Source organism: Thamnophis sirtalis, unplaced genomic scaffold (assembly GCF_051295495.1).
Source record: "Thamnophis sirtalis isolate CommonGarterSnake01/CBP01778 unplaced genomic scaffold, rThaSir2_p1.2 scaffold_3, whole genome shotgun sequence".
Taxonomy (NCBI): domain Eukaryota; kingdom Metazoa; phylum Chordata; class Lepidosauria; order Squamata; family Natricidae; genus Thamnophis; species Thamnophis sirtalis.
The window spans coordinates 69,497,143-69,785,500 of record NW_028261383.1 but is presented as its reverse complement, the minus strand read 5'-3'; the positions used below and the strand labels follow the sequence as shown (position 1 = coordinate 69,785,500).

At 37.3% G+C, this 288,358-nt stretch overlaps 1 protein-coding gene across 1 annotated transcript; it reads left to right on the top strand.

Annotated features, from left to right (window-relative positions):
- The first annotated feature begins 95,755 nt into the window (after positions 1 to 95,755).
- Positions 95,756 to 228,294, top strand: FBLN2 (fibulin 2). The gene is made up of 18 exons (XM_087709084.1): positions 95,756 to 95,833; positions 135,884 to 135,997; positions 136,551 to 137,974; positions 171,886 to 171,997; positions 174,617 to 174,746; positions 186,247 to 186,433; positions 191,902 to 192,108; positions 198,569 to 198,688; positions 199,178 to 199,279; positions 204,018 to 204,152; positions 206,844 to 206,981; positions 207,304 to 207,447; positions 213,134 to 213,262; positions 215,717 to 215,842; positions 216,793 to 216,909; positions 217,004 to 217,132; positions 221,945 to 222,068; positions 224,602 to 228,294. Exons 3-18 carry the CDS (start codon positions 136,696 to 136,698, stop codon positions 224,957 to 224,959), a joined length of 3,537 nt encoding a protein of 1,178 aa, XP_087565210.1. The 5' UTR covers positions 95,756 to 95,833; positions 135,884 to 135,997; positions 136,551 to 136,695; the 3' UTR covers positions 224,960 to 228,294.
- The last annotated feature ends 60,064 nt before the right edge of the window (positions 228,295 to 288,358 follow it).

Sequence of the window (288,358 nt, the reverse complement as noted above, 5' to 3'; positions counted from 1 at the left end):
TGTTCTGTTCTACAGTACATAGGACTTGGTTTGTGTGTTCTGCAGTGGGTTGACCATCTGTATGTAAATAGATTCTTATTTGCAATAAAGTGTCTTATCTCGCTAGAGCCAAGGTGGCGCAGTGGTTAAATGCAGCACTGCAGGCTACTGCTGGATCAGCAGTTCAGCGGTTCAAATCTCACCGGCTCAGGGTTGACTCAGCCTTCCATCCTTCCGAGGTGGGTAAAATGAGGACCCAGATTGTTGGGGGCAATATGCTGACTCTCTGTAAACCGCTTAGAGAGGCCTGAAAGGCCTATGAAGCGGTATATAAGTCTACTGCTATTGCTATGTTGTATCTGTGATGTTTTTGTTGTAGGCAAGTTCCTGTTTACGGGACTGAGATACTCTACCATGCCTGGAGAGAATACCAATACCTACAATTGTGCCACAACTTCAGGGGGAAAGCATTGCCCAACATATGCCCCTTTTGCTTTCCAACACCTAACCATACATTTTGCATCATTGTTTTATCTGTTCATCTTTTCTTCTTTCATTAATATTCAAACATCATCTGCTTATTTCTTTATGGAGAAGCCATTGCAAAGGAAGAAGGTCACAACAAAAGGTAACTATTGAGGCAATGGCATGTCTATTTGCCTACTGTAGAATCTCAAACCTCAGTGATCAAATGCCTGAATAGAATTGTGTTAGTAATCATATTGAATAAAGATGTTTAAAAGGATTCAAGCTCATTTTTTTCTTGAATTATACAAACTACATCCGCAACAGAAGTAGACTGCCACCTTTGGAAGAAAAGGAAAAAATTAATCAGCAAAACAATTACACTGCCACATACATCAATACTCTTTTCAGGCCATCTTTGACATTGTTAAAATATACAATATTTGTAAATTGTATTATCCTTTTCTGCTCTCTACCTAAGGCAAGTTTTTAAAAGAAAATTGTTTATCAATTAAATTAAAGCAAAGGCTAAACAAAAAAATCACACTAAGAGAAAATGTTTAACATGCAGGTTTATTAATACTATATTTCCATCTGCAGTTATTCAGATGTAGGTTCCATTGTATTTAGCTTCCAAGTAAGTGAACATAAGGGTTGAGGTTGAGGTTTTGAAATAAGCTTATTGAAACAAGTGGACTTATTTCTGAACAGACATATATGCAATTGCTTTCTAGTTTCCTGTATGCCACTATTTCATAAAAGTTAAGCCCATTTGAACATAATTAAAAATAGATATGAATTGCTTATCCTTTGTATACCCATTATTCATTCTTCATTTATAGTAACTACTTTAGACAACAGTGAATTATTCTGGTAAATAGCTAAGTAACTGCAACATTAACTTTCACCTTTGCATGAAGATTCAGAGCATCTATCATCTTGAAATACTTCATATCCTATCAACTCTGTACAGAAGACATTTAACCTTTGAGAAAATGGGATGCAGAAGCTGTTTAAAGTGTTCAATGGCATCACACAGCAATTTTAGTGTAGCTGGAGAGAATACTATGTTGACAGTTTAAAGTACATAATAATAGGCCATGGGAAATTATCACTTTTTGATATTGTAAAACATGGTATTCTGTGCTTGAGTTCAAACATTGTTTGGTAAAGTATGAATACTTAAATGAAGAACAAAGTCATAAGGTACATACAACTATCTTTTCCTTAGTCATTAATATTAATTCTCATTATAAACTTTTACTTTACTCAATGTTTGCTTGAAATGAAATCCTGCTTAATTCAAAGGAGCACATTCACAGTAGTGCTTTTAGGTAGGTTTGACACAAGAAAAAGATGAATTGGGAAAACTAGAATTGTTCAATTTCTTGAATACAGTTTTTGGTTATTTGCACTCAGCTGCTGATGCTTACATGGATAGTTATGGTTTTCTTAGGAATAATATGGAGGGAGTCTACAATTTCATCTTCTAGAATGCTTTCTAGTTTCCTGTATGCCTGTATTTCCTGTATTTTTAGGCTAGTCTACAACTGGGATTTCAGGTTTCCAATTTAGCAAAATAGACCCAATTTCTCATCTGCTGTCCTGGACATCCACTTTTATTGCCACATGGTTCACAGTTCTAGATTATCTTGTACTGAAGGAAGTTTTAGCATGATATGAGGTGCCAATTACTGGCTGATTTCTGGCAGAAGCACTCTTGTCACTAGTCCTTATTTTGCCTTGATTAAGACTCAGTATCGCCATGCCAACTTCAAAATAACAAGGAGAGCCAGGTTAGATGCACTACTCCTATCTTGAGCTAGCCAAAGGTCATCAACAAAAGCCACCTCTGTATTTGAAAGGCTGACAATGCCCAGGTCTGACTCCTGACTGGAAGGTGTCCAGATAATATGCTTCTTCCAAGGTCCTCTGAAGCTAGAACCAAACAATCTTCTCAACATCTTTCTCTAAAAAGGGAAAGTTAGAAATTGGACAAAAAACTTGTCCAAACTGAATATATTTAAGTATTGTCTCTTGGAGGAGAAGGTGCCATTTCAGAGGCAGAAACACTATTCCTTTTCAAAAAGGCATTTACTTTATGCATAAATCCACATGTTCTCACTCTTGTAGTTTTGACCAGCCAGGAGGGGCATGGATCTAATACACAGATGGCTGCCCCTACTACTCCAATAACCCCGTTCACTTCTTCAAGAATGATAGGCTTGAACTCCCAAAGGAGGAGAGAGTGTGCCTCTGTTTTCTATGCCTCTGTCACCTCCATAGCTGGAGGTGACTCCTAAGCTGGAGTCCAACTCCCAACAGACCTGAGTGATTTTGTCTACCAGGTAGTGAGAAAAGTCATCATAGTGATTTCATAGAAGGTCCATTTCTTTCCTAGCTCAGAGGGGACTGGCTTTTCCTGGGAACCATTAAATGCCTATAGTGGGCCACGGAATAAGGTTAGGGTTTCAAACTCATGCAGTTATCAGGTAATAATAATTTACTCAAGACTGAATAGATAAACAGCAGATAAAATAATGAAAAGCATCCTTGCTTGGTTTTCTTTTCAATAGGAACACATATGAGACAAGTCAAAATCTGATCCGTACTTTGGAGAGACAAGCCAGGTTCCTCAGCCAGTGCCAAGGCCAGAATTTCAGGGATACATACATACATACATACATACATACATACATACATACATATGTATATGTATACGTATACGTATACGTATACGTACTCACACACATGTATATTGGAAACAATTATCTGATCTACACACACACACACTGAGTGAGTGAGTGAGTGTGTGTGTGAGAGAGAGAGGGAAAACACCACACCAGAGCAGCAAATCAGATAGTGGTTTCCAACATAGAAACATGGATGCCTCTTAAATTAGGCTGCAGCCAGCTGTCTTTAATTTAAATTTAATTTAATTAATCCCTTACTTGACAAGAAACCTCACTGAGCAGCAGCTCTGCTCTCTGCTTTGAGGCTGTGCTATATCCTCTGACTGATCTGGCTATTCTCATGGGGCTGATGATTTCTGGCTCGATGTCTCCTGAGGCTAAAAATCCATTGTTTCCAATGAAGCAGCACCTTGAAAGTTAAAGTTGGAGTCCTGGGCCATGACATTGCTTCTAAGGCTGAGAGAAGTTACTGCTTGTTTTCTTCCTAAGGCTGACAGAAAGTGAACAGCCCAAGGTTGCCCAATTGATTTTCTTGTGTAAAGCAGGTTTAGACTTCAGGTTTCCCCACTTCTGCTCCAGCACTTTAAAGACTAAATTAACCATGTCTCATTTCATCCTTACAGTTGTATTGATTATTGATTTACTTATTTTTAAAAACTTCCTGCCAATATTAACTGGAAGCGACCACTCAAGAATAAAGGAAACCACTGTAAAATAGGACCTCCCTCTTCCAATCATCATAGTCAATCAAGAAGAATATACTGCACAGTAATCCTCAATAGAACCACTTAGTGACCATTCAAGGCCACAATGTTGCTGAAAAAGGTGACTTATGACTAATCCTCACACACCAAAGGCCTCATGGTCAAAATTTTGTATCTTTGGCAACTACGGGGTATTTACAACAGTTGCAGTGTACTGGAGTCATGTGATTTCCATTTGTGACCTTCCCAGGGGACATCCAACAAAGTCAATGAAGCTTCATTTAACAACTGTGTGATTCACTTAACAATCATGACAAAAATTTATAAAATTGATCCTGACTCATTGCTTTACAATGGAAGTTTCTGACCTAATTATGGCCGGAAGTCAAAGACTGCCTGTAGCATGGTCAACATGGTACTTGAGAGACCGCCTGCTGCCAATTACCTCCCAAAGACCCAGCAGATCTCACAGGGTCGGCCTCCTCCGGGTTCCATCCACCAACCAATGCCATCTGGCTACTACCCGGGGGAGTGCCTTCTCTGTAGCAGCTCCGGCCCTTTGGAATGAACTCCCTGTGGAGATCCGGACCCTCACCTCTCTCCAGGCCTTCCGGAAAGCCGTCAAAACCTGGCTGTGCCGGCAGGCCTGGGGTTGATGAGTTCCCCTCCCCTCTCGACTGGTATGGCTGTGTGATTTTCGTGTATTTTAATTATGTGTACTGTTGTTTATGTTCCCTTTCCCCTTTGAGTTGTTCGCCGCCCTGAGTCCCTCCTGGAGAAGGGCGGCATACAAATAAACCAAATAAATAAAAAAATAAAAATAAAATAAAACATTACTAAAAGTCTCCCTTAAATGTCCAGAAAGATTGCATTCCCCCCATCCAGGTTCATCAAAAGTCATCTACAAGAATGGCTAACCCTATTTCAGTTCCATGACTTGGTTTGAAGCCCAGTATTTGCCCCACAATTTTCTTCAGAATCTTTCTTAAAAGGGGGAGATTGGAAGTTTATTGCCCAACACAGCCAGATCCAAATATAGCCTCTTCAGCCATAATTGCCTGTTCTGAGACTGACATAACTACCCCTTGCTGAAAGGAGTGTTAACTACCACTAGAATCCAATATTCGTGCATTTCCCCTGCATCTTTTAAGGAGCCAAATGGGACATGTATCATATTTCTTTTAACTGTCTCAACAAAAAGTAATCTCTGCCAAGTTTACACTGAGCATAAGTCACGTGTGATTCAGAAATAGGAGGTATAAATAATAGGGTTTTTTTCCCTAGGCTGTTGCAAATTAAATATCAATGGGGGATGACAATGCAAAATGTTCCAATTAAATCCAAACATTCACTTATTATCATACCTTCCTAAGTAATTATTGTTCTTTGAATTTTGGCATTTTCTGCTCTAATGATTTAGTGAATTAAACAGTGGTATTTGGCTTTATGTTTTGCAGTGAATCAAATAAAAATGAAAGTGAATAATGAATGGCAGGAGCCTAGAGTTGATTGACTACAGTATCTATTCTGGCATTAAAAAGTGCTTTCATATCTTTTCCACTGCATATGTTTTCACCTCATATGTGCATATGTTTATGCAGTTTTGGCAGATACATGAAATATGGTAAGTGATGTGGTATAAAACAAACTGCAATCATTTGACTGCTGTGAGGATTGATCCAGAGGTGGGTTGCTCCTGGTTCGGACCAGTTTGGCCGAACTAGTAGTGGCAGAGATAGGAGCTCGGGCCTCTCACCCAGATGCTTCTGTGCATGTGTAGAAGCATTGTGCGCACATGCACGAGTGCACACAAGCATGGGCAAACCAGTAGTAAACCGGTTAGCAACCCACCACTGGATTGATCTCAAGTCTCCACATTCAGAGCTTTCATAACTTCAAATGGTCTCCAACTAGTAGTTGCTGAATGAGAACTACCTATATTTTCTTTATTTCTTCCTATTTATCCCTGTCTCTAATATCTATGAATAAAAAGAAGCAGAAGCATGCACACCCACCCAACCACAAACATAAATATAAACATAAATATTCTGGTAAGTACAAGTGAAGAGTTACATGTAATAGCTATAGGTTTTTATTATCCAATATGGTGTCATGGCTGAAATCTAGCTCACCAAAAGCAACCAAATCACTTTGAAGATGAAACATAATTTTATTTGCATGCTTACAAATAACAGTATCAATTGGACCCCCAGCAAAGCTTTAATACTTTGTTGAGTGTCTGTGAGCAAAAGCAGAACCATGGCTTATATATCTTTGACCCACTACATTGCAAAGCGAAGGAAGGGAAATGTAAAGTAAATGCAGACACAATGGAAATTACATTGTGCATGACACTGGGATATTTTGAATCTCTATGGCTTTATTATTCTTTACCTTTCTTCCTAAGTCAGTACACTGGCCATGGTATCTGTGTGATACAATCAGTCAATGCAAACAATTTGGTTTATTGGGCCACAGTTCCTGACATTGTTCCCCCAGTTGCCACACAGGGTCAATTCACTTGTTGGGTAAATGTTTTCTTATAAGGGAATATTCATATGTATGGGGCAAGAGGGGTCAAAGAGGTCATCTATGTCAAAACTGAATAGTTCTCTCTCAACAGAAGGGGAGGGATATGACATCGTCTATCTCCAGTCTACAACACAGTCTTTTCAACAGCTCCAAGAAGGCTCTATATCCATTTGCACCATTAAGGTGACCCTGATGACCCTGATAAACCTCCAGGTGTGGCCTTAATGACTCTCTAAAAGAATGCAAATGACCAGCTGTCTGCAAAGAGCACAAATCCTTCCATTGTCCACCATCCATCAGAGCTGAAAAAGCTTCTTGGAAGAGTGTCAAAGAAAAACCAGAAAGCCCAGTTGCCTCTTGAAAAAGAACCTTTGTGTCAAAGCCACTCTTCTGGTTAAAATCAAGAGCATCCTGGAATATCTCAGCAAGATGGCACCCGAAGATGAGCTGATGAGAGAATACCTGAGGCAGTGGCAGACAGGGGACCCTCCATGGATTGCTATTTACTGTCAACTTGTAAAGCGTTTCCATGACTACTATCAAGTCGACATAGAAAAAGGGGGTAGAATTCCATGCATACCTTTGGCCAGAGTCAGGTCTCATATTTCTACAGCTAGTTTATGAAATGTGCATGTTCATAGCCTGCCATAGCATCTTGTTGGTGAATGTGATTTATGTCACAGACAAAAGGAAGGGGACACAGGAGGTAAAGTTCAAATGTAATTAAGCAGATATCAGTTTCGGCTCCACAGAAGAACATGCCAAAATGTTGATCCTAATAAATGAATGGATTTCTTTTGAACTTTGTCTCAAGGCTCGTAAATTAATTAGGTCATCCTTTGGAAACTTCACACTTACACTTTCTCAAGACCCAATAGCAGGGGCATCAGCTAGCAGCAAGATCCCTGATAAGCAAGAAACTGTACTGTGTCATGAGAATATAACTATTATGAATGTTTTCTCTAGCATTGATTCACCTGTTTAATATTTAAAAGACATAGAATTCAGAAAAAAATTAAGTATTTTTAATTGTAATATTATAAATCTGAAACAGGATGATTACTTATAGTACTGCATAAGAATAATCAAATAGGGTTATAGATGTGCTTTTACAACTGGACAGCTAGATCTTATTAATGATTTAATAACTGCTGAAATCAATCCTGTTTTTTTTTCTCTTTGCCATCCAGAAACAATTAACTTTAACAACTCTCTAGGAATATGACCATAGCCCCATGGATAGCACTAATTGTGAAAATCTCTGCCAATTGTATACCAGAGACAACCAATATGCTATTGAAGTTTATTTTCTTTTAAACACATTCCCATTAGGGATTAACAAAGGAGGACAAACAAAATTTTCTTTCCATGATACTCCCCCACCAAATATACTTTTCATTTCTACTTCAAACTTTGCATGCAATTTCAATTTACGTTGTGTATATATTTTAGAAACAATTGTATATTAATAATGTGCCAGTGAGAAAGAGATCTGCATTATTATATCGTAAGAGAAACTAGAATAACAAGAAAACTGGGCTGAATTCATTGGAGTGGGTAACAATAGAAGAAGACTTCTGCAGCTCAGGGTGGAACTGTGGAACCTCTGAGCTTGGTTGTTTGCTTGAAGTAGTTTCATTTCCCAAGTAAGTAACATCATCAGTGCTGGCTCCATTCATTGAAATGGGATTTAAGATTGTCATGATTAAATAACCTCATTGGAATAACAGGTTGACTCTAGGTTTGCCCAGGTCCAGATGCAAGCCAGTGTTTTTATTACTAGCTTTCCATTGAACATTATTAATAAATATTCTAAAATAAAAACAGCAATAAAATATTACTCCTATGTTGTATTATTATGTGACCTTTCAGAAAGGGCAGGTCACTTCTTAATCATAGCTGGAATCAATTGACTTGTTTGGTTGTGCAATTCACTAAATTATGTTGAGAGCTTCTGACTCAGTGGTGTTAGAGGTTTGAGGTGAAGGAGACGACATGTTATATTTTTGTCTTTAATATGTAGCTATCTCTTGACCTCTAACTCTCTTCTTAACAAACTTAATGAATTTTAGAAGTCTAAAATGACTTTTCTATTTTATTAAGGGCCATAAGGCAAATTTCTGAAAGTATTAATAGAGTTCCTTTCACAAAAGTAGCAAGATTGCATTGTGAATACACACACACACATACACACACACACGGCAAACTATATTTTTTTAAATTTGAAATTCATTTTAGACCTTTTTTTTTTTTACTTAAGATCAATTATGATATTTCCTACTTTCAAAAAGGAATGAGGACTAATAAGAATTTGATATTTCAATTAATATTTCTTTTGTAATTTAATTGGTTACTCTATGGCCTGAAAGCAGTGAATCACTGTTAAGCATTTTTCAGTGTGACTACTAGGGGTCAGTGTTCAACTTTATATAGTATTTATTATTTATTGTAAAATCACTTACGTGGTTGAAACACAAATTTTCTTAAAAGTTACGTTTTCTCATATATTATTTTGAAGAATTTCATCCTGCATGTTTTTCATTAGAAAAATTAAATGATTTTGGCTTTGATTTATGTTAATTAAAAATCCCCAGACAGAAAAACACGTAACAGTACTTTTAATAACTTTACTACTCTACTTATTGCCAATATTCATGCAATTCTTTTGGGGTTTTTTTAAGTGTTGAGAAAAATTGATCAGAGACTAAGGATGTAATTAATAGTGGCAAGAGGCAATGTATTAACAGTGTTAATATAGCAGTATCAGCAGTGTTTTTCCTCATAATTTTATAGACGTTGACAACATGTCAGAGAGGATTATTTTTCAAAATTAATAACAGAAACTGTAACTATAGGGTATTACATTTTATTGACTTCTTATGATTAAGCTGAATTGATCCTTGCTTACATGACTATAAATTAATATCTCCTCCATGGAAAATGTCCAGAATAACCCTTGGGAAAAAATTGAGAAATGCTATATTAGAAAGTAATTGTACTACTTAAAAGCAAACAATTATAAAATTGCCACAAACATGAGACTATGAGAATATGCTTACTAGTAGTATTAGAGAAAATAGAATCAACGTATTAGTTTATCGAAAAGAATAATAAGAGGAGACAAAATGCAGGAAATCACAATGACAAACACAATGGATTGGAGAGTCATTACCTCACTTCACCTTAAAATGTTAGGGATGGAAGCCATCCAATGAGACTAAATACAGAGAGATTCACTATGAACAGTAGGAAATACTTTTTCACACCACACATAGTTACAGACTTGAAAAAGAGAAGGTTTATTTGTTGGGTTTCATAAATGCTAAAATCAATCAAATTACATTTAGAAAGGAGGGTTACCTAAGTAAATTTACATGATATCTTTTCTTTGTGAGATTTAACTAGAAGCTTAAAGGAATGAAGTTGGCAATGTGTTACACTCTAATATTGCTGAGCTATAATTTCCAGCTTCCTTTATCATTGACCATGCCAGCTGGGTAAGAGTTTGTGATTCAGCAATATCTGGCAGATCATATTTTTAAAAAACTATGCAAATGGAAACTAGCTCATAATCAGAATAGTAAATCTTTCTACTTATAGTATTACCTGTCGGCATACCTTCATGATTTAAATGCAATTATTCCTTTGCCTTATGGACTAATAGTTTAAAGTATGATAGGAAACTTATTATATTCAAGATTTCTCTTTCATTTCTGTCCTCCTATCTTATATTGCATTTTTAAAGCATTCTCTTTTATTATGGATAAATAGTATAAAGGGATTTGTACTATGAGTGTAATGTGTAGATATGCAGAGTGCATATCTGCATAGATTGTTCTATCACATTTCAGTGTTATTTATTTCATTAATAAAAACAATAAAGTAATAAAAAACAGTTATCTAAATGCTGGAGTCTTCCATTAAATCTAAATGTTCTGGCCTCAGATATCTGTAAGAAAGTATATTCCTGTTCTAGGCTGCAAGTATAGCTGTACAGTCTCTAGGCTGAGACTATAAAAACCAGAAGAAGCTTTTCTTCAAAGACTCCAAGTCTGTTATGTGTTAGTGAAAGAAAATTATTCTTGGTTCTGGAAATCTGAGAATAAAATCTGTCTTTCAAGGAAAGGCACCTTTGATGGGAGGTCTTTCTATGTACATTTTTATTCTCCACAGATATTATTTTATTTATTCTCCCTTGGCCCATGTAATTGTATTTCATACATTCCTTTATTAGGGCACTGCTTTCCTATGTTTTTACTGAACAAGGTAAAGGTTCTCCTCACACATATGTGCTAGTCATTCCAGACTCTAGGGGGCGGTGCTCATCTCCATTTCAAAACCGAAGAGCCAGAGCTGTCTGAAGATGTCTCCGTGGTCATGTGGTTGGCATGACTAAACGCAGAAAGCACATGGAACGCTGTTACCTTCCCACCCAAAAGGTGGTTCCTATGTTTCCACTTGCATTTTTACATGCTTTAGAACTGCTAGGTTACCAGAATCTGGGGCAAATAACAGGAGCTCACTCTGTTATGCGACACTAGGAATTCGAACCGCTGAACTGCCGACATTTCTGATCAACAAGCTCAGCATCTTAGCCACTGAGCCACTGAGCCACCACATCCCCGTTACTAAACTAGAATAGTTTCCATACATTTTAATAAATAATGATACATTTTTATAATTTCTTTATGCAACAGTTTAAACCATAGTAAATCATGAAGTTGGATATGACATGATTTACACTTTATTTAAACATATGTTTGTACATTTCCCTAAAATTGTTCAATCTCAGTACGATGTTATTACATGTATTAATTTTGAGGGAAGATTTAGTATTTACAGATGTTCATATACCTTTGAAGTATAAAATGTATGGAAATTGACATATGGGCAAAGTATGTGGAGTCTCTGTGTCCTATTTACTTATTGCGAAGATAACTACTCATTAATCTAAGGAATCACTTCATTAGAATTTACAATGAGTCACTTATCAATGTTGATTAGCAATGGGAAATTATAATAAAATTTGAAGCATTGAAATGCTTATGTAGAATTTTTATATATGTACATGCATCTACTAATGTATGCCCTGCATACAATTGGTTTTTTAATAGCTGTCATTTGTTTTTGATTCTTTATTCTTTGTAATGTGGTGGATTAGTTATTTTTTATTCTGTTCAATAATTAAAGAACAAATATACTGTATAATGTTTTAAAATAAGCTGCAGTAGATTTATACTATTCTTCCTTATTCGTAAATGACCAGAAACAAAAAAATTATAAGGAAAAGAAAAAGAAAAAACCTTGAAAGTAGTAAACAGTGAAAATGCAAACCCAATCTAACTTCGTTTAATTTCTCCTCAATCAATAACAATAATAATGAACAAATAAATGTCAAACCAATACCCTTTTAGACCAAATAAGTGTCTGTGTCTCTGTCTGTGTATCTGTGTTTACATGATTTATAGTTTATTTGCAATTTTTTAAGAACATGGTTGGTCACCCAGTCAACAAGATATTCAGCTTGGATTTGACATTTTTATCCACCTTTAAGACCTTTCCAAGGATTTGGAATAGGCTGATGTTGATGTTTAAAGGTATTAAAGTAGAATATTACTATACTTTGATTATTTGTTTATGGGATTGGGATTCAATGAAGGCCTTCAGAGGCTTGAATAGTTCCTAAGAGGGAAGGAGACAAAAAGATATAGCTATATGTTTAAAGGTTTATTTATTTATCAGATTTCTACACCATCATTTCCTTGTCATCTAAGTGACAAAAATGGTAAGAAGTTATTCACATATTTCTTAAGTTTAGAAGTTTTGTTTCATCTCTCTCATTTTCATTTCTTGCAGTTTTTCCCTTTTTTAGTTTAGAATTGTCTTTTATTGTATGAAAAAGTCCTTAACATATATAAATAAAAAATTAAAACATGCAATTATGTGCTAGAGTTGATTATTAATTGGCTGCAAATATTTTGAAATAGGCTTGTGTTTTTGAGTTACAATATCACCATTAACATTATTAAACACATATTGTATATTATATATTCAATTTGTTTTATAATGCCCTCATGTAGCTGGAATGTAAATATATATTCTAATTTATTAACGGGCATAGCAATATTTAGTGTTCCTTTGCAAATTAAAGTATCTCAAGAATGATAGCAATCTGGAAGGAGGAGCTAGTGTCGCAACGACACAACATGCGATCTTGAAGCTCCAGGATCGCAGTCGATATTTTTGTCCCTGGATAGTCTTTTTGGACCTAAACTGTCCCGCAGAGATGGTGACAGGGAAGAGTACTTCCTGCTGATCTTAGGGACATCGCAAAGTCTCTGATTGATCCAGGAGAACCTCTTCTTGCCGGCAATAGAAGCGCAGCCACTGAAACTGCTGAAGATGGGACAGCTCCAGAACAGGAGGAAAGCGGAAAGAGAAAGTGTGCTGTTTGGTGAGGAACTTTTATTATTAGACAAGAGATTACCCCAAAAAAGCAAAGTTAAATTAAATTTGAAAACAGAAGAAAGTAAGTGAAGAAATTAAGCTACATTTCACAGTGTGTTATCCTTGTTTTTTTTTTAAAATCTTTTTTCATGGATGGAACTTTTGCAAATATTTCCTATTTTTAAAACTGAATGGATTAGTTTTTCTTCTACTACTTTTTATTCCTTTTTGTATACCAATGGATTAAGAATTTTTTCCTTTATTTTTACAATGCTGGTCTGGATGGTTTTTTTCTCCATTTAAGAAGTTTTTTTCTTTTCTCTGTAAGTTTGGATTATAAAGAAGATATTAAAAGGAATACAAAGAGGTCTGTAACAATAGAAGGAAAGTAAGTAACACTGCCACTTGGAGACTGGAGGCTGGAAATATTGATTTTTTTCTTCCCTTTGGTCATTTATTTTATACTTCAAGGTCTCTCAGCTTGTTTACTGTGAGTGATAGTGGGAAGAGCACAGGTTGTTTATACAGGTGCCCTTTGGGAGCTCTTTCAATAGCTGGAGTGGAGAGAGGAAAGACTTTGAAAGATTATAAATGAACTAGCTTCAAATCTAACAAAAAAGCTTCAAATGTTATAGTGGTAGTATTTACAAATTGGAAAATGGTGCAACAAGAAAAAGAAACCTTAACATTGCAAATGATTATGTTTGGAATTCAAAAATCTTAGCAGTAACAGAAAAAACTGAGAAGAGATTGGAGATTATAGAATGCAGTAAAATTTGATGGAAAAATTGAGGATGTTTATCAAATGGAAAAAATGGAGGACAGAGTTCTAAAAATTGAAGGGAAAGTAGGCTAGGAGTATTCATATAGAAATTTTCTGAAAAATGTGGCTTTATAGAGGTTACTGTCGATGTTCTACAGATACATTATTACAAAATAAATTTGTTCGGCATTCTTCTTTGATCCCCTTCAAAATTTGAGACTAACTCTCAAATTAGCAATAGTTTTATAAAAATTGGCTACTTACTTCTATCAGAAATTAATTATATTAATACAATTAATAATGAATGCTACTCATCATAAACAAGGTCAAGTATGATTCAATGAATCTTAGGATGAAATAAAAGTCATCTCTTTTTTTCTAGTAAGACTTCAGTTTTTTTTAAAGTAGTTATATAAAGTTTCATTTTTAAAAATCTCAAAATCAGATCAGGTAAGCTCTTGAGCAATCTGTCTTACCAATAACTCGACTCAGAGAATTACAAAAGAGATGAAAGCAAACAACAACATCAACAAAAATCAAAAGCAGGCTTTGAATGTGTCAGATTGTTCTGCTATCTAAAGAAAATGGCACTTCCCTGCTTCATCTTTTGTAGAGCAAATCTTTGGGGATCTATACAAAAGCTGCTTGTGAAGTTTCACAGACCTTCTAGAATTCATGGAATAGGAGATAAAATAAAAACCAATAGCCTGAAGCATTTGGCAGGTTCTCAAGCCCTGTGATAGTTCTGCTTTGTACAGAGCACCCCAAATGTTTGAATGTAATACAATGGAATTTTTGGTTGTCATGTACTACCTCTTGTAGGTATATAAATGTATTAAACAGATTTATATGACTACCCAACTCACAAAGGGTGACTCTGGATAGTGTACAACATTAAAATATCACCATCATCAACAAAAATAATTATAAAACCCAGAAACTCCACTCCCTGTGATGGCAACAATCCAGACACATGATCATATAAAATAATTCTGAGGTCTGCAGACCTGCTGATACAACCATGTCTTCAGGGCCTTCTAGAAAAGTAGCTACAAGGATGTCTAGTTGAAAAAAAAACATCTTTAGGATAGCAAGGGAAATTATGTTCCAAAGCAGGGGTCTCAAACTCAAGGCCTGGGGGCCAAATCTGGCCCACAGGGTGTTTAGAACTGGCCTGCAGGGCCACCCTGGAAACAGCAAAAAACCAGCCCATGGTGCCTCTGCCAGCAGAGGGTTGCAGGGGGCTGTCACAGCCAAAAATGGAGCTCATGAGGGCCACACGCAGCCCTTCCGTTTCCGCTGGCAGAGGGTTGCAGGAAACTGTCACAGTCGAAAACAGAGCTTGGGAGACTGTTTTTGCTGGCAGAGTGCTCAGGTCACCACAGGAGCCCCTGATATGAGTGACGCAGAGGTGGTATTCAGCAGGTTCTGGCCAGTTCTGGAGAACCGGTAGTGTAAATTTTGAGTAGTTTGGAGAACCAGTAAATACCACCATTGACTGGCCCCACCCCCATCTATTCTCTGCCTCCCAAGCTCTAGCTGATCAGGAGGAAATGGGGATTTTGCAGTAACCTTCCCTGGGGTGAGGAGGGAATGAAGATTTTACAGTATCCTTCATCTGCCATGCCCACCAAGCCATGGCACGCCCACCAAGCCAAGCCCACAGAACCGGTAGTAAAAAAATTTGAATCCCACCAGTGGAGTGATATTGAGTTACCCCAGCGACACACACACGTTCCCTCCCCCAAGTTCAACCCTGATGCGGTCCTCAATGAAATTGAGTTTGACACCCCTGTTCCAAAGGAAACAGGTCACTACAGAGAGGGGGCCTTCTTCTATATCATTATATTAATTAGGTACACTTCTTTAATAGAGGGAACTCACAACATACTCTACCTTCCCACTCTGCTCACTCTGGTGGGTGGGTGGATATAACTGAGGATAGGTGGATCTTCATATGAGGGGATTGTTCCTTCTAAATCCTAGCATCAATACTGAGACATGAGGAGTAGTGAATTCAAATGGTGATTGGCCTCATGTCCAAAACCTGTACATCTCCTATGTATGTGTTCATCACAGATCCTGCAAGCTGCAAACAGAGCAAAAACCAGCAGTAGTATTGGATTTAAAGTAATAATAAAAACAGCTGTTTTAAGTGTTGTTCATATTATAACATGCATACTTTGTAGACTGAAAAAAGTATTAAAATCAGCTTGGGTAATCCATTGTTCTGAATTTCCTCAGTGGTTCTAAGCATCTATAATTAATTTAGGATTGTTCATCAAGCACAGTTTTTCCTGGTTAGAGGTTGTCCCACCATGCTGATGCATGTCGGATAACCTCTGAATAAATAAATCTCAGGTGGCAATTAGCCAAAATGAATCTCTTGTGACCTCCCAAACTCTATTTATGTGTGCTGCTGGCATTATCCTGATATTTTGGCTGAAGGACTGACTTTGTTTTTGCAAATATTGAAGCATACTATTCACAAAGACAGTATTTTCATAAAAGTACAACCTTTTCATTGTGGTTCAGCAATATATTTTATAGTGCTCTTCTTATTAGTAATGCTTTCTCCATATGTTACAACTGTTAGAATTAATATAGTAGTCAAAATGTTCAAATGCTATGAGGTAGGTATACTAAACAAAATTATTTTTTTTGTTCTGTAATCAGTTACAGCGCGCGCGCGCACACACACACACGTGTATATATGTGTGTGTATATATGCACACACATATACATATGTGTATACACATATGTTTCAGTGGTGGGTTTTAAATCCCGTTCCAACTGGTACAGTTGTAATGGGGCCGGCAGTGTGCTTATGGATGTGCACAGCGCACGCGCACATGCACGCAGCATGTAAATGTGTCTTAGCACTTCTGTGACACTCCAGCTGATCTGCGGAGCGTTGCGTAGGCACTGCGTGGTAGCTCAAAAGCTTTAAAACACAGGTAAGGAGCTCGGGCCGATGGGTGGGCCCTCCGAAGCACCGTACCGGAATGGTATGCAGTGCTCCGGGCTGGCTCCAGTACGCCCATACCAGGGCATACCGCCTGCAACCCACCACTGATGTATGTATGTGTGTGTGTGTGTGTGTGTGTGTGTGTGTGTGTGTGTGTGTGTATACCTTCACTCTACTTGGAAATCACTTCTGGATGATGTGCTTGAGGTGGAAAAAAATAAAAATTTGATTTTGTGTTTTAGCGATTAGATAGATTTGTTGTTATAGAAATGGCCAGTTTCTGTTATTATGAAAAAGTAAAAAGTTGAGGGTAGATCTTAATGCCTTATTTTACTGCACCAAAGAAGTCGGAAGCATGCCTTTTTCTTCTTTTTTCCTTGCTTTCCCCCACTATCCACTTTCCTTTTTCCTTTCCTAATTTCCCTAATATTTACTTTTGTATTTTCTTTGTATGTCATATTATAAAATTAATAAAACTATTTCTTTTTTTAAAAAGCATACATATGCAACAGAGAAAGGATAGCAATGCAGGGGAAGAACAGTAACCATTATGATTGTTTATTTTTATGCTTTGTAATTTTATATGCATGTAATAATTTGGCATTATTAGTATTACTATTAGGCAATATCTATATATTTCTATCTATCCTGATTTTAGGACTGGAACAAAATTATTATTATTTATTTATTTGTTTAGCATTTATTTAGCATATGGCGTACAATGTCAGGGAAATCTATACATGCTAGATACAATGAAATCCTGGCAGCCTAGATTGCTAGTTCATTTTGTTTGGTGCTTGCACATCTACCCTGCTAGCTTTATACCAAGGTAATTGGTGTACTCCAAGTTAATTGGTGTAAAGCTAGCAGGATTATTAACACCACACTACTGTCTTCCTAATTGTATTATCTAAGTTTTTCAGGCTTTTCCTTTATAGTTTCAATTTTGAAGGATCAAGCACTAAAATGAAATAAAATATAAAAGTGATATAAAAACTAGAAGTGACATAAAAAGTTATAAAAAATGTAAAATCTGTTGCAAGTTTGCTGGTGATGAGAAAGGTAAATAGCAATCCAGAAAGTCCCCGGGTGCACCACAGGCCCAGAAGAATAGCATTGACAATATTTCAAGTAGCAGCTGAAGACTATTCAAGACTTAGCTCTAGCTCATAGCCCCTACCTGTGAAGCACATAGCAGCTGTAGCCATAAATCCTTTGTACAGATTCCTTTGGTGCACCACTTGCACCCTTTCTTGGACACATTATCATTCAGCTTTAGTTGTATGTGGATTACTGCATTGTGCTCTACACAAGGCTGCAGGCCATTCTGAAGCTACCACTGGTCCAGAATCAGTGGTGGGTTTCAAAAATTGTTCGAACCTACTCTGTGGATGTGGCCTCCTTTGTGGGAGTGGCTTGCTGCCCATGTGACCGGATGGGAGTGGCTTGCCGCCCATGTGACCGGATATGAAGATGCCAACGACACTTGTCAGAACCACCTTAAATTACCTCACAGACAGCACTGGCATGCATAAGAATATGATGTAAACTTGTTTTTTAAAAGGCATCTTTGGTTTGTGTTAAAACAACTTCAACACACGCAATGTTCTGATTGCACCACAAACGCAGTAGTCATCCTTACCTTTCACAGAGGCACTGAATTTTATAAATATAAGCATGATAGTATAGAATAATCATATCCAAGGACCAGTGGTGGGTTTCAAAATTTTTTGGAACTTCTTCTGTAGGTGTGGCCTGCTTTCCGGGTCCACTGTTGGAACCTCTTCTAACCGGTTTGGTAGATTTGATGAACCGGTTCTACCGAATAGGTGCAAACTGGTAGGAACCCACCTCTGTCCAGAATGCACTGGAGTGCAATTCAAGGTGCTGCTTGTCATCTCTAAAACCCTACATGGCATAGCCCTTAAATGGCTGCGGGAACATCTCTCTCGCATTGTGTTTGTGCATTCAATAAGATCAGACAGAATCAGTATACCTGAATGCCACCCATTAAGCTCTATCATCTCCCAGGACTTACAAGGAGCATTGATGAAGAAAAGAACGTTATTTTTGTTGCTGCACCTCAGTTTCCTCTCTTCAGCTCCAAACTTGTCTACTTTCAAGAAAGCATTGAAAATGTTGCTTTTTTTTTTTACAGGGAAGGATATTTGAGGTATCACAAGTGTGGTTGAATTTCATGGAATTGATGGTTTTCCTTTCCCCTGAATAACTATTAGAATTCTGTTTTAATTCTTCTGATGTTTTAATCTTCTTATTCAGCATAAGACAGGGTATGATAATGCATTGGTTTTAAAAAAGAGCCGAGGTGGCGCAGTGGTTAAATGCAGCACTGCAGGCTACTTCAGCTGACTGCAGTCCTGCAGTTTGGCTGTTCAAATCTCACCGGCTCAGGGGTTACTCAGCCTTCCATCCTTCTGAGGTGGGTAAAATGAGGACCCAGACTGTGGGGGCGATATGCTGACTCTATAAACTGCTTAGAGAGGGCTGAAAGCCCTATGAAGCGGTATATAAGTCTAACTGCTATTGCTAACTGCTATTGCTATTGGTGTAGAGTCAGTAACCAGGACATTCCACATTTTATATCTGTGGGATGTTTGTGGAGTTATAAGATCTTGTCCTGAAGTGTTTTCTCCAGCAATAATCTATATTGAATTCAATGGCTCTGAATACAGTAAGTGTGTTTAGTAATGCACCTTCAGCTTCCAAACTCTATTTCAGAAGGTTGTAGCTTAATGGGAGATCCTGTTCAGGAAAAAACGTGTAAGCTTTGCCAATCAATACACAACGTACTGAACTAGCTGTACTGAGGGGCTTCTGTTTCTGTATTTAGGAATCAGGTGACTTGTCTTCTGCCAACCTAAGCTGAAAACCATTTCATTGATTTAAGCAACAACTCCAGAGTAAATGGACTGTACATTGCAGCCTTATTGACACCATTAGCGTCTAATCCACACAGAATATAATGTATACTATGAAGCCGTTTTAAGAACTACTTACTATCTATTTTAATTTCCATTAAAATGAATAGAAATGGATTTTCTTTTCTTCATCAATGCTCCTGCCTGAAAGCATTGAGTTATAAACTAAGAAAATGAAACATGCATATTATAACATTGCTTTTGTCAAATATAAAATGAATTTCTGGGAAATATATATCTCCACCTGCCTTGCTGGTGACATCTGGAAGCAATCAGAGGTAGAAGGCATGGATAATTGCAGATTCTTGTCTCAGTTTGCTTCACTGAAGGTTTATTGACACAGGCTTACATGTGGTGAAGCTGAATACCTCACTGTAGAAATGATTAAAAAATAAATAAAAAAACAACCTGTTTGTAAAGGTAAGACTTCATAACAAAGAATATGGGATAATTGTATCAAATACACCAGTGGTTCCCAAACTTGGCAACTTTAAGACTTGTGGACTTAAAAGTGACTTGTGAAGTCCACAAGTCTTAAAGTTGCCAAGTTTGGGAACCACTGAAATACACGTTCTAGTTTGCGATGTCCATTTTTATAATGGAAAAGTGTTGACTCTGTATAATCTCACTTCCCTGTGGAATTTATTTGTTCACTCCTCAAACTTTTATGACTGGGGACCTAAATATAGCTGGTCTTCCATATGTAGCACTCAGAGACTCTCTTTGTATAAGTGAGCCAATGTGTTCTAACTTAGATTAAATTTGATTAAAATAAAATATTAACATTAAAGGAGAAATTGGTAAAACATTTCTATTTCTTAAATAAATATCAATCAAAGTCAACTAGAATTAACTGAGATGAAGATAATTTATAGTGAAAGGCACTTACATGTGGAATTTTGGTAGACAAAAGTCCACCCAATTTTACCAATTTTATTTTCTACAAAAACGCTCTAAGCTGTATTTAATGTTACTTACTCAAAGCCATCATTATAGTACAGTTAACACAATACACTGCACTTTATTGTTTAGACACTATGAGAAAGGTATGTAATCCCCCTCTTTCTGTCTCTCTGTCTCTTTCTGTCTGTCTTTCTCTGTCTTTCTTTGTCTCTCTCTTTCTCTTTCTATGTCTCTCTCTCTTTCCGTCTCTCTCTTCCGTTCTGTCTCTCTTTCCATCTCTCTCTCTTTTTCTGTTTCTCTCTCTCTCTTTCTCTCTCATCTATATCTGCCTGCCTGCCTGCCTGCCCGCCCGCCCGCCCGCCCATCCATCCATCCATCCATCCATCCATCCATCCATCCAGAGCCGAGGTGGCGCAGTGGTTAAATGCAGCACTGCAGGCTGACTGCTAGATCAGCAGCTCAGCGGTTCAAATCTCACCGGCTCAGGGTTGACTCAGCCTTCCATCCTTCCGAGGTGGGTAAAATGAGGACCCAGATTGTTGTTGGGGGCAATATGCTGACTCTGTAAACCGCTTAGAGAGGGCTGAAAGCCCTATGAAGCGGTATATAAGCCTAACTGCTATTGCTATTGCTATCCATCCATCCATCTATCCACATACCTCTATTATCTGTCTACCCATCTATTATCTATTAACCTGTAAGAAAGGAATGTAATGTAATGTAAACTCTCTTTCTCCCCCTATTATCTGTCTGTCTGTCTATCTGTCTATCTGTCTATCTGTCTATCTGTCTATCTGTCTATCTGTCTATCTGTCTATCTGCCTACCCGTCTAGCCGTCTGTCTGTCTACCTACCTACCTACCTACCTACCTACCTACCTACCTACCTACCTACCTACCTACCTACCTATTATCTATCTGCCTGTACCCTGCTTTGGAGGAATCAGGATGTGATGGTTCCTTGTTTATATTTAACATCTACACAAAACAATTGAGTAAGGTTGTTTGAAGTCAAGTCATGCGTTAGTATTATCCATATACTGATGATACTAGCAGTATTCTAGGCTGACCTCTTGTTCTGAGTGCCTGGATGCACTCAGGTTTTATTGAGGTTTAGAGAAGAAGAAACACTGTTTGAATAGAATAAACTAAATAAATATTCAGTTTGAAAAGAAAACTAAGCAATTGACTAGGGGAATTTATTCATTTTGGATAACAATTATTGCTCAGTATAATAAATGCTAATGTAATTTGTATTAAATACAAAGTTTTGTAATTTAAAAATAAATGAGGCTCTGGCATCTCCACAAAGTAAGAAAAATAGTCATTAGGAAGAAAATCAATGTTTTATTTAAAATGCTTACCCACACAAATTAAATTTTATTGATCATCCAATATAACCGGCATGTTCCATGTATCAAAATGTTCGGGCCAGAGCTGCCACTATTATCTATTTCCTTCTGACACTAGACAATTGTCTTCAGACAATTTTAATATAGCTAGTAAAACAAAGGACAAAGTCAGATTTTGTTATAAAGCTTGAATGCAAAGAATCTGAAATACAAATCGTATAACTATTTCTTTTTCCCATTTAGAATTTAAGGAAGGAGATGCTATAATCCATGCTTAGGTATAGATTTACCTGATTTGGTCATTTAAGTGATTGAGTACATGTAGTCCACAACTGATCCCAAAATTTATGTTGCTAAACAAGGCTGTTGTTGTTAAGTGAATTTTGTCCCATTTTACCACCATCCTGGACACAGTTATTAAGCGAATCACTGCAATTGTTCAGTTAGTGGCATGGTTGTTCAGTGAATGTGGCTTCCCCATTGACTTTGCTCGTCAGAAGGTCACGAAACATAACCCTGGGACACTGCAACCATCATAAATATGGTCCATTTGCCAAGTGTCAGAATTTGAACCCGTGACCATGGGGATGCTGCAATGGTCATAAGTGTGAAAACCAATCATATGTCACTTGTGTAACTTCAAACAGTCACTAAACAATTGGTTGCAAGTTGAGGACTTCCTGTAATGCAAACATAAATGAATTGAATGGCATAATTCCCAGGCATTAAAATGGAACTGCATTTGATAATAGTTGTTCTATAGATTTTAAACTACTGTATTTTTAGGAGTATAAGATGCACCAGAATGTAAGATGCACCAAGATTTTGAAGAGGCAAATTTTTTTAAAAAAGTTTTTGAATTCTGCAGACTTCCCCAAAATGGCCCGTTTTTCGTGAAAATGGGCCTGTTTTTTTTTTTCCACAAAAAGGGGCATGAATAGCCTTTAGGAGGCTTGTAGAGTGCTATTGGAGAAATGAGCAAAAATGACCCGTTTTTCACAAAAATGGGCCTGTTTTTTTCCCCCCACAAAAAGGACATGAATAACCTTTAGGAGGCTTATAGAGTGCTCCTGGGAGCTGGGGGGGGGGCAGAATTTGAGTAAAAAACCCAGCCCATTTTTTGCTCATTTCTGCCCTCCCCAGCCCCCAGAAGCACTCTGAAAGCCTCCTAAAGGCTATGCATGGCTATTTTGGTAAAGGGAGGCAAAAAAAATGCTGTATTCAGTGTATAAGATGCACCGAGCCTCTTTTTTGAGGGAAAAAGGTGCATCTTATAGTCCAAAAAATTTGGTACATTTCCTTTTTCCTTGATTATATCACAGAACCTCCATCAAAGCTGAGACCAGGCAGAACATAGAACAACTCAAAGAAGAAGTAGTGCAAGATTGGAAGATGTGGAGAGACCCGGCTCATAGAATCACCAAAAGTCGGACACGACTAAATGGATAACATCATCATCATGTCACAGAACAATACCATATCACAGTGATGGCAAACCTATGGCATGCGTGCCACAGGTGGTACGCAGAGCCATTTGTCAGAGTATGTGAGGTGCTGCCCTGTCAGCTGGCCAATGTGCATGAGTGTGCTGGCCAGCTGAGTTCACCCTTTTTTAAAGCCATTTTTCGCCCTCCCCAGGCTCCATAGGCTTTATAGGAGGCTGGGGAGGGTGAAAAGAGTCTGGAGGCTTCATGAACTTTCGTGAAGCCTCCAGAGAGCGAAAAACCGGCCCCACAGGGAATCTGGAAGCTTGAGAATGGACTTCTGGTTTGCTTGTTTTGACTGCTCCGGAGGTGTCAGGGAAGCCTCCTGAAGGTCCCTGAAGCCTTTGGAGTGCTCAAAACAACCCTCCCGGTTTGCTTGGAGGGTCATTGTGACTGCTCCGAAGGCTTCGGGGAAGCCTCCTGAAGGTCCCTGAAGCCTTCGGAGCGCTCAAAATGACCCTCCAACCAAACCAGAAGTGACTGGAGCCTGGGGAGGGTGAAAAAAGCATGCAAAAAATGGGGGGGGGAGTGCCTGTAGTGCGTGCATGTGCACTGGGGGGTGTCGTGCATTGCATTATGGGTGTGGCACGCCTGCACACGACTCCCCTGCACTCCCCCCACTTATGGTATGCAAGCCAAAAAAGGTTCGCCATCACTGTCATAACATATTTATTATTTAGAATATCATAATATGGTTAACTTAGCATGAAAAGTATTAGACAGGAAACAGGTTGTTTCCCAGTAGGCTTTTTCAATGGGAAATTGTATTTTTGAATGCTCCATTCATGCTACCTTGCACAGTCTAATTCATGGAAAAAGAAAATTAATATTAGCCGATATCTGATTTAAAAAGTTGAGCTACTACTACATAACAACCCCTTGTTCAATGACTGTTCAAGCTTACAATGGTGCTGAACAAGTGGTAGTTACAACTGGTCCTTTTACTTACATCAGCCACATTGTTCCATGGTCACATGATCACCATTTGCAACCTTCTTTTCAATCTTCCTACAAGCAAATCACTGGGGGAAGCCAGCAGGAGATCCCGAGTGGTGACCACATGATGTTTCACTTAACAATCTGCGGTGATTTGCTTAATGATGGCATCTGGAAGAACTGGAATGGCTATCACTAAGCAGTGCAGTCATGTGATATCATGCTTCATGACTGTATTGGTTATCAAAGCAAATTTCAGGCACAATTGCTGTCATTAACTAAGGACTGTCTGAAATAGTATAGGATCTCCTGCTTGTGCAGGGGGTTGGACTAGAAGACCCCCAAGGTCCCTTCCAATTCTATTCTGATTGATTCTGTACTGAAGAATGCCTGATTCTAGCCTGATAATGGATTCTTGACATTAGAATTGACTAATAAAAGACTAATAAAAATCTGAAGATTATTGTATGGATTTCATAAAAGCTTACTGGATAAAGGAATTCATTCCAAGCCAAAAGAAAGTCCTTTGAACTATTTATTAACCTGTACATAGATAAGAATTGCAGCCATTTAGAGGTTGCTTTAAAAAGTAGACAATCCAACTCCTTTGGAAAAATCCTGCCTTTGGTAGGAAAATGTGACCGTCAAGAAAGCTAGTAGTCACTTTATCTGTCATCTGTTATCACTTCAACTGGAGCAAGCCAGAAGTTCATAGGAATGATGTAAATGCATTGCAATGTCAAAATTCAAGTTCTGAACCTTACATGGTCATTCTCGCACCTCTCCCCTCCCAGGAAAATCTCCAGCCTTCTAACCCAGGAAACAATTAACTAGGTGACTTAAGGAAGGTTTAGCCCTTCAGCCACTCCTATACAAGTTTTAGTCGAGAGTAATTATTTTGCAGATGTTTTAGAAATAAACACATGCCCTGGTTCTCTGAAACGGATTCCAGAGTTTATCCCCATTGTTTTACAAGGCATTTAACTGATTACACATACTGTCTAAAAACAAAGGCACATCAAAAGCCATCAGAGACCATTCCTGTTACTGACAGGGCTGGTCTAAAATCCAGTGCGTGAAAATATGCAGTAATGCTCCAGATAATTGCCTTACCAAAGAAAGGAGGGGGGGGGGCAGGAAGGGAAAAAAGGAAGGAAAAAAGTGACATTTATTGTTTGTTTAATCTTGGCTTCCAACTGTGGTGTCAGTTTGCATGTGATGAGAAAAACATGTCTAATTTTGCTGTTGATACAAAGCATCCCTAGAACATAACTATTAGCACTTGACTGCAAGGTCAAGCTATCACTTAGACTGCAAGGCCCAGTGATTCTAAGTATATAATCATGCTCACAATAGCACTGGAGATGCAATTGCTTCACATCTGAGAAGTGTGATAAACATCCACAGTTGGAGGCCTTGCCCTAATGAGGAGGGAACACTCTGCCCATTTCAGGCGGCAGGAGAGACTCACATGATGGAATACTTCTCTGTAACAATTTTTTTCTTACAGGGAAAGGCAGGTTTGAGGGAGGAGAGACAACAAATCTTCCCTGTCATTGTAACTAAGCTCCTTCTTGATCCTAAATGGATGGATTTATTGAAGGTTGACTTGTGTGTGATCATTAATGCTTCCTCCAAGCTGGGTGTACTGCAGGCCCTACTGAAGATCACTTCCTCTTTAACCAGTAGAGGCTAGTTTTTAGATTTACTAATATTTACTTACTTACTTACTTACTTATTTTATTGGCTTTTAGTTTTACTAACATTTACTTACTTATTTTATTGGCTTTTAGATTTACTAACATATGCTATTTACTTTTAAAGGGATGCGATGGCTCAGTGGCTAAGACGCTGAGCTTGTTGGTCAGAAAGGTAAGCAGTTTGGTGGTTTGAATCCCTAGCATCAGGTAACAGAGTGTGCTCCTGTTACTTGTCCCAGCTTCTGCCAACCTAGCAGTTCAAAAACATGTAAAGATGCAAGTAGAAAAATAGGAACCATCTTTGATGGGAAGGTAACAGCGTTTCATGCCCCTTGGCTATTTAGTCATGCCAGCCATATGACCACAGAGACGTCTTCGGACAGTGCTGGCTCTTTGAAACGGAGATGATCACTGCCCCCTAGAATCGGGAATGACTAGCACATATGTGCGAGGGGAACCTTCACCTTATTTATTTATTTATTTGTTTGTTTGTTTGTTTGTTTGTTTTTCCATCCATCCATCCATCCATCCATCTTACCTCACAGTAATTCTGGACAGCTTATAATCATAAAAGATAAAAAAATTGTTCAAGCTAAAACATAAATAACTTGATACAAAAGCAAACAATGCAGGATAATTAAAGGCGGGGAAGTCAGGAGACAGATGAGGACAAAGTGGGATCTGTTGTTAATCGATCAATCACCTCCAATGTGATGCTCCCCCATTGGAGCCCTGAGCTAACTGGCAGAGGCAGGTCTTAGTCTCTTATGGAAATTGAGAGGATCAGTCTTACATTTACTGCTTCTTTTGAGCAGATTATGGCTGAGCACCTTTAGAAGCTTTTCGAGGAACCAAAAAAGATACACACACAATTTCTGTTTCGCTTTGTTCTGGGAAAATTCTGGTCTGTATTGTTATGGAAGTTGCAGATTTTTTTTTTGACTTGCCTAATTGCTCTTTGTGGGTTATCATAATGTGCTTTGGCAGTTTAGTATATATTATTGATTATTATGATTACATGGATATTTAGTTTTCTATTAATTGCCATGGGATGGTTTGAGTTTGAGCAAGCAGGATTGAAATTACAGAAACAGAAATATACAAATCCCTTACAAGATAAATAGCCATCCATGGTCAAACTAAGCAAACTGAACAGCCATCTTCAGGGACTTTTGGAATGAAGGCAATATCAGAGCCACTTGGGTCTCCAGAAGGAAGTAGTTGTAGAGTATGATTCCTATCATTAAGAAAATCTAACACCTAATAATTCTGAAAAGGGTCAGTAATTGAGAATCTGTCAGGACAATGCTGCTCTTATCACCCCTTAGTAGTTTGTGTATGAATTCAGATAAGTACTTAATGAAATTTACTTTTAATTTTACACTATTGTCACTTTAGATATCTGTTCAGTCATTTCATCTTCTAAATGAAGGAAAAGGGAGATTTCATTTTTTTACAGGGGACTTGTATTCTTCCAAACATTGCTTATATCTAGAGACATCTAAAAATGTCTTGAGATATGCATAAGCAGCCTTTCTAAATGTAGATGCTGTATTTCATTGTATTTTCACATACATTTTCAATATGCATTGATACTGGAGGGTACTGAAACAAAAATTTGTACCTTTCTAGATAATAATATTCTGCCTAATTTATACTCTCATGTTCATTGTATTTCACGCGTGTGAGTTTCATGTATTGGTGATTCAACATGCTTTCAGGCCTTTCCAATGACTATGCTATCTTTTATTTTGTCTCTAGATTATTTCTGGATATCTCATTTGTTGGTATCTAAAAAGGATACCATATTTATTTAATTAATATACCAACATTATTTTTTCATAAGCTTTTTTTAACAATAAAATTAATAATAAGATTTCAATAAGCTTATTTAAAGTTTTAAAATGGTCTATGAATGTTTTTGTTGAATGGTAAGATTATTTTTAATATTGATTACATCACTATGCTATGGGATACTGTCAAAATATGTAATAAAAGTCATATTTTTACATATGTTCCTTATTAAAAAGAAATATCCTTTGAGAAAAAAATTGAAGAATTGTGGATATTTTATGTATCATATTCATTTCTTGAACAGTATTGATCTTTGGATTCTGCTAAACATGAACTAACTTATGCTTCTAACTTTTATTATTCTATACCAGCTAACCAAATTGGGGAAAGGAGGAAATCCAATAAACTATTGACTTTTAGACTAAATAAAGCACTTTACTTTTGTTCATGCCACAGAAAGGAAATACAAATTCTGTATCTGTTACCCAACACTTTAAGTGTTTCATTCCAAACTGTAATGTTCTAATTTTTCATCAAAACATTTGATATAAAGCAGAAATCTACAGAATGTGAGACTCCCAGAGTTATCCCAGGACCAGCCATATTTTAATCAAATTTTACCTCCTTTTCTCTCTCACAAGAATTTGTGGCTGTATTTACATCAAGAAAATCAGGAAGGCTGTTCAGCTTGATGGATTGCCAGTTTATTAATACTGTAGTACAATAATTACAATATCTCAGGTACAGTACCTGAAGTACTGTATTGAACTGACCTTTCGTCCTCCAACAGCATAGTGTTCTTTCAATCCACAGGTTGTCACTAAAAAATGCTTTTTAAGTTTTTATATTGTAAACACTGCACATTTGACATTAATACCCAAATTTGATTTTAAAAGCTGAGTGGAAAGGATGTATATGCTACCATTAAGGAATCCTTGGATGAAATAAGTCAAATCATCTTAAATGTTGCTTGGAGAAGATTTTGGCCTTAGACAATCAATGATTTTACTTTTTTTTTTTCCTACAGTTGCTTTTAAATCAAACCTATTGTTTCTTGAGCTTGAGAACTGCTATGGATACTTCTTGTTCTACTGTGCTGATAAATGTAAGATTTAACTGGTTTTCTTGGCTTGTTGAATACATCTTATTCTTCCAAGAAATTATCTTCATATGCACTCTTGCATGTTATGAAGCACTTATTTTGAAGTGTTTGCCCAGCCATATTAAACAGCTTTATATTTTGAATGCACTGATTCGCTAGAGTAGGAATGCCATACAGACCTGATTGTCCCTGTAATAGGCTTTAGTAGTGAGAAATATGTACAAATTCATCCCTTTCAAGATACTGATGGCGGGAAAGATGTACAGTATGACTGATTTATTGATGCCAGATTTTCCAAGAGGCAACAATAAATGATACATTCCTTTTATGATTGGCTTCTGCGAGGCGAATAAAAATTGAATGAGAAGATTAGATGGATTTTTTTCTCCTGAGAATGTTATTTTAATCTATCAGAATTGACGTGCTATACTGTACAAAGCATTACAGCAGATCAAAAGCCGAGCACTTCAAAACCAAAGGCTATGAAACTGAAATCCAATGTTAAAAATCTTTAGCAAACTAAAAATGTTTTACTGTCTTTCTGAAACTAATCAAAGACAAAACCTAATTTCACTGACCTACAAAACGATGCCAAAAATTTGTGTATATTGTGAAACTCACCTGAGAAAAATCTCTTAAGAACACCTTCCAATGAGGGAACAAAAAACCCAGCCTACAGATTAGGACCAGCCTGCTCACTCTCGGGTGGCCTCCAGAGTTGCCCTGAGTGAGCACAACAGAAACATTGCATACTTTAAAAAAGTGTGTGTGTTTGTGTGTCTATCAGTGGTGGGTTCCTACCGGTTTGGACCAGTTCAGCTGAACCAGTAGTGGTTTGGCAGTCTGGGTTGCTGGAACTGGCAGAGCTCTCTTGTTTTTCGCTTCTGTGCATGCGCAGAACAATTTTTATTGCACTGCGCATACGCACGGTGCACACATGAGGGAATTGGCAATAGTACCTGCCGGAACCCACCCCTGATGTGTGTGTGTGTGTGTGTCTGTGTGTGTCTGTGTGTGTGTGAAAAGCCAAATAGAAGGGGCTATAACATTGGAAGTAAATAATTAAATATCACTGCATCTTTAACTAAAGAGAATAAAAATGACATCTTATGGCTGTATGGTTAAGAAATAGGTGGGACAATTTTGCTGTTATATAAGCCTCACCAAGTAAATAAATTGTTGCACCAGGCCATGGTGCCATCATGTTTTAAGATGCAATCATAATCACATGCCTAATGTTTACTGTCCAGTTGCACTCACTTCCATTATGAGGAACTGTTTTGAGAGATTGGTAAAGGACTATATGATTTCATGCCTTGCCCCTACATTTGACTCATTACAGTTTGCCTATTGGGAGAACTGCTTCATAGATGATGCACTTTCTTGTGTGCTTCATCTTATCTTGTGGAAAAGAATACTCATGTGCGAATGCAGTTTGTTGATTTTACTCCAGTGTTTAACACAATCATTCCTCAGCAATTGGTGAACAAACTGGCCTATTAGGTTTGAATACTCCTTTATGTAATTGGATACAGGGTTTTCTTACTGAAAAGCCTCAGTTTGTGTGAGTTGGAAGAAAAGTTTCAGACTTCATCTCCTTGACTACAGGTTCCCCACGGGGCTTTGTCTTGCCTCCACTACAGTTCACTTTGATGACCCATGACTGCTGTGCCAAATCTGCTACAAATCATATTGTGAAGTATGAAGATGACATGACAGTGGTCCGGGATGACAGTGGTCCGGGTTGACAATGAAGATGCATATAGGGAAGAAGTGAAGGTTCTAGTGGACTGGTACAATAAAAGTAATCTGGTTCTAAATGTTAATAAAACAAAGGAGATTATTGTAGATTTTATAAAGAGCCAGCATGGTTATACTCCACGCAGTATCAAGGAGGCAGTTGTAGAGGTAATCAACAATATTAAGTATCTGGGGGATGCAGATAATTAACAATCTGAACTGGTCTCTCAACACGTCATCCTTGGTGAAGCATGCAAACCAGCGCCTGCCTTTCCTGTGTCAGATGAGGAGACCCCACTTTTCTCCTTCTGTCCTGGCCACTTTCTACAGAGCCACAATTGAGAGCATTTTAACAAACTGCATTGCTGTTTGGTTTGATGGTAGCAGTGCCTCATGTAGAAAGACCATACAGAGAGTGGTAAGGATAGCCAAGAAGATTATAGGAAGTTTGCTTGCTATTATTCAGGATACTGCTTATAAATGCTATGTGCTTAGAGCTCAAAGCATTGTTAGAGACTCCACACACCCACTTGCTCCCCTCTGGGAAGAGGCTTTGAAGTATTTCTAGCAGGAGTACCAGATTCTGTAACAGCTTTGTTCCCTATGTCATCCATCTGGTAAACTTGCAAGATTCATTTTTCTCACCATGTACATGTATACATCCGAACTAGACTGTGTTGTTTCTCTATGTCATATAATACATGTGGGTATATGCATAATTTGTATGTATTTATTTTATCATGTTTATGTATATTGGCGGAGGTGACCCTTGGAGAGGTTTATGCAATGAAATTTCCTTTAAATGCATGATGATTAGTGTACATTCAAAGTGACAATAAAGTTATTCTAAATTCTAACTTCTAAATCTTTATGTAAGTTCATCGAATTAAGAAAAATAAAAAAGTGGCCTGCCCACTTTTTGAAGGCTCACCTTTTTCTACTGTGTAAGCATAGTGTATCCTTTGAGCTAAAAGGATTGTAATTTATGGGAAGCTAGTTAAAATGGTATAGGAAAAGTGTCCATACATCCTTTTTTTAAAAAATAAATAAAGGATAGTCTTTTATTTCAGAAAGCTGTCTATCAGACTTATTTATTTTTCAGAAATTCACTTTTGTCCTTTATTTGGTTCATTTAATTTTCAATGATGTATTGAAATTATTGTTCCTAGTGTAAAAATGATATCTGTTGTGGCCCAGCAGGAGCCGTTGGAGCTGCCAATGGACTCCGATAGTGAGAGACCATATGAGTCAGCTCTGGAAGATGTGGAGGACCCTGGGCAGGGTTCAGACTCTGAGCAGGAACCAGAGAGGCTGGTTGGCCACCAGGAGGTGCCTGAGGCATGGCAAATCAAAGGGAGTTGATCCCTGATGTCAGGCACTGGAGCAGTGGGGAAGATCAAAGGGAGTTTGTCCCTGATGCCAGGCAAAGAAGGGCAGAGAAATGGAGGCAGCAGTTACGGAGACAGACTCATAAGAGAAAATCAAGTCCAGGTGGTTGTGGCGGTTGACATGATGTGCCAGTGCCTGGAGGCTGTCAGGGTTTGGATGGGAGTTAACAAGCTTGTACTCAATCCAGACAAGACCGAGTGGCTGTTGTGTTTCCCTCCCAAGAATTTGGCCAGTATTCCATCACTCAGGCTGGGGGGTGAAAATTTACACCCCTCAGACAGGGTGCGCAACTTGGGAGTCCTCCTGGACCCACAGCTGACCTTAGAACATCACCTGTCGGCTGTGACCAGGGGGGCATTTGCCCAGGTTCGCCTGGTGCACCAGTTGCGCCCCTACCTGGCATGGTTTTCATCTGCACTATATTTTTGTCGTTTTGTTGGCTGGTCTACTTGTAGCCCAGTTGTCAACGGATGTCCAGGGACCCCAACATCCGCTGCAGCCCTTGTTAACCTGTGCAACGACCGATGCGGTATAAAATTTTTATTCGTTTCTTTCACCATATTGTATGGGTTGTCGGGTTTTTTTTATGGGGCCAGGTTGCCAACCTGACCCCAACCCTCCTCCTTTCTCATCCGGGCTTGGGACTGGCAACGGCGGAGTTGTTGTTGTTGTTGTTGTTGTTGTTGTTGTTATTATTATTATTATTATTATTATTAAAAAGTTGTTCTATTCTAAAATTATTATTCTAAAAAGGTACTATCAAATTCCTGATTTTGGGTTACCAGGAAATATTTCTCCTTGGCCATATTTCACTGTAATTGTCTTAGGGTCAAAGCTGTTGAGTTAAGAGCTCATTATATTAAACTGACTGGGTGTCACAAGTAAAGGTAATGCATTTATCTGAATATACTTCGATATATTTATACCAAGAATAATAGAGTGAGAAAGGGCCTTGGTATAGCATCTCAAACAGGAGACCCTATACCATTTCAGACAAATGGATGTCCAATCTCTTCTTAAAAGCCTCCAGTTTTGGAACATCCACAACTTCTGGAGCCAAGCGTTTCCACTAATTGTTCTCACTGTCAGGAAACTTCTCTTTAGTTCTAGGATGGTTCTCTCTTTGATTGGTTTCTATCCATTAGCTCTTGTTCTGCCTTCAGGGTCATCCATTTAGTCTTTTGTTATTTGACTCTATGGTATATCTTGGTATGTTCAATTGACTAATAAATGAATTAACTAACTAACTATATTTGTCCATGCACAATCAATGTGTATAGGCAAGTCATTTGTAGAATATACATAGAATCAGTTCTTCAATTAACCAGGTAATTGGGGACATAAATATGCCTTTTCAATGTTAAAGGCCTAATCTCTTGGCATTAATAAAGCCACAAAGAATCCATTTCTATTTTCCAGCTGTCAGTTTCCATATAGGAACATATGTAGTTCAAAAGACTGTAGTTCAAAAGACTTAAACTTTGTTTCAAAACTAATTTATTACATGAAATAGAATTCTTTATTGGCCAAGTGTGATTGGACACACACGGAACTTGTCTCTTCTATTTCCTACAACACAGTAACTTTAGACCCTTGCAAAAGCATGCTTTAATGAAGGCTTGTTCTAGTTGCATCATCAACAACACAATGATTAATTTAAATTCTTTCTGTACAAATGCAATTAGGGCCCAATAACTTCAATTAATAATTTAAGATCTAATGTTCAGGTTTTGATATTAAAAATGTTTTCTCATTATTTAGGGATCCCTGGTTGTTTATTTCATGCAGTCTTTAAAGCTTGCATATCAAATTAATTTATTCATAATAGATAGCTATAAAAATAATTGTGGGCTTTTCAGGTTCATAGTATTTAATAACTTAGGTGTCTCTGAGGCTGAACATGCCATTGTTCCAAGTTAGGGTTGTAATGTATTGGCAGATACAACATTATAAAGTGGGGTGCAACTAAGTAATATCACAACAAACAATATTTAACTTTTAACATAGAAAAATGATAAAACCTCATTGTTATAACCCACTAGTTGGTTTAATATAAAGATCCAGCATCTGTCCATATCTTCCAAACTTAGTCAGTCATAATAAAAAAGAGGAGAACAGTGGGAAAAAGTTGTAAAAATCTGATAGTGGCAGCAGTTTGAGGAAACCTTTGAGGTGATCTGGTTACAAGCCAGCTGTTCCTTAGATCCTACGGTAGTTGCAGCTGCCTGGTTGAAAAATTAGGAGGTCACATTCCAAGTATGGGTCTTCCAGATTCCAACTCGGAAATATAGTTTCCTTCCTTGGGATTAAGTTGATTGAAACCATTGCTTGCTTGGGTAGCTGAACAAGAGGGAGTTTGGCAAAGCTTTCCCACAACTCTGCTCTTCTGGTTGGCAAATTCCAAGTGGTCATATATTGTAACAATCCTGTTTGCCCTATGTTGGGCCAAGTATATGTTACGGAACTTGGTTCTGAGCATGTCTCCTTTGGCTGACATGAAGGGGTCCGAAAGAAATTGGAACTAGTAGACAGTTATGGAATAATATGCTCCACCTTCCCTTTTTATGCCCCCCTCTATCTCAGTCACTTCCCGCAGTGACAATAATAAATCTAAATTCAAGGCTTAGCTGTTATTGCATTTGGCTCACTATGAACCTAAACTATTCTAGGACTTTTCCATTTTTATAACTGTATGTTTTTTTCGAGAATGAATCCAAAGAATAATAATATTCTAACTATTTATCGTGGCAGTACAATTAGAACACTACATTATATTGACAGATGTTAAAACACAAAGATATAAGGCCTGGGAATAGACATTGCAAAACAGCTGTCTGCAAAATGATTTGGCTGCTAAATTGTGGTCATTGGCACATGCCCATTTGCCACGCTGATGGCAGCAAGTTCCTTTAATTTCATGGACAAAGGTTAATGGGCAATTTTGCTCAGTGTCTGAAAATAAGAAACTCAACCCTTTTTGCTTTCTTACTAAAGGGATCTTGTGAAAGCTAGTTACAGCAAACCAGAAAAACATCTACCATCTCCAGTGGCTAGTTTATAAGTGTAATTACATCTTGTAAAAGAGTTGTTTGTTGATGTATTTGCTGTGACTTAATACTACATTCCTATGTTAAAACGTCTCTCAGTGGTGCATTTAATTAAAATGAAAGATAAAACTTTTTAAATGCAGCAAATAAACGATCCAGTGTGGTGTAATGGTTAAAATGCTTAAGTGGTTCCAGAGATCTAGACTGAAAAACACTCTTAAGTGGAAGCCACTTCCTGGGAAACTTTGGTCTAATCTCTCTCTATCTATCTATCTTCCTCACTCCCTCCCTCTCTTCCTTCCCCCCCCAGTTAACTCACAAGGTTGTTGTTTTGAAGAGGAGGGAAGCAATGTGTAGCCTACTTGAACTATTGGACAAAAGATTAGATATGAATGTATCATATAAATTAATCTATTTACTGTAATTAATTAGGACAATCAAAATAAAATATTTATATTGAAATGATAATATACACGCCATTAACAGAAATTTGACTCCAATATTATTATATAGCCACCTACTTCATTCCAAGGTTTCTGAATTCAGTGGGGTATATTTCTAAATACACATTGTATTAATACCATGACATTAAGTTTGCGTCATTTAAAGCTTAAAAAAAAAGCCAGAGCAGTCTTATCCTGATTATGTTAGCTTAATTCCCCCCCCACCCACCTTTACTAAAGTTCAGATGAAAACCACCCTAACGAAGCTATTCTGGAACTTTAATTTCCATTGGCAATAGGAGCTTCCATGAAAATCAAATTAGAACCAGCAACATGAACTTCCTTCCCTTGGATTGACACCTGACTTTTGGACAGGGTTTTTCAGTGGGATCAAACAACTTCCTGTCTATCAATCCTGCATTATTAGAATTTATGGGAAAGTGGAAGCATTTTCTTAGCACATATGTATATGTGTGCATGCATTTGAGAAGTACAAAGTTTAAGTTTAATGAATTAAGAAGCAATACATGTATGAAAGAATATTTGAGGCCAGTGGCAGGCAGGGCATCAAATAACCTGTTGGATCTGCTACAGTTACCAGTTTACATGCTAACACAGTGAACTTAGGCAGCCAGAAGCGTGGAGGCTAAGGCAAAGATCTTGAGCAGCTAACAGTTTGAAGGTTAACACAGAGGTCTTACATCATCAGCAGTTTAGGGTCTAACAGAGATCTTGAGCTACACTGGTCAGAATATTGAATTTATTATGAGGTGGAAAAAAGAAAGGGAACTAGATAAAGCAAAGTTAAGAGAAGTAAGGTGGACTATGCTTGTGTTTGTTTTATTTTGGGAAAGTTAACTTTCTGGGGAAAACGAAACATGATGCACAGAGCAGACGTTGGTTAATTTCTAGGATAATTAGAAAAGCAAAAAGAAAAATGAATTGGTAAAGTAGGACATTTCTAGCTCAGAATTGAAATGTGGGCTCCTTAGTGCTCTCTGAGCAAGCTTGTTTTCTTGCAGACATTTCATTATTTGACTAGGTAACATCATCAGTGCTATTGAGGAGTGGGATTTGTTCTAAGTTTATATTCTAGTGGCTTACCCTGTCAGTGTTGGTGGGAGTAGCCTTGGGTGATCTTTGTTTGGGCTGTTTACTGTTAGCTCTTTTGGGCAATTTCTTGATTGGGATAACAAACACGGCTCCACCAGCAATCGACTCCCAGATGAGCATAAATTAACACCAAGATTAACCCCAAGCCAACAATCAAGAAGTAAACAATACCCTAATCAAGGAAGTGAGTTGCTGATTGTCATGTTTTTCTCTGAATAAAAAGACCCCAAAATCCCCCAACAAAAAATAACACAGAAAATTTTTTCACTGAGCCAGGAACCTGGACTTCTTTTTATTGTTGAATGGTTGATAATGAATGTTTTTATACTTTCTTAGGATGTTGGGAAACCATTACAGAAAAAAAAGATAGTCTCTTCTTTCCTTTTCTGACTTGGGCTGAGGAGAGGGGGGCTTATTTATTTTATTTTATTTTTTATTTATTTGTTTTGTCAAGCATATATAAGATAATAGATACAATTATGAATACATGAAATGGCTACAAATAAATGGGGTTGTTAGGACAGAGATGGTAGGAACATTGGTGCGCTTATGCGCGCCCCTTACAGACCTCTTAGGAATGGGTGAGGTCAACAGTAGACAATCTAAAGTTAAAGTTGTGGGGGTTTGAAAGTGTAACAATGGAATTGGGTAACTCATTCCAGGCAATTGATCACTCTTTTGCTGAAGTCATAATTTCTGCAATTGAGTTTGGAGCGATTTACCTTGAGTTTGTGTGGTGGTCTCTCATGAGGAATAAGACTCCGTGGGTAGAAATCAAGTGTACTTTTACTAATTATAAATGATTAAAGGCATAGCGAAGCGAAGACTGATTATTTAGGCGCGAAAGCGATTGATATATAGAATAACCCATTCCCCACCCCTTGGCATCACAGTTACAGTCCAATCATAATTCTCTCAAGTGTCATGTGTGAGATAACTTCAAAAGGCATCACGAAGATGGAATGTCGGTGCCGTTAATCCTGGCGGGAATCTCCTATGCAGGCATAGTCCGACAGGCAGCTGAGCTCCAGAACCTTCCTCCAGCACAATTAGCAACCCCTCCCAAATACCATGCCCTCCCTCCCCGTTTCATGGCAGCCGAAGCAACAGCAAAGCAGAGGCTGACAGATACACATAAAGGATATCCAAAATCAAATTAAAGGGTAAATGGGGAAAAGTCTGAAAAGCCAAAATCATAGCGGCAAGTTCAGCACGTTGAGCAGAGGATTGAGGCGGGGTGATTTTTGTGTGCCAGGATCCGTCCTGTTGGCACACACAAGAACCACATGTTTTTCCCCATCCACAAAAAGCGTCAACGTATCCAAGAGAGGGGAGGTTACCAAGGAAGTAGACAGGGAAAGGGGAATGTTGAGGAAAAGTTGAAAACAGGGATCAGAAGGTACATGACAAGACACAAAACCCAACCAATCGGCCAAGGAAAGTTGTAAGACATCAGATGTGGCCAAGAGGGGTTCCCAAACAGCAAGATCAAAACCAATAAGGCATTTAGCTCAAAAGCGAGCCTTATTTATTAAAAGAGCCATTATATGAGGCTGGGAACTGATGGACTTATGTGGGGTATGAGAGAGGTGTAACCATTCTACAACGTAAACTTTTTTGTCATGGCATTGTATAAGCGCCCCAGTGGGTAATGGAGGAGTAGTAAAAATTGCCAATGAGAGTGGGTGGTCTGGTAGAGCTCGATCCACCCAACGGGTGGTCATTGCCTCATTTATTAAACTAAACACTTGTTCCTGGGCTGGAGTAAGAATTACAATAGAAGAGGGGCCTAAAGGTCCCTTTAATACCATAAATAATGGGGCTAATTGCGAGGTGGTAAGAGCCAAAAAGGGTCTTACAAAATTTATGGTGCCTAAAATTTGCTGCAAGGCAACCAAAGTCAAAGGCGAGGGTATTTTGATGGAGGGTACCACCAGAGATGAGTACGAGGCCAAACCTTATGGCCTAAGTAGGAAAAAGGTTCATGGGTCTGAATCTTGTCTGGGGCTACTTGAAGACCACATATGGCCAATAATGTAACAAGCTCCGATAGCACAAGTTATACTGTACCCTTTGGGCCAGGGGTCGCAACCAAAATGTCATCCATATAATGGTAAACCAAAAAAATAGGACGAGATTTACGGAAAGGTTGTAATGCAAAATCCACAAAAGCCTGACACATAGTAGGGCTATTAAGCATTCCCTTTTGTACTCGGACTCAAACACCACATACTGGGTTCCATTAAGCAACATCCGAGCCAAATCTTTCCAATCCTGCGCTAGCAGTTGATAGGCACCCGCTAGAGAATTAAGAAGTCCTCTGGAGTAGTGACTGGTAATTCCATAATCCTTTACCACATTTTTTAATTCTTTAATCATTACCAGAGGCATGGATTCCCAGTCAAAAACAATACCTGCTTGTGTATTTTGGTATGTGACTGGAAATAGCTCAATGTCCTGCAAATCGGAGGTGTCTAAACTTCCTTCTTTTATTGCTTTTTGATAAGATCCTCTAATAATTCCTGGCTGTTGGGCATGGCCAGAGGGGCTGTCAGCAGTAGTCTGACAGCACATGGGTTGGGAAAAACCTTCAGGAGCCGTGGGTTGGCAAACCTGTAAGTCTGGAGCAGGAGTTGTTAACATAACAGACATTGTTTGATAAGGAGGTGGATTCAACAACGGCTGAAGAGGGGATTCAGCATGTGTCTGAATCAATGTATAGGCAATTTTCCACAGACAAAGAACATCTGGGGGAGCCCTCGGAACTTGGTGGAGGACTGCGCCAATTTTCCTCCATATCTCAGCTTTTAAGGAACCATGTTCCGGATAAGACGGACAGTTAGCCCAAACGTAGGCAACAATTTGACAGCCTCTGATTTAGAGAGAGGCTTGGTAGTTTTTTGGTCTTGGGTGCTTAAATATTTTTTCCTGCCTAATTGCCTAAGTTCTTCAACATGCACTTTCTGAGCTGCAGTCATTCCACCCCCCATACTTACGAATTAGAGTCAGTCGCCAGCGACGTCGTCAGGTGCACTGAGATTATTCCAGGCAGTAAGCAGAGGGTTAGCAGGGATGTACCCATCGGCACAGGATCACGTCGGGGTCACCACGTGTGGTGGTCTCTCATGAGGAATAAGACACGCAGGCAAGGTGTCTCGGGATGAGAGCTCAGAACAGAGTCCGAAACTCCCTTTTATTCTTATTATACTCATTAGCATACAATGTTATCACTTAGGGCCAGAGCTGGCTGTGGCCAGTTACTTTTATGAGTCATTCATCCTGTTTTCCACATCCCATGTGCTTTCATTGTTTCGTGTGCACTATGGGACATCCTGTGCGAGCAGGTCTCTGCAATTATTCCCACAAGTTTGTATCTATTGTGTGCTTGTATATTGTTCTGGTTGAAGCTGAAGTAGTCATTGACAGATACAACAAATAAGAAAAATATTTAGCGCACCAAGTGGTTTTAGCATTTGAGGACTTCTGTGCCTTTCCACGTTGGAATAGAAGCCCCTTCTTTCAAATATTTTCCGCAAAATATATAGAAGCCTCCTTACTTTTTCTTAGGCCTCATACAATGACATTCTGCACCTCCTCCACTGATCACCTGAATGGGCAATATTACCACAGTAGGATAAAGTACAACAGAGGAAGTCAGGCTGTTAGGCTATAACCACAAAGTATTTTTCATCCCAAAGGATACAGCAATTGTTTGTACTTTGGCTAAAATGAGATTGATTAACCAATTTGTTCAGCCTGACCAACCAAATACTGCTAAAGCCCCTAATTACTCTAGCTGAACCATCTCTTACTAGAAGGGGGAAAGAATTTTTAAGAGCAGAGAAAGAGAATTAGTTTTATAAAATGAATGCTACAAAAGCAATAACATGCACTGCTTGTTTTAGTTAGTGTGCATTTCTCACTGTTGGAACTAAGATTGCCACAAGGTATTGGAGGCTGATAGGATTTTTTTTATCTTTTTCCTTTTGTCAGCAAAAAAAGATTTTATAGAAGACCTCCTGGATTGCTGCAAAAAAGCTATTGTTATTTCTTTGCCATAATTGGTCACGTAGATCTGCAAATATTTTTTTGTCCTTGAAGTCAGATCTTTGCCTGGAAAGACCGGTTCCTTTTAATAGAATGTGTAATTTTATTGCTGCCAGAAATTTCTTGGCAAAAGGATGTTACTACCAGGTGGCCATCCCCTTTTACCTGCCTGAATGACTCCTTCCAGAACATACAACGCCACCAGCATTCACTCAAGAATTGAGCTTCTGGTTGTAAATAGAATTTTGATGGCACTGGAACTATATAAACATCGAGTAAATTAGGAATGAACTAAAGCTATTGCAAGCAGATTAGACATAGCAAATCAGATAATAGTTTCCTCTGCTAAGATCTCACCTCTACTTCTTTTTTCAGGGTCATAGCTGTGACACTTGGATTCCTACCCTGGCGGTAAAAGCCTATAACTCTGATTAATTATTGAACTGTTATAAGATATTTGGCCTTAATTCATGTTCCCTTGTCCTATAGATGTTATTTATTAAATTTATATACTGTACTGCCCATCTCACGGTTTCAGCGACTCTGGACATTTACAAAATGACAAAATGATAAAAAGACAAACAATTAAAATTGAGAAAAATTAAATGAAGACTAAAAGGGCAATATGGGAGTGGAGGTCATCTCCTTCCCCCCATCATCCAGTACCAGCATAGAGTGCTCCAAGTCCCCCACCCCAAGCCAGTCAGCAGAGTTAGATTTTAAGGAGCCTTTTTAATGTTCCTGGGTAACCTCTAGACCAGTGATCCCCAACCCCCGGTCCGCGGACCGGTGCCGGGCCGTGGAGTACCTGGCACCGGGCCGCGCAGCGGCCAGGGGCCATGATCGCTGCAGCGGCCGGGGGCCATAGTTTCTTTCTGTATGCAAATTAGGGCTAACTGGCACAAGGGGTGTTACTGGACCGCTGGTGGCACTCTGACGTCACCAGCGGCCCACCGCCCCCCTGTGTCCAGCGCCGCCCTTCTCATTCCTTTTCAGCGCTTCAGCGCTGGCCGATTCCTGAAAAAAACCTAAGAGCGCCTGCGCAGCTATGTAGGGCTAGCGTAGACAGCGCTAGTAGCGTAGCCTTGCGTAGGCGCAGTTTGTGCTACGCTATCTACGCTAGCCATACTGAACAATCAATGTGTCGTCGCGAACAACGTCCCCCCCCCCTGCGCACGCTCAGCGGGCCACGGTAAAATTATCAAAGGCTGACTGGTCCGCGGCGATAAAAAGGTTGGGGACCACTGCTCTAGACTATACATTAGCTCTCCTTAAATTACTGCCTTTTAAAAGCAATTAAAGTAGACTTTTAATTGTGAGTATTATAAAGCATGATTGTAATGGCTATCGGCATGTATGAGGGAATGGATGCCTGTAAAATATGTTTGAGATACAAATTAGCTTTAGGTGTGTACTGTCTGATGACTTTGCCCATTTGGGTCAATGATCATTTGGGGTGACCTTGCTATGATGAAGCCTAAAACTGACTTGGGACTCCCAACTTACTTTGTCCAGTTTGTGCCATGAAATTGATTCCACAATTCCAGCTTAGGCAATGCACTATTTCAGAATAGCGGTTGCACTTTGGATAGATACGTGTTCTTTATTTATTGATTATATTTTACTTCCATATTATGTATTTTAAATATTCAAAGTGACTCAAATGTATCTCTGTATTGATCCTATTCTACATGTTAGAGGTGAGAATGGGATAAGGCTTCGGCTGAAAGAATAATGATTTAGACTGCTTAGCAAATTTTGTACAGTGAAATAGTCAATAATTCCAAAATTAATTCTCATTAATTCTGATATGCTTTGGATCTTGCATTACTTCAATTAAATAAATAAAACAAGTCCTTTCTTTAAAAACAAAACCTCATGTGATTTTGTGCTTTCAGTGGAAAAAACTCCCTTGAATTTACAGGGAATTTTAAAAGTTGATTTGGCGCAGTTGAAAAATGATTAGAATTGCTGTCTCCACTGCAAATACCCAGGAGAACCATTTAACAACGAATGAAGCCTGCTGGTCTTGGCTGATGGAGAAATGTGGAAATATGTGCCACAGACTGAAAAATTCCAGGACTCCCACTGTGTCTAAAAGAAAAAAAGAAAGAAAACATCTAGACTATTGCTTTTATCAAATTCCAGAGTCATTTATTTCCAGTATAGCAAACTGATTAAAACGTGGAAAGAATTTTACTGTAGGTTAGATTTTTAATTACGCATATTGATGCTGCATCATATTCTCAGTATAGACAATATTGAGCTGGAACAGGTTTCAGTTTCTCCAGCTTCCTGCTGTGAGTTTCCACAACTATTACACTGAGGTTATTGAAAAATACACACCCATGTGGAGACTGATTCTGCACTTATTTAATAGGCTTCTGTTCTCTCCAGCAACTACATGGAAAGAAATTCGGTCTATCTCAGTCCTTAAGCTGTATATTTTCAGATCAGACTGAAGATTTTAATTGGCATAATTCAAAACCAACAATAATTTACAACACTGAAGAATTATCAGAAAATGGCAATTGGAAAACAACTTTGAGTGCTTTTATCATTTATATTTATTTCATATATTTGACCCCAAATGATAGAAACTTTTTTTTTGTTTCTTTATCCACTACACCCTTCATAAACCAGATTAAAACAAATAGTGGTGACTTTATGGAAATTTAATAAAATGTCATATTTTATTGCAAATTAAAGGAGTTAAATGAGAATCCTTATTTAATTCAATGGAAATTTATTTAGAAATAAATGAATAGAACTGCTGTCAGACAGGCAGGTCTGACAACTGCTTCATAGAAAGTCATCTTACAATTAAAATATTTAATTAGTGGCTAAAGATTCTTTCAATTGATAGGCTATTAAAATTATACTTTGAAGATTTTCAACAGATCTCTCACACTTGGGCTGTTCAAAGTACAAACACCATTTCACAATATTCTGTCCAATTTTTAGTTCAAAGAAAACTGAAGATCAAGAAAGGTTTTAGACAAAAAGTCTTAGATGTCATCACATTTTTAAAAATGTGGCAATTCCTTGAAGTGGCTTACACAAGTTAAATCTGTTTTGCAGATAAAAATATTTTAAATTCACATACCTCAATATCTTAGAAAACTTCCTCTAGAGTCTAGAACAGAGGTATCAAACTCAATTTCATTGAGAGCTGCATCAGAGTTATGTTTGACCTTGGGGGGCTGAGGCGGGCCTGGCCAGGGTGGGCCTGACATCAGGGGGCACCTGTGGTGGTCTGAGCGCTCTGCCAGTGAAAATAGGCCCCCAAGCTCCATTTTTGGCTTCCCGCAATCCTCTGCCAGGAAAAATGGAGCTTGGAGGGGCAATATCTGTTTTTGCTGACAGAGGCACTACAGGCCAGTCCTTCACTGTTTCCAGGGCAGCCTCATGGGCCAGATCTAAGCATCTTGCAGGCCAGTTCCGGCCCCAGGCCTTGAGGTTCATACCCCTGGTCTAAAACCACTCATTTCAATAAGGCACAGGAAGCTTCATGAACTTCTTTTTTCAGAAAGACTGTTTATATTTGATATTGTTGCTGTCAAAAACATTGCAGTGTTTGATTGTAAGCTCTATTCCCTCCAACATATTTTAAGTGAACCCAAAGATCCAATAACCAGTATAGGAACTGCAACAGCTGCTATGTAGAACAGACAAGTATATGATTGGTAGATCATCTACATACATTAACTGGAAGTTTTGATGAAGTACATCTACATACATTACATCAACATACATTAACTGGAAGTTATGATGAAGATTTCTCAGTCTCTAGATGCACAGATGAATTTAATCACAATTTCAGTTGGAAATTGTTAACAAGCTACACTTCAGCCAAGTTGGCTGATCAAGCTTATATGCAAACTAACAAATTATTTTCTTCTATGGATAGATATTATACAGCCTGGTAAGAAAACATCTTTAGGAGAACAATCAAGTTCAGAGAATAGCAACAACAAGAGAAAGAGATGGAGAAAGAAAGCTGGGTGGAGTTTATTTTTCCCTGCATTAAAAGCTATTTCTCACAATTTATGATCTTTTAAGAATGATTGTATTTAATCAGATGAAAAGCTTTTAGAGTACAAAGGAATCAAAAGTTTCTGTAGTCAATACATTTTATTGCATTAGGCAAGTATTATTCACCTGGAAAAAATCCTATTAAAAGTTTTGCAGCATGAAATTACAAATTTCAGGATCTAATTTTTAAGAAATAAGCTATGCTTCCTAAACATCCTTTTATAACGCTAGGCAAAATCAGTGAATATGGAAGTCTATGGAATGTGGAAGATTCTTTTTGAATTGCGTTGCGTTGCTTTTTTTTGTTTCTTTTGAACTATTATTGTTTTAATTTATTTTGTCTGTGACTTTCATGCTTTTATTTTTCATTCCTTAAAAAGTTTGTCTGAGATAAATTGAATGTTTTCCTTTGACTTTCAGAAGTGGTGTCTTGCTTAGGTGCAGCTTTTTTCAATTAAGCTGTCTTTCACTCTCTTGTGGAATGTAAATGGCCTTGAATGTGTTTTCAAGAGCAAATAAATACTTTTCAAATGGAATAGTTTAAATCCTGAAGGTTTATCATTTTGTTTGCTTTTTTATAGAAGAAACACTTATCTGTCCACTTAAATGAGAAAGCTATTATTTTTTAAATTTAGAAATTAAATTGATTAAGAATGTAGATATTCCCCACTATCGTTGATTAAGTGTATATATGTGTAAAATTAAAAATTGACTAGGGTATATGGTAGTAATTTTGATTAACAATTTTCAGAGTTGATGATTAATTATTCTAATAACTATATTGCATTCACCATGGCCGTGTTAAGGAACCTCCAATTAGTTTTACATAACTTTTTTTCTGAATCTTTATTTTTGCAACAATGTGGATCAAATAATTATAGTTGGAGATTTCAATCAAATTTTAGATTTTAAATCTAAATACTTGGTTAAACATTGATTAAAATCTCCAACCGTTTGCCTATTAAATTAAACAACAATATATACATATCAGTTTAATTTAATGGGCAAATGGCAACATTTATATCCTTCACAGCAAAAATACATGTAGGGCAGTTGAATAAAAACTCACTCTTTTATATTATAATAAAAATAATTAACATTGATTATTAAAAGATTGATTATTTTATAAAAGAAATGAAACAAAAATTTATTTTTAAATATATAAGCTGTTGACTTAAAACATCTAAAGAAGAAAATATGCAAATAAAATTGACTACTTATTCAAGACAACCCATAACAGAACAATATAAAACTCTTATGTCTGCTAAGCTGAAATTTAATTTCTTCAGGCATTTTATACAAATTTTTATTGATTCATATGCTGTGAATATATTGGGAGAAAAACCTGATAAATTATTGCTTGCCTGACTGAAACAGAAAAAAAAACCCCAAAGTAATATGATTTCTACTGTCAAGAATGCTCACGGTAAAGTACACATTATTTTTGTACTATATAATACTGAATCAAAAGTTATCAAGGGAGAAATTAATCATTTTTTTAATTTTCCAAAAATATGCATGACCAGAATATTTATTTTGCTACATGTTTATCTTTTCAGATATAATAGGTATTTTGGAAATAGGAAAACTTCCAAGTCCCATTGGTTATCCTTTAAATGATTTTTACGCCTATAATGTTGGAAGTTTACAATGTTGCTTTTCTGAATATTTTTTTATTCATCCTCTAATGAAGCTTCTATTACTGGATTGGCTCTATGAGCTTTATTTTTCATTTGTAGATATTTCTTTATCTAAGTAATATGTTTAATCTTACAATCTTGGAGAAATAAGTATTGTTGATTAGTTTGTAGAATAAACAGTTGTCTGCATTACCAGCCAAGTCTGTGATTGGATATTTTGTTTTCTCTGTGACTGGCCAATTGTTATCTTATCCTTGTTATCCTAGTGTTCTTGCTATGTGAATGTTGATTAATAGTTGTGTGTTAAAGTGGGTTGTTGTTGTGATCTATACCATCACCTCTTCTCTTTGACCTTTGGATATTTCTTTTGAATGATTCATAGATGAGGTGTATGTGGGCTTGTGTCTGTAGATTCCTAATTTGTTGCAGTGCAAGGCTTCTAGGAATTTGACTTGACCTGATTTAGAATTTCAACAGCTTCCCAGATGAAGATATGGTTGTAATTTCCTGGGCATACTGAATTGAATAGTTTATTAATTGATTGGTCTTGCAACCTTATCAATAAGATAAAAGAAAAAGAAAATACGTAACCTTATTCAAGGATAAAATAGATGGATGGTAATATGGTGACAAAACAATATGTAGTCATATAAGGATAAATGAATCTCCCTTGCAGGATACCACAATTTGTTCAATATATTGGATTCTTAGCATATTTAAAACCTTGGAAGTTCTCCTTACAATATACCAGGCTGTGAAACTCATGTCATCTTGGTGGCATCATATGACCCCCCCTTCGCTAAACTGGGTATGGGTGTGGCCAGCATGTGAGGCACCTGGCCCGCACGCCGGGAGTTTGACAGCCTGATATATACTGTACATTACAGCCTAGGAGGAAATAAGACAATCTGTAATTTGGATCCCAGTGGGCTGTTCTTTCCAATAGGGATGCTAAGTATCTAAGACAAAGGAGAGCATGAAATTGACAGTTAATATGGCAAGTAGTATAATGAAATATAAACGTAATTTGAAAGTCTGCTAACTGCACATGTTGCGTATGCTTCCCGTAAAATATTGATGCATGAAAAAATTGTGGGGAAAATAGAGAAGGGGCATTGGTATGCTTACCAATTCAGTTGTAAATGAAAAAAGGTAGGATAAAAATAAAAAAAATATTTTTTGATAACAATCTTGTCACATAAATAGTAGACAATATTGACTTTGTATATCTTACATGAATGGTTTTATAACAGAACAATAAGCATTTGAAAATTTTAGCTTTTTTTGTAGTAATTTCATTAAGGATTATAATTATGATATAAAACTAATACAAATATATAGACTTACATATAGAAGAATAAAAAAGAAAGGTCAGAAAAGAAATAAAAAAGGAAAGAATACATTAAAGAAATAGAAAGATGTAAAGAAGTAACTTCCTATCTTTATCATAACAACATAAAAATTAGTAATTTATAATCTCTTCTTAAAATACAACAAATGATCTATTTTTCCCATATCTCAAGCTATTCTCCAGATGGAAGCTAATCAAGGAGAGAAACAACTTAGAACTAAGGAGAAATTTCCTGACAGTTAAAACAATTAATCAATGGAACAACTTGCCTCCAGAAGTTGTAAATGCTCCAAGTTTTTGGAGAAGTGATTGGATAACCATTAGTCTGAAATGGAATAGGGTTTCCTGCCTAAGCAGGGGGTTGGACTAGAAAACCTCCAAGGTCTCTTCCAACTCTGTTATTCTAATTCTTATCAATAATACATCCATAAAGCATCATCATTTTAGTCCAGATGTCAATAAAAGTCCATTAAAGGCTTATTTGAAATAACAACAAAACTATTTTAATTTGATCAAATAAACCAATTTTACATCTAACAATCTTAATCTTTGCTCCACTCAAATATTGTAGAACTTGATTTCTTATTTTTTCTTTTTCTCTTCTCATTAAATTCTTCAAAGCTTTTAGCAGATCTCTTTTGTAAATCCAATATAGTTATTATCTTGGATAATTGTATGTTCCATTTAATTATTAGGACATCAGCTGGTTTTGTTTGTATGTCCACTACAAACATTTTTTCCGCATATCATTCTGGTAGCCTGTCATTTGTAAATACACTTTCAACAGTCTCAATCTTGTCATGTAGGACTTGTTATCTCCTATAAAATGATTTAAACACAGTCTCTCCACAGAGGCGGATGTCTCTGTTGGCGCTACTAAAATTAATTTCTGAGTCCATAGTTCAATTTGTCCGATGTCAGAATAGTTTGCTTCATTCTGTAATTGTAAGCCAAGTTTATGTGCTCTTCTTTAATTTTAACTTTAGTTCCCTCTAATTCTCTCTAGTGTCCAATTTTTAAAACCTTATTATGATGTTATTTTTTGTTTTTAAAAAAACCAAATGCATTTCCACACAGGAAGGATTATGTATCAGTAATTTCAAAATCTTATTTCAAATTTATCTGCATTTGCAACTTTCCAAAATTAAAGTTTAATTGTCTCTGTGGTATTTATTTAAAAAATTGTTGCATAGTGAACTTGTACATAAAATTTTATTTTTTTTAAGATTGAAGAAAAGTCACCTGGTACTGTCATATTTGTCAATCCAAATAACTGAAAAGCAGCTGAAATATAAGAACTTAGTGTCCTTTCAAAAGTGCTGAGGAGTAAGATGGCTATCCTCTCATCTCTCATCAGTCTAAACCTACTGGAGACTAGAATCTTGTGATCTGAAGCAGTCATGGACAATCTCAAATCCTCTCCTTTTCCAGAGAGGAATTACCAAAGAGCCAATTTATTCCATCAGAGCTCTTTGCTTTACTTTTTTGACAAATATGACACCATCAGGTGACTGCATGAAAATGCTTCTGTTTTTAATAGTTTTTTTTTTAAAGAACATGATAATAACATAATAATATTTTAAAAATTGTACGCTAGGGAGAATGAGTAGATGATTCACTTTTCACCAGTTGCAAAGGCTGGCTCGTGCAAATTGCTGAAGTTTCCAGGTTTAAAGCCAACTCCAGTAAGTGATGCTACGATCATTGGGAAATGTAATACTTCAAAGTGTCTCTGTGTTGACCTCAAAACAGTGAATACATATGCATCGGAGCATTGCATTGGGATAGCCATGTGCAATGCATCAAGAATATTTTTATGTTTTTATATAAGATCCTCTGCTGTTGACATACAATAGTTTCCCCTTGGAATAGCTTTAACAATCAGAATATCCTTGGCATTCCATAAAGTATACAATTTTAATTCTTTTAAAGTAAATGTTTAATATGAAAAATCTGCTGTGGCGGTGCTAGCAATCCGTAGCCAACTAGAATTTGAAATTTTGACAGAAGAGAAAAAATAATGTTCTGCACAGCAAGAGAAACTAGGTAATCCACAGCATACAATTTCTATGGAGTTTGGGACCATTTGCCTTTAAGAGAAACAATTGCCTTAAATATAAATTAGTCAAGATCATCATATCTCGCAGGAATTAGTTCTAAGATATCCTTTGTCAGGAAGCAGTACAGTAAAGGTAAAGGTTCCCCTTGCACATATGTGCTAGTCGTTTCCGACTCTAGGGGGCATTGCTTATCTCTGTTTAAAAGCCAAAGAGCCAGCGCTGTCTGAAGATGTCTCCGTGGTCATGTGGCTGGCATGACTAAATGCTGAAGGCGCATGGAATGCTGTTACCCTCCCACCAAAGTGGTCCCTATTTTTCTGCATTTGTACATGCTGTCGAACTGCTAGGTTGGCACAAGCTGAGACAAGCTCATTCCATTATGCAGCACTAAGGATTTGAAATGCAGAATTGCCAACCTTTCTGATTGACAAGCACAGTGTCTTAGCCACTGAGCCACCATGTACCTATCAGTACAGTAAATATATTTTAATATGTATTAATGTGTTAATATAGTATGTATTAATATCATTACTTTTATTATACACGCACACAAAGTAACCATGGAAGCTATTATTTTAGTTACTGGAAAGTGCCGATGATAAAGGGAAATGAAATTTCTCTTGGGTTAACAGAACCCAGATATATTTTTGACTGATAAAGGATACAGGTAGTCCTTAACTTACAATATTGTGTCAATACTAAATAAATACAGTACGTTGAAATGATCTGGGCATACAGAGAGAGTTACTGAATTGCATATCCTATAGAATATAAATTGTGAATGAGTGAAGAGGAAAGAGAAGGGTGGGAAAGTTATGACTGGATAAAGTTGCTGAAGTTCTCAAAAAGAGATTAAAGACCAAAGACCATATATGAATGGTATATAGTAGACCATGTATGAATGGTATGTTGGTATGTAGTGCAGGGCTGTCGTGTTGTTGTCATATGATGTATTTCTCCCATTGCTAAGTCGGAGGTGGACATGGCCAGCGTGTAACACATCTGGCCCGTGGGCTGTGTGTTTGACACCCCTGATGTAATGGAACTGATATAGAAGGATATTGAAAGATATAGCTAATGATGTTGCTATAAACAAGTTTCATCTATGTTTCTTTCTTTCTTTTTCTATCTCATGCCTTCATTTGTTTTGCTATTCCATATTCCTTTTCTATTCTCTACATATCATTGGTTATTCTTAAAGGGAATGGCATGCTGGCATTATAAACTAATATTTAAGATTTTAGGTTGCAAGGCAAAACATGATTTAGCATTTTTTTAAAAAAAGATGAAACTTTATTTAGTGCTGTTATTTTTCTTCCAAACCCTCCTTGCAGCCAAATAAAAATTAAGCAAATAAATTAAGCAAATTAGTAAATAAAAATTAAGATTAGCAAATAAAAATTAAGATGATCTCACCATCTTCATTTGCCATTTTTTAAATTTCCATTGATGAAAGACTTGTTTAGTCAAGCTCTTTGGCTCAAACAGGCTATATTGAAGTCAGTGGGACTGTTTTAAGTGGTTTGAGAATGGCAGCCAGAATATTACAGTGATATCCCAAAAACTATAGGCAGCACATTTTCTGAAATCTATCTTTTCCAGTCTCATTTTCTATTTTCCTTGCCAAAACATTGAGTTTGCTCGCAGTAATGTATTTTCAGCATCAACTGCTGTCTCAGATTCGTGCTTATATAAATGAATCCCTGGCATCTTCAAATGTGCAAATAAATGCTATACATATATAATTTGTTGTGACTGTACTGGGAATTTGTTTATATGTGTTGCAGGGCATTTTTCCAAGATATGTTCACCACAGAAAATTTATTGCATTTCCCTTGTATTTACTCAAAGTAATACTTTATCTATTTTTGTAACTTTTCTTTGTTCAGAATCACTAGTGTATTTGCTATTTTTAATTTATTTTTTTTCTCCACCAAATTCAAACAAAATGTTGCTCTTGCTTTCCTCCCTTTTGTCTATATGGAATTTTATTTGTCTGTATTCTTCATCTGTGTTTTATCAGCCTCCATATTACATGGTTTTGAGATTTTGAAATCTGAACAACATTTTTATCCATGGTTGTACAAATCATGTCATGCGCAGAACAACTAATTTTGGATATTCCATGCTTGAAATAAAACATGCAGTTTTTAGATGTTTGATCCATACATAAAATTATCTGAAAAGCCCCCCGGATATAGAATAAAACACAGTTGAAACATAGCTGTCCCAGACAGAAGGCGTTCAGGAATGTGATTGTTAACTTCAGGACAAAGCCAAAACTTAATCATTTCCTTGGTGATACTGTGTGTAGAACATTGGTGGCAACAAGAGATGAAGACACCCATTGGCTAGGCTGTGGCTCCTTTCTTCTAGTTTTTCAAGGTTATTTTCAGAGTGCATTACCACAGGCCAGTGAGAGATTGGGCAGTGGTAGCAGCTGAGGGGAGGCTGGGGAATGAAGTAAAGGGAAACATGGGAAAGATGGGAGACAGGCAGCCCCATGTGGGCAAGTATGAAAGAGAAATACATACACAGGAGACTTTCAATATAGCAATAGCAGTTAGACTTATATACCGCTTCATAGGGCTTTCAGCCCTCTCTAAGCGGTTTACAGAGTCAGCATATCGCCCCCACAGTCTGGGTCCTCATTTAACCCACCTCGGAAGGATGGAAGGCTGAGTCAACCTTGAGCCGGTGAGATTTGAACCGCTGAACTGCAGATAGCAGTCAGCTGAAGTGGCCTGCAGTACTGCACTCTAACCATTGCGCCACCTCGGCTCTTCAATATCACTCAATTACCCCCCCAGGATTTTGTTTCATCTAAAATCTGGAACAACTAAAAGGTTCTGGATTCATACTTATTTATTAAACAAATTTATGTAGCTGCCCAACTCACACACAATGATTCTGAAGACTTCAGAGTCTTCATCTCCAAGCCATTATAGACATGATAGACAACTTCGCATTGAAGACGTTTCTTCAGTTCTGACTGAATGGGCGGAAAATGTAAAGATTTATACTCCTTACAGTCATCTCGTTGTTAGTACTCTCTCTGAGAGTCGTTGATGCCACTTGACTGACTGAGAATCTCTATAGATCTCTATATTCTTTACATTTTTGCCTAGAACTCAGAAATGTCAGCTTCTTCTTCTTCATGCTTTTTCAACTATTTACATGACAGCTAGTGACATTTGAGAATCATTCATCCCTGTGGGATGGATGAAAATTTAAGAACATTTAAAGGAAAATGCAACTTACTCACTTTAGTGTTTGCAAAATGTTATTTATCTCTTTGATTCTCAATTCAGTCTTAGTCTGAATGGATTATGCACTATTTTTATCAAAACATTCCTTTCTATAACATTTGAGCCTTGCTATTTGCAGTGCTAAGACTTGGGCAAAGATGATTATCAGACCTTGCTAAAGGAGGTTTTGAACAGTGTTATAGTGCTAGTTCCAGAATTTAGTTTCTTCTGTTGCTCAAATGCTTTCAATCTGGAATCTATTTTCCATCTCAGTTAACATCTTTGCCTCTAATGAAAACAAAATTCACTCACTATAGGAAGCTGAAACCAGGAACTGTTGATTGGAGAACAAATAAATTGAAAGCTGACTGGGAAAAAAAGTAACATGCACATAGCAATCTTGGTCTTAAACTCCAACCCATTGTAGGCAAAATTAAATTTTAATCCACTTTTGTTTACTGTCTTCTCTTTGCTGCATCTGGCATCTTATGTGAAAATACCAGTTTATATGTCCTCCACCTTGAATCTTCTACTTTGTCACAATTAGGAGTAAGAAACAAAATCCCTGTAGGGAATTATCATCATAATCACTCTACGCCTTTCTATTGCTAGACCCCTAAGTTTTGTGTGGAAACCGTAAAGGATAGTAAGCAAACACATTTTAAAAATATCTTAACAGAAACCAAAATCATAATTGCTTCAATTAAAAAAACTGCAATGCAAATGAAATCTTGATTCTTTTCTTCCTGCTTTCTTTGTCCTTAGAAATGCATCCATATAAATGTTCTTCCTTTGAATGACGATATCTCACCTCATCTCCCCAATGACTAGTGAATATCTGTGTTATCCGAATTCCTGTTTGCATGGGGATAAAAATCATGTTCATACAGAAGGCTACATATTTTTAGAATACAGAAAAAATGTAGGTACCAGTGTTATTTAATTTTATATTTTGCAAAGTGAACCCAACCAACTTTGTTTTTAAGTTTTCAAAGTATTTATACTTCCAGGGTTAATCCTTTCCTTTCAATTCCTTATTGCACTAAAATGGTTAAGCAAGATACTGTGATACAATGCAATAGCAGAGTTGGAAGGGACTTTGGAGGTCTTCTAGTCCAACCCCCTGCCTAGGCAGGAAACCCTATATAGTTTCAGACAAATGGCTATCCAACATCTTATTAAAGACTTCCAGTGTTGGGGCATTCACAACTTCTGGAGGCAAGCTGTTCCACTGATTAATTGTTCTAACTGTCAGGAAATTTCTCCTCAGTTCTAAGTTGCTTCTCTCCTTGATTAGTTTCTACCCATTGCTTCTTGTTCTACCCTCAGTTGCCTTGGAAAATAGTTTGACTCCCTCTTCTATGTGGCAACCCCTGAGATATTGGAACACTGCTATCATGTCTCCCCCAGTCCTTCTTTTCATTAAACTAGACCTACCCACAGTTCCTGCTACTGTTCTTCATGTTTTAGCCTCCAGTCCCCTAATCATCTTTGTTGCTCTTCTCTGCACTCTTTCTAGAGTTCCCACATCTTTTTTACATCATGGCGACTAAAACTGAATGCAGTATTCCAAGTGTGGCCTTACCAAGGCATTATAAAGTGGTATTAACACTTCACGTGATCTTGATTTTATCCCTCTGTTTATGCAACCTAGTACTGTGTTGGCTTTTTTTGGCAGCTGCTGCAGATATTGGAACACTGCTATCATGTCTCCCATAGTCCTTCTTTTCATTAAACTAGACATACCCAGTTCCTACTGTGAGTTCAAGTCCTGTCTTAAGCATGAAAGCCAGCTCGGTGAATTTGGGCCAGCCACCCTCTTTCAGCCCAACTAATCACAGGATTATTGTGGCGAAAATAAGATCAAAGATGTGTTGAATATGTTTGTCACCTTGAGTTGTTTATACAAATAATGAAGATGGCACACATACAAACAAATACAATATCAGCCAAGTTTCAGATGTCCCATTCATTGTTTTTAAATGAATCAACATGATTTTGTTAGTGTGAAAAAAAATGGATTGAGAAATATAAACAGGATATTGTGGGCTAGGGTTCCAGTGATATACTAAATAATATCTTATTTAATGTTATTCATTAAAAAAGCCATGGTCCAAAATTCTCTATTGCAGGCCATATCTGAGCTGCAGTTCTGTGCTCATGCCAGCTTGAAGAAACTCGGTCTTTACTGAGGCCCTATGGTAACAGTGCAAGCTAACTACATCATTGGACAATTGTCTGCTTCCATACCCTCTCAACCTTCTGTTCCAGGAAGCAATGGCCAATTGTTTCCCTTCCTATGGACAGGGCTTTCTGAAGATAGCTAGATTGATGGGTGTGCACATGAACAGAAAGACAGATAAATTTGTACAAGGTTAAAGCTTCAAAATGCACAGCAACCAGTTGTTAAAAGCACCTTCCTTGCATTTTTCTGGTTTCTCCTCAATAAAGTCTGATGCAGCTTCTGTCTCACAATGTATTTTTTTTTAATCAGCACTCTGGTTATAAAACATATCTGATGTACAAAATATTCCTAGTTCCAAACTTGACAGAAATGCATTTTTCTAATATTACTCTTCCCCCCAGTCGAGCAACTTACTTTTTCTCTTACCTTTTTTTTAAAGTTTATAATGTGGCATTACAGATAGTTCTCTATTTGTGACAATTAAAACCAGAATTTCTGTTGTGAAGGCAGTCATTAAGTGAATCATGCCACGTTTGCTACCTTTTTTATTATGATGGTTAAGTAAATCGTTGCAGTCTTTAAGAAAATCTGGCTTTTCATATTGACTTTGAATGCCAGAAACTTTTTGGGACATGGTGAGTTCCTACCAGTTCGGACTGGTTCGGGCGAGTAGGTAGTAACTTGGCCTGCCATGCCCCTGAACCGGTTCTATTTTCAGTGGTGCCATCTTGATTTTGGGTTCTGCGCATGCGCAGAATAACCTTCATTGCAAAAAAAAATTTTTTTTTCCTTTTCTAACATTGTGCACATGCACAGACCTTTTTAGGTGCAAATGCGCAGTGGCACGGAGCAAAAAAAATTTGTGCGCCGAATCGGCAGTAATGTCAGCAGCAACCCACCCCTGGTCTGGGAAGGTTATTGATGGTGACCAGGTGACCCCAGGACACTGCAACCATTGCAAATGATTAATTAATTATTTATTTGATTTGTCAATCATTTACAACAGTGGTAGTCAACCTTTTTCTACCTACCACCCACTAATGGATCTTTCTTGATGGAAAAATTTCCTTACTGCCCACCAGTTTTTGTGCAAGTGCGGAACATGAGCATATTTGTTTTTTTCAGACATGGGTTCTAAATTTGTTTCACAATTTAACAACTACTTTTACGTTTTGATCTGCACTCCACACAGTGCTTTTTTCCCTCCTCTTTTCCCTTTTATTACAAACACCAAAAACAATGCTGTATTAGGTGCCAATTTTTATTAAGTGTCACCATCAAAACAAAATTCCTTTTCTTGCCTTCTTCTTCTTTACCTTTCTTATAGTATTTCACTATATCAAGGTTCTCTTTTTCCCTTTTTTATTTTCTCCTTCTTCTTCCTTTACTTATTTCTTTCTTTTATTTTATAAGATAACAAAACTTAATTTGTGAGCCAGACTAAACATTGCTTACTCTCCTCCTTTATTTTATCCCCTTTTCTCTATTTTTCTTCCCTCTTTTTGTTATTTTTTTTAATCTTTTCCTTTTTATCTCTTTTTTTAAATCTTCCTTAGGGCAATGTACAAAAGTAAGGCTGAGCTAGTTACCCCACTTATTATTATTAGCTAACAACAATTCTCTCCTGCCTATAACTTTTCTTTCTCTATTTTGCAACTGCTCTGCTCGGCTTTATTTTATAAGATAACAAAACTTATCTGCCTGTACCTGCTATCAGTTTCCACTCCTCCTCTTCCCACGTGTTTGCTTGTTTGTGTGCATGCGCACGTTGGTTTATTGATGTGTGCGTTCGCGCCTGCCCACTTGCTCAAAAGGAGGTTTTAACCTCCGAAGTCCCTACCGCCCACCTGGAATCCCGAAACGCCCACTAGTGGGCGGTAGGGACCAGGTTGACGACCCATGGTTTACAAGATAATAGGTATAAGAATAAACCTGAGTATGAATGAAATGGGTACGAATAAATGCTGGATGCCAAGCAACCAAATTGTGATCATGGGGACTGTTGGGATACTATGTTGGTTGTAAGTGTGAGGACTGGTTTCAGTACTGTCGTAACTCTGAATTAATTGAATGGCTGTAAGTCAGGGCTGTAAGCCTGTAAATTGTAAACCAGCACACTCATTTTAAAAAGTAACCCTTGTGCTAGTGGGAAAGACACATTTTGGCATAAACTACAACTTAATTCAGAAAGCCTGGGGAAAATGAGGCAAGGAGACATTCCTCTCTCCATGAAGTGGCCAATAGAAGTGGAGAAGGTGGACTAGAAGAAAATTAGTGCAGTGGGCAAACCAGACCAGACCATGTAAACTGTCAGAAGCAGCAAAAACACAACTTTGCAAACAGATCTGTAAAGGGCATCCAGAAGTCGAGATGAGGCAGCTTCACAGCACGGATAAGCCCTTAAGATAATTGGCACCAAGAAAGGGATTATCTGCAAGCTTTTCTTGGCTATTAATGAGGTTGTATTATTTGCATTGTTGTTCGTTTCCTTACATGAGAAAATTGTTGGCATTTGTCCAGATTATGACTACCCGCTGAAGGGAACAGATCTCACATTGCAGGGGAAAATAGCAATAGAGAGAATGAGGCATTCTTAAACTCACCATAAACGGGTTAAGAGAGGTTCAAGTATTTATTGCGAACACTTGTGAAATGAACTGTGAGTTTCTGAGTATGAAATCTGAGCAAGAATTATGTGACAAGAATCCCATCTTACTTAATTCAGAACTGCAACATGCAATTTTATGTACATTCTCTAGACATTGCCATATATTGCTGCACGCTACAAAGGTAAAGGTTCCCCTTGCATATATGTGCCAGTCATTCCTGACTCTAGGGGGCAGTGCTCATCTCCGTTTCAAAGCCTTAGAGCCAGCGCTGTCTGAAGGCGTCTCCGTGGTCATGTGGCCAGCATGACTAAATGCCAAAGCCGCACAGAACACTGTTACCTTCCCACCAAAGGTGGTTTCTATTTTTATACTTGTATTTTTACATGCCTTCAAACTGCTAGGTTGGAAGGAGCTGGGACAAGTAATGGGAGCTCACTCTTTACATAGTGCTAGGGATTCGAACCGCTGAACTGCCGCCCTTTCTGATTGACAAGCTCAGTGTCTTAGCCACTGAGCCACCACGTCCCTGCTGCATGCTATACATGTTTATACATGTTGTGCATGTTTATGTATAACATGTATAAACATGTTTACATGTTTATATAACATGTTTATATAAAATGTGTAAACGTGTATAGCATGTTTATGCATGCTCTACATGTTTATAAAACAAAGTAGCTATAAGGACAAAACCTGAAATTGTATTCATAACAGCTTCCATACGCCTTATCCTTGTAAATTTTCTCTAATAGGCCAACATCTTCCAGGGAAGGAGTTCGTGCTGATAGAAAGTACTTTAACTTCTACAATTTTTACTGTGTTGTAAATTGTTTTCCTCAATTATGGGTGTAAATGTCTTTTGGCAGTGGATGTTGAATTTCCATTTCTGGAAAGAAATGGCAGTGGAAAATAATTGGACACAAACTCTACATAGCATTAGTTCTCATCATAATCAACATCTACAGAGCGATTGCATTGTACAAACTTTTAAAACATTTTGGATGGCTTTGCTTAAATATTAAAAACATTTTTTAAACATATTGGCACTGGCATCTTTGGACGGAAGTTTAATTCCCCAATATTTCTTAAAATCTCTATTTTCTGCCAGTCAATTTCTGAGGTTCCATAAAGTGCTTCAGAAATCCCAACTGCAGATGATATCACTATAAAGGCTAACAGCCTGCAGGAAAAAATGGTCTTTGTGAGTTTATCTGTATATGTGTTTGTTTCCACATAAATCTGAATAACCCATAGCTTGAGAAGTCTAAATACAAATAGCCCTTGAATTACAAGGGTAATGGAGTTGCCCATCACGGTTGTTGTTCGTGACAATAGTAAATCAGGTCACCTGCATGATAGATTATATTTTACAACTTTTTTTGTGGGGATTGTTAAACAAACCAATAGTTAGCTATGGTTCAAACTCAAATTTGCTAAAACCTGGAAGTTGATGGGTTTTGTCAAGACCATGGGACTGTGGGATGCTCCAGGTGGTAAATGCGGGCCAGTTACTGAGCACCCGACATGCAGTCATGTGACCATGGGAAGCGCAGCTCTTGGAACTTTGGGACTGGATCACAAGTACTTCCAGAGAGGTCCAATGTAGTTACAAACGGGTTGCTAAGAAACCAGTTTTAAGTTCTAGGGTTTTTGTAATGCATAATACCAAGGATTACATGGTCATTTTTAGAAGTTCTAGATGAGAAAAGAGGCTTTTCTATAAAAAGCCCCATATTGTCCTAAATCAGCCTGGATTTGAAAAGCCCAAAATACTCTTTTAGGGCATATTTGGTCATCTTATACATTTTATCATAAGTACAAATAATTTCTTTGTCCTGGATTGGTCTTGCACATATTTTGGGGGATTTCTTTTTCTGAAAAATAAATTGATATCCAAAAACGTATTTGCTAAACATGGAATAGAACAAAGCTGAGCTATGAAAACTCCCCAAATCCCTCTTCTCCATGACTGCTTTTGATAAAATTCATAAAGCCTCAGATATCTTCATTGTGCCATTTAATTTGGCTTTGAATTCCACATTGTTTTATCATATTTCTCCACTGTTCTATATAAGAAACATATGCTGTAATAGTATATAAAGTAAAAGCCAAGGATATATCCAATATAGGATTGTGTGCAAATGTTGCTAGTTGCTACCTTGCATTATACAAACATATACTTCAGTTATTGAATAAGAGCAGAAAACTGTTTTATCAGTACATTTCTTTGTCTACCTCCTTCTAAGCTTTCAAATTTCTTTTAAGATTTCCTTCCTTTCCCTTCCCAGCTTACCTTATTGTTAAAAAATAAGACAAGATTAATTCTGTGATATATTTCTCCATTTTTCTGGATTGCTTCCTTGCTATCTATGATTACTTATAATGAACCTCAACAAGTAATGCTTGGAAATGTACTTGCAATTTATTTTACTACTGGTTCGATCACATGATCACGCGATGCTTCTGTGCATGCACAGAAGCGTCCAGGCAGGTGACTGGAGCCTCCCGCCGCCACCACTACTGGTTCAAGGCAAACCAGCAGCAACCCACCTCTGGTACTTGCCTTTGAAGAATTGAAATTTACATTATGTCCTAGTCTTCAAAATATGTTTTGTAAAACAATTTACTCTTGGTATAGGTCAGGAGAGAAATTTTCTAGAATGTTTAAAATTACTTCAAATTTATGCTGGAAATATGAACAACGTAAAGGGACATTTTATCATGTTTGGTGCACATGTAAAAAACTAAATCTATACAAAGGGTGTCAAACTCAAGGCCCGGGCACCAGATCTGGTCTGCAGGGCTGCCCTGGAAGCAGCGAAGGACTGGCCTGGAGTGCCTCTGGCAGTAAAAACAGAGCTATGGGGTTCCATGCAGCCCTCCTGACCTTTGTTTTTGCTAGCAGAGGGTTGCAGGAGGTTGTCGCAGCTGAAAACAGAGGCTGGCTGCCTGTGCTCTCTGGCAAAGTGCTTGGGCCACCACAGGTGCCCCTGACACAAGTGATGTCAAGTTGGCCACGCCCTCCCCAGCCATGCCCACCAAACACAATGCTGATGTGGCTCTCAATGAAATCGAGTTTGACACCTCTGATCTATTCTGTCTAATGATCAAAGACCATAAATTATGAATTCATTTTTTTCCTGCTTTGCACAAGAAGTCCATAAGAGGGTTACAGTCAGCAATAAGCATATTGCCATTTTGGGGGATTAAAGAAGTCAATTTGGCCATTTCAGTCTGTTCCATTATCTTCATGAATCATTCCACCTTTGGAATGCATTTGGCTTTATCCACAATGTAAGCAATAATCGTGCTGCAGTTATCATATAGTTCGACACCCCTGATCTATACCATCTTCAGTGATGCACTTTCAAAATCAGGATAGTCTTTACCAATCTAAATGAAAATAAGTGATCTCTCTTGATATAAAATCACACAACAAATTTTTGAAAGAGACAGAATGAATGGAATATTTAAATAGATTGCTAGCTTTATGAACTTAATATTAATCTTTTAAGTTTGTCATGGACTTTAAAATTAATATATTACCTCTGAAATACAAACTGACTATTCCTTGAAAGATATAGTAAAATAATCAAAATACTATAATTTGTTTTTTTAAAAGTTAAATACTTGTATCTCTACCTGAATTCAATAGTATTATTTACAAACAACATGTGTTGCTATTTTTCTTTAATTTAATTTTTTTTTTAATTTTTTAATTATTTATTTATAGGCCGCCCTTTTCCCTGAGGGGACTCAGGGCGGCTTACAATCAAAAAGGAAGGGGAGTGTAGGACAATACGAAAAAAGAAATGTGCACAAAGTAAATTAGACAATAAAACTCAACATTCACTCAGCATTCGGGAGGGGCGAAATAAGATTATCCCCAGGCCTGACGGGTTAGCCAGTTCTTGAGGGCTGTGCGGAAGGCCTGGACGGTGGTGAGGGTACGAATCTCCACGGGGAGATTGTTCCATAGTGTCGGAGCCGCAACAGAGAAGGCTCTCCTCCGAGTAGTCGCCAGTCGGCACTGACTGGCGGATGGAATACGGAGGAGGCGTAATTTGATTTCGCAGAGCTGTACATATAATACATACCAATAAATCATAACAAGCCAGGAAATTTCTGTCAATATAATTCCTTCCTCAAGGTTGTTCTATATTTCTTTATAGGCCAAGGTAATTGTACACTTACTACAAGACTTCATACCAAGCGCTGCAATAAATATTGAGCGTCTAGAAATTCAACCTCACTTTCAATAACAGCAAAAGCTTTACAAATCCAACCTTGCTAGACTCAACATGCTTTACTAAAAAAGAGGTCTTACATATGCTGAAAAATTGTGGAGTGCAGAACATAGAAACCAAGCCCAAAATATATATCAATCCTACAGTTTAAATCCTAGGGCTTTGCCTCCTTTCTAAACTGAGATGCCAAATAAAGCAGCTCAAAGCATTAAACTTATACATTAGCTAGATATGAAGAATCTGATTTTAGATAGAAATCAGATGTTTGGCAAATTTGTTAATGAACATTTTCTATATAACAGCAGGAGATATCTATCTATCTATCTATCTATCTATCTATCTAGATAGATAGATAGATAGATAGATAGATAGATAGATAGATAGATAGATAGATAGAATGATAGATAGATAGATAGATAGATAGATAGATAGATAGATAGATAGATAGATATGGATGATAGGAAGATTAGATAGATAGATAGATAGATAGATAGATAGATAGATAGATAGATAGATAGATAGATAGATAGATAGATATGGATGATAGGAAGAGATAGATAGATAGATAGATAGATAGATAGATAGATAGATAGATAGATAGATGATAGATAGATAGATAGATAGATAGATAGATAGATAGATAGATAGATAGATAGATAGATAGGCAGGCAGGCAGGCAGGCAGGCAGGCAGGCAGGCAGGCAGGCAGGCAGGCAGGCAGGCAGGCAGGCAGGCAGGCAGGCAGGCAGGCAGGCAGGCAGACAGACAGACAGACAGACAGACATTAAAAATTATACCACAATTGGTACAGTGGTATTTATTTTCTTCTTAGGCACTATGTTTTAACTACATGTCTCTAGCCTAATCCTACTGCCTAATGCCAGTATGGATATTTCCAGCAATACGTATTATTTTGCAAACAGGTTCAGAGGACAAATCCTGCTATGGTTATGCACACCCTTTCTTCATTGACATTGATATTTATATATGTAAGCACCAGATTGTAACCCTGCTGACTTTTTAATGGAAAAGAAAATATTTCACTCCAGTGCTATTTATTCACTTTTAATGACACTTGACAGCGGAGAGTCCTGAGGGCCTATTGCTCTACTTTTTCGTTTCCTTCTAGGTGGCAGTTTCCTCTCAGTTTTCTTCCGCAGGCTTTATGTGTGTCGACCCAGAGTGGGCCTCTCTTTCTGCCTCTGTTGGTAGAAGAGAATAGATAAAATGGGCTCTTTCTGCCATGTTCTTTTTTCCGTCCTTTCCAATAAAGTTGTTGGGGGTAGCCATTTTTCATGCCTTATAAATATCTCTAGTGAGACAGGAATGGAACATGTTGGAAAAAAGTCAAAGCTACTTTTACATTACAGGGTCAAAGGTTTATAGTGGAAAATAGCAAATACGATAAATCTTCAACAGAATACTCCTGTGCTGGATGGAACAGCATGTTGCAAAAAAAGTTATTAAGAGGCAAATATTTTACATACTTCTTTATACTCTAGGATTATGTACTCCTACTTACATTTTATATGAGTGAGAAAAATAGACCCATTGAAACTTCCAGATGCTAATGACCATCGAATTGCAATCTTCATATCTCTCATTCTTTCTGATGTTGCTGAAATTATGCTACCAGTATACTAAAGCATGTGATGCGGATGTGTTATTATGGTGGCTGTGCCACATGGGAGTTCAAATCTAATATATACACATACCACAATGATGAGAATTATTTTTATTCATCAGAGCTTAATTTTTGAAGGAACCACGTTAAACCTGGAGACACATATTATACAGATTCCCCCATAGTCTGAAGACTTCATAAAATATCTAACTAGGAAAGTAGGCTTTCCTTTCATCAAAACTGGAAACAGTTAAGGTAAAGGTTCTCCTCACACATATGTGCTAGTCATTTCCGGCTCTAGAGGCGGTGCTCATCTCCGTTTCAAAGCCAAAGAATCAGCGCTGTCTAAAGACATCTCCATGGTCTGTGGCCGGCATGACTAAATGCCGAAGTAGCACGGAACGCTTTTACCTTCCCTCCACAGGTGGTTCCTATTTTTCTACTTGCATTTTTACATGCTTTTGAATTGCTAGGTTGACAGAAGCTGGGACAAGTAATGGGAGCTCACTCCATTACATGGCGCTAGGGATTCAAACTGCCAAACTGCCAACCTTTCTGATCAACAAGCTCAGTGTCTTAACCACTGAGCCACCACACCCCCTTTTGAAGACAGTTAGTTAAGAAAAGATGTTTGTAGTTGTGGTGATGCTGTTATTGATGGCACATGGATTCAAACACTATATGAGTTCATCAGCATGTTATATTAAGCCATTACATATGGTTGTGGTTTTGGCTTAATGTCATGTGTATACCCATCTTTATATCATGGTTATGTGACTATATTTTATAATCATAGGTAACTCCAGCTTATATCACAAACAGTGATTAATCAGTTAAATGTAAACATATAGTACTCAGTATAACATTGAAAATTCAATTTACTATTTATTGGAATTAGACAAGTTTAAGTTTCATAAAAGACATGTGCATCAAAACATATTTTTAAAAGTAATTTCACTCAGTGACCACTTCAGTGAAAGCAAGACCCATGAACTTGGTGCAAACTTTGTTGATCTTTTCATGCTGCCTCCCATCAGCAAACATGGATGCAACGTTGCTATTTAGATTTTAATCCTTTCTTATATACAAACAGGAGGAGAAAAAAATGTGCCTACTGTGAACAGTTGGTTTCACACAGGTCTGAATATTATTTCAGCTGGATAAAGGATGTTCGGGATATACATTGGACACCCATCACTTTTTTTGTCAAGGACATTTTTCAGTTAAAAGCACTGCGTTTTGAAAAGGGTGAAGTGGACAGCTTAATAGGTAATTTATGCATCACTCCTCTATGACCTGCAAATTTCAGTAGCTAAAGTCAAGGAGCACTGTGGAAAATTGAGACTAAAATTAAATATCAAGAAGATCAAAATCATGAAAACAAGTACAGCAACCCAGCTATAGAACTGACAAGGAAAACACTGAAATGGTGGGTAGCTTCTGTGTTTAGAATCAGAATCAGAATAGAACTGTAAGGGACCTTGGGGAGGTCTTATAGTTTAGCTTCCTGCTTAAGCAGGAGATCCTATACCATTTCAGACAAGTGACTGTCCAGTCTCTTCTTAAAAACATCCAGTGATGAAACACCCACAGCGTCTGAAGGCAAGCTATTCCACTGGTTAATTGTCCTCATTGTTAGGAAGTTTCTCCTCAATTCCAGACTGCTTCTCTCCTTGATTAGTTTCCATACATTGTTTCTTGTTCTGCCCTCTGACGCTTTGGCAAACAAATTGACCCTTTCCCCTTTGTTGCAGCCTTTAAATACTGCAATACTGCTATCATGTTTCCCCAGGCCTTCTTTTTTGTTGATTAGCCAAACCCAAATCCTGCAACCATTCTTCATATGTTTTAATCTCCAGGCCTTCAATCGTATTAGTTGCTCTTCTTTGCACTTTTTCCGAAGTCTCAATATCTTTTTTGTAATGTGGTGATCAAAATTGGATGCAGTATTCCAGGTGTGGTCTTACTTAGACTTTATAAAGTAATACTAATACTTCACATGATTTTTATTCCATGCCTCTTTTAGACAATCAAATATTGTATTAACGTTTCTGGCTGCTGCTACACTACTGACTCTTGTTTAAATGATCATCCACTAAGACTCCAAGGTCCCTCTTACAGTTACTGTTTTTGAGTCAGGTTTTGCCTAATCTGTACTTGTACCTTTGGTTTATCCTACCCAGGTGTAAAACCTTGCCTTTCTGCACATTAAATTTTATTTTGTTGGATAGGACCCATTCTTCAAGTCCAATAAGAGTTTTTTTAGACCCTGAGCTTATCTTCTGGGGTGTTGGCTATTGTTACCAGCTTAGTGTCATCTGCAGATTTGATGAGTTTCCCTTCTATTCCCTGATCTAAGTCATTTATGAAGATAAATCACGTGAAACAGCAGTCTCTCATTCAGTAGGTCCTCAGTTAAGCAAGGAAGAAGGTAATCAGATACTTCAAAGATTAGAAATATAGAGATATTAGTTTACTCCGGGAAATCCTATGGTTGTGAAAGTTGAAATCTGAAGAAGCAAGATAAAAAGAGTACAGGTATGACCACAACTGAGCCCCAAATTTCTGTTGCTAAGTGAGACATTTGTTAAGTGAGCTTTGCCCCATTTTATGACCTTTCTTGCCATAGTTGTTAAGTGAATCACTTCAGTTGTTAAATAACATAGCTGTTAAGTGAATCTGACTTCCCCAGTGACTTTGCTTGTCAGAAGGTCACAAAAGGAGATCTCATGATCTCACGTCACTGCAACTATCATTGCCAAGCATCCAGGTTTTGTGATCATGGAAATACTGTAGTGGTCGTAAGTGTGAAAAACATTCATAAAATAACCTTTTTTCAGTGCCATTGTGACTTTGAAAGGTCACTAAATGAAGTGTTGTAAATCGAGAACTACCTGTATTGATACTTTTGAATTTGGTGTGGGACAGAGTACCTAAGAATATCAAAGATCGCTAAGAAAACAAACATATGAACTCTGGAACAATTTTCACTGAAGCCACAAAACCATTGTGGAAGAGTTTTCAGTCGAAGCACAAATGTGCAGACTCAATCTATCCTACTTTGGACATATTCTGTAAAGGCCGGGCTCTCTTGAGAAATCCATTATGCTGTGAAAAAGCAGAAGGAAACAGCAAAGGAGGATGGGTATAGGCAAGGAGATGGACTCAATTGCAGCAGCAATGGAAACCTGCTTGAGGGAACTGAAGGATCTGGGTTGGCAACAGATCATGCTGGAAAAAGTGTGTGGTAGATTTGATGGCACTGAATCAATTATTCTTCTAGTAGGTGTTCATATAGAACAGCTGGCTGGGGAGTTCTGGGAGTTGAAGTCCACGTATCTTCAGGTGGGCCAAGGTTGAGAAACACTGACATAGAAGGATATGTACAGAGTGAGAAGTGATTTAGCAATTTGTTTAAAAAATTCTCCAGGCAAAACGAACAATTTCTTTTCTCAACAAAAAATAATAATCTTCAGAATATTAACAATACGCTTGAAGCACAAGCTAATATATGATTACTCATTTTATGCATCCTCAAAGACTTATTTTCAAAGCAAATGGATTCATCCCTGTAGAAAAAAAATGAAATAATGTTATTTTTATAGAGTTCAGCAACAACACTCCTGAGCAATCTATTTTTCATTCTGCTAATGTGAAAATATTTTTTTGACATTTTTTCATAATATCAGTAGTAGATACATTGGAGTATGCCATTTTTAATGAATCATATCCCCAAAGTCCTTGTGGCTGGCTTGGTGTTATCACGCCAGATGTGAAATATTCTAATTATGTAATTCTTTCTCCTTCCTGATCAACATCAGGACAAATTATAAATATGAATGCAACCTTATTAAAAGATATTATTTATGAATGCAATTGCAATCATCACTGTATACTTAAAAGAGGTTGCAGGAATTCATTTTAGTACCAAAGGGAGTCATATTGTCTTGAGATTTTATAGGTTTTGCTTCTGACATCACTAGTATTATAATCTGGTTGCCATACAAATCTAAATATGAATGAATTGCTCTTGCATTGCCAGATAAAGTCGCTTTCCTAAAGAATCTCTTGTTTTCATGAAGTGCAACTAGGAAATAGGAGGATCGCAGCTGCAGCAGAATGGAAATGTATGAGGAAATGACTCATCTTCCATGCTCTCACTTGGATTTGCAACCTACACAAAGAATGCCATAAAATTTATAGCAGTGTAAAATTTGGAGGCTGTTTGGCCAAAGAACAACATGTATTTCCGCTGTAGAGTTTTGGTGCATTAATTTTTTTTCAGGTTGTACATTTAATTGAAATACGTTCCTATGATCAGAAATCAAGTACAAGATACTAATTATCCCCAGGTGTCAGGGGATGAAAATGGATTGCAATTGAAATCAAGATATATTTTCTATATCATTTAGGAACTAAATAGCTGCATAAGGCAGAAAAGAACAGCGATCATTTCAAGTGCATGCATGGCCAAAATTGCAACATAAAAAACAAACTGTTATGAAATAAATGAAGACATTACTCTCATGGCTTAAATCAGTTGCATTTCAGAGAATTAAACCTTGAAATGTGAGATACCAAGGATATCTAATTTGCAAAAAAATAATTATAAATAATGTGTACTTTTCTACCTCACACCCAAAGCATGCTTTTAAAAATAAAACATTAGTTTTTATTATGATAAATTCTAACACATTTTGTATGAAGAATGACTTTGGATTGACATTTCTGCTCAGAAGTAGACTTCTGAGGATTGGTTTGGAAGCCTCTTTCAGCCACTGCTATACTTGTCTATACAGATCAATGTTCTAATTCAGGGGTATCCAGCATTTTGTAAATATTTTGAGGAAACAACTTGCAATAGATGAGATATGATGTAGAATTAGTAGTATTGTATTAAATACCTTCAGAAGGCTGAAATTGCATTGCTAATTAAAATGGTGGTATGTGCATTTAAGGCTTACCCTATAGTTTCCAGATGCTTCATACTTCAATGTGGCTGAAAATAGGCTGTTAAAAATCAGCAGCACCACGGGAGTTCTCCAAAACCACAATGTACCCATCTTGGTTAAACGCTGCCTGTAAAACAGGATCATATCTTCATATGTATTTTGAAAAACAACAAAACATCCAAATTGATTTATATTTAGAAGTATGTATTAATTCCTTTGAAATATCCATCTTACGAGATGTAATCTATGAGAGGGTAGTTTTGTGTAAAATATTATTTTCTTTTGCTGTTAATTTTTTTCCTAGATCCTATTTATTTGAAATCCTGAATTGCATGGATCAAAACAACCCAGAAATCCTTCACTGCTTATGTGTATAGCAATAATTAATTTTTGGGACCTTGTAGACCACACTAAGCATTGGGTTATCGGTTACCCTTGTATGCCCATGTTTGCTTCTGGGCATACACAGACACACTGATAGATGTACCCATGCAGGTCTGTGCATACACATGCACACTTTTCAAGGCTTTGAGCAAGGTTGGGAGGTTTCTAGAAGATCATTATTAGATCTTCTCTGTATTCTTCTGTAAAAGAGCCAAGGTGGTGCAGTGGTTAAATGCAGCACTGCAGGCTACTGCTAGATCAGCAGGTCAGCGGTTCAAATCTCACCGGCTCAGGGTTGACTCAGCCTTCCATCCTTCCGAGGTGGGTAAAATGAGGACCCAGATTGTTGGGGGCAATATGCTGGCTCTCTGTAAACCGCTTAGAGAGGCCTGAAAGGCCTATGAAGCGGTATATAAGTCTACTGCTATTGCTATTGCTATTGCTATTGCTATTATTCTTTTAAAAAAATCATTTTTCCATCAACACCGTGCAAGAGATTTTGAGTAATTGCACTACAGCTTTGGAAGTGCAATTCCCAGAAAGTGGCTGGCTTGATTCCATTCCCATTGGCTTCCACAGAAAGCATTTTTCTTTTACTCAGCATTAAGATGCAGCTTTTGGAGAAAGGCAAACACATAACTCATGAAACTATTTGAAATTTCCTCCTGGTTTTCTGGCTGAAAACATAACATACAAAGCTTTTGTTATCTAAGTTATGGTCCAGTAAATTAGACCTGAAATTAGAGGAACTGAAGACAAATCACTTGTGTATAACAATAAGTACATGAGACCCAATGATTGTGGGATGAAAATTTCTTTAAGGTATTGACTAGAAGTGAGCTAGAGTGTTTGTTGTTTGTTGCTGTTTGTTTGTTCAAGGATGATTTCTGGAGCAGGTAGAATCTTCTTAGAAACAACAACAAAAATGCTCTTACACAGGCAATGATTATGATGTATCGGGTGCCAACGTAGTCAGGACACTCCTTGCCAAGGAAGACAGATTACTGGGATTTCATACTTTTGTTTACTACACTGAAAAAACAGCAGCAACAAAGCAGTATTGGCCAAATAGCCATTTTAGAGAATGTGTGGCTATAATGAACCTAATCCATCAGAGTTCAGTTGAAACCATGTGTGTAAGGTATAGTTTCTACAGTCTTGCATAAACCTATTTTGTAACTCATTCAAAATATCTAGTGCAGAAAATTGGTCTAACAAATATCTAATGAATGGATGGCACTTATGTGACAATCTCATCTTCAAAACACCATACAGTTCAGATACAAGAAGATCAGGAAATCTACCCTGATCTGCAGATTATACCGGGAAGTTTGGGGGGGGGGGAGGAGAGAGAGAAGATGGCAATTTTTTAAGATGGTAGAAGGCAGGAGCCCATTCTGTGCCAGGTATCATACGTAAATGAAAGAATTTCCTTTTATGTTCATAATATTGTAAGAAGATAGTTATTAAGTGGCTTTGGTATAGTAAATAACAATTGCAGCATTGATCTCTGAAAATTTGCTTGTCATTAAAATTGAATTTTGTTCAGTAGGAAATGGAAAGAATCAGATGTGTACCACAAGATGAATTTGGGCAAAATTCAGAAGTTAAAGTGTAAAACAGCGCCAAAACAAGATAAAATGATGAGATAAGCATCCATTTGATAATTCAGATGAATATTATGGTGCTGGAAATAAAAAAAAGTATTGGAAATAAAAAAAATAGAATATAATGTAATGAAAAAGGGATTCAAGTTACCTTTTAAAAGCTATTTCTTTGTTCTATCAGGTGAGTTCTCCATATTTTTAATTACATGAACACATAGATGTATTTATTTTGTTTTCGTTTTTGCAAAACAAAATGATAGCCATTTATAATCATAGTCATACCATTTATTATTTTAAAAAACCCTTCAGCATGTCATTCATATTGTTGCAATCATTATATACTCCAGGCTTATGTTAAAAATGATACAAAGTTTGACCTTTTAAAAAATGTATATACTTAAAACATTTAGCTGTCTCTGAGGATAAAAGCCATCCAAGTCAGTTTATGTGATAAACTCTAACATAGTAAAATATCATATAATAATAATATTGTTGAAATCAATCCATAAGCAAAGTAGAAAGCTTGGTTTAATAGGTGTATTTAAGTACATTTTCACTTTCAATCTTTGCTAAGAGTTCAATCTTTTGATAGGCAATAACACACAAATCCAAGAAATAAATTATATGACCCAAATTGTACTAAAATCAAAGTCCTAACTGCATTCTAATTGCCAATAAAAATGAACAGAACAAGAGATCTTGACCTAGCCGTTATTTGTGTTCTGTGAAGTCGGTACATTCAGAGACCGTGGATATTTCTGTTCCTCTTAGATTGAGTGAAAAAGAGCCTTTATAAGTCCAAAAGGTGCTTTTCCAGGAGGCAACTGGACTTTCTTGTTTTTTCTTTTGAAGACATTTCACTTCTCATCCAAGAAGCTTCTTCACCTCTGACAGGATAGTGGGGAATGGAAGGACCCTCTATAAATGCATTTGAATGTTCTTTGCTGAATCATCATCAGTGCACTTTGATTGACAGCTCGATATTCTGGTAGAACCTAAATTTATACTTTCTTATAGTATGTTAAAGGAAAAGGAATACCAGGAATTTGTATGGGTTCTCCAAGAAACTGTGGCTAAATAACTGTTTGATGCAAAGCTTGGAAAAAAACAGATGATCTAGATCAGTGGTTCCCAAAGTGAGCAGTACTGCCTCCTAGGGGGTGGTGGGATGACTTAGGGGGGGCACTAAGAGGCAAGGGGGTGGCAGGGGAGCGCTAAGAGGCAAAGGACTACATCACTAGATGAACTATAAGGTCCTTTCCAAGTCTGTCATGAGTTTGTAGGGTAGGATGTAGGCAGCTGCCTGAGGCCATGGCTCTTAACTCCAAGAAGTGGACAATGCCCCCCCCCCAAGCCCCATCCCTCCCTCTCCCAATAGCTTACCTAGAGTGGCGGGTGCTGGGCTGAATGACCAGCCGTGGCCCTTCCCCATGCAGTTCTGTCCCACAGATGCTGCCCCGTGTCGGCCATCCTGCTTCCTCACCTGATTTGTCTTTCTCTACATTCGCTCCATAACAAGCGGAGGATTGCACAGCCTGGGCTCCGCCTCCTCCTGCCACCTCTCCTGGCCAGCGGTGGGTGAGGCAGCAGTTATGCCAAATGCCTTTCAGGGAGCTGGACAAGCCTTGATGCAGGGACCGGGAAGGTGTGGGGGATGCATTCCAAGGCCAATTTAGGACACGCGTCTCTTGGCCCCTAATACAACTCATGGAATCTGAAAGGACTAAAGGGGGCCTGGGCAGATGATAACCCATGCCTTATACCATCATAGACAAATGATGCAAATTGAATATGTGACCTCTGTCATAATGTGGCTAACACAAATTATATTGTGTCGTTTAACCTTGGCATCATGACATCTGTGCTAACCTCATGGTTCCCCAATTGCCCTGTTGACACAAGGAATCATTTTGCCTTTGCCAGCTATTTTCTCAAAATATGCAATCACAAACACTGAAACCTTTAAATGTTCATGTTGATATAATCTGTAAAATTGCTTCAAGAACTGTGTATTGTTTAAAGTTTCATGTTAGGAAATATTTGCTTGTGCAATTAGCCTTTCCCTTCCTCTTGCATATCCCACATTCCCCTTAATGCACCATGAAGAATTCAGAGCAAATTTGATGGTATATAGGATGCTGTAAAGACAAAGTGGGATCTGCTCCCCCAATGATATTTCTTACTATGGCAGAGGATATAAAGGCATGTAACAGTGTTGATTCAAGAGGTATTAAGAGAATACAAATGTTTTAAGCAAAGTGAATATTTTTTTTTAAAAAAGATTGGAATTCTGAACCATTTAAATATGAAATATTAGGTAATACTTAAGTTTAAGCCTCTTTGTTTCCCATTGGGTAAATCATCGGATACTAAATGGTGGTTGGCAGATCCTCATGCATTCCAACATACAATGCACATTTAGTTGGGAATAAATTTCTTCGGGACTGACTTTCAGTTCCAAAACAATACTGAATGATGAGGCAACAGCAATGACCTTTATTTAATAAACTTTAGACTTACATTGCTGCTGTAGATGGAATAAAAATATAAAAAGCCAGGACAAGATATTTTCCATATATTTTTGTTTTCTTTCACCTGTAACCAGCCAACGATAAGTTATTTGAATTATTTGGATAGGCATGTTGGCACTTGATAAGTCAGCAGTTCTATAAGATGAGTCCATAAAGAACACATAATATTGACATAATAAGTGTGAATCCCTTGTCACAGTAATTTTCCTATTTCTGATGAATTCATTATTCATTCATTGTTTTCATTTGCATAGAAGAATAACCCAACAAAATGTCATGCAACTGTCTATCCGGTTGATGGATAATTCAGTCTTTATTATGGTCATGTAATACATTTATATAAAGAACACAAATAACAGAATATCAATAAAAATGACAACAAAATACATGAGATTTAGTTTAGTTGATAAAATCTGTCAGTTAAGTCTTGAAATGCTCTGGAATTAAAATGTTAATTGTCTGCTCAATAAAGTATGAGACCTTATTTGACAGATAATGCATAACCTTTCCTTTTATCCTAGTAAACTAATCTGAGGTAGATAAATTATAGATATGCGAATCCCAATATAAATCACTTTATACCTTTCAGAATAGGTAGACTATTAAAGCAAAATATTTTGTGGTGGAGGGAGGTGTATGTATGATTGACTGCATGTGCATGATTTTCTTTCTTTTTTCTTCCTAGCATTTTTTTCCTGCAAAGTTCAGGGTCTACTTGTTTCAGATTAACCAAATGTTGATACATTTACTGCAAAAGAAATTGACCAATCAGTTTGTTCCTTGAGCTTACCGTTTTGGGCTAAAAGAGAATGATTGGCTCAAGTTCATTCAAGAAGGTCTCATGCCTAAGGCAAGGTTAGAACTCACAGTCTCCTGGTTTGTAGCTCAGTGCCATAACCACAAACCAAACTGAGAAACCAAGGATGTTGATTTTAAAACATACTCTTTCTATGGAATGACATTATTTAAGATTGCAGCACTTTATGAAGAGGTGCAGTGGCTCAGAGGCTTGATGACGCCTGTACTCCAGTGATTGGAATCCTAGCACCACATGACAGAGAGCTCCCATCACTTGCCTCAGCTTCTGTTAAAGTAGACGTTCAAAACCATGTTGCATGCATTAGATAAACAGCATAGGTGGGTTCCTTCCGCTTCGGCCCAGTTCTGCTGAACTGGTAGTGGCGGCAGCGGGAGGCTCTGTCCACCTGCCCAGATGCTTCTGCACATGCACAAAAGCATTGCGCACATGCGTGCACGATCAAACTGGTAGTAAACTGGTTAGCAATCCACCACTGATAAATAGGTACCATTTATTGGGGAGGAGGGGAATGGTACTTCATGCAGCAGCACAAATTCAACCAATGCTGGACCTGCCTGAATGTGATGTCCAAATGTGGGGTGATATGGTCGTGGGAAAAGCGTCAGATGATGCTGGAGAAGGCCATCAAGTGTTATGAGTGTGGATCTAGTCTGAGCCCTGTGGTGCCCTCTGGATAGCACATGAGTGTGAACAGGACAGACTGGAAATCTCTGAGAAGAGAGGATTCATTGAAAAAGACCCTGATGTTGGGAAAGAGTAAAGACAAAAGGATAAGGGACAGCAAAGGATAAGATGGTTAGATACGTAGTGGGTATGAGTTTGGGCAGACCAAGAGAGACAGTGAAAGACAGATGCCTGATGTGCTATGGTCCATGTGAAGAGTCAGACATAACTTAGCGACTGTATAATAACAACAACAAATTAAAAGGAGTGTCAAAAAGCAAAAAAAGGACCAAAACACCTGCTCACCAGCAATCAACCTCCAGATGAGCAGAGATTAACCAAGATTAACACTAGACCAACAATCAAGAAGTAAACAATACTCCAAACAAGGACCCACCAACTCAAACACACAAGCTAACAGTAAACAATAGCTTAATCAAGGAATCACCAACACTGACAGGTCAAGCCACAAGTATATAAAATGTGAACAAATTCCAGTCCCTATTAACACTTGTTTTTGTTACCTAGTTTGGTAATGAAACGTCTGCAAGAAAACAACCAAGGTTAGAAAATACCAAGAACTCCTCAGTTCAACCCTGAACTACAAATATTTTCTTCTAAGGGTACCATATTTCCTGTTGTTCATTTTCTACAGTTTTCATATTGTTATGACTCATTTAGGCTCCACTTTATTGAATAGGGCCATGTTGTGATCTACTTCAAACTTTTGATGCCTTGATTCTTTAACAAAAAAAAGGAGTACTAGGAAGTAGAATAAGAGCATCTATGTCCATCCAACACCAAGGGTGTTAATGGAGAATGCACATGAAGACAAGTCAGTGACTAGGTTATCATGTGGATTTAACATCTTTAGATGTATGTATGTATGTATGTATGTATGTATGTATGTATGTATTCCATTCATTCATTCATTTATTTGTAGAACCCACTGGAGTTGGGCAGCCAAAAAAAATCCACATAACTGATGCAATCTGTGTTCTAGTATCAGTTACTGGGATGCAAGTATGTAAGGAAGGCTTCTGTATGTAGCTGTGTCAGCATTTTGGCACCATTGTGGTTCACTGTGGAGGCAGCTGAGAGACAGTGTGGCATTTTCTCCTTCCCTTATCTTAGCACTTTTCATGGTGTTGCTCCAAGTGTTTGTGATTAGTTCTGACTGTAGAAATGATCCAGGAACACAGAATATGTGCAATGCCCACTTTCTATGCATACTTAGACAGACATAAAGATAGAGAGGGAGATAAAGATTTAGAGATATAGAAATATGGGGTACGTTCAAAGTGGTGCATTTACTTCATAATCCTGATTTCTCTTTTCCCCACAGCAACAACAATTCTGGGAGGTGAAGTCACCAAGCTGATTTTCCTAGCTAAGGCAGGACTAGAACTTAGTCTCCTGGTTACTGGCCAGCAATTTCACCTCAACTCCAAACTTGTTACATTACATTACGTTATGTTATGTTATGTTATGCTAACATTACAGCAAAAGCAGCTAAGATACAGAGCTCAAAATATTAACTATAACAGAAAAGTGATCTCTGCAGAAGCTACACTTTCAAAGGAAAATAAAATAAAAAAAACTGGGAATGTGACAGTAAATGATTGAATTTCTAATTGGAAACAGTGTTCAGTTTCTTGAAGTTGCTTTATTTGAACATAAATTATTCTAAACAACAAATGCATACTTATTAATTAAATATGTATGTAGGTATCTAAAAATGAATGTATGCCATAAAATTAGATTATGATTTCCATATGCAGAAAAATGCTGGTTGAATGAATTCGGTTAAAAGCAGAAAATGATATTGGGAGGAAAAAAATAGTTGGCAATTCTGATCCCCATCTGCTTTCTCATTTCAAAAGTGAGACAAGCACCCCAAATAGGAAGATAAGCGTCTTGCCACTTGCACATCAAATATGACTCTTGGCTTACTTAAGATATTTAAAGGCATTTGAGATGAGTTTTTAAATAGGCCTTTCCCCTTCCAATAGATTTTAATAATTGCCATAAGTATGTCATTAGTTAATACTGAGCTGAAAGAAACCCAATTATTGAAATGGGTTGCTGTGACATGAATCTCTGGTTAGCATATTAAAGCTACTCATTCATGTTTAATAATGGAATTGGCCCGTGGGCAATGCTGAAAAGAAAAATGATTATTATTACTTTTCTTCTCCAAACTTTAGATCAATGTTCTTTCTGGAAGGCTTTCCCACTGGCTAGGAATTTGAGGACATGCATTCCCAACACGTAGGGGGGCTGATTGATTGATTATGCAGGCTCCTAGTGACCACATAGATAGATTTTATCCATGACGAACTATCCCTAATCTGTTCTTTCAAATCTCCCAATCTCCCACATTGCCACCGTAAAAGAGGTATGAAGAGTACAGCTGGAAAAAGGTTTAGTATTATGGACCTTCCTTGCTTTTTTCCATCCTTCTCCAATTTACTGTATATGGCCACCCATCTCAATGAATGAGTCTGGATGGTGAACAGAATTAAAACAAAATAAAAAACAATTACAACACAAATGTTAAAATACAAAGTAATTGAGAAACAACAAACCCAAATCACTAACACAACCAAAATATAGGTTATGCACACAACCAGGTCTCCAGACTTTTGGAGCCTTAAAGGTTTCTTTTCTCTTTAGCTTAAAAGTGATGACAGACAGAAAAATGATAGATGGGTGGATGGATGGAAGGATAGATGGATTGATAGATGGATAGACAGACAGTCAGACAAATAGATAGATGATAGATCAAGACAGAGACAGAAATGATAGATGATGATGATGATGATGATGATGAGGAGGAGGAGGAGGAGGAGGAGGAGGAGGATGATATAGATAGATAGACTGACTGACTGACTGACAGAAAAGTGATAGATGATAGAGGGGTGGATGGATGAATAGATGGATAGACAGACAGACAGTGAGACAGACAGATGATAGATCGAGACAGAGACAGAGATGATAGATGCTGCTGCTGCTGCTGATAATATAGAATAGATAGATAGATAGATAGATAGATAGATAGATAGATAGATAGAGAGAGAGAGAGAGAGAGAGAGACAGAGAGACAGAGAGACAGAGAGACAGAGAGACAGAGAGAGACAGAGAGGGAGAGAATATTAGTGACTCACTTAAGATGCAAGTTACAATGAATGTTAAGATATAACCTTTTAAAACTACTGAGGAAAGTTGACATTTCCTCTACTAGTCTTAAACTAATGTTCCTGCGCTAGCAAGCTTCAGATTTATTGGATTGCAGTTCTCATCCTAATTGCTATGAACATATTATGTCATTGTAAAAGTTTATCCAGAGGGGACGGGTGGGAGGCAGGGCTGTAACTTGTGCAAATAAATGGGATACATATTGTTGGGATTTTTATTTTGTTAAAGATATTAGAACAAGGCTTTCATTCTTGGTAGAAAAGAGCAGTTGCATTCAGTTCTCATTTATCATAAATATTTGGAACAGCTGACACATATAAACAAAACTATGGATAAAACAACTAGCTCTTCTTTGATCACTTCAATATCTGTGTCTCACTATCACTGCTTCCAACTCATAGATCTTTAGGGAACTCTGTGATAAAGTTTCATGATGCTTCTGCAGCCTTCATTTTTTAAATGTTCAGATATTAAAATCAAAAGGACTATATAAAGGAGATGTAGGAACTTTTAGATTGGGTAAAGGAGGCACAAAAGGCTTCAGTAAACAACAGCTCTTTATTGCAAGTCAAGTAAATATCCAGCTGGAGAATGGTTGGGCAGCATCCCCTTTTAAAGGGATCTGTCAGACCTCTTGACCAATGAGATTCAATCTCTGTTCCCACCAGAACAGAGTACCGTGGTGGAAACCTCTTGCAGTCAGTGGGGGGAGGGGGGAAGATCTAACACCCCTCCCCTCTAGGATGGAACAATCTAACTAGTGAAGTAGTCACGCAGGTAGGCGGGCCTTTGCGTAGCTCTGCCTGACCTGCGCAAATCAGTTCTGGTGTTTCCTTCGCACAAGTCAGATGGACCTGTTGCTCCTGCAGACCCACCTGATAGAACCACCTGGAACTTCTCACAGGCCGCGGCTGGAGCTTCTGGCATTGATTCGCTCGGACCTCGCCATGGGCCTGCATTGAAGTCAGATAAGTCTTCCGATATTCTCGGGCTTTCCTCAGGAATGCTATTTTGTATGTAGCTTCTTTCAGTTTGTGCAGGAGTTACGTTGGGTTGTCTAAGTGCTGAGTTAGACAAGCGGTTATGGAGTTGGTCAATATGCCTTCTTCAATTTCTACCATCCTCGAGTTTTACTGTGTACGATCGAGGACTGGTAATTCCAATTATAGTTGAGGGAACCATAACGTTCCCCTGATGCAATTGTGTGCATATAGCGAATCCACTATGGAGAAAGACTTGACTTTGCTTGTGGAGTCAGGGGCAGTTGAGCTGGAATAATTTGGGTGTAGCTGGTCTAGGTGAGACCTAAGACGGCGGCCCATGAGGAGTTCAGCGGGGCTTCTTCCAGTAGTAGCACTGGGTGTGATGTGTTGAATGAGTAAGTAGTGATCAATTCGTGTCTGCCAATCACCAGGGCCCATCCTATTGAGGGCTTCCTTTGCGGATGTTACCATTCGTTCTGCCTGGCCATTGGAATGGCGCAACCAGGGCATGTCTGATTCCCTGAGCTGATAAGAATATTTCAAATGTCATGGCCATGAATTGGGGCCTGTTGTCAGAGACTAATACATCGGGGAGACCATGTGTGGAGAATAGTTTCTGTAGTACCTTGATGACCGATTCTGCTGTAGTGGAATTTATCAGGACTACTTCTAACCAGTTAGAATATGCGTCCACGACTATGAAGAAGGTTTGGCCATGGACTGGTCCAGCGAAGTCAATGTGTATTCTGGACCATGGTGCTTGTGGGTGTTCCCATTCCTTGGTGGCGTTTCTGGGGGAGCCGGTCTGGACTCCTGACAGGGCGTGCATGTACAAATGCAATAGGTGTTGTACAACAGGTACAGGGTAAGCGCTTTGTTGTAGGCTTATTAATTGTGCATTTATAGTCTGCGCAGATGCGTAGAGACCTGTCAGGTTTGACAGGTGTCACAATTGGCGTCTCCCAGTATGCATGATCGCCTGGTTCTAAAATGCCCTGGCTCACGAGCTTATCGATTTTTGGCTGGAGAGCGAAAGATACTCTCCTGGGCTTAAGCCTGATTGGGGCTACTGTGGGGTCTAAGCTAAAGGAAATGGGGGTTCCTTTGTACTTACCAAGAAAGGTGCCAAAGACATCCTCAAACTCCTTAAAAATGGCGTCAGCGGCAGCTTCAGCAGCAGCTTCAGCGTTGTCCTCCTCCATGGAGTTGACTCCGGTCACTTCCATTCCCAGAGCTTGGAATCAATCAAGCCCCAGCAGGCTCTGAAGGTCATCTCTGACCACCATCATGGGGAGTTTTTTGTAGAATTTCTTGTGGCTTACCTGGAAGGTGCCTTGGCCCACGATGGGGACCTGGTTCCCCTGGTAGTCGCATAGGCGGACGTCGGGGCTTCTGAGGTATCTCTTTTGTATCTTGGGGATTGTTTGCTTCAGGACTGACCATGGAATTATGTTCAGTGATGACCTGGTGTCGATCTCCATTTCGCATGGAGAGTCCTCGATGAGGACAGTGACTTTCAGCTTTTTGGGGCAAATGGTATGGATATGTCTAACCGGAACAGTGACATTCAGCTTTTTTCTGCATCCAGGGCGGCTTTGTATGGCAGTAGTGAGGTTGGCGATTCTATTGTCTCCCTCTGAACCCTGTGGGTACTTCTGCCAAGCTCCTGATTTGGGTCACTGTTTGCGGTTTTGCCCCCCCCCCCCTTGGGTTGTCCTGCGGTCGCAGGATAATCGCTGTGGCACACCTTGGTGATGTGGCCTTTCCACTTGCATCACTGGCAAATGGCTTTGTGGAACCAGCTGGATGATTGTACATGGTCGCCTCCACAGCTGGCGCAGGTCAGAATTTGTGAGTTGAATTTCCGTGCCGGCTTTGTTTGGCTACTGTGCATGCGGTAGCTGTCTTCCTCCTCGCTCTCAGAACTCTCGGGCTCTGTGGTCTCACGGTGGACACGGGTACTTTTCTGCGCATATGGAGGTGTGTTGTGGCGCTGGATGGTCTCCACTGATTGCTGATTCAAATGCTCTAACTTCATCTAGTGCAATCTGCAGAGAGAGGTTGGATCGAGCCAGAAGCCTTCTCTGCAGGTTGAGATCTCATACCTCCAAAATTATGCGATCTAGAATCAGGTCATCCAGTTCATGGAAGTCACAGTGGGTTGCGGCTTTTCGGAGAGCCGCCACATATTCATTGATCGATTCACCCTCCTTTTGGTACCGGATGTTGAACTGGTACCAGCGAATGTATTTGGATGGCTTCAGTGTAGTGGGTCTTCAGCATTAGTTGAAGTGCAGACCAGGATACTGCTTGTAGTGGGGTCGGTTCTAAGAGGTTTTTTGCCATCTCAAATACTTCCTGACCGCAGTATTCTAGGAACAAGTTCTTTTTCTGGGCTTCTGGAATGCCTGTGAGATTGTTCGCTTTCAAGAAACACTCAAATCGTAGCATGTATGATTCCCAGTGTTCTGTCACTAGGTTATACGGAGTTGGTGGGGTGTACATGGTCATTCTGGTTCTCTCTGGGTGTTCAGTGATGGCTAGCTCGATGTCTCACGGGATGCTCCAGGCTGGATGTACTTGCAAGGTTTCGCTCTCTTTGTTTGCCTAGTTGTCTTCCAATCCCACCTTCGGTGCCAGTGTTAGATCAGATAAAGGAGGCACAAAAGGCATCAGTAAGCAACAGCTCTTTATTGCAAGTCAAGTAAACATCCGGCTGGAGAATGGTTGGGCAGCATCCCTTTTTAAAGGGATCTGTCAGACCTCTTGACCAATGAGATTCAATCTCTGTTCCCGCCGGAACAGAGGACCTTGGTGGAAACCTCTTGCAGTCTGTCAGTGGGGGGGGGGGGGGAGATATCTAACAGGAACAATATTATGGTAAGATGAAACCAGAAAAATATTTAAAATATGTTTAGAATACTGTTAAATGCTTTAATATTAGAAACTCTTAGAAAAAAAAGGTTCTCTTGAAGATTTTTAAGTTCACAATTTCAGTGTTTTTATCTGGCTTCTGTCAGTCCATATGTTTTTTACAAAACAATTTGGAATACTTTGCTTTATAAAACCGTTTAGCCTTTTAAACTGTACCTCTTCCCCAACTGGGATCATTTTGTTGTATTATTGATGGCCAGTGGCTGGTTAATTCTTGATAACTAGAAGATATACTTAAAATTTCAGATCATTAAGTAATGGGAGAGTAAGTATTTATTTCAAGTAACAAATATGCAGGAGATCTATGTAAATATGAATGATACTAAACTGCAATTTCAAAAAAAGAGACAGCCCCGGTGTAAAAAATTTGCACCTTTTTTCCTGTTTCTGTTGTGTTTCTGTTAAAGAATTTCCACTTATCCAAAGATGTGTGTGTGGGTATGTATGTATGTATGTATGTATGTATGTATGTATGTATGTATGCATGCATGCATGCATGCATACATATACATATACATATACATATACATACACATACACATACACATACACATACACATACACATACACATACACATACACATACACATACACATACACATACACATACACATACACATACACATACACATACACATACACATACACATATACATCATATACATATACATCATATACGTATACGTATACATATACATATACACATATACATCATATTTGTGAAACATTCTTGGGCTGTTTTGTTCCAATTATCAGTAACCCAATCCGGATGACGTTTCAATTTGTTTGCAATCCATTTTCGATTGATAAACATCGCTCCAGCATTGCGAGCCTCTCGAAAGGCAATGCATTTTATTCTGTCAATGATCCTTTGTTCTTCCGAATCGAATTTTCCAGCCATTCTTAAAGCAAATTTAACATTTAATAGCTCATTCAATTCAGTTTTTTATGGGCTTTAAAATGAGGTGTCGCGGAAGTTGTAAACTGCTGTCGATCTTGCTGTGACCCCCTAGGAAAAGGTTATGCCCCGCCCTGTACATATACATATACATATACATATACATATACATATACATATACATATACATATACATATACATATACATATACATATACATATACATATACATATACATATACATATACATATACATATACATATACATATACATATACATATACATATACATATACATATACATTCATTATCAATCAATTATTTAACTGTATCCATTATCACTTCATTTTATACATAATGCTCTAAATTTAACTAAATTTGACTTAGTTTTTTTATTATAAGCTTTCATTACATCAATCAAAACTGAGTCTAGCTTTTGGAAGAAACAGCAAAGATATGTTAAAACTGTTTAGGTGTCTATGGAAATTCTCAGTCATCCAGGTCATGGTTGTCTCAAAGGTGTTTTTCAAAAGACAACTGAACAATATTTTTTCCCTTCTTCCCTTGAGGAAGATGTTTCATTTCTCATCCAAGAAGCTCCATCAGTTCTGGCCCGGGCGCGTGCGCGCCTGCACACATACACACGTTTATGTGTGTATGTGTATGTGAGTGTAGTATATGTATATCTCTCTGTGTGTAATATGTATATGTTAATGTGTGTGTGTGTAGTATATGTATATCTGTGTGTGTGTAATATGTATATGACCGTGTGTGTGTGTGTATGTGTGTGTGTTGTTGTTGTTGTTGTTGTTTTCTGCAAAAACTGCAGAATCAAGTAAGTAAAATTTATTTTCTTACAGCAACACCTTTCATGGTGGCATACAGTTAAAAGCACCATGAAATAGCAATAAAAAGCCATAATAAAAACATCAATTAAAGCAAATCAGTTAAAAGCAGCTGGAACACTAGACTACGTGGGTAATGGTAGGGAAAACACTATTTAGCAGCACTATATGATGGCTGAAATATATAAACATGGAAAGTATAATTCAATTGCATAGGCATAAATATATCTACTAATGCATTCCTGGAGCCTTACAACTTGGTTGGAAAAAAAAAAAGTCCAGAATGAGATGTTTTGATATAGTACTCCATTATACATTACTATGCTACACACCCATGAATTGTTAGATCTGTTTTAGTACGATCAAGTGTCTTCTTGATAAGTTGTTTGTGATCAGAAATGGAAGTGCTGTGGTGCGTTAAGTCCAACCTTAGCTGGATGGCCAGTTTTAGAAGGTGGTTCTGTGAAAATCTTCTACTCCTTCATTTTGGAATATGGCAGTAATCTTTTCCAGTGCTATATTGGCCGAATTCTACTTAGTAGCTCCCCACCCCACTTCTAAATTATAAATTATCTGTGCCTTATCTTGGGTAAAGGTTACTTCAGAATGGAAGATATATTGATAATTCTGTATATTGATATATTAATCACTTCCATATTGATTTTGGTATACCACTAAATGGCCTAGGAAAGTGAAATGAAGGAAAGAGAAACAACTTAACTTTTTCTGCCACTCCAATCATTTCTTCATCACTAACATAATCTTTGAACAACCAAAGCAATACCTATGTACATGGATATTACAAGATAAAATAAACAGAAATCAAATTAACTCTGATATTGATACAATGAGGTGGAAGAGCTTACTGATAAAAGCAAAGACATCGTGGTGGGTTTCCAAATTTTTTACTACTGGTTGGTTTGCATGCTCTTGCGCACTTGCGCTCATGTGCGACGCTTCTGTGCATGTGCAGAAGCATCCGGGCAGTGGGTGGAGCCTCCCAACGCTACTACCATTTCGGTTGATCTGGGCAGACCTGGGAGCAACCCACCTCTGAAAGTCATGGCCAGGAGTTGGCTGTGGAACAGATCACGAACTACTCACAGGAAAGTTCCAAGTCAAGCTTAAATGAAAGAACAATGACACCCAATTTCCATAATAAACTCTTTCAAGCATATACCAGGAATTGCTTTGGTCCGGAACTTGACTGATAGGGCTCCAAAGTAACTGTGGAATGAAATTAAACAAATTATTAAGGATAAATGTGAAAAGAGACTGTGAATGACCAAGAAACAGAAGAAAGAAAACTGGATGTCAGAACAAAGGGTGGAAATTACGCTGACTATGTCAAGCTATGGAATGTCCTTGGGGAAAATTGGAATTCTCAGAATATTTCATGGCCCTCGTGTTTCTCACGAAGACAGCTAGGCACAGTCTAGATAGAATATGACAAAACAGTGTGGTTTCGGGTCAGCAAAGAAGGGAAATATAGCTGTAGGGTTTAACCAGGGATGGGTTCCTGCCAGTTCTACAGTGCCATTTAGAACCGGTTCCAGCTCCCTCCCCTGCCTGTCCGCACATCATCAAGATGAAGAGCGAGAGGAGGAATTCTGGGAGTTGAAGTCCACAAGTTTTAAAGCTGTCAAGTTTGAACACCCCTGGGTTTTTTTTCTAAAGATTTAGGGGTGCTAGGGTCTTGTAACTTGACAGCCTTAAGACTTGCGTGCTTCAAATACCAGAGATTCTGAGTCAACATTTTGGTTGCTAAGCAAGAGCGTTGTTAAGTGAGTTTCACCACATTTTACAAGTTGGCCACACCCACCAGTCACATGGCTGGCAAGCCACTCCCACCCTAGCAAGCCACTCCCATAAAGCAGGCCACACCTACAGAAGAGGTTCTAAAAAAAATTGAAACCCACCACTGGGTATATATTCAAGTTACATGCTGAATGTACAATATAGTGGATACTGAATTAGAAGATGAAAAGAAGGTTTTAAAATTGGAGAAAGAAATATCAATAATGCTATACTGATCTAGACATTTTAGTAATGAAAGTCAAGGAGCACAGTGAAAAAATGTGTTTAACTATAAAGAAGGCCTAGTTAATGGCCAGCTTGTTTAGTACTTTAAACAACTTTTTAAAAGTTGATAAATAAAATGTAGGCAGAGGAGCTGAGAACATTTCTATTGGTTTGTTTAAAGTTTTGGTTAGTAAAAATGAAAATAAACTTTTCATTGGACAAAGATAAATGATTAAAATGCACAATTTCTAAGTACATTTTAGACCAGTTTCAACCTCAATAGCTCTTTTTTTTAATGCAAGTCATGGGATCAGTTAGGAAAAAAACACCCTCTTCTAGCATTTGGATGAAGTATAGTTAAGCACGTAATTAAGCTAACGAGACTCATATGTTCCCACAATAAAAGAAAAGTAAAATTTCTAAATAAATTGAAAAGCTAAAGAACAAAACGATTGAGAAGACATCTTGAAATAATGCTAAAAATGCCAACGTTGATTATTTTTTGCACTTTTTTCTCATGTAAATCACTGGTAAGTATGGCATCTGGTGGATGAGCAGATCGTACAGCTATTGAATTCATTCTCACAGTAATGAAGCTAAACTGATTTGAAGAAAATAACCAAGCTGCCAGAATCCCTTCAAATTGCAAAAGATGGCAAGTCACAATAAGAGACTCTGCTTTTAAAGGAAATGAAAATGACTATGAAACTGAATAGCCCTATTATAACATCTACATAAACCTAAGATTTCAGAGTATGTTTAACATATATTATTCTTGAAATTTGCATATTGAACCATGGAAGTTTCAGCTGACTTTCTATAACAGTTATCTCTCTCTGAGCTCTTTCATATTGGTGCTTTGTACAATTTGAGAATTAGTTCCTGTTTGATCTCACTACATACTCTATTTTTGTTCCTGAAATTGTTGAAATTGTTGTACTTAGGTTAAAATCACAGCAAAGCTTGCACTATCTTTTGAATTACCATAACCTCTATAGAGTTTGCAAGTAGTCCATTTTCTAGTTGGCAAGAATTCCTGCTTCACTTGGATCTGGATTTCAATCAGCCATTACTCACCCCTAGAGGCTTAAAAACATCTGGATTTTTCTTTCTCTTCCCCCCCCCCCAACTTCCCCCAGTATTCCAATCTATCTGTAGTCTTCCATTGCAATGGGCTGTAATTGATTTTTTAAAAAGGCCTGGTTGCAAAATCATGGGCATGATTACATTTCTGTTTCACAATTCACCAGGACTTTTAAATGTAGCAGGGGAATGGTAACAAAGCAGCTGGGAAGCTTCTTGTGCAGAATTTCAATGTTTTTGCTTATTTATTTTTTTGAAAAGTTTTCTTTGTGATGTTTTCCAACATAGCAACTTCTCAGATTCTTTTTCTTTTCTTCTTTTTTCAAACCACTTACTAAAAAGTGGAGTTTTTTTTTAAAGGTAGAGTAGAAGAAAAGTGATTCTTTGTACAACACGTTGGGATTAAAATCAGCCCAGCGCTACTTACATATAAAGATGAAATGATTTTTTTCTTAGAGAACCCTCTGTCTCAGTCATTTCCAAAAGTTGTCTTACACTGGTCTTTAGAAATGCCTCTTTTTCTCAGATAATAGCTCCTACATATCTCCATCAGAATCCTTTATTCATTCTCTACAAAAACTTAATACTGGAAGAGCTCCATGCAATCAGATAATCTTTTGCATTGGGCCTTCAGACCTGCCACATTTAATGCTGTGGGAAACTGGTAGGGGAGATTGTATGGAGTGGGGTGGATATAGTTAAAATCTCTTCTCTTCTCTTCTCTTCTCTTCTCAAAGAGTCAAGGACATCTTGCCCTGCACCTGGAGTGGCATGACTGGGAGGCATCTCCAGTTGGGGCAGTGCTTGATTGGACCATGTGATGGACATGTGGGTGCTGGGCAGGGACTTGAACGTTTGTTTGCGTGGAGAAAACCTGGAAACTTTCAGATTCGGATTTCCCCAGATGTGCCAATATGACATCTCTAATAAAATGGAACTTTGAGGAAACTCAAGCCTCGGAGTGTTCTTTCTTTAGGGGTGTTACTTGGAACCCTGACAACCTCTTTAAACCAGTTACTGTGTTGGCAGTATGAAACTAGCTTTTTCCAGCAGACAAAACCATGCTGGACTAAATCAAAATAATACATTTTAAGCTTTGCCTACACAAGTCAGGCGTTTTGTGTATGTGAAATTATTATTTGATTTACTCTTCTAATAAGTTGATGTCAGTCCCTAAGTCATGTCTGACTCTTCTTGACTCCATGAACCATAGCATGCCAGACCACTCTGTCCTCCACTGTCTGCCCAAATTCATATTTATTACACTGATGACACTATCTAACCATCTCACCCACTGGCGTCCCCTTCTCCTTTTGCCTTTAATATTTCCCGACTCCAGGGTCTTTTCCAAGGAGTCCTCTCTTCTCATTAGGTGGTTGAAGTATTTGAGCTTCAGCTTCAGTATCTGTTTCCTGATACAGTGGTCCCTAATCTGTGGACTGGCCCTGGTCCGGGCATGCAAGAAACAGGTCTGTGCAAACAAGCGAAGTCCCATACATGGGATGCAGACAGCGCATGAAACCATGCCCCCTTTGGTCCGTGAATAACCTCTCTCCATGGAACCAGTGCCTAGTGCCTAAACAGTTAGGAGCCGCAGGTGCTGTCCTAATACACAGAATAATTAAAGTTATTTATTTTCTGGTTTGCTTCCTCCATTGTCTCAGTAACAGAGAATTAGCACATACTGTACACTCCCATATTCTTTATGCCTAAACTTTTTTTTCTTGTAATGATTGTTTCTTAGAATGTAAAAAAAAGGCTTTTCCTGCACCACCAAGCAACCACTCCACCTGAAACACCTCGAAGATTAACTGGAAATCTGATCTGGCCAGGCTCCCAGACGCCTCAAAGATGCAAAGGAACAACTGTAAACAAAAGAGCTTAGCATGAAAAGGTAATTAGAAAAGAATCTAGTAGGAATCTGACTAGGAGAAAAGATAACCTAGACTTCTTGGGCAGAACCGTGTTTATTATTTTTTTAAAGAGAAAAACATTTAGCTCTATATTTTGCACACGCACACACCACAAATGTAGCCCGAATCAATCACACATTGTTTCTTTTGTAGCAATGTTTTATTTTTGTAATGGGAAGATGTGTTTAATTTTTACTTTTCCCCGACCTGGTAGCACTTACAATGTATCAGCACAACTCAAGGAAACCTCCCATTTTTATTACCCTCATTTCCTTCCTTTCCTTGCAATACAAATGGTTCAACAAAGCAATTTAATATATTTGAACAAGAACATCTTCCTGGTTGACAAAATGCTTGCAATGGCTGTTATACTTCCCTCCTTATTGTGTGAAGCTCACAGGCAGGTGCAGCTGTTATTATCTCCAACTGACCTCTGACAGCCAATTATCTGCACACTTAGGATGAATGAAAAAGTGTGCTTCTTCAGTCCCAATTCCAATACAATCGGTAGGCACAGAAGGTCTTCATTAGGACCACCTATAGAGGTGAAGAGGGTCATTCCTCTCCATGCTCTCTCCATGCCAGTCAAATTGCCAGCATCCCAGGCCTTTATAGAAAAGATTCTGAACATAGTCAAGTGTGATCAATCACCTCCCAATATTATACAAAGATTCAGGACAGGAGTGATTAGAGAGATTAACAACATGGATACCAGCAAATTTATCCAATATATTTACTGTCATTATTTTAAAAAACAAAAAACACAATTGTTCAATTCATGATGGCTATTGCAAGATGAGTTATAGCCCAATACTGGAAAAATTCAGAGCCTTAGTCATTAGATCTGATATGAAAAATTGCAGAACATTGTTGTTATAGAAAAATTGGTATATAAAAGATGGAAGATGTTATGATATATTAGACAAGTTATCTTTGATTCATTTGGGAAAACAGTTATCCTTTTTGTAAAACACAGTAATCTAAGATATTTTTTGTTTACTCCAGTATTTATGAAAGTTGTTGATTTCTTCTTAGACTTTTTAAAATACGATCATTCTAATGTGATATTTAAAAACTTTTATTACTGTCTTACATTTCCTATTATTGTTTTTACTGTATATTTTATCACCAGATCACATATCCCTCACTCTGTATCTGTGGTAAGCAAAAAGATTAAAACAAAAGTATAATCAATCACCTCCCAAGTGCTAAATTACACTCCTGAATGGTGAAATGAAAATTGCAGCTAGACTTTTCATTCAAACCAATTCAAAATATTTGTTTTTCTCTATAAGCACTAACGAGGAGAGATGTAACTCCATCAATTATTAATTTTCTTTCATGTTAATGATTATATAAAGTATTTTTGTGTTTAATCCTAGGTTATTGCAGTCTTTATTTTAAGGATGTCTTGGCTATGTTATTTTGAATGTTTACACACACATATATAACAAAGTAATAGAAGAAAATGTAAAGTTATACAGAAAAGGACAAATATCAACTGCAGTGCACCCCTATTGTATTTTAGGAAAGTGTATCTATAATAATAATTTCTGAGCAAGCTGGTGTGGTAGTCCAGAATATATATACAGATAGATTTCAAAAACATCACATTTCCAATGCTATCCTCTTGAAAGAAGAAAGTTGGAGTTCCTTTTATCCTAATAGTGTCAGTTGAAATATTTGCTTGTTTACATTCTCTGCATTTTTTCACTCTACAGATATCAAGAAAGTCCACAATGTTTGTTTGGAACCCTTCTGTCATTTAGCATGTTTCAAATGATCAGCTTAATATGATCAGTGTAATCATCTATGAAAGAAAACTCCATTGTTTTGCAGAACAATGCCTTGTATACGTGCTTCCAATTACTGTATATAATGCAGTAAAATTGCTGAAAAGAATCACTTTTCAGAGTGTGGCTTACAATTCTAAAATAATAAAATATTTTAAACCTATAAAAACAGTACAAAAATAAATATAAATGGATTCTCATTATTGCCATATGCTGTAAAAGAACTACAGGAGGGAGTAACTCATGTTTATTTTATTTTAAAAGTTGTACTTGGATCCTTCTCCAGCATTTCCACTTTTTTTTTCAAATTAATTATCCAACTGCACAAGGAAGACTGTTAATTTCCCTTAATTATTGTTTTCCTGAATTACACACACCATCAGCTATAGAATGGATTATTGTCTCCTGGTGACTGTGTAGATTAGTCTCTGTACTTTTCTTGGCAATATTTTGGAAATGGTTTCTTCCTAGCACTGCTGCAAGAGATTGACTGATCCATGGTCACTAAGCTGACCTTTATTTTAAAAAATGGGACTAGAATTTACACATAAAGCTTTTACATGATTCAAAACAATCAAAGAAGGCTTTTGGCTTTTCTTTACCAAGCAAGATGAAGTGGCTGTTGGTTCAGAAACCTTCTGCGTTTAGGATAAAATTAGCTCTGTACTGGGGAGAGCAGACTAGCAACCTCAGCATTTTGGGATTCATGGTTTCTGTTGGAAGCTGTGGCCAGAAATACTTTGCCCATTTCCAGCTGATAAGCCAGTTGTTGCCTTTCCTGGAATAGGATGAACAAAGGGCAGTCACTCATCCTCCTATAATCTCTTGATAGGATTGCTGTAATTTGCTCTACATGGCCCTGCCCTTGAAGGCCATCCAGAAAGTTCAGACAAAGTCTGTCCTTTTTCCTTAAACTGATTTCTGACAGATGAATATGATTTCTGAGCAAGAAGATCAAAGGGAAGTAAATAAAAGGGACATAGATTTAGTTTCCTCTCCTTCCTTCCTTCCTTCCTTCCTGGTTTCCTTCCTGGCTTCCTCCCTCCCTCCCTTCCTCCCTCCCTCCCTCCCTCCCTTCCTCTCTCCCTCCCTTCCTCTCTCCCTCCCTTCCTTCCTGGCTTCCTTCCTTCCATTAAAAGTATTCTAGGAAACAAAAACAGAAATGAATGGAAGAGTTGTGACAACAAGAATTGTCTAACACTAGTTTCACATTGGATGCCTTATATGTGCACAGTCTAATGAAAGTGCTAGTATAAAAAGATAAATGCTAACCTTTTTCAAATTGCTGGAATGTATTAGTACATTTATACAATGCATTAGTGTCTCAGATCTTCTAGCTATTTAGAACTTGACAGAATGCTGCTGTGAATGAGTATCAGCTGTGGTTGTTTTCTAAGGTTGTAGCTCTTCCTGAAGTGGATTTTGCTTTTATTTTCATGCTTGGGATTAATGGTTGACATAATTTTTGAATTTTTGTAGCAGAAGAAAGGAAATGACTGGTAGTTCTGAAGGTATATCAAGAATTGGAGAAGGCTTTTTGTCCTGAATGTGTAGTGTTAGGTTCCATTATCATATCATTTATTCCTGGTATCAGAAAAAAAAGTGTTCTTAATAGATCTAGATAACAAACAATGGATTTTCCACTACCGCCACCCACATGATAGCTTTCTGGAAAAGGATTTTTTTTAACTACATTTCACATTGGCATTTCCAGCCCAAATATGTTTTTTTTAAATTATGTTTATTTCAATCATGTTTCTGATGAGACCCAATTTTAATTTAACATCTAATAATTTTGACAGTGAAAAATGCATCTTTGCCAAATAATCCAAGGAGTTAAAGCAGGGATGTCAAACTTGGTTCGTCATGGTGTCTTCACATGACGTATTGTGGCTTTTCTCCCCTTCACTAAACCGGGGTTGGGTATGGCCAGCGTGTGACGCTTCTGGCCTGCAGGCCATGAGCTTGACATCCCTGAGTTAAAGGATTGAGAGAGATAAAAGCCTCTTCAGATGTCCATAATGCTTTGTGGCACACAACCAAAGTGGAAAGATAAGTCCAGGTATTCTAATTCCATTCTCACTTTGTTCTTGTTACCTTCTTCATAAAGTATATCAGCTCCTAAAGCAAAATGTTGTTTCTGTTGATTTGATGAAGCACTTTGGAAAAATTGAGGTTGTAGAGAGGAAATTCCCATTTTCAAAATGTGCTTTGAACATTAGGAGGATGCTGATAATGTGGACCAAGTAAGTATAGCTAGCTTGTTCAATGCTTTTGCTTTTTACATGTTGCTACAGTAAATTCAGAACACATAAAAAGAGCTAAGCGCAATTGGAATATGCACCTATCTTCCTGTTTTAAAATGTTAAAATTAACTTGGTTATTTTAGTCACTTTCTTGGACCTGTAGACATAATCCAAATTTTGCTTTGTTTTCCAGAGTATTGTCCTCTGCCAAATTAATAGTTATTCCTTACACTTCCTTATCCAGATCATTAACGGGGGGAAAATGAAGAGTATTGTGTCTAGGATTGAATCATATTTCACCTCGCTGTACCAAACTAATGGACTGTCCATGGGCACTCTGTGGGGATGATTTACAACTCTGTGGATTTATCAAGCAGTCATGCAATTCATCCCCACATTTATTAATTTGCTAATCAGCACATCTTGGAATACTTTAACTCAGGGGGTCCCCAATTCCTGATCTGTGGTATGCCAGAAAAGGGGTACGCAAACAAGTGAAGCTCATCCATGGGATCAGGCAGACAAAACCACACCCCTTCCAGTCTGCAGAAGAAACTCTCCATGGAAGTGGTCTCTGGTTCCCAAAAGGTTAGGAGCCATTGCTTTAACTCTTCTCTAGAACTATCTATGCTATAGTTAAAATGTTTTGCATTATTAAAAAATTGCTGGTGATTTCTTCTGGAAATACAGTTAAATACTGCAATCAGTATCATTCTACCTATATTAATCATTATAGCTTTGAAGGATGTTCTGGTATGTTCCTTCCTATTGTTGTTGTATTGCTATTTCCTTTCTGACATGCACACAACCAGATAATGCAAAAAAAAAAGAAAGAAAAAAAAGAACTGATCAGCAGAATATATACACTCACACAAGCACACACATACATATTGGGTGTGTTCCTTTATAAGCAGAATCCAAACTGAATGTGTCAAGCCAGAGGCGTTTAATTATTTTAAGTGTTTTTAATCCATCACACCCAGGAAATATCTATCCAAAAATAACAGCTTCTTTTTGGTTATGATGATACAACTGCTTTCTACAATTAAGGAAAAAGCATAATAGCCAAAGTTTTGATCAGAGGAATGAGAGCGACATGCATAAGATAATAAAACATTTTTAATATATTCACTTAAATGATCATTTGGCTTGCATACAAAAGTATTTTATTACTTAAATGTGGAATGTTTTATATCTCTAACTTCATAATTGCATGCACATTTTGCTTATGAGCTGAGCAATGACTGAGCCCAGTATTATCAAAAGGCTGGGACATCAGCAATAGTGTAAAGAAAAGATAATAAAGGGGCATGGGGGGGGGGTGGAGGTTTGTTAAAACAATAATTCTCAACCAAGTTCCAAACACTGGCATGAGAAGACCTTCTATTCAAGATGCAATTCATGAAAACATTGCTTTGGGGGTGGTGATCTGGTGAACTGCTTGAACAATGTATCAATTATTCCACCTCCAAAGTTATTTAAATAATGTAATCCAAGGTATTAAGAACTCAGTTGCCTGGAAAGCAAAGAACTGTATTGGAGGAATTGATTTATTTTGCCTAAGCTTCTTCTGATTCTACTTTAAGCTTTTGTTTATGGCGTCACTCTGACTAATTTACAACATCTGAGTTCAGAGATCACTTCTAATTATCACTCTGCCATGTATCTTTGCCATAAAAAACCCTTAAGAATAGTAAAAGAGAATAATCACAATATTATTTTTGTTCAGTTGTGTTGATCAAAAGCAGAAAAACCTATAGTAAGGTGTTATAGTAAGATAGGCTGAAAAAGAATGAGCTCTCATCCTTCAAGCTCAGGTTTCCACGATCCAAGTGAGGATAAAATAAATGAAGAGTATCATAAGTGGTTCCATGTACTCCCATTAAAAATGCAAGAGATAAGACCCTATTTCTACTGTTTTTTTAGACTGACTCTTAAATACCCTAAATAAATACCCTTAGAGAAACAACACAACTTACTGCCAAGGCTGTTAATTATGGTTGTTGACTGGTATGATCCATTTCCTGGATACCAAAATTGTCACATTTCCTTGGTATCCAAATCCTCACTATGGTAGTTTCCGTAAGAAACCAAAAGAGCTGAATATTCACCAGTAATAGCCATGAACTATTATGATGCCATCACTCAGCTATATCTCAGCTTATCTGCATTCACAAGTGATAGTAATAATTTGCCTCCTTATGACATGAATAATTTCTGCCTTTTTAATTACTTTGAAACTTCTGTTTTGTTTAATAAAGCTGGTATCCTTCATATATTAAGCCACAGAAAAATTTAGTGAAGCTAACAAAATGCATGTGTATATATTCTATTTTACCTGGGGGGGGAAGAAAGTGAGTGATCCACCTCCAAGGCAATTGTAGGTATCTTTTTAATTGGGATACAGTTTCTTTTCATTTTGTGGTTGGTTTGTATAGTCCTATTGTAACATACCAGACTAAACCTCTCTTTCCCCCTCTTTCATGTCTACTTTGTCTAATTACAGACAGCAAATGTTTGGGTGAAGCCTCTCTTTATCCCATTTTTTTTTAAAAAAAAACCACAATTATTACTAATTGTAACTTTAAATTATGTACCGTTCTTTTTCTTTCTCAGTGAAATGAAAATTTAGTGTATCTTCCATTACTCTTTCCTTAAATTCACCTTGCACAGCACAACTTAGCATCCCTCCCTTTCTCCCTTTCTTAAAAAAAAAAAAAAACACGCCACCACTTCCGTTATTTCAGTATGTGCAACTTGCCTTTTGATTGTTGAAAGGGATATATGTGCTTGTGGTTTGCTCTTTGCAGGGAGATACCGTGTCCAGTGCCTTTAAGGGGAATGGGGTTAGTCTTCACTAGAAATCTCCTCTTTAAGTCCAGACTCCAGAGTGAAATATTTCCAGCCTTCCACCCCCAGATTCCTTTTCTAAACTTTCCTCGCTTCTTTACAAACCAATTTCCCTTCCTGGGGATCTCGTGCCCCATCCCGTCTCTCATAATCCGTCTCTCCAACCCCGCTGCCCACCTAGTTTGAATTAGTCCTGGGTTCTCATCCAAAGTCCCTTGGACTTCTTTCTCCACCCCGGTCGCCCCTCTGACAAAACTTTACTCTAAAGACGGAGGAAGGCAGCACTTCTACTACGTGGAGAGAGAGGAAGAGGTGGGTGGAGAGACATCAAGGGGGGTCTTCACGATGACTGATGGACCCCAGCCTCCGGGTTTTAGGTTAGATAAACAAGTTCTGCAGTTGGTCGGTTTCCTTGTGCTCTTCTTTTAAAAAGTCCCTCCTTCCTTCTTCTTCCCCTCCCGATTTCTGTGGCTCTCCCTCCCCCATTTTTTTTGGCAGCTGCACTAGTGACGGCGGCGGCAACACAGCAGCAACAGAGTAGCGCAAGGGCGCCTGACAGTTGCGTGCATATGGGGTAAGTTTTGGTGGTGGGTTGAGTGGAAGGGCAGAACTGGCCGATCAAGGGGTTCAAATGGGGGCCGCTGCAGACAGTCAGGAAAGGGGGGTCGCTGATGAGACGTGAAAAGCCGATCTTCGGGATAGACTGGAAGCTTTCGAGTACATATCAGGTCCACCTCCGAAGCGGAGACACCGCTTTTGGTCAACTTTGAGACACCCTCAATCTCCCTCCGTTCCCAGACTCGGAAGACGGAGGCTTCCGAGCAGCCCTCCCAATCCTCCCTTTCAGATTGCGCTCCCGGTGCCCAGGAACCAGGTAGTCCGGTGTGTGTGTGGGGGGGGGGGGCGAGCCAAGGCAGGGTCCCCGCGACTTTTCTCTGGGAAACCGGGCTGCTTTTCGGAGTCCTTTGCAAAGGAAGGAGCGCGGCACTAGTTGAACTTTGGAAGTGAAGGCTCTAAGGCTGAGGATTTGGAAGTGGCTCAGTCAGTGTTACTGAACGGCAGGAGGTCCTGCTAAGTGATGGAGACGGAAAGGGGAAAAGCAAATCTGCTTCTGGACGATTGGATGGGAAATGGTAGAAGAAGCCAGAAAAAGTCATTCGGGAAAGATGGGGGGCGGGGAGGAATATGAAAATGAAATCACAGCGCTAGTACCCGCGTGATGGAAACAAAGTGTGGGAGAAACAAAAAAACAACAAAACGTGTTTTAAAAAAAACTTCAGCTAGGCTGCAAACAATTCCCTGGGCAGAGGCATTTTGGTAATTAAGTGAGGCTTTTGAGAAAAGTTTATGGTGACAGAAGAGGACTAAACACCAGTAAATAAAATAAACAAACCTCACTCCATTCTTTCAAACATGCATTCCCAAATCCTGAAACTCTTTCTGGAAAAAGTTAAAAGGAAGGAGGGAGGGGTTCCCACCACTGAGCAAATTGGGGGAAAAAATGGAAGAGAGGAATCGTGTAAATATATTGCAACCTTTCTAACTTAGTACCTTCTACATTCTTTGGGATGATGCCTTTTGGGTTTCCCAACCAGAATGGCCAAAGGCTTTGAATTATGGGAGCTATGATTCTAATTTATCCCAGGGATACTAAGCTAATGACCTCTGGCCAGATATTTCATACATGAAATCCAACACATAATTACTACCTAGAGATAACCAAATTGACCTTGGAATAAGGTTTTATTCTGCTCTTGCTTGGTTATAACTGTATAAGGTAAAATATGTAGCTAAACCCAAAAAAGAGAGCTTTAAACATTATTTCTCTGCACCATTTCAAAATGAGAAAAGCAGATAGGAAAAAATGAAGAGTACATGTAGAAGTCCTTTAAATTTTCCATAAGTTCTACTCTCTTTGGATGAACAAACTGGCCTCTTGTCCGCAGCACTGATCTATTTTACAAAATTTCTGTGACAGCTAGAAAACAATGAATTGGATCTGGATTTTTATTACATAATATTTGGGGTGGATCCTACATAATCAAAGAATCTGAATAAGTTCCTAGTAAGTTTTTGTGATTCCATTCAATGTTTGGATCTAATCTGTGGTATGTGAACTATTGGGATGATTTGAAATAGCCCCTTCATAGTAGTATTATGTGAGTATAAGTCATTTTCTGAAACAATTCAATCTCTATCTCCTTCACTCTCCTTATTTCTATTCCTTTGACACTGAAGCTGCCACTTGAGATTTAAGAATTTTGGGGGGTGGGAGAAGAGATTAGTCTCTGAATCATCTTTCATGCCAATGTGATTAAAGAAAGGCCTTCAGTAAAGAACTATGATGTATATAAGATTAGTGACATAAACACTTACATATTTTTAATATAAAACCAGTAGAAACTCAAAAGACAAGATGGTTGAAGTACATGCAGTTAGAGCAGTGTTTTTCAACCACTGTGCTGCGGCACACTAGTGTGCCGTGACATAGTGTAAGGTGTGCCATGGGAAAAACACTTTATATATAGTCAATATAGGCACAGAGTTAAATTTTTTTAACGTTTTCTAATGGTGGTGTGCCTCGTGATTTTTTTCATGAAAAAAGTGTGCCTTTGCACAAAAAAGGTTGAAAAACACTGAGTTAGAGAAAGTACAACCAGTAATATTAAAGGTTTGGTAAAATTGGAGGAGAAAATTAATGGGGTATCCAAAAGCATGAATTCTGTAAAAAAAAAAAAAGAAATAAACTGTACTGGAAATAGAATTGTACTGCAGACTGGGAAATATTGCTGACTTCTTCATTCTTAACGTTTTTGCTGTTTACAGGTATACGCAATACATTCTTTGTTCTCTTTAAGAAGTGGTCTCCATGATATCCACCTGCTTGTGTTTGCATGAATGAAAGCTTTCCTTCCCTGGATTGGAGCCTCACTAGTATGTGGTTTGGGCATTGTCTGTGTCTGACAATAGTAGAAAAATATAGCCTTTGTCTATTTGGCAAAAAAAATCAGTTCTGTCTCAAATAATCTTTCCCTAATATTGTTGTAGGCTCCATTGTATCATCTGCATATTTTCACATGTACTCAACCTGCTGCTGCCAAAATATCAAACTTTTTGAGATTGCTAGTTCATATCTCCTGGGCCTTAGTCTCAATGGTTACTCCTTTTGGTTCAACATCCAGAGGCGTGGTGGCACAGTGGTTAGAATGCAATACTGGAGGCTACTTCTGCTGATCACCAGCTGCCAGCAGTTTGGCAGATCAAATCTCACAAGGCTCAAGGTTGACTCAGCCTTCCATCCTTCTGCGCTTGGTAAAATGAGGACCCAGATTGTTGGGGACAATATAAAACTCTGTAAACTGCTTAGTGAGGGCTGTAAAGCACTGTGAAGTGGTATATACATGTAAATGCTATTGTTATCCATTGTTACCTACAACTTTTTTCTTTTCTCAGACTTTTTTTTTAGCAATAGCAGTAGACTTATATACCGCTTCATAGGGCTTTCAGCCCTCTCTAAGCGGTTTACAGAGAGTCAGCATATTGCCCCCAACAATCTGGGTCCTCATTTTACCCACCTCGGAAGGATGGAAGGCTGAGTCAACCCTGAGCCGGTGAGATTTGAACCGCTGAACTGCTGATCTAGCAGTAGCCTGCAGTGCTGCATTTAACCACTGCGCCACCTCGACTGTTTTCTTTCTTCCTGGACCACTTTTCCAAAGCATCTCTAATGAGATAACACACCTTTTAGTTTTTGTAACACATTATCTTAAAATACATTTCATGATAAATCTTCAGTTGCAATTCTCTAGTTCTCAAATTCCACTTCAACTCATGCTGTAGATTAAGTATAAACATATGCAACTGAAAGAGTGTCATATTTCTTCCATGTTAATGATACTTCCACTTTTCTGTCCTTCATCTGTTGTTTCCCAGAGAAAATTTTAGACGGCAAGCTCTTTGGAAGAGAGGCCTTAGTTTTCTACTTTATAAAGTATCCTGCACTGGTGAAACTTATAACTTGCTGTTGCAAGAAAGAACAGAGAAAAGCACAGAAGAACTTTGAATCAAGGAAACATGTTAATTCCTAAAGTCGTAAAATAGAAATTGCAGGTTCTAAAAAAATCAATGTATTTTAAACAATCAAGTAAAGTGTGGTAGGAAAAGAAACTGGCAGATAAAAGACTGAGCTATTTTTGATGTATTGATTTCTTCTGCTGGCATTAATAGATCTGTTGATCAGAAAATGTAGTTCTTCTTGAAGTGATAAAACTAGCAGAATTCAATTACTTTAGAGAGATGAAAGCTGGCATAGCTTAATGCTTCTCCATTAAATAAAGTTTGAGCAAGTAAAGCCCCTCCCCCAAACTAGGTTCTCTGTCCCTAATTTTTATTATTATAGTTGAACTCATAAATCTGGATGAAAGACAGCGTAGTGATAACAGGTTTGGTGGAAGACAGAGAGAGAAGAGAAAAAATATTAGTTTGGGATAATATTCAGGGAAGTGATTGATGGTTGAAAGATCACAGAAAAACTAGCAGAAATGAAAGCAAATGCGTAATGTGAGTATTGGGAAACGATTGAAGATTGAATGGGTAGGCCATCTAAAGTGGGAATATGTCTTTATTTAGTTAGTTTACAGCAGTGTTTCTCAACCTTGACAACTTTAAACTGTGAACTTAAGCTCCTAGAATTCTCCAGCTAGCCAATTCCACACATCTTAACATTGCCAAGGTTGAGAAGCATGGGCTTATAATATTTATCATCATATTATTTATCATTTATCTTGGCTAATGTGGACTCTCTAACATTTAGAAAAAGATTAGCTCTGAAAGATTCCTGCAAGGTGTTCAGTAATAAGGCAATGTCCTTGATTAAAGAGATCCCTTTGAAATGCAGCATCACATTAAAGGTACTATAACAGCAGTACTGTCTGCACAGTTGTTGTTTTTTCTTCATTTGCTGGACAGTTCCCTTGTAAAGGGTATCTGTTTAAACAACTGGATAAGATTATGGAAGAAGATTACCCTGAGTTGTTTACAAAGACAGATAAGCCTGCCTTTGATACACCACTTCAGAAAACTACATTAATTAGGAATATTGAAATAGTTCTCAATCAATGTCCATTTCCTTTCGATTTTACCCAGCTCCTAGCGAAAGAAATGTATAAGCAATTGGTATCTGTATAATTCTTTATAATCTCCTTTACGCCATCAGCTCAGGAAAAATTTCCAACAATCCATGTGTGCCCATGAATCTTTATCTATATGCATCTACTCCATTTGTCTGTGAACTGAGTATATTTATTCTTGGAACATGAATATAGATAGTGACAAGTGTTAGCAGAATGCTCAATTCTTCATGCTGATAAGTCTTTTTTTAAGCTTGTGCATGGCTAAGTGAACAAATTGTTAAGAAATGCTCTGCTTTATGAATTTTTGGTCATGCTTGTTAAGGAAATCATTGCAGTCATTAAGTGAAGCACATGGTCATTGAGGGAATGTGTTCCCTCCATTGATTTTACTTCCCAGAAGCTGCTGGGAAGATCGCAAATGGTGATCAGGTGACCCCAGCACATTGTAACCATCATCAATCCATGCTGACTTTTGACCATGTGACTTCAGAGGCACTAAGTGTAAAGACTGATTATAAGTCACTTTTTTCAGCAGCATCATAACTTCAAATGGTTGCTTAACACATGTTTGCTAAGTAGAAGACTACCTGTATATGCATGCCCAGTAAATCTGTATGCAGATTTTAATTTTAAGTTTATCCTTCAGCTTCATCAGATTGCCTTTAAATGAATTATATTTTTTTAAAGTGCTATTAAACATTAAACACAACAGTAGGAAGAGAAGCATGCATAATTGGGGGGCCCCAGAGCTGAGGAAAAGATAGAATGGAAAGGAAATGAAAAGATTAACTGTACAGTCTTATTCACATCTTCTCCAAAATTTACTTCCAGCAAAAAGGTTACAGATTACACTCTTAATCCCCAGCCAAGACATTTAAGAGGTAAAACAAGGGATAGGGCTAGTTTGGGATAAACATTTTGTGGTTAATAGTTTTTCACATTTGTTTATAGAATTAAACGCTGAGGAGAAGATCAGAGAGAAGTAACTTCTTTAGCATATTTATGTTTAATAATATAACTGCTCTGAGATTTAAGAAATAAATCCCAAAATAAGATAGGAAGAAAGTGTGTTTGTGTATTCAGGAAGAATTAACTGGCATCTTCCTGTTAAAAAATTCCCAAACTGCTATGTTCAGAACATGACTTTCTGATTGAATGTATGAAAATGAAAAAAGACGGAGGGGCTAGCATCTGAAGGTATATCTTTTTTGTAAAACTAGAATTTTTTGCAGAGATCTAAATATGTAATTTAAAAACCATCAGATCTATCCAAAGGGTAAATATAGTCCACCTTGCCTTAAGTTCCGAAAGCAAAAATCTTATTGATGTTACACTATGTCATGACCTCATGTACAAGTTTTTACTTTGTTTTTACACATTGTGAACCAACAATTTAAAGATATCTCATGTCTGTTTAGGATGAACCTGCATCTATTCTGCAATCCATTGATGGTTGCATGACAGTATTTCTGAGCAGCTAAACATCATCTTACATAAATTACCCTTCCAGTTTTTCTTCCTGAAATAAGTAAATGGGACAAAATAAAACTGGGCTGAGACATTTTGTTGAAATATTTGTGAAGAAATGGTTTCTAATGCTCACATCACAGGCTGAAAAACACAATTATCTCTTGCATATTTGTAGGATGACTATGAAGGAGGTTTGCTTTTATTTTTTAAATGGCAGTGGGTTTGAGGGAGAGAAGAAAACTCTAAAAATTGCCCCAGACAGCAAGAAAACAAACAAACAGGTCCAGATACCGAGTTCATTCAGGTACTGTATATCTTAGGCTGGAAAAGAAAAGATAAAGGGAACATCATTTATGGCTCCCTAAATCCCCTGTCACCAAGCCACGCTTGACGTATTCAAAAGGGAGTTGCTTTAAAGTGTTTTTGGTGGACTTTGATGGACCTAGAACAGGGTTGTCAAACTTGTGGCCTGCGGTCCAGATGTGTCATGCGCTGGCCATGCCCATGCCTAGTTTAGCAAAGGGGAAAAAGTCACAATACATCACATGACAATGCCGTGAGGATGCAAGTTTGACACCTCTGACCTAGAAGATAACCTGTTTCTTGCCAACAGCATCATCAGTATTTTATTCTTATTTTGCTTTAATCCGCCTTACCTGATCCTCACGATCTTCTGAATTCCCCTTGTTCTCAAATGACAAAATATTGAATACCTTAAATTAAGTAAGTAAGTCACAAATGTGTGCTACATTAAATGTTCTTTGATTTACCATCCCTATAATCCTTTGTTATTGGCGGTATTGGTCAGATCTCACACAGCTGGAATTCAAAGAAACATATGTTGTCCGGTGCAGGGCTGCCAAACTGAAAGAGTGGGATGGGGAGAACCACCCACCCACCTCATTATATCCTCACTTAGTTTCCTTACTCCACTCACCACTAGTGAGGCTAGTTACTTCTGGAATTCTGGTGAGAACAAAGTTCCCTGTGCACAAGTAAAAAAAAAATCACAAGGAAAAGCTCCTAATTAACTGAGGATGGTTCTTATTGAACGTCAAGAAAAGACTTAAAGATTAAGGCAAAATCAGGTTTGGTGTTTGTTTTTCTTTCCATTTCTTTCCCTGTTTCTCTTCTTTCCATCATGCATTAGAGGCTCTTTGCAATGTTCTTCATCACTCTGAAACTGAGTAGTTGTTAATAGTCTTCTTAATTGACTTCTCCGTCATTCAGTCTTTTCTTATATGAAAAAACAGCTGTCTTTATTACATTTCTGCTGCTCTAGTCTTTGAAACATCCCTCCTGATTGAGGAGATACAGAATTGACTCCACCAGAGTCATATTGACATCAGGCATCCTTCTTGGGGAGTGTGACTATTGCCATGGACAAATACGTGCTGCAGTGCTTGTTCAACTATATTGTAATCCCATTGTCTTTAGTTCCACTGCTGAGACTTGCATCAGCAAAAAACTATGTTGCTATGCGGTCGTGCAATTTGTTGACCCTATTTCATATCCCTATCTTGCCTCCATCCCCTCCCCCTATATTCAAAGTCATTACTAGTTAGTATTGTCTGGATGATACACTGCTTGATTAATAAAACAACTTTTCTGGATGTGCTACAGTTCCTCTTCACCATATTGACAGTCAGTGGGAATATTTCTATATTTCTGTCAATAATAGCACTGTGATAGGAACAGGGTGGGTCTGTAGGCTTCATTTTTGGCTTTTTTTCTATTTGATCAACCTAAATTAACTAAAACAGCAGAAATAGAAAATGTAAAAATGAGCCAAAGAATTAGGAGAGACTTTTTTGGGGGGGTGGGGGAGAGCACTTCTAATTAGGATATCTTGTCTCCTCCTCCTCTCTTTTTTTAAATATCATCAGCAAGGATCAACTTCTGCCTTACTTTCTTTCATTGTCTGAATATCCTTTAGAGGAATACAAGGCTGAAATAGTTCAATTGTGGGAATCCAACATTTCAGCCATGCACAAAACTGATAAAATAGCCCGCCACTCTAGCATTTGCATGAGAAACTTGTTCTGGTGAGTACAGTGGCGCAAAGCTAATGGGACTTCTAAAAAGTGGCTTGTTGGGAAAACTGGGACAGAGGGGATCTCTGCCATCCTACTTGCCCTAGAAGAATCCAGTCAGGTGATCTATTGTTGCTGCCCTTGCCCTTAGCTCTAGATTGAGAGAGCCGAGGTGGCGCAGTGGTTAGAGTGCTGTACTGCAGCCACTTCAGCTGACTGCTATCTGCAGTTCGGCGGTTCAAATCTCACCGGCTCAAGGTTGACTCAGCCTTCCATCCTTCCGAGGTGGGTAAAATGAGGACCCAGACTGTGGGGGCAATATGCTGACTCTGTAAATTGCTTAGAGAGGGCTGAAAGCCCTATGAAGTGGTATATAAGTCTAACTGCTATTGCTATTGTTTCCCACTAGTTTGCTTCATTGAGAAGCACCTACTCTGAACTTTACAAAAGTCCATGGATATTCCATAAATGGCAAGAGTAATTTTTTTAGGAAACTGGAAAGAAAGTGGTCAGATTGCCCCAGTTCATGGAAGATTTTAACCTCCCTGATTAAAGATTTTTTCAAAAAAAATCAAGCTTAATGAGTCCAAAAGTAGAAAAAACCTATGAGACCCTACAAGAGCGGGGCTTAGGAGATGGTTAATGAAGCATGCCCAAACTATGTAGCATGAAATGTGAGAGTTAAAGAGAAATTTGTGGGAAGAAAAAGAATCTTTAGCAAGAATCTTTAGCCATGGAGAGAAATGACACCTTCCATCCCTGCCAAGTTCTTTGGGAAATACAAAAGTGATAAATCAAATTTAAAATATGCAAAAAAATAGCGTTAGTTAGTAGCAAGCTGCATGTTATTAATCTGGGAAGAAAAATGCTAAGGTATTTTAACACAGTTATAATTCAGTATATCTGAAACTTGTAAAAAAAACCTTTCTTTTTAAACATTCTTCTGCCCAAATTAATATCCTTGATCCTTAAATTGGCCAGAGTAAATATAAAGGTTTCAAAGAATTTGGGAAACCCTATAATGCAAGGCTTCCAAACTCTTTCCAATGCTGACAATTAAAGAGGAGAAAAGAAAGCCCTTGGGTTGTAGGTGGAATCTTTTTTTCTTCATTTCCTCAAGACAAAGTCTTGTCATGTTGATTCTAAGCATTAATCTACCAGGGACAACTTGAATCCTGGGAAACATAAGAAACACATCTTTCTAGTGTACTTGACAACACATGCTTCATGCTGAGTATTTTTATTGCCATGTCAGATGCTGCTGTATCCATGTCTTAGTGAGACAACATCAAAACAGCAACAGAAAAGCTGACTGGGAAGGGACGGGGTAAAGTATTTCTTTAGCTTGAAATAACAAATAAAGATATTTTCTTGCACCAACTTGTGGTGCCTGTTTCAGAAGGCAGGGTTGTGGGAGTAAAAAAGAAAAAAGAAATTGCTGAAACATATTTGTTTCATGATTGTTGTAAGTGTGAAAAGGTCTAAAAACTACCAATTATGGGGGATGGCTTTTATGGAGATTCTCAATCAAGCAGGTCATGGTTACCTAAAGATGCTTTCTATCAAAGGCAACTTGTTTTGCTTGAAGATGTTTCACTTTTTATCCAAGAAGAAGTGAGAATCCATAGCTGAAGAAGTTTCTTGGATAAGAAGTGAAACATCTTCAAGCAAAACAAGAATGTCCAGTTGCCTTTTGAAGGAAAGCATCTTTGGGACGAGGATTTTTCTTATTTAGGAGAATCAGTGGGGGGTTGCAGGCTGTACGCCCTGCTACAGGTGTACCGGTGCCTGCCGAGAGCACCAAGTACTGTTTTGGTACGGTGCTCTGGATGACTCAGCTGCCAATCCTTGTTTCTTACCTGTATTTGAAGGAAATGGGCCATTTGCTCAAACATGCGCAGCGTACAACACCTGTGCGAAGCTCCGCCGAGCAGCTGGAGCATCACATAGAGTCGCAGGAGATAAGGACGCATGTGTGTGCTCCATGTGTGTGCTTGTGCGCTGCACACATTCATGTGGTGGTCGCCGGGCCCCATTGCACCATACCGGTTGCAACGGGATTCGAAACTCACCACTGGGGAGAATAGATATGGGGGCTGACATAAACATAAGGTTGAAAATTAGCATAAGGAAAAAGTAAAGAAATGAAAAATGTTAGAGAAGATCATAACAAGATTAAAAATGACAAAAGCATTGGAGTTCTTTTCCCCCCTCCCTTTGACATTCAGAAGAACTGCTTGAATGTATTCTAGCAGAAGAGCAAGATATAAACAGCAGCAAATCTATACATTTCCCAAGCTTTTTGCTAATGAAATTTGCAGAGATGATAAAGCTTAATGATTAAGCACTCATGCCAATATAAGAGAATCCATTATACCCATGATGGTGAACCTATGGCATGTGTGCCACAGTTGGCATGCAATGCCCTCTCATGAGCCATCACCTCAGTTCACTTCTGCCACACATGTGCGCGCTTCCTGCCAGCTAGCTGGTCTTAGGGTCTCTGCTGTGCATGCATGGGAGGTGGGAGGCCCAAAATGGAATGCAGGGTGGGGGTCATATGCACATGTGTGGAGGTGGGGGAGTATGCACATATGTGGGAGTGGGGGACAGTGGTGGGTTTCAAATTTTTTTAGAACCTATTCTGTGGGTGTGGCTTATTTTGTGGACGTGGCTTGGCTGTCATGTGACCGGGCGGGTATGGCCAACTTGACATCACTAATCCACACTCAGTCACATGACTCCCCTCCCAAGCCATGCCCATGTGGCAAACATTTTTGGGATTACAATGAAGGGGGGGAGGTAGAAAGGGGGGAACTCCCAAAAACAGACAACTGGGGGATTAAGGGCTGAAATTAGGGAGATTGGAGAAGGCAGGACAGAGAGAAATCCAGGAGAAAGCTATCACAGGCTGGAACAAGTGAATGAGGCAGACGGAGAATGAAAAGAGATACCGTAGCCGAGGGAAAATGAGCCTGCAGCCCCCTTCATTCACTTTGGGCAATGGGGGGGGGGGCTTTCTTGCATGCCTTCCGGAGAAAGAAAGAAGGCATGTGAGAAAGCTGCTTAAATGAAGGAGGCTGCAGGCTCCTTTGCCCTTGACTATGCAATCTCCTTTTGTTCTCTGCTACCTGGACGAGTGAATGAGGCAGAAAGAGAATGAAAGGAGATCACGTAGGGCGGGGGGAGCAAGCGAGGGGGGCAGCCAGGAGGCAGCGTTCCGGTACTGTGCCACCTGACGAACGGGTTCTAAAACGTATGCTGAATTTCACGAATGGGTTCTAGCGTACTAGTTAGAATTGGCTGAAACCCACCCCTGGTAGGGTAGTACGTGTGCATTGTATTATGGGTGTGGGTCCGCATACACGTGCACGCTTTTGGCACACGAGGACAAAAGGTTAGCCATCACTGTCCTATGCTATAAAGGGCTCTATAAGTGATGACCAACATTTAGAATTGTATTTGGAAGTTATTTTCATGTTTATCATAGTAGCTTCAAGGATTTTATATACTTTTAATTGGAAAAGATTTTTGATCTCTGTGGAAGAATGGTTATTTAATCTATGGGAATATGTTTTGATGTCTAGAACCACTACGTGTCTAAAGAATAAATCTGATGTACAAGTCAATATTATTTGGAAACCATTTCTGAATTATAATTCTAAATAGGAATTGTGTCACTTTCCATTTTATTCAGGCATATAGTCTACACACTATATAAAGTATTGTTTCATTGTATTATTTCTTTTTTAGCATATTGATTCTGATTATGTTAAAATATGTTAACTATTTCTACAGTTCAGTAAAAATATGTCTAGATTAGAAATTTGGTATGGAATATTTTATAGTAGTCCAAGTTGTTAATTGTGTATAGCTATATGATATTTTAGATCTGATGGTTATTTAGCAGTTGTTGGCCATCAACATGTATTTTAATGCTTATATTTTTTCCTTCCTTGCATTGCATCTGGAAACATGTTATTTAAAATATAAGAGATAATTGAAAGGGACATGAATTAAAAGATGAAATATATGGAGAGATATAGTGAAGGTGTTTAAAATAGTTTTCACTATGTTTCTTTTCTTCTCTGTTCAGTATTAATTTCTTTTACTTACCCTTTCTTACCACTCTGCATAATGTTGCTTATCCTGAAAGGGAATAACATAATGATCATATACATGATTATCTAGTGTCAACTCGCAAAGCATTCCTGGCCTGCTCTCGAGTTGCCATAGGCAGGGGTATGGGGAATGGAGACTTGAAGCTGCATCAAGGAACTTACATTTCAGTCAAAACAAAGCACATTCCAGCTGGTATGACAAGGTCATCTCCATGCACACCCATAGTGGCCAGAGGAAGTGACTTCTACAACCCGTGAAATTGCTTTGTTGGGGAATGTGACTGATGACACCTTGTCGGGAGATAGAGTCAGAGCCAAGGTGCAAATTAAATAAGGTCTGAGTTGGCTTCACTTGGTCTGTGCTGACATGAAGTTCCTAACAAGTAACTGGATTTCTTTTGAAGCTTGGCTTGAGGCTCATGGTTTAATTAGGGCATCGTCAGAACCCTGACAGCAAGCCAATCCTCCCAAAACGAATTAAAATAAACAAGATTCCTGAGTCCTGGGCTCTCTACCCACTGCCCAATACCTGGGATGCATGGAGAAAAACTCAGACTACCATGGCAGAGGGCGGACTAGCAAGAGAGCTTGCTCCAGGTGATCCAGAACAGGGCAGACCTTTCTCCCACCCAGGGAACTCCAGGAAACAGCCTGACATCTAGTATCTTTTGTTTTGTGTTTTGTTGTCAGTAGGAATTCACAGCAAAAGTGTATGTTGCACTTATTCCACACACACAAAAGTCTCCTGCCCCTATGGTTTGTGTGTACCTTTTCAGTAGTACCAAAGTCCTTTTATTTTTCTACTATCCTCAAAGTAACAACATTAGAAACAATATTCTGCTTGCTGAGTATCAGTGAATATTCCATGCTACTATGACTACTTGATCAAAAGCATCTTACCCTCCAAAATTAATAACTTTTGCCTGATAAATGCAGAAAATACAGACTAGAATATGAGACTGAAGAATATAATTTAAATGATAATATAGTTCTGGGGGGGGAATGCAGAACTTACTATCCATTTTCAGAAAGAGATGAAGGGACTTACTTCTTTCAAATAAAAACCATTGAGACTGTTAATTCCTTCCCTCAGCTGAGTTGGGAATCATCCACAACTCATCATGAGACTACATCATTCATTGTAGTCTCAAATATTACAGCAAAGAAAGATTCTTATCCCCATTTCCTTCTCCGGCCATAGAAGTGTCATACTTTTCATGTTACAAAGGAATAAAAAGTGAGTTATTGTTTTTATTTTTTATTTTTGGGTTCATTCATCAGAATTGAGTTCCTCCTTATTTTTTTTGAGGGGGGGGGCACACTGAGAAGAAATGTTTCTTATAATACAATACCCTGAATCATCCAACTAAACCAAACAGTAAGCAACATGAGGCAGATTAAAGGAAGTGCTACTTCCTACAGCACATATTTAATCTACAGAATTTGCTACATCAGAATATAATGATGACCACCAATTTAATGATCTGTGGATAATAAGGTTCTCCAACATGGTATATGCTATCTCCAATAAATATTCTGAATAATCAGCTGCTGGGGAATAACTGCTATTGCCTTCCTGCCTTATTTAGGTTTCCAATTTGCACCTGGTTACTTATGGGGAAACATAATAGAAGAAAAATCTCTGTTCTTCTCCATTAGGCCCTTATGAACTTGTTAAGCAGTTAAGAACACAAACTCACTTAAGCACTGAAAAATCGAACTTGCTTTTTGGTTCAACAATTAACTAAACCTTTTCCAAAATAATTTGGTATGAAACAAAATCAATCATAATAGTTATGTGATAAGATCAATTAAGTTACCTATGTCAGTTGCAACAGTAGGGTAGAAATGCAAAAAATAAGTATCAGGAAGAGTTTTGAGAAAATTTATTTTTCCAAATAATCTCTGTTATTGTTATATAATGTACGTTCTTCCCACTCCTATCCACACACATCCACAAATACATATTTAATGGACTTCATGAAAGAGATGACCAGGCTTAGTCCTAGGGTGGGGTCAAACATGTTATTAGTTTGGAGTCACTACCCTCCTCCCATAAGAACCTAAGACAAGCCCATACATGACACTTTTCCCGGGCCAATTTCCCTTGACTGTTAGTAAATAAGATTCTTGTGTACAGGTAGCATGAAATAAACTCATAGTACTTATGAGCTCTATCCTACCTCTGGTTTCTTGCACCTGACAAACAGTATTTGGATTTAAGCTTAGATTTTGACTCAAGTCCCACCAATAGGACATTCTGCAAAGTCCCTTAAGTTCCTCTGGAAGGGGGAAGGAAATCCACATTTTCCTTCCAAAACCAACAGTCTCAACAGGATCAAATGCCCTTGCATAAATTTTAAAAAATCCTTCTTTTCTTAGAATGGAAATTCTGGATCCATACCTTAAGTTGCACATTTATTTGCATTAGACTCATATCTATATATTTGTTACTAACAATTCTACTATTACTTGATTATCTACTTTGAACCACAACATTTCCATAATCTATTTAACTTTTTGTTGTTATTTTAATTTTCATAGATTTCAAACACACTTCTACTTAATAGACTCTGTTGGAGGCGAGCTGAGTTAGTTTGTGGGAACAAAATATCCAAGGAGTCTACTAACATCTTTTCCAGCTAATGCTTTTTATAAAAAAAGTATAAAGATCTTTAGGAACTGAACTGGGTTAATCAATGATAGCAAACGGGAATCTTTTGAAGTGAGCTGCAGCCCACAAAAGCTTATACCTTTCAGTAAAAGGTATTACCAGATTTCTTCTGATTTTTGCACTTAATAGTTAACCCCACTGTATGCATTTCCTGTATGCTCTAGTTTTATGTCTGCTTTTTATTCTCTGAGCGTCCTTGTTCTTGCTTCACTTTAATCTTCTCCTGCAGCTGTTTGCAATGTAACATTCCCCTCCAGGTGTCTCTCACTTTCTCTCAAGTGAAAGCCTTCCTAAATTTCATTTAAGGTAGCTTTTATTCCTGGCTCCCTTGCCAGGAGTAGTAAAACTGCCCTTCTAGAGCTTAATATTGCAGCAATACAAGACGACACTTCACAGGGCTGTACTATTCTGGGTTTTTTTCTTTGTTTAATATAATAGTTCTTTAAAAATATTTATATCCAAGGTTTGACAAAGTATTTGTAGAAAAACTTTGCATATTAAGGTAGTCAGTTTTATTTTTTGAGAGTAGTTTGATAGTAGCTTATGGGACAATAGTGCTGGAAGTACAGTGAATAATGTTGGTTATGAGGTTATGGTTATGCAGGAAGAATATATAAAATATTGTTTTCTGATCCTACTAGATTCCTTGTACAGCATTCAGGCAATGGAGAAGTGGTCCTTATTTAAAGCCTAATTAAGATATTTAACCATGACTTGTTGAATAAGGAGCATGACTACTTCTGCCTTTTTCATTTTTATTGTTTGTTTTAGATTTTCAAACCAATTGTCAAAATGGTCTATAACCGTGATGGCAAACCTATGACACCATTATTGCTGGCACACCAGCTGTCAGCTCGGGAGTGGATGTGCACCCAACCAGCTCATTTTTGGCCTTCCAGAGGGCTGGATGAGGCCATTTCCACCCTTCCCAGGCTTCAGGAAAGCCTCTGGAGGCTGGGAAGGGCAAAAAACAGGCCCAATGGGCCAACCAGAAGTTCAGAAATGATCCATTTCCGGATTCTGCAAGGCCTCCGTTGGGCTGGGGGAGGCCATGTTTGCCTTCCCCAGACTTCAAGAAAGCCTCTGGAGTGTGAGGAGGGGCAGTGTGTGCATGCGTGTGTGTGGGGGAATGGTCATGCGCACATGCGCAGGTGGGCAGAGAGGATTGAATTGCTGTGGACATGCATATATGGACAATAGCATGCACAAGGAAATTTTGGCACACCATAAGAAAAAGTTTCGACATCATTGGTCGATAATAACAGAATTCCTAATGTAGTAAAAACTACAAGAATTAGACTACTCATGAAGTACAAAAATAGAAAAAACTACACAGGTGTAATCTTCAACATACAACCACGACTTAGCTCAACATTTCAATTTGCTAAGTAAGGCAGTTGTTAAATGAGTTTTGCTCCATTTTAAAACCTTTTTTAATCCTAGTTGTTAAGCAAATTGCTAAATTGTTAAGCGAATTATGTGGTCATTAGGCAAATCTGACTTCTTCCATTGTTTTTGCTTGTTGGAAGCTGGCTGGGAAGATTACAAATGGTGATCACATGATCCCTGGACAGTGCAAGTGACATAAATACACATCGGTTGCCAAGTCCCTGAATTTTGATCATGTGACCATGGGGATTCTGCAATGGTCAAAATGTGAAAGTGATCATAAATCATTTTTTTTCAATGCTATTGTAACTTTGAACAGTTACTAAATGAATGGTTGTAAATCAACCTGTACAGATTAATTCAAAACAAAACTGAAAGGATGTGAGATTTATGATAGGTGAGACTGTCCGAGGAAAGCATCTAAAAGAAGGATACATTTCCACACCCACATATACCTATCCACTGTTCCTTAATAGCCATACTCCTGATCTCCGTGGCACGACAAAACCGCGCTATGCAAAAGAGCGGAGATTAAATCGCGTCGCTAAAGTCACGACGTCATCACCGCGCATCATCACCGCGGGGACAACAGCGCGGCAACAGAAGGGCGTTCTACATACTTCGTTCTTTCCCTCCAAAGGTAGCCCTCCTCCTCCAGCTGACAGCGGCAGCGGGCACGGGGCAAAGTGGGCTGCCCAGCAGCAGCAGCCTGCGGGAAGGGTCCAGCACAGCCACGGGGGGCAGCAGGAAGCCCGCGGGGGGCCCAAGCAGGGCCTCCGACGCTGGCGGCGGAGGAGGACGCAGCAGCGGCGGCGGCTGAGGCTCTCCCAGGGCCGGCGAAGCGGGCTTGCCCGGCAGAGGCAGGCTGCCCTCTTCTTCCTCAACAACATCTCCTTGGATGGGCGGCCGCCGCCACCGGGCAAGCCCACTTTGCTGGCCCCGGGAGAGCCTCAGCCGCCGCCCGCCCTGCCTCTTCCTCCGGGGGAGGCGCCGGCTGCGGAGGCCGCCTGTCCAAGGAGATGTTGAGGAAGAAGAGGGCAGCCTGCCTCCGCCGGGCAAGCCCGCTTCGCTGGCCCGGGAGAGCCTCAGCCGCCGCCGCTGCCACGGACTGCTGCTGCTGGGCAGCCCGCTTTGCCCCGTGCCCGCTGCCGCTGTCAGCTGGAGGAGGAGGGCTACCTTTGGAGGCAAAGAACGAAGCATGTAGAACGCCCTTCTGTCACTGCGCTGTTGTCGCGGCGGTAGGGTCGTTTTTTTCTTAGCGCTTCGGACGCCGCGGATTTGCCTCCGCACTTATGTCGGCATGGATAAGGGCATCGCGGTTTTGTGGTGGAACCCTGATCTCACAAGTTTTTAAAAAATTGAGAATCCACTTCGAAGATACGTAATATACAGGTGACCCTCAATTTATGACTGAAAATGTGCCCACAATTATGGGTGTAAATCATGCTGGTCTTTAAACGGGTCTTCAAGTGACCCTACCCAATTTGAATGCCATTGACATTTACAAGTTGATAATTTCTAGCAGAGGATGACTTGGTCAAAGTATGCATTACAAAGGAAGAGGGTTTTGTAATCAATGGCCAATTTGCCATCTTAGCACCTTTGTCCCTCTCCATCACTTCAAATGCTCCTGGTTTATTCATTCTATATGGAAGAGATTGGAGACCGATAAACCAGAGGTGGGTACCGGTCCAGTTCAGCTAAATAGGTAGTAATTCTGGCAAACACATGAATGTACCAGTTCGATCCTTGGCGGCGCCATCTTGATTTGTGCAGAACAATCTTCATTGAAAAAAATGTTATTCCCCTCCCCATTCTTAATGTTGTGCGCATGCACAGACCATTGTTAGTGCTAATGTGCACACAATATTTTTCGGGCACTGAACTGGTAGCAATGGTGGCAGGAACCCACCCCTTCTATAAATGAAAAGTCAACATATCTGAATTCTGAAAGAATTCTACAGACTAAGCAAGATGATAGATTCTTGAAAGGAATTTAAATTTTGTTTCACTTCACTGTTCTTAGAATAATGTTAATTGCTGGTTTTTATTTGTAATTAGGGGTCAGTGAGGGCAAACAAATTATTTAAATAATCCTATTGATCTATGACGCAATAAAAAATATTCAGAATGTTTTTAAAAAAACTTCAACAATATCTTTAGTTTATTCCTTAAAATGGAAGTCTTGGTGAGTTTATACATCCACAAAATTACTATAGTACTTCGAATATGATTGACCTTCGTCCCACTTTAAGACTCTCAAGAGCTTGTAGAATGGTTAGCATGCATGCAGAATTAGGAAAAAGGTTTTATGAACATCCAGATTTTTTTGTTTTGTTTTAAGATTTCCACAATTGAAGGAGCTGCTATATTTTTTAGATTCCACCAAACTAGGGAAGGAAAAAACCTTTGGTCATGTTGGTGCTTTCTTTTGTTGCAAATTAGAGGGAGGTAAAAGAGAATTAACCATATCAGAGGCACATGGTATTTCCCTGCTCATATTACAACACAAAATCTGGGCAGTTCCTTTGGACAGGGCTGGGAAGAAGAATTTGTGAGCAGAAAGGAGGCAGAACAGCAGTAAGATGATTGGAGACAAAGGTTATAAGAAGCTGACTACATTTACAGGTCTGTAAATCTACATATTAGTTGCAGCTAAATATTTCTGGTGACTAAGCATGCTTATAGTTTGTTTACCTTTAGTTTTCTAAAGATAAAGGTGCTTTGCTGGTTTTGATTCTATTTTGTTTTGCTACTCTTTGATTCTGTTCTCAAGGTTTAACTCTCAGCCTTTCAAATTAGTAGCAATTTTATCTTTGGCTTGACAAAATTTTAAAGCTGGATGTAACAGGATTTAAGCAGGACACTTAAAGTACTGAGCTCAAACTGCAGTTATGTTACACAAAGTTTCCTTGCAGGATATTTAAGGTTTTTTTCTTGAAAATGTATTATTACATGTCTCTCATGGAACTGCTTTAGCTCTTTGCAAATGGAAAACTTTTTTTTTTGCAGATGCTGCTTCTGGCTTTTTAACTCATGAATTAAGGACATTTTTACCTCTCAACTTTAGCTAAATAGTTTGTTATTCTTAGGACAAATCAGAAGAGAATAGTGATTCAGTGTGGCATGTTGAATGCAAGCCATATGAGGCTGTACAGAGTTAAACCTCTATTCAAACTGATGGTATGAGTTACAAAATATCAGAGAATAATATAAAGTCTGTACCAAAGTTTTCCTCCTTGCACAAACTTCTTTTCAGCTTCTTTATCTTATGTGATGGAAAAATGCCTAGTAAGGGTTATATGTAATAGGTGCAGAATTTTCAGATCTCTTAAGGATTTTTGCAAACTATAAAATGTTTAATGAGCAAATTTTTGTTGTTTGCTGTATAGTTAATTATAGAAACAATTGCCCCTAACTTCTTAATTGGTTAAAATAAGCAGTGTTTTAAAATGATACATTCAGATAATCCCCACCCAACACATAATAGGTCTATTAAAAAAAAAAGTGAGCTATGTTTTGCTCCAAGCATCTGTCGTCTTTTAATAAAGGATTACATTTTTTCTATGCATGTGATAGAATGTAATTTGCACAACTCCTATTAACAGTACTGTACTAATAAAAAATGCATGCTCATTTGGCTGAACAGTTGTTCTTAAGCAGATTGCAGTCTTACTCTTGCTTTCGGGCAAAATCTTTTGGTTTTTCTTTTTTAAGGAATATTTTGATGAATAGATTCTTTCCAACCTTATACTTCTGTTTTGGAACAGAGGCTCTGTCTCCCCACCCCTTGGCTATATAGAAGACAAATGAAAGCCATAAGAGAATTGTTTAGTGAGTCCTATTGTCAGTAAATCATGATGTCCCTGAGATAAATTTAAAATGCATCTGAACACATTTTTGTTTCCATACTTACCTAATTGATACAATCTGCTTAGGAGTGATGACTAAGTTTTTATGTACATAGTGAAGAAAAAAGTGCAAAGTGGGTAGTTTGTTCATCCAGATGTAGTTTTTAAACATTTAATATAGCAATGTAAAGTGATTAATGGCATTATGATAATGGAGATGATAACGCTGAAGTTGCTCTAGATTTAAAAGTAGTTTCTGCTGGCAATAGCTTCTCCAGATGTTACTGAAAGATCTCTGCTTCTTTTGGAGAAAAGCAAAACAAAAAAGAAGATTGAAAGGCGTGCTTAGGACAGTAGTTCAGACAATCGTGGTTCTAGGAAGAACTTAGAATAAAGAGCAGGAAGCAGAAGTTTCTGCAGGATAGGGGGAAAATGATGAGGCCACCGTTGCCCCATTTGAATATGCATTAAGACATTACATGGGCCTATGAAAGAGATAGTGCTTGTGTCATAATAGTGTGATGTGATGTGAACCTTTGGTCCTTATCTCTACAATATAGATAAGCTTGAAGATCTCATATATTATTCTGAAATGCACAGCCAAATTTTAGGTTTCAACATTTAACCAAGGATTCTAATTGTAGCTGTTATTATAGATGGCTTTTTATAATAGTAGCAGAATGTAACTCCAAAATCAGTAGCCATCCCAAAAGATACCAGAATGGGCAGGTTTTTAATAATACTAGAAATGGCAGGATGAGGCACAGAATTGGCCCCAGAAGTAATCTTCTAAGATCACAGAGGTCACTTCTTTAATCCTAAAACAAGGTACAATTTAACTCAAACATAAATATATCTCCTGTTTCAGTACTGCTTCCTGAAGACCATTCCATCAGAAGACCCTATTGTTAGATTTCAATATTGTCCCTTACCTTATAGTTATAGTTGAGGAATTTGTCTAAACTACACTCTATTCTTTATTTATACTATGTGAAATGGCTTCTGATATTACTATTACTCTTTCAGAAACATGGTGGTTTAGGCAAAATTTTGGTTTGACATGTAACATTCTCAATCTTCGACAGATCACATCTGTAAGGAAGACTTAGTAATCCTATGAAATAAATCCAATTAGAAGAATTTGAGTTCTGTTGTTTACAAATAACAAAAACAACTAAGACATAATTGTTCGGGATACAATATAGTCTGAAGCTTTTCCAGGGAATTCGGATTGCATACCCCAACTTCTTTCAACAGGCCCTGTGAATATTAGACGTGTTGCTTTTGTCAGCTAGGTGAAAACAGCAGGTAATCAAGAACTGGAATGCTAATTATTGAGAGTAGTAAAATGTAATGACTGCAGAAAGCTGACATCTGCTACAAGCCACCAATAAAAGGAAGATGTCTCTTTTTATACAAATACTACTGAATGACCAGCACCAAGTGTGATCTGGGCCAAGCCCATCTTGGCTAAAATTTATGACCATCCTCATAAAAATTAAGAAAGGCGACAATGTTTGTTCAATTCACAGTCCTACCTGTTTGCACTTCTAGAAACAAAGCATTAATTGAAACAGTAATTATAGTTGAATTTTGTCAGATTGCTGTGGCAGCTGGCCCTCATCTGAGAGGTTGGAATAGAGAGCTAATTCTCTCTTGGAGGAACCAATGGTTTGCTACAAAATTTACTTTACAGCAACATGTAAAAATCTTCAGAGGTGTTGGGATTATCCAACTAGCCATATCTATCTAGGCACTCTGCTGCTCTGCAATTTTACATCAAGCACATCTAGAAGGCTCGAAGGGCTGCCCTCAGGATTCTTATGACCCTCTTTCTGTGCTTCTCAAGATGAGTTCATTGCTCAGAATAGGCCAAGTCATTTTCCAACTCAAAAAGCAAAATAAAGTTAATGAAAGGATGAAAAGATGTACAGTATATACAGTAGCCAAACAGGAGAGGGAAAAACAGTAGTATTATGTTGGAAGCTGGTTGAGGTTTCAGTGTAACATTATTAACTGTGACTGCTTAATTAAGATACTCCAAGTAAAATTGTCCTGTTCAATGTCTAAATTGAAAAAAAATATCCAAATGAAGTAGAACTCTCTTAAATGTTTATACAGAGTGTAAGTAACATACTGATATAGATTTTTAAAACAAACCTTGAATCAGAACATGGAATATGTGTTTTCCCAAAAGATGGAATTTCTAAAAAATAAATAAATAATAATAATAATAATAATAATAATAATAATAATAATAATAATAATTAATAATAATAAATAAATAAAGCACTGGCTGATTATTTAAAAGAAAGTCAAGAACATCTATTAATTGAAGTAAAGAACAAAAATCTACTGAAGGCCCAACAGACGAAACAAGAATATAGAAAAGATGTGATAAAATCAAGAATGGAGAGTTGGCAGAACAAAGCACTGCATGGCCAATTTCTGGAAAAAATAAAAGATAAAGTGGACAGTGAACAAACTTGGTTATGGTTAACAACAGGTACATTAAAGAAAGAAACAGAGTCACTAATCCTGGCTGCGCAAGAACAAGCTATCCGCACAAATGCCATTAAGGCCAAAATCGAAAAATCCTCTGATGATGCCAAATGCAGACTTTGCAAAGAAGCTGATGAAACTGTTGATCACATACTCAGCTGCTGTAAAAAAATCGCGCAGACTGATTATAAATTGCGGCACAATTCAGTAGCACAAATGATCCATTGGAATTTGTGCAAAAATTATAATATTAAAACAGCAACAAACTGGTGGGAACATCAGCCTGAAAAAGTCACAGAAAATCAGATGGTCAAGATCTTGTGGGATTTATGTATACAAACCAACAAAATACTGGCGCATAATACACCAGACATCACACTGGTTGAGAAAAATAAGGTCACAATCATAGACATCGCAATACCAGGTGATAGCAGGGTCGCCGAAAAGGAACATGAAAAAATCGCAAGATACCAGGACTTAAAAATCGAAATTCAACGACTATGGCACAAACCAGCAGTGATAATTCCAGTGGTAATTGGCACACTGGGTGCTATTTCAAAAGCACTGGAATTACATTTAAAACAGTTAAAAATTGACAAAATCACCATCAGTCAAATGCAAAAAGCCGCACTGCTTGGATCTGCACGCATATTACGAAAATATGTTACGACGTCCTAGGCCCCTGGGTGGGGCCCGACTAGTAACCAATGCCAAATCCGGCAAAACAACTGGCCGCTGTGATACAATTGTATAATAATAATAATAATAATAATAATAATAATAATAATAATAATAATAATAATAATAATAATAACAACAACAACAACAACAACAACAACAACAACCACCACCACAGTTGAATTCTGGAAAGAATTGTGGGAAAATGCAAAGGACTACAACAAGGAAGCAAAGTGGATACATGACTTTGAGAAAAGCATTGGCAACAAACAAATGCAAGTATTAGAAATAACAACTGAGATGGTCAAAAATCGAGTTAAAAAGGTAAAGAATTGGACATCACCTGGAAAGGACCAATTACATGGTTTCTGGCTCAAATATCTGACCAGTTTACATGCAATATTGGCCAGGCAACTGAATGAAATTTTACAAAAGGGCCAAATTGATGAATGGTTGACAACTGGAAAAACATACTTGATTCAGAAAGATGCAACTAAAGGAACAACACCTGAAAACTACAGACCAATAACATGCTTGCCAACAACCTTCAAATTACTCACAGGCATTATTGCAGATAACATGATGGATTATTTGGAAACAAACAACATCTTGCCAGTAGAGCAAAAAGGCAACAAAAGAAGGAGCAGGGGCACAAAAGATCAGCTTCTAATTGATAAAATGATATTAGAAAATTGTAAGAACAGAAAAACAAACTTGAATATGGCCTGGATTGATTACAAAAAGGCATTTGACTCACTGCCACATAGTTGGATCATAAAATGCTTAGAAACAACTGTCATTAGCAAAAATATTACATCCTTTACTGAAAAGGCGATGAAACAATGGAGAACTGAGTTGGCAGTGGGGAATGAGATCTACGGAATGGTTAATATCAAGCGAGGAATTTTCCAGGGTGATTCACTTTCACCTCTTCTCTTCATCATCGCAATGATCCCACTATCAGTAATCTTAAAAAAAATGAAATTAGGCTACCAAACAGCCAAAGAAGCTGAAAAAAATTCACATTTACTATATATGGATGATTTGAAACTCTATGGAAAGTCAGAAATAGAAATCCAATCATTGACAAACACAGTCCGAGTATTCAGCACCGATATTTCAATGCAGTTTGGCATGGAAAAATGCGCCACTGTATCCATAAAAAGGGGCAAAATCACTGCATGTGAGGGAATTGAAATGCCCAATGGCCAATTAATTAAATGCAAAGAAAATGAAGCCTACAAATACTTAGGCATTCTGCAGTTGGATAACATCAAGCATGGAGAAGTAAAAACTATTGTCAGGCGAGAGTACACCAACAGAGTTAGGAAAATTTTAAAATCTAAATTGAATGGTGGAAATACAATCAAGGCCATAAATACCTGGGCAATACCAGTTATAAGATACACAGCTGGTATAGTTAACTGGACACAAGCGGATTTGGACCTTTTGGACCGAAAAACCAGGAAACTAATGACAATGCACTACAGTTTACATCCACGTGGTGATACTGATAGACTATATCTGCCCCGAAAATCAGGTGGCAGAGGATTATTACAAGTGAAGCAAACAGTTGAAGAAGAAAAACATGCACTGGCTGATTATTTAAAAGAAAATCAAGAACATCTATTAATCGAAGTAAAGAACAAAAGTCTACTGAAGGCCCAGCAGACGAAACAAGAATACAGAAAAGATGTGATAGAATCAAGAATGGAGAGTTGGCAGAACAAAGCGCTGCATGGCCAATTTCTGGAAAAAATAAAAGATAAAGTGGACAGTGAACAAACTTGGTTATGGTTAACAACAGGTACATTAAAGAAAGAAACAGAGTCACTAATCCTGGCTGCGCAAGAACAAGCTATCCGCACAAATGCCATTAAGGCCAAAATCGAAAAATCCTCTGATGATGCCAAATGCAGACTTTGCAAAGAAGCTGATGAAACTGTTGATCACATACTCAGCTGCTGTAAAAAAATCGCGCAGACTGATTATAAATTGCGGCACAATTCAGTAGCACAAATGATCCATTGGAATTTGTGCAAAAATTATAATATCAAAACAGCAAAAAACTGGTGGGAACATCAGCCTGAAAAAGTCACCGAAAATCAGATGGTCAAGATCTTGTGGGTTTTCCGTATACAAACCGACAAAATACTGGCGCATAATACACCAGACATCACACTGGTTGAGAAAAATAAGGTCACAATCATAGACATCGCAATACCAGGTGATAGCAGGGTCGCCGAGAAGGAACATGAAAAAATCGCGAAATACCAGGATTTAAAAATCGAAATTCAACGACTATGGCACAAACCAGCAGTGGTAATTCCAGCGGTAATTGGCACACTGGGTGCTATTCCAAAAGCACTGGAATTACATTTAAAACAGTTAAAAATTGACAAAATCACCATCAGTCAAATGCAAAAAGCCGCACTGCTTGGATCTGCACGCATATTACGAAAATACGTTACGACGTCCTAGGCCCCTGGGTGGGGCCCGACTAGTAACCAATGCCAAATCCGGCGAAACAACTGGCCGCTGTGATACAATTGTGTAATAATAATAATAGGAAACAAAGCACTGTGAAGTGGTATAAAAGTCTAAGTGCTATTACTATATTAGAGATCCTGGGGTGATGCACTTGAGATAAAACTGGGCTTTGACTGCATTTGTGGCTATAGTGCAGGGCAGCTGGAGATGATTGTGATTTAAGGAAGTTTGTGACTTGGAATATGATGAGAGTAATTGATAAAAAGTAGGAAGAGAAAGAAAATTGTGTGAAAGTAAGAGAAAGAGGAAGAATATACAGATTACCTGACCTTAAAAAATGGAATTGATGAATGCCTAAAGGGAAAAGAAGGTATGTTCCATTTTGAATGGAAGTTGTAAAATACATATAGTATGAAAAACAATGGATTAGTGCTATATAGGCTGTTGTGGATTTGTACAACAAATAGGCTGGTGATCAGTGCATGTTATACTTCCATCAACTGTAAAAATCGAAATAAGTTGGAACTAAAATATTCTACTTTCTAATGAATCAGATCCAGGAGAAAAATATTACTGTATTAATCAAAATAAACAGATAAATAATGATAAAAGGTCATTAATTCATAAACCCAAGAATGAATTAGAATAATTGCTGTATAATCTGCTTAGAAAAAGTTTTTCCCCCAAATAAGGGTTTAAACATGTCTACACCTCCATACAGATGGTAAAGAAATGGAATAAAACATAGTTAATTTAATTTTTTGTTAGAGGTTCTGACTGTGCCGCAGATACTTTTTGCTAGCACCAAAGCAAGTACTTTGATGTGCTTTGGTTATATAATTCTAAATACAAAATAAATACAATAGGCATATGCAGTAAGTGAGATTATTCAGGTACTCTTACATGTAATTACAGGTGCTTGTGTAATTTCGTTTTTGAGAAAAATTCATAGGATGAATTTCTGTTCCTTCTCTTATTGTGATCATCAGTTATTACATGATTTTCATGACCCAAAATCCAATTTCAGGCAAATGGGAAAACTCTTGTAACCATATGCAAAATATTATTTGTGCACATGACCTCTGAAATAGTACAATCTTAAAGGTTTTTTTTTTTTAATCTGTACAAATATTTTGTACATGGTTATTTCTACTGCATGACTACATGTAGTCCTTGACTTATTATAGTTCATTTAATGATGGTTCAAAGTTACAATGACACAGACAAAAGTGATTTATGACCCTTTCTTTCACACTTACAACAATTGCAGCATTTCCACGGTCATGGGATCAAAATTTAGATTCCTGGCAACTGTAGCAAGAAAGGTAATAAAATGGGGCAAAATTCATGTAACAACTGTCTTACTAAACAACATAAATTTCGGGCTCAGTTGTGCTTGCAAGTTGAGGACTACCTGTATTTTTTCCAATTATGATCACAATTCACACGAAAATTTCTGTTGCTAAGTGAGACATTTGTAAGTGAGTTTCACCCCTTTTTACCACCTTTCTTGCTATAGTTAGTAACACAAATGTGGCTTCCACATTGATTTTGTTTGTCAGAAAGTCACAAAAGACTGGGACTGCAGCTCTCATAAATATGAACCAGGTGCCAAGCATCTAAATTTTGATCACATTTTGAACACTTACAAATGGTTGTAAGTGTGAAAAAGGATAGTCAGTTTTTTTCAGTGGCGTAACTTTCAACAGTCACTAAACAAATGGTTGAAAGTTGAAGAATATGTGTATTCACGTGCTTTTTCTACTGTCAATGGGTTGTGCATAACATGTGCAGATGGCTTGATCATTAGCACCTCTTCATTCTTGTAATAAACAAATCATATGTTCTCTTTCATAAATCATCACTATTTATAATTTTTGTTTTCTAGAAAATAATTAATAGTAGCTTGTTTTCAAGTGGGAGAAGATTGGGCAAAAGGAAAAGATTTGTGTACAGGGCTAGTATGCTTGTATTTATTTTATTATTTATTTTATTTATTTATTTGTTTTATTTCATAAAATGGAGATGCTTTATGTGTACCTGGGCTCAACAAAATTCAAGATATCTGTTAGTCAAACTATTATCCAAGGCACGTGAGGGTAGAATAAGAAGCAAGGGGTGGAAACTGATCACGGAGAGAAGCAACTTAGAACTTAGGAGAAATTTCCTGACAGTTAGAACAATTAATCAATGGAACAGCTTGTCTCCAGAAGTTGTGAATGCCCCAATGCTGGAAGTCTTTAAGAAGATGTTGGATAGCCATTTGTCTGAATGGTATAAGGTTTCCTGCCTAGGCAGTGGGGTTGGACTAGAATACCTCCTAGGTCCCTTCCAACTCTGCTATTGTATTATTAAGATGAAGGATGTGCTGGTTATATATTTATCAAGATGTGCTGGTTTATATATTATCTCATATGTAGAATGATAAAATGTTCACATATGGTGATAATAATAAGTATATTTGGAAGAGTCATATCCAATCAATATTCTGCAAAAAATGAAGTTTATGTATTTTAAAGTCGGAGATTAAGATTTTAAATTATTGAGGGACCAGATCAAGGAAAGTATAGGTGACTATATGGTTCTGGAGGACTCTTTGGTTCTAAAAGAGGAAACTCTCAGCATGGCCAAGTAAATAATGTGGTCAAGCTTTTGGTGTCCACTTGTCAAATGATAGGTTAAAGTGGTAATATTTGCTCAGATGATGAAAAATATGTGATTTTTCCTGAAATTTATCAAGAATTACTGCATTGACAATTGGATTTTTCTAGAAAGCAGTAGCTTGTTTTTAAGTGGAAGAAGAATGGGCAAAAGGAAAAGATTCATGTACAGGAAAACAGGTTTTTTATGTTTAAGTGCCAGTTCTTTGTCTTTTAATAAATTTGTCTTGTCTCCACTTGAACAGGCAAATAATACATATAATTTATATCTTTTAAGCTAATCACACTGATAAAATATTTGCAGAATTAGACCACAACTTTATCATTTTTATTTAAAACCATCTTGATACAGAATAAATTTATATACCACAAATTATTATGGAAAAGACCACAGCAACTTCCTGTGGTAAAAAAGAGAATATAATCTGTAATTACCAAAAGAAACCAAAACTGGAATTCTAACATGATTCTGGGTTACAATGGAAACAAGCTCCAAGCTCATTAAGAATTTACCACACATATAGCTCAAAGGCATAATCTATGTGCACATAATCCACCCGAAAGGCTACTATTTGAAGATAAGTGCTTATAAATTGAATTAAAGGTACAATCAACTCACTTATGTCTCACCAAAATCTGGTGAATTTAGCACGAGACTGAAACGTTCAGATTTTCTTCAATCTATATTTTCTGGTTGACTCCACTTATTTGCTTATCATATTCAAGCATAGTATTTTCCCCAGCATATGACAATCCGCTTTGAAAACTGAATCAACTTTAATAATCTGTTTATTTTATATAAAGCCTGCTGTTTAAACAAAAGCAAAAGTTAATTTTGTTTTCTATTTTCAAATCCTAAAATGTGGTAGATTATATTATATTTCAGTCTGCAATTGGTACCCCATTAAATACACCTGATGATTTAGCATAATAAATCTTCCCCTCATTGCTTGCTTACTTTTTTTGTTCATAGAGGTGACCTTTGATGCATCCTATTTTATGAAATGGCATCTTATTTGACATTCCATTCAAGTTTTCAAGGTACTATTGTAGCTGTGTTAGCTCAATCCTTTATTCATCTTTCCTTAGGAACACTTCTGAATTTGTAACAAAACATAGAATATTTTCAACATTTCCTGATTTGGAAGTTTTTCAATGGCAGCTGAAATCACATTTTTGCCAGAAGATGATGCATATAGTGTGATTTTAAGAATACACTCCAGTTCTGAGTTCTTAACACCTCCTACATTGTGAAATGGTGCCAAACTAGGAAATCTGGTTACATGGAACAATTTCATCATACAGCATTTGAACAAATGGCGGTAAGACCACACTTGGAATACTGCATCTAGTTTTGGTCACCGCAATATCAAAAAGATATTGAAACTCTGGAAATAGTGCAGAGAAGAGTGACAACAATGATTGAAGGAGTTGAAGGCTAACCTATGCAGACTATGCAGGAATTGGGTATGGTTAGTCTGGTGAAAAGAAGGACTAGGGATGACATGATAGCAGTGTTCCAATATTTGAGAGGCTGCCACAAAGAAGAGGGAGTCAACCTATGTTACAAAGCACCAGAAGGAAGACATGAAGCAATGGATGGAAACTGAACAAAGAGAACCTAGAATTAAGGAAAAATTTCCTGACAGTAAGAACAACCAACCAGTGGAACAACTTGCCTTCAGAAGTTGTGGAATGTCCAACAGTGGAGACTTTTAAGAAGGGACTGGACAATCATTTGTCTATAATAGTATAGTTCAACCCCCTGCTGGAGCAGGGGATTGAACTAAAGACCTCCAAAGTCCTTTCCAACTCCATTATTCTGTATTCAGTTCTGCTGCCTTCAAAATTATTTAGATAACAGTAAGAAACAGAAATGAACTAACTTCCTGCAGTTACTGATTTGAATTCTTTCTTTGGCACCTTTGGTTTTTAAATATCTAAATAATCCAGCAAGTCCAGACAATATGTAATTCAGGAAATGACCGAAAATACCGTTTCAAAAGGTTACACTTCCGTTGCACTTTATCATATCAGAAATGGACATCATAAAAATCTAGTTACTCGGAGGTGGAAGTTACTGTAGTGTGGAAAGAACGTGTCAGTTCAAGGCTTGGTGAGGCGTTAATTCTGCTAGCAAGACTATAGTTGAGCCTTATATTGAAATCTATCTTCTCTGTTCTCTGCATTGCAAGAAAGCATCCATGTTTTCATCCACTGAGATATCTTACAATGGGTAAATATGTGGATATTGTGTTGAATCTTATCTCTTTTATCCCAGGAAGGATATTTGATTCATTATTGACAGCTGACCATTTGACTGCTAACTATAACAAATACAAGAAGGCTGAGGAATAAATCAGTTTCTTCTATGGTTGAATTGCTCTGAAAAGTGTTATTTGTCACTCAGGAAAGCTCACTTGTGAACTACAAAGGGAAGACAAAGAGGGTGGCCCAAGGAGGGATTACATTTTTAAAAGTGCTGCATTACAAGATTACCAACCAATTTAAGAACAGATATGATTGGCAGACCTTCCCCTGGAAATTGAATATTGTTCAATAGTCTGAGTATTTGGAAGATCAAAGGCTAAAATACATTTATAGGAGAATATCATCAGTAGTGATCAGTTTTGGGCTCTCAAAAATATGTAAACTGATAGAAACAGCTGGAACTAAACTGTTGGAGGCTGATATGGAGGAAACAAAATACGGCCCAATTGACATGTTACTGAATTGGCACAGCATTTAACAATTCATTATAGAAATTATGTTGCTTGGGTAATTTATTTTCCCACACACAGACTCTAAGCTAAAATTTATTGTGACACAAATGTTCTACGATCTCTTCAGAATTTATTTTCAGCCTTGAATCAATCCTGTGCATTGTTTTGGAGATCTGACTAAAATAAGACATGAATTTACTAGGTATAATTGTAAATTCAGAGGAGACGGAAAAGAATAACCTTGAGTTGGGGAGCTTCTGTATGTCAGTGTTAGATTTAGATTATTCTGGCTAGCATAAAGTTTAACAAATGTAGGAATACATTTTTGGTTTGAAACAACAACAACACACACACACATAGATATATAGGTAGCAATGGCAAAGTAACAGTATATACTGTATTCACAATATAAAGTTTAATCAAAGTTAAGCAAGAATGATTATCATATATATTTATAATGTATGATGCAGCGTGGTAAATATAATCACAGTTTGGCCTTTAGGGGGATCTTTAGAAGATTAATTTAATTTATCAGCATTGTATATCATCTAATAATAAGCTATTTTGATTCACCTATAAAAATAATATAATATACTGTGTAAAATTTAAAACAATATAATAAAATAATATATACAACTCTTCCACCTCCTTGTTCCAATAATTTAATCAATTTGTTTTTTGTGTAGTTTATCTGGTGACACCCATGTGTATATGGGCGTGAATGCACATGCAAGTGCACACATACACACAGACACAGTATGTCATTCATTGTTTGAAAGATATGTTAGCAATGAAGAAATCATTGGATTGGCGAAAATGTATAACTAATTCTCTAAATTATTGTTTTCTAGGCCAAACAGAACAACCTTTTGAGTATTTGCAGTGGTAGCATTCCCTTTTCTAACCACAAGCAGCATAAATGTGGATAGCTGTCATATTACAGGGTAATCCATGGTCCAATGACCAATTTTTGGTCATTGATTGTACTATATCCAAATACTATCTTTGCTGTATCCAAATACTATCTTTGCTGTATCCAAATACTACTATTTGGATAGCATCCAAATACTATCCTTGCTGAATAGTAAACATTTTGATCTTCTGACTGAAATTATTCAGTCACAGCCCATTTCAATTCACTGATGCCCAAGATCTCAATGCACAGTGAATTCATTTAATCATTCACTGTGTTTTCCGTGTACAAGCTTTATGATTTCCCACATTCTTTCATTCTGTCTTTGCACCTTGGGACTTTCCTTTCCTGCACTGCAATATCAGCAACTAGACTTCCCAAAGGCTTTAATTTAACTGGATCATAAATGCCATTGATACTCTGAAAAACTTAGTACTTTCTCAATAACAAGTTCAGTTCCATCTGACCTAAGGGGCCTATCATCCAGTGTAATGTTGTCAATCACTTTTATCTTGTCTATATATGTGGCATCTTGTTAAAACCCAAGAGTGTTTACTGTTGCTTTTCCCCACGTAACACGAAACAATGCCTTTACCATTGTCACTAAAATGATAATCTGCCTCTAGCCTCTTTCTAAATCCCAATTGCCCAGAATAATATTTTAGCTGTGCAGTTGAGATGGTCTTCAGGCCTTGGGTGATCCTGAGGGAGTATATATCTTTGACATGTGCTTCTTTACTCTTCCCTCTAAGGAACACCCCCCGCTCTCCCAGCACCTTAGGACTTGAAGAAGGATCCAAATACACCCACAGTTAAATCCTCACCAGCTTCTATGGATTTTATATGAGAAGGCTATCCAGTCTTTGTTTTATAGCTGCAATTTGCTCTTTCTGTCAACAATCTCATTCTTTTTGCTTTCCCCAAATTGTACTCTATGGTCTCATTTGTGGTGCACTCAAACTTTTTGCTGAGATGATTTATATCTTGGGCAATTTTATTCACTTCAGGAAGAATACACCAGGTAACTATCAGAAGAGAATAATGGCGAGGATAAGAGAAGGGCCATGCGAGATTTGGGCCCAGTTCAAGAGCACATCTGATTTTCCATCATTGGAAATATGTATTTAATTTGAACAGCGTAAGGGAGAGGAAAGGAAGGTTCTCATGAGAACTACCCAGATCTTTCCAGTTACACCTTCCCCCAGCCAGCCTTGGTAAAACAACTAGCTATTCATAGAGTCTGGGGTAACATTCAAACATATGACTAAGAAGCACTGAAAAAGAAGCATTCGTTTATTTAATGCAGCTCAGTCCAAAAGACAATATTTCTAATGGCATAAGAAAGCTATTCATTTTATTTGCATGCTTTCCATTCTCTTCCAAAGATTATAGCAAAGGAGGCGTGTAAGTCCATTGTAGGCTGAAATCATGGAAGGCCATTGCACAGAGATGAATCAAGATTGCAGCCTTCCAAAAAACAGATACAAAGGCAAATTCTTTGAGAGGTTAGTTTGATGCCTATCAAAGTTATCAAATCGCTTAGGGTCCATGTTCTAAAGGCACACAGGAAATACTGCAAAAATATCTCTGCTGAAATCTGTTTTTTTTTACTCAGTGCTTGAAGTTCTGAAAAATTAACATGGGCAGATTTATGAATTAAGGCATAAAAGAGAAGGGGAACAACATCACTTTAAATGTTTTTTCATGGTTGCTAGTGGTGATGTTTTTTATTTTTCATGATACCATTACCAGCCAGCATCTGGTGAGCATCAAATTACAAAAGATGAATGTTTGCCATTTTTTTCATGGTTTCTTTGACTTCTGCTCATCATCATTTTTTAAATATTGTTCATCCACTCTTGTTTTTCTCACTCATTTGGTAAATCTTCTAATCTTCTTAAAATTTAGCAAACAGTGGTTACCATGATCTTATGGCTTCTGTTACCAGTATTCATGTTCAAGTAGTTGTCATTTAGCAAACACAATTAGGATTGGCAACTTAGTCAACTTAAGCAAAGGGGCCACTTAATGAAATTGCAATTGTGCTTACGGTTTTCTTCAGCTTTCCTTTGCTTTAGAGCCGAGGTGGCATAGTGGTTAGAGTACAGTACTGCAGGCTACTTCAGCTGACTGCTAGCTGCAATTCAGCAGTTCAAATCTCACTGGCTCAAAGTTGAGTCAGCCTTCCATCTTTCCTAGGTGGGTAAAATGAGGACCCAGATTATTGGGGGCAATATGCTGACTCTGTAAACCGCTTAGAGAGGGCAGTAAAAAAGCACTGTGAAGCTGTATATAAATCTGCTATTGCAATTGCTGTTGACTGACCTGTGAAAGTTGTAAGGATTTGTAATGCAAGGGTTGATTGTAAAGCTTCTTTTTCATCCCCATTGTAACTGAATGATTGCTAAATGATGGAGTTTCTGGTCCCAAGCAGTGTCATTAAGTAAGGACTACCTATATTGTAAACCATTAGGAATATGTATAAATACAATAAATGAAGATGTGATTATTAACAGTTAATTAATATGATTTAGCAGTAGCAGTAGATCTGGAAGAGGGAGAGCCAGATTCTAGTCCATTTTCAGCTATGAAAGTCATCTGGAGACTCTGCACCACACAAAGTGCATTTGGGAAGAGTAGGGAAGGTGATCTCTTTAGCTGCCCAGTGAAAGGAAAAGTGTGAACCTAATAGACAAATAAGTAGTCAGTTAAGCCTGAGCTCCAGAATTTATGGAGAATCACTAGATGTTAGCAAAGTTATCAGGTTCTTTTTGCTATGTGATTGTCATCTGTAGTTTAGAGTCCATGTTTGACAGCCCTACTATTAATAGCAAGTTATTGTTGTAGTGTTTTGACTGCTCAAGTTCTGGGAAAATTATATAATACTTTTCTTAAGGGATACTGTGCCAGTTATCCATAATTAAGAGAGGCAGCAATTCAATATAAGATCAAACCTCAACTACAACCTGGTCCTCTGGTAGTGAGCTCAGAGAAATAAAGTTGGAACAAATTATGCTATATCTGTTCAAATAACGGGGTTTCAATGCAGTGCAATTCCTATCAGATGCCTAGTCAATTGGGGTTCCTAAGGCTTCATTAATGCGGCTTTTAAGAATCATGTTCATTTTTCCGGGCTCTCCTCCAAATTGGTGCGGTTGCCGTGCCCAGCATTTCCGTTATAACTAAACTTTGATATTTTGGAAGGATATTTTAGCTTTCACAGGAGATTAGGTTTTGTTAATGCTTTTTTTCTGATTGCTTGCTTGTGGTAAGATCAGATTTTAACTTCATAGAGCAAAAGCTTATTTGCATTGCAGTTTTGATGCACATGGTTTTAAGAAGAGAACCAAGCTTGTGAAGGAGTGCCTCAGTCTGACAAAAAAATTGGCCCAAATGACTTTACAGTATTTCATTTTGTCTGGCACAAGCGATTCTGGCTGGTGAACACAGTTGCAAATATCATACAGCGATGTTTTGTGACATGATTTTGATCGTTGACCAGCCTTGAAAGTTTCAACAGAATTCTTTAGCTACAACGGTTTTCAAACCAAAGCAGGGATCTGTTTCAAAGCAACAGGTTGAAGCAGATGGCTTCAAAGTGTTTTGTGGCATTTCAAAGGAGGTTATTGATTGAGTGGGTTTTTGCTTCTGGAATTGTGAACAAAACTGCTGCCATTTTATTTCTATATACGGAGAAAGAGGAGGGAAGGCCGAGTGGTTTAAGGAGCTTGCTGAGCGCTGGGGAGTAAATTTTGTCACTATATTAGACTCTTCGTCTGCCAGAGCTCCTTTCAGATTATACTGTTGGTTAATGCAGCAGTGAGTCTTCTTTGTAAGCTCTTTACTTTCTCAATGTCATCAGCCTTAAACCTGGTTAGGGGAAATGTAGTAAGAGAGGGGTTTTGTTTGTGTATTCGCCTACTTCTGCACTAGTGTTGCAAGTGCACAGGGAATTCACCTTAGCTTTCTGCACAAAGCGGACTATTCCGAGAGGCACTCTTGGATTAACTGTTTCAACTGTTTCAACTGTGCATGAATGGGCAGCTTTAAAGGTCTCAAAAATGAGAAAATTGTTGCAAGGCCAACACTTAGAAATGCTAGGCCAAACTTTTATAAATAATAGGCAGTATCAGACTTAGTAACTTCCTTTTTTTATTATTCCAGCTTCTTTCTCCATGACTTGGCCCTCAGTGTCATTGTATTTATACCAGGTTGTGATTGCCACCTCTGCTAGTATAAAGTATCTGTTGGAGAATATTATCAGTAAACTATACTACTGAAGTACTCGGGTCTTGAAAATATGCCAGGGATAGGGTTATCAGTCCTCTGGCAAAAAGTGGACATGTCTTCTTACTCCTCATGTCCTCCTGTCAGAAAGCATAGCCTTAAAATCAAATATTGTCTGGCTGTGTGTGTGTTTTAGTGCCTAACAAACTTACTCTTCCCGAGCAGCTTTGCTCTGTGTGGGGCAGCACTTCCTTAAGTGCTAACCATAAGTTAACAAGCTCTGCTCTGTGTCTTTAATTAGTTGATTAGTAGCCTCCAGCCAGCTTGTCCTGCTGCATGAAAGGACAAGACCATAATCAGTTACAGACTGAAGCTTTTGCCTCTTAACTGGCCCTAGCACATTCCTGCAATTGAAAAACCAGTCTTTCTAATGCTGGTAAAAGGAATCTCATATGTATGTAGGCCCAAATACATTTTGTTTGCAGCTTTCTACTCTAATTTTTGTTGTGGATGCCAAGAAACTTAAAACAGTTTGTGTTTCCTTTCCCTCATTTATTTGGCTTTCTAATTGTCTTTGTCTTTCTATGCCTGTTCAAACATCTGATAACCCGAACCAGGCAGTACTTTGCCAGTCAAATATTGCCAGTCAGATGTGCCCACCCTCTTGTTACTCCACAATAGCCCCCAGGGATCTATGAATCACAAGTTGAGAACCACTACTGTAAAGGATTATACACTAATCCATTCCTGATATTTTTACCTGACCCTATAAAAAATGAGTTGCTTCCTATTTTAGCTAATGAACAAATACTCAAATCAAAGTTTGAAGTAACTCAAATGAAACACTCAATTTTCAATTTTGTAGCTATGTATCTAATCAGAGTTGAGACCTAATACATTAACAAGCAACATCTTTTATATCCTAAATGCATATTTTAAATAACTGCTGCTATAATACACTATGTTCAGAACAAACTAAGAGTTAAGTTCATAATTGCTGTACCAGATATACTTGGGTATAAGCCCATCCATGGATAAGATGATCCTTGGTTTTTTTTAACCAAAATTGTAAAAAAAAGTATCACTTGTAAATAAATTGACCCTTTGTGTGTTTTAATTTGCACAATAAGATTACCCATGGGTAATCCACAGATTATCCTCTTCATGATATTTTGCGGGTCATGTTACTTGTAGATGAGTCCCAATGTTCCATCTATGGTGCACAGCTGCGCGGCTGTGCATGTGGCAAGAAAACACCAAACAGCAGTTTCCAACTGCCGCACAGTGATTTTTAATGTCACAGGCTCCGGAAGCTGAGGGGCCTCAGATTTTCTGTCCTGGTTAGGGTTAGCACGGGTGCGGGGGGTGGGGATGGCAGAGGACCTCCTAGGCGCCATCTGCGCCGCTCAAACTACCATCAGTCGCCCCGTGTTCAGCAAAGCAAGCATGGGGAGGTCCTTTGCAGGCAGCTAGAACTGGCCACCTGCAAAGGACCTCCCCGGACTTGTTTTGATGAGCACAGGGCGACTGATGGTAGTTTGCACCGGCCGCGCCAGCTCAAACTACTGTCAGTCGCCCCGTGTTCAGCAAAGCAAGCCCGGGGAGGTCCTTTGTGGATGGCCAGTCCTAGCCGCTTGCACCCAGTGCTGCGGCTGAAGTGAAGCCCCAAAGTCCCTGCTGCCACCGGAATATCTGCTGCCACCTCCTCCTCCTCCAACAGCACTGCCAGATTTTCCGCCCGACGCTGTGGCTGAGGTGAAGCCACCAAAGCTCCCACCGGTGCCCCCGCCCATGGCAGCTCAGAGCACCTTCACTCTAAATCATTCTAAACTTGACTGTAAAAAATATGATTTCTATAATAGAGTTGTCAAAGTCTGGAATGCCCTAACTGATTCAGTTGTCTCAGCTACAAATTTTCACATTTTCAGTCACAAATTGAGTTCCTTATTTCATACTTAAGTGGTTAGTAGAGGGGGCGTGCAAAAGCCTATCGTCCCTGTTATATTTTTATTCTCTTATTCTTGTTTTTGTTTGACAAATTCCAATACATAAATAAAATCAATAAATAAATAGAAGTATTGTAAACATGTTAATGTGCATATTTTGCGATGATATTACCTTCATATATTCCTCATGTGACTTTGAGAGAAGGACAGTGGTTGATATTGGTATAGCTGAGATTATGAGATTCAGCCATCTTGGGTCTTTAGATCAATTAATGCTATCTAGACTTGGTGTCTATTTGTCCACCAAGATTCTGCATAGAATCCCGGTTATAGTTGAACTTTTTAAAAAAAAATATGCTTCACTTCTTATCCAGGTTCTGAACTGAGGAAGTTTTTTGAATGCGACATAAAACATTTGAAAACAAAACAAAACAACCTCCCTCCCCAAGAAAATCCAGTTGTCTTTTGGAAAAGCACATTTGGGACAACCAATCTAATTTAAACACAATTTGAGGGCATCCAATTGAGAAACTTGTGCTAGAATGATCAGTGAATGTATTTTCCCTTTTGATGCCAAGAGTGCCAATACATTTCTTTTGTATCATCTTTATGTCAATTTTGGTTTAACATGTTGATTTGGAAGGGGCTTAAGTCAGTGTGTATCATCAGTACCTTCATGTACAAGACTTTTACCACCATCATCTGAATTGTATTATCAGTTTTATTTTCAATTCAGATTTTAATTGCTTTTGTAATGCTATATTAAGTATAAATACACATCTAGCGATGCAGTGGCTCAGTGGCTAAGACACTGAGCTTGTCGATCAGAAAGGTCATCAGTTTGGTGGTTCAAATCTCTAGTGCTGCATAACGGAGTGAGATCCCATTACTTGTCCCAGCTTCTGCCCACCTAGCAGCTCGAAAGCATATAAAAATGCAAGTAGAAAAATAAGGACCACCTTTGGTGGAAAGGTAACAATGTTCCATGTGCCTTTGGTGTTTAGTCATGCCAGCCACATGACCACGGAGACATCTTCGGACAGCACTGGCTCTTCGGCTTTGAAATGGAGATGAGCACTGCCCCCTAGAATCAGGAACAACTAGCACATATGTATGAGGGGAATCTTTAACTTTATATAGCTAATCAAAAATACAAGTCTTTAAATCAAGCTAAAGTTTGTTTGCTGGTATGTAGGGTTTGTGTGTGCATTTGAAGCTGGATGAATATTCTTAGGTGGGTGTCCAATGTTTGAAAAGTAATAGTTAAAGAATTGTTGCAAAGAATTTTAATAGTAAGTTTAAATTTTATGAGTGACAAAGGAAAGCAGTTCAGACATAGCCACTGTGTTCTTTCCAGCTAATATGCAGTGGAGCCAATCTTTCCTACAGGTATGTCCAGAACCAATGAGGGTCAGGAGTTTCACTTTCAACATCATAGCAGAAATAGGTGGACAGAAGTAATTTGTTTCCCTGACTCTACATGACATTTTTGACCTCCTATTGAGAAGTGTTGCTGTACGGTCATTTACCATACTTTGGGTACTACAGGAAAGAATAACAAATGTTTGGAGTAAGAACATTACAGTACCCAGATCTTTATAAAAATAGTGATTTTCCACTTGACCTACAAGATTGGGAAAGGACTCAAAGAAATGCTTTGTGTTTAATACTAAAGACAAATGATATTTAGACCAAACAAATGAACTTTTGGTCTTCTGTGCTCCCAATAATACTTTAGTGATAAAAACTCATGTTAGGTGCAATAACATTGAGAAACTAGTTTTCTGATTTCTAATATGCTTACTTTCATTACAGGTCTTTCTTATGGTTCCTGATGACTACACCTTGTCCCATGCTTGCTCCTTACAGCAGTTAATGCTTCATAGAGGTCCTGCAATGGACAGTTACTGCAAGTAAGTTAAATTGGAGGTGAGGAAAATTATTTTGGCCAAATACAACTTTTCAAGTTAAATTCAGACTCTATTGAGCCCAAATTCAAAACTAATTCCAATTAATATTTTGATGCTATCTTGCCATTCATATGTTTATTAGAAAACAGAATGAGATATAGTGCTAAAACACATTCAGACTGTATCACTATGAGAAAGAATTGTATTTTTTGTCAATAATTATTTTAAAAGTTAGAATTAAGAAAAATACACCCAAGAATATTAAATCTGTAAAATGAAGTACCTCAATAAAAACTTGCTTTTTTATTTTACTTGGTGTTTATTTTATAAATAGATAAAAAGACATTTCTTAAATGCTATTTTTTTTTAAAAAGTAAGAATAAGAAATTTAAGAAAATAAGAGAAGAAAATTTAAAAATGTAGTCTGAAGTTTGGTGTCTACACTTGGTTATGATTAATTTTATGTCAGCCTCCAGATGTTGGGGCTTTATCCATTTTTAAAACTATTGCTAATGTTTACCAGGATATGTGTGAAGTATAGTCTTTAACAAAGTTCTCTTTCATAAACCTAGGCTCTAGTTCCAAAACAGAATCCAGGGAAATATTTCTGACCAAGAGCTGGATGAACAAGAAGTTCAAGGGGGTAATAAAGAAAGGAAAAGAAGCCCATAAAAGATTAGAAAAACTGAATGCTTGCCAAACCTATTTAGGAAGATTATGGATAGGCACCAAATGTTCCACTTACATTGTATGAACACTGTCCTTTTGGTGCTTATTTGGACCGGCACTGCAACAGCACAGAAGGATTGCACAGGTGTGGAGTGTAAGCAGCCAGAAAATTGCATTGAAGAAGTTCTAGAGCCTGGAGAATGCTGCGCCTCTTGTCTGCAGAATGGCTGTACTTGTGAAGGATACCAGTACTATGATTGTGTGAATGTGGGATTTATCAATGGAAAAGTGCCTGAAGGGCAGTCCTATTTGGTCGACTTTGGAAGCACGGAATGTTCTTGTCCCAAAGGCGGGGGTAAAATCAGCTGCCAGTTTATGTTATGTCCAGACCTTCCACAAAACTGCATTGATGCGGTTCTACCAGCAGATGGATGTCCCGAATGTGGAAGAATAGGCTGTGTCCACGAAGACCAGAAATACGCTGCAGGACATACCTTCCACATGCCTACATGCAAAGTGTGCCATTGCCCTAATTCTGGCGGCGACTTGATGTGCTATCAGCTCCCAGATTGTAATGAATCCACGTTAACCTCCCCTAATCCATCTGATACCATGGAAGTAGAACAGCACTATGATGATCCCTACAGTTATGACCAAGAGGCACCAGAAGGAGACACCACTCAGGTGGAGCCACCCAAAAAGTATTACAGTTATTCAACACAATTGGAACAAGAGAGCATAGGCCAAGAACAAAGTGAGGATTATGACTACCTTGCAAGCAGTGTTACTCCACCTTCACTGACTCAGTCTATTTCAGACCCAGCAATGACGCAACAAACCAGCACAAATATCCCTCTCCTAAATCGTCCAGAAAACAGGAGCAACAATGAAGATAGCAAGGTCAGGATGGATACAAGCACAGTCTCAACAACCAAAGCACCACAAAGATATAAGATGACCACTACAAGTAGTGTGTTAAAGGAAGAAGTCATGACAACAACTGAGACACCCCGGAATGGGGCAGAAGTGGAGAGACAAAATGCGATCAGTCATGAGAAAATTGAGCAAGGAGAAAATCCTCCTTTTAGAATCAAGCTAAACACGAAAAAAGACCAGAAATTAAAAGTACCCAAATCATTGGATTTCAAGGAATCCAAAAGAGGTAACTTCCCTGAAGTCAAATTTAATCCGACACCATCATCGCTGATTGCTTTAAAAGAAGACCGTAATTGGATAGTCTCCAAACAATCTCAAACACTTTATCATTACCAGCCTGATGAAGATGTGGATCCCAACTCTGTTCATACCTCCTCCAAATTATCAGAAGGTAAGATGTCGGTTTCAGTGCCTTAATGTTACATCAGTAAACAGTACAGTGGGATTGCTGCCTGTTTGCTACAGAAATGAAATGTACAGAGAGTCCTCAACTTACAACACTTCATTTAGTGACTGTTGAAAGTTACAACAGCACTGAAAAAAGTGACTTATGACCATTTTTCACACTTGTATCTATTGCAGCATCCTCATGGTCATAAGATCAAAATTCAGATGCTTAGGAACTGGTTTATAGCTTATGATGGCTTCATTGTCCAGGAGTCATGTGATCATGTGATCTTCTAACAAGCAAAGTCATTAGGGAAGCCATATTCACTTAACAACCCTGTTACTAATTTAACAACTGAAATGATTCAGTTAACAACTATGGCAAGAAATGTCGTAAATGGGGCAAACCTCACTTAACAAATGTCTGACAGCACCATTAATTTTGGGGTCAATTGGGGCCATAAGTTGAGGACTACATGTAGTCTAGTTAACAGTTGCAGAGTTAGCGATCACAAAAAAATCTTAGCTCTTTGTAGAATAATGATGCATAGTTTTAGTGAAAGTGAGTGGATAGCTAGTCAGCTGTATTGTAATTTACCTTTTTTTGCTTTTTCTTTTAGAGGTTATCTAACATTTGGACTTTTTAACCATTTGATTTGATGGAAAAGAAACAAAGTTTGGGGTTTTTTCTCTTATAGATAAAAAACAATTGAATGAAATTATCATGGTTGGGATGTAGGCATTTTGAATTTATATTAGTTTTGATTAAGAAGGGAATGTACGTATTTTGCTATCTTTTATTGCATAATCATTATTAAAGTATTTTAACTTTTTAGCTTTGGAGACTCCCAAAAAAAGATATAAGAATGCTCTTCCAATGGAGAAGTAGAGGCAGCCAGTGATGAGAAATTAGCATCTTCTACCAGTTACAAAGAGTTCATAACTACCCCCAAATGTCAGGAATTCTCCCCACCCTTTTTAATGAAAGCATACTGTGAATACTTTATTTTATTTATAAAATTTATATGCCTTTTTACAAACCAAGATATTTTTACAAACCAAGATATTTTTACAGGATTGTTAACATGCAGTATCATAAAATGTTAAAGTATCATAAAAATGCTATTGCTATCTATTTTACTTTAATTCATATATCTTAATTAAATATATTTGACTTGACTTACACTAATTTTCCATTGACAAAGGAAAATGAAAGTTTGAATTCAAGTGGCTTTAAATATTTGATGAAAATATCAAATTATTATATTTATTGAAAAAATGAAGCACATAAGTGTTTGGGTAATGCAAAGTAAATGTCTAATCCATATTTGTTACTGATAAAATTTAATATTATTTAAATTTTGACCCAACTGAACTTGGTAACTGCTGCATATATTATGTAACATTTGGTCAAACAGCAATGTGAACTGGTTTGTGACCTGTACTGAAAATGAAGCTGCTTGCTGCTTTGAAAGAGAAATTCATTGTTAATAATGGCTTTGCTAAATGAGCAGTGCTTATGTTAAATCCCTCTGTGCATTAATACAAATATTAGTCCATCTCTTAGGACAATCTTTGTAGATTTGCTTGCTGTAGATAGCTTTGTCATGTGTTGAAAGGAACCAATGATGTTAACAATCTGAAATTGAAACAGAGGAGTGATCAATGTTTCCACCCAATCAATGGGTACTTCCAGTGAGCCAGTCACCCATTGCCATAAGGACACCGAGGCTATGCTCTCATGGCAAAATTGGCCAGATGTGACCATCCTATATGCATGAACGCAGTTAATACAATGTTATGTCAGTCTATTTTATGGAAATTCTAGAAGTGACGTGTCTATGGAGATTCTCAGTCATCCAGCTATGGTTGTCCCCAAAGTGCTTTTTCAAAAGGCAACTGGACTTTGTTTTTCCTTGAAGATATTTTGCTTCTTATCCAAGAAGCTTCTTCAGTTCTGACTGAGTGGTGGAGGATGGAAGGATATATATTCCTTGTGGTCATCTGGTTGCACTCTTTTTAACAGTTGTTAAGCCCACTTGGAGATTTATCTGTGCCCTCAGGATCACCTGAATAAGGCAAATGAGTGTGGAACGTTCTTGAAAATGTGTTGTAAACAGAATATAGGTGGCGTCTTAACAAGCTGGAAACATTGATTGTTTGCACATCCAGTTGCACTATTCAGGTGACCCTGAGGGCCACAGAAAAGAAAGAATGCTAACGACCAGATGACTGCAAGGAATATAAATTCTTTCATCCTCCACCATTCAGTCAGAACTAGAGAAGCTTCTTGAGGAGAAGCAAAACATCTTAAAGGAAAAACAAAGTCTAGTTACTTTTTGTAAAAACACCTTTGGGTCTAGAAGTGCAAGGACAAGATGGCAGCAGGGGTGGTATTGCCTTACCTTCCTACTGGCTCGCACACACCACCTCCACACATGCACTTTGGTGAAAAAAGGGCCTAAATGGGATGCCGTAGAGCGAGGGCGAGTGGGTGGTGCCACCAACAATTTCTGCTATTGGTTCAGATGAACTGGTCCGAACCAGTAGAATACCACCTCTGGATTGCAGTTAGAGTAATTAAAAGAAAGGCCACTATAGCACTATGGAGTTCCCTCTATAGTTACACTACTTATTATTTTCAGACAAATTGATATCACTTTTCTGGCATGAAAACATTTTAATATGCTGACCATCATATTCAATTATGCCCTTGCCACATATCTGCAAAAGCATGCAGGAAACCCTAATTGTTAAGGAGCTTGATTTTTGTTACATTTCTTCTCTGTAACAATGAGCCATGAAATGATCCCTTCCTGTTCCCATTGTGATAAGATGAGAAGTGAGATCAGATCATAATGGATGTTGCCCAAAATAAACCATGCTTGTGATCTAAAGATTGCTGGGCTTGCCTCTCCCTTTCCTGTCACTCAGAGAGCCTCCATGCTTGCATTTCTCATGTGCTTTATTGCCAGGTCTAACCTAATTGGTCATGTTTGCCATCCTAATCAGAAGGAGACCTTATGGGTTTGGAGTTCATTAAAATAATATCCTGATTCAGGTTTAAAAAAAAAGTCCCGTGCCAAAAGATAAAATCCATTTATTTGTACAGTAACTAGGCTAAATTCCTGGCTGCTGAGCATTAAAGTTGGGAAGCTGCCATCTCATGACCTAAAGCACACATGCTGAAGAAGAAGATATCTATGGAGAAAGAGAAAGAAAAAGAGATTATTCTGCATATTGGCATCATTAAACTCCCAGTGAAGGAGCAACCGGCTCTTCCACTATACAATGGAAGGCATGTGGAAATACTTTCACACGATAGCAACCTTTGGTTTTGAGAAAGAAGACTCTTGAGCAAGTATCCTCAGTGATTCTCTCGTCCCTTCCACTCTCTGCCAAAATTCTCACTAGTCATTCAGTCAACTCTTGCTATTTGGAACAAGGGACGTCAAGCATCAGGGAAATCATGCAGTTCAAATATGTATAAAGATTTATTGTAAGCTTAAGCTCTCTACAAGAATCTGAGCTAGTAACGGTCAATGAAAATTAATGGTAGTTAAGAATAGAAAGGAATTCAAGGTGGGCCTGACTTAGATCTCTTATGGGCATGCAGGGACTCATGACTCATGATGCATTTGACCCATCTCTCAGGCTCAGCCTGGTCATCTCCTACAATGGGGAAACCATGCCCCTCCAAAGCTACATCTTTAAGCAAGCTTGGCAAGCAAGACCAATTATGAGTACTGGTGGAAGATCAGCAACAATTTATCCATACTTTCTGCAAACCATACCCACACTGATATAAGAAGTAGATGTACCCCCCCCCCCACCCCCCGTATTTATTCTGCCTTATTGAGAGGAAGAATGTCTGGATCAAGGAACACTAGAATTGAGGGCTTTGGTGACCAACATATTCTGTCCTGGGCTGGGATACAAACTTAAATCATTTCAAGAATGATTGAGTTCAAGAAAACTCTGCCTAATACATGTTCTGTATCCTAGGATAGATTGGTGCTTTACCGTGTACTGGTGCTTACAGTCAGACTAGTTGAAACATTCTCTGTGACAAAGCTGGAACAAAATGTAATAAAATACAAGTTGGCTGCTAGTAAAAGCAACTTTACATATCCTCTGCTTCTCTTCTCAATGACAACAGGGAAAGCTGTGATGTTACTTATAGTCTGTCCAGTTTTGTAAAGAAGCATCCACTGATTATGATGGCACAATGTTAAGTATTACTAGATGTTTATGTGTAGAGATGTTGAAAAGAGACGACTATGATTTTCACGGGCAGTTTGGATCTTTTGTCCTGCCCAAGAGAGCCACTGGAAATTCCTAGGCCTAAGCCACAGAGATCAGCACCAAATCAAAGATCTGAGCTCAAATTAAAGTTAGAGAACAAGCTAAAAGTAATTAAAAAGGTAAAATTTGTGAGGAATTACTTTTACAACTTAAACTAAGAATCCTTTATGTTTTTTTTTTTTTTTTGAAATTATATATATCTTCAGCAAGAAGGTTTCTCACAGAGTTATTGTTTTGGGGGAAAAGGAGGAAGGAATATTGGGTATGGTTGCTGTTTTGAGTTATTTATAAAAATAGTAAAGGGGTATAAATAAATTTGGCAAAAAGGCAATACTCAAACATGCAAAATGTAAATAAATAAATAAGTAAGATGTTAGAAGCCTGTCACAATGGAAGGTTCTCCCTTTTCCTATTGCACCTTTATTAAGCTACAATTGATTATGAAGTTTTGTAGTAAGTTGTAGTAGTTAGCCAGCTTTGGACTTGGAAGCATAGTAAGTGAAGACGTTTCTCAGATAGGAAGTAGACTACATTAGAAAGTACATATATCTGCAGTATTGTCAAGAAACCTTCATGAATGGGGTCACAAAGTCATCAAGAACTTGGCTGGGACTGAAGGAAGGTTTACTTGTTGTGTATTTTATATGTGATATATCAGATAGTTTAAATCTGAAGTCTTCCGAGACGTGTAAATGTGTTTCTAATAAATAAATGATTGTATTTCTTGCAACTATAATCCTTACTTGCACCCTCATATTTAGGGGTTACTGAAATAGTTCTCAGTACTGTTTTAGGTGCTACTCAATTTCTTTAGTTTTCCCAATTATTTCATACTAACGATCCCAGTGTAGGCCCTGTGAGGACATTTGGCATAATTTTAAAGGTTGGCAAAGGTCTGTTGATGTTGGACTGGATAAAGTTTTGCAGCTGTACTAGTGAATATTCTAAGCTATAGATTAACAATTTAGGGTCCAATAAGAGAAATACAGAAATAGCTAGTACCTCCAGAAATAATCATACAATTATACCTTTCCTCAATTCATTCTGTCCTAATTCTTAACTTCATTGCATCCCGAGCAATGGTCTCAATTCCCCAATAAAATTTCAATTATAAACTAAGAGCAATGGAAATAAGATCCATATTGGTGATTTAGAAATGAATAATAAAATTTTCTATGCATTTTAAAGCTGCTTTTTTTTTAAAAAAAATCCATCCTTCATTAATCTTCAGTTGGGTTATATTGATTAAAATAATTACATAATTTCTGGAGTGAATCCACTTTTAAGAGCCTAAGTAACATATGAAAATTAGTTTTTTAAAAGGCCAACGTTTAAAATACACAGAAAGGCTGGAAAGTGACCTTAACATCTGGCTGGATGAGGTGGAAGAAAGTATCTAGTTAGGTTATGGGCTCCAGGGAGGCAATTTTGAAAGGCCCTCTCTCTTCACATTTCAACTATTGCCCTCTGGAACAGCTGCAATTTTCAGGCCAACTTCAAAGACAGCCCCAGGTAGATAAATGCTAGCAGTTGTCTGAATGGAGTTCTTGGAGCAAGGATAAGCTTGATTAGACTTGTTCTTGTTTGTATATCAATAGAAATGTTGCAACAACACAATGGTGTACATAATCAGGACTGTGCACATTTCAGGATTTGTATTATATTTTCTTATGAAAACAGGTGATCTTTATTTCAACATTCAAAACAGGAATGTTACAAAGAATGTGATCATTAGGATTGCTTTCTCTCATTGTTGGGGGAGTGGAATCAGATTACAAGCCTGGTGATGCTTGTTCCTCTCCTTGGAAGTAATAGTGACTCATTTGACTATATCCATATGTGTTTCATGATTAAACGCACATGTCAATGTTTCTTTCTTTGCAATTCCTTGAACCAGCACAACTGATGGCTACTACAAGAAAGAAAATCAGTGGGACAGAATGGTCGGATGCTTTTCCTTTGGTGACATTTTGAGTGCAAGATAGAGTAAAATACTTTTAAAAAAATGCTTTGCGGTGCTTTAGAAATCCAGAGTGATTATCGTTGCTGACAAGAGAAATGAAATTATCTTTTTAAAGGGTCAGTTGCTAAGTGCAGTGCTCCCTTTCTCTTTCACCTTTCCCAGTTTTGGCTTAAGTAAGGTGAAAGTGGTCAGCCGTTTCCAGCTTAACAGGCCCTGACATTCCTGAAAAAAGCAATCTCCTGAGTAAATTAATTCCCTTTTTTTTTGACAGTTTAGAATTCTTACTTGGATTTCTATTGAGCCCAGCTCAAGAGGGCAATGCATTTCCAAAGCGGTAGACTTTTCTCAATTCGCAGGGGTTTAAGGAAAGTTATTTAGCTCAGAATTACACTGGGCACAGCTTCTCCTGGATATATACTGGCAAACTAAAAACCCAAACTAAACAGCTATTTAATAATATGACACTCTTTAGCTGAAAATCAAGAAACTTTGCAAGAGCTCATAAGGGCAGGAGAAAAAGGAAAATTTAAAAAACTAAAGCTAAATATATATATTAATAAGACAAAAGCAATGTTAGGCAACATTATTGTTCATTATTTATTTAGCATAAGGCATGATTAGTGAATGCTTGACAATGAAGAACTGCAGGTGGTAGATACTTCTCTTTTCTTGGACTCAAGAACAATTTAAGATGAAGTGTTTCTTATTGCTTATTGCTCTGCTTATTGTACTTTTTTAAACAAATAATAAAACAAAAGCGAAAGGCTGTAACATTTTTAGGATCAACAAATAAGAACTTTTTCAATAGCAATAAAGTTCAGAATAGTTGAAACAGTGGACTTTCCGATTGGTAAGGGATGTCTGTGAAAGCCACATATTGAAAAAGAAAGAACAGAAGACCGACTGTCTCCCTGAGGCAATTATTCATTTAGTGACCATTAGAAATTAGATGGCACTGAATAAAAGTGACTTATGGCCATTTTTCCACATTTATGACTATCACAGCATCCCCATGGTCACATGATCAACATTTAGATGCTGGGCAACTGATTTGTCATGTGACCTTCTGACAAGCAAAATCAATGGGGAAGCCAGAACAACTGTCACAAGAAAGTTGGTAAAGTGAGGCAAAACTCACTTGACAATTGTCATTGTTACCTATGGAAATTTTGGGGTTCAGTTGTGGTTGATTACCTGTACCATTTCCTGAAATGACCATCCCCGGATAATAAGCCCAATCAGGTTTTTGAGTGCATGCGCTAAAATAAGCCCTCCCCCAAAATATTGCAACACAGCAGCAGCCATGAGGTGACCACGCTCGCTGCCTCCTGCACCTCAAAAATGATATGAATGATAAGACCTCCCCAAAAATAAGGCCAAGCACTTATTTTGCGGGTCAAAAGAAAATAAGACCCTCTCTTATTTTCGGGGAAACACGGTAGCCCTCCTCTCCATCCAATCAGATGTGGTTAGTAGCATCATGTCTTTAAACATCTTACTTGCATTTTCTTATTTCTTTTTATTGCCTGGTGTTCAGATTTTAGCATCTGAAATGTGTAAGTTTTTAACTTATGAAGTTTCACATAATAATGTTGAATTTGTGTAGTTTTTTTGTAGTTTCTATGATTTCCATTTTTCATTTGATTTTATAATTTTGCATTTCTTGGAAAGAATAACACTGAAGGGCATGGAATAAGTTAAGATAATTAGGAGAGGAATGTTTTCTAACAATGTAAGCGTGATGCAAACTTCGAGTGTTACAGGCCTTCAGGAAACTAATCATAGGAGCCAAAGAATGCAAATTGCCCTTTGTTAGTTCAGGTGGGCTAATCTGAAACAGACACCAGTCAAAGTGATTTATAATGAGTGGACTCTACTTTATAATTAAGTGGAATTAAAAGTTACTGGTTTTAATGCCAAGAAAGATGAACTATAGTCTACACATTTCAGAATACTAACTTATATGGTAAGATATCAAAGGCTATATGATAACCTGACATCTTTTCAATGTTTATGCTTTTTGTCATCTTTATTAAGCAAGGATAATGCATGTTGATTCTACATTTCCATTGTTCAGATCAGGTTAGTAGTGAGGATAAAATCTTCTGCCCAAGCAGGAATTCTTAACTATAACAGAATAATAGAGTTGGAAGGGACTTTAGAGGCTTTTTGGTTGAGTAAAGAACCCTTAATTGAGAGACAAGGGGCATATGAAAGAAAAGTCACTCATGCTTTACTTGTTCAGGATTATTACTTTTTTTTAGCCTTAAAGAACATGAGCACTTTTTTATTTTTCAGAATATACTGAAAAATAATTGCATTTAATACTTCTGAACTACATGAAGTAAACGATTATTTTATTAGATTCAGATGCCTATACATCAAAACTGGGTTTATACATCACTCAAAAAACACGATTGTGTGAGGCAAAATTGATAGCATTGTTTAATATTTTAGACACAAATGTAGTCTTCATTCACCTAACAAGTCACACAGCCAGTGCAAAACAAATAATATTTATACGAGTGTTGGCGAACCTTTTCGTCATCGAGTGCCGAAACGGGAGTGCCCATGCACCGGAAGCAGGAAGAACAGCCACCCAGTGTGCATGCACGCACCAGGAAAATAATCTTCTGGTTTCTGACATGCACATGCATACCAGCCATCTGGTCTTCATGCACACATGCATGCCATAAACCAGAATACCATATGCATGCCAGAAACCGGAAGATCATCTTCCCGGCTTGCGCATGCAATTTTTCAACATTTTCACAGCATTTTTTTTCTTTTCATTATTCTTTTATACACTACTATTCATAGCATTAGTTTTCAATTCACTTTTAAACATAGCCTCTGTCACTGAAATTTTCCAACATTTTCATTACATTCAAAGTAATTTTCTTTGCATGGTGGCTTACAAGATTAGAATGTTGGATTGACCATTGGCAGCCTCGCATTCAAGACCTGCTGCTGCTGCCATGGGGCAGGGTGAGCTTCTGTCATATGCTCCAGCTCCCATCGAACTGGTGGTTTGAAAGCAGGTGATTGCAAATAGATAAATGGGTACCACTTTGGTGGGCAAAAGGAGCCCCCAACTGGGCATCCTCCAGGCAACAGTGATGTCATCGGCAAATCCTTTCACCATGGAAACATTTTGGTGATTCTGACACAGAAGCATTAGTATTCCATTCAATTTTCTGTAGGCTTCTAGTTTAGCCAATTGACTTTCAAAATCATGCTTTAATTCCATGAAAATCACTTGGTGTTTTTTTTTTTTTTGATCCATTTTAATTTATTTAGGAATGTGCAGTGTTTGGTTCTGAGGTTGAAAAGGAGTTTGTGTATGCATCTATATGGTACTACTTGATGCTTTCTTAAAGTTGTATCTTTTACTCTTCTTTCTCTACCCTGGGCTCTTACATAGCTGCACAATCCCAGACACCAGTGGTGGGTTTCAAAAAATGTTGGAACCTCTTCTGTAGGTGTGGCCTGCTTTCTGGGTCCACTGGTGGAACCTCTTCTAACCGGTTCGGTAGATTTGATGAACCGGTTCTACCGAATAGGTGCGAACTGGTAGGAACCCACCTCCGCTAGACACCTGGCCAAAGGTATGTCTAGTTTGGGGAACTGATAAAGTCATTTTGCTGAATAATTGGTGGAATTGTAATTCTGAATGTGTAACGATGGTCATCTGCTGAGCTGTCATGTTTACTTCTGAGAAATTTTGAAGACTGTAATCATGTAGCCGCCATTAGGTATGGTTCATTTATATCCTATTAAATAGATGAGACTTGTGACTCATAATTTATTATAGGAACATTTATTCTGGATAAACAAAATATTTCAGGCCTTTCATAGGTAACATATCTTAACTCTTTAGGGATTTTTAAAGAACAAGTCGAAAGAAATTAATAGTTTACAATGATTTTTCAGGTGGGGGAATATTTTATATTATATTGACTTTCACCAAACTACTCTTACCAAGGCGACTTGTTACTCACTCAATCTTTTAGTTGAAGCCCTTCAGAGATATAAAAGCTATTATATCATTAAAATTAGCAGAGCTCAATAAAAAGTTGACTGCCTTTGTCAAGAAGTCTTAAGGAATCATTTTAGAGCATTTTAAAAAAAATCTATGTTAATGGATTGCATGCTTGAAGTCTTTCATTATGAATTTACCATATATGTGTGTGTGTATACACAAACACACGTACATACATACATACATACATACATACATACATAGATTCAAAACTCAAACTTGGATTGTATTTTGAATTGTGACTGCATAAATTATAAGGAGGAATGATAAATACTTTTCATGATTCAAGGACTTTCTGAGTGCAAAATTGAAATAAAGAGTTTGAAGGGAAACTTGTGCCAATGAATTTGGCTTTCTTGGCTGCAATGTTTAAGGTTGCCAACTAGGATGACTTAAAACCTAATCACCCAAGCACGGTGGTTTTGTATCTAATGAGATGGGACATAGTGTATAAAGTTACTTTGAAAAATAATAAAGTTGCATATAATTTGGCTTCATGGATTCGTTTATAGATAAGAGGTGGGATAGCCAAGGTGGTGGAGTAGTTAGAGTGTAGTACTGCAGGCTACTTCAGCTAACTGCTAGCTGCAGTTTGGCAGTTCAAATCTCACCAGCTCAAGGTTGACTTAGCCTTTATCCTTCCTAGGTAGGTAAAATAAGGACCCAGATTGTTGGGAGCAATATGCTGACTCTGTAAACTGCTTAGAGAGGGCTGTAAAAGCACTATGAAGCGGATATAAGTCTTAAGTGCTATTGCTATTACTATATGGGAAGAACATTTGTTGTATTTTAAGAGAGATTGATAATTAAATAGTTTATACTTGTGATGAAGAGGGAAGTCACTTCTTCAGATATTTCTTTTCTTTCTTTCTTTTTACTATATTCTTATTTTTTCTTTCTTTTCTATGTCTGATTTTTCCACCCAGAGCTGCACATATGATGGCATTGTAAAATGGTGATACAATGAATCATATCTGAGCTTTTCATTAAAATCACTAACAATATTATGGCCAAATACCAAGCTGTTTTTCATTGAAATCATTTCAACGGCAGGTAATGTTTGATTCAACTGATAACATTTATGCTTTTCTTGGTTCAGAACCAAAACATGTGGATATGTTGATTTTATAACAGTTTAATTCAAGAGAGACATAAGAAACATGAAAGTCTGCCAAGTTTTTAAAGTCATGAATTGCAGATGTGAGTGAATATTGCTGTTATCTATATGGACCTAACTTAAGTTGTCATTTGGGTTCTAATACTGTTCTGCAAGCTCATATTTTACCTATGTGTAGCATTATTAAGATTTCCTTGTCAAACAATTGATCACTGATAATAATCAGATAAAGATGGAGGATCCTACCCTGTTATTCACTAATGGTATCAGGTTAAATTTCTGTTAAATGTATTTTGAGCAATATAATTGGTATCACAAAATAAAGAAAAGGAAAAAGTTGTCAGGATTAATGAAAATTTTATTAACAAATTAATGGATATTTTATTATTGTAATGACATTTACAATATATTAGGAAAAATTTAGCAAATATATCTAAGACCTGTCTATAGCAGCAAAATAGTCAGCCAATCCTACTCACCTTCCTACTGATAATCTTACCTACGGTAGCCTGGAAATGGAACATCTGCAAGAAAACAATTAAAATCAAAATCAATAACCACATGAATGACTGAAGCAATACATTAAATTATACAAGGACGAACTGAAAAGTACAATAAAGAAATTCAGCCTTTTTGTCAGGTTAATAAAGCATGAAGTCCAAAGATTAAAAATGGAAATAAAAGGGTTTTACTATTTATCTAGGGCAGAAGAGGAGTCCACATTTTCAGCAGTGCTATTGAGAATTATTTTTCTTCTGTTCAATTCTGGTGTAAATGGGACAATATGAGAGGCTTAGTATCTTTATCAACGGTTTCTGAAAGAACATTGTATTTCATTGTATGTGGAGCATGATTTTTCAGGATTTACATTATCATTTCTGAAGCAATCAGCATAGTAATTTCCCTGCAACTAAGGAGTTGAAAATTATGATTCACATGACCAGCTATTCCTGTAAAGTTATGTACCTGAGTGGAGGATGGACATACTTTTTTAAAAAGTTAAAAATATAGTTAAAGAATGTCCTCCACATGCACATGCAGAGCAACAGTGTTCTGAATGGAACTCTCTAATATGCTGAAAGTCAAATTGTGGTGGTTTCCATATGTTCTAAGCCAGGGGTGTCAAACTCCAGGCCAGCAGGCCAGATCTGGCCTACAGGGTGCTTAGATCTGGCCTGTGGAGCCACCCTGGAAGCAGTGAAGGATTGGCTGACTGTGCCTCTGCCAGTGAAAACAGAGCTTGAATGAGAGCATGCTCCATTTTCACTGGCAGAGAGCTAGCAACACTGTAATAGTAACAGAGTTGGAAGGAACCTAGTAGGTCATCTAGTCCAACCCCCTGCTCACGCAGGAGACCTAACTAGGGATTCGAACCACCAAACTGCTGACCTTTCTGATTGACAAGCTCAGTGTCTTAGCCACTGAGTCAAAGCAAAACAAAAGGAGAAATGTTTCCTCTTTTGCAGGTGCCCCCAACATGAGTGATTTCAAGCTGGCCACACACACCCAGCCAAGTCCCCCTGCCCCCCCAGGTCAAACACAACCCTGAGACGAGCCTCAATGAAATCAAATTTGACACCACTGTTCTAAGCCATGCTGAATCCCAATTTGTCATACATAGTAATACATACATCAGCTATGATATGGAGAATGTAAATTAAATGGGTTGGTAACATAATTCTCATTGGAACAGTATCTGGAAATTAAAATCTTCCCATTCAAGAGTTTACTGCAAGACTTTCAGATTTCAATGGTGTGCTGACTTCTTGGTCCAGATGGTGAGTATTTATTTTCAAGCAATGTCTCCATCAAGGACATGAGATTAAAATTATTAAGGAGATGCATTCTTGCAAGTAAATGATATCATTCTTTCTTCTAATCAAAGTTAGGGATATCTCTAATTTTTGAGAAAATATGTCAGCTTTGCCTTCATTATCTTTCTGAATGTGCAAAGAAAACATGAGCATGTTTTGGCTTGAACATAAAAAGCTCTTCCCAAAAAATCTAGTTGCCACAAATTAATTTTGCTTTAGGGACTTTGAATATTTGGCTGCTAAGTACATGTTTGGAATTTTTACTGGGAATGTTACTGTGGTGTGATGACATTTTCAGTGATTTATGGCAATTGTTCACTTGGATAAGCAAATAATGTTTTGTTTTATTTGGTTCTCTAATAGTAACAGTTGCAAAGGATATAAGCATGAATCTGCTTTAAAATGTCAGTTACACAACTTGTGATCCTCCAGATGTTGCTGAGTTACAATCTCTGGAATAATTTGATATTAGCAGGGGTCACTGGAAGCGATGCTTCTGTTTATGGGTTTCTGGAAAAAAACCTAGCATTTCTCAGCAATGTTAACTTTAAGGAGTGTGGATCACAACTCCCACAATCCCTCCCACACACACCGTGGATTTTACTGGGTTGAAATCAGTAATGGGTTCCTACTGGTTCAGGCGAGCAACGCCGTGCGCAAAACATTCTCTCAGCAAATTGGTAGTAACCTGGTTAGGAACCCACCACTGGTTGAAATCCATGTCTCTCAAAGTTGACAGTTCTTCAAAATGAAGGTCATGATTCTTAAAGTTGACAAGAAACACTGCTATGGACCATGACATTCACATGAGTCTCAAGCTAAAACAAATTTTCTGAGATTTCCAGAAGTGCATCTATGATAAACACCATCTGGGCATTTGAAGTAGGCATCATTGACATACTAATGACACACTGTTCCATTTTTCATGTTTATCTAATCCTGGAATTGTAGCTCATGTGTAGTTTGGAGTTGGTAATGGTTTGCACACGGAATGACAAGTGAAATCCAGACAACTCTGGGTATGTTGGGCATGACAATCTATTTGATACTGAATTGGAGCTTGTCTTACTTTAAGCACCAAATTTGAAGGGAAAATGAATAACTTTTCACCAGCTTTTATTTAGTATAAAGTTGTGATCTTGCACTGGAAAGTTGTTTTTTAATATCAGCCAAAACCTACAACCAGTCCAGAATATGGCAGTCTCTTTCTCATCAAAGTTATGTCCCTGCTTTCCCTCCCTGTTGTTCACCAAGTCAGAGTTCAGATCTTCACTATTAAAATCTTATCTCTAGAAAAAGTAGAGGGTTTTTTTATGGACTGTATTATCAGAGTGGTAATTCAGCCAGTGCGACAACTGAAGTTGACAAACAATGAATAAAGACAGATTCAAGCAAATGTAGCCTCTTATCTTCTCATCCTCTTCCCTTTCCAGTCAGCAACAGCAGCAGACTGCCAAGGAAGGACCAAGGCTCTCAGTTGATAAGTTGCAGAGGGCAGTTGAAATTAGCCCAAATCTGTGTGAAATTAGGCTGAAGACTGGGTGGACTGCCTATCCTATCCCTGTCAATGATGTGGTTCAAGTTATAGCTTCTCTTATATTAATCTATTTGGAATATATTTGTGCTATATTTCAAAGACCAAAGTCAGTTCACCAAAATTATTGACCTATCTTATAATTCATTAACCCCAGAGATCTTGTAGAAAAAGTCTTTGTCAAAAATAATGTAGGAGGCAGCAGCTGTAGAAGTTGGACAATCTTCTTCCCAATTAAGTCTGAAGGGCTTTCTTTCTTTTTAATGGCAAAAATCAATCTTGGTTCATCACAATTCTGAGAGAAATTATTATATCTCATTTGACTTCTTTTATTATAACAGAACTTTATTGGTTATTATTTTACTCTACAGCTTGCACATAAAGGTAAAGGTTGCCCTCGCTCATATGTGCTAGTTGTTCCCAACTCTAGGGGGCGGTGTTCATCTCGGTTTCAAAGCTGAAGAGCCAGTGCTGTCCAAAGACATCTCCATGGTCATGTGGCTGGCATGACAAAATGCCAAAAGTGCACAGAACACTATTACCTTCCCACCAAAGGTGGTCCTTATTTTTCTACTTGTATTTTTATGTGCTTTCGAACTGCTAGGTTAGCAGCAATTGGGACAAGTAATAGTAGCTCACTCCATTACACGGCGCTAGGGATTCAAACCGCTGAACTGCCAACCTTTCTGATCAACAAGCTCAGCATCTTAGCCACTGAGCCACTGCATCCCTTAGCTTGCACATACAATTGTATTAAATGGAACTGAGGTTGCAATCTTCAGCAAGGATTAACCTCAGTAGGAGGTGCTTCTCAACAACACATGTTTTTAGACTTCTTTGGGTTTACATTTTTCATAGAAAGCAAGGATGTAAATATTTTTATCTTTCTCTGTTTGCACACAAATATATCTGGGCACATATGCACATACGTTTGTAGCCTGTTTTTCAGAGCTGGCATCAGTCAAAACATCACCATGGAATTTCAGTGATTGTGTTGCTCTGGATGTAGATTTGCCAATTGACACAAGTTTGAATGCTGGCCCTTGAACTGTATAGTCTGCCTTTTATGATTTATTTCCTTTCCAGTTTTTCCCTTGGTAGGTGGTACAGAATAGGCATTTAATCAGTTGCAGGCTGCAGACGCCAATCGAGCCTCTCAGATTGTTTACATTTCAGAGCCAGACGAATTTGGAATGTACTGTGTGGTTGACTGTATTTGAGCCTCTATAGATTTCTTAGCTTGCGTTTACGAGATGATAGCCATCTTCTCTGCTGTACTGAGAAAACTATTATTCACTTCCAAATAGTGGACATTACTGTTAATTGTATAGTCATAAAATCCTTGGAATGATACAGTTTCTTGAATTTACTTTAGGGAATGGCTGTATAGATTTGCTTCATGTCTTTCTGGTTTTACATATTCTATAGCCAAGTTTTAACGCCAAACCAACTCTGTTTCCATGCCATTATCAGTGTGCTGTGGTGCATATATGAAGAAGAGATTCTGACTATTTCCAATCCCTAAGGCTGCAAACAGTTGAAATGCAGTTAAAGTGGTGTATACGCAAAGAGCAATTCAAATGCTTCCACATTTTAGCCTAGCAAATGGTTACCCAGAGAGCTGTTTGATGAGACTCTTCGATAAAGTCCTGACTAATAGTGTATACTATGTGCACTATGGACTTGCTCTTAATTTATAATTCTTGGGCATAGTAAGGGTAAATTTTAAGGATTACTGCTCCAATCAATGTACAAATTAAACTCCTTTCTTAAGAAGTAAACAAAAATATTTCTGAAACTAATTGTGTATAGTCAAGTGACTATACAGACAAATGGTTCCTCTTACGTCTTGCCTTCAGTAATAATTCAGTTATGTTCCAAGAAGTTTCTAATAAATTCCTTGATATTATACCTCCTCTTATTCATGGTCTTCCTATTCTTCTACATTGTTCAACCGTGCAAGTATACCCAATTTCTAGTCCCATTACACCATAATGCCTAAAATCTGTAAGTTTTGCTGGTCATCCCTTTTTTTAATCAGCTTAATTCAAAGGCATTTATCTTCTTCTTTCACTTTTTCTTGATGTCCAACTTTTACTGCTGTAGGTTGTTACTGGAAAGAAATATTACTTAAATGATTCAGTTCATTGTTGTCTTCCAAATATCCTTAACCTTCATAACCTTGTTTAAACTTGTCATTATCTTACTTGCTTTGATTAATTGTTTCTTTACTTCTTCATCATATTACATCTCTTCTTGAGCCCAAAGATCAAAATTGTCTACCAATTCTTTGAATCAGCTATATATTCATTAAGGATGCAAGTTGATGTTACTTTTGACTTCCTCTAGGTCTTTTCCTTCAGCTAATAAAATGATTTCATTAAGGAAAACATTTATAAATCTGTGGTAGTACAGAAAGAATTCTCTCTCTTTTTTATAGCTTACAAGATATGACAGTATAGGAGTGGCTCTTAATAAATATTATATAAGATTACATTCATTTTCCTGACTATGGTCATATTAATAATGGATTAAAGAGGGGGATTTTTTTGTTCTGCCTTTTGCTACAAATTGCTCCTTTCCTGTAGCTGTTTCTGGAAACTTTGGCTTGATTTGCCTATTTGTTTTATTTATAGTGTTGCGTATGTCACACTGTAATTTGACCTGTAAGCAACAATTCATCCAAAACAGTTTGTTGCCTTATGGAAAGGAAATAATAATAGTTCCTTCACTTCATAGAGAAAAGCATGAGGTGGTTTATATTTTGTAAATAAATTGTTCTTAACATTGGTAACAGATAAAAGAATAGTATCTTCCAATCACTAGACTTGACAATGACCAATAACTAAGAGAATATAAAATGACTGGTCTATAAGGTAAAGAGAGGTAGATATTAGGACTAAGATAAGGTGACCAGATGTCCCGATTTCCGCAGGACAGTCACGATTTTGCACAATTTGTCCCGCGTCCCAGGGCATTCTTAAAAAGTCCCGATTTTTGTGACCAGACCCGGAAGTAAGCCTGCCCCGCCCCAAGCCCTGTATACCCGTCCCAGCCGGCCGGTATTTTGTCCCTTCTGTCTCCCCGTTGCTCAGAAAAGCAACTTCGGGAAGGTCCTTTGCTAGCAGGCAGGTTCTAGGACGCCTGCCGCCACGGGGAGACCAAAGGGACGCAATCTCCTTTCATTCTCCCTCTGCCTCATTCATTCATTCGGGCAGCAGAGAATGAAAGAAAATTGCATAGCCAAGGACAAAGGAGCCTGCAGCCTCCTTCATTCAAATGTTCAGGCAGTGGGGATGGGCAAGGCTTTCTTGCACACCTTCTTTCTCTGAAGCCACGCCGGATTCAGCAAACCAGGCAGCGCATGCCCTTGGGATTGTGCATCAGCAGAAGATCGCCTGGTTAAAAAGGAGGAGTAGCATAGCTTATTGCCCTTTATGCTCTGTTTATTAGGTAGCAGTCCTCTTGTAAGTAGGATATTGTCTATTACTTTGAAGCAAGATTTGTTTAACAAAATGTTCCACTTTTTATGTGGAATGAGACAACCATTTTGCTTCTTTTCTCAGGCAACATATCTCCTCCTCCTCCTCCTCCTCCTCCTCCTCCTCCTCCTCCTCTTCTTCTTCCTCCTCCATTTTCATCCAGGTAACTGCCTCATAAGCTGGATAGTAAGACCAAAGGTTGATTGTGGGGCTAATCTCTATGTGTGGCAGTATATGAAAGTTTATTTTCCTTTAACTCTGAAATTTTATGTGCACAGTTTGAGGAATAGAAAGGGATAATGTGGAAGGGTCTTGGGAGTTCAGGGAAAAATAAACATTTTTTTAAAGATGTTGCAGTAATACCTGCAACCACCAAACTATTTTGCCTTCATATCAGAAATACAACAGAACCCCAGACATTAACCAAACAGAACTTAAAGTTCTTGGCTTAGCACACTTTCAAGGAAAAGAAATATTTCAGTGGGACTATAAATTGCACAATGGGCTGTTCATGCCAAAAGTAGGGTTCCCAAAACTGGTAATGAGAGGGGGGGAGGGAGGAGGGGAGGGAGAGAGAAAGAGAGAGACAAGAATGGAGGGAGATAGAGATAGAGATGCAGGGAGGGAGAGAGAGGGAGGGAAGGAGGGAGAGAGAGAGAGAGAGAAAGAGAGAAGAAAGGGGGAGAGAAAGACAGGGAGGGAAGGTGGGAAGGAGAGAGACAGAGAGGGGGAGGGAAGGAGGGAGGAATGTGGGAGAGAAAACCAAGTACAATTGTGATTTTTTTGGATTTTAAGCATACATAAAAATGAATTGAATTGAATTGAATTGAAGGTTTATTTATATGCCGCCCTTTTCCCTGGGGGGACTCAGGGCAGTTCACAATCCAAAGGAAGGGGGGAAAAACAGACTTTTACATATAAGACAATACATAATTAAAACACAACACTCATACCATTTGGGCGGGTTACAATCTTTAGCCCCAGGCCTGATGGGATAGCCAGATTCTAAGGGCTGTGCGGAAGGTCTGGAGGGTGGTGAGGGTACGAATCTCCACGGGGAGATCGTTCCATTGAGTCGGAGCTACTACCGAGAAGGCTCTCCTCCGCGTGGTTGCCAATCGGCATTGGCCAGCGGATGGAACTCGGAGGAGGCCTAATCGATGAGATCTAATATGATCTAATGAGACTTAAACAAAACAAAAAGACCTCTGTTCTCCAACGCTTGACTTTTTTCAAAATGTTGTGCAATCTATTGACTTCAGTTTTCTTCACGTGCATCATACACTCACTTGAGAATTGATATAGAGGGCACACAAATCAGAGTGCTGTACAAGGATAGCTATTCTGTATTTTTCCATACTGCTTTTAGGCACAATCCATCAGTAAAGCAATCATAGAAAAAATAATCATTTTAAAATGAAAATATTTGAAATTTAATCCATCCAATGCTGAAAACACTCACTTTCCATTTATTTAAAAAAGAACATTTGCAGAGCCCTGAACGTTTGAGCAGATTGATAAGTTAGCATTGTGTGCATGTATGGATAAAATGAGTCTAAATCTAATTGAATATGGTGTTTAAATTTCATAGAAATAGAGAACTTTGACTACATTATTGGAAAAGGATCATACTACAGAGATTTAATTAATTAATTTAATTAATTTATATTTAAATAGAAAATGAGTAAGCCACTCTAAGGCCAAGGATAAATGTGGGAGGGGATAACTTCTTTTTTTAAAAGAAAAATGGGTAGATAGTGAGAGAGTTCATTAAATAGACAGATATCCCTACCAACTTGAGTGCCCTAGAAGATGGCAGTCTTACTTTTTGAAGGATAAAGTGATAATGACTTTTACCTAAAGGCTCTATATTGGTAAGAAAGGCAACATAGCAATTCTTGGGAAACAGTGGAAGGCATGAAAATGCAAGCATGCTCTGTTTGTGGCTTCGCAATGCCATCAGGCTGCACACTGATTCAAAAGTTTCCCAATTCAGCAGAATTTGTAATACTTTATAGGAAAAGGAAATATTATTTAAAGCAGGTATATTTTTTTAGACAGAATATACAGAAAGATATATTCATTTTCACCTATATCTACTCTAAAGCATTAAAGAAAGTCAAAGGGTTAGGGTTGGGGTTAGGGCTGGGGTGGGTTCTGGAAGTCACTACTGCTGGTTCGCTCATGGCTGCACCACGCGCACGCATGCACAGTACAATAAAAATTGTTCTGCGCATGCGCAGAAGCAAAAAAGCAAGATGGCGGAACCTATGGAGAACTAGTTCATGGGCGTGGCGGCCTGGGTCATTGCCAGTTTCAGCGACCCAGGCTGCCAAACCACTACCAGTTCAGCTGAACTTGTCCGAACCAGTAGGAACCCACCATTGGGTTAGGATTAGGATTGGCTCAGCAATTAAAGATCTGGAAAGCCTGAGTTCAAGACCCAAATGCTGCATGACAGGGTGAGCTCCCGTTAATTGCCTCAGGTCAACTTAGCAATTTGAAAGCATGCAAATGCAAGTAGATAAATAGGTATCACTTGGATGGGAAGGTAACATTATTCTGTGCACTTCTACGTATAGTCATCCTGGCTACATGACCACAGAAATGTCTTTGGAAAACACTGGCTTTTTTGCCTAAGAAACGGAAATGAGAATACCCCACCATCCCCCTAGAGTCAGAAGTGATTGGACAGGGGAAACATTTACCTTTACCTTTGAAGAAGGTCATATTTGTGCATTGACATGTTGCTGACCTAAACAGAAAACATGGCAATCAATCCAAGTTGTGCACAATTCAATTCCAGACACTTACATCCATCCTTTCGATTGACTTGTGATATCAAATCCCATCTGACTGGTTTCAAGGTCTCATTCTTTTGGAGGCTAAAAACCAGAGTTGAATATAGTAGTACCATTCTGTAATTATCCCCAAGGCAATGTGTTATTGAACTCTAGGAAAAATCACCCCAGTGCTGGCTGCATATAGAACTATTTTTTGCAGGTGACTTATGGTTCAATCTTCAGAGCATTTTTTTCATTTTTAAAGCTTTTACATTCTTTAAAGGTATTGAATAAGGTATTGGACTTTTTTTAAAAAAAAATAAAAACATGTTCTGATATGTACCACACTAGGGTGTGTTTGTTTTTGTTTGATTTTGTTTTGCATAGAACAATATTTGATTTGCTGTTATGCATGCTTGACATTTCAGTAAGGAGGACAAGAGTGCCTGCAGAACTGAATAATGGATGTGAGGTCATTTTTTTTATATCATGCTTGCCTTCATTCCAAAGCTGTAGATTCAAGCACATATTGCAGTCCTCTTGCACAATTCTTAATGAAATGTTCTTAATAGGTGGCAAGTTCATGTATTTGTAAGATCACCATGGTGACACAGCATCTGTTTAAACAGAACTGCCTCCTAGAATATCTGACAGCCCAACCCTAACTCCACTTCCCATTGGTGAAGTGCTTATTCCCAACTTTTTCACTCTATGAATGAGATGCAAAGAACGATTTCACCCTACTGTTTGCTTTTTACCCTTAAGTACCAAAAAATGCATATTAACTGAAAAAAGGAATAGTGGCTATTTTATGTAGACATTTTTAGTTAACATTCAAAACCATCATTTGATGGGAAATGCTCATAGATGCATACTCATAGCACAAAAAAGAATCTTTAAATTGATGCACTTGCACAACAGTATCTAAGTTATATAATGCCGGACATTTCAAAAAGAATGTTTATATGCAATTTTTTAATCGTAGGTTAGCCATGGCTATCTCTGTAACATTATCTGGGTTTTTTTGTTCAGTTAATCCAATAAAAATGCAAATGCTTTCATAGAGTCCATGAGGATTTATACACAGAAGATAAATTGCACAAATTAATAAATATTACATCTAATTATATTACAAGTTTCTATAACCATTGTGAATACAATGTGTAAGCTGCCTTCTCCCTTCCGCCCCCACAAATATACATCATGAGATTTTATAGTGGTAGTATAGCAGCTTACAAGTTATAAAACAATTAAAAATAATTAAAATATTAAAACATTTAAAAAACCTACAGAGGTTAGAATATTGTTAAAAACTGTACCAAAACTGAAATTAAGCAGACTGATAGGCAGATGGGACAGGGATAAGGTCTTCTTACCCCATAAGCCGCCTCTAGTGGTGAGCACCTGCCATAGACCCCCAGACCAATTGGCATAGCCAGGTTTTAATACCCTTCCAGAAGATCAAAAAGAAGGAGGCAGTTCTTACCCCTGGCGGTAGTACTCCATCAAGATGGAGATCACAGTTCTTCTTGACCTTGCCTGCTTCAATTCCTTAGCAGATGAGATCCGTAGCAGGCCTCTTCTGCTGGCTCAAATGGTATGGCTTTGTGCTATTGGGAAGAGATGGCTCCTCAGATGTTGTATATTCTACATCTAGGAGAAATGTGTCTAACAGGGTAAGTGAGCATGCAGAGGCCACTATAAGATCCTGATCTCATGATGGAACAGTAAGATAAATCAGTTGCAAAGAGCAATTTGTTCTAACAAAAGTTAGGAAATAACAAAACCCTTGTCAACACATACCTCCCTAATGGGCTCCAGTTGCATGAGATCAAGACAAAGTCCTAGCTTAGATAGGAAAGATTCCATATTCCCCAGGAACTTCTTTCTGATATAGTCTCTGTTAATGCTAGAAGTGCTCACTTTTGGATCATGCCTCCATCCTTTTGCAAATACTTAGAAGATTTTTTTTGTCAAGCAGCAAATATGCTTTCATTCAAAGATAATTTAATTACCTATATATTTAATTTTATTCTGATTTATGGTTACCTAATTTGAGTACTATTCTTGAAAAGTGATATATACAAAATTAATTCAAATATTTTAAAATGAAACCTACCCTACCTCATAAAAGTATGGTAGTCCTTTTCCTTTGAATAAAACCAAGTAGAAGTACTGTCTGAATAGAAGTACTTTGGTTGCATAAATTAATGAACCCAACCGTCATTTTAGGAAAGTATTTTTTGATTATTAATTGGTCTTAAGTCAGAATACTTGAAGGTGTACCTCAGCCTACCTAGAAAGTGCTGGGCCTATGACAACTCACTGTGGTCAACTTGGTGTAGCCAACTTGCTGTGGCCAACTTGCCATGGCCAATTGTTGAAATATTCTGCAGCAAGTTGTCTTACAGTGAACTGGCCACAGAGCATTGTGCTGCAGCAAGTTGGCTGTGGTGAATTGGCCATGCCAAGTTAGCCATGGCAAGTTGGCTGCACTAAATTATTCCTTTCTGGAATATACCAGAGTGTATATGGCATTCTCTCTCTCTCTATTATATTAAGGCTGTGTAAGCAATAATTGTATAAATGATTGTGTGTGTGTGTGTATGTATGTATGTACGTACGTACACACACACACACACACACACATTTTCTCTATTTACTTATAATTTCCTTACTTTGTCTATAACTAAGTAGGTCTTCCAGTTCAGACCATAATATTGAATTTTCAGGAGAACAAAAATAAACAAAAATGTGTTGATTACTTCCATCTCTCCTAGCCATCTCTCTCACATGAAGTCTAATAGCAATTACAGCTCAATCCACAATGATTTCCTGGGGATTTAAGAGCTCTCCTAGTTAAAAGAATCAAAGAACAACTTAAGGATCTCAACTTTTTCATTAATCCAGAAACTATTCCCAAAACCGTGCACAAAAATTGATTACGGAAGCTAATAAACAGAGAAAGCTTCAGTAGTTAGCTGGTATTGATTTTATGTTTATTTGCTTTAGTGTAGAATGAACATGCACCATGTCTATACCTTTGAACTGAATCTAAGCAATGCCTGCTTTTTAGTTTGTACCATTGAAGAAAGTTTGACTTCTTCAGTTCTGTTTAGAAACTGCTGCTTTGATGCCTCAAACAGTGGCCTTGGGACAATCATGGTCTCAAAACATATTTCTAAAGAAATGTACTGGCTTTCAGGGGTTCCTGGGCTTTGGAAGTAAATATTTTCTCATTGCACCACATCAGCCTGATTTTGATTCTGTTTCCCATCAACAAACTCACAAATGCTCAAACTACAATTTGAGGCATTGCTATATATTCCATATTTCTAAGAATGAGACAAAAAAGATTTTATCTTCTGTCTAAATCATGGGTGTCCAACCTTTTGTCTTGCTTGGACTGAGTAAAGAGGATTTGTCTTGGCTGCATACAAAATGCATAATATATTTAATATATGTAAAACACATAATCTTATGGGGCTATTTTACTAGCCATCCAGAATAGATGTGGCCTGTGGGTTATGGGTTGAACATGCTGGCCCAAATTCTTTGTCCAAGCCAGCTGTTGCAAACAGAAAGCCAAGCAAATTCAAATGTGAAAGTCTGAATTGGTGTATTGTCAAGCAGCTGGGATAATTAGCCAGAGAGCTGCTAATACAGTAGTTCCTTGACTTACAACCATAATTGAGCTCGGAATTTATATTGCTAAGTGAAAAATTTGTTAAGTGAGTTTTGCCCCATTTTTATGACTTTTCATACTACGTATGTTAAGTGGATCACTGTAGTTGTTAAATTAGTAACATGGTTATTACCGTAAGTGCATCTGGCTTCCCCATTGACTTTGCTTGTCAGAAGGTTTCCAAAATGATCATCTGACCAAATTCTTGCAGTGCAGAAAAGTAAATGCTATTACTGTGAAATTGACATTTCCAAAAAATAACCTCTATATAAAGCACAGGATGGACATTATGGAGAATGCAAAGAAGATAGTCAGGTAATTGACTGTCCAGTCATGGGAAAAGGTTCATGGGCACTGCGCTTGGGAGCCAGCCTTCTATGTCTATGGGACATAGAACATTCACAGCTACTAATCCCCATCAAAATGGGACTTTGACCATTGCAAAGAATGCTGAACAACCATAAAAGGCTGTAAGGAACATCTTGAAATTAAAATACTTACCATGGTGAGTATCAACTGTTTCATGCATTTTTGAGAACTATCCCAGGTTTTGGATAACTAGCAAGTTTTCTAGTAAATGTTAGTTAATGCTGCATGAATTTAAAACAAACCGAAAATCCAACTCATACCACATTTATTTATTTATCTGAATTCTCATTAAAGGGCTTTGGATTATTGTTATTCATTTTTCTCTACACGGTATAGTCAGATTTGCAGTATGGAACGCTTCCTTTAAAAATAAACCCGAACCCTTACATTATTCACCTGCAGCATTGTTAAATGTTGGGGTGCCATTCAGTATCAGCAGACAACCCTATTCTGAGTAAGAGTAGAATGAAGTAAAAAAATAAACTCCTCGCGGGGTTCGAAAAGTATTTATGAAGTGACATTTCACATGCTATTGTTTATCTGTGCCTGTAATGCATCCAGCTGGGGACTGCACTGTTTCCTTCTCTAAGCAAAACCAAAACAAGAATGCTGAAATCTCATTTACAGTATTTCATTGCAAGGTAAGTGTGACTAACATATGAGCCTAGTGGTACCTTTTCCTGTTGAAGCTTTTAATAGTTGATGCCACAAAGAAATTCTTGGCCTCCAGCTGCATTTCAGCATCGCCTTGGTATTTGTGATATTAGCTAAAGGGTAGATTGCCACATATACCACTGTTTACCAATCATCTCAAGGATGGAGATATTTCAGAAGCATGAGACAATTATTAATTCCCAAGACAAGTTAACAATAAATGTCTTTTCTGCACAACAAGCTGTTTTCCTTTTATCTCCTCCTTGTTATAAAACTTCATTCATAAATAGATGATCCAAGTAATTAGGGAGGAAAATAATTCTTTCATACTTATTAGAAATTCACACTTAAGCTTTAGACCTATATCAGAAGAAAATGGGGATTCTGCATTAACCTTCCCCTGGAGTGGGGAAGGAATGGAGATTTTACATTATCCTTCCCCTGCCACGCCCACTAAGCCATGCCCATCAAGCCCGGCCCACCAAGCCATCCAACGCCCACCAGGCCACACCCACAGAACCAATAGTAAAAAAAATGTGAATCCCACCACTGCATAGGTTCTCCTGCTTGAGCAGGGAGCTGGACTAAAAGATCTCCAAGGTCCCTCCAATATCCTATTCTATTCTAGAGTAATAAAATGCACGAAACAGAAAAGCAGAATAAGTATTTGTAAAATAAACAACAACAAGCAAGCATACAGAGAGGAGAATGATTGCTACAAGATGAGGATGAGAGCCATTATGCAATATGTATTCACAGGAAAAGATGCAAAAACATAATGAAATTGAACAAGAAACAATTAAGATCAACAGATGCAGAGAAAATGGGACTTTGGAATGTGTTTTGGAATGAGTGAATTCCAATTATTGTAGATGACTAAACAAGGAACCACCACAGAGTAAAAAGAATTTAAAGAAATAAAACTGAAGAAACTAAATTTGGGGTTAAACTAAAGAAATGGTGACAGGAATGCTTTACAGATTTGTATGGGACTGATGAGAATATGTTCAAGAGTGGAGTTAAAACAAATGCTATAAATATTTCTGCTCAAGACAAAATTGATCAAGTCATATGTGCTGTGACAATTTTGAAAAATTGTAAATTTGCAGAGGTAGGGCACATATTTATTTATCAATTTATTTATTTTATTTAGAGAATTTATATTGTCACCTATTCGCAGATGGCAACTCAAGGGAACTTACAGAGTATAAAACCTCATATAAAAACAATAAAACAAATAAAAGAGGAGTCATGCAATAAATTAATATAAAAAAATCATCACCCACCCCAGCGATAGCACCTCACATGAGTCATTTAACGGGCTCCATCCCGCTTTGGGTTCCCCAGGCCCGCTGGAAGAACCAGGTCTTCCAGAAGAGTGCTAGAGTGAGGGCTATTCTAATCTATGGGAGAAAGATTTTCCAGAGAGATGGGGCTACCATAGAAAAGGCCCTTCTTCTGGGTCCCACCAGGTGTATCTCCCTAGGGGATGGGATCTGCAACATTCCCTTCTTCCCCGTTCTGATAAGGTCAGGTAGATGTGACCGGCAAAAAATTGTTCCTCAAATAACCTGAAGCCATGAAGGGCTTTAAAGGTGGGATAACCTGTCCCATGAGCAAATTGGCAGTCAATGCAGCTCCCGCAAGAGAGGTAATATAAACGCACACCAAGGTCTTCACAAACCATGTGGGCTGCTGCATTTTGCACCAACGGGAGCTTCCAGATGCTCTTCAAGGGCAGACCCATGTAGAGCACATTGCAATAGTCAAGACGGACTAGGGCATGAGTGACTGTGAGTAGGGATTGTTGGTTCAGGAAAGGACGTAACTGGTGCACAACCTGCAGTTGTGCCAAGGCCCTCCTGGCCACGACTGCCACCTGCTCTATATAACTTCAGAAATTGAAAAATATGGGTGCAGTTAACATGAGGTGGCTGTGCAACATACTTAACATGTGAAAGCTAATGATTGTAAGTATGCTGTTACCATTTTCCTATACAGAAGAAATAACAACCAGAGTGAATGCAAATTAAGTTGGTCTGGGAAGGTGATTGATTGAAAAGTGATAAGGAGTAGAATTTGTAAGTGGAAAGTTGGGAAAAGCATAAGCTGGGCAGGACTGTACAGACCAAGTTCTCTTTTCAGCATGATACTGAGAAATGCATGGATGTGAGAGACAAATAGTTAGAGATAGTACATAACAAAATGAATGGGACTGAATTGTTATAATGTCATTTAATGTGAGTATGTAATTGAAGGTGGCAGAATGTAATAAAATTGGTAAATAAAAGCATTGTGAGAAAAAAGTTCAATTTTGAAGTGGGAGAGTAAGAAAGGATGTGGAATGCCCCTTGGTTTTTTATTTATAGATAAATATTATTGTATTGTTAGCTTAGAACTTGAATGATTTGCAGGAAATGTTAGGTAAACTGTATGAGGCAATGAAGAATATGAATCTGAACATCAGTGTACCAAATAAGAATGAATGATGGCAATGTATGGGCAAATGGTGAACAATTGAACACATAGATGAAACTATGTACCAGATAGAACAATGACTAAAGATGGGGGAATATTTAAAAAGGAGCAAATGTAAAGAGGCAATATATGGTTTGTTGCAAGCAATGAATGTTTGTCAAAAGAAGCAAAACTGATTGGGTTTAAGAGCCTATTTTGTTATGTGGAAATAATAGTTTTGTACATCAGGAAAAGCATAAAAGTAAATTGAAAACAGTGGAAATGGGGTACTTAAGAAATTTTGTTACACAAAGTGATTGGGTCTAGAATGTATGACTGCTGAATGACAGAGGACTGAATGCAAAAGTGAACAAACAATATATAGGAAAAAGTACATTGAGGTGGTTTGTCATTTGGAGAGAGTGAATGAGGCTTGAATTGCACAACAGATACAAGAAGGAAGAGTGAATGAGTTGAAAAGAAAAGAAAGACCAGGAAAATTGGATGTGGTTGGATGAAGTTGAGAAGAATCTAGAAAAGAGGCTAGTACTTTAAAATACAAAACACAACATATGAATTTGTGGATGGACATAGTGAAATTTAGGATGGTTTGTAAGGATGGAACATTGTGGAGCAGTAGATAGTAGTGAATAGTGTGTGTAAATAAACATTCTTAGCTCACATCTTAGCTCACATCTCTATTTGTTGAGTTACTATCTTCCCTTTTTTGTGCTCTACATAACAATGCATGTCTTGTGATTGTATGTATGTAAGCTTTCTAAATGATAATAAATTATTGGAGATATATAAAACAGAAACAAACAAAAATGTCTCCTTCCCATTTTTGGATGTTGGGTGGAACAAAAAAATTCCCTACAATGTCTTTTATGATAGGAGATGAGGTTGGACAAGTTTGATCAGGGTTACTTGTGTTTTTGAAGTACTAAATACAAGAAAGTCTGTTTAGTATCCTCAGAACCACAATGCAGAAACAGTAAGTTGGGCAGTGATTCAAATCTCCTGAGAAATGACTGCATGTGCTTATTTACCTCTTTTGTTCACTTTCCATTAATGTTTGAATATGAATGGATTTCTAATCTTTCTGTCATTGCTGTTGCTAATATTTTGGTTGCTGGAGAGTAGCAGTAGCTGCATTAATATCAGACTAGACAAGGTAACAAATTATGTTCCACATGAATCAAAATGTTCACTAATGGGCTAAAATGAGAAAGCAGAAAATATTTTCAGTAAAACCATATTGATAAAAAATCTTCATGGCAGGATAAACTTTCAAAATTACTTCCATGGATTGCTGCATAGGTTTATAAGCAATACAAAGAATGGTGCATCAAAAAGCAGAAAGTATATCTAAACCCCAGGGCTACTTAGAATGAACAATGACTTAAATATAAACTAGAAGTTTGATATTCCTGGTCAGAATGAATGCCATTGTTAGTGGCATGAAAACTAAGCACAATGACAATGTTCCACAAACCTAAGGGTTTTACTTCCTACATTGTTTTCTCATCCCATTTTAAAACCATTCAGAAGTTGTTTCCTTAGGCAACGGGTTAAAAAGGGAACTGAGGTCACATGATCCTACTAGCTGGCCCCATTTTATCTGGAATCAATTTAGCACTATTTGTGAATGGAGCTCTGTAAGCCGAAATCTTTATTGAGAAGCCAATGGTGATGCAGTTTCTGTTCCAAAGTAAGTCCTAAAGGAATGGAAAAGAATCATTTGTCATGTATGGCCTCTCAGTCAAGTACTTAAATAGGAAACCACCAAAAATACCATGACTTTAGCTTGATTGGGAAAGTGTTTAAAACATCCCCAAAGATAGCAGTAGGAGATATCAAGCAAATAATGTGGATATGTTCTTGAAATCACCAGGAATTGAGTTATATTTGAAAAATATTTTTTAAACCTGTGGATAGAAGAGAGGTTTCAAAATTGAAGTACTTTTGAGTATCTGCAGAGTCTTCCTTCTCTTCCATTCAAGCTTAGCAGTGAAAACCATTGTTAATGAAAATGTAAACTAAATATCTAATTTAGCTGACCTCTGTCCCAGATAATTCAAAGTATTCAAAGTGTTCATCACTATAGTCCAAGAGAATATTAAATGTTCATTTGTTTTAGGAAGAAGGTCAATCAGATAATACAGCCTGATGCTTATTCTATTCTGTGCATGAGATAAGGAGATACATCTATTTGTCCCATTTGAGCACTCCAGATTTTTAATTTAAAAATCTAAGCATAGATGAATTATTTATTGAACACAGATTAATTTAAAAGATCCTATTACTCGAAGCAGAAAAAAGATCTGAAAGATTGGTTCCAAGAAGAAGCAATGTATGGAAGCATGAATTTTGAAGGATATAGCACAAGAAATTTACAAAAAGAGAGAAAAAATTGTGAAAAGGAAATTGGTATATAAATACTTATATGTGTAATTGAGGCAACATAAGCAAAGTTCCAACCAAGGTATTTGTCTTTTTGCTTCATGTTAATCTTGAATTTGGTACCCAGGATCCTATATGTTGCAAAATGTAGTGACAACCCCCACTAACTTTATACTCAAGAGTGACTCTGGATCCCACATACATTCTAGAACTTTGCCTTCAAAAATTAACCAAGGATGAATAACCGCAGATCTTTCTTTGGAAATATGCCCACCTGCCTAAAGAACAAATCTTGCAGGATTCTATGGAGCATGTAGGACTGGGAGATGGCGCTAGAATAACTGTAACTAGGGTAACACATTTTTGTTCTGTGTGCATTGTGTTTGACTTCAAAATGCAAATAAAAAAATCCAGTGTGGGAACAAAAATAATATGGTGATCAGGATGATTTAAAGATCTTTGGTTGCCTTTCCATGGCCTCACATCAAGTAATATCTCCCATCACAATATTCCATTTCAGAGATAGTTTAGAGTAGAATATTTTCATAACAATAAATTAGACAAGTTAATATAAGCACTATGCATTCTCCCTGATTCTGCTTTCTATTTTTTCCCAAATTCTTCCTTAATTCCTGAACCAATTAAAATGTTTTCACTTTTTTTCAGAAAAGATACCTCCTATCACAATATTCAATTTTAGAGTAGACCTTTCCATTTTATTTATAAGTATGTGCAGAAGGATCTTCATCTGGATCATCGCTCTTATTCAGAGAAGGAGAAATTTGATCTCTTCTTCATTATCTCTTATTTTTCATTAGGTGCACTTGTCAGATTCAGAACATATGTTTTTTCTATTGTCTTTCTAGGTTTTTCTTTGAAGTAGAAATTAAAATTGTAGGCATTTTTTAAAATGCAATTATTTTGATGAAATCTAGCACTAGGAGCAAATTTATCAGTGACCATATGGCTACGTTTTCTAAACCTAGGTATCCTACGGTTTCAGACATTAATGCTATAGAATACTTAGAATGACTTCGGCGTTCTTCTGCAACAAAATGTATGTGAATTAATGTTTATCAACAATAATGTTATTCTATTTGGTGATGCTAATTAGCCTTTCATTAATACCTCATTTATATTTAGTGCATGTGCTTACTGTATCTTGGCTCACCTTGGATGTTAAGATGGCATTTATATCTGTTTTACTGATAGATTGAACTCTTGAGTGGCTCATTAGCTTCGTGAATTTCTTCAACTGAACAGCTAATTTAGTATGCCTCAAATTATGGACCATAAACTACTCAGTATAAATCCTATTAACCTTCTGTATTGAACATAGAAAGTCTGAGGATCAGCAAAGTTCAGACTTTATCAAATTAGAGAACTTCATCACCCCAAGAGAATTTCCTGTTCAATATTTGACAGTGATGCCTTATGTAATATTTCTGGACAATGAATTAAAAAAAAGACAAATCATTCTTAAATAGTTGGACAATACGGGGTCAGTATAATATATTTTTATTTATATCAATAGGTAAAACAGCTTAATTCAACTAGGTTTTATTTGTAAAATGACCTAGAAAGCTTCACAAATATGCTTTAAAAATTTGTGAAACTTTCTAGGTCATTTTGCAAATAAAACCATTCTTGAGAAAGAAATATCACTGTTCTTCGGTCATATAGATTGATTCTTTTTTTGGGGGGGAGTCAGCTTTTAAAAAGGTTGCTTTTAAAAAGTTTTGAATCTGAAATGCTTCCTGTGCTACCATTGACAGCACTGTCTGCTGTGGCATAACTTCTTTTCTTGTGTGTTGTCAGAAACCTGCTTTTCCAAGCACTATTAGAAAAACACTATTGGAAGTCTATGTAGATGGAAATGAATATGCAGTCTTGTTTTAGAGAGGACAAGGAATGGCATGTGTACTGTAAAAATGAGTTGACTAAAATGTCAAAGGCTTTATTAGATTTCAATTCTCAATTTCATCCTATTTTACAAGGCAGTTTCATAAAATATTTCTTTCTCCAATTTTATCCTCACTGTCTCAATCCTCTGAGTCAGGTTGGGCTGAAAGACTAAGTTATAAGCCCAAAAACATCTGGTGAGTTTCTATACCTGAGTATGAACTTAAAATGGTTCTCTCCAGTCTTAGTCTAATACCTTAGCTATTACATACTGTGTATATCATGTACTACATCTAAATGGAGTCTGAAACAAAATACAGAATGTATGGACGGCTTTCAGCTATTCATCCTTTTTCCAGGATATAATATTTCATCTCCCCTCTGTGCATTTTTGTTCTCTCCCTTGTTCAGCAGTCAGCCAATATTCTGAGGTCACTGAACACAGTTCTCACTATGTTCATTTGGAATCTCTTTCCATATAAAAAATTGTTTTTGAAATATTGATGTTTTTGTGAGCTTCCTGATCTCTATTTCTTCTGAGTCGATGGTACCATTTTAGAACAGGAGAATGATGCTGTGTCTATTTAGAAATAAGTCATTTTCAATAGGATTTGTTCTCTAGAATTTGTGCAATGATTGACGCCTAAATTATAATCAAATTTTTAAAGTCTACTGACGTATATATCATTGGAAATCTGCACTAGCCATCTCTAGAGTTCATCATTTGAGGAGCAATCAGAGATGGGTTCCTCCTGGATTGGGTGAACTGGTAGTAGTGGCAGTGGGAGGCTCCTCCCGGATGCTTCTGCACATTCCATGCTTGGAAGCGCACCCGAACTGGTAGTAAAAAAATTAGCAACTGACCACTGGATTCAATCTAATTATTGAGAAGCTTTCATAACTAACAGGCACTGTGCTCACACATAAGAGAATGATATCAGTGGACTTGAAAATCGTAAATTTTTAAAGATTCCAAAATAGTTTTAAGTTTGGAGAGGGAACAGAAGTCCAAGTTTCCAATCTGAATTCAAAGTGTTAATATAGACCCTCAATAATTTGAGAGAGTTCCACTCACCCAAGTATTAAGATCAACTAAGAAGTTCTTTCGAAGAGGTTCTTCCATTGTTGAGAGAGGTACATTATGAAGAATTACAGGCTAGGTAAGAAACATATATGCATAAAAAAACAAATGTTGATTGAGCATGTTCAGGGTTCTTGGAATTCCGATTGTTTACAGAAGGATTATTACATCTAGAAAATCTAGGATGGAGGAAGGGGAATGGAAAAGAATGGCCAGAATCCTTTACAGTGGTACCCCAAACAATCATACTTTGTAACAGGTGTTATCAATCTGCTCTGATGTCGCAAACATATTTCATGTAACTATATACCTGTTATTTTTCAGATTCAACAAAAGATTTAATTGAAACTTGCTGTGCTGCTGGACAACAATGGGCTATTGATAACAATGAATGCATGGAAATTCCAATAAGTGGAACAAGTGGTGATATTTGCAGGTAGGTAAAATAATTTTTTTTAAAAAAAAACTAAGCACAAAAATTTGAGTTTACAAATATCCTGTACATTATAATATAATCAACTTGCTATTCTTTATGTCAGGTCGATACTAGGTGGCACTACTGTCAGATCTATTACTTAGATGATGATGATGATGATGATGATGGTGATGATGATGATGATGATTATTATTATTATTATTGTTATTATTAAGCTTTTCAGATATTTTATAATGATATTTGGGTGTAACATTGCATATATACTTAAATGTTCCACTCTAAACATTCTCAAATCTGTTCACAACTATTATCATAACTCTGGAAGAGGATTGTGCATTGTCAGACCTCCACGAATAATGTTTTTTTTTGCAATATAACTGTTGGCATCTTATCCTTTACAAAATACTAGCTGTCATGTGAAGGCACAGGATTGTTTTGTGCAAATTTTAAAAAGGTGTCCCTGAAATGGAGAGAGTTTGTGCTCCCTCAAGCTCTCAATTATAATGCCTTCTAATTATATTTGTTTTAATATTTTAATTTTATGATTATTTTTATTTTAAGCTGCCTAGAGTCACTTTATGGTGGGATGGATTGCTATAGGAATATGATAAGTAAGGAAATAAGGAAAGTGCCACAGATTCTCTGTACTTTGCTGGTACTCCCTCAACGTGGTGTCCTTATGCAAAACTCAAGTCTAAATAACTGAACATAGTGGCCCCCACCAACACTGACAGGTCAAGCTGTTGTATATGCAGTAAACAAAATGCAAGTCCCACTCTGTTTGGCACTGAAGAAGTCTGGTATAATAATTACTGCAAGCAAACAACCAAGCTCAGAGAGCACCCAAGAGTCTCCTGTTGTATATTCCGTCAACATTCCTATGCCTGTTTGCAGATTAAGAGTTCAGTTCTTTCATATCTGCCTGCCTGCCTGCCTGCCTGCCTGCCTGCCTGCCTGCCTGCCTGCCTGCCTGCCTGCCTGCCTGCCTGCTTGCATTTCATATAAAGATATATGAAGGAACAGAACTCTTGATCTAAAACAGTAGAGGTATTTGAGTAAAGAAAAAGAAATCTAATTATTCTAGCTGTGAAGGACAAAAAATAGTCTAGCACAATGGGAAATTAAATTGTTGAAGTTCACATTTAAAATGCTCCCCTAGTAAAGAGGTGTAGTATTTTACTGGATCTTTATTTTCATTCCATACGCCAGTGTCAAGCTGAACGCCTGCTCCTAAAATTCTATTAATTTCAAAGCATCTCACTGTAACATAATTTCCAAAACATAGCTAGTCTTTATATTGTGGCTTTGCAATTTATCACGTGTCTTGTGATAAAAACATGGCATTCGGTACTGTGACAGAATGGAGAGAATAAATACCATCTGCCATTCTGTCATGTGATCTTCCAACCATACAAACGATTTGTGATAATGGGGAGGTAAGAAAAGAGCTTGGGGCACACACATAAACAGTTGCAGAGGTTAAGAATCTGGCAGGGAGTTAGTTGTGTTGAGCTTTGAAGGGAAGAAGAAATAAAATGACTCGTGAATAAAGATGCCATTTGGCAGTCTTGGGCTGCTGATCAAACACAGATTCCAAGATGATTTTGGCATACAAATTGCTATGCAGGGAGGAGAATGACAGGACATGGGAACTATCTAGTTGGCTCAGATTTCCAGACAGAAAAATTCAATTCACCCTAAAGAAGATCGTGGTTGTTGTAGCCATAGGAGATGTCTAGTAGTCAGGCTCTAGACATTTGATTGCCCTAGACAAAATCACTTTATGTTTTGGCTCATCTTCCAATTTTATTAGAAATTTTAAAAAGGCACTTCCTTATTTCTTTTTTTTTCTTTGAGTGTTTTTTTTTTGTTTGTTTTATACTTCTGATTTTCAGTCCCAGATATATATTTTTCTTGGACATTTATTTACACAGCAAATTATTTTAATTACATCAGCATCTATTGTTGTCATTGTTGTTTGTCATTATATTGATTCCTCTGTCAAGAATTCTGAACAAGTTGGGGCATGATTTTCAAACCTCACAAACATCTGCCAGGCCATCTCACTTCCTTTACATGGATGATTTTGCAGCTGTGTGAGAAAACACTATCTAAATGGAGTCCTTGAATGTATCATTTTTCCCTGCACTTTTTTATGTCTACGAACTTTATCATAAAATGTAAATGGTACATGTTTGGATTATAGCTTAAGGAGATATAAGGAGTTATATCATCAAAACTTTTGTTGAGGTTTGATTTTTTCTCCATTTTTAGTGCTAACCACTGGCATTTTTATGCCTAAAGGAAGACATAAATTTGATTGTACTGACTCATATATAACACCTTCCTGCACCATTTAGGTATAAATTTCTGTGGTTGTGCTCCCTTCTATTTATTCAGAGAAGCCTAACCACCTGCTAGGTAGTTTATGTTAAGCAAAATGATATAAATAGAAACTGCCAGTTGTATGATTTGGTATAAATATTCATTTAAATTTGAGATAACATATTTTAAACCTATACTGCTTGTATCCTATGCGTTCCATCTTCACTGTATAAGAGTATTTGCCAGCAGCAGCCTGTGTTGTGAAAGCAATATATATTTTTTAATTTGTTGCAGAATTGCCCAAAAGCAGTGCTGTGTCTCGTATTTGAAGGAAAATAGCTGCATTGCTGGCATGATTGCTGCCAGGGAAGGTGATTTATGTGGATCCGATGAAAGCGATACCTGTGGAGGATCATTTTATAAGGCAAGATATTCTGCTGAAATCTTTGTGGCATCCTTGCTAATACAAACCAGCTTATACTTGCACCGTTTTAAACCTTAAAAAAATAATAATCCTGAATTTTACTCAATTGCAGAGCATTATGGGTAGGAGATAATTCTTAAAAGTTACTTAGCTAAGCAGTTTGGCTGTTTGCCTCCATTTCAGAGCTTAGGCCAGATGTACAATTTATCTAGCTGATAAGACTTTCATTAGTGCTTTGCTTAAGCAGTCTGTCTTCACTATTATAGTTAACAGCATGACAGGATTTTTTTTTAAAAAAAAACCGATCACATTATAGATAAATTGTCGAGTTCCATGTGTGGTTAGATATATATTTTGGCTTAAAGGTAAACTGAGCAATTAAACTAATTTAAACTTTAAAAATATTTTATCTGATTATATTATTCTTTGTAAAGGTAGTGTCTGGCAAAACCTGCGATACAGTTAGTTTCTTCAACTCAAGGTCTGACACCTTATGTATGAAATCTTTTCTTCCAGATGCTAACTATATTTAAGATTTCAAAATTAATATTGAGCACAGAATAATTTTGATTGATTACAGTTGGTGTCGACTCTTAGTGACCATATACCCTGTTTCCACCAAAATAAGACCTAGCATGCTTTTTACACATGTGGCTAATATAAGCCCTACTCTTGAAATAAGCCCTACTTAATTGCCTATTCAGCCACCCATCTACCCATTCTGTCTGGTTGCTCGTAATGCCACCGACATGTGGTGAAGTGAGGAAGAGATGGAGCTGCCCCACGCACCCCACACTGATTTACCTCAGGGCCCACACAGCCAGGTCATCCACGCTCCGACAACTGCCTTGTGGTTGCAGCAGTGGAGTGTCACTCAGCTCCTGTTCCATTGGGGCTATGAGCAGGCAGAAGTGGGCTGGCGGTCACACAGTGTTGGGTTGCCAGAGCTGCCACTATGAGCCAAGACAGGTGTCAGGGAATGGGTGGCCTGGTTTGTGGGGGGGGGGGGCTGAGATAAACTGGTGCAGGATGCATGGGGAAGCTCCACCCCTTGCCTCATGGCAGCAGCACTGACAAATAGTGTGGCCTCCTGCTCCAGGACAAGCAAGCATAAGAAGTTGGCCTCCTGTACATGGGAGAAAAAATAAGACATTCTCCTCAAATATGTCCAAGTGCTTATTTCAGCACCCAAAAGAAAATAAGACTGGGTCTTATTTTCAGGGAAACACAAGTAGATTTTTCCCTCCATCAAGACCTGTCCCTGGTCCCTAATACCTTGCAATCCACCTGGCTGCTGGTTATCCTCTTTTTTCTTTCCTTTCACCTTTCTCAATGTTAGAACCTTTTTGGGAGAGCTAGGGCTTTGCATAATGTGTCCAAACTAGGATATTTTGATTCTGACAGTATATTTATTCATTCACAAGGATATTTTGCATAGCCCAGTGTTGGTGAATTTATCTCTCTTATCAGCTCTTTGGTTTACTGAGAACTTCTGGGAAATAAAGTACCAGAAAGGATACCTAAAGTGCTAGTGAAGAAAGATGAGAAAATATTCTGATTAAACACATGTTACACTCATATACGATGATCAGAGAAGTGAATCACTTTTACTTTTCCTCTCTTATTGTGTCATAGGGCCATTGTCTAATAGCCTTGCTTAATAACCAACTCTCTATTAAGACATAATTAAGACCAATGCTGATATAGTTATTCAGATTTGCCAGAATCTCAGTGCTGACTATGTCAAGACTTAGGTGTGGATAGTGTGACTCTCCTGAACCTTTAATATAGCTCAATGGCTTTTGATACTATCAACTGTAGTACTTTATTGGGCAGCCTTATCAAGCAGCTACTGGAAGCCCTGTTTTGCAATGGTTCTATTTCCTCCTCACTGGGCAGTCTCAAGCAGTTGTGGTGGGGGAAGAGAGGTCATCATCTCTGGTGGCCCAGTGGTTAGAATGAAGTATTGCAGGCTGACTCTGTTGACTGCCACCAGTTTGAGTCTTACTGGCTCAAGGTTAACTCAGCCTTCCGAGGTCAGTAAAATGAGGATCCAGATTGTTGAGGTCAATATGTTGATGCTGTAAACCACTTAGAGACGGCTGTGAAGTACTGTGAAGCGGTATATAAAATCTATACGCTATTGCTATCCTGGTGGCTTCTACATCAGAGGGCCCTCAGAAGGGTCAGTCCTGTCTCTACTATTGTTTAACATCTCTATGAAGTCTGTGAGTGAGATTTTCCATCTTCATCGCCACAAGATACACTGATGCTGTATCCCAGTGTCCTGCGGTTGTCAGAATCTAGATAGGACAGAAAAGGTTGACAGAATCCTGATACGTGGGGCTCCTTTCATGGCCTTGCCAAGAAGCTGGAATGAATGGCAGGAACTCACTTTGCCACAGAGCAGCACTGTGGGCTTCCTAACCTCCAACCTGATGTCCTAACCATGTCAGCCACCTCACTCCCATTTCCACTGGTGAATTGACCTTATGAAATGGTATCTCCGAAGATTTCTCTCTTGTGCCACTGCAGAATATGTTTTTAAATTTTCCTGCGCAAATTCAGTTTTAAATTGTTGTGCCAGCATATTTGGGGAAGAGAAATATATGTACCAATATTTTGTCCCTATGGTACTTATTCTTGTTTCATGTACTGTTTTATTCTTTTAGTATCTTTGCAACCTATGCAAGAATATTTTTAATTGGGTAATTTTTTAAAAGTAACATTTCCAATTATTTTCAAAATTGTTTTTAGTTGCTGAATTAGTATTTTGTATAGCAACCAAATCATAACTTGCGGTGTGATATAGATACATGAAACAATTTTCCTTTTTGAGAAAAATAATTCCATTTTTTTCACATATATGATACTGATTCAATAAAGATATAAATAAAATATGGCCATAGTATAAAATAAATAAACATTTTTGTTATAAATTGATCTTACACTTGTTGCTATCTTATTTATAACACTATTAAATCAATACTTCTTATGAAGAAAACAGTAAGTGAAAAATAAAATGAAATGCCAAGGATTTATGTAATTCCTTTAATTAGTTCTACATAGTAAACCTGTACTACACACAGACAAAACTCAGCAAAGAAGCTTCATGTAGAAATGTGATTCCTTGTCCTCCATCTTCAGCAAGGTATTTATTGTGTATAGGGATATGTGCCAGTTATGGAGAGTCAGGCAAATTCTCATTCAGCCATAAAGTTGACTGTAAATTTAATCTTGTTTTCATAATTGTTAAGTTAAAATGGTATAAGGAGAAAATCTCCATTCATTCTGAACTTTCTGGAGGAAGGATAACATATAAAGTATTACAGGAATAAATAATTTGATTCTCTGGTATAATTTAAGGCAACGTTTTGTACATGTTCTGGTATTAGAAGTTGTTTTGTTCTGTAGTCAGCATGCAATGGATTTATATAATGCTCCCCATAGCAACAGTAATAAACCATAGTATACTGTATCATGAATGGACATAATAAGCTGTAATGTAATTTCAGCCAAAAACATATGTTCTGGGTTAGCATGGTTTCTTTTGTCTTCTATATGTAAAAGGGTGGGAGGGAGAATTGTCAGTATGTTTTCCACTCTAAATGAAAGGAACTTAAAGTCAATTCTATAAAGAGCCCTGCTGCTGATTTATTTCTTCTCTAAGGGTGTACTAGAAGGACCTCTGAAACCTCTCAACTCAGCACATGTCATGTCAAAATCATAAGTGTATTCATGGGCAATACAATGGACAGTCCTGCAAATATTTTGTAACAAAAACTATTTTTCCTTAAATTTCTACATTCTAAAGCCTTATGGAATAATTTACAGCGATGTGCAATAGAATGGAACTTCAATGAAAACAGTATAATCAAAACCCTCCATATAGAGGTAATGGCAATATTGCACAGATAATATCTGAAAAAGAAGAAGACTAAGTTTGAGTTTAGCTCTTTGGCAAGGCTGAGTTATCTTGGTCGGAGTATGGAAATGTTTATCACTTGTGTTGAGTATCTTGAATGATGTTTTTTGAATTCCCAGTAATCTAGAACTCTGTTTTTTTCCTGGGTATCCAAGCACTAGCTAGGTTTGACAATGCTTTGTTTTTCTTAGTCAAGGTCAATTAGGAAGACAGAGAGAGGTATGCATTTTGATGCCAGGAAAAAAAAAACACATGAAAACCTCTGTTTAAATATTCAGGGAATTTCTGTATAATTAGTTGGTTTGAAATTTTAGGCAGTAAAATATTTAATTGATTATTACTGTGGCCCTCTAAACAAAACAACCATATTGTCATGGTTCCAAGTAATAGATCCATTGCAAGCAAGAACTCTGATGCAGGTAGATTCCTCAAAGAATAGCTTTATTGGAAATATCAAATTGGCACATATTTGGTGAAAACCAACTCTAGGAGGCCCCTTGGTTTTCACCTAATTAAAAGTAAAAGTTTTTTCCCTCAATTCAAACACTCACAAACATGGCCCAATAAAGGCAACATCTGCAGGTCTGGTGACATCACTCCACCTTCTTCTGGCCAGGTGTTAGAATGTCCTTGGTTCCCAGGACACAGTATTTTATTTTGACTACACAACCCCAGATATCTCTAATATTCCCTCCCTATCCCTCGCTCCAGTATGGCAACACTGAAGCTCCAAAATGGCTTCAGCCGGGTCATTTTCAGTGTTGACACATATTACACTCATTATAAAGAAGAGTATAAACAATATACGGTAGGCACTAAAACTATTTTTTTAGTTTACTTTTCAAATGAACAAATAGACACTATTTTTTTAAAAAGACAACAGAACAAAACTTTTAGGACAGGTTCTTTGAAAAAATCAGCAGATTGACCCAATGAAGTTCTCCTAGAACAAAGTCATGAAGTAAATCTTACATGACCTTTGGAATACTGGTAAGGTTTAGTGCACAAACTACATGGTTTCAAAACATTATTTCTTAAGGATGTCCTTATAAGAAGAATTGGGGCCAAATAGTTTCTGGATCAATACCAATGTTACTTTTTTAAAAGAGTAGTTAAATTGAGACGTATTACAACCTGTTGTGTGTGGTTTCTTAACTTAATTCAGTTGCAGACATGGTGAGAAATGCAGCAGAATATGCTCAAGGTTGAGAATCTGATTTAAATATTTATTATGCCCTTTTCTTATTAACCATGTAACCAGTAAAGCCATTAAGGGAGGGAGCTATGGGAATAAAAAAACTGAACTGAAACAGCGTGGAAGAAGAATATCTGAAGAATTCAGGTTAAATGGCTTTTTAAAAAGAGTCTTTTAAGTTTGCCTGGGGTGTATATGTAATATCTTCTTTTAAAGATTTTATTTTATTGAATATGTGAAAGATGGTTTTGGAATAAGTTGGTACACTTTTGCTCTTTTGCATTTTTTTGGGGGGGGGGAGAAATAAATGTCTATCCCCCGCCCACTCCAATCTTTATATCATAGATTAGGAAATAGCTTCTATTAGTCTTTGTTTGTGGTGATGGTTTGGAGATTACAGCATTCCTCCTATTTGCTGTAGCTTGATTTAACAATTTGCAAATAGAATTATAAATTGAATATCTTGGGGGTAAATATAATTACCTGCTGAGATACATTAACTTTCTCAGCAAGAGGTAACAGGTCTATTAAAGGCAAGTTGCAAATTATTACATTAACAATAAAGTAACTATGAATGACCTCAAGGACAGATGCAGCTGTGGAGGATCAGACCACCAGAAACGTTTACCTAGGGAAGCCCACAGATTGGACATGAACAGAATAATTCAGGTATCTCTGTACAATTTTCTTGGCTGCAGAATGGAAACCGTTTGTTAATGCCTTATTATGAGATGGCTTTGACTTCACAGTCTAGCCTAAAGCCCAGTATTATCTTGTGATCTTCTGCCCAAGTATTAACCAACCCTTTTACCTTAGAGGCCCAGAGGACATCAACTGAGGCTGCTGAGATGTAGCTCTTTAAAAATCAGTGATATACTGTACTTGAATCTTCAAATTCTTTTTTCCCCCTCTACTTGGTATCAGTGGCAAAATTAATGAGATGTAGTAAAAGATATAATGGAAAATTCATCTCATGTTTTATACCAGGGATCATATGTGATTACTTTTTTCATTTTCTATGGTTTGTTTAGTCGCTGGGATTTCTTTCCTCAAGCAATACTTTTGATTGCCTTATAAACAGTGACCTTTTGCTACAGAACTTCTGCCTCTTCTGAAGGTTTCTATATTGCTCTCAAAAACACAAACAAACAAAAACTTTCATCATCAGCTTTATTGGAACGGACCAAAAAAGTGAGGACGAATAGTCTTGTTTCATTTTTTTCCTGTTACATGCTGACTGGATTAGATATTCTAGAAGTCGAATTTATCAGGAACAAGTCTGATTGGCAAAGACTTGCTTAGGTTCATTGCCTCTGTCAGGCCTGCAATTATATCCCTTTTAAAATTTTGGCTTGCCACACTTTCTCTTATTTCATTATGCTGTTTCATTAGTATAGTTGATAGGAGGGGGGAATAGAAAGGAGTAGAATTGTGGAATGTGTTGTTGTCATTCTTTTCTAGAAGACCAAGGTCATCTTTTGTCTCCGCACTTTTACACCTGACTGGAAGCAGCTGGGTGGAGATGCCAGCGTGGAAGAAGACGATTGGGCCATATGATTGATTTGTGGGTGTGGGGACAAGATTATGAACTTTTAACTGGGTGGAATCCCAGGAAGCTCTTTAGAATTGGGATTACACATATGTGCTAAGATGTCTGATTTATTAAATTTGAACTTTAAGGATCGTTTTGCCTTGGATTCTGATTTAATTCTACATGATACTTGGAACACTGAAAGCCTCCCTATCTATCATCCTTCTATTATCTCCTGCCATTTTTATTTACAAACTGTGTTTCATCCCTAATATATGCATATGTTTGTCTAGTGTTGAATGCCAAAATAAAATTATAATATAGGAAAACCTTGGGAGAGTTTCCATTAAATAAAAGTTAGGTATTCTTGCTCAAAAATGGCACACCAAAAGTCTCAAAGATCATGTAATAATTGAAAAATAATTTTTCTTATTTAATATAAGAGCCTTGTGGATGCCGTCCAGGGGAGGTATATGTATCTGTACACCCTATGAGCCGCTTCTTAATGTTAAGATCCCATAGGCGTTTTTTTGCTAACTCTTACTTTATATGGTAGCACTCAAAATTGTCAGTGATAATATAATGGTCAGCACAAAGAAGGTTTGGGAACCAATTTGATAAAGCATCTAATGTATAAATATTAAAAATTCCTCCGAGGAAAGAAACATTATAAAAATGATGAAATAATTTCCTTTGAGATATGGTATGTCAAAGTTAATATGGTAAACAGAAACAAAACAAGGCATAAAGGGGAAAAAAACAGCAGCCAACAGAATATTGCTGTTGTTGGTTTATTTGTTTATTTCCTTTAGCTGTTTCTCAAAAAATGCTTGACAAAGAGTGAGTCTGACTTGAATGAAAGTAGGAACCTGTATTAAGGAATACCTTGTGGCAATAATGGCAGCTAAATCTGCATATTTCTTCATCATTGTTGTACAGTATTTACTGATAGTTGCCTCATGGCTCTGGTTTGGATGATTCGGGATTCCTTACAGGTTTGTCATAAGTATTTCACTAAGCATGATGGCTCATGCTGGTCCTATGGAGATGATTGAGGTCAGTCTTGCCTGGTTATTTAATGGAAATTTATTTGATTATACTTGAGGAAGTGAACAGGGTCCTAAGAATGCTTCATCCTGTCACCTGTGTGTTAGATCCACGTCCTCCTGCATAATCAGAGTTTTCTGGAAATAACAAGAAGCAGGGGTAGGAAGAGGGAGGGGGGTCAGCCTGCTCTTAAGAAATCAGTGGCTTCTCTTCAAGATGCCATTACTGGGATCAGGCTTTACCTGACAATATTCATCCGTCTCCAGCCTTGCATTCTGGAAAAGCTTGTGGCTACAGGGATTGCTGGCCCTATTGCTGTCAGGGTTCATGCTTGAATAGAGATCCAAGGCAATTGATTGAATTTGTGGATGATCTCTGGTGGGTTGGGAAATATAAAGTGATCATGTTGTTGCTTGAGAAACAAAAATCCTAGACCTAAAAAAGCCACTGGAGAATAATAGCAATAGCAATAGCAATAGCAGTAGACTTATATACCGCTTCATAGGGCTTTCAGCCCTCTCTAAGAGGTTTACAGAGAGTCAGCATATTGCCCCCAACAATCTGGGTCCTCATTTTACCCAACTCGGAAGGATGGAAGGCTGAGTCAACCCTGAGCCGGTGAGATTTGAACCGCTGACCTGCTGATCTAGCAGTAGCCTGCAGTGCTGCATTTAACCACTGCGCCAACTTGGCTCTGGAGAAGAAATAGCATATGAATCTTTGATAGAAGCCATGAAGTTCTATTTCCATTATGTCTAACTACAGTTGTATTAATTTTGCATATGACATGAAAGATTATCTATTTGTTTAAAAAAAGTAGAGTACTTGAATATGATTTTCTGGTATGGGCAAAATGAAACCAAGAATCAATCAAAGCAGGAAATTTAAAAAATATATTACTTCTCTTCATATAAAATATGGCCATGAGTGTCAGGAGTTTTGAGGACTACAGTTTCGAGAATAGGTTTTAACCAGATTAGGTACAATAAAGCCCACCAGAGGCTCTTGGTGGCTTCTTTAGGGCTGTCAAACAGCAAAAATGCTAACAAAATGTCAATTTGTTTTATATGGATGATCTGAAGCTTTACAGTTAATCGGAAATAGAAATCCAGTCATTGACAAACACTGTAAGATTTTTTAGCACTGGAATTTGGCCTAGAAAAATACACTATATTAGCAATAAATTGGGGCAAAATCACTATTAATAATTGATTTTAAATGCTGAGTAACCATTCAACTAGGAACCATCCAGATGAAGCCTACACATAATTAGGCAATTTGCAGTTGAATAACATCAAACATTAGCAAAGAATATATCCAAAGAGTTTAAAAAATTGTTTAAGGCAAAAATGAATGATGGGAACACCATCAAAGCCACCAGTACCTTGCTCATACCCCTAGCATGATACACTATTGGAATTATTAACTGGACAGAAACTGAACTAGATAGTTTATACTGAAAAACTGATAACTATCCACTATGTAGTATACCCCCATAGTGATATTTCTAGAGTACACTGGCCCTGTAGAAATGGAGACAAAGGTTTACTTTAAGTTAAACTGTTGAAGAAGAAAAGAATGCATTAGTTGATTATGCAAAAACAGAGCAAACATTGATGCAAGTTAAAAATTGGAACTTACTGAATGCATGGGAAACAAAATATGAAGACTGAAATAATGCTGTAAACCAAGAACGGAATACTGGCAAGGCAAAGAATTACACGGTCATTTTCTATAAAAGAAAGGGAAAGTGGATAAAGATAAAACCTGGCAATGGCTTACAACTGGAGCATTAAAAAAAGAAACTGGAGGCTTGATTTTGGCTGCTCATGAGCAAGCTATTGATTCAGTCAAGGCCAGATTTTTTTTTTTAAAAAAAAAACATCAAATGATCCAAAGTGCCGATTATGCAAAGAAACAGAAGAAGCAATAAATCATATATTCGTCTCATTGCAAGAAGATTTCACGAGCTAATTATAAACAATGACATAACCCAGTTGCCAAAATGATTCACTGGAACATCTGTAAAATGTAATAAAAATTAGTAGTGTAGTTGAAAAAGTGGTTAAAAATGTGCAGGCTGTAATACAATATAACCTGATAAAGTCTTGGCTCATAACGCATGAGATTTAAATGTGGTTGAAAAGAAGAATGTGTGGATAATTGATGTGGCAATGTTAGACGATAGTAGTAAAGAAGTACAGTGGTATAGAAAAGAATTGGAGGAAGTCCCAAAGATCTGAAAATCAAAGTTGAAAGATTATGATGTAAACTGCCTATGGTGGCCCCATTTGCACAACTGGATGAAAAATTCTTGGACAACAATCAGAAAATTTGCATTCTGCTTTCTGTCAATTGCAAAAGACCACATTGCTGGGATCTGCACAGATTTTACCCCAATACATTATGATCTCCTAGGTTTTGGAAAGAACTTGATGGATATTAAGGCCAATATCACGAAAGAACTGACAGCTGTAATTACATATTGTTATTTATATAATAATATATACTATAATAATATATACAAGTCCAGAGGTGGTATTCAGCAGGTTCTGACCAGTTCTGGAGAACCGGCAGTGGGAATTTTGAGCAGTTGGCAAACCAGTAAATACCACCTCTGACTGGCCTCGCCCACATCTATTCTCTGCCTCACAAGTCCCAGCTGATCGGAGAGAAGGGGGATTTTTCAGTAACCTTCTCCTGGAGTGGGGAGGAAATGGGGATTTTACAGGATCTTTCCCCTACCATGCCCGCCAAGTAATGCCACGCCCACCAAGCCATGCTCAAAGAACTGATATTAATTTTTTTTGAATCCCACCACTGAAGTGGTCCTCAACTAACAACCATTCATTTAGTGACCATACAAAGTTACAACAGCACTAAAAAGAGAGACTTATGACTGATTTTCACACACTTATGACCGTTGTAGCATCCCCATGGTCACGTGATCAAAATTCAGATGCTTGGCAACTGGCATGTATTTATGACAATTGCATTGTCCCAGGATCATATGATCATCATTTGTAACCTTTCCAACTGGCTTCCAATGAACAAAGTCAATGGGGGAAGCTATATTTGCTTAACAACCAATGATTCACTTAACTTAAAATGATTCATTTAGATTCCACTATGGCCAATAAAAATCATACAATGGGACAAAAAGCACTTAACAATTGCTTTGCCTAGCAGTGGAAATGTTCGCCTCAATTATGGTAGTAAGTCAAGGACTACCAGTAATAATTTCTACATTTAAACATTGTAATGTCAGGGATCCTGAGGCTTCAGACATGAATTTGAGGGCTTTATGAGAACTGTAGATTTGTTATGTCAGACTTAAGGTGGTTTTATAGGCTCTTCTTTATGTTTCTCCATCTAGAAATGCTGTCTTGGTCGAAACACAAAATAAAGTTTGATTTGTGGTCAGTTCTGGAACTTTCTTTCTAAGACTGGACTAAGGTTTTCTTTCTTTATTTTTAGGTGAATTATAAAAACTTTATTTCTTCTGAGTTCTAAATGGTTTTTAAAAAAATACTTTGAAGTACTTAATTTTTGCAGTTTGCAAATATGTAAATAGTATTAGATTCTGTGTCATACTGGCTTCTCTTTGACTGGAAAGATGATTCAGAAATAAATTTATAAATCAATTAATAATCCCTATGGGTTCTCTATGAGATTGTGAGAGCAGTGTTTATAATACTGCCACACACTACCTCTTTTTGATATCCATATAGCAAAAAGGCATTTTGCTAGTACTAAATTACACTAACATAATTGCTGTGTTAATGGCATCTTTCTCTTTCAGCAATGTTGTGATTGCTGCATGTTGGGCCAACAAGTAAAAAATGAGGGTCACACCTGTGAGTCGAATCCAAATCTTGGCTATCCTTGCAACCATGTGATGCTTTCCTGTTGTGATGGGGAAGACCATCTTATCTCTCCAGAACTGAAGAGACAGCCTGAACCATTGTCAACAGTGACACCTGAAAAATGTAAGAACATTATTATTGTCTATAACAGGGGAAGGCAATTATTTTTTTCCAACACGCCACTTGAGAAACTGGGACTATTGTGGAGGGCTGAACCAATAGGCTGGAATTGGCCATATATTGAGGGAGGAGGACAGTGGTGGGTTTCAAAAATTGTTGGAACCTACTCTCTGAGTGTGGCCTCTTTTGTGGGAGTGGCTTGCCACCCATGTGACCGAATGGGAGTGGCTTGCCACCCATGTGACCGGATATGAAATTATGAATTAGTACTTAGGTCGGTCCAAGTAGCTATTAATGGCATTAAATCATGCAAGTCTTAAAGCTGTCAAGTTACAAGATCCTTGCCAGTGGTGGGTTTCAAAAAATCTTGGAACCTCTTCTGTAGGTGTGGCCTGCTTTCCGGGTCCACTGGTGGAACCTCTTCTAACCGGTTCGGTAGATTTGACGAACCGGTTCTACCAAATAGGTGCAAACTGGTAGGAACCCACCTCTGGAGGAGGAATAAGGAGCCTCACCTCACTTCACCTCACCTCAGCCTGACTGCCGTTCTTCTACTGCAGATGCAGAAAAGTTCTCCCCCACACACACACTATTAAAAAAATAATAGTGTTTAAGGTACACAAAATACTGCATTTGTTACCAAAGCAACCAGGTTTTTTTTAGCAAATCAGATCCAAGAAATACAGGTGACTTTTAACTTCTGTAGCAATGTTTCTTTGTGCAAAATTTGATTCTGTTTCTATTTCTTCTAAATGGTTTTTGAAAGACACTTAGGGAGGCCAGCAAGTTTTTAACAAAAAAGTCAGGGCAATGTATATAATCCTATTTGTTTCACGATGCAATTGTTATCCTACAGTATATCATGTGCTGCCCATATATACTAGGGAACTTGCTGAGATTGGATTCTTCTGAAACCAAAGAGATATTAAACCATATAAATATATACAGTCGGCATTATGGGGTAGAGATGGCTCCATGTTTAATATGGAAACTTCTACATAAAGGATGCCTACTTAAATAAAGCTCATGATTTTCCTTTCATAGAATACATACATCAAATGGAAAAACAACTTGCATAAAGGCAAGATGTTTGCACCTCTCTTTTTAAATATATTTATTAGCAAATGGCAGTTTTGAATTTTATAATAACAAAATCATCAAGAACAAAAACACATCTAAAAAAAGAAAGAATCAATCTTTCAAAAAAGACACTAGATACGCCCTGGCCTTTTTCATTATTAATTAGAAAATTATGCAGGTGAATGTATAATCAAGAGTATTAAAGTTGAAGTGTACCTTATCGCCATGCATGATATACTTTTCTTGTTAAACAGAAATATGTTCAATTAGTTTGTAAAGCTAGATACTATAAAAACATATATCCAATATGCTCAGATATTGAAATTATATTATCCATATCTGAAAGGTTTTCCCATACATTCAGTCTAGCAAAATGGATTTAAGAACATTTTAAAAATACTAGATATAATAGTATTTTTTAAATGTTCTTAAATCCATTTTGCTAGACTGAATGTAGGGAAAAACCTATCAAAAGGCAGATATGGATAGTATAATTTTTATAGTCACTAACTTGAAATCAATGGTGCAGGACAATATAATATTTTAAAGTGTCATTTTTATCATAAAATGAATCTAAATTTAAGAAACACACTTTCCTTGGTACAGTTGAGGGAAGAAAGGGGAATTCTGCATAACATCCATCGCTTATGGATGATGATCCTATTACGGAAGAAGACCACAGCATCATATTGGCATGCTGGATGTATCAAATTATTTTCCCCACTTTGAGGATGCTATAATCCATGATCCATCTGGCTTTTAGACTTAGCAACTGGCATTTTACCAGTACAGTAATATTTGTACATGGCTGCAACTTAGCCATAGAAGTTCTTATGAAGTCAATAGAACCTTCTAAGTAGATCCTCTCAGGCTGTCCACAGTTGAGAACTGATTCTGTTATTTCTAGTAACTGCAGCCAATTTCTTTCCTTACTGGACATAGCAACAATTGCATATAAATAAAGAATACATATCTGGCATCTTTTAATTACTCGATCCATGGGGAAAATACATGTTTGCCTTATGTGTGGCTCTGAGTCACCAATGGTTTATTTCTGGGATTAATAAATGGAAAGATGTCATTATTCTGTGTCAAATTACATCCGCTATGATAAATGATAGATGTAGTCTTTTCAATAGTTACACAGAAGATTGGAACATGCCCATTTTTTCCTGTAGAGGCTATATGGGTATAATTAAATTATTTTACATGAATGTTCCATAAGTTATATTTATAGTGGTAGACAATAATTAATGAAGTACATTATTGTTTTTGACATTTAATTAGGTTTTAAATTAAACAGGAACCCAGTCATGTAATATAGAAAATCTATTCCAGAAATAATGTAGTAGAAAGAATTATGCATTTCATTTTTAAAGAGAATGAGCTAGCCTTTAGAAAATCTGGAGGGTTTAAAATAAAGTTACTTTAAATGTGTGGTGTCATTTTCACCGTAAATGTACCTACTAACAAAATAAACTCCTAAATGAATGTGATGAAACTCAAGAAAAGGGAGTCGGTGATGCTATGTAAGCTCAAAGATACATGAAAGAAAAGTAGAGCTATTGCAGTTTTGAAAGAAATAACAACTTTGTGGGTGCCATCTGAAATGAAAAAATACAGCTAAGGAGTAGACTCCTATAGAAACTGGATAGGAATCCAAGCAGAAATGACTTCTGCTATAATGTCATTTTAAGTCAAGGCATAATATATCATTGAATAGAGACAGGTATCCAAACTCCAAGAAACAAGGTTTCATTGGATTCATCTTGTTTCAACTTTCCTTTAAAATATATTGAATATTTTTTATCCCAGTGTCAAAAAGTTCCTTTCCCCCCTCAAGCCTTCTATTTTTTTTTCATATAATTAACTATGAAATTTAAGGAACACCCAAACCAAAAGTACAACAACAAAAAGTAGAGCTGTAAAAGTATTCAAGCATGAATTCCATTAGGAGCAAATTTAGCTGTTCAGTTTCCACTGGACTTCTCAGTGGCTTAGATGTTTGCATCAAATGAAATCTGATAGGGTTCATCTTTCCCTAATTAAAAATCTGCAAACACTCTCCGATTAAATGAAACTGAACTAAATTAAATTAAATTAAAACATGGTAATTGAAAGTTGCACGCAAACAGCAGCCATTATGTATTTTTAAAAGCTAAGATAGTAAAAGACTATTGGCTGAAAGTATGAACTGTGATCTATATGGTAATTGCTTATCTGGAACGTAGTCCAGATACCTACATAGATAAGTTCAGAATTCTTCTGCTGGTTCACCAGCAAATGGAACTTGCCTGGATTAGAAGTGATGAGAAACAAGGTCTTTTAGTTAGCTGTGTCATATTTGCCCTAGGATGCCTTCTCTTTATATCAGAAATGCAAGAATTATTTTTATTCTGTCATTTATTGTTTATTACTATGGCTTTGGTTTATTCAATGTTTGGGGTATGACAGATGGTGGAGTTTACGCTCTAAGAAAAAACACTCCCTTGTGGGTTCTTTTGGGTAAATGGTGGTCTAGAAAAATTAGTAAGTTGTCATGTTACTCATTTTTTTAAAAAAATGCTTTTCTGTTTCTAATAATAAACCAGGTAGCTTTTGACATGAAATAAGAATGACTTTTGAGCAGTGGGAACAGTGCTAGATTAACCTTGGGTTTTTATGGGTGGGTCCCTCTATTTCGTATTGTTCATCTTTTGAGCAAGCTTTAAAAAAAACACCAGAGTTTTATCTGCTTTTGCTATTTCCACCAGCAGTTCTGTCTTAGCTCATGTCATCTATGCTAATCACTTTCCCGACCAAGGAAGACAGAAGTTGTATTACAACACATCTAGATTACATCAGGTCAGGGTGGTATGATATAAAAGCTTTAAAAGAAAGCATCAGGTTTTTTTTTATGTCCAAGACAACCTGAAGCTCCAAGGCTGTTTGCAATCTTTGAAAGATTTGGGGCTCCTCTTAGAAGTATCATTTGTAGTGTGACAGAAATGTGAAATGATTAAATATGTGATAGTAATAATTATATTTTTTCATAAATAAAATTGAGTATAGTCCAGTCCACCGTATACCAATCATAGGCCAAATGCAGCCACCCACTGTCTGGAAAACAATTGTGAACTTTCCATGAAACCCATACAAACGCATGCACGCATACATAGGAGCACAAACACAAAATAGCTGTATGTTCTTATCATTTATAAACTCACTTGTTTTAAATCTGAAAAGCAAGAGTACAATCAGCTCAATCAGAAGATGGTGAAATTTATATGGGCCACTGCCTGTTGTGTATGACCAAAGCAAAATCAATTTTACTTTTTCCGTTTGCCCTCTGTATTTGCTGACCAGATGAACTGTGTACTTAGAGCTGAAGCAATTGCTTTTAATCAATGGGCATTTTAAAGTTCAGCTCCCCTCTCTGAGTTTTTCCTCCTGCCGGTTTACTAGATCAATAATGCTTACCGTTTAGATTCCCTTCCTTTTCCAATTCATAGCAATGAAAACAGAAGAGCTAATTTATCCCATGTGTTAATGTTTCAGCATGTTCTGAACTTTCCCAGAGCTTGCAAGCTTATAACCTGAACGTGGAAAAAAAAAGATGTTTACCATTAAAAGCAAACCTTTTTTTCCCATATGTATTTCATTTTTTATGCTTTGCCTCTGTTGCAAGTGAAGCTAATTTTGGAAATCACTGTTACATGTTATATCATTCATTGACTATGAACCATTTTTTCTACAAACTGACCACTACTTTGTGATTATCTTAATAATCTTTATGTGTAAACCATGGTGCAAGTGTTGTAGAAATTTGATAGCTATCTAATTAGATGGATAGATAGATGACAGATAGATAAAGTTTTTTTTCTGCATGCATAAAACCTCTGACCTGTTGCAAATCTTAATTCATGGGTCAGTGTCTTTATTGCTTCTTATCCTACACCTTTGCCTATCATGTAGCATTTTTGCAATACCGAGTGCCACAAATAAGAACTCTTGGGATCCATCACTTGGCTGTCTAGCAGGCATCCTGCATCCTTCTTATTCTCTGTAGGTTTATATGGGAAGTCTCAGTAAGATAGAATGACAGGGCTGACAGTGATTATTTGCCTTGGGAGTGGGAGCATTGTCAAGGGAAAAGTTGCTCCAGGGCACTCGAGAGGAGGCAAGTGCTGTTGACACAAATCTTCAACTGGATGAAGATCAAATTATCTATGCCCATTGAGGATCCTCTGTCATCTGTAGTACACTGTCCATTATTATTAAGAGGTATGTTAAACCATCTTGTAGAAGAAGTCATTTCTTTTTAACATAGTCCCCTACACATAGTCATCTAATATGCATAGACTGTTTTCCATGAATTCTCATCTTGATTGATGACTAAGGAATGTTGTCAGTGACAGAGATAGAGGATCACCACGAAGCCTTGTCAATTAGTCATGAAGCTGAAATGTCAAACAGCCTGCCTGGGGATGACCAGGACGAGTGCCTTGCCTATCCAGGAGAGCTTTGTCAACACCTCTGTATCAACACTGTGGGGTCCTACAAGTGCTCATGTTTCCCAAGCTTTACTTTGCAAGATGATGGACTCAGCTGCAATCCAGGTAAGAAAATAAATCCAGGTAAGAATGTGTATGTTGGGCCCAACTACAACAGCATTACTTTCATAGTTAGTGTTCCTTAATTAATGAAGTGCCTGTTTGTTTCTAAATATATTCATAACTTAGCCACTTAAGTATGTGGTGAACTTTGATCCTTAACATTTTTTGTTTGTTTGATCACCTTTATTTTTTATCTTAAAAAGATGAGATATTACATAATGTTCAAATTTCACAGGCTGAGAATACACACACACACACACACACACACACTTTATTCTTCAAAAATAAGACCTCCCCAGATAATGCCCAATTGGGATTTTGAGCGCATGTGCTAAAATAAGACCTCTCCCCCAAAATAAGCCCTCCCTGAAAATATTGCAACACAGAAGCAGCCATGAGGTAACCATGCTCGACATCTCCTGCACCTCAAAAATAATAATACCTCCCTGAAAATAAGGCCAAGTGCTTATTTGGGGGGGGGGGGTTCAAAAGAAAATAAGACCCTGCCTTATTTTTGGGGAAACATGGTACATGAACCCTTCTTCAATAGCTCCACCATCTCCAGGAACAAGTAATATTGTAAGCCACCCAGAGTTGCCCTGAGGTAAGATAGGCAGCCAATGAATTAGATAAATAAATAAAAGTAAGTAAATACAAATCAATTGCATTTATCCTCATATGTGGATAAAAGTTGAACAAGGTTTTTTTAAAAACCAACTAAATAGCCCACAACAAACATTTAGCATTCTTTCTTATTTTCTAGGGCTTGTCTTTTTTCACTCAAACATTGTTATATCCTGAATAATTCGACATCCATAACAATCTCTACTAGATTGTCAGTGATGTGCAGCTGTAACTATCTTGTTTTACCTAATAGAAACTAGTTTAGGAATTAGTGAACTTTTATGGTGGGTATTTGAATATTCTACTAAGCAAGCATAATTACCTTATTATTTTGGATGAATCAGATGACAGTCTTCAAGAACATCCCCGTGGAAGTAAAAAATTCTTTTTCATTGTCAGTTGGTTCATTCAATAGGCCAAATAATGTTCTTGCAGTCATCTATCAGGTGCAGTCCTACTGAAAGAAGAAAAATGGGTCACAAACTTAAATAATTTTGCAAGTCTATTTGTCATGATAACTACATACTGTTTCTAGGATCCAGAGACAATGAGCTATATTGCTGGGAAATGGCAGCAAACAGCAGCTCTTTTGAGGGTTATAGAATTCTAAACGCTATCTGGGTAACCAACATGGCCTTTAATCCAACAATTTCTTTTTAATATCTATTAGTAGACATTGTACTACAAGTAGTCCTCAATTTACAACAATCAGAAGGTTGCTGAAAGACTTGCAAATGGCAATAAACACATACTGATCATAAACACATGCCAGTTGCCAAATACCCAAATTTTGATCATGTGACCATGGGTATGCTGCTAAATGCAAGGATCAGTCATAAATTCCTTTTTTTCAGTGCTGTTGCAATTTTGAATGGTCACAAAATGAATGGTTGTAAGTTGAGGACTACCTGTATATCTTCCAAATTTAATTCACATTTATAGATATTCCCAATGTTTCAAATGTAAGTCTTTATGAATCCCATCTTTATGCATCTTATCTATATAAAGTAGAATAAGTACATTGTTCACTTTCTGCACTGTGAGGCACAAATTATCAGTTTTCCCCTTCTGAGTGTTTCTAATTTTTTTTAAAGGAAAAAAACTGCATGACAAGTTGTATTTTCAATTTGTCAGGCCTCCTAATGTTTATATGCTTTTCCTAATACAAATAGCTTTACAAGCAGCTCCCTGCAATAAATACATATATTTTATAGTGCATGGTATTTTGTATAGCATACATAACTTTACATATCTTTTAAAAACTATATATTTTATATATGCTTTAAAATCAGAGATCTACATTTCAAAAGCTGTAGAACTGCAAGGGCAAATTATAACTGCATTATGGTTTATGTTGTAATTTGCAGGATGCAAATTGGGTAGATAAATATTAAAATGAGAACCAAGTAAAATTCTGCCCCATCCTCCTGAAAGTATGGAAATAATCACATTGGTAAAAAAGTAAAATCCAAAACACATAAGCATTTCCAGGACAACCATCAGGCTCATATATAAACTGATAAAACATTTAAATTGACACTTCAAATGTCTTTTTTCCTTCTTCTCCCACCTAATAGAGAAATAAACACAGCATATGTCATGAGATTATTGAATTGTTCATTAGTAATCTCAGGTAAGCATCATTGTACTGCTTCAAGTGCTCCACTGAACATGGGCAATAAAAAAAATAGGAAGAGGGGGGGAAAACATGAAAGTGGAAGAAGGATTAGTTTCCTTTGAATTTTTTGTTAATAATAGTACAAGAAGAAAGGAGCAGAGGTGGTATTCAGTTAGTTCGGACCAGTTGGCCCAAACCGGTAGCGAAAATTGCACCCACTTTTCCCGGCTTTATGCCGTCCTATTTAGGCACATTTTTGAGGCTGGGTGTATGTGTGTGGGGGGGGCACATGGACACGGCGAAACGGTAGTAACAAAATATGAAACCCACCGCTGGAAAGGAGGTATTAAAAATGCTATGGAGTGAATCAGAGATTCTATTCAGAGTCAATCAGAACCTAGCCAAACCATATTTAAGCTTAGCACGTTGAACAGATTCTATCCCATGAATATATTGAGCACAAACACAAACCCTCGAAATTAACCCAGTAGAAATAGTTAAGGGTATGAGAACCCTTACTTGTGAAGTCACTTGTGCAAATACTGTTGAAAAGTAGAATTTACCCGAAAAATCTGTACCTTGTTCAATGCAATGATTTCAATTCCTTTTCAGAGAAGAGAGGAAAATATAGGAAAGGTACTATCTTAAACCTCTGCTTTCTTTCCACTGTTCAGAAAGTGTTGGAATTCATACATGATTGCCCTTGTTTAGTGACCATTCAAAGTTGTAGCACTGAAAAACTGACTTTGTGACTGGTCCTTGCACTTACAACATCACAGCATCCCTGCAGCCACCAAATGAACATTCAGGTGTTTTGCAAGCTGCAGGCATGTAGGACTATTACAGCATCCCACAATCATTGCCTTTGTGCACCTCACAGCTGGCTTCTGACATGTCAATCGAGAAGCTGGCAGTAACATCACAAGTCAAGATCATGTGATGTCTCCCTTAATGACTGTGGCACTTATTGACAGAGTTATTGGTCCCAATTGTGGTTGTTAAGTGAGTGCTAACTGTATTCACAATGATTAGATTACTTTTCCTCTGCTTTCCTATATGCACCCAACTTTCTAATTTTTGCTCCTAGCAATAAAGCAGAGAATGAGAGAGCATCCAACTTTTATGACAAGATAGGATCAGGGCTGGCTGGTTACAGGAGCCAGTGGAAATGGAAACCATTCATTTATAATAATTTATCTTCTCCACAGAAAGAGATGCAGTCCTGGGGTGAATTGGACTGAATCAATAAATCTAGTAGACACATGAAATAAAGGTAGTCCAATACAATTCCCTTATCCAGAAAAGTTTCTTGCACAACTGCTTTTAATTATACTTCAAAATAATGTGAAAATGTGCTCTTTTGCATGTTTTCCAGGCTTTTTATTTTGAAAAGTTGGTCCAAGCATTTAATATTTCCCTGCCAAAACCAATAAACCTTTCCCCTCTTTCTTTTGCTATGTTTTTGTCCCATTTTTGCTTCTTCTTTTGAGGAAAATTCAAGAAAATCCTTAGAAAAAGTAATGTTTTATTTGCGGAATAAATAGCAAGATTTTGATTCAGTGCAAAATGGACAGTCTGTTAACCATATGTTGCATCTTATTTTTTACCATTCTATACCATCTCTATAAATTCATTTGGTTCTTCCACTCATGTAAAATTAAGGAGGAAAAATAAAAATCATAAAATTAAATTAATTTAAGTTGATTTCATCTGGCCGGTAGCTTTTATTAGACAATCCAGTTAAATTGGGCAACACTCAATATAATTAGGGAGAACAAATAATGTTAGCATATTTTTTCTTTATATGTTGTCTTCATTGGAGTTCTGTTTTTAAATAAATAATGTGTGCAGTTTTTAAAATTTATGCAATAAAGATAAAAGCTTTCTGATGTTATAGTTTGAGATCTTGTCATATGTGCTGATGTTTTAAATTTAAATTCATATCTGTGATATCAGGTTCATACCATGTTTGTTGCTATCGAAAATAGACCTGTTTAAATGTACTCTATTGCACTTATTTTCTTAAATGAACAACAACTCAAAAATCTGAAACTTGACATTTAACATTACATCTCTTCCTCTATTATTATCTGTCCATTTTGATTTTGATTTAGTATTTACAATGCTAAAAACATTTGGTTACAAGGCAAAATTCAGTGTAACATAAGGGTTTCATAGTTAAAAATCCATATGTGAAACAGAATGTGTTGATTCTATAATATTAATTTCATAGTGGATTAATAGTGACATTTTTTCTTTTCAAATTATATCTATTCACATCCATTTCTGTCTTTATAGCAGTGAAAATGTAACACTTTAAGTACTACTTGAAATGAAAAATACTTAAATTCCAGCTTAATTTTTTTTATGACCTTGTAATCAGCTTAATGGATTTCAGATGTTCATTTTTGAAAATATTGTTTATGTAAGATAAAGTCAGTGTCAAATCTTAGTGACAACAAAGAGCAAACAGCAGCCCTTTTGAGGGTTATGGAGTTTTGAACCTAGGTAACTAATATGGCCTTTGATTCAGTAGTATCTTCTGAAGATACGTAGCTCTACTAATAGACATTGTACTAAAGGTACTACAGAACAGGAGGGATATGTTTATGTACCATCTCGAATCTTAGTGATCACACAAATAGATTTTCTCTATGATATTCATGAAGTTTAGTTCAATCAGATTGCACACCTGTTGGCATTCTTAAGATCAAAGTAATAAATGACATCACCCTAATGAATATCACCTGGAGCATTTGAACATTTTTTAAAAATCATTTTTATTTGCTTTTTTTTAATCTTCAATTTTTTACTTGAGTAATATAGTAAAAAAATAGTAAATAGTAAATGTACATTGCTAGTGGACTCTGCTGACTGACTGCCATTCAAATCTCACCAGGCTCAAGGTTGACTCAGCCTTCCATCCTTCCGAGGTGGGTAAAATGAGGACCCAGATTATTGGGGGCAATATGCTGACTCTGCAAACCGCTCAGAGAGGGCTGTAAAGCACTGTAAAGCGGTATATAAGTCTAAGTGCTATTGCTATTGCTATTTCACAAGGCCTTCTGAAGAATATTCGTTGCAAGGAAATTGTAGGGTAGAAGAATAGCAAAATAAATTTCTGTTGCATGATATCTAAAATAGTCCAGAGATTCTGAAAGCTAAAGACAGTCTTAGTCACTGATGAATCATATCATATGAGAAATATGATAGCTGCTTTATCATGAATCCCAAAGATCAAAATGGGAGAGTTTGGGGTTTCTCTCTCTCTCTCTCTCTCTCTCTCTCTCTCTCTCTCTCTCTCTCTCTCTCTCTCTCTCTCTCTCTCTCTCTCTCTCTCTCTCTCTCTCTCTCTCACACACACACACACACACACACACACACACACACACACACTTTTAATAAAATTATATAAAAGTTTAATACACACACAAGGAGGGAGGGAGGGTGAGAGAGAGAGAGATTGATTGATTGATTTTCAGGACTTTTTTCAACTGTTTATGACTGACTTTTCTTGTTTACATTTTCAACAAAAATTTGACAGGCCTTTATACACTAGACAATTTCCTTTGCATCATGTAGCATCTGGTTTTTAAACTTGCCATACAAACTTAGATATATCCTTTTGACACTTTCAAATAAATCATAGAAATTCTCCCCAGCAATGACACTGTAGTTTCTCCCATCTTAATTTTGAAATAGTACACAATTAGAATTGGACATGACTGGACAGGGGAAATGTTTACCTTTTTAAATATTTGTCATGCTGATACTTGCCTATTTTATTTTCTTCTCCATTTGAAAACCTGTTTTATTCAACAATTCTGTTCAATTCCTTATTTTCATATTTTTGTTAAAATGCTCATTTTTCTTTGTTTATAACTTTTAAAACCAGCTGGTCTACCAACTTCTTTTAATTTAATGTTTCAATTCCCCTAAAGGATTTTCCAAAATCAAGGCCAAGTCATCTGCAAAAGCCCTTGACTTATAAATTTATTTTTAAATCTTTACTCCCCCATCCCCACTTCTTTTCTTATGTTTAATATTTCAAGGATCAGAACAAGCAACAGATGAGACAGTAGGCATTCCTGTCTTATTTCTTTTTACATCTCACAAGGTGCTAGAGTTTAATTTGTATCTTCCAAAGAAAACCTTTTTTAAAAAATATAAAGACATGAAAGAATGTAATTAAAATATTTCTGTAATATATACTTTTTTCAGATTTTGAAGATGATGCACAAAATACTGCCTTAGAGGAGAAAGCCACTCCAGCTCCAGAAGCTTTAAATATTCAACCTGCAACCAACAACACTTTACAAGTAGAACAAGATAAATGTAAAGGTGTGTCTAATATCTATCTGTCTGTCTGTCTGTCTGTCTATATATCTATCTATCTAATTTATATAGTCACCCATTTCATAGAACAAGGAACTCTCATGTGTTTGAAAATCATTAAAAGCTTCCTTAGCAATTTTTATTTCAATACTAGTCCAAACAGCTTCCAATAGGTTGACAAAAAATAAAAACAGAAGCTCAGAGGATAATGTGCTGCATAATTGCAGGTTAACTTGAAAACTCAAGGTTATTTAATATTAGCTGTTTAGACTTGTTTGTGCAACACAGCTGTGTGTAGTAATTTCAGCCTTGTAGATAAGCTTAGCTCAGGTGTGTTTACCAATAAAAGAAATATTCTAAAGAATGATTCAGCATATGAGAGTATGTGGTTTATTTACATGTTTATTTTCTGATGCGATGACCAGGATATAATTATAATATAAAAGGAATTCACTTTAATTGTTTTAACATGTTTTGAAATATTGTGTTTCCCAGATAATGGTCCCTGCAAGCACATTTGTAATATGGTGGAAGGGGAAATTGTGTGTTCTTGTTCACTTGGCTTTGTCCTTCTGTCCGATGGTATTTCCTGTGAAGGTAAGTTTGTTGAAATCAAAATCCTTACTTCTCAGTTTTACCGATTGAAGGACCTTTAGACACTGTCAGAATGGTTCTATTGTTTTATTTAGTTGAAAAGATAAATATACCTATGAAGCTTACATATTATATCCCTAAATTTTGGTCTATTTATTTTACAAATAGTTGTAAAACAATTCAAGCATATGCTTTACCTTCATTTACAATTCTCTGGATTCATTGCATATTCTAACTGGTCTCACTATGAAAGTTAGTTCCTTCACTGGGCAAAATATACGATTCAATTTTGCATAATTTGCAGGGTGCTTCCATGCGGGTGTCTCCTAGCGTGCCTAACAGAAAGGCAAGAAACACTTATTCTATATATCTTTCCTTAATGGATATTCTGTAATAAGAAAGCACGGGAAGATTTCTATTGCAAGAAAGGGTTAATTAAACTGCTCTTTGAATGGGCAGGTTAGTTGCTTCTTAAAAGACTCTGGTGGAGCTACTTTACATCTTCACTCTCAACCTATCCATACATGGGATTTGACCATAAATGTACTGAAAATGTAAAATATGCCACTAAAATCAATGTGATATTGTACTTCTGCTAAAGTTTCTTCTTGGTAATTCCCACCAACACTCATACGACAAGCTACTGTATATAAACAGCTACTCCCTTTTAGCACAGGTGATGTTACTTAGTTTGGTATTGAAACATGTTTTTAAAAAAATCTCCAACAACCACCAAGCAGTTTTACTTACACAATTTTTATTTTCCCACTTTTAATGTTAAAAGTGTACATATCCATAGATACATATATACCAGGGGTGGGTTCCTGCCAGTCCTAACCTCTTCTATAGATTCCACAAATCTAGAATGCCCTTTAGAACTGGTTCCAGCTCCCTCCCCCCGCCCATCCACATATCACAAGAGGAAGAGCGAGAGGAGGAATTCTGAGAGTTGAAGTCCACAAGTCTTAAAGCTGTCAAGTTTGAACAACCCTGGGTTTTTTTTCTAAAGGGGTTAGGGGTGCAAGGGTCTTGTAACTTGACAGCTTTAATACTTGCATGCTTCAAATGCCAGAGTTTCTGAGCCAACATTTTGGTTGCTAAGCAAGAGCCTTGTTAAGTGAGTTTTACCACATTTTACAAGTTGGCCATGCCCACAAAGTCACATGACTGACAAGCTACTCCCACTTGGTCACATGCCTGACAAGCCACTCCCACCCAGTCACATGGCCAGGAAGCCACTCCCACCTGGTCACATGGTCAGCAAGCCACTCCCACAAAGCAGGCCACACCTACAGAAGATGTTCTAAAAAGTTTTGAAACCCACCACTGATATATACATACACATTATAAAACTTGGTCTAACTTTGTGATACTTTAACTCTTGTTCTGACAGTATTAGTAAAACGTCATAACATTTCTGGCTTATGTTAACATCATTGGTGTTCTTGGTTTATGGCTCTGTGCTACAAGGTAATTTTGAAATGTGGAAATGGTTCCTGTATTGTATTGTTTCCTATTAATTACATTATCCCGCTTTTCAGCCAGTGAAGCTCAGTGTAGCAGATAGCTAATACCAGTATGATCCCAGCTGCAGGGTGGGAGAATCAGTGTACTTGTTATGTCAGTGAAAGCTATTATATGTTTCCCTGGTGCAGAAACTGTTTGCATTTAGCATCAGTATACTGATTGTCTATAACTTTGGTTCTGATGACTGAATAGCTAAAGGAAGTAGTTAGTCAGGCTTTTAGGCAATAGCAAACATGAACCATTAGCTCTGGACTGAAAATAGTTTATGCCAACCCCAAAGAGGCAATAGACCTGCAAGGGTCTGAAGAAATTAAGTTCTTAATACTGAGATCCCAATGGGTTGCTTTTTTCTTGACCATTCCATTTGCTTTCAGTAATTAATAAAACCCTCAGATGGAATTTCTGTTAATTAATAGGAGCCATTTCCGTGCAGGTGTGGTTGAGTTGCCAACTGTGAGCAAAATGTGTAGATGCTTGGGGAGGGAGGGAGTCAGGCTATTTTAAGATATGTATAAGCTATATTTTATTTTTTTCCCATAAGTTTTTGAGTCACTGCTTCTGTAAAGTGCAGGAATGAAATTCTACATATTGCCTAAAGAGCAACGTAATTCTCTTTCTTCCATTCAATGCCCCATTTTGCCCTATAGTGGTTGCTCACATGACACTTCTAAAATCTACAGGGCAGGACTGTGCTTGGGCTTTGCTAGGGCAGGACTTCTTTGTCCAGCCACTTCACTTTCCAAACCAGGACAGGAAACCCTATACCTTTATAGACAAATGGTTGTCCAATATCTAAAATACTTCAGTGTTGGAGCCTCTACAACTTCTGGAGCCAAGTCATTCACTGTCCTTTCACCATCTTGGTAACTTGTCTCTAGACTTGCTCCAGTTTATTTTAAATTGAAGTGTGTAGAACTGAACCCAATAGTTGAAGTAAGGATTATTATTGCAAAACTAGCCCTTCTCCAATCTTCTGGGCCCTTGGCTGTTCTTCAGGACGTCTCAGAGATGCTGTCCTAAGTGGTAAATGAGTGACACTTCATCTGTAATTTTAACAATATTTCAAGGAAGTTGTAACTCATCATTCTATAAGTGATTAAGATATAATTCTATTATGAGCTCTGTTGAGTCAGCAGGCATAGAATCAAGACTAGAAACTAACTTTTTTTAAGTATAAGTATAATCTTTATTGTCATTGTACTTAAATACAATGAAATTGGTTCTCTAAACATTTAATTAAACTTTTATTTTTCCAAATATTTTATAATTTGCTTCTGCTTGCATTACTGGAAATGTATGTTCAATTTACACTGAAGATATGGAAAAATGTTCCTCATAGATGTTTTGTGGTTTTTACTTTCCTTTCGGCTGAAGCAAGTCCACATTTTGCATTTCCTCTTCCCAGCCAAGACCCTACATTCAGCTGAAATCAATCAACATGCAAGTAAAACCTGTGAAATTGCTTTGACATGTACATTTTCCCAGGAGAAGCTATTTATAAATCTTGCAGATGCAGAAAATAATTGGACACTTCTCTGTTTTCTTGTTTCCATATTTGAGTTTTGATTAAATATTCAAGGTCACTTAGGGATTCATTGTACATTCTATTTTCTTTCACCTGTAATCTCTGAAGCTTTTTGACAAACATTGTGGCTTGTGGAGGATAATCTTGTAGGTCAACCTTTCCCTGCTTGGTACTTTCCAGATACTTTGAAATTGCAGTTCAGCTGGTTGAGTATTATTGGGAATCAAAATTCTAATAGACTTGAAAGACAACAGAATGGAGAAAGTTCCTTTCCTTGGGGCAGGAAATCCAAGTGTCAGGATGGCTATCCATTGTTTGAAGAGCTCAAGAAAGGGCAATAATTATGAGATAATTGTTTCTGTTATCCAGCTGCTCTATCTAGTGGAAATCTGTTATTCTTGCTTAAAGAGTCTCTGTTTTCTTGTATGGTCATTCATAGAATTACGGGATGTTTCTTCTGCCCTGATATCTTTTCTTGATTACAGTGTTTGATTGCCTATTTTATTTCTTGCTGCTAAATGAGATTTCTACTACTTTTCTGCCTTTAACTTGATCTTAGATCTTTGCTGGACTGTGACACAATTATTCTATCTGTAAAATGTGCTGTTGGATGCAGAGTTTGTATGAGAAAGCATAATAAGCTACATTATGTTTCCTTCTGAGGCCCTACTATGTGTATGTCCATTGTGAAGTATATATTAAATTGATTGTGGGTTTAGAAATGAAAAGGAAATAACTGAAAGGTTTCTCTGATCCACCCTTTTGCTGTTCCTACCTTTAGATATCAAATTGTGCCATGTATTACAAGTCCTTCATGTGTAGAAGTTGTGGTAAGATCTTGACATTTGAAATGGAACCTAATAATTGCCATAATTTTGAATTAGATTGTATGTCCACCATATTGGTGTACTTCGTGCCCAGCATGTAATGATAACAATAAAACATTTCTAGGATTGCAAATTATACAGGAAGCTGGAAAAATAAAATGTGAGATATATAAGGATCCATACAACCTAATACCCATATGCTGCCAGTCACAGTAGGATCACAGACAAAGTTCATTTCTCATTAACACATGCTGGGCATGAAACATACCACTGCATACATACTACCTAATTCAAAATTATGGCAATGATTAGGCTCCATTTCAAGTGTTAAGCTTTCACTACAGTTCCTACTTGATAGTATAACATAAGTTATTCTTATGAGCTTCAAAGCATAATTTTTCCTTCCTACTCATTCCTGTGGTTCTTCCTTGGTTCCTTTGTTACATTATTCATATATGTCTTTTGTGTCCTGTGGTGACCAAGTGATTGCTTCGCTTGTGAAATTGAATTATATTTGCTATATAAATTCTGAATATTATTCTATATGTAATATGTGTGCTTGCATTCATACTTTTCTAAATTCTGTGTCCAATTACAGTAGTTAATTATATAACAACCTTGACTGGATGCATCACTCAAAGTAAAATTAAAGGTGGAACACCTCCTAGAATTCCCTATAAATTAAAAAATTGCAAACATTTGTAAAATTGGCAAGAAATTTAAAAAATGCAATAATATATTTTTTTCTTTCTGGACAAATAATTTCTGCTATATCTTTATGGAGTTTCCCCTCATGCTGTAGTAAATTTGAAAAAGGTCTATTCTTTGAGATATGATATGCTGGAATGTGGTCTTTTCGCAGATATTAATGAATGTGTATCAGATACTCATACTTGCAAAAGAGGAGAACATTGTATCAATACAATTGGATCATTTACATGTCTTCAACAACTCAGCTGCCAATCAGGATATGAATTTAGGGATGGTGAATGTGTTGGTAAGATTAGAATTAATTTTTGCATGAAAAGGATTGCTTTTTCAAGCAGTTTGTAAAGTTATTTGTCAAAATCTTGAGCTGAAGTACATACAGATTTTGAAGAAATGAAATTTAAAGTTACAATTAAATGTATTGTTTTCATGAAATTAAATGAATTATTTTGTGTAAACTCCCCCTCAAAACAACCTTTTAAAAGAAATGAATTGTTAAATAAAACAATATGTAGTAATCTTTGATCCCAGAATCGGATTTACACAATTTATGGTTGTGAAATAGATATTCCCCAAAATATTGTTGTAGCGGTTGAATATTCATTGTTGATGCTTTGATAATAACACAGGGAAAAAACATTCACTCAATTTTAGCTTGTAATTTTGTTTGATACTTTCCAGACAAAGTGGAAAATGCCTCTATTTATCTTACTCAATAGAGGTTACCAAATTTTGGGGAGTAGTTGTTGCGCTTTTAAAAATTGTCCATGATTTCACTACAGAATTGCTTTGTAATTATCAATTCTTATACAGCACAACAGGAATTGTAAATTCTTAGTAATTCAGAATACTCAAAACAATTGTGATACTATTCTCATATTGCAATCAAAGAAGGAAGGATCATAATAGCTACCTACTTGTTGCAATGCTTTCAATTGTCTTTGTAAGCAAGAAGACCCAACTGGTAGGAGTAATTTACTTTGTTGACAAATTCAAGCTTTCTCAGGAAACAAAAATTGCTACCCCTTCTTTAAGTTAATTCAATGGTCTGGATAAAAGCACAGCTTGGTAATTTTAGAATCTAGATTTAATGAGTATTATCTCAATTGTGAAGCATACAATTAATGCTGTTATATACGGTAAATTAACACATAGCCCACCCTTGAGAAAGGCTGGTGAGGCCAATAATCTGTATGCTATTCCCTTCCATGTTTTGATCAAACATTTTGAAGCAACAGTGAAAAGAAATAATCTATTTCGTGCTACTTTAGATACTTGCAAATATTGTGGGCTGTTTTTTTTAAAGTATTAAATCATTCCCAGCAGTGGGTACTGATTTTGTTTAGAGATGTTGAGGAGGTAGCTTGACCACAAAGATAATGATTTTGTTACATTCACATTTTCCTTAAAGTATTGGAGTAATACAAGTATTATCAGAGGACAAAAGTTATATTTAAGAATGGTAAAAAACAACAACACTTTGACAACTCTGACATAGAGATTTCCTATGTGCAACTAGTCCTCATTTAGCAACTATCTCAGACAATGACCACTAATAGTTATAATGGGGGATGAAAAAAATAACTTTGTGACCAATCCTGCATTTATGGCCTTCATGGGTGTGTAAAGCAAAGGAAAACCTGAAGCAAGAGCACAGTCACAGTTTCATTTAGCAACCACTTTGCTTAATGACTGAGTTGCCACTCCCAATTGTGGTTGTTAATTGATAACTACCTTATTTATAAGCATCCAGCAGCCACTTTTCATATCCTAGTTGATTTTAAATCTAGTGTATTAAAAATGACAAAACAGTTTTCTGTGTGGTTTTTCCAGTTAATTCCTGGATTCTGGGTCTACTATAAGCAATCATTATATTAAGCAATTTCTAATTATTTGCTGTCACATCCAGGCTCTTACTTCTGGTTTGTGATATTATCATATTAAGCTATGATTATGTGCCATCAAGCCAGCATCATTTCTCTACAATCCTACAGATGAATAATCTCCATGATGTTCTGTCCCTGAAAAGACGAAGAGCTGGAAGATGGGTTGCTGATTAAATTAAAGACCAATAGCAATGTATTGATATTCAATCCACTGTCATTAATGAGTGTATGAGTGCACCTATCACCATTGTAATGGAATCCATCCATCTTGTTGTGGGTTGTCCTCTTCTTGTTCCTTCTACCTTTCCCAGAATTAGAATCCTTCCAGAGAGCTATGCTCAAAATAGGATCATTTGAGCTTTGATATTAAGTATAGAAGGGTATTTGTTCATCCTTTATTTATTTTTTACCAAGGAGATCTGGAAATTTGAATAACAAACAAAAGAATTCAAATGTGACTAATACTTAAGTGCAAAAAGTATCTGACTTTGGATTTCTGCATCCACATTTGACTATATAGATACAGAACAATTAAAACTAGGACCATGCGTCTTCTGAATAGCTTTTATCCCAGAGCTATAATTGCACTCAACAATGAATTAAAGGGCCACCATCAGAGAGCTATTGGACAGCACTACTTGATCTCTTGTGTGGATGCTTGGGTGGTTTAGGGGCAGGTAATTTTTTGGGCGGGTGGGGATGTGTTTGGGGATTGTTATGTGTGTTGAGCTGAATGTCATGTGAATTTCATTGTATGTGTATACTATGTATATATGTACAATGACAAAAAAAGTAAAGTAAGTAAGTATAAATGTAGAAGGCTGGTTTTCTATTTTGTTGAATTTCCTTAAATGGACTGCATATACTTTTCCAGGGTTTTTATATGTCAGTATGGTGGATATTCTTTCCAAATGGAATGAAGGCTAGAAAAAGAATGATTGTTGCATCTTACATTTACTATTAGATGTTAATAGCACTTTGTATTGTTGCATTGCTCTTTATAAACTTACACATGTACATTAATCAAAAGATACCACAAGAGTTTTAGAAATAGGATAGCTAAATTGTTTCTTTTCTTTTTTTATATACAAAAGATATTGATGAATGTGAAAGAGGAACTCACAGCTGCAAGATAAACTTTGCATGTCAAAATACAAAAGGATCATTTTACTGTGAATCAAAGCAACGATGCATGGAAGGATTTTTACAAGATCCGGAGGGAAACTGTGTCGGTGAGTATTTTTATTTCTCAATTAATGAGTTCCAGATGCTATTCTATCACCTGCGATACATTTAATTACATTCAGTCATCTTTAATGTTATACTGTTTCCCCATTCTTAAATTAATTTTCTTTAAAATACAATAAAACAAGAAGTAAATATTAGATTTTTGAAATATTACAATTTTAACTATGGGCTAAATAAAACCCTATTAGTCTGGAATTTATTGTACAATAAATCAAAACCAAATGAACAGGAAAGGAAGAACAGCTGGAAGATAGGTTGCTGATTAAGTTAAAGACTGATAGCAATATATTAATATTTATTCCACAGACATTAATGAATGTACATCACTTCCTGAGCCATGTAAGGCTGGATTCAATTGCATCAATACTGTTGGGTCTTACACTTGTCAGAAGAACCTCTTAATATGCAGCAGGGGATATCATTCAAGTGAAGATGGAACCCGATGTGTTGGTAAGAGTCAGATGAAAGAACCTGGCAGTTGATACAGTTAGGTTTACCGTCTGTCTTTAATCTCATTTTCAAAGAGTTTTGATACATTTCTGTAAACATGCATGTTCTGAATTCCAACCAATACATAAAAGCATCTGTTGCAAATCTTTGTAGTGCTGGTAGAGATACATTCAATGTTCTTTGGCTTACACTGGATGGCTTTAATTGCCATCCAAAACAAATTGAGTTATATATACATTGCCTACCTGCTAAATCTTAAAATAGACCTCAACAGGTGAGAAACACACGTCTGCCAAATTCTTGGCAGTGAACAGTGTTACTGATTGCTCTTGCTTTCCACTAGGCAGTGTTATTCATCAGGAAATGTTGACATTTAAACTAGTGTTTGCCAAAATAATTATTCTTGTCCTTGTTAATGCCAACAAGGGAAATAAAATCTAAAATAATTATTCCTATGAATTAATATAAGACACATACATGCATCAATAGTATAGATGTTTCGGTGATTCATGCTTCTTCTGTTCCTTGTGATTTCTAAAAACTGAAGCAAGCATAACTCAGGCATACACTGAATCATGGGAAATGCCCTTTTATGGATCAGTAAGTTTTATTATAGAACACAGAGAATGGGAATAAAATAAAATAAAATAAAATAAAATAAAATAAAATAAAATATATATATAGGTCATCCAGGAACATGGATTTCGAATCGTATATGAACAATGAGAGATAAATTTTGCAAGTAACATAAAGTGAATATGGTGGGTTCCAAACAATTTTTTCAAACAATGATAGGAGACATTCAGTGTTGGGATTCAAAAAAATTTACTAGCAGTTCTGTGGGCATGGCTTGGCTTGGTGGGTGTGGCTTGGTGGGCGGGGCAGGGGAAGGATACTGTAAAATCTCCATTCCCATCCCACTCCAGGGGAAGGTTACTACAAAATCACCATTTCCTCCCAATCAGCTGGGACTTGGGAGGCAGAGAATAGATGAGGGCAGAGCCAGTCAGAGGTGGTATTTACCATTACCAAAATTTCCATTACCAGTTCTTCAGAACTGGTCAGAACCTGCTGAATACCACCTCTGGAGACATTAACATGAAAACAAGATTCAGTCCATTTTACAGTGAAGTACACTGGGCAAAAAGTTATCTATGTGTATTTGTAGGTATATCCCAAACATAAAATCTTTCCTCATTAGTCTGTTGCCTTAGAGCATTTTGTAATTCTCTAGTGCAAGGCTGTCAAAGTCCTGGCTTGCAGGCCAGATACGTCAAGTGCTGGCCACGCCCCCACCCAGTTCAGCAAAGGGGAAAATTCCCAATACATCATGTGACACCGTGATGACATAACTTTGACAGCCCTGCTCTAGTGCTTCAATATCCTTCTGGAGATACTGTCTGTGACAGAACTTTACACAATCTTTCAAATATGGACACACCACACACTTAACTAAAACTATTAATAATGTGCAAATAATTTCCAATTTAGGGTTTGTTTTTTCATCATATTCATCCAATGGAGTAATATCAACTACAATATTGAAACTCTTTTCTTCAACTCAGATCCATATTCACATTTGGAACAGTCTGTATTGTTCTGGTCATCACTTTTTTTCTCCCCTCCCTTTTTTGTGCATATTTTTAAACATTTCATTATTAGATAAAAGTATAGAAGAAGCAAAAAGTTTAAAAAGGAAAGAGAAGGATGCAAAGACAGAAGAAAAAATGACCTCTGTCTTTGTTTGCTGCAACAGAAATAATTCAATCCTAATCTTTTGTTTTACATTTCACATTTTAAGCCATTTCTATAAACTCCATCATCTCTACCATCCATTCTTCCATTGTGAGAATTAGTGTTTCTTTCCATCTTGGTGCATATAAAATTCTCACCATTGTCAACTTATATAGTAATAATGTTCCAGATTTTTTTTCAAATTCTTTATCTATCAAACCTAAAAGGAAAAGTTTTACATTTGTCTTAAGAATCTGCTGAAATAAAGTAGAAATCTGATCTCAGTAGTTATTGGCTACATTTCAAGTCCATCAGAGATTATTAAAAACTACCTTCTTTGCAGTTCATTTCTAACACATATTTGAAACTTCCTTATGCATTTTTGACAATTTCTCCGGTTTTAAATATCAATGACAACATCTTATAGAAGTTTTCTTTCAAATTATAATTCCATGTGAATTTCAATCCATTAGAGTACATTTTTTCTCATTGGCCAATCATTATACTTTAATCAAAGTTCTTTGCCCATTGGTTGATACAGTCTCTAACATATTTATTCCCTCCCTCCACCATACTTTAAATGAGCAACTCCAAGAAAGGAAAATAATCAAGACAAAAAACTGGACAAACTGTCTAAAACAATAGAAATAAAATTATGCATGACTTAGAACAGGACTCCTCAAACTTTTTAAACAGGGGGCCAATTCACGGTCCCTCAGACTGTTGTGGGGGGCAGACCAGCTGGGTGGATGTGCCTAGTCATGTGACTGGGTGGGAATGGGCAATTTAACACTCCTTTCAACAATGCACACAAATTAAACTTTAATTTGTTTTGTTCCTGGGGGTGTTTTATTTGCTTTTGTTTGCATATAGCTCTTTTGGTTGCCTTTTCTTTTTACTATATTTTTTTGCCCATTTTTTGCCTCCTGGGGTGTCTGTGCGCCAAAACCAGGCAAAAACAGTTCATGTTTTGGCCAAAAATGGCCTGTTTTAGCCCGTTTTTGGCCTCCTGGGGAATCTGTGCACCCTGTTTTTCACTTCCCCGGCCTCCAGAACATCTCTGTAGGACAAAATTGTTGGCCTTACCTTTCAGTTCTAGTCCAAGGGGCTTGCGAAGGTAAGTCCTGTACTCGGCCAAAGGGTGGGCAGGGTGATGTGGGTAGGGCAACCTTATAGTCCTGCATGGACTGGATTAATGGCTTCAGTGGGCTGTAGGTTGAGGACCCATGACTTAGAAAAAGTCGATATTACTTCTTTTATCTATGAAAAGCAGGTTTATATAATAGCTAGATCATGTTCTATTTAGGCTAGAGAAAAGAAGGTGCTTCTTTATACTGTCTCAATCTACAAAAGTCTCAATTTTAGAACAAGATTAGTAAGATTCATCTGACCCTAAAATTCTTGTGCCTATTTGATTGTTTGTAACCCTGAATTGGGTGAAATGGTGTATCATATCATAGGGAACAATTTTTGCTCAAATGAATTAGCTTACAGAATGCATTCAAAATTCAGGAATGAATTGAAACTTGGCAAAACTGTGGCTGCTTCAGGGCTGGAAGCTGCTAGGGCTTCAAATTCAAATATAATCTCAGTAAGTTGAATGAATAAATAAAAGCTATGGTATTCTGTTCAATCCATCAATGGATATTGATTAGGCAGGAGTAATGGTGGTGTAATGCAAGTAGAAAAAGTATACGACATAATTTGTATATAATAAATCATATAGCTTTCTTCATGGTTGATGTCAGGTTTTAAACAGCAGTTCAGTTGAGTAATAACAATGTGTTATTTTTACTTAGAGGGAAATTAAGAACAGCTTGGCCAACTATCATTAACCAATCTAGGAATAGAACAGTGCTTTGAAAAATATATCTGCTATACTAAAGTAGTGGAATGCTGATGTTGGTGTGAATTCTTCATCTTGCTCATTTACCCTATCAACTTCCTAATTTGGTTAGCACTAGTAAGATTTCCTTAGAAACTTTTGAACTTATAGAAATTAGAGCTTTGTTGTCTTTAGAAACTTCACAGTTCATTCTAATATTAGTAATGAAAACATTGTGCCACTTTTCTTGTAAGTATACTCCTATGCTTAGTCTTTAAGCACTCTAACATTTGTGTGTTTGTGTGTGTGTGTGTGTATCTGTGTTAATAGAGTGAAAGCATAAGCAACCAAATAAAAACTCATTGTGGTTCTAATTTTCTGAAAGAATACAATAATTAAATTTTAGATTGGATAAACATGGTTCTAGAAATAGACCATTGGAGTAGGTTATGCAGAAGAATGGAATTGTGGTAGCTTCTTTTTGCTTACAGAATTCTCAACAAATTTATTCTTTTTAATGCAATAGAGTGGTTAGCAGCAGTTTCTTCCAACATTTAGCTGGAAAACATTGTCATGAAATGGGATGCTCTTTTGACAGAATAATGTACTGAAAGTAATTAAAAGCAGAAGTGATTGGAATGCACAGTTTCAAAGAAAACTAATCAAAGACTTGAACAAATGAATTAAAGGCAACTTATGTTGCTAATTGGCAGATTTAAATCATTATTAAAATCAACATTTTAATGCTTGCTGTAAAGTGAACAGAGATGCAAAGAGATGATGCTTTAATTTTTTTTAAAAATCACTTTTTGATTGAAGATATTTTGCTAGGCTCCTTGAAAACAAGTTAAAAAAAGAGATTAAGACAGAATCTTTCTAACCAAACTCAGATTTTGCACATGTAGTACTGTAGAGTATATTATATGCCATTTATTTATTGTGTTGGCCATAGAAATGGTATTTGAAATTCTGGCTATAATTTATTTATCTTCAAATAAAGTTGTCTACAAGTAAATCCAAGGTTCCCAAAGGTTATAAAAATTGTTATCCATGCTCATGATATTATATGCTACTGCCTAGTGTGATGCCTGTACTGATAGCCAATATTACATAGTAGTTAAGATATTAGACTGGAATGGAGGTCATATGAATTCAAGTAAACTCCATCCATAGTTGCTATTGCAGTAAAAACAGGAGAAGGAAGTGTTATATACCTTACTTTTTGCTCTTGAATGAAAGGCCAGACGTAAATCAATCAATCAAACAAACAATAAATTAATTTTAAAAATGTAAAGCATTTGTTGGGCACACATGAATAAATGAAAAGTATTATCAGTCCTCAGAGTAGGTGACAATTGCTTGATTGATATGGAAAGAGATCAAAGAAAGATTTCAATTTGTAATGAAATCTAATTCTGCCTTTATTATTTTGTATAATTGAATTCGTTTCCTACCATCTGAAAATGCCGGTTTAATAACAGAACAGAATAATAAATAACAGTGTTGGAAGGGGCATTGTAGGCCTTTTAGCTCAAGCAGAAAACCCTATATCATTTCAGACAAACGTTGTTCAGTCTCTTCAAAACTTAAAAACTTCCAGTATTGGAGGACCCACAATTATCCACTGATTAATTGTTCCAATTGTCAGAAAGTTTTTCTTAATTCTAGATTGGTTCTCTCCTTGATTACTTTCAATCCATTGCTTCTTGCCTGTGCTCAGGACATAATAATTCAGGACATTCCAAACATCATAGGGGAATTAAGAATGTAGCTGTTTCTATATTCAATATAAGAAAAAAATTAAAAGGAAGCTAATGTTCGTTTGGATCCAAAAGAGAATGCTCGCCAAGGCTTTGCAAGTTGAATTTCTATTTTATTTTAAATTATAGGGTTGGCCTGTAAGTATCACAGAGCTGCAGGAGGCCAGCTTTGGCAAAGGGAATTGTAATCACTAATAACAGCACCTGCAGTTTCTGGGGGAAAATCAACACCCGTCTGCTCCTGCTGCATGCTCAGGCTGCAAGCACCTTCATTCCACACATTTGCTGAAAATTGTGATACAAAAGGAGAGTGGCCATCAACTGGCTCGTGGTGGTTAGAGTAATTGCTACTTTTTTGCTTCTATAGATGTTGATGAATGCCAGTCTGCCACACACCGCTGTGGAGAAGGACAGATTTGTCACAATCTACCTGGAGCCTACCGCTGTGATTGCAAGATGGGATATCAGTATGATTCATTCAGCAGAACTTGCATTGGTAAGTATGACACAGGGGAATTGATACTGCTGATTGTTGAAAAATATGGACCTTTAGACATATTTTATATACTATTGATTTCAGCATAAGTATTAATTCCTGTACTTAAGCTCAAAATAAGATAGGATGATTGCTTCTGAAGTACTCTTCATTCACATAGACTAATTTGTCTGTTTGATAATTGCATGCTCCAGTTTTATTTCAAGTATAGCAATAGATTGAAATTAACCTAAGCCAGTACATTTTGATGAGCTAAAAAGTCTCCAGCTCTCTGTTTTATTAAGTATCTTCACACTTGCAAAGAAAATAGGTCCTGAGTGATTTGGATGCTAGGTAACGATCTACCAGGTATTCAATTTCTGAGTGGATGCTATAATCCAGTCAGTGCAAGTAGGTACTGTAGCCTCCTGATGACACATGTCAAGTCACTTAATTTAATTAGACAAAAATGAATGGCAAATTGTTGTAAAACTTTGTGCACATTCACGCACAAGCGCACAGCATAATTGTGTAAGCTTAGCTTGGAAGATTGCCTAGAATTAGAAAGAATGGCATGAACATTTCTTCCTTCCCCAGCTTTCTTCCCCAAGGTAGCATTGAAGTCAAAATGAGTTTTGAAAGCGATGACCATGGAGATATGCTTGAAGATTTTGACCTTTGCAAATTTCTATACACAACGCATGTTATAGATTATACCTTGCTACAAGAACTTCTGGATGTTATAAATAAGTGAATTAAACTGGCAATCTCAGAAACCATCAGCCAGTTTGTGCTCCTTTGAGATTCCAATTTCAGAAAATTAGAAGAAGGGAGAAAAAGGAGGGCAGAACACTCCCACTTTACAGAATTGCTTGTAAACCTCTAGACTACTATAATGATGATCTCCCCTCCTGGTCTGTTTCTACTCCAGGTTGAATGTGCTTTGGATTCTAAATGATTTCAGCTGAAGCAGAATATCCAAGAGAACTGATTTATTTACAGTTATAATGATTGGGGAAATGTACATGAATGGAATCTTAAGAATGCTGATTTGGAACAAACAGATTTAAAGGTTATGAGACTTAAGAGTCTGAAATAAAAAAAACACAGACAGGGGTTGGAGCTTACATAGCTTCAGGATGCTGAGCCAAAGAATATCTTCTAGTAGTAGTAAAAGTAGATTGACATTGCTGGGCCATGGGACAGGGCTTTGATGGGATAGAAATTGACAGTTGAAAAAGGAGGTTGTGTCCCTAACTTTAGCTAATGAATTACCTTGCTTACCACAAAATCAAAATTCATGAACTCTCAGTTTAAAATTCTCTAATTATAGAGAAAAAAGAAGATGACATTGACAGAGATATGCAAGCTCCATTGCTAAAGTAACAAGGCATAAAACTTACTTTAAGTTTTAAAGTTAAGTTTTAAGTTTTTCTCAATTACAGAAAATATGACTTCAGCAACAGAGTGGTCAATGCCTGGAATGCACTACCCAACTTTGTTGTTACATCCTCGAAACCCAAAACTTTCACCTTAGATTGTCTACAGTGGATCTCACCTCATTCCTAAAGGGTCTGTAAGGGGCCGTGCATAAGCTCACCAGAGTGCCTACCATCCTACTTTTCCCATTTATTTGTATACATTTCTTATGTATATATGTATACCTGCCTATACTTATATGTTTAAATGTTATATTTATACTTATACTTGTTTGCTCATACATGTTTGACAAACCAAAATAAAATAAATAAATAAATAAAATAAGTCCACAACAGTCAGATATTATTGAAAAGCAACTCAGATAGATGCTTTGCTAATTCACTGAAGTATGGGTGGAAACTAATCAAGGAGAGAAGCAATTTAGAACTAAGGATAAATTTCTTGACAGTTAGAACAATTAATCAGCGGAACAACTTGCCTCCAGAAGTTGTGAATGCTCCAGCACTGGAAGTTTTTAAGAAGATATTGGATAACCATTTGTCTGAAGCAGTATAGGGTTTTCTGTCTAAGCAGGGGGTTGGACTAGAAGACCTCCAAGGTCCCTTCCAACTCTGTTATTCTGTTTTCCCAAGTAGGAAGAGGAGTCATCAGACTTGCATGAAAGTAATTTTAACCTTCCTGTGCAATTCATTTCTTGGTCTGGCCCTACCTAGTGGGACACATCCATTGGTATAACTTCATATTCTGGAGGTTTCCAAAACCATTCTATGTGCTATACGTGATTTAATAAGTCAAAAACATAGGATATAAATGTAGACAATTTTGCAAAAATGAAGTGCTGGTTTATTTGATAAGGTGGCAGCTGCATTTTTCTATACTTCTTTATTTCACTATACTGATAAGCAAATAAAGTAAGGAAATGTCAACATCCAAGGTGGAAACGATTACACAAGTCTTCCTCTTAACCTCTTTGCTCCCTTTCTGCTTTCCCAGGTGTATTTTATGGCTATCAATTTTGTTTTTGTTTTGCAACAGACATCAATGAATGCTGGAATTATCCAGGCCGACTCTGCCAGCATTCGTGTGAAAACACTCCTGGATCCTATCACTGCTCATGTTCTTCTGGATTTCGCTTGGCTTATGATGGGAAACATTGTGAAGGTATTTGTAGATGAAGCTATCTCAAAGAAAAAAAGTCAGTGGGGCTAGATTGCACAGTGAGAAATGTCTGACAGAAAACAACACATTTCTAAATGCAGGTTTTGAAATTCTTCTGCTTTCTTTTCTATTATTCTATTCTTTACTTGTCACAATTAGCATTCCAATTTTCTAATGTACTTTGTATATAGTAAAATATAAAATGAAACCCTGACATAACTGCCGTTGGGTCCTTTTTTCTTGTATTTGCATTTCACTGAACATGAATAACTCTAGTCTAATTCAACTTGCATTACAGGCCTACTGTTTTGAACAACATTACAATGATAATAGCACAATAAAAATGAGTTGTGTTACAACTGTTAAGTCAAAGGTGGAGAAAGAGAAGCCCAGATCTTTGTGTAGACTGTTAGCATCCCTTTCGGTCCTAGAGCTTCTTCCTCCTATATTGCAATGCCATATCGACACCATCACCTGCTGACCCATTTGCTCGTAGGCAAAGTGCAAGTAGCTTTGAATGGACCCTAGACTTGGCAGCCATTAAGTGAGAATTGTAATTTGCATATGTTTATATGAAAAGTTTAAGACTTTCAATGAAACTTAAACTTCCTGAAAACATCCTGGCTCCATCTCTTTCTTGATTGTGTGATACAACTTTCTATAGACCTTGAGATACTAGAAATGATACAGCCCACATCTAAGTTACAGTTACAATCATCTGTGACTTTCAAATGCTTATTAATATTATCTCAATTTAGTATAATCAAATATATTTCCTGCATGTATAAACCACTGTCTGTCAATACTCTATCTTCGACTTTAAGATGCTCCATGTTTTGTTTTGTTTTAAAAAGGCAATCCACTTAGTTAAGGGATTATTCTACTTTGCCTTCAATGACAGACATGTGGCAGCAACTTATTTTAATGTTTCTGATACTCATTTTTCAATACAGATGTCAATGAATGTGACAATAATCCATGCAGTCAAGAATGTGCTAATATTTATGGTTCCTATCAGTGTTACTGCAGGCAAGGCTACCAATTAGCAGATGACAGCCATTCCTGTAAAGGTACATCTGATTTGTTCCACTGCACCACTACTGTACATTTCTCTGGGACAATAAAACCATTGCCCTCACATGTTTGCTAATGTACCAATTCCAGATATTGATGAATGTGCCCAAAGTGCAGGCATCCTGTGTACTTTCCGCTGTCTCAATGTGCCTGGGAGTTATCAGTGTGCTTGCCCCGATCAAGGATATACAATGGCCGCCAACGGAAGGACTTGTCGAGGTAAGAATGAGATTGGAGAAAGGACAGAGAGAAAATTGTTTCTTGCCATTAGGTCATGATGAATTGACCTAATTTTCATTTGCCATCACTGTATGTGAATAAAATCTTCATTTTAAAAAAATGCAATAAGGGATAGGAAGTTAAACATGAAGTAGGAAAGTGTGTGTAAATGAACCTGGCATATCCAAAAAAGTATTGGGGAAAATCACTTATTTATATTTGTATTTGTATTTGTATTTGTATGTATATTTGTGTTTGTGTTTGTGTTTGTGTTTGTGTTTGTGTATGTATGTATGTATGTATGTATGTATGTATGTATGTATGTATGTATATCTGTATGTATGTATATATGAGATGAAAAATATTGAAATACAATTTTAGGGAATCTACAGCATCACAAAAGTGCATGTATTAGAAATTGTGCACAAAAATACATGTAGAAGCTAATGAAGACATTTAAAAATGTACATCTAAATTTTTTCAGCAATGTAATCAAAAGATTGAGAAAATGATAACTTAAAAAAAATTAAACTTATGTAGATTTCTCTGTAGAAAAATACTATTATCTGGGTAATTGTTTCACAATATATTATTATTATTATTATTATTATTATTATTATTATTATTATTATTATTATTATTAAAATTGCAATAAAATCAAACACAGTCACTCAGTGACAGTCCTTGAAAATAACTATCTAGGTAGAGAAGCTTTGGCTTATTAGTGGGTGAATGTGATTCTCCCTAGTAGGATAGGAGGTTGTGGCAGCTAAAAAGACTTAGGGTGAAGAAGAACTGAGTCAGCATTTTCATCATTGTTTTTTGTTGTCCTACTAGAAGAACTGTAATTGGTAAAATCAAAACCATATTAGCCAAATGTTGAAATAAAGTTTCATAGGTTCATTATTACTTTAATTTGATATCAATATAGGTGGAAGTCAGCTAGCATCAATTCCCAACACAGATCAGTTTTTATATAGTACTAGTTGATAACCCGGCGTTGCCTGGGTATTTTGTGAAATTATATTCTCACATGCGCCAGCCACTGCAGTGATGGTCAGACTGGGAATTCCAAGCATCCCGACGAGTACCATGTTGGGAAGGTAGCATGGATGGTCAAGTGATATGATTCATACTAGAAGTCATCCTTTAATATGCTCAACATAGCTCCTTTATAGAATTACCCAAGCAGTCTTAAAGAGATATATTTCTATTGTTGCTATTTTAGCACACAAAAATGTGTATGATTCTTGAAGATATGGATCACTAATAAGGAAATGATTTGAAAATTGCAAAACAGCTTTTTTGTTTGGATTATTTAATGGGATCCAATACCAATGAAAACTTTTCAGTGCTTGACTCAGAGAATTCATATGTCAGTCTTGATTTTGGTGCAAGAGGAAGTTGTCCTAGTTGCTAAATCTTGGATGCTACTTTTGCCCCGCCCCCTTTAATAATTATAATTTTTGCAGGTTTTTTCCCTGCTTTTCAAAGCTGAATAGCACTTAGCACTATCACTTAGACTTATATACCGCTTTCCAGTGCTTTCCAGCCCTCTCTAAGTGGTTTACAGAGTCAGCCTATTATCCTCAACAATCTGGGTCCTCATTTTACCCACCTCGGAAGGATGGAAGGCTGAATCAACTTTGAGCCGGGTGAGATTTGAACTGCTGAACTGCAACTAGCAGTCAGCTGAAGTAGCCTGCAGTACTGCACTCCAACCACTGCACAACCTTGGCTCTTATATAAGAGATAAGATATAGGATAACATATGATTATAGAATCTGAATCCCTAATGATTGTAAATCCAATATTTCTTGAGGTTTTAGGGAGACAATGAGTACATTAATTTATGTATTAGGGAATTTTGGCATATATTATTTGTGACATTTAAACACTGTTTAAACACCATTTGTGGCCCTTGGAAGTCTTGAACCTGGGACAGGATTGGGAAAATATATCTTACACCCCTAATATATATAACAAAAAGTATTATTTCCACCCAGAAGAAATCTTTGTTTTTCTTGCTTTCCTTCCTTCCCACTTCTTTCAGGGCCATTTTATGGTTTGGTGAATTAAAACTACCATAGTACAACACTATCATATTATGTTATGGATTGTTGTTTTCAAAACCATGTGATAAAGCTTCAGAGAGCAGTAAATCTTTTTGCAAGATCAAATTCCACGTGGGAACAATTTACCTTTTCACCTAATTTTATGAATCAATGAGAAGGGACTTCAATTATTTTAATTCATTTTTTTATTCCCCATTTAATTTCTTTTCCTATGCCTTTAAACAAGCCACACTCCATGCAAGAGTGATGTTGATTTAGGAGATTGTCTTCTCTGTAAAAACAGGCAGATTTCACTGCAATACTTTGTTCATGGATTGTTTAGCATTTATTTTAGTGGCAAACTTCTGAATGCTGTCTAGACATTTGAGACGTTTTTTTGAATAGCTAAAGAATTAAGCCAGGATTTCCTTCCCTGTCTTTTGAAGCCATCACAGATCAACAAATGGCTATTTTGTTATCTTGCTCTTCAAAGATTTTTCTTGTAGGATTTTCATTTTTATCTTAAGTATCCTAGGTAGAAATAAATTATTGTATCCCTCAAACACAATGACACAACTGGAATTGATGAAATGCTGGTCTTAAAAAAAATCTGTAAGCTTCCCAACCAGACATGGGTTCCTACCGGTTCGGCCAAGTAAATAGTAACTTGGCCTGCCACACTTCCGAACCGGTTCTCTCGGCAGCACCATAGGCTGCTCCATCTTATTTTTTGGTACTGCGCCTGCGCGCATAGCAGGCATCATGTACATGGGCACAACGGGTTCCTGAGCAGACCAGCAGTAGCAGCAGCCAGAACCCACCCCTTCTCCCAACCATATAGAGAAGTATATATGCAACAAGGATTCTGCAGCCATTTTATCAACATGCCTCCACAGCAATTGGAGGTCCAGAAATGGGGAAATCAAAATATATTTAGGCCCATCCTTAAAAGCAATCTTATTCAGTCATGTAATTAAAAAGTCCTGCAGATTGCAGGCAGAAATGGAAGCTGATTGGTGTCTGCCTGCCTCTGGGCACTTCCACAGAGAGCTTTTGATACTACTTCTGCAGGGACACATTTTCCTCCCCTTTTGAGAGTTGAGCTAACTCTTCTGGCTGTAGTTCAAACTGCAATTTGCAGCTTATGATTTGTGATGCTTGTGCTTTGCAAGAATTGGAAGAGTTCTCCTTTTTGCCTTACCTTGCCTCACCCCATCTGCACTCAGAGATCTCCAGAAGATGTCACAATTGAATTTATTAGTTTATCCAGGTTTATTCTCTCTAGTAAACTTTGCAATGGTTTCATAATTCCTGCTTTAAAAAATCTGTTCAGTTTAATATTTTCAGCTTAGGTAAGCATCATATACTAAACTATTTACTTTATCCCGCTCAGGAAAGCCCTTCTTCTCCACCCAAAGGTATACCATAGAGGTCCTATATAACAACTTATATCTATGAATATATCTTTGGAGAAGAGATCCTGGTTGCAAAAGAATGATGCTAGGTTTTCAATGGGAATTTATATAAATAAAATTTAAAAGTATGCTCTTGATACCTACCAAAACTTTCCCCTACTCAGAGGTTCTGGAGTTAGTCAAGCAAATGCATGCTAGATGTTCTGAAATGTGTTTGTATGGATAGGATGAGACAATTTATTTTCTCTGTGTGTAAAATGAGGGGACATTTATGTCTCTGGAGATTCTCAGTCATCCGGGTCATGGTTGTCGCAAAGGTACTTTTTCAAAAGGCAACTGGACTCGCTGTTTTTCTTTGAAGATGTTTCGCTTCTCATCCGAGAAGCTTCTTCAGCTCTGACTGGAGAAGTCCATTTCATTCCTCACCATCCATCCAGAGCCGAAGAAGTGAAACGTCTTCAAAAAAAAAAACCCAGAAAGTCCAGTTGCCTCCTGGAAAAGCATCTTTGGGACGAGGCGATATTTACTGCTCCAGGAGCTGTTGAAATTTAGAGACCTGGAAACTATTTTAAAAAAAAATTCAGCTAGTTAACTGGAGGGGGTGTTGATTTGTCTTCTTTTGTCTCAGCCAGATGGGGTTGCCTGTAGTGAAGACCATATCATAGATGACTACAATGTGCTTAGGAAGGATTGGATCAGATGTGAAAGTGCCTTTTTTCCTTACCTGTTTCTTTAATTATTTCACTTTATTCATTGAAATTCAGTGTATTCAGTGAAAAACAACTTAGAGTTATCAGAGGGAATGGCTTTTAGTTCAGTCGAAATAGGAGTGCCCAATCTAACCCATATATCTCCTTAGACTTTCCAAGATATCTTCACCAATAGAGAGAAGAAATCTCAAATTTCCCACCCCAGCTATTTCTCTGACTTTGGACAGGGAAATTTACCTACGTGTATGATTCACGATTATCCCGCAGGTGATAGGAGTACAACCTTTGTGTGTGGAAAAAGTACTGGCTTGGGGTGGTTGGATTTATTTATTTTATTTCTTAACTGTTAAGTATCACCAAATACTGATATTAAGGTTAACTCAGAAAAGGTGCCTATATTCTTCCCTTAAGCAGTTTATAAAATGAGTCCATCACTTACAATCTGTTTAACTCATTGAACTGAAACCTTTAGCATGGTGAGGTGAATACATGCATCCTTTCTTTTTACAAATAGAAATGAGTCATTGTGATTGATTTTCCTACAGGTAACCCAGTGGAATTAGTATGATTTGTTCACTTGTGGAAGAAGGATGCTACTAAATTGCCATTTTTTTCTGTATGCTTCATCCTCAGATATTGATGAATGTGCAATGGGAACCCACAACTGTTCATCAGCAGAATCTTGCTATAATATTCAAGGGAACTTCCGATGCCTTTTAATTGAGTGTCCCCCGAACTACAGAAAAGTGTCTGACATGTAAGTCTAATAATTGCCCTTTCAATTCCTCTACGTGGCAGCTAATTACATCAATACTCAGAGTCCTTAATAATTACTCGGCTGAACATAGGGTGTTTGTTGCACTTTTATTTGTTGTGGTTTTTTTTTTCAAAACTCTAATCCATTAACACCAAGAGGTTATTTAATTTTTAAAGACAAGCCTGCTACAAATAGCTTCAGGCAAGCAATTGGGGAACCATGTGCCATTGATTCTACAGTTCAAAGTAAATGTGACTATAATCTGAAATGGGAAGCTCTAGTTTCACTGAAAAGGAACTCATGGTAGACTTTCTCAAAACCAAACATACATTTTACTTACATGTATACATGTAAACACCATCCTCATTTACACTTATTCCATTTTCTCGTCAGAATGTATTTCCCACACTTATCTATATTCTTGCCTTTCTAAACTAAATTCCAGCAATTGCAGCAACAAAAATGTGATATATACGACCATGAAAATTTTCTAGAAGCCTGTTTTCAATCAGGGCACTACATTTGTATATCATATAATGCTTAGGTAAAATTCAACTAGATACATTTAGTTATTCTGATTTAACAGGCCACCGCCTCTTATGGCCATGGGGAAATATAGTCTTATCCATTTTTTGATAGTTGAATTTCATGCTGATTTTTTTAAAAAAAAGAGCTGTAAGAGCTATGACATTAAAAGCCATGCAGGTGCTCTAAGGGGCAAAATGTGAAAATAATTTTATCCCCAGATGACTAAGAATGAATAAGGATCCAAGGCACATTCCCATTAAATAAAAGTTTTAGAAACAAATGGCATGGTATTCACAATAAATGATCTATGGATCTTAAATTACTCCTCAGTTAATGAGAGAGAACATTGTCTTACAGAAAATGAGAAGCTGGAAAGTGACATTAGGGAGACACTGGGTAATACATTTTTTTAAATCAGAAAGTTACCAAATAACTAATGGGAGAATAGCTTTGATATACGATGACCTTAAGTAATCAAACAACATGTCTGGAGAAGGCAAGATTTAGGGGTAGAAGGGGAAAAAATAGTTTTCTTAACAGTATCGGGCACCAGTGATGGGCACAGGAGATAGCAGGGAGAGAGAATGGTCCAAAGTGAAAAGGAGCAGAGAAGGAGGGACTGCAAGCAATGGCTTTTTACTGAAGAAAATTATTTTGGGGAGGAAACCACATATTCGGAGTGTAGAAAAAGACACAGAAATCCATCGTCCAGAATTATGTCCAAGGAAGGCATTTCACAATTGCACCGTGGTTAGGATTTTCAGATATAGTTCATCTGATAGAGATCTACAATTTTTAAAAGAGGACCATCACTGGTCTAAGGTATTCCCATCATTGTGAAGGCTCAAGCCAGAATGTGCTAAATATGACAATTTCTCAGTGATAAGATCTTCAGCAAATCCTCTCTTCCAGTTGATACTAACAAGCAGTTTCGACTTAGGGAAAGTGGTCATGACAATATCTAAGCCCTGAACATATAAAGGTGACAACCAGCAAGTCAAATTGCGTCTAAGGCTAACTCTTAATCAGTGCAGCTCTCACAATAGTTATGAACCATAAGTACCCAGGATGTTTCAGGTTTCATCAGCTGAAATGTAGGGTTTGTTTTCTAAGGAGTGTTATATAGAATGCATCCAGTAATGCAAGATAGCTGATCCAGGAAAGATCACAGCTGGCCCAGAAAATGTTCTTCTATAGTTTCATAAATATGTATATAGCACAAACTGGTATCTTACTATGACACTTTCATTTGATACAGTGTGTTCAGCCATGTAATCAGAGGGGGTTGCTAAAAAAATTTTATTACCAGTTCGGGTGCACTCCTCCACGTGTTCCCGCACACGTGCAATGCTTCTGTGCATGCGCAGAAGCGTCTGGGCAGGTGGGCAGAGCCTCCTGCTGCCACTACTACAGGTTCAGCCAATCAGGGCTGAACTGGCAGCAACCCACCTCTGCAGGTAATAATTCCATAAAGTTCCATAATGAAAGTTTACATAAATCAGATTGCTGTGCAATTAATAAAATGCCATTTTGATATTCATACTTACATGCTTACTTTACATGCACAACAGAATTCCATGAAGGAACAATCACATTAACTTTCATAAGGTGGAAATGATGCTAACTTTGTAAGCATGAGTCTCAGAGATTTCATGTGGCCTGATCAGAATATTGTGATTGGATGAATCTCACTGTTCATTTCCAGACCAACCTGTGCAGGGTAATTTTCTAAGCATTCCTTTAAGTTCATTGCAGTTTCCAGGAGAGGTTTTCAGGTTCATGACTTGTTGATACTTGGCTCGTTACCATGATAGTTGCATTGACACAGTGAGAGTTATATAAGAAGAGCAAGCAGCTGCTAATTGTACAGTCAGTAATATTAACCTGGCTATATATTGCTTAACACCAGAGACAGGGTTTCTGGAACACTGCATGCTGTCCAAGAGCTCGCCTTCAAAATCCCAGTTACTAAAGTGCTAAATATTTCCTATTTCTCTTCTCTCAGGAGATGTGAACGTATCAACTGCTTCAACTATTTGGATTGCCAAAGCTCTCCGCTCCGCATTACTTATTATCAGCTTAATTTCCAAACAAACATTGTTGTTCCAGCTCATATTTTCCGAATTGGTCCCTCGCCTGCTTATGCTGGAGACAACATAATCCTTGCAATCAACAAAGGAAATGAAGAAAACTACTTCAATACTAGAAAGCTTAATTCCTATACCGGTATAGTCTATCTTCAGAGGCAAGTGAGAGAACCCAAAGACTTCTTGCTAGATGTTGAAATGAAGCTTTGGCGTCAAGGAACCTACACAACCTTTCTGGCCAAAATTTATATTTTCATTACATCTCATACATACTAAGATGGATGTATTACTGTTGAAGCTCATTGGTGCTATTTTTTTAAAAAAAATCTTTCCTGCCAAAGCTTGTGGTAATAGAGAAAAAAACTGGTAGAAAAATATAACCTTTCGTATTTTTTTCTAGCTCCTAAAATATCTTTGTTTTTGTAAAATTAACTTAAAATGTATTCACCTGTTTCTCTTTTAACTCTGAATGTTTATCTGAGCAAAATAAGGTTGTTGAGCTTTGTTGCAAATATGTACAGTCATTATGCTGTCCTTTAAAAGTTATTTTGATATTGCACCAATGACAACCTCAGAATTAGTTACCAAGGTTGGGGTCATGATCTAGCCAAATTTAAATAGTCCAGATAAGATGGATTTCAAAGGGAAAATAAATATGTAGCTGTTAAAATAAATTGTATTTGAAAGATGCTTAAGTGCAATTCAGTTGAGCTGATGAGAGGGCAGAAGGCCAATTCCCAGTCTTTAAAACAACTAAAAAGAGAAAGAAATTGCATGTCAGACAGTGGTTTTTTTTACTTACTGACAATTACACAATGTAGTTTTAAAGAGGAAACAAAATCTTCCTTTGCTGAAGAGGCCCATACTATGTGAGAAGAACGTGCTGTGCCAGTCAAATTCTGCTTTTATCCTTCCATTCCCTTGTAACACATAAGTGAATCAGATATTGATTTGGCCATGTGATCCCCCTTTATTGATATCCCTACCCAGTTACTAAAGATGCTGCCTCCTATATTTAATTGGAAATTATAAATGCAGTGCAGAGGAACAAATAAGTGACTAGGAATAAGTCTGACCAAACTTGATATGCATATAGGCCTCACAGTTAATTCACCTGAAAAAAAACTCTCCTCGTATAGCATTTATATAATCAATATTTACTTTTCCCATAACACTGTGAGACATTTCCATAGAACTCCCATAGATTCCATAGAGTTCCCATAGACTTATGACCATAATTGACCCCAACATTTCTGTTGCTGAGCGAGACATTTGTTGAGTGAATTTTGCCCCATTTAATGACTTTTCTTGTCATACTTTTTAAGCGAATCACGGTAGATTTTAAATTAGTAATTCGTTACTAGTTTGTGCTTGTTAAGTGAATCTGGTTTCCCCATTGAGTTTGCTTGTCAGAAGATGACAAAAGGTGGTCACATGACCCCAGGACACTGCAACTGTCATAAATATAAGTCAGTTGCCAAGTGTCTGAATTTTGATCACATGACTGTGGGGATGCCGCAATGGTCGTAAATGTGAAAAATGGTCATAAATCACTTTTTTCAGTGTCCTTGTAACTTTGAACAGTCACTAAATGAGCTCTTGTAAATCAAGGGCTACCAGTATAAAACTGTTACCAGACTTTGTTGGCCAATAAAATGGTTGTATAAATCTCTCTTTGCGCCAAGAAATGCATGAAGGCTGAACATCTATGTCAATGAATAACATAGAGCAGGGATGTTAAACTCAAGCTGGACCTGCTCAGCAAATGCTGAGAGTTCAGGATCCTGTCCCTCATGACGGAGACATGTGGTTTGCTCATTGTAGCAGCTTGTTTTCTCAAAGGAGCCTCATGAAAGATCCATACAGTCATCCTTTGAATCTAAATAATCCCTGGCACATAATTCCTTGGGTGTACTGGACTAACTTTAAAAGATTGGCTCTTCTTAGCCACTCAAGTTGCATAGTACTAATGCTACGAGCAACCAGATGACTGTTAGAGACAATATCAGACAGCAAGCCAAAACCAACGTGAGTAATTTCTTTATCATTGCTCACCCATAGAAAGAATCTTGCCAGATTAAAGCACAGTCTGCATAATTATCAGAGGTGCCCTGTAAATAGGTAGGGTGGGTTCACTCTGGCCTTCCTCCTGCATACCAAGGATTCCAGACTGATTTGCCTCTTAGCTCCTCCTGAAAGAACCCTTTCCCTCCAACAAATCTTCACCAGACTCTACCACATACAAGAGAACGAGCATGGGTGATGCATCCTATACCGTGCCCTCTAATAATTCAGAGTTTGGGCTCCTTTGGGCTATCTTAAGGATTTGTTTCCTCCCTTGTTATTCTGTATTGGGGAACCATGGCTGCCTGGAAGGAAAGCATAGCCCTATTTTCCTGTGCCTCTCAGGAGAATGCTTACCTCCCAAAGCTATAGTGAGGCATATTGTATGCAAGCCTATCAGTCTGAATAACTTGTCTTGTAAATAGCAATCTCTGTCTCCTTCTAGACAACTTTTCAAGATAAAAAACCCCATATCTGATCTTGCATTCAACACAGATGAACATCTCTTAAGTGGTACATATTGTGATGACAGATGTTCAGAGGCACAATGAGCCTGTAACTTAAATCCCATTTATTGGAAAATAGACCCATTCAGCATAAACTGGAATTATTTGTGAATAACATAGAGCAGGGGTGTCAAACTCAAGGCCCACGGGCCAGATTTGGCCCCTGGGGTGCTTAGATCTGACCAGCAGGGTTGTCCTGCAAACAGTGAAGGACTGGTCCAAGTGCCTCTGCAAGTGAAAACGGAACTCAGGGGGACACATGCCCTAACCCTCCCCAGGTCCGTTTTCACTGGCAGAGGGCTGCAGGAGGCTGTTGCAGCTGAAAATGAACATCAAGCTGGCCTCTCTCCCCTCCAGTCCCCCTGAGGTCAAACACAAGCTTGATGTGGCCCTCAATGAAATCGAGTTTGACACCCCTGACGTAGAGGATACTCTGTCATTCACTCACTTTTAGATTTTTTTTTCTTCCCCTGGAAAGTGATGCACACTTAACAGACAATATTTAATTTAAAATTAAATAAGGACTTAACATCAAGAGGCAGTTGATCTATAGTTACAGTGAAGTAATTTCAGGTTGAAAGAAAACAATGGATGCATGGTGCTTTCTTGTTAAACTGTAGCTTGCTAATTGGGGCTTAGTTTTTAAATTCTATTCTGAAAGGACACTTTATTTTCTAGGAATGTTAGATTCAGACAAGATGTATTATAATTTTTCAAGGAAATATCAGAGATGAACAATGCCAAACCAAGATACTGAAATGTTATAGTATTAAATACCTGATTGTATTGCATGGCTATCCAATTAAGATAAACTTGAAGTAGAGCGATAGGTATGTTTTCTACTTTTCTAGCTTGAATTGCCCAACAAAACTGGAAGACTATTTGGCAGTGTATGTAGACTATATCGTATACTAATAGCCCAATGCAAAATGTACATTTTTACGTTGCTCTTACTCTATAAAAATAACTGAATGAGATTGATGTCTACAGCCCATATGTGCTAATAGATACCTTAATCAAAAGATTTGTAGAAATTTACAAATGAACGGTGATTGTTAAAAATAAATTTTTGGGTTTTTTAGATAAAATAGTTTCTAGGATTCAAGTTCTATTTGAATATTCATTAACTTGGTTACGTAAAAGCTAATTTTTAGCTGTTTGCTAAAAACATAGCTACAACCCACATCTTCATGTATTTGTATAGCACCTATTTTTGGTATGATTGAAACCCTTTGGTATGTTTGAAATATTTTCCTAATTGTGAAGACAGTGCCTCCCTCCAATGTAGCTTAACCTTTGATATGTTTGGTCCCATCCATGGAATTTTCTTGGCAAGATAGAAACACAGCCACCACTATTTTTTTTAAATCAAGTCTAAGTCATATATATTTTTGGTGGCATCCTCTTGAAGAATTAATCAGGTCCCTGGTTAGTGTTTTGCAAGATCCATTAAGGTCAGCTTGATGCTGTACCTGGTGTGGCCCAGATGCTGTAGTGCAAGGGTGTCAAACTTGCATTGTCACAGCAGCATCACGTGACGTATAACAATTTTTTCCCCTTTGCTAAAATGGGTGTGGCCAGTGTGTGACGCATCTGGCCTGACAGTTTGACAGCTCTGCTGTAGTGCAACTTAGATACTATGGCTCTTCCTAAAATTGTTTTGTGATGTATTGAAACGAGCATGGGGGCCCACTTTTCAAATCATTGCAGCAAGCACAACGTTTGTAAGGCTTTGGAAGCATTTCTTGGGCTGTCTCCAAATATAAAGTGGCCAAACAAAAATCAATTTGAAAACAATTTGAAAAGAAGCATTGTGGTGCAGTGCTATTACACCTCTTTCAAAGACTTTTTGCAGCCCTTTGTACAATAAGTTACTTTTTTTTCAGCACTGTTGTGACTTCACTAAATGAATGGTTGTAAATTGAGGTCTACTTGTACACACAAGATATGCAGTACTCAAAACTGATTCTCATGAAATATCGTATGAGGCCCAAAAGAAGAGTGATTATGAATTCAACTTAAATTCAGGAATTTTAAGTTGGTTACAGTAGCATAGCATGTTTTTTGCTTATAGCCCTGCTGTAACACTGTTGTGGTCCACCAGCAGCTAGCAGAGCTGCCGTCAGACTCAGACAGTGAGGAGGTTGGTGAGGAACATGGACCATTCCTGGAGTCTGGGGAAGGGTCTGATGAGTGCACTACATCAGAGACAGGGATGGGACCAGGGCCACCTGACAGTTATCAGCTGCCTTCAGATTGGACATCAATAGGGAAGAAGAACAGCTTGAACCTGTTCCCAGTGTGTGCATGCACAGAGCTGCCAGGAGAGGGGAACAGTTAAGGAACAAGGGCTGACTCAGGAGTAAAGGTGGATGGTGAATGGCCACTCCCATAGGGAATAAAGAGGAGTGAAAGGGAGTGGAGTTTGCAGGAGACAATTAGTTCAATTAATTAGAGTGAAGATCTGTTCCTGACTTCTTGCCAAGTATTGTCTGCTACAGAGTGGCATTTAGAAAATATCCGCCTGGCAGCTCTCCAAGCCTGATAAAGGTCTGTAGTTGTGAAATCTCTTGAAATATTGTTGGTCGGAGCTTCGCTGAAGAGGAATTCATTTTAAACTAAATAAAAGGGCTTTATTGGGACAAGGAGTCAGCTTCATGCTTTTGGGAAGCCTAGGTCAGAACAAACACACACAAAAATCAGTGTATGTTAATATACTAGCAAAAGTACCCATCTTTCATCCAGGATATTTCGGTGTTCAATATTGTTCACACATTTCATAAAAGCACTGACTGTATTATCATTCTATTAGGTGCAAAAGGATCAATAAAATTATGTGGGGGCATTTGATTTCCAAAGGTAAATGTTACAATTCACCACCTCCAATCTTCAGACTTTTAAGTACAGATAATTAAGAAAATGGAGCACTGTTTAATATGTATTATTTAGCATAGACCAGTGAACTCATGCAAAGAAAACAAGCCCTTGTACATTTTTAATGCATTTTGAACAAAAATAGGATGTTCAGCAACTTCTCCCCTCTGCAGGGCATTGGCCTATCTGTCTAAGTACTTGGGTCAAAGGAAGAAAAAGTGGCGAGAAAAAGAGGAAAGCCAACTCTCCCTACTGTCTTGACCTGTGTAAAATCAGCAGTACACAAGAGATGGCAACACCTCCACAATGGTCTTTCTCCAAGACTCCATAGCACTGTTCTGCTTAGAAAATAAGAAAATGTTATTATAGCATGTGGCATTCATAAATTGGTATCCTGGATTAAACTACCCTAAGACACCACTGTTACTAAAGTGATAGTATTAGGAGAAAAAGGAAAACCAAGGTATTATCATGAGTTTTTTCCCAGTACGGCAGTGGTGGGTTGCAGGCGGTACACCTCCGTATGGGTGTACTGGTGCCTGCCAGGAGCACTGGGTACCATTCTGGTACAGTGCTCTGGAGGGCCCACCCGCCCACCCGAGCTCCTTACCTGTATTTGAGCTCTTCAGTGCTTCCGCACATGCGCACGGATCGTATGGTGCCTGCACAACGCTCCGCCGAGCAGCTGGAGCATTGCAGAGGCATCGCAGAGGTAAGGACCCATGCTTGTGCTGTGCGCGTGCATGTGGGGGATGCCAGGCCCCATTGCACCATACCGGTTGCAATGGGATCCGGAACCCACCATTGCAGTATGGTATCTTTCAATCTAAAATAAATAAATAAAAAGTAAAAAAAGGAAGGTAAACATTTCTTCAAACTTAGCTTGACACTTTGTGACTTCATGGTTATGTCCATCATATACAAACACAACAAGTGATTTGCCGTTGCCTTTCTTTTACTGTACATGCTGTTTCTCTCTTCCTATTCTGTTAAGTTTTCAAGTTTAAAAGAATGTTTCTTTTAATGTCACTGCAATTTAAATCCATTAACAGTTGTCTTAGCCTCTGGTGCAGCCAAGAACAACTCTGCTGTCTTCCATATGACAATATTTCAAATACTCCCCCTTCGTCCATGTTAAGCAATTTCTTTAAGCCACATCATTATAGACAATTCATATTTAACAACGCTCTTCTTTAAATATGAAATCCAGAACTGGACATAATAATCCTAAAATGGTTTGGGAATAAAATAACAATTTCTCCCTATAATCTTGATACAAGGATTTTGTTATAATGTGTTACAGCTTGAAGCCAAACTACATTTTTTTTTGTAGCAGCATTTCACTTGTGGATTATAATTATCACAATAATACTGTGATTCACTAACCATATGCATGTTTATTGGGAAGTAAGCTCTATTAAATTTAATTGACCTTAATCCAAACTAAATGTGGAATGGGATGCAGCCTAAGACGCCCAAATGTTTTGCACATGTGTTGCTGCCAAGCCAGCTCATTCTTAGATAATAATGTAGTTACTTTGCCTGTAATGTGATTAGCAAAGCATTTCCCTCTTCAGGCACGATCAACTTTGCCATACCTTAATCCTCAGACCATGTTCAATTTTTTTTTAAAGGAACATGTCACAAGAAGACAGTTTTATTGTTCATTCTTCCATTGCCTATCCATTTTTTATAGACAAGCCCTCTATAGTTTAATTGAAGCATGAGAACATGAAATGCCACATTAATTTTCAATTGTTATACTGCACTTGGTTGCATTTTGATCTCACTAAATAGTAAACAAAGTATGTGGCACTTACAGAAAAAGACCACTGCAGTGCTGTTTTCTGGTGAGTTTTTTTTTTTAAGCTTATAGAAATTCACTGATCGTGCCCCATGCTGGATTTCTATTTGCTGTCAGAAATAGCCTAATTTCTTATATTTTAACACTTGGTTTACATTTCATTGGTATTTGCTCATATTACAAATTCTTTTTAAGCAACACACATGATAGCCTACAATCAGTTTCTACGATCTGGTCCCTCTTTTTATGTTCCCAATCTCTATAAAGATAATTGCTTGATTGCCTAACTGTGATGTTCACCTTTTCTTGAAACAGCCAAAATATCTCTAGAATGAAATGATTTTAAATCACTTCCGAGAGTCTGAGTATTTTTAAAAGTAGCATGGTTTTTTTCAAAATTCTTGCAGGACTTACTCCACTAGCACAATGTAGCTTTTCAGACTAGAAAGGAAAATGTGTGTGTGTGTCTGTGTGTGTGTGTGTGTGTCTCTGTGTGTGTGTGTGTGTGTGTGTGTGTTATTTGTTTGTATTTGTGTTTGTTTGCCAAGCTTGTACTACAGTTCTGCAGAGCAATGATCCAAACCAGAGTAAATTCTTTTGCTGATCTTGGTTTTCTTCTTGCAAATGTTTCATTATTAAAGCACTGACAACGTTATGTGGTTTGGTAATGAAATGTTTGCAACAAGAAAACCAAATTCAGCAAGCAGTAAGGTACCAACATTTCAACTCTACACTATATGCATTCTCCATTATTTCCAAAGATAGGTTTGGAAGGAAGTACAGGCATATATTAAGTGGGCATCCTAAAGTGGTCCAAAGTCCCTTTATATTTTTGGAACTGAAACAATGAATAGTCTCCTACTCACTAGCAAATGGAGTTGGGATGAAAGCTTTAATCTACTAATATTATGGTATTCAAGCAAACATTCCCTGAAGCTATCTAACTGAAACACAATTTAAAAATGTAATTAAAATGTTTAAAATTTATAGTAACAAGAAGTATTCTCATTAGATCTACATCTGGCCAATAAGCATACTTTGGCTTTTCTTAGTTTATATTATTTTTATCCTGTCCATTGGAAAGACTTTGAGCAGGATACAATAAATGTATCATTGCAAAATCTGTTAAGTATTTATTCAACATATATACCTCTCTGCAATTCTTCTGAAAGAATCATTGTTCCATGCTCCCCTTCTTCACTGTCCAACAAAGATTTTCTACAGAATTATATTATTGCCAAGTAGGACTAATAGCAAGGAATATTGTTGGTTCCAAATGCTCGGCTAGGCTTTTTCTATTTCATTGACTTCATGCCTGGTGTAGTTAAATTACTGGGGGCCAAATTAAAATACCACCTACTTGATTGATTGAAACCAGCAGTTTCTTTACAATCCCAAGATGTGGATAGTTCAGCCTCCATTATCAGCATTGTTCTTCTGAGACACTTTGTTCTTATAAGAGTTCATCAAAATTCAGTGGATCTGAATTTTTGCTGACCTTGCAGCTTTATCAAGGGAGCTTTATCCTCCCTCCAAAAAACCAGACTTGTCTTACTTGAAGGCACCCATGAAGCCGGTGCCTGGTAAATCATGAATTTTCATTGCTTGGTAATTTGAATCTTTAGGCTCATCTGAAATTTCTTCCTGACATGTAGTGAATGGATCGTGTCATCCAGTCAAACTGGCAAGGGTATTTTTCTAGGGCATTTTTGTAAGTCTTTAAGTTACCGGGTCATGGAAGAAGAACCAAACATGATGCTTATTGCAAGAACATCCTTTTTACCTCATTAAATGAAGCTAGATGACCCACCCATAAATAAAACTAACATAGAAGTTAGATTTTAATAAGAAATTACATGACTTTTAGTAAAGAAATGCTAATATACATATCAAATAAAACACGATGCAACATATAACATTATAAAGAAATCTATAATTCAGGACTTGTATAAGTCCTGAAGTATAGATTTCATTATAAAAAGAGACACTTTTACTCACCAAAATTGGAGTGAAGAATGAGAAAACTGGTATTAAACTGTTGCAATTTGCAAAATGTTAGTGAGCTGTAATTTGCTTTGGGTGATTTCTCTCCTACCATAGTGTGGGCCAAATGACTTTTTTCTTTCTTTCCAGAATTCCAGTTCCTTAGGGATTATAATCAAGTCTGAATGTTCAGAAGCCTGTAAACTATTCAAAGCCTAAAAGAGCTAGGTAGGTTGAAGAAACATACCTTAAATTATGTTATGTGGCTTCTAGGACTCCTGGAATATGGGGAGCGGGAAGAGCATCAGAACTTGAGGAATGAAAAACATTAGTCAAGGAGAGAGACAAATGACATGAAGGTTGTGATGTGACAATATATAAGCAACCTCATAAGATTGACCTCATCGCTCTGGTAAAAAGGTAGAGGAAAACCCTACTTCAGCTTGGATAATGCACTATTTGGAGATTGATCCAATTGAGAGATAATAGGAAGCCCTTTTTCCTTCCCAATCAGTTGGGCCACCAATCTCTAGATTGACTTAGTTCTTCAATAAAACATACCTTAAAACAAGGAAAAGAAGGAAACAAGAAAGTCTAAAGTCAAGAGCATCAACAGTTGGGTGGAAGATGCCTGAGATGAAATATGTGTTGTGATACAATTGTGGAGCTTCTTTGGTAATATTCCGACACATATATACTTAGTACAGGTAGTCCTCAATTTGCAACCATTCATTTAGTGACCACACAAAGTTACAACCGCACTAGAAAAGTGACATGGCAATTTTTCACACTTAATGACCGTTGCAGCATCCCCATTGTCATGTGGTCCAATTTGAATGCTTCATATTTTTGATGGCTGCAGTGTCCCAGGGCCACGTGTTCATCTTTTGTGACCTTCTGACAAGCAATATCAACAGGGAAGTCAGATTCACTTAACAATTGTGTTGCTAACTTAACAACTGCAATGATTCACTTAACAACTCTGGCAATAAAGGTCATAAAATGGAGCAAAACTCACTTAACAAATGTTTTATTCAGCAAAAGAAATGGGCTTCATTGTGATTGTAAATTGAGGACTAGCTATAGTTTATGTAATCTCAGAGCAGACATCTCTGACTGCTAAAGGCATTACTGTCTGATGATTAGATTGATCAGGCTGGAGAATGGTTTTTCTACTCAAGTGGAAACTTACTTAATGGTAAGGCCATCATTGAAACAGAGCCTGCAAGATGCAGCTGCTACACACCAATAATCCCCTAAAGGGAAAGCAGTTGGAGCTGGGAATGTTGCCAATATCCTGTGACCTTGAAACTAGTTGGTTTTGTTCCTATCAATGCACTGCTGACTTGTGCAAGGGTTGGTTTTCCTTGTAATAAATACTGCCACCCACCATTTTTTTAAAAAAATTGTCAAGCATTGCGTGACTCTCTCAGCACCCCAAGGCTTTGCCATTCTCCATCAGCCCCACCACTGTTACGTTATTTGGGAATCGGAAAGGGAGAAATACAGTGTGAAAAGGTTGTGTCGGGAATGCCAAACCAAGGTTTTCTCCTGAAAAGAATTCACCGAATAAACTCTCTCTCTCTTTTTGTGGGGGGAGAGATACACAAGCTGCTGCTTACATGGAAAATCTGCTTTTGGAAGCTCTTTGCATGGGGTAGAATCAGTGCGCTGTCTGTTTTGCTGCATTGGGAATCCAGAGGGGATGATCACTGGTGGACAGAATCTGAAAGGTTCGTACTCCAGCTGGGAAAAAAATTATTCACTGATACCATCTATTCCAGTTAGCACTTAGCAGAGCACCATCCACATAATTTACTCTTCTTTTGCCAGCAGTAATCCTGAATTCTTAATTTCTTTTGCTCTTTACTCATCCTTACATTTTGTGGATTTTTTTTCTGCTTTTGGAAGGCTTTAGCATGCATTTAAACATTCAAAATCCTGTGTGTGAGTGACTGAACTGTCCTCTCAATGTTAATTTGACATAAGTGCTTAAACAGAAGCTGGATGTCACCAATATCTTAGTAGTAGATTGCTGCTTATCAGGGTATTTTACTAGATGACCTCTAAGCTCCTTTCCAATTCAATATTTTATTATGAAATTGATGGGGTATTTTGCTGCAAATGCCTCTTTGGATTTCTTGGTCTGATAGTTTGCTGCAGTGTCAGTTTTTCTTTGCATTTGGTTTGGGTTTTCTGCTGAGCTGGGTATGTGCATTACTGTAACATTTGTTCTCCGTGCTGCAGAATAGTACCGATAAAGGCAATGTTACATTTAGGATGCACAGCACAAAGGAAATAATTTCATGTTGCTGCTGTTGTGGGGGCAGGCAGTTCATCTACCTGCCTGTCTTTTAGAAACTGCAAATCATTTCTTTTCCGGCATCTAGCCAGTACTGGACAGCCCCAAAGGGAGAAAAAAATAAATATTTAAAGAACCCGAATCTTACCTCCAGGACATCATTAGGTGACAGCAAAGAGGGTTTTTTTCTGTATTTCTTTGTTGCCATCTAAAGGATCATCAGATTTCTACACCTTCAGAATTCTACTCCTTGCAAGGAGATTCCACAACTGCTTTCTTTGGGTTTCATGTGGATGAAAATCTGAGCAGGCAATTTCAAGGGCCATTCTGGATGCTGTGTGCCCTAGAATGAAGGATCAGAACTTGTAGAGCTCTTTAAAATGAGTAGTAATTTAATGTTGATGTTAATGTGGAAACAATACAAAAATATTACAGCTGCAATTACTGGAATGAAATATTCATATGTTTTAAGGTTGGATTGCTAATTGTATGCAGCCATCAGGAAAAAAACCTACTTAAAATATGCTCTCTTTTTTTGTACCTGATAACATCAAATAAATATAGATTGGATTGGACTGAACCCCTTATTTAGGCTTTGGAACATTGTCCCATTGCTTTTATGTACTGAGGCATAAATGTGACATTAACTCAGTTAACAATGAGTTTCCAACTCATTTTCCCCACCCCCATTTTTCTGCAGTGTGAACTTGGCAAGATTTAGAAGACCAAGGAAAGGAAAGGAGGCCCAATTGTAAACTTCCTCATCATTTGATGCAAGTGCTTTGCCAAAAATAACCTGTGTTGAGTGGCAAAGATCCAGAACTTCTCCGCAATCACTTGGAGAATGTAGATGTCTGATCTGACTAGTTCAACAGGACAAGAATGCAAAGGGCCACAGAAACTAAAGTGGCAGGCCATACACAGCTCAAACGTTTACCCTGTCATCTCTCAGCATTCCACAATACATCTTTCAGAGATAGCCTGGCATTTCTCTTCACTCTCACTTCTCCTTTGATACCCAAACAAAGGATTGTGTTCAGACCAAGATAAATGCTGGCTTTGGAACATGCTTCGCCCCTAAAATGCTCTCATATCCTTCAATGTCATGTTCCTCATTTAAATTATACATGTGGACCAAGCAACGTGTCACTTTTTTCTTCCTTTTTTTTCCTGTCAGTTCATCAAAGAAAAAGAGTCAGAATATATAGGGTGGGTTAATTAACCCTTCTGTTAGTTATGTGGTGCAGATGCACAACAAACGTTAAGACCTCAGGGCAGAAGTCAAATGAAAAACAATTGTGTTGTTGTTTTAAAAAAAGCATGCCAGGTTTTCCATCATCTCTGGGATGAATTCAACAATTAAACTTTTATTGTTGGTTAAAATTCTAGGCAAAGGGATTTGATGATGATGATGATGATGATGATTCCATTATAGCCTGTCAACCTTGGGGTTTTCAAGGTGAATGAATTATGAATCCTGTAAATTTATTATCAGAACAACCTCTGAGATAAGTTGATCCAAGAGAGGTGACCAATCTGTACTGAACACCATGTCAAACTCAATATATTTTTCTTTTCTCATAATTCCATGGCTATGAAACAAACACAGCAAAGTCCGTAGCTGTTTCCGTTCATCAGAAGACCAATGGGGAGAAGTGCTGTTCCTTTCCTACTGCTGATCCCATGAAGAAAGAGTGCTAGACTCAACAGCATTAGGGGGCCTTGCTTACAATTCTTCCAAATGGCTGCAATTTTCAGGTCATAAGTCAAAGCCATAGAGCATGCAGTCTGAGTTTCAAGATGTAATAGGAATAGTTTCAAAGAATCTTATTCCAATATAAGCTAGCAGCAAAGTTACCCAAGATCACAGCAGCAAGAATTAGCAACTGGGCCAAAATAAAGTACAAAGCAGGTCTTCATCGCTATTTTCCAGCAAAAATACACACTATATATGGCCTTTTTGTCAATTTTGCTTTATTTATAAAAGCCAATCATCTTTTTCTACTATGTTCTTCTAGGGTTTCTTTGGAATGCTGTGGCATGGGATAAGGAGAGGAGGAATGCTAAAACAGTCTGCCTAGGCAGCCTATCGGATCATGTGGTGCTGTTATAATCCATTAAATGGAATCCTTGCTGATCTGGTTGGTCAGGCATGAAGCTATAACAGAATGGTAGAGAGATTGACATGCTGAGAGCTTTCCAGTTTGCAAATTGTTGCTCATTATAAAAGCAAAAGAAAAGGGCAAGAACTGGAGACTTATGGCCACACATGCTGTTTCCATCATCTAATGGCAGGCCTGTCCAGGGCTGGGAGTGATGAACTAGATGAGAGCATAAATGGACTTTCAAAATTCCCCTGTCAATTTATAGGCAGAGAAAGGGGCGGGGGAGAGATGTCTCTCAATTTCTCCAGGGAAAGTGAATATTCTCCAACAAGGCAAGACATCTGACAATAGCACTGTTACTGAAAAAAAGCAAAAACAACAACAAAGGAAAGAGTTTTATCATGACACCCTCCCTGGGAATTGAACTGAAGAATGTCAAGGCTACAGACTATTAGAACAAGAACAGGAGAATGAAGGCAAAATGTTTGCAGAGAATTTTGTTGTGCTGAATCAGTGTGTTTAAATCAGGTTATATCAGGATTAGGAGTTCATTGCTGCCAATGTCTCAATATTATTTGAGCAAACTCTACACCATAATTAGCAGTAAGGGGGAAGAGATTCATTTATAGCTATGTATGTATAACATAATATTTAAATGAAAGGCAATCTCGGGAATTCAGTGGGACTTAACACTATAAACATATATAGAATCTTGATGCATGACTGAATATTATGCACAGAAATCAGCTTGAATTACACCTGAATAATGTTTTACATACACAGAAACACACACACCTACATAGTTCCAGTCTGTATTGTTAGATCAATTTGAAATACAAATCAATAATAAATTTGGCTCAGTTCATTAATTTGGATGTAAACATTTGATTGATTTGAACATTTGATTTAGTTAGGACAAAACACCTTCGGTAACTGGAGAATACATTAAATCGTCAAAGCTTCATAAAGATTTGCATAAAAAAACAAGGAGTGGAATTCAAGAGAGATGGTTTTTTAAAAAAATAATAATGTTGCACACAAATATTTTCAGAAAAACACTGAATGCTGCTTTGTCATGCCCTTTCTTGTCCCTTCGAGAGCAGCTTTTAATTTGCAGACTAGTGTTGCTCTAAAAATTCTTCAGAGAGAATACAACTGATTTCAGCAGCATCGTGTATCCTTGGCCATTAGTATTCCATATCAAATTTACACCTGTGAATGATGATCCTTCAAAGCACCTGAAGGGTACCAAGTCTGAGAAGGCTGGTGTAGAATATGAAGTTAGTTTTAGCTCTGCTACACCATGCATAATGCATTTATGAGGAAACATCAGGAATAATTGATGGTACAATATTATGCATGAAATGAGTAATATTTAAAATATGATCCAAAGGTTTAATAATTTCTCTGGGAGGGTAGATGTATGCTTTACAGCAGAAGCCTATGTGTCCTTATGAGGAGAAAGCCCTGAAGTTGAACTCAATGAGACTGAAACTGTGCTTATTGATAGCTGACCAGCTTTGTTTCAGATTAGCAGTTTTACAAAGTATTTACTAGAAAATGTGAATAAATTCTGAGCTGGTTATCTTCTCCCTTTCTCTCTTTGTCAAAATAAACTAGTTTAATCCAATAAGTTTGTAAGAGCAATTATCAAATATGTAACATGAATTGGATGATTCCATTCAATAACTTAAAATGTCTTTGATTGGGAATAATGGTGAAAAATGGAACCAAGACCTGTTTTGTTCAGATTTAAGATCATACCTTGATTGCAAGCACTTACAGTGCACTACAAATTAGAAATGTAACTTCTGATTGGTAGCTTTTTCCTGAGTGCCATGAAACTTTCTGATGGATTAAAAACTACATACAAGGCATTAGAGCAACATCTTCAACAAGGGAATGGTTAAGATAATGGAGGCTGCATTTACAGTGGCTGCAACTGGGTGTGTCTAGTTTAATGAAAAGAAGGAATAGGGGTGATATGGTAGCAGTGTTTCAATATCTAAGGGGCTATCACTGTACAAGGAGGAGGAGGTCAACCTATTTGCCAAAGCACCTAAAGGCAGGACAAGCAGCAACAGATGGAAACCTACAGAGGAAAAATTCAACCTGGGAATAAGGAGAAATTTCCTGACAGTGAAAACAATTAATTAATGGACCATTTTGCCTTCAGAAGTTGTGGGTGCTCATCACTGGAAGATTTTAAAGTAAGGCGTGTGAAATAGTATTTGGTATTCTGTCAGAAGACTTCCCTGGTGTCTTCCAACTTTGCCTTTTCTATGTGGCAGATCTCAGCATAGCCATTGGCTTCATTTTCTGGGGCTCCCAGGTGGGAAAATAATGGACTGGAGAAAGTGAAACAATGGTCACTTTTTCCATAGTTTGCAAAGACACAGGAAAGAAACAGAAATTAAAATAGTTATCAGGTGATCCATTGCCTGTAGTTAACTAGTCCTAAGTAAAAAATGGAAATGACAGCTGATGGAGTTCAAGTGAACTCAGACTATGATGTGACTAGAGGAGTCTCTAGCCACACACTGTCAGCTCAGCAACAATTTCTTAAGACAATTGGCTTCTCTTCCTGCCCACAGAATGATAACTGACTGTATAATCAAAAATGTGACCTCATCAACTTGCAAGGTATTTAGCAAGTCTCTTGGCTTTCAGACGAGTAAATCCATGTCCAGTCGAAGACTAGAATTTATCCTTATTTCAGAAACAATTTAAATCTCATATTTTGTGTCTTGGAGAAGAGATGGAGTAAAGCTGAAGAGACTTAAGTTTGCTTTGCCATGCTCATTAATTTAACCGCCGGAGATTTATTTGCTCATTTAAAATGATGCACTGGTGTCTGGAGTATGTTGTTGTGCTTATGAGGATCATAATTCAAAAACATGAAATGCAGCCTTGCAGGGTTTTCTCAAATAAAATTCAGTCATTATCTTGCATGAATGTGATTTTATTTCTGACTTAAATAAAGAAAAATAAATACAAACATTAAGAGAAGGCAATGCTCATATTTAGCAGCACTTAGAGTATAATAGAACATTCAGTGCTTAATTTATAATTCTACAGGAATTCAACTTTATATGTATAAAATATAGACATGTACAAGTACACAGTGTTTACATGGGAATAGAATACCATGTTTCCCCGAAAATAAGACAGGATCTTGTTTTCTTTTGACCCCCGAAATAATTGTTTGGACTTATTTTCGGGGAGGTGCAGGAGGCAGAGAGTGTGGTCACCTCATTGCTGCTGCTGTATTGCAATATTTTTGGGGAGGCCTACAGGGTATAAAGAGATAGATCAAATTGTATTAGATCACACATTTCAAATAAAATAGGCAGCATGTTTCAAGCAGAAATTCTCGTGGTCTCCAGTTTGGACTGCTGTGCCCATTATCACAGTCATCCTAATCAGATTTAGCCTTACTGTAATCAATGGCAAATATAGCACAACATAACTGCAGGCATGGATTGGGGAAGGTTTTTACACTTTGGTACTTTGTAATCCAATTTTTAAAGCTATGCTCCTTTTCTCCATATTTGCTACCATGAAATGGTCCTAACTGCATACAATGTTATGTCCTTCCAAGTATAAATATGAAGGTTTTGTTATGTTGAGAAAAAAAGTAATCTAGCTGAAAAGACTAGAACTCCTGAAATTTTAGAACTCACCATGGGAGAGAGTGCTGACAAGGTATGTAAATTGGTCTACTGCTTGCAGCTTTTGTCCCTTCACTGTGATGATGAGCTCTTGGTGTTGGACTTTCTCAGCTGGCTGGTGCATCACTTTGGTCTTCTTTGTGTTGATGAGGAGGATGAAATTGTTGCATGCTGCTGCAAATTTGTCCATGCTGGTTTGCATTTCCTGCTCTGATACAACATACAGGGCACAGTCATCAGCAAAAAGGTGGTCTCGTAGCACAGTCTCTTTTATCTTAGTGAAAACCTGGAGTCTTTGCAGGTTGAAAAGTTTCCCATATCTGAAGCTGACTTCCAAGTAACTATTTTGGAAGGTGTCTGACAGCAGGGCTGAAAACATTATGCTGAACAGGATTGGTGCGAGCAAGCATCCTTGCTTGATGCTGTTTGTGATGAGAAAGGCCTCTGAAGCTTCTCTGTCATCCAGAACACGAGCCATCATGCCATCATGGAACTGACGTACCATCAAGATGAATCTATGAGGGAACCCAAACTTCGACATGATATGTCACAGAGCTTCGCAATTGATAGTGTCAAAAGCCTTGGTGAGATCCATGAAAGTGATGTACAATTCATGAAGCACAATGGTGGTTACACTTAGCTACTACCTTGCTTAATAAACAAGTTGCCAGTCCCAATTACTAAATAATGATTCTCTGCAAAAGTAGCTGCAATACTCCACACTGCCTTGAAGACCACCAAGAACCTTCAACTGATTCACTATGCAGCACCACAAGCAATGATGGGCATCACTTGGTATACCATATGCTATTATTTCATGAGCTGCATTGGTTGAGAGTTTGCTTTTGGGTGCAGTTTAGGTGATTACCTATAAAGCCCTAGATGATAAGTGATTTCTATCTCCCATATCATCTGCCTGACTGATTCAAGCCTGCAGGTTGGCATAGTGTGGGTTCCTTCAATTAAATAGAGCCATATATTGGGATCTTGGCAATCCACCTTCTCTGTAGCAGCACTACACCCTGCAATGATTTTTCTACCGAAATCAAGATGCCCCAACTCTGCTGTTCAGAAAAACCATGAAGACCTGATCCTTCATCCAGGCTTTTGCTAAGGAAGAGTGAGACCTCTGGCTTCATTCCACCTGGTCTGTTGTTCTGGCCATGTTTTATCTTTTATTGAAATTATTGTAATGTCTTTGACTGTTGAGAGCTGTCCAGAATCATTGGGAGTACATGCAAGTTTAAGGATGATGATGACAATGATGACAATGACGATGATGATGATTTGAAAGTCCCTGACATCCAACTATTATATATGTAGCTTCATTCAAGTGTTCTGTGGTAACAGGTCTAATATATCCAATTGATATTTGTGAATCTCCTGGAAAAGCCAGTCTGCCTAACTGAGCTAAGGGTTGGGATGTGATTGATTTCTTGTTGAGTCCAATCTGACTTCTTGATTGCTCACTCCTATTTTCATTGATGCATGAAGAGAATCATCATCTAGGGATAAAGGATTTACACAATGCCAAACTTCATCTAGCAATCCAAACTAAAGCAGAATATTTGTAGCTCAGGGTTGAAATGTGGGGTCCTTGGTGCTCTCCGAGCTTGCTTGTCTTCTTGCAGATGTTTCATTACCCTAACTAGGTGACATCAGCAGTGCTCTGATGATGTTACCTAGTTAGGGTAATGAAACATCTGCAAGAAAACAAGCAAGCTCAGAGAGCACCAAGGACAGTTCATAACCGTATTTTTAGATACTTTTATTAAGAATGAAACAGATAAAAGTAATACAAGACTCTAATACAAAAATATATTTAAAGAAGAAGAAAAGGAAAAGGAAGGTAACACGTTTCAAAGTATAAAAATCCACCCCAAAGAAAAATAAAACTCTTCTTTAGGAAGTATATTACACATTAACAAATTAATTCTTAAAATACAACAAAATACTCAACTTGAAAACAGGCACCTAGTTCAAAGTTATGACACAGCCCCAAACAGATACTTTGTACTTTGACCCAGTTTCAAAGTTCCAGTAGCTGCCTATCACTCATCCCTGTGCTCAGATGACTGCATTTAGGGGGCTCAGCAACCAGACTAGAACTCACAGTCTCCCAGTTTCTACCCTGGAGTCTTAATCATCATACCAAATTGACCATCCTGGTACATATGAACTAGTTTATTTCTTAAAGAAATTCAGATGGATTTTAGCACAATTAAAGAAGTACAACATCTTCTTATTAAAGCAGTTTCTTTAAGGGCAGGAGAATTCTCTTGTTTGATTTCATGAAAATACTGTATGTTAGCAGTTACAAGCATTTTTGCACTGCAGTGGGCAATTAATAGTTTTGTGCCTAACTTCATTTTTTTCCATTTAAAAAAAAATCTAATCTGGCTAAAGCATTTCTCTGAGCTTTCTGCCAAGTCTAGCTGAGAAGTTGAGCTGAGGGTGAACTTTTGGAAAGTTAGTGATTTATTGCTAAGATCAAGTGTGAAGCCTAACAGTAATTCTCTGTAGTAAGAAGTACCTTGAGTCCTGCCTTGACTGTTTTTATAAGGCATTAGATATTCAGAATGCAGGCAGTGTCATCACTATCATTTAGCCATCACTACTTTCTGGATTCTCCAGTTTTAAAGCAAGGGCTCCATGTCCTTGCTCAGAAGCTAAGCCACACAAAACACTGAACTTGATCAATCCCTCTGTAGTTTATGCAGTTCTATTACTCTTCTAATCTAGTACAATTATAATGTAATAGTTTAGAAACTGTATACTTTTTCTAAGCAGAAAATGCTATTTTTAAATTTTGATTGGTATTTTTGTATTTGCTATAAATCCAACTGGATAATGAGAGAACACCAATACTAGAGCTATTTCCTGTTATAGTAATAGCACTTAGACTTATACACCACTTTAAAGCCCTATCTAAACTGTTTACAGAATCAGCCTATTGCCCCCAACAATCTGGGCCCTCATTTTATCCACCTCAGAAGGATGGAAGGCTGAGTCAACCTTGAGCCTGGTGAGATTCAAACTGTTAAATTGCAAGACGTAGCCTGCAGTGCTGCATTCTAACCACTGTGCCACCCCGGTTCTTATGCTACTTTTCTAAACTTGGTGGGATTCACATCCATCCATGCTTTGAATTGCACTTCAAATTTGCATAAAGGGAAAAAGAAGCATTCAGTGAAAATAAATGTAGCACATGAGCAGTAAGCATAAGAAGAAAAGATTAATGGCAGGAAGCCAGCTGATGTATTGATGGAGGCACTGAATCTGTTGTTATTTTCAAAAAAACATATTGAAGCACCAGCTAATTGTTTTGCAAATAAATCTGCATGTGTAGTAGAACAGGCTTTAGTATTTTTTTTTTTAGAATGAAACAGGGAAAAGAAGCCATAGTTCCAAATAAAAACTCTCTAATATAACAGAAAATATAAAATTGAACAGAGTAGCTAAATTTAATTTATAAATGATCAAATCACCATGATTACCATACTGTTGTTACCATACAATCTAATATCTAATATAATGAATAAACTCTATAGTAATCTGATTTCATAATTATCTGTGCAGTCATCAGCAATGTGTGTTACATTAATGTGGAACGAAGCCTCTATGCCAGGGACAAATTAAGCGCTAGCATTTTTCTAGGATTCAACTCTTTATCGAGAAACATTATTTCTCTATTCTTCTAGAAACTGGCTTATGGGAGAGAGGATAACTGGGTCAGTCATAATGTCAGAAATATATGTAAATCAATAGAGTTTAGTTATTTCCAAACCCACACTATGCCGGAATAAGTGAGGCTATATAGAATAATCCAATGCCGCAGAAAGAGGAAGGGTGAACCACTGACTTCAAGCATGTAGTAATCTTCTCCCACATTTTTCTGGTTCCTAAACAAAAATATGGTTCAATTAAAAACTGCCCCTTTTTTACAGCCTGCCACAAATGATGGCTGTCCTATCTCACTGTGCCGGCCTGCTGCTGTTGCTGCCATCTTTGTTTAGTTGTTTACTGTAGGGAGCCAGGGAGATGACCTTGAGGAAACTATCAAAACAATAACAGTTAAGCCTGAGAAAAAATGGAGACTTCAGGAAGAAATTCAGATTGGATTCTATGAGAAAAGGTGTGGGGTAAAGGTAACAGAAAATACTGTCAGACTCACAAAAATCTGATAGAGTCTCCCTAAATATAGTTCTAGTTTTCTTATGGAGTCTGTTTCCTGATCTGGACAACATCATAGTGACAGTGCTAAGATAGAGCATTGCTAGCAAGGATAAGATACAGCATTGCTAATAACCCAAACACAAGAAAGTCCTGTCAATTTTAAGAGAGTAGGGATAAGCTTGGCAACACTTCTGGAACTTCAGAAAGTCAAAGATTTCAGAACTAAGTCATACAACAAAGGCAAATCACTGTTAATCAGTCGTACTCGGAAAAATCCAAGTCTGCCCTTGTATTCCATATAGTTTGGCATCTCACTGGAGGCAATAATCAATATTCTTCCCTATCTTTGCCAGTTTTTTACACTAATTTACCTAACACCTTTCAAAATCTTGATAGAAACAGCAAAGCTGCAGCACCCCATAGGGAAGTATGTGGTGACTCTTTGATGTCGCTCTAAGCCTGACATCCATTAAAAGCAAGCGGAAAGGTAAGAATTAGATCTTTGAACATTTATGGCATGTTTTTATTTTTAAACTGAAGTAGATTTTTGCTGGGTTCGAGCAGCACAGCGTAATCTGATGGCTACTGCATTATCCATTCCTTATCTCAGCTATCTCTACCTTAAAATAGGTCGAGGGAGAACATTTCAAAACTGAAATCCCTTGAAGGTATATAGCTGAAATCTGGCAAGATTAACATCCTCTAAAGCAATATTTTGAGCAGCTGTGCTGCCATGTGGCTTAATGAGTTCTAGTATGCTTGGGAAAAAAATGAAGGAAGCTTTTTGAAAAGTCCCTAATATGTTTCCTGACTCATAAGTAATTGGATCCACTGGTAAATAATTTCCTTGTATTAGTGGCTATAAACAGGTTTTGACTTCTCCAGAGTACCATTAAAAAAATCTTTGTGCTCTTCCATAAACATTTTCCTCAAATTAATGGCCCTTTCTTTTTTGCGTTCTGAGCCAAAATTATCTCAGCATGCGCTGTTGGTGCCAGTATGATGCTATTTCACAGAGATAAAGTTAAATCAGTCATAAGCAAAGTCTGCATGTCTGTTATTCTGCCCATGAACAGATACATGGTTTATTAAAAATATGTAGAAGCTCTATAGACATACACAGATCAGTATCAGCCCCCCCTCCCCAATGCTCTACAGCATCACTATAAACAAACACAAAATGGAAAGTTCTTGTATTTTTTATGATCTGGAGTATTTCCTTCTTTACACATAAATATGGGTCAACCACCCACCCTGGCACCCTCTTACCTTTGGCAGGCTCCCTTGACATCATTTTCATCTCATACCCTTCCCATATCTAAGACAACTTTAAGTCAAGCTTAACTGTTCTGGTGTTAAATCACTTTGCAAAATATGACATGGACTGAGGTTGGTGCTGAGTCAGGAGACTGCAGAGGATGGGATCAGCCTACTGCAAAGTTATGCATGGCCAATTGAGAAATATTGAAGGCAAAGCTGACCAAAAGCTAACTTGGAACTGGTTAAGATCAGGAGTTAGAAAAAAGGAACAGAAGGCTTTATTTTGGCAGCTGAAGATCAAGCCTTAGCCATAAATTACATGAAGGCAAAAATTCAGCATGTTACCACCAATAGCAAATGTCGCCTCTGTAATGAGAAAGATGAGACAGTCGACCATTTGATCAGTGGGTGCAGCAAAATTTCACAAACTGACTATCTACAATGCCATGACTGCATTGCTAAGATTATTCACTGGAAATTGTGCCAAAAGTTTGGATTTGAGTATAGCAAATACCACTGGGACCATCAGGTTGAGAAGGTTTTAGAGAATGAGAAAGTCAAGATCTTGTGGGACTTCAGAATCCAGACTGATAGGCACTTGGCCTACAACACACCTGACATAACAATAATTGAAAAGAGAAAAGTATGGTTCATTGACATTGCAATACCAGCAAGAAAAAATCACAAAATACCAGGACTTGCAAATTGATGTTGAGCGACTGTGGAAAAAGAAATCATGTGTTGTCCCAATTGCAATTGGAGCCCTTGGAGCAATACCTAAAGGGCAACCTCACTATTTGAAAATTCTAAATTTACCTGACTTGAACATTCTGACTCTGCAAAAAACCACCCTACTTGGAACAACTTATATCTTCCAACTTTACCTTAACAGTTCCTAGTTCCTTGGTTAGGACTCAAGCTGTTGAGCTACCAGCCAGCCCCAAAGGCTGTGAATCTCACCAAAGATTAACCAAATAATAATAATAATCATCATCATCATAATCAACAACAACAATAAGATAGCATACCCAATGCAATCCCACTTTTGAGGGATACCCATTGGCATCAGGGTAATTGATACTATGTACAATTTACAAAACACATAAAGAAATTGCAGCTTCCTGCAATAACACCAGCAGAATTGGAAAAGACTATGCTAGTAGGAACATAATATATTTTAAGAAGGTACTTGGTTGATACCCAGGATGCTGGCAGCAACCTGTATCAACCATCAGTACCAGTCAATGGTATTTGTGATGCATTTTTTAATGTTAAATTGACTGAGTTTCATGTTTAATGAATAAAAGAAATAATAATAATATTCAACAACAGCAACAACAACAACAACAACCAGATAGCATACCCAATGCAATCCCTCTTTTGGGGGTATGTGTTCTTTTAAACCCTTTCACCCAGTAATTTTATTGCTGAAGAGTAAGGGGCTTTGCACTTACATGATGAATATTCATGAAATCATTTTTTCTCCTGGTCTCATTTGTTTCTCTGCATTATGCTGAAGAAGAACTTTCTTTAGAACTTCCTATTAGCTGTCATTGTCAGAGTGGGAAGATGAGGATAACCTTTCACTCCCTTACCAGGGAGGAAATCAATAGCTTTATTAGGATCTCAGTATGCTTTACTGTAAAGCTCAGCAGTTGTTTGGGTTATCTGCTTAAATTTGGATTCAGCTGTGCTTTCTGACAAAAATAGCTAAAGGGCATAGAGTACTTTACCAGAGGGCAACAACAAATTGACACAGCACTGAAACCACTGCAGATTGTTATCTTTCCTTCCACAGAAGTCTTTCCTATTTTCAGTGAGCTCAGCTTATGCCGATTTTGTCTATAATGACAAGCGTATGATGGACGGGACTGTGTCAGCAGGAAAGCCTTGGTGGGAGGAGAGGTGTGGTTTTTATTTTTTTATTTTTTTGCTTAGATGCAAGTAACATGGCTGTGCAAAACCTTAGACGTTTACTTTGATGGTGCTTTGAACAAAGCATCCTTTCAATGCTGTTTTGTTAAGCATCCTTGAACTGCATCCACTTCAAAAGGGTGATGGAAATTGGCTGGGATGCTTTGCTTCGTAGTACCCATACAGTGCAACTGAGGATACACAGAGACCTCTTCTGGTGCTTGGATGAACTGGAGGAGGACCTGAAATGACCTGAAGCCCTTAAGGAGACAAATTCATCATATTTGTGCCTTGACCAGGTAAATATCAGAGAACAGGGGTTTCAAACTCAAGGCCCATGAGCCAGATCCAACCCACAAGATGCTTAGATCTGTCCTGTGGGGCTGCCCTGGAAACAGTGAAGGACTGGCCCACAGTGCTTCTTCCAGTGAAAACGGGCTCCCGAGCTCCGTTTTCACTGACAGAGCATTGCAGGAGGCCGCAGCAGCCTAAAATGGAACTTGGGAGCCCATTTTTGCTGGGAGAATACTTGGGCCACCATAGGTGCTGACAAAAGTAAAGTTGAGCTGGCCATGCCCACCATGGCCACGCCCACCCCAGTCCGTCAAGGTAAAACACAACCCTGATGCAGCCCTCAATGAAATCAAGTTTGATCCCCTTGTCTTAGAATCATTGTTAAATGTTGATTAGTTTAACAAGGTCACCTCTGTAGCACAAAACACTCTTCTTCTGAAACAAAATAAATACATAAATCACCTTTCCCAGATTCATCATGAATACAAAGTTGGGTTCCCACCATGCAGCTGCTTCCTTGAACTCAGCGGAAAGGTAATCCTGCATGTCTTTTCCCTTTCCCTTGCTTCCCTTTACAGTTAACTATTTTTTGCATTACAAGACCACATAAAAACAGAAGACTTTGGGCAGCACACAAAACTAAAATCTCAAAACATTCTATACAAAAGGGAAAACAATACAGAAATACATTCAGAAAAAGTGATAATAAACAAATCATCGTTAGCAATATTGCTAGCAGTAAATACAGTAAAACAAAAAATCTCAGTAGGAAACTGGCACTAAAATAGCAGGAAACTGTTTTCAGACCTCCCTGCTCAACCGGGCAGAAATCAAGCTTGGCATATGGGGCTCTGCAATTGTAACCCAGTCAAGTATAGCACTTGAATAAAACTTTAGTCTCCCTCTTTGGCATTCTGGTTCTGAAAGATTAATTCTGCATCTCATGTATTCAGATGACTTAGAGTATCTTATCTCCCTGCAATGAAGCCAGTTGGAATAACTGAGCACCAATATTTTTCATTACAAAAGAAACAGAAACAAAAGGACCCCATATTAGTTGATGTATCACGCCTCCTCCAAAGTGTGCTGTGCAACAGCTATAGTAACAACCCTGTACTTTTTCTTCAGCAGAATAGAACACTATCTAAATACAAATTATTAACACATAAGCATCTTCTGCAGAGCAGATTAGAAGCAATCAAAGCAATTACTCCAGCATTCTCCAGTCTGGTGCAATACACAGTACTACAGAATTCACACAAGAAACCAGTCGCTAGGTATTTATGAAGATATTAGATCTGCACCTGGTTGATTAGAACATCTTGTTTTTGCAGCTCTAAGGGGGGGGGGGTAGCTTTAGTTTACTTCTTTTGGATGTGACCTGCTGCCATGAGTATTCCATGCGGAAATTGTTCCCAAGCCCTGACTTAAAAGAAAAAAATGCATTTGGGCCTGAAGAACCAGCAGATTGGGTTCTAGAGAAACTGCTTGGTGCAACACAGATGGAATCTTACTTTTGATCAATGTGCATAGTGAAAAAGGATCTATCAAAGATAATAACAATTGCAGGCAAGCAAACAAGTTTGTTGTAGGGATAGGAAGGATTTACAGATCAGCCAGAGTTACGGCCAAAAAAATCTTGATAATAAATCACATTTGGCAAGGCTATAAAAGGAAATACCTAGATTAAATGAAATGAATACCTTTCATTGTGATCTAGCCTCAGAAAGGAACAGAGAAACATGATCATAGTGTTGATATCTATCTGGTTTCAAAAACAGTGATAGTTGTTTGAATAGGCTATTTAGCTTCCCCCCCACCTCAAAGTTCCTGATATTTTTATATGAAATCAGCTTGGGCAGCTGAGTCATTTTTGTGACATTTGCTTTCCATTTGTATGTCAGCATATCACCCATTACATTTCTAATGAGCTTAATTAGCCTGTTAAGATAGCAAAAGTTATTTTCTCAATGGGAATGCAAGATCAAGGGAAGGATGTGATCTTTGGCTCCACTGTCACAGTCCTCTGATAAAAATACATTTTGATTCAAGCTTTTAATACCAGGGCAGATCAAATATAGTGGCTCTACTTGCAGAATGACTAAAACCCCTGAATCTGGTGAATTAATGAACTTTGGTTCATCGATGCAACAAGCTTAAAAAATTCTAAGCATGCTGAAACAGTTTTCACATCAAAGAGTCTTCACAGCAGATTAGGACAGACCTGAGGAAGGAAAAGACCATCTATATTAATATATATGTAGCAGGCTCCAAATCCATCTATGTGGTCTCTAAGAATTGGCACCAGCTTGACGGCACATATTCAATCAATCAATCAAACTCTAAAAGCTGCCCTAGCACTTCATGGGGTTTTAGGCAACAAGAATATAGTGCTGCTAAATTAATTGTATGTTCTGGCTGATTCTTCCTTTTGCACATTTTTGGCTCTTGTATTGGGTGGCAGACTTGTAAATTGGTAAAGTGTATGGTACTAAACTCTGCAAATTCTAATAAAAATCTGATGAAAATTAAGTGCGTAAACACGGTGAATAAAGCAGTTAATTAATCTGCCAAAGCACATAATTAGGCAGCAACAAGAAAGCAGCAGCAAACTTGTTTGGTGGATAAACAGAACACCCAAATAGCAGGAAAAATGTAGATGTTCCTTAACAATCTTCCTGTCATTTCTTCAGGCAAGATAATGCAAAAAATGGGATGGCAAAGATTAAAGCAAAATTAGGCTTTAATGCATGATGTGTTCTTTTGCTTCTGAGCCACATGCAAGCATATATATATCTGTACGCTGGGAGCTAGAAATGAAACTCAATATATTTTTTGTTTAATTCTTTGTGAGGATAAACTGCAACAAAACACAATCTTGGGAAGATTTTTGTTTTGTTAAATACCTTTAGGGTGTGCTCAGTTTCTGAGGGAGCTAAAATCTTTCCAGATAGTTCAAGAGTGCCATCTACAGGATGAATCATGTTTATAGGGAAGGATACCTTCGACACCATGACTTTTAGTTAGCTGTGTGTGTGTGTGTTTGTGTAACTGCAGCTTGTGTATTCATTCCGAGCATTTGTGACCCTGATTCTAGTGTTTTGATTTGCATCCTGGTGCTTTCCTTTGTCCCATATCAGACTAGTATGATTACATTAATTTTTCACTATGGAATGAATGCAAATTGCTTTGAACATAGAAGTTTGAAAAATCGGTGCAGGTGCTCAAAAACCTTTGGCAGCTTTAAAAAAAGATTTATCAGGAGATTGAAATTTGATTTAGTTTATCATTCTGAGAATGTCTATTAAAAACTTCTCATGCAAAGATCAAATTGTCTAATCACGATATTTTTAAAGCGAGTTGTGGACTGAAAACTGATTTGTTATTCCCATTTCTTCATTTGGTGCAGAGGTGAGAGGATGCTTTGCCTGACTTTTTTCAAAGATTTTTTTTTATCCCACTTGTTTTCATATGCTTCTCAAGGTATCAAGCATACCTTCTTCCACCTCCTATTCCCCCCCTCACAACTCTGTGAAGTAAGTTGGGCTGAAAGCAGTGGTGGGGTTAATTATATTTTTTACTACCAGATCAGTGGGCGTGGCTTTATGGGAGTGGCCAGGGAAGGATACTGCAAAATCCCCAATTGCTCCCCACCCCACTAACCTGCTTTCCAGATCCATTCTCCAGTTCAGGGCAAGAAAAGAAGATCAGCTGGGAGGCTGGGAGGCAGTTGGGGTGGGACCAGGCTATTTGCCAGTTCTCTGAACTACTCAAAATTTCCGCTACCGGTTCTCCAGAACCTGTCAGAACTGGCTGGATACCACTTCTGGCTGAAAGAGAGTGACTGGCTCAAAATCAGCCAACTGGTTTTTCATACCTAAGTAGGAACAAGAAGTCACTGACTTCTAGTTCCCAGGCCAGCAATTTAACCATACCACCAAGCTGGCATTCTTTCTCCATTGTATGGTCAAACGTATTGCTATAATTACATTTTTGTTCTCCTGTTGTAAATCTTTCTTCTGCTCTGCTGCAGTGATATCTCTCATTACACTTGGTGATTGGCTCCTGTGAAATAACAATTCATTAATATATAAAGGGGGAGTGCAGATTCAGGTTGGGGAATCTCAATTGTTTCCTTTTGATAGTACAATACAGGTTGTCCTTGACTTACAGCAGTTCATTTAGTGACTGAAGTTACAACAGCACTGAAAAAAAGTGATTTAGGACCATTTTCACCCTTGGGACCCTTGCAGCATCCCCATGGTCACATGATCAAAATTCAAATACTTGGCAACTGACTCACATTTATGATGTTTGCATGTCCCAGGGACACGTGATCATCTTCTGACATGTAAACCACTTCTGAAATCTTGTCAAGAAAACTGCAATAATACAGTTCAAAGGCAGTGAAAAACCAACGAACCAACGAAAGTTTGAGGAAGAGAGGGAAAAGAGCCAATTCATGGACTGAGCCACGAGCTCTTTCTAGAGTCAATCTACAGATTACTTCTTTAGAAAGGAAACTTGGAAGCTGCTGATGGAATCATTCCCTTATAATAATCTGCCAATGGACATTTGAATTTTATATATATATATATATATATATATATATATATATATATATATATATATATATATATATATATATATATATATATATATATATATATATATATATATATATATATATATATATATATATATATATATATATATATATTTCATGGTTTTTTTGGCCACTACGACTAGGCTTTGAGTTCAGATATGTGTGGAACTGTAATAAAAATGATTCCTAAAATTGTTTTTCTCCCATTTGTAAGGACAGGCATTAGTACTATTAATGTTTATAGGCTAAAAAACAAAATGTTCCCTAATATATAAAGAAAGAGGAATTGTATGAATGCTTAATTTCTAGGAGCATTAATGAAATGAATATTTAATGGCAACCTGGGCATAGCAACCATTGGCTTTTTACTAAATTATTGTGTTTTTTTAAAACAAAATGCAATCCCAATGCACCCTCTAAGCATTTGCAAACCTTTCCTTTAATTTGTGAACCTCTGTGTTTGCACATTCTTGTAATTTAAGGAGTACAAAATTGATTTTTCGTTTTCAAACATTTTAAAGTGTTTCTGGGCTTGCAGCCAGGTGTCAAGTTCCACAAACATCCTTTTCTTTTTCTTTCTTTTTGTTGAAAAAAATAAATATATTAGCAAGCCTCACGACTCATTCATAATGAACATGCTGAACTCCATATTCAGATTTAACTGTGGGCCTCCATCCAAGACAGGCAATCTAGATTGTGATGCTCACATACTGGGGCTACTAATAGAATTTATCTTCTTGCAAGCAAGGAATGTTGATGGCTTGCAACAAGACCTCCTGTACTATAAAATGAAGAAATAATGCTTCTTAGCAGCAGTTTCCACTGGGGAAACTGGGAAAGGAAAGCCAATCAAAAGGTTAAGGGGAAGGGACAGTGTTGCTCATTCCTTGGCTGCATTCATCATTTATGATAAGCCTTCTGCTAATTTCATTACTCAGCAAGCAGTTGGAATTGATTTTGGTTTCTCAGCTGTTAGCAAGAGGAAATTTACATTTTTAGTAGATTTCTGCCTTTCAGCAAAGAAAAATGAGCCAATCAGAGTTCATGATTGGCATTTTTTTCTCCTGGAAATTAAAGGTGCTGGAGAGGTTCTGTATTAGCTGCCTGTGAGTTAACAGGAAAGGAAGGAAGGAAGGAAGGAAGGAAGGAAGGAAGGAAGGAAGGAAGGAAAGAAGGAAGGAAGGAAATATGATGTGTAGTTCTTTGTGGATCTTAAAGAAGACAGATATCAGATTTACTTTAATGTAAATCTCCATAAAAGAGGCATATTATATTTATTTGCAAGGTTGTCTAAGAAATTGCAGGTTAGGAAGAACATGTTAGACTGGAACAGTAAAGGACATCACTACAGTATGATTGCATTTAAACTTAATTCACAGTCAATTTCTTGAAGGAGATCTAATTAAAGCAGGATGTTGAATAACAGGAATTCAATCAAGTGAACTCAGAAATAACTCAGAAGTTGCATTCAGAAAAACTAGAATCAATTATGGTGTTCCCAACAAGCTGAATCAAAAACACTACCATCCAATCAAATTATTTTCACAGTGATTTGATACCAGAATTGAATCAACTTGAGATGTGAAATGATGCTAGGAGAAATGCATGTTGTATACTGTAATTACAGTGCGTATATTATATAAAGTAGCATATTCAGTAGTTGACGCTAAAGGAGAAATAGTGCATCAAACTGTAAGTTAGATATAATTATTTCCACTGAAAAGTATGCTGAACTTCAATCCTATTGAATCCAGGTGTGTTACACCAAGTTTGGATGTTATAGGCCAAAATCAGGGCCTTGGGAAAGCAGAGGATGATTTCTGCAAAGAAATTTTCAATTTTTTTTTGCAATTTTTTGAAATTTCGCAAAAATCATCCTCTTTCCCTTTCTCATCGATTAGTGATAAGAAGTAGCTGGGGGTCAAGAAACCTAGAGCAGGACAGCAGAGGCCTCCTTTTGATACAAGCCTTCACACTTTACTGAGGGTAAAAGTACAGCTTTCTGGTCCTCAGTAGAAACCACTCCAATATGGTGTCCAATGGTGAAAGAAATCAGTCAGGAATTCCTAGCTGCAGGAATTCAGGGCAGGTAGGAAGTAAAAAGACGAAACAGTGTTAAGCAGTTCCTTTTCATGTGCTGCTACTTCAGCAGTGGGCCTTGGAGATTAACAATGAGAATCCATGAAGCCACCAGGGCTTCTAAGGGCTCCCTTTCCACTTCAAACCCTGATTCAGCAGAACAGTGCCAGAGGCTCCTCTTCACTCATAGCAGGGTCTTGTTAACATAGTTGCTCTTGAAAACTGAGGTGTAACAGTATCAGGACCAGCTTCTGAAGGACATGAGGTACTCTCTTGGGATACAGGTACACTAGCAGTTTTCATTGTTAGTTTCTGTCTGAGACTCCATCCCACCTTTTGTGCTACCATATAGGCAAATTACAGGGGATGGGGTGGCTCAGTGACTAAGAAGCTGAACTTGTCAATCAGAAGGTTGGCAATTCAGTGGTTTAAATCCCTAAAGGGGTGAGCTCCCATTACTTGTTCCAGCTTCTGCCAACCTAGTAATTTGAAAGCATGTAAAAAATGCAAGTAGAAAAATAGGGATCACTTTGGTGGGAAGGCTAACAGCGCTCTGTGCGCCTTCGGCATTGAGTCATGCCGGCCACATGACCACGGAGATATCTTTGGACAGCGCTGGCTCTTCGGCTTAGAAACGGATATGAGCACTGCCCGCTAGAGCCAGAATCGACTAGCACACATATGCGGGGGAACCTTTACCTTAGACAAATTACATTATGCCATGGGCACGTATGAGCTGACATGGGATGAGTGTTATAAGGGCTAAAGGTTTGGAGACTCATAGACTTTACATCTCTGTTGCTATGCCTGTTATTGGCAACCTCTCTCCTCCTGATATTCAATCATTTCATTAACTATGTGAATTATTAAAAGCAGACTTATATAGAAAAGCTTTTGTCTAGAGAAATGTTGGCATCTATTTATTGATTAGTTATCTTATGGTTTGCTGTGGTGGATGGCTTTGATGTGTTCTTTTGAAATGTTTGGTGTTTATTCCAATATCTCAGGGGTTACCACAAAGAAGAGGGAGTCAAACTATTCTCCAAGGCACCTGAGGGTAGAACAAGAAGCAATGGGTGGAAACTAATCAAGGAGAGAAGCAACTTAGAAGTGAGGAGAAATTTCCTGACAGTTAGAACAATTAATCAGTGGAACAGCTTGCCCCAACACTGGAAGTCTTTAAGAAGATGTTGGATAGCCATTTATCTGGAACGGTATAAGGTTTCCTGTCTGGGCAAGGGGTTGGACTAGAAGACCTCCAAGGTCCCTTCCAACTCTGTTATTCTATTCTATTCTATTCTATTCTGAAATGATGGAATGTCAAGAACATTTGCAATGGACACATTACAATAAGAGCCGAGGTGGCGCAGTGGTTAAATGCAGCACTGCAGGCTACTGCTAGATCAGCAGTTCAGCGGTTCAAATCTCACCGGCTCAGGGTTGACTCAGCCTTCCATCCTTCCGAGGTGGGTAAAATGAGGACCCGGATTGTTGGGGGCAATATGCTGACTCTCTGTAAACCACTTAGAGAGGGCTGAAAGCCCTATGAAGCGGTATATAAGTCCACTGCTATTGCTATTGAAGATACCTCAGTTTCAGAAAGGTAGAAAGTGTGAAAAGCTCAAAACAACTCCACCTTGACTGTCTTAGGCATAAGTTGATGTACAGGGGGGGGGGGGAGTTGACAGGCTTTCAAGACTGCTATCAGCCCTTACAGGTAGGCAGAATCAGGGAACATAAAGTATCTAGCAGTCCTATAAATGTAAATGTAGTTAGGTTATTATAATAGGATTATGAAAACCTGTCACAGCCCCCCTGTGCTTCAACTTACTCCTGGCACAATCAAGGAAGAATTATTTCAAGTTCTTTCTTACGTTTTCCCACTTCCACTTCTGAATGCACCTTTATTCTTTACAGCTCCAAATTCTCCTGACATTCCATCATATTACTGTACTATGGGCATTTTAGTGTATTCAGTAACGATACTGTAGGTTTCCAAAAGGCTTTCAATTGTGAAAGATAGAAATTTAATAGATGTTCCTGGCCATTTTTTTAAAATAAGGTATTAATTAGCCAAGCCCTTTGAGTTGCAGACTTCCACATTTTCACTATATTTACATCAATGCCATCCAAGATTTGATGTTGAATTCCAGAAACCCATTATTTCTCGGTGAGACATAAATTCCTCTTTGCTTCAACTACGAGAGGAAGATTAAGTGGAACTGATAACTAGGGGAAATAATTAAGAGCTAGCCAGTAAACTGGCTTTAAATGGACCAGAAATCACCTTCAAGTGACATACACCAACAGTTCTGACCCATCATCAGATGAGATCAACAAAGACTTGGAGAAAAGTTATGATTTAAATCTTGAGGTAAGTCTTGGTCTGTGGCCATGGTCAGTGGCCCAAAAGGAATTTAAAGAGTGTCTATGAAAAAGCTGAGAAAAGGTTGAGAACCACTGCCATAAACTAGGGGTCAGCAACCCGCGGCTTTGGAGCTGCCTGTGGCTCTTTCATCCCTCTGCTGTGGCTCCTTGTCACCGATCAATAAAAGGAAAAAGGATGCCACACTAGGAGGAGACTCTATGGTGGGGGAACCAGACTTCTGATCGGCAGAGTAAAAAGGATGCCATACTAGGAGGAGATTCTAGTGGGGGAACCAGACTTCCAGTCTGCTCCAGAAGTGAAGGGGGGGGGCTTCTGATTAGGACCTTTGTTGCTCTTTGAGTGTTTAAGGTTGCCGACCCCTGCCCTAGACCATTGCTTCTTGTGAGGACACTACAAGTTAGTTGTCTCCAGCAGATTTTGAATACTCCTAATTCCTAATGTATATAATACCAAGAAAAAAACTATACTTCTATTATTCTACAAGAGGCCTGTCAAATTGGAGGCATGAGAGCTGGATGCATCATGCACAGGCCACACCCATCCCAGCTGTGCAAAGGCAAAAAACATTGTGATATGTCACAATACGTAACTTACATGACTTATTGAGTTTGACACCCATGTTCCACAAGATACGTATTTCCTTTGACAGAGTGTACCAATCACCTTCATCAACCCTGCTACTTTTATAATGTTAATTTTTTCCCCCTTTCTACTACTATAAATAGAATAGGAATAAGAACAACAAAGTTGGTTTAGTTAAAATGTGATTTATTTGGTTTAATTAGTATAAGCTTATTGCCTGTTCTTCTTTAGTATAAAACTAAGGGTAGAAAAAAAATGTCACAGTGTATTTACAGTTCTTAGAAGAGGCTGAAGGCAAGGAGCTGACATGATGAAAGCTTAAAATAACCAATAAAACAGCAATATGAATGTAGTATATAGGGGAAACACTGTACATGCTATAACAATTCTGGAATAAATTGTTTATAGAGTCAATATGTGATACTGGTGACATCTACTGGTTGACTGTGATAATTAAAGATTCTAAAAGTTTTCTCCTTTACAAACACATTCTTGAATAATTTAGACAAGTTACCAATCGTTTCACTGCAATAAATACATAACTATGAAAATATTTAGAATAAAAATGTAAGCTTTCTAATAGATTGGAAGAATCAAATATCCTTTATTTAAATCAGATTTGAGGTTTTTTTTTTGCTTTTTGTTATTTTTCTCAAAAGTTAACAATACAAGGTTGGCCTTTTATATATACATCCCATTAAATTAAATTTAGTATTTTAATTACTATCACTCAAAAATATTTATGAATCTGAAACTTTTGAAGAATAAATCAAAAGAATATTTGATATTCACAATATTACTTGTATTTATTTCCATTTTAATTCATGGCATTTTGCATATTGCAACATTGAATATAAATACACCACCCAGAGATGGACAGCTACCTATAAATTTGATAGAAAAGTAAATAAATATCACAGAAGGAAGATAAAATTGAGTATTGCGATCTGAAGCAATATAAATAGATCACTCTAGAACAATCTAGAAAATAAACTACCAAGCAGGGCAACCTATATATATAAATCCTCACAAATGCCATGAAACTCTTGATAATTCCAAGCTGCTACTTAGGCAGTTATATACTATTCAGTATTAATAGTATAGTATAGTGTAGTATAGTATTAATCTTATTTTGTAAAATCAAATGATAAATTCTGGAAGATGCTGTGTTCATAAATGCATTACAATTTCTCAATAACAAATTTGTTAGAATTTCCAGAAACAGGGGAACTAGCTGACTTTCTAAGCATTGGGAGAGCTTAATCATCAGAACCAAGGTGGCGCAGTGGTTAAATGCAGCACTGCAGGCTACTTCAGCTGACTGCAGTTCTGCAGTTCGGCTGTTCAAATCTCACCGGCTCAGGGTTGACTCAGACTTCCATCCTTCCGAGGTGGGTAAAATGAGGACCCGGATTGTTGTTGGGGGCAATATGCTGACTCTGTAAACCGCTTAGAGAGGGCTGAAAGCCCTATGAAGCGGTATATAAGTCTAACTGCTATTGCTATTGCTATTAATTCATATGAATTTCCAGACAAACAGGAAATATTAATTCACAGTAAATTCCCATTAAGCTACTTGTTTTACATTTTCAGTTCAATCATTGCACAGTTAAAAAGCACTCAAATCTTTGGTTGCATAATCTAAGATTCATTAGCTGTTTTTTTTAGTTTCAATTTTTTTTATTTAAAAACATGTAAAATACACATACACAAAAATTAGATGTACACCACATTTACACAATACAATCCGAACAGGAGCTTCCTGTTCTTTCTAATAGCAATTGCCAATCGATATCGCTCACCTTATATTGCTTCCCCTTCTATTATATTTCATTTGTATTTCACCATTCTTAACCCTCTTACCTTATTCCTCTGTCTGCTATATTGGCTGATTACCTCTAGTAAGTTTAAATCACTTGGATACATATATGTGTGTTAATTCTCCTTAACTACTATTTTTGGTCTTTGTTGTCTTCCTTCATTGATCCTTGTTTCTTTCCTCCATCCACCTATACTATTTATCCCATATCTGGTGGTATTCTGTTTCTTCTTTTCCCTGGATTTCTTTTGTTAATTTGTCCATTTCAGCACAGTCCATAACCTTTCTTATTATTTCATCTTCGCTTGGAATTAATTTGTTTTTCCATTTCTGGGCAAAGGCAATCCTTGCCACCATAATTATATGCAATATTAAATACTGAATTTATTTTTTATATTTCACAGTCATTATTCCTAATAAAAAAACTTCAGGTTTCCGTTCTATTTAACACCTGTTATTACCTCTAGCCACTTTTTGATCCTTTTCCAAAAACTTTTAGCCTCCTCACAGGTCCAGCATAAGTGGGTAGTATGTTCCATGTATTGATTCACATTTCCAGCATTTTGGGGAGGTATTCGTTGAGATTTTAGCTAACCTTGTTGGTGCCAGGTGCCATCTGTAAAACATTTTGTACTGATTTTTCTTGTATGCAACTGATAGTGCCATTTTTAAGTTTGTTCCCCAAAAGTTTTCCCATTTATCCAATTCAATATTATAGCCAAAGTTCTGTGCCCATTTTATCATTTGTTTTTTCACAATTTCCTCTTCAATTTTATTCTTCAGGAAAAATTTATATATTCTCCCTATCATCATTCTATCTGAACTATGAATTATTTGATTCAACTCGTGTGGTTCTGTTTTGATGTCATATATTTTAGTATCATTATTGTTTAATTTTGATTTGCAAGTAGGTTAGCCAGTCAACTTTCATGTTTTGTTCTGCCAATTCTTCAATTGTTTTTAAATTTCCTCGTCCGTCAATTATGTCTCTTTATCTTAGCATTTTATTCATATCTATAAAATTTGGATGGATCGTCCTTTCTGTTGGTGATAGGTTCATTAGCTCTTAGTTCTTGCTCATCCAGAAAAAGTTTGGGATATAGTTTGGGTGCATAGTTTTAAGAATAGTTATTGAGAATGCTACAAGATTTCTATTTTTTTCCACACAAGTGCACAATAGATGATTTCACAAAGAATCTGTCAACATTCCAGAAATGCAAGGTACTATTTTTGCATAATTCAAGATCAGTGGTGCAAGTAATGAATTTTGTTTTGCAGAACAAATTGCTTTAGGTTTTCTTGCAGACGAGGTGCGTGTGCATACATGTGCGCGCTGGCCCACCCCTTGCACAGCTTGGTTCCTTTTTCCCTCCCCCAACCAGGTGATCAAACGTGGGGAATGCTGGTCTAAACAACATTAAGCCATTCACATAATGCACTCTGGACCTGTGAACAGCTATTTCCCTGTTGGCTAAACATTTCAGCAGCTCATTCACAGAGATCTTTGGTTCTGTTTCATAGATATGACCTGGAATTTAGATACCGTGTACAGTATTTCTCTTTCTGTAAACAGATCAGTCAGTCATGAAGAAGGTTAATAAGAAAGAAAAAGCAGAGTTACTCAACTCCTATTTTGGTTTAGTCTTCGACATCAAAAAACAATAGTTTCCATCAAGAATTCGTAAAAGGCAAAATGAAGGGGCAGGAATCCATCTACTTACTACCTATCCATCAATCAGTTTTTATAGCACCCCTCTCTCCAGACTCAAAATGCTTTGAGCATGTTACAACAAGTTAAAATTAATAAGTGAAGATAGGAATAAATCATTTTTAAAAAAATCCCCAGTAATAATAAAGCTTGAGAAAGAAATCTCGAATACTTCTCTACTCTGAAGGACATCAAAACATTTTGTATCACACATTAAAAGAAGCAGATGATCTGTCAAAATCCAAGTATATTATCTTAGACAAATCCCGAAGAAATAGGAAAGTCCTAATTGTTGTCCCTATTTTCAAAAAGAGGCTAAAACAGATTTTTCTGGATATAGGAATGTGATCTAATGCTCAGGAATCCTTGTGAACTTTTTCTGTTTCATTAACACAGCAAAGCAAGTCAAACAAGTTTCTACTTTTGATTTGAGTCAGCATTCCTTTGCAAGAGTTATTTGCAACTAGCTAAGCCCAAAACCTCCTTCCCTTGGCTCTCCCGCTCCCTCTGCCCACTTGATTGATAACGGCAATAAATTGCAGCTAGTTTGAAGTGACTGCCCAGGCATTTTTAAAGTCAATTGTTTTCCTCTTCAGAAGACATAAACAACTAGAAAAAGTTTCTTGTATAGCTAAATCTACCTTGTTATGAGCGAAGCCTAACATATCAAATGTTAAATATAATTTTTGCTATTTTTATGTCTAAATTCCCGTTCAGTTCCTAATTAGAGATACGAATGGGGTTTATTAAACTGGCTAATATTTTTTCTCCTCTGGGCGAACACAGAAATGGACTTTGGCTTCCTCTCTGGCTGGTAGAACTTGCTGTCTCTCATCAGCCGCCTGAAGAGACACTTTGTGTACTTGGTAGGTTTTGTTCAATTCATTGATCTTCTTCAGTCACCACTGCATTCTTTCATTCTAAGGAGTTTCATCCTCCCCTCAAGCCAACAAACTTCATCTGTTCCATAACTGTGAACTTAATGTGATCCGTCACCCATCAGCACTTTTTTCTAAAATTTTGTTGAAGGAAACTTCAACAGCCAACCTTGTCTTGAATCCATCACAGTTGTCCAGCTATCATGTCTCAAGTTCACTTTATATAAAAATTCTCTCTTCTTTTCACAATATCTTTTTTAAAGACTAGCTGTTGGGATTTATATATTTATTTATTTGGGTGGCACACAAGTTATAAACGAATACATAATTTGAAAAAGAATGTGACCCCTCCAACCCCTGGACAGAACCTACATGAATAATGTACAAAAAGTTGCCAGGGGCTCCACAAGGACCCTAAGAAGAGAGCCAGGTCTTAAGGAATTTACAGAATATTTGAAGGTTGGGAGCCATACGTACCTCTGGTGCATGTTGTTCCAAAGGACAGAGAAAACACACTCCCTCACTTCCACAAGAGGACAATAATTAATTGAAGAGACTCAGAGCTTATCCACTCTGCCTGACCAAATAATCAGAGACAGGGGGGTATCTAAATAACTAGATCCTGTGGCATTATCCTGTTCATATTAATTAATTAAATCCAATTTTGAAGCTGCCAAATCCTTGATGACTTATGGGAGGTTTGCAAGTAAAGGAAAAAATAATTCAGTACTTCTAAAAAGAGAACACGGCTGACTGGAAAAACAGGTGATGATCTCGAACTGCACCCAGAAACTGGTAACCAGTGCAGCTCATGAAGCAGCAATGGCATATGGGCTTATAAGAAGCACCCATTACTACCTATGTCATTGTATTTTGAACTAGGGACCGCAGTGGCTGATGTGGTAAGACGCTGGGCACCACTGAGGTCGGCAGCTTGGTGGTTCAATTCCTGTGAGCGGATAAACTGCAGAAGGGACAAGACTGGCATTCAGGCGTGCCATATGATAGATAGGTAGATAAATACATAGATAGAACCAGAAGTCAGTATAAACAAACAAACAAATAATACCAGAAGTCAGTATGGCTTTGTTAACAATAAATCTTCCTAGACAGTTGCTCCTCAGTTCTGACTAAATCGTGGAAACATCAAAGGTATAATATACCTTGACTCCAGAGAAGCATTCAACAATTCCTCATGATCTATTGATTAGCAAGCTCTTTATGTATAGGTTAGTAGGCATAACTATTAAAAAGTTATACGCCATTAGCTGAAAATCATATTCAATGAATGTTCATTTGTGGTTTCTCATCAAACTGGAAAAAGGTATAAAGTGAGGGATGATTAATGATTGGGATGACCAGGAAGAGTGAACACTTATGAAATTTGTGGATGATAGAACATTGAGTGAACAAATAATACATTTGAATACAGATATAAAATTCAATACTGTCTTTATAGAATAAGCTGGAAGAAGCTAAATAAATTTAGTAGAGATGAGTGCAAAGCTTTTCACTTCAGAAACAAAAATTGACTATTCAATATGCTATGATAGGGGATACCTGGCTTGATAACATTATTATGTAAAAATGCTGCAACAGAATGTATTATAACAAGAATATGATGCGTCTGAGAAATGTAGTTTTATGAATGAAGGCAAATATATGTGTTCCAGGATAATGATGCGAGATGAATTTGGGTTGGTCACCAGGACCAGGCAAGTGGAGCCATCTTCAGGGTTATAGTTTTAAATGTAGTTTTAGTCTGCATCAAAGGAAGTATCATTTCCATATTAGAGGAACTAATTATTCCACTGTATTATAAGATCCCTTCTTGAGTAGTGAAAACAGTTTTGACCAATTTTTTTGATAAAAAGGTGGATTTAAATTTGCAATGAGCAGGTTCCAGTTGAAATCTATGGGGAAAATAATCTTACATTAACAGAAATATGTTAACGAAACCACAATGACATCCCCTTCATAGAATACTTTCAAGTAAAGACTAGATTTGCTATTCTTTAACTTGGATTCCTGCAATATTCAGGCTGTTGGACATAATATTTTAAATATTCTCCTCTAACTCTGTTATTGTATAATTGTATAATACTCTTACTTCTAAAATTTTATTACTCTATTGCCTGGTTGCTGTAAGTTTTAAAAAGCTGCATTTTATATTCATTGTTCATTACTATGTGATGTTTTAGTGTTTTTCTCAAATGAATAACCTCTAAATAAAAGAAATTACATCATTCATCATTTTAATTTAGTGATTGGAGTATCCTTCCATAATGTATTGATTAAAACCAAGAGCTACATTATAATGACTCAACAAAGTAGCTACAAATAAGGATTGAAGGTATTTCACTGATAGATTTTTAAAGCAATATATATGATTATGAATAGATATGATTATGGTAAGTGAAATTATCTGATCTTTGTGGTAGGTCTGAAAATAACCTTCAGTAAAGGGCAGCATTAATTGTTCTGTTCTAAATATATCAATGCTGGAAAGGATTCCCAAATTGTATTCATAGACTTAATTACTTTTTAAAAGTACAATTTTCAAAAAGTAATCTCAGTATAATAGCACCGTTTTCTTTTTCCACTGACTATACAAAATGGTTATGACTCTTCCCCCCCCCACCCTAAAATTATCATTCTGCCATTATCCTCATAAATCTTCAGATGTGTTGAAAAGGTATAGTCTCTCTTTAGGGGAAGTAGGGACATGGGCACACTAGCTCTCTCTGTTCCCCTCCACATGTAGTTAAGGTTTCCTTTGTCTACAAATGTTTTCCAGGTGAAAGTCACTTAGAAAGCCAGGTTTCCCATCATAGGAGCCTCTGTAGAATAAGAACAGAGAAAACAAAAACAGAACAAGAATATTAGACTGAGCTGCCCTTCCTAGAGTGTAGTGTCTCAGCACCAACAAAAGTCTTGGGTACAATTTCCAAAGACCTCCAGAGGTTCTTCCTAGTATTCAGTCCTGAACCCTAAATACATTTTGATTGCTTGGTTGATTGTTTGATTAATTAAGTCTACCTGGATTGTAATATTTAATGTAACAAGAGCTGGAAAATAGTAACAAAATGACTGGAGAATAAAAACATCTATTATTTTAATTTCTATTCAATTTTATATGTAAAATAAGATTTATTTTTTTATCTTTATCCCACATGAGTAGGAAGAGTAGACTCTGGCAAACATTTTCAAAGGCCAAGCATGGACCTTATGTAAAATTCAATACTTTTAGGATGCTTAGAAAAACCCTCAAAGGGCAGCCTTAATGGACCACTAGGTCTTTTTCTGCCATCAATTTTTACACTTCTGTTTTTCCTATCTTCATTTACAACTCTCTCTTCTCATTAACATTTTCTATGCAGCATATTCCCCTCCCATTTCTGCAACACCAGAATATTCCAGTCAATGTTTGATGTGAAAATATTCTTTTTCATCCTTTCCCCAGTTCTTGGCTACCATGCTCATCAGTGTCTTGGTTCTTGGCTTCCTCCAGCCTTGTGTTCCAAGTCCCATTCAGCCTCTGAAATGTTATTGTTTTAGCAATGTTAGGCTCCACCACCTTTGTCTGAATATCCATAAATTCTGTAACAGCTGATATATGAATGATTGGAATAGCATAACCAGCCAAGTGCTTCTATTGAGAAAATAGGAAATTAGAGCTAGAAAGCCAAGAGGACTAGGAAACAAGGACTGTAGATAAATTGTTCAATTCCTTATATTGTTCATTTGAAATAATATGCACATCATTTCAATATATGCTATCATATTTATAGGAATGTAAATCCCAATTGCTGTGATATTTCTCACCAGCACTACGTAGCCTTGAATTTCTGCCATAGTTCTGTGTGAAATATTTTGGGGATTCTGCTTTTATCCTATTTTATTTATTCACAGACATAAGTGTGTATAAAACTCTGTTTTTGATGTTCATAAGTGAGTGCCATTGTCAATAAAACCTACACTACATCAGCCTCAAGAAGAGGAAACAAGCAGAAAGTACAAATATTGTTTTGCAAGTATCATTTAAAGTGGTTTGGGATCAGATCTGGCAGGGACCAAATACTGAGCATCTTCCTTGACCACTGAACGCTGGTTAACTAAAAAAAATAATACAATGGAATGGAGTACCTTAAGGAGAAAAAATTCATATGTAGTTTTAGGATGGTATTTTAATAATACACTTAAATGGATAATGAAATAAATAGATAATGAATATACAAACAAAATAAATATGGTTCTTATCTTTATTGTTTTGAACAGCATACAAGAAATGTTTAATGCAGGAAACCACAAAATAGAAAATACATACTATTATCTATAATTAAATGGTCAACAAAATAACTGAAATCTATTGTGCAATAAGCTTCCTATCTCGATCATTGCATTTTTTCAGAATTTGACATTTGTATATAGTTAGCAAAGTTCTATCATGGTAAAACATCCTGACCCAACCCAAAATGTGGGTAAAGGACCCACACATTGCAATATCCTTAAAACCGGAAGAAAGAAAAAGAGCAAATGATAGAGAAGGGAGGAACCTTTTATTATTATTTTTTGAAAATTATCTTTAGGTAGGTTTTTTTTACCCCCCAAAAACCCTCTTTGGACCTTCCCTTGTGTAGATGTAAGTGTGAAGTTGGGATCATTATACGAGTTCAGATGCGTTCTACACCTGCCTCCCGCACAGAAATCAAAGCAAAGAAAAAATTCTCGTGGAATTTTATCAACTTTATGCAGAAAATGCATAACAGAAATAGATTCATTTTGGAAAGTATACCAATATTATTTTCCCCACGTTGAGTTTATCTTTCCCACTCAGGAGAAAGGAGAAAACAACAAAAATGCTATTTCATAATTCAGCAGAGAAAAGGGATTCACTGTATGTATTTATCAAGCAGGAGTTTAAAATCCTTGTGTTTGGATTGTTAACATTCAACAGCTAAGGCAAAACCAGCTAGCCAACCACAAATTATGTATTTTAAGAATATATGTTATATTTATGGAAGAGATTTATGGAAGATCTTTCTTAGAATAGATTTAGTGATGATTATAAACAAGCCAGTCATGGCTAATTTGCCCCATGGATTGAATGAGACTAGTTTAAATATGTTTCAGTAGTTTAAATATCTGGAAAAACAGGGCTATGTATGCCTGCTAAGGAATTGCCTATTTAGCAGTTTACAAAAAAGGATATCACTGAAAATCAGATGCTTCAGAAAGGTGAAAACAAAGTAATACAGTAGGGCTGTCAAATTCATTTCATTGAGGGTCACATTAGGGTTGTGTTTGATGTTGGGGGGCCAGGGGCATGGCCATGGTTCCATTTTCACTGGCAGATGCACTGCTGGACGGTCCCTCACTGTTTCCAGGGCAGCCCTACAGGCCCCATGAGTTGAATCTGGCCTTGAGTTTGATACACCTGTTCTTTTTTATTATTATTAACAAACATGTAAAATACACACAGACAAAACTTATACGTACAGCCCTGTTCTAAAGAGTTGAGCAACAGCTACTTGAGTTGTTGACATTTTCTCTGAAAATGCTTAACACTTTCTGTGGTGCTCTCTGAATTTCCAAGGGGAAAAGGTGTGTGCAGATGAATTTCTGGCTTCTTGAGTGTAGCACTCAAGGTTTTTTGTATTTTTAGAAATTGCTAAGTGCCTCTTATTTAATTTTGTAATTGTTATTCATGTTCTTTTTGGAGCAATTAGTAACTCTCCTAAGTTTACATTGAACAGTAAAACGATTTTTTTTTTACAAAAATCCAATTTAATTGTGTGTCCATATATAATTTTTGTAAGTATGCTTGTTATAAACACCAGTCCATATAAAGTACCAGGCCAATTATTTTTTATATAATTAAATCCGAATAAACCAATTTAGAAAGTTGTCAATAACAGATCCTTTGACTTATTAAAAGTAATAAATTATGATAAACTGTATACTGTTAAAATAAGGAAATTTATAAAATAAGTTCTTTCTTGAGTGTGAATGGCTGGTGGAAATATTTAACACTCAGAAGATAGGCTCAAAATCCAAAAGGACTTGAACCTTGGATCCTATGTAACAAAGTGAAATTCAATGGGGAGAAAAATATATACCTTGGCAAGAAAAAACAAATGCACAGGTATAGAATAAGTGATAGCTGGCTCAGTAGTAGTAACTGCGAGAGGGATCTTGGAGTCCTAGTGGGTAATCACTTAAATAAGAACCAACAGTGTGCTACAGTTACTAAAAAAACAACACAGTCCTAGGCTGCATTAACACGGGGATAGAATCAAGATCATGTGAAATATTGGTACCACTTTATAATGGCTGGTAAGACCACACTTGCAGTATTGCAACCAGTTTTGATCACCACAATATAAAAACGATGTTGAAACTCTAGAAAGAGATGAACAACAAAGATGATTAGGAGCCTGGAGGCTAAAATATATGAAGAAAATCATATGAAATTGCAAGAACTGGGAATGTCTAGTTTAATGAAAAGGAAGACTAGAAGTGATATGATAGCAGTATTCCAATATCTAAAGAGCTGACAAAAAGAAGAGGGGGTCAACCTATTCTTCAAAGCACCTGAAAGCAGAAAAAGAAGCAATAGTTGGAAACTAATCAAGGAGAGAACCAACCTAGAAATAATAAAAAAAAATCCTACCAATTAGAACAATTAATCAGTGGAATAGCTTGTCTCCAGAGGTTGTGGGTGTTCCATGACTTTTTACCTCCTTGCAGTATATTGTTAGACTGCTTGTCAATGAGTTGATCAGTGAGATGTTTCAGTCAACAATCATGCAGTCCATCTACACCTGGTACTGAGCAATTCTTTATCTTCCTTGCTCTTTTTTCCACCATTTCTAGTACAAGTTCTTTCAGTTTCTTTTTTCCCTGACCTCCTTTAGTCAAGGTGTATTTTTGTTGTCTTTTTTGGCATTGTCCTGTAAGTACATCCACTGATAAGTTGATATAAATGTTTCTGATTCAACTGAAATTGAAAATTCTATCAATGGTGTGAAATTCAAGCTTTGTATCTGGTTGATTTTCTTGGTTATAGCTGTTATTTGCTGCTTTATTTTTTTTTCCAGATATACCTTGATCTTCCTTGTCTCTAGGTGGTATTTCTTCATCAAGTATTCCTTGCTCTTTGGGATAAGACATCAGCAAATTTCTATCTCCTGGTTGGAATCAATTGGCAATTGTCCTTTCCAGGGAGGTTGAAAGAAGTAGCATAGAACCAAGTCTGATTCTACTGCTTTTAAAAAACTGAGGTGAACAGTAATACAAGGAACAAATAAATGTTAGTACAGTTGACATTAGACATCAAGAGCTCTTTAAAAATTGCATTGTAATTTGCTAGTAGAATGAAAGAATCAGTCTTAACTACACTCAAAATGGTAGAAATGGTGGTAGATTTTAGGAGAAACCCTCCTGTACTATCACCTCTTACAATACTAGACAACACAATATCAACAGTAGAGATATTCAAGTTACTAGGTCCTATCATATTGCAAGACTTAAAATGGACACCTAACATCAAAAATGTCATCAAAAAAGCACAACAAAGAATGTTCTTTCTGCCCAAAGAGCTGTTGATTCTGTTCTACACAGGAATTATTGAGTCTGTCATCTGCTCTTCTATAACTGTCTGGTTTGGCTCTGCAACCAAGTAAGACAAACACAGACTTCAATGGATAATTAGAACTGCAGAAAAAACAATTACTACCAACCTGCCTTCCATCGAAGGCCTGTAGACTGCACTAGTCAAAAGGAGGGCAATGAAAATATTTATAGACCCGTTACCTCCTGGACAGAAATTGTTTCAACCTCTACATCAAAACGATGCTGTAGGGCACTGCACACCACAACAGTTTTTTCCTGCATGTCATTACTCTGCTAAATAACTAATTCCCACAACATTGTCATATTACCTACTAAGATTTTATTACTATTCTTCTTCTCTTCCTTCCTAGTTCCTATCTCTTCCCACTTATGACTATAACCATGTTGCTTATGTCTTTAAAATTTATATTGTTTTATTTGTTTTCTAGTATAATTTGATTCTTATTAGTAACCTAGGACTAGATTATGTATCTTATGATTCTTGATTTAATGCATTTTATTTTATTTTAGGTACACTGAGAGTGTATGCACCAAAGACAAATTCCTTGTGTGTCCAATCACACTGATAAAGAATTCAATTCAGTTCTGTTTGTTCTGTTCTGTTCTATTCTATTCTATTCTAAATGCTGTGAATATATGTATGTAGACTTTAGGAAAGCCTTCAACTGTTGTTTCCCTTTTTTTCTAAGACGGGCCTCTTCTTCCTTTTGGCACAAATTTGGGAACTGTGGCAGTATAAATGAAATTCTTCAGAGGTTAAATCCCTTTTTGAGTTGATAATAATAGTAACAACAGCCCCAACAACCCACAACAAAGAAGTTTCTTTTAAAGCTGTCTTCAGTCTGAAGTGTGCTTTTCAAAGAGCAGAGTCATTATCTGCTCCATGGGGAAGGGAATCCCACAATGATTGGCATAAAATGGGCATGCTCTGCCCTTTGCAGGTCTTACCATAGCAAATGATAGAATAATTTTTCTGGAACATTTTAATGAAAATGGAGGAAGGCATCTAAAAAGGACACAAAGATTCAAGGGTTTAGATCAGCCAGAATGTGCTGTTTGTCAGAACCACTCATGCTCTGAGATGATAGAAAATAATTCTATTTTCTACCTGCCTATTCTCAGCATCCTCCTTACCAAAAAAAGTAAGTTGAATATTACCTTTGGCATTCATAAAGCAGGCCATGTTTACTCTCCCTGCTTCACCTCCACATCCCATAATTGTTCATGGTTTTTTCATGGTTTCCTTGCTGAACCTCATGTTCATGGTTTGCTTATGGTTTTCTTGCTCAAAAGTCTTGAAGAATCATTTTCTAGATAGTCCTTCAGTTCAGGGATGGGTTCTGGCTGGCTTTACTGCTGGTTAGCTCATGTGCATGCTTGGCATATGCATGTGCTGGATGCACGCGCATACACACTTCAATTAAAATTGTTCTGTGCATGTGCAGAACTCAAAAACAAGATGGTGGCAGCAACAGCGGTGACTGGGGAACCAGTTCAGGGATTAGCAGGCCTGGGTCGCTGCCGGTTACAGCGACCCAGGCCGCCAAACCACTGCCAGTTATCCAAACCGGTCCAAACCGGTAGGAACCCACCACTGGTTATGATCCTAGCAGATTGTACAATTCAGGTATCTGTTTACAACTGCTTAGCAATGTTTGCTCACCTTTTCAAGATGAGGAGGAGGAGAAAGTGAAAGGAGGAAGAGGGGGAATAGGAAAGGGAATGGAGGAAGCGGAAAGAAGAAAGAAGAGGAGGGTGTTGCAATTAGGACAAAATCAAGGAAAGAAAATATTTTCTCTACCATCTCTGAAATAGCTTATTGGTTCATAATTTCCTCCCTCTATCACCTATCCCTTCAAACTGTAGCTGAACATAATATCTGTCTTATTCAAGTAACCGGGAGACCATATGCAGGGAACCAAACTTTCTATAGTCACCACTCTCATGAAGAGCTCTTCCATTAAGTTGTAGTTGTCTTTTTACTGAGGGGAAGCAAGGTTTGACAAATTATTCATTTCCACCATTCACTGTATTATTTACTTTATTATCACTTTATTAGTGAAAATGTCTTTGCTTGACAGAATGCCAGTACATATTTTTTATAGTACCTAAGTGTAGGAAATGAAGCATGAGGGATGTTTATTTTTTGTTCCTCAGCACCAACAGTCAATGGAAATAAGTACAGAAGAAGAAGACTATCATTTCTGATTATGTTTAAGATATTCATCATTTTTCAACATGGAACCCAGATTTTTTTTTAACAAGACTGTCCATAGAATATGAGTATCAGTTATCTATGCCAAAATGTAAAATGCAACTTTTTTGTAGGTACATAGCAATGTGTAGCTCCCTCCTATTGGTCCTCAGTTCCAATGCAGATCAAGTATGGATGGACTTTCAACTTCTAGTGCACTAAAGGACTATTATATGACGAGTCCTTGGTGTTAAATGTCCCATTTTTCTCGCTTGAATGCCATATCAGATATTAGGCAGGTGATCAAGGACCAGCAGGATCTGTTTTGGAAGAGTTTAATGGATGAATTAACAATTTGCAATGTTTTAGATATGGCAGCCCCTACCTGCACAATACAAAGGGTTCAATGCTATGGCTTCAGTCATTATGAGAATAACTTTGAGGATTTTAAAAAACGTATATGGGAAATCATGTTTCCATACCAAGGCAATACTTCACAGCCTACCTCTTGCCTTCCTGCTATTTAATCTCACCCACGACTAAGTTGGCTACTGCCAAGGATATAGCTTCACCTGCCATCTTCTTTTTTGGCACAGGTGACCTAAACTAGAGGGGGACTGTAGGGACAGAAAGATCAGTAGAATTAATAGTGCTGGATAGCTTAATAGTATGGTATGTGGGCATGAAGTCAATGCATTTGAAGATGGAAATGAATGTGAAAAGTGATAAGATATTTGGATCATACATGAAATAGAGGAACAAAGTAAAAACACCTCTTTCTTTCCTTTGATAAAAGTGCCATCTAATCCAACATTTGATTGTAAAAGCAAGTGGCCAGGTGCTTTAAGGAACATCTCATGCTGGGCAAGAAGATGGAATCTTTCCCTTCTTTACTTATTTATTAGATTTTTATCCTGTCTTTATTACTTTATAACAAGGTGGTGAAAATACCTAATCCTCCTCCTCCCTCCTATTTTCCCCACAACAAACCTGGCCAGGAATGACTGGCCCAAAGACTCCCAGACGCCTTTCATGCCTCAAGCAGGACTAGAACTCACAATCTCCTGGTTTATCTCTGAAACTAGGGTTTAAAACTACACAGTGACCCACCTGCAACAAATATATTTCAGAGGTGGAAATATTAAATAAATAAATACTTATTTGGAGACTTAAGGTTTTGAGTTTATAGTTTGTCTTGATTTTTTCTCCTAGCAGATCTTTTTAACTTGCGATATTTTCAGTTATTTTAGCTGCTGATTTCCCCCCTATTATAAGCAGAAAAGCCAGAGAGAAATTTGAGCAATATATCTTTATGGACTTGGATAAAAGTCTGACTCCAAATACTCCCACACCTAAACAGACTTTGGGTGTTTACACACAGGGAATGAAGGCTATCTCACCATCCTTTTCTGTCCCCAGAGGTATATTTATGTCCTGCAAAGTTTTAGCAGAAACCCACTAGTGGCCAACCCATAATGGAAAAATAGGAGATGGTCTTCTAATGCACTAATAAGGTCTGAAAGGTGCAGTGGAAGAGTTATTCTGAAATATAGATAATTGCTATCAAATAGGCCTTTTGGAAATAGGTGGATCAAGTCTTAGAGCAGCTTTATAAATTTTATCTTATTAGATAAGAGGCAGGGATCATGTCTACTTATCTATTTTTGGCATTTTACAGACAGACATGAATACCCCTTTCTGTTGATTGTGATATAATTTGTGTGCCACTTGCTGATTTATTTATGTTCTCTGATCTGTTTTGCTAGAGTGGTATTTATAGATCATATGTACATTTGCAGATGGAATTCTGAAACATTAAGTGAATTATACAATGACCTGATTGCTAATATGCAGTCTTGATGGCAGAAATGCAGGCAAAAGAGTATTCTATATCCATCTATTATTATTCATTTGTAAGAAGTTGTAGAAAGCAGACTGTTTTACTTTTGTTCATTCTGCTACAGAACCACTGGAGGGCAGAGCAGAGATAAATCTGTGTTCTAAGAAGACCTTTGAGGTGATCTCTGTTTATTCTTTCATATCATTATTTAAATACCCTGAAATTTCTCCCCTTATGATGGATAAACCTGTACTGTTTCTCAGTCATGCACATATCAAAAATATCTCTAAACTTATACAGTTGCCTGATCAAGGCAACCTGAGGTATTTCTTTAATTGACAAAAGTAAATCTAAAAAGTGCATTGCAAATAACCATAATGACCAGAAAAAATATATAATAAGTTTAAATATGTCAAGTGTCAGCTTCTGGAATGAGACATGTTTAGCCTTGAGGTTTCTATTCTTTCTTATCCAGTTTCAAGACTTTTTTTAAAAAGAGGGGATAGAGAACTCTCATTTTTAAAAATCATTTTCATGAAGAAAAAGATACACAAAACTGCTGGACAAATTATAGAATAGTTCTCTGTTCTGACTTACTACATGGAAGTGCTAAGATAAATATTTCCTTAAATTTTATCTCCATATCACCTGCAAATGAAAATGTCTGTGCTTTTTGATGTACCATTTATTTTACATTTTGAGTACTGCCCTATCTGTTAGACAACATGCCTATGGTAAAGTAGTATGGAAAGGGCAAGATGTGAGGTTGTCAACAACTAAAAACTTTATCTTTACTATTCAAACATACATTTGGGCAGTGGTGAAATTTCATTTTTTTTTACCCCCAGAGATTCCAAGGATGCTTTAGTTGTAGATTATAAAATGATATCAAAAGATCCTGTGAACTGTTTTGTGAGTTTTTTTATTTAACTAAAATAAAAGGAAAAAAAGAAAATAAAATTCTAACCTTTCATTATACTTTAACTTAAAATATAAATATGAAATGGACTACTTTGTCTATGATGCTGCTATAGATCAAATCAGAACATAACCATTTGTTTTATCTGTGCATGTGGAAACTGCACAAATAGAAATTGATCGGCAATGGCCATCCTTCAAAATTGCCTGCCGTATTTTTTGGACTATAAGATGCACCAGAGTATAAGATAAACCATGATTTTGAAGAGGTAAATTCTAAAAAAAAGTTTTTGCACTCTGCAGGTCTCCCAAACCCTCTGCACGCCTCATTTTTTGCAAAAAAAAAAAGCTCGTAAAATACTCCTGCTTGTTCTCCCTCAGCTCCCTCAGGGGGCTGAGGGAGAACAAGCAAAAATGACCTGTTTTGGGGTTGTTTTTGCCCTCCCCAGCCCTTAGGAGCACTTCCCAAACCCTCTGTACTTCCATTTTTGCAAAGGAGGAGGGGTTTTGGTAGGCCAAAAATGCTGTATTCAGACTTTTACCCTCTTTTTTGAGGGAAAAAGGTGCGTCTTATACTCTGAAAAATATGGTATTTTGTAATCTAAACAATTTTCAGTCTTTGAAATTACAGGGAATGAACATGTTACTTTTAGGAAAGCAAGCAAATGGAGAACTTTCCCGAGGCAGCCTTTGAATTGTAAGCCGCCCTGAGTCCCCTTCGGGGAAAAGGACGGCATATAAATGAAATAAATCCAATAAATAAATCCAATAAATCCAATAAAATCAAATTCTTAATAGGCCTGTTTTTGCTACTACACCTGCTGCTCCCTGAGGATAAATGGAGGAAATTATTTGTTCTGTACATGTGCAGTTACCAAGACATGATTGTGTTCCTTGACACAAGTACCAACCAATCAGATAAAAAGTGGTACATTTTCCCACCATGTTTTCATAGCTTTTAGACCAAAGTATCTGGATACAATTTAGAGGAGGAAGAGCCTAGAGTTCGGGGACTTCTGGGGAAGAAATGGCAGACTGAAGACAGTTCTGCAAAAAGTGATTGAATAGTCTCTAGTGCACGGGTGTCAAACTCAAGGCCCAGGGGCCGGATCCAGACTGCAGGATAGTTAGATTTGGCCTGCAAGGCCACCCTGGGAACAGCAAAGGACCGGACAGCAGTGTTTCTGCCAGCAAAAATGGGCTCCTGAGCTTCGTTTTTGGCTGGCATGGCCTCCTGCAACTTTATGCCAGTGAAAACAGAGCTTGGGAGGGCTGCATGCTCTGCCATTTTCGCTGGCAGAGTGCTTGGGCCACCACAGGAGTCCGACATGATTGATGTCAATCTGACCATGCCCTCTCCACCCCCCAAAGATCAAACACAACCCTGATGAGGGCCTCAATGAAATCAAGTTTGACACCTCTGCTCTGATGGGTTTAGAGCATTGGGAGGTGAAGGAACAGCCATCTTGCTCACATCATGGTTGGTGCCTTTGAAAGGAATTTGCATACTTCATTTTCTAATCACATTTGGAAATTGCTTGTAATTAGAAAATGAAGTATACAAACCCCTTTCAAAGAACTTGATTTTTTTTTTAATTCTTAGTGAAAGAAGTTGTAAAATTTATTAATTTTTTTGAGGGGGTTGTAATAAATATTAAAAGGGTGATGAAAATTTAGAAAGTTAGAAATGGACTAAGCACCCACATAAACTTGAACTAAGATTTTGGAATTAATTATAAAGAATGCTTCCAATAGAAAAATGCATTTGTTTTGATTTTTTTTAAAAAAAATAAGCTAACACTTTAAAAATTGGCCATTGGATAGAACTAGAAGTAAATAAATATTACAATTAAAGAAGAAGAACACTCAAATTCAGCTTACAAAGTGAAGTGAAAGTGAAGCAAAATATTTCAACATTGGACATACCTAATAAAGGATATATTTGAACAATGGTCCTAGGAGTTAACCTTAAGAGTGTGGGTAAACTATGCTTAAAAGATATTATGGCAACTACGTGTACCTGACAAGATTGACATTGATTTGAACATGTGTTTAAAAAAGACTGGCTACAAGAAGGATGTTACATTGGACATACAAAAGAAACTGAGGGATATCTTAATAAATAAATGGGAATACACAAATAAGCAACAAATAGAGTGATTGGGATAATTTTTCTATACTGGATTTACAAATAAGGCTTATAAAGCTTTGAAGAATTTTGTGAGGAGGACAAAGAAAAATGAAAAAAACTAATGTTAGGACATTATTTGAACAGAATAAATACCAAGATTGCTAAGAGTAAATCCAGCCAGATGTTGAGACTAAATTTGGCATTTTTGTCCACCTATCAAGTCCTTCCCAAGGACCTGAGACAGGCAGGTGTTGCTGTTTGATGGTGTTATAGTCATCACTGCAGGATGTAAACTTAAACTGTTCCAAGTTTGTTGCAGGATTATTATTATTATTATTAAACAATTGTATCACAGCGGCCAGTTGTTTTGCCAGATTTGGCATTGGTTACTAGTCGGGCCCCACCCAACGTCGTAACGTATTTTCGTAATATGCGTGCAGATCCAAGCAGTATAGCTTTTTGCATTTGACTGATGGTGATTTTGTCAATTTTTAACTGTTTTAAATGTAATTCCAGTGCTTTTGGAATAGCACCCAGTGTGCCAATTATCACTGGAATTACCATTGCTGGTTTGTGCCATAGTTGTTGAATTTCAATTTTTAAGTCCTGGTATTTTGCAATTTTTTCATGTTCCTTCTCAGCTACCCTGCTATCACCTGGTATTGCAATGTCTAGGATTGTGACCTTATTTTTCTCAACCAGTGTGATGTCTGGTGTATTATGCGCCAGTATTTTGTCTGTTTGTATGCAAAAATCCCACAAGATCTTGACCATCTGATTTTCGGTGACTTTTTCAGGCTGATGTTCCCACCAGTTTGATGCTGTTTTAATATTAAAATTTTTGCATAAATTCCAATGGATCATTTGTGCTACTGAATTGTGCCGCAATTTATAATCAGTCTGCGCGATTTTTTTACAGCAGCTGAGTATATGATCAACAGTTTTATCAGCTTCTTTGCAAAGTCTGCATTTGGCATCATCAGAGGATTTTTCGATTTTGGCCTTAATGGCATTTGTGCGGATAGCTTGTTCTTGCGCAGCCAGGATTAGTGACTCTGTTTCTTTCTTTAATGTACCTGTTGTTAACCATAACCAAGTTTGTTCACTGTCCACTTTATCTTTTATTTTTTCCAGAAATTGGTCATGCAGTGCTTTGTTCTGCCAACACTTCATTCTTGATTTTATCACATCTTTTCTGTATTCTTGTTTCGTCTGTTGGGCCTTCAGTAGATTTTTGTTCTTTACTTCGATTAATAGATGTTCTTGACTTTCTTTTAAATAATCAGCCAGTGCATGTTTTTCTTCTTCAACTGTTTGCTTCACTTGTAATAATCCTCTGCCACCTGATTTTCGGGGCAGGTACAGTCTATCAGTATCACCACGTGGATGTAAACTGTAGTGCATTGTCATTAGTTTCCTGGTTTTTCGGTCCAAAAGGTCCAAATCAGCTTGTGTCCAGTTAACTATACCAGCTGTGTATCTTATAACTGGTATTGCCCAGGTATTTGTGGCCTTGATTGTATTTCCACCATTCAATTTAGATTTCAAAATTTTCTTAACTCTGTTGGTGTACTCTCGCCTGACAACAGTTTTTACTTCTCCATGCTTGATGTTATCCAACTGCAGAATGCCTAAGTATTTGTAGGCTTCATTTTCTTTGCATTTAATTAATTGGCCATTGGGCATTTCAATTCCCTCACATGCAGTGATTTTGCCCCTTTTTATGGATACAGTTGCGCATTTTTCCATGCCAAACTGCATTGAAATATCGGTGCTGAATACTCGGACTGTGTTTGTCAATGATTGGATTTCTATTTCTGACTTTCCATAGAGTTTCAAATCATCCATATATAGTAAATGCGAAATTTTTTCAGCTTCTTTGGCTGTTTGGTAGCCTAATTTCATTTTTTTTAAGATTACTGATAGTGGGATCATTGCGATGATGAAGAGAAGAGGTGAAAGTGAATCACCCTGGAAAATTCCTTGCTTGATATTAATCATTCTGTAGATCTCATTCCCTACTGCCAACTCAGTTCTCCATTGTTTCATCACCTTTTCAGTAAAGGATGTAATATTTTTGCTAATGCCAGTTGTTTCTAAGCATTTTATGATCCAACTATGTGGCAGTGAGTCAAATGCCTTTTTGTAATCAATCCAGACCATATTCAAGTTCGTTTTTCTGTTCTTACAATTTTCTAATATCATTTTATCAATTAGGAGCTGATCTTTTGTGCCCCTGCTCCTTCTTTTGTTGCCTTTTTGCTCTATTGGCAAGATGTTGTTTGTTTCCAAATAATCCATCATGTTATCTGCAATAATGCCTGTGAGTAATTTGAAGGTTGTTGGCAAGCATGTTATTGGTCTGTAGTTTTCAGGTGTTGTTCCTTTAGTTTCATCTTTCTGAATCAAGTATGTTTTTCCAGTTGTCAACCATTCATCAATTTGGCCCTTTTGTAAAATTTCATTCAGTTGCCTGGCCAATATTGCATGTAAACTGGTCAGATATTTGAGCCAGAAACCATGTAATTGGTCCTTTCCAGGTGATGTCCAATTCTTTACCTTTTTAACTTGATTTTTGACCATCTCAGTTGTTATTTCTAATACTTGCATTTATTTGTTGCCAATGCTTTTCTCAAAGTCATGTATCCACTTTGCTTCCTTGTTGTAGTCCTTTGCATTTTCCCACAATTTTTTCCAGAATTCAACTGTGGCCTGTTTTTCTGGTTTTTCACTTTTGGTGTCACCATTCACATTAAGACTTTGATAAAAACGCCGTTGGTCTGATCGAAATTGCTGATTTTGTTTATATTGGATGATTCGTGCCTCATATCTTTCAATTTTTCTAGCTGTTGCTGTTATCTGCTGTTTTACAATCTCTACAGCTTCATTGATGTTTCTTGTATCCAATCTATATCTTCTGATTAGCCGATCTATGATTTTTTTTTGTTTTTGAGCCATTGCTCATGCATGTTCTTTAAGTTACTAGCATCTGCCCTTAATTTTTTGACTTTTTGTTTTAATTGGATTTTCCACTTTGGCTTTGATGCTTTTTCTGTTGTGCGACTAGGTACTTTGATTTTAATGCCTAGTTCATTAGTGACTATTACAGCTGTGCTGTACATTAACTGGTTTGTTTCCAAGATGGATCCCGATTCAATTGTTGAAAACACTGCATTAACCATTTTCATGATACGGGCCAAAATTTTCTTAGGCACAGTTTTTAGTGATGTAAATGTTGCCTTTCCTCATTAAGCAGAAAATGCTCCATGATCTTATCCTTCAATTCTTTTTGTTTTTGAGCTAGTTCATCAGTTGGTTCAGTGATAACTGGTTCTAGTGGTGGTGATGTTATTTCCTCCCCGAGAGCTTCTTCTGGGAGTTCTACTATAGTGTCTTTAGTTGTGTCTTGAATATCAGTTATTTCCGCTTGTGATATTGTTTTTTGGGTTTTGCAATTTGCCTGAATTTCCTCATGTTCAACTTCACTAAACACTTTATTCCGTATAATAAATCACCTTTGATCTGCTAGTCATTGTTCACTAGCATTTGAATCTGGATATTGTTCTTTCCATAATTCATACATTTGCTTTAAATAACCTCTTTTTTATAGCAATAGCAATAGCAGTAGACTTATATACCGCTTCATAGGGCTTTCAGCCCTCTCTAAGCGGTTTACAGAGAGTCAGCATATTGCCCCCAACAATCCGGGTCCTCATTTTACCCACCTCAGAAGGATGGAAGGCTGAGTCAACCCTGAGCCGGTGAGATTTGAACCGCTGAACTGCTGATCTAGCAGTAGCCTGCAGTGCTGCATTTAACCACTGCGCCACCTTGGCTCTGAGTTGTAGTAACAGGCCATTATGGCACGGTTTTCATCTGCACTATATTTTTGTTGTTTTGTTGGCTGGTCCACTTGTAGCCCACTTGTCAACGGATGTCCAGGGACTCCAACATCCGCCGCGGCCCTTGTTAACCCGCGCGATGACCGATGCGGTATGTTAACCCTAACCCTAACCCTAACCAATGCAGGACAAGACAAGACAATACATAACATAAAACATAACACAACACAACACAACATAACATAACATAACATAACATAACATAACAGAACATAACATAACATAACATAACATAACATAACATAACATAACATAACATAACATAACATAACATAACATAACATAAAGATTTAGGTTTAGGTTTATTAGATTTATATGTCGCCCTTCTCCCAAGGACTCAGGGTGGTATACAACATTAAAAGAAACACATAATACAAAAGTTAAAAAAAATTAAATAGAATATCCCAAACCCAATTAAAATTGACAATGACATTTTTCTAAAAAAAATTAAAATTAAAATTAACAGTGATCAATAATTTGATTTGTTTTGTTCAGGCCAGGCGGGCTTGCTAGTAAAGCCAACTTTTTTAGGGCGCATCGGAAGGACCGGAGGTCTGGGATTATACGAAGCTCCGTGGGCAGCTCATTCCAGAGGGAAGGCACTCCCATAGAGAAGGCTCTCCCCCTGGGGGTCACTAGCCGACACTGTCTGGCCGATGGTACCCTGAGGAAGCCAACTCTGTGGGATCGCACTGGACGATGGGAGGCTACTGGTGGCAGTAGGTGGTCTCACAGGTACCCTGGGCCTAAGCCATGGAGCGCTGTAGAGGTCATAATTAGTACCTTGAATCGTACCCGGAAGACAACCAGCAACCAGTGCAGGCCGCTTAAAAGGGATGTAACATCGGAGCCCCTAGGTGCCCCATGATAACCCGTGTAGCCGCATTCTGGACCAGTTGAAGCTTCTGGGTGCTCTTCAAGGGCAGCCCCATGTAGAGAGTGTTACAGTAGTCCAGGCAAAAAAGGACGAGGGCATCAGAACATCCCGATCCAGGAAGGGGCACAACTGACATACCAGGTGAACCTGGTAAAAGGCCCCCCTGGTCACGGTCGTCAGGTGTTCTTCTAAACTAAGCCGCGTATCCAGGAGGATTCCCAGATTGCAGGCCCTCTCTGAAGCATAATTCTTCACCTAGTCAGTCCTGATCCAATCAATCTCTCTACCAAGTGTGTTCTGACGGCACACAATCAATCATGCCAACTGGGTGAAAACCTCAATGGTTCAGTTCAGTTGATGAACTGAAAAACTGCTTACTCTCCTAGTTGCTCTGCATCCTGGGAGTTCTTGAACTAGAAAAGGAATATTAAGGTTTCCACTAATTCTCACCTTGATTAAGCAGATAAGTAGAAGGAATTGTGGTTTTGCTACTGTTGGAAACAGGTTTAGGGTTGCCAGGTTTTCAGCAGTGAATTCTCAATGGAGTAACCCACTGTGTGTGTGTGTGTGTGCGTGTGTGTGTGTGTGTCTTTCTCCCTTGGGGAACTAAGTATGTCAGTCAGTCATTTGATTGGATTTAAAATGAAGTGGATCTAGTTTATCACTGCAAATCGGATTTGTTGTGGAATAAATTTAACTGATTGGTCATTTACCCAGGAAAGCTGATCTTTTAGGGACATTTCCACAACACATTAACTTACATTAGATGGCATAAAAATCAAGATGGTAGTCAAGGGCATGTGATTAAACCCCAACTCTTTTGTTGAACATTATCATCAATATACATAAATGAAGGGCCAAGAATTCAACTGCAGTACATCATCCACCATCTTCATTTCTTTAATGAACCCATATCAAGCAGATTCTCCTAAGCCTCTTTCATTGGCCCAGCTGAACTGATTATTTGAAAAGAGCCAATCAAAGTCTTTTATAAAACCATCAATTTTGTGGTGCTGATCTAACTTAAAGCAATAAAGAATAAATTAATCATATGATAGAATGGATTTGGACAAAACACAAAGCTAGCTATTCTTCTTTCTTTTACTACATGGAAAGTGCTGCTTGGAATAATAGCAGAACCAACATTCCCACTGTTAACAAGCATGTATGAATAATCAAGCTTAGGTGTTTAATAATATGTATTTGCTGCCAAAAAAAGTACATTTTCTTTTTAAAATTATTTTAATGGCTGTCTCACCTTATTACAAATTAATTCTCTGAGTACTCATTTTGTTTTTAGTTTACATTTACTCTATAGGCTCATTACTGAGAACAGTGTGAATCATAGGAATTATGAGGTCAAGATAAGAAATTGTATAAATAGGAACAACCTTTTTATGCTATCTATGACACATTTCCTCTGTAATGTTTATAGCCATTCAGTTCCTTTCCAAATCATATTTAGTATCATTTCAACATTTGCTTGAATTGGTCATCCATCTCTTCATTAAAGAGTATATCTGCCACTTTTTAATTTTATTGTCTCTTGAAAATTAAATAAAACCCATCACCAGTAATTGTTTAAACTCATATATATGTACAGTAAAACTGAGCCATGAGAAGTGGATAATTCTTGGTGTTATTACATGTCTCTGAAAAGTACCTATGACTGTCTACATCCATTTCAAAAAAGAAGAACTTTTCTATGGAGTCTATGGATTTCATTGCTTCTGTAGATGGAACAGAAGAGGGACAATAACTTTTCTTGCACCCTAGCCATACAATTTTCAAAGCCACTCCAGAAGATCCTCCATCTCTGAACTAAATGTTGATGGTAAAGAAGGTTTTTAAACAGAAATGACTTCTCTCTGCACAATGTTGAATTCCACTTTTTAAAATGAGTCCAATACATAATATTGTCTAGGAATTAACTTGAAATAATTATTTGAGGAATGCTAGGAACATCTGCACTATGTTTGCTTCACACTCAATTTAAACATTATGGGCAGTACAAATTGTCCCATCTCACCAGCCCACATTATATATCTGGTACCTAGCAATAAATATAACCAAGGCTCCAACTAACATTCCCGATTTGCTCATGTAATTAGGCTGAAATTTTGGACCCATGTACCCAAATTGTATATGGCTGAAATCTAAATAGAAAACATGTTTTCTTTGTCTCTCGTGTTTGGTCAACTACACTACCACATATAAATTAAGAGTAATTCCATACAATAGGCTATTTTTCTATATAATCCAGACATTAATGCTAATTTATTATTCACTTTTATCAGCTGTTCAATTTGGTACCCAGAGTGATCTGACTGTTAAGCTAAAACTAGTTTAAAATTACATACACAACGAATCCCAATTTCAATAACCATAAGAAGAAATTAAGCCAATGGTAATATCACTTAATATTTACAATTTTAAAGTAATTAAGTTTACAATTACTTTAAAACTCCTTATGCAAAGAGGAGATTACCTCTGATTTTAAAAAGTCTATAAGTAGAGCATGGCATTATCCTGTAAAAGAACAGAGGATGGAAAGAGGCCTTGTCTTCATCTTTTGTTTATAGACTCTCTAGAGACCTCTGGCTGGCTCCTCTGAAAGTAAGAGCCCCAGTGGTGCAGTGGTTAAAATGCAGTGTTGAAGGCTGACTTTGCCTACTGCCAGCAGTTCGATCCTGATGACTCAAGGTTGACTTGACCTTCATCCTTCTGAGGTAGGTAAGGATTCAGGTTGTTGGGGGGCAATATGATGACTCTGTAAACAGCTTAGAGAGGGCTGTAAAACACTACAGCATGGTATATAAGTCTAAGAGCTATTGCTATTCCCATTTGGGTGAGGGAACTGTTTTAGGATTAGCCCATTTCTAGGGGGTAAAGATAAACAAGATGTCAGACCTGCAGCCATCTTTTCTTTTGGATCTTTGGCCTGCCACACTTTCTATTATTCTATATGCATATTCTATTGGTGGAAAATGGGAGGAGGGATTGTAAGGAGTTAATACTATGTAGCCATAACAAAATTCTTTCTAGAAAGCCAAGGTCATCCTTTGTCTCTGTACCTCTGCACCTGACCAGAATTGGATGGGTGGAACTGCCAGCATGGCAGTGGGAGATTGGACTATGTGGATGAAGGGGCAAGATCTTGAAATTTCAACTGGGTGGGGAAAACTTTCAGATTTGGGTTTTCTCAGATGTGCCAACAGGGCTCTCTTAATAAATTGAAACTTTGAGCAATACATTGCCTTGGACCCTGATTTACTTTTGGATGCTATTTGGAACCCTGACCCAAGATACACATGTGATCCTGTGATTTAAACCCTTCTCCTTTTTACAAATGTTGCTGCATGTCATAGCCACCAGCTTTGACTTTTTGGGTCCTCCAACCCTTCCAACCTCATATTATAATTAATCAAACAGCAAGTATCATGCCAGCTGAATCTCCCAGTTTGGCACAGTTTAAAACATGAAAATAATGGGTATTATTTCAATTTCCTTTCTTGGTTTAAATTTCTTATTAAACATTCTGTTTTTAATTCCCTAACATTTTGCTACTGGAAATCTTACTTCCAGAATTAACAAATCATTTTCCTTCCCTCTCTGGAACAGATAAACACCGTAGGTATTCCTAACATTATTTTTCCTTGTAGCTAAAATTGTCTTTTCAGGGAGAGCGATCGCCAAAGCTTGTTACCAATACAATTCTAATGTTTATTTTTTAATATGGCAGACAGGTAGTTTCTTGTCAGAAATAAGCACATCTGCAAGTGGAATAATTACTGTTTAATTAAGATAATTATAAAAGAGGAATGTAAACACTTAAGGTGCAGTATGTCTGAACATTCTTTCCTTTCAAACATTTTGCCTTATACCTGATTCCTTCCTGTCCCCTTCCCCCTCCCCAACCACTACATCAATCCTGGGTAATTATAGCAGTGTAGACATAAAACAACTCAATTACTAAATTTAAAATGGGTGGTGCATTGGATCTCATCTCAAACTCCAGAATACACATTTTGTCCTCATGTCATGTGGTCTTTCCATTGCACTCCCTTTCCATGTCCTCTCCTGTTTGTTTCCTCTGTACTGATAAAAAAAAATTACGCAGTGACACCCATTAGCACTAAAGCCAACACCCTGGAATTGCTTTTCAGAGTTGTGTTTTTAAGCTTTTAGATTTTTTTTTTAATTTGACCATAATCCTAGCTACCTCTTCCACATAGCTAGCCAGAAATTTCTGATTTGATCATTGATCTCTTACATACAAAAGCAGGCTGGTAAGAATGTATGTCTAATTGGTCCAGCTCAGAGCAATTTATATGAGAACTTGAAATACTGTCCTTGAATTCATTTTCCTTGGCTCTTTTATCTCAAGTGTTATCTAACAGGTTATCTGGAACATCCCTTCCCACAAGGAAAGGTGGTAAGTGCAGCTGCTTGGACCTTTGCTTGAAAGAGTGAATAAAATAAAGAGCCTTCCAGTGAAGTCATCTAACTCTCTCCCCTTCACCTTTCTTTTCTATGTAAATAGCAAATCAGAAGGAGACAGAGACAATTGGCAGTGCCCGTAGCCTCTAAATTGAACATACTCTCTAAGAAAAAGTCAGCAATAAACTAAATTAAATAGTGTCCCTGTCTTATAATCCAGCACAGTTTGAGTATGTCAAAGAATCATAAGTTTGGAACGAATCTTAAGAGTTCATCTAATCCACCCTTTATTCAGAAATTTCAGAAATAAATAATTTTAGGTCTTCCAAAAATATATTTCTTTTGAGTGACTTTTTATATATTCTCCCTCCCTCCCTCCCTCTCTCCCTCCCTCTCTCTCTCTCTCTATCTCTGTCTCTCTCTCACACACACACACACACTTTTTTCTCATATACGTAAACACCCAGCAATACTTCAGTTTTTGTACCTTTGCTAATTGCTAAAGTATAAATGATGATAAGATAACCTATTTATAGAAAGCATTTTGCCTTCATTATCAAGAATTTGACCGAACCCTACAGACATCACTGACTATTATTTGTATAACTCTTGAGAAAATGAAAGGAATTTATTATATGTTGACAACTGTTAAATCACAAAGTTCACTGCTTGTCCATAAACCGTTATGGTTATAACTTACTGTATACTTTTTATCTCCCATATT

What these genes read in the sequence shown, in the direction of transcription:
- FBLN2 (XM_087709084.1), top strand. Translation starts at nt 136,696, where the DNA reads ATGGATAGGCACCAAATGTTCCACTTACATTGTATGAACACTGTCCTT. An exon ending in GTGGAGGATCATTTTATAAG is followed by an intron (nt 174,747 to 186,246) that starts GCAAGATATTCT and finishes TTTCTCTTTCAG; the next exon opens with CAATGTTGTGATTGCTGCAT. An exon ending in CGATGGTATTTCCTGTGAAG is followed by an intron (nt 199,280 to 204,017) that starts GTAAGTTTGTTG and finishes GTCTTTTCGCAG; the next exon opens with ATATTAATGAATGTGTATCA.